Source organism: Parasteatoda tepidariorum, chromosome 7 (assembly GCF_982258835.1).
Source record: "Parasteatoda tepidariorum strain Cologne lab strain chromosome 7, Ptep-v5.0, whole genome shotgun sequence".
In the NCBI taxonomy this organism is placed as follows: Eukaryota; Metazoa; Arthropoda; class Arachnida; order Araneae; family Theridiidae; genus Parasteatoda; species Parasteatoda tepidariorum.
This window is the reverse complement of record NC_141761.1, coordinates 51364201-51652558: the sequence shown is the minus strand read 5'-3', so window position 1 is coordinate 51652558 and position 288358 is coordinate 51364201. Positions and strand designations below refer to the sequence as shown.

Below are 288358 nucleotides of genomic sequence, written 5' to 3'. Positions count from 1 at the left end.
GTTGGTAAGTCATAAACATCATTTTGTGAAGTTTCCTATGTATAAAATTTTTAAAAAAATTAATAATATTAAAATAAAAATTTCATGAAAATATTTTTAAGAACATTTCAGTTACATTTAAAAACAAGAGTCATAAATATTTCTATTGACAGCTAAATATTTTTACAGCCAATTTGATCACAATTTGCAACAGAGAATAATTATTTCATTGTTATTCAAAACAGAATATAAAAAAGGCCTTAATAAAATTAATACCTTAAGTATAAAATTTCATGCAAAATGATCCCTACTGTTATAAATAGTGTTTAGAAGGAAATTTTTGTTTTAAAAAAAATATTATAATATTCATTAAAGACGCCCGGTGGCTGAGCGGCAGAGCACCGCGCTGTCAAGTCACAGGTCCCTGGTTCGATCCTCGGGCCGGGCAAGGTTGACTCAGCCTTTCATCCTTTCAGTGGGTCGATAAATTAGTACCAAGCATGCTTGGGAAATAAACACAGGGGGTTCCGCGTTCCGCTGACCGGAACATCTGCTCCTGCACCCCAGAGCCTAAGGTAAAGTAAACTGAGATGGGCACAGTAGGCCTTGGCCCTTTATGGGCTGTCGTGCCACTGAATTTAGTTTAGTTTAATATTCATTAAGATTTTCGACACACAATCAATAATAAATATTTTCAATACAAAAATCACTGATTTTATTTTCCAATAGTAAAAGGCATGCAAAATAAATTTTCTTGTTATGGGAAAATGAAGTCAAATGATGTTGCAGGCAGTAAGAGTATCGCAAAATAATGCCAATCACCTTTTTGTAGAAACAGAAAAACATTTATATAGTTTATATGCAATTCAAAAGCTTAGTGGAAGAACATGGCAAGTAAAACTTACATGATGTGAACAAAATATATTTTTCTGCTTAAAATTGAGGGATAAAAACTTGGCAGAATAAACTATTTAATTTCATAAACGTTGTTGAACAGCCAACACAATTTTTTGGTGTATGACTACTAATGTTTAACTCCATAGCCTTGTAATTTTGAACCCATTCCACTAGAAGACAAGGGAACTCCTAGATCAAGTATTGGGAGAAATTCCTTCGTTCAGAACTTTTTGATGGAACTAAAACACATTTGCGTTACACGGAGAGGGAAATGGCTTAAACTTCCAAGGTTAGTCTGATGGCAAGGGGATTCTAACCCATCATCCATCTACCACTGAGAATATTTTACGTCAGCACTGTGATTCAGTGCAAGCTGGTTGCGGAATTCGTATCGACCAGTCATTGCTGGGATTCGAACCAGGTTCACCACATTAGAAGGCTAATGCTCTATCCCCTGAGCAATCACAGCTCCAGAAAAAACTATGAATACTTTCAGCCAACCACAAAATGTTTTTAAACCTAAAATATTGGGTGCTTTGAAACTATCAATCAACATAGTTTTCCACAGTGCCCTTCAATTTAAAACTAATTTAATTAGGTTTAAGTTCCAAAATTAAAAATCAAGTGAGTTGTTACAGTATAAAAAAATCAAAAAGAGCCTATGGCCAATTTGTTTTCCATTTACTGCTTTCCGATAAAGACCTACATACACAACTGCAAAATTTTTGAACCTGTTAAGATAAGGATATTAAACAGCTTACCACTGATTACAACTTCTTCGTTAGAAAACTAGTGTTTCTTTTTTAGATTTTTGCTTTACTACTAAAAAACATTTCTGCAAGGCTTCTAGTTCATGATTTCCCACACGTACCCTCTAAATAACATTACCCAAATGAAAATTTAACATACATTTTCCATTGTTTTATATTCCATTATCTAATATTTTACATTATTCCCAAACAAGTGTATGTTATAAACATTTAAGAAGTAATATAATAATAATAATAAAAAATTTAAGAATACTGATAAATAGTAGTTCAAAATATAATCACTTAATACAGGAGGGGGGGCATTCTGTAATAAGTGGATGTACATCATGATATACTAGCATAAATGTAAATAAACAGATGAAAAATAAAAATTCAAAAAACTTTTTTTCATGTAAAAAGAAATGAAGCAACAAATCGATTTTTTTAAACCTTAATTTAAAATAGAATTTATAGCTTGATAATGTTAGATAAATTCTGAATAGCTTGATAGTCTGAATTATAAAACTTATTGATCTTTTCGAACATAATTTTATGTATATTATTTCCAAAGATCATTAAATAGAAAGGTAAAGGCCATTAAGTTATCTTCAAAAGATTCAACCAATGAATTATATCATTTTTTTTAAATTTGTGATTTATATGAGAAACCTCTAAAGTATATAAAAAAAAAGTAATGAAATTATAAATAGTAGTACAACAGTAACTGATAAACATTAGTTTAAATAAAATCACTTAATAAAGGGGAGAGAGGAAGGAGCATGCTGAATAAAATGGATATTCATCATGACATACTAGTACAACTAACTAGGAAATGCAATAAACGTATGAAAAATTAAGTCAAAAACACAAATTAAAAAACAAATTAGAATTAATTAAAAAACGAAGCCAGAAATTAAATTTTTTAAAACCTTAATTTAAAAGAGAATTTACAACTTGATAAGGTTGTATAATCTTGACATTCTGAAAAACAGAACTCGTTTATCTTTTCTAATATTATTTTCATATGCATTTTTTCCAAATGATCATAAATAAAAATGCATAGGCTATAAACGATCTTTAAAAAATTCAATAAATGGATATAATATTCAAAATACTACAACTGTTATACAAGCGTACTAGGAAAAAAATATGGCCTGAATAATCATAAACATAAATAAATGATAATAAAATAAAAGTTACCTCAGTAATTCCCCAGGAATGAGAAACTGGTGATTCTTCAGTATTCTATAATCATAAAATTTGTTAAAACTTGATTCCTTAAAAAATGTTAAAACTCAATACAAGAAGAAATAAACACATAAAAATAATTAATAAAATGTTGTACCATAAAAACAATTTTTTTTTCAATTTTATTCTTATTTTAAATAATGTTCAAAAAATTCTGTAGAATGGTAATGTTAGGCATTAAAAAAATAATAATTAACAAAATATATTAGGAAAAAAAACACAAGAATTGAACTTTTATAAAAGCATTATATACAAAAATTCCTATTTTTAAGGAAATACTTTGATATTGATATAGCATATGATGGTAATGCAATTTCTAACACTTTAGTAATTACTCATACATTAATAAGATACAAATTTGTTAAGAAACTAACATATATTATTTATGCCCTACTCTCTCTATTCAAGTCTTGTAGATATTAATATAATCAAGTTTTATCAAGAAATTAAAAAAAAAAAAAAACGTTATTTAATTCAATTGAACTAAGCTTAAGAAATACTCTCAAAATAGTATCAATTATGAAACAATATGTTTCATAATGAGTCCAAAATGTTAAAAGTTTCTGTTCTTAGATAATAGTATTAATAAAAGATTAAGAAAAAAACTGTATAAATTTGGTTTAAATTGTTTGTCAATTAAGCCTTAGTATTTTTTTTTTTAATTTCAAAATTTCTATTAAAACTTGGAATACGAGTTAAAAATATGAAGTGAATTTTTCTTATTAAAATTCACTTCGCATAATAAAAATTTTAATTATTTATTTTTCAATTTTTAAATAATTTAAATTTTGTTGAAAAAACTAATAGTAGCTAGAAACATATCAACAATTTTATAATCTAAGAAAATAGAAGTATTATATAATAGTGCATCTAAAAATGATAATAACCTGTAACTACTGTTCATATGGCTGGATCTTCAAAGATTTTTTAAAAGTATATTTTATACTAACATAATTTACATGAAATTATAATAATTAAGTAATTATTTTCAATTTTCACACAGAAATTCAATTCAAGTTTACTTACCTCATGGGCTGAAGTTGAAAGAGGCGTCATCAGTGGTGGCTCAAAGTTAACACTCTCCACTAAAATTAAATAAAATGTTAACTTAATATTGTACAATTTGAAATGCAAATATTTTATTGTCTTAAAATATGATTGCTATAATTAGCATAGAAGGAAATGATAGGTCTTAAACAAAAAATAAAACTGTTTTGTAGTTGGAAGAAAAATTATTAATTTTAAAATAAATTTTCAAACATCAAAAATAAAATTTTCAGACATGGGGATATTAGTAGATTATATTGATGGCTTGAATATCAATTGTATATTTTCCTTGCTAATAATTAATCATTTTCAAACTTAATCATTTCATTTATATTGCAAAGTAAATAATGATACTGGACAGAAAAGACTCAATTTATATTGCACTAATTTCCAACAGAAGCTACTATACTGGTATTGGCTGGTTGATTAGCATATTACTCTGAGCCTCCCATGTCCATATTGCTGATGGATGCAAAACATTCACATTAGAAAATGTGTTATAGCTCACATTCAATAATTGAGATGGGTAACAGTGGAACATTTTCATGGTTTGTATTACTACATGGATTAAAAAAATGCAAGTGACTAATTAACTAGAGCAAACAATATTTTACATTATAAATTCAAACACAAAAACTTACTTTCGTTGAATAAACATATTTTCCCCCAACAGATTTGGATTCTTAATCTTAAAATTAGGGGGAGGGGTGTGATGCAAAATGGAAAATATGGTCACTATATCTTATGCTAGAGGGCAGTCAAAAGTTTGGACCCCTAAATGTTAATTTCACTTTTTATGTTATTTCGCTGTGACTAGAGAATTTTTGAAATGAATCAAAATATTTTTTGCACACAATTACAAAATTATTTATAATAATTTTTCACAATTTATTTAAAAATCAACAAAAAGTTTGAATTGTTAGTAATTTGGTAAACCATTTTTAGCAACATTTTAAAGTATGTAAATTGAAATAACAAAATAAGAAATTTAAATATAATCAGTCAAATGGTTTCTAAGTTATCCATTTGACGACTTTTGCTCAAATTTTGAATTTTGCCATTCATGTTAAATGAAAAAACTTAATTAGTTTTAGATTTTAATTTTGTTATTATCACATACTTTAAAATAATAAGAAAATTTGTATACCTTACGATTCAAAATTTTTTCAACTAATCAATATTTAAATTTATAAAATATAATATGTTAATTAATAAAAAATAAATAATTATTAAAAATTATTTTTTACATAGAATTATCTTATCTTTAGATAAATAAATTTTATAATTGTGAGCAAAAATATTTAAATTCATTGAAAAAATTCTTGAAATGCAGTGAAATATTGAAATTAACATTAAGGGGTACAAACTTTTGACTACTCTGCTATCTAAATTATTAAGACCATATTTTTCAGATTGTAGCTATTTTGAGAGTCAAGAATTCAAATCTGTCCAAAGAAAAAAAAGAGGTATGTTTTTTCAGAGTGAGTACATTTTTGTGTCCGATTTTGTAACTTAAAATATTGTCTGCTCTAATTAAGTCGTAGTATATAAAAATACATTCATTTGATTGTTAAGAATTAAATTCATTGGTAAAGGTTAATGACAACTTTATGAATGTGATCTGATTAAATTCTCATGATTCCAAATAAATTATTTCTTTTTAGAAATTTAATATTTTAACGTTAAAAATAAACTACATTTCTTTCACTTGTTTTTCTTACAAGTATGTGCAAATTTCTAGTAAAAAAAAATGTTTTCAAAATATGTAACCAAAATCAGGAGAATATGTAACCAAATTTTGGTATCCATTATAAGATAACATTTTTAGCTCATTCCGAGTGAAATCAATTAATGGCCGTTATAGTCATGTCACAGATTTTTATTAAATCTTTTTTTGAAAAAGGACTGAAAAATTTTTAAAAAATTTTTTGGACCAAAATTACGCAGAGGAGTTCATGTTGAAAATTGGCCCAATTTAAAAAGATGGCATAACTACAGATAGTGGCTCATATGTTAAAACTAGCTATATCTAATTTTATCGATAAGCCAATTTTCTTAATTTTAGTGTCATTAGATAGAAAGTAGTCAAAACTATTAAATTAAACTATTAAAATGCTGAGAATATACATGATAGATATTATTTGCTACTTAATACAGCATTTCCTTCCTAAATAAAAAGAAATACTTTTTTGGAGAGAATAAATCAATAGAATTAAAACTTTGACTCACTATGCAGCTCAGATCGTGTTCTTTGTTTATCTCGAGCAGGACGTTTGGAAGCAATACGTTGAGGTACATCAGGCAAAATCTACAACAGTTAGAATTCATATAAAAAATTGAGTTACAGACTTTTTGTTAATGACTAAGCCTATAACAGTTTATAAAAATAAGAATGAAAAAATGAAATCGAATGGAAAATCATTTTTTAAAGGTTAAAGAGAAAATAACAGCTAATATTAGTCAAGGAAACAAATTAAATCACAATACTTTTAAATTACATAAAGTGATATTCTTTAATTCATTATAGCAATCAAGTGAATAATCTTAAAAACTTCTGGTGTATGAAATATAAAAATTTTCAGGCAGCATACAAATTTATTAAGAAACGTGTATCTTTAAGTTAAGGCAAGAGAGCTATTACCATGGGTATATAATTTGTAAAGAATGAACAATGTTTTTTTAATTAAATATTTTGCTTGTTTTCCTTTTTTAATTTTCTTTTATTTAAACTTTACAAAACTGTTATTATTAACACATTTTTAAAGGTCATCAGTCAAATTAAGAACACTCTATAATATATATATATATATATATAATCATCATATAAAAACTCGACAATTATAAAAAGGCCCTAATATTCACCAATAAATTTAAATTCAATGAAAGAAAAACCTAAGGTCAACAATTTTATTAAAAATTGTTTTCTAGAATCAATTATTGAAGAAATATTCATATTTTATTATTTATATCACTAAACAAAATATATTTTTTAAATAAATCTATTTCAACAAATATTTATTACACAGACTTCATTCAACTATTGTCAAGCACTTAGTCCTTTCCTGAGCTCATCTTTTTACAGCCAGGGTTGAAAGATTACATAATGTTGACTGCAATCAGCTGACATGGACTGCAGTTGAGTTGGTACCCCTGTCTCTAAACTTCTACATCACAATAACGAAGGAGCTCAAATCACAAAAAATAACAGATCTAATATGTCCCTTGCTGCATATACACATCCACTGTTTAGTAGCCCATCAGAATCGAACTTGACCCACAGGTTTTAGCCAATGGTGTGAGTAATGCACTGATCAACTGTACCTGGCATTCTTATTTATATATGTGACTTTTTTTTCCCTTCGTTTCATTAATACAAACTTAGCTTCACAGAGTAACCTTACTATTTTAGCAGGCATTTAACAATCATATAAAGAAATTTATTTTTAACAGAAAATACTTCTTCTACTTCTAATAGAATATCAAGTTCTATTTACATTTCAAAAAATTACACAAGTAAATAATAAGGTAATAATTATCATACAAAGTAAAACAATAGATTGGAAATCCAAGCTAAACTTAAAACTGTGAGATGAGAGAAAAGTTTGTAGTACACGTAATACTTTGTTTACTATTGACTGCTTTAGTCTTTTGATTATTAGTAAAAAATAAACTCACCCCATCATCATCAAAATCCTCTGGGTAAGCAGTCAGATGAGGATTATTAACCCGATTTAACAATTCTTTAGCTAGTTGTTTGGATAAATCTCCTTGTAAGAAAGGATGCTAGAAATAATAAAAGGACAAAGCTGAATTTTAGTAAAAGGAAACCAAATTATTTGGACAGAATTTTAAGCAATCTATTAACATTATCCTAAATTTTATAACTTTGGATAAATATTTTGCATAAAACTAGATTATATTATTTAACATATATACACTCCCACAATAAAAGAAGTCCCCTTAATAAAGAAATCACAAAATGTAATGAAAAATAGAGGAGAAAATTTTTACCTGAAGAAGTCTTTCAGCTGTGGGTCTTTTCTTTGGATTTTTCGTTAAAGCAACTTTAACAAAGTGATGAAAAACTGGAGACCTAGAAAGAAAATAAAATCCATAGGATTGGTAATTTAAGAAATAACAATTAAGATAATTCATGAAAAGAAATTGATTAAATCAAAATAAGCTACCACTTGACTTTATCTGAAAGCGTAGGTGGCTTGAATCCAGATTTAGACATCAAAAACAAAGCTCTCATGGGATGAAGATCAAACATAGGTGGTTGCAGTTCTGCTAACTCAATTGACGTAATTCCTACAGCCCATATATCACATTGCTGGTTATACCCTCCCTTTCTTTCAACTGCTGCAACTTCAGGAGCCATCCTAAACATTTAAGAAATAATAGGTAAACATTAAAGAAATAATAAGTTTTATGAACAATGAAAATTACATTCAATAAATACTTATATTTTAATTTCATAATTTGTAATCAAAATATAAGTTTATAAACAAAACAAGAAAGCATCTTTGGGTTAAACCACATTCTATTATAAAAACATTATGTAGGAACAAATTATGTTTCATCTTCAAAAACATATTTTACAAAATTATAACCAAAATTTCTCATAAATTTTACCAAAATGATTAAAATTCTCCTTAGTACAAAAGCTTGATATATTTGAAAGCTTGTTATACTTGACTCAACCTAATTTGCTTTCAGCAAATTAATAAATGTAACAATATATTATAATTTTTTAAGTTTGTAGATAAAGCATTTTTTGATGTATATGTATAACAGACAACAGTTGCAAACAAACTCAACAAAAAACTCATTTGGAAACATTTAATTACATTTTCAGTTGTTCATTAACATTTATATTGAAAAGAAACAAACAGTGAAAAAAATTGTCCATTAAACTAAATTTTAATTAGAGCGTGTTTTTACTTGCTTATTAGATCAATAAATTCATTTTCCAACCAGTCTAGTTAAAGTGAAGTTAACCATGAAAAGCTTTAATGTTTTTTTTCCAGGCAAAATAAATATGCATTAGTTTCACAGAAAAAGTTTCTTTAAAAAAATTAATTTGGTTAATGTTTGTTGATTGAAGTAAAAATAATTTTATTTTTGATACGGAAATCGAATCATAGCATAAGGACAGTAAAACCACTATTTGACAATAGTAATGAGATAATTCTTACTATGCATCAAAAAATTTAAGAAATTGTACTGAGGTAGATCTCATTACACAAAAATTATGTTTATAGTTATGGGATGATTAAAATTTAAATCCTAATAGTTGAAACATTTTTTATCTAATAAACCATAATTCTAATAAATAAATATCTTTAAAATATCCTACTTTAACAGAAGCTGCATTAATAAATTCTATTGAAAATTCAAATGATTTAAGAGACATATTAATTAATTATGAAGACCATTATTAGCAGATATCTCATTTTTATAGCATATTAATCATTCTGCCTCCAAACAGTTATCAGAAATTTTTTTAGAAACAATTTTTAAAAAATTTAGTTTAAAGTTAGAACTATAGAACTACAAACAAATTAGAATTATATCTTGTAAATTATTTGTTCCAATAGAAATTATTCGATTTTTGTATTGTTTTGCATAAATGTTACACCCAGCCAGGTACCTGGATCTGGACAGGTAAAAGATAAATTTTTCATCAGGTACACATGCCTGGTAAAATTTTAGGACCTAGTATTTCTCTCGAAAGAATTAAAGTTTTTCTTAGAATGTTGAAGAATAGGTAAAATATCCTCAAATATCAATTAAATTCTAGAGTTGAGATTAAATAAGAAACTTTCCTCATGCTAAAATAATGATAACTAATTAGTATGTTAGTAGATTAAATAGACACAAAAAGAATAATTTATTGAAGTTCAGACCATGTAAATGCTTATTGTTCAAGTAAAAATTATAAAAATTGTTAAGTATGTAAGAAATTACCCATAAAAATAGGTTTAAAAATAGTAACATTATTAAATTTAGTAACAATTACTGAGCTTTACCAATATGGTGTGCCAATAAGTGATTTTCTTTTGCTTAATGTGGCTGTTATGTGTGCAGAAACCCCAAAATCAGCTATGAAAAGAAATATCAATAAAAACAGATTAGTTTGTTTATCAACTCAAACATCAATGTTACAGATCGAGAAAAAAAAAAAGATTAGGAAAGAAAATAATTTAAAATTAAGTAAAAGCTAAATAATTTAAAGCATCTAATTATATTGTATTTATTACAAAATTATAAAGTAAAAGAGCAATATAAATGAGCAAATGGTTTTGAAAAATAGCAAAATGAAGCAGATAACATATTTTATTTTGTTTATCATACTATTTAAAATTAAAAGCATTTTTTAAACAATCACTGAAATTTACTATCTTGCTTGATTATTATGATTTCAAAATATAAAAAATTTAGAGGTAATTTTTACATGGCATATTATTGAAAAAAATTCAAGTTGATGACTATTACATAATACATAAATATGAAAGAAAACTTTTAAGTTATCATTTAGCTTCAGGGTAATAATAATAATCATCATCAATGGCTCGACACCAAAGGGTGGGCCTTAGCTTTCTCAAGAAGTTCTTCCAGGTTAACTTTTTTTCCTGCTAGTTTTTTCCAGTTTTTAGGACCAAAAGGTCTTCTTCTAGGCCATTTATCCATATCAAATTCGGCCTGCCTCTTTTTCGTGTGCTAACTGGTCTGGCATTGAAAACTCTTTTTGTGCTACGGTCTTCGTCCATTCTGATAATGTGGCCTGCCCATTTCATTCTTTGTCATTTTTAATAATGTCAGGTTCATCATATGAGTGATAAAGCTCTAGATTTGATCTTCTAAGCTACACACCATTTTTTTGAATTCCTCCAAAAATACTTCTTAAGACCTTTCTCTCAAAAGTACCCAACATAGCCTAACCCGTACAAGATATGGTCCAGGTTTCACAAGCACATGTTAAAATTGATCTTAGAACAGATTTACATAATAAAACTTTTGTTTTTCTATGAATTACATAAGATTTTATGTATTTTCGAATTCCATTAAAACATTTACTGGCTATAGTAATTCTTCTTTGTATTTTCATTGTAACATTGTTCCTGTTGTTGATTACAAAACCCAAGAAAACGAAATTGTCAACAACCTCAAATTTATATTTGTCAATTTCTAAATGGGCATTATTGAATCTTGTTTTAGTACAGGGCAAATATTTAGTTTTGCTCTCGTTTATTCTCGGGCCCATCCTGAAAGCCGCTTTCTGTAAAGAAAAGCTTCAGGGTAATGCCAAAAATAATTCATGTCCCTTTTAATTCAATCTAGATAAAATTCTTTAAAATTTTTGCTTTTAATAGATTTAAACTAATGCACAAAAATATGTGAGTTTTATGTATTATCACATAAAGATGGAAAGAAAGATATAAATCTCGAAAAATCCCAAGCTATAAATACAATATAAGATTATTATGGCCATAATTGTCTGAACACCCAAGGGGACACCCTGAGGAGAATCCCGAGACACATATTAAAATGATGTTAGTCTCCTTTTTGCATGGATGACAGCTTGCACACTTCTCAGAAAATTTTTCAACAGTTGGTCACAGGAAATGACATTCAGACATCTATCACAGTTTAAGTGAGAGCGGACAGTGAGGATGGTCAGTATGGCTGGCAACATAATTAGTGTTTTAATTCATCACAAAGGTGTTCTATGGGATTTTGATCTGGACTCTGAGTAGCTGGTCCAGTTTTTTAATATTAACTTTGTTAAATAATGACTGTGCAGGTCTGAATGTGTAAAAGGAGCAGATATCTTGCTGATAGAGAAATGGGACTGTTTTTTTAATGCTCTTAGAGAGCAATAATACAATAATGCGTCATTAATATTTTATATTAAAAAAAAATTGGTGCTTTGGGATTATCCTGTTCACTATTTCTGGCAAAACCGATATTATCGTCAAAAGGTAGCTTCTGCGCCAATAACTGCAAATCTTATCATACTTACTGAGTAATCCTTGACTACATGAGTTAGTTTTCTCTAGCCTATTTAAACGACTGTATGTGGCAGCGACTGCACAAAGAAAATGAGTCGTTTGTTTGCGCTTTAAAAGCTATCAAGAATTTTTGGCTGCCCAAATGAATTATAATATATATGGTTGGATTCAAGAATAATTCAACGTGTAATTATAAAAAAATAGAGGTTTTTACTTTGTTTTGATTCTTTTATTACATATTACACTAACATTTTTTTGTCATTATTTTTTTACTATTATTATTTGATAAATTTAAAGTGCTTAGAATGTTTATTTTGGAAATTGTTTTTGCGCCAAACACAAGGTTTCCGCCAGCGTTGACCAGTCAATGTAATAATCACCAAGTACAAGTCTATGGGATAATCCCAAAGTACCAAAAATTCTTGTTTTCATCTCTAACAAAAAACAAAAGATGGAGTATATATTAAACCAATAAATTTAGATTATGCAAAATTCGAAAATTAATTGCCACACATTTCTTATTGAAGATATGAAATATTGTAGAAATAATTTACTACAAGTTTATCAGATTAATATTGCTTTTTTGTGAAGGTACTACTTATTAGATAGAAATGTAGAGATTCTTAATTTAGTACTTTTTAAACATCTAATTTTTATTTTTGCTGATTATTTTTAAAATTATTTTAACTAAGAACCAATACATTGTAGCAAAATTGACGAGTAATGGTCTTAAAAGCAACTTAACATTTCCCCCCTGAAAAATGCAAATCAATACATTAAAAAATTCAACAAAAGCATACTTAAAACATTTTAGTTAAATATCTTTAGTAAAAGAAACTAACCTAGCTTTATATCTCCTTCATCAGATAGAAGTATATTAGCACCTTTGATATCTCTGTGCATCATACCAAGGGAATGAAGATACTCAAGACCCTTTAGAGTTTCTCTGCATGCATATGCAATTTGAAGCTCAGTCAAAGGGCCAGTAACTACAAATAAAAATAAAAAATAAGCAAGGAAAAAAAAACTTTAAATAATTCATTAATCAAAGAATGATAATACAAATGTTTTGAAATGGTGAACACATTGGCATCATATTACTGTTTTAATATTTTTACATTACTAAAGAATTTTTAAATTCAGTATAAAAACTGCTCAAATTAAACAATAAATGGAAGGGAAAAAATAGAAATATTATGTTAATGTAATAAATGAAAACAAATTTTTGATAGTTAACTCTTACGTATGACATTTATTACATTAAGTGCTATAGAAAGATTTGTTAAAAATATCTTGATTTAAACAATGTATTTATATTTTATCATAAATATTAACAATCCAATAATTAAATCAAAAATTATTCACTGCAAATAAATTATTTATTTATTTTACAAATGCAAATGTATAAAACTAAGAAGGAAAAAAAGAAAACGAGGTTATTTTACAATAAGATAAAGATAGCTACTTAAAAAGTAGTTTGAACTTTGTAAGTTGTAATGACTAAGTCAAGGGTAAATGCATAGTTATTTACTTAATTACAAAAAAATCCTACTTGTAAACTATTTATTCTATTGATTTGTTTGATGACACGTGTGAAATCAGATTTTCTGTGTAGGCAAACTAACAGATTGTATTTGATGAAAAAACCATTTACGACGAATTAACCGGAACCAGTGTGTCAAAAAGAGGGTAAATGTATCCTTCAAGATTATGATGATATCGCAATAAATAGTATCGTATTAAAAATATTGAGATTTTAAATAATAAGCGAAAATCAGTACTGATAAGCGGCGAAAAATTGGAAAAATAAACGATAAAATTATTACGTCAAATAGTAAACATTCAGGAGCACGATTTAAATTTCCCGTATTATTATTATATCAGGAATTTTAAAAACCACATGAAGACCAACATCAATGCACATAAAGCAATTACTCAAATTAGTAATATTGCATGAAAATATTGGAATTATATAAGCCATGTGGATATCAGTACCAATAACTGTGAAAAAGTCCATAAAAAAGACAGTGTTCTCATTACGTCAAAATTTGACTGAAATGAATTTTGCTTATTATAATTAGTGATGCTCAAAAATATAGAGATTTAAAAAGAAAGCATTGAGAATAGCGGATAAAATAATCGACACAGTGCATGAATTTACAATGTTATCAAAGCAAATAGAGTATGTAAGCCAATATTCGAACTAATTGTTTTAAAATATATAGTAAAAAGCAATTTAGCGACACCTTCCCACTCATCAATTCCATGAAGAAAGGCTTTCCTCATGTCAAGTACTGTGGCATACACGTGATATACAGAAAGACTAAAATTTCTCTATTTATTCAAGGCATAATTTTTAGTACATAATGCTATGATATCACACTATTAATTTGTGCTTTGAAATATAAAACAAAAGGAATTACAAATATTACAGACAAACATAATATGGTTTATACATTTTTATTTAAGTACATGATTATAGTTTATAATTTAATTAATTTGCTTATTACTATTTAACATTATTTTAGAAATACAAATTGATAAAAAGCAGTAAAGAATTCAAGTTTTTACTTTTTACATTTATCACACACAGATATATATGTTAATCTTAATATATCTAATCATATACGAGATAAAAATCTAATAATTGTGTCACAGTTTTCCATTGTCAGTACATCTTTATTGGCTGGAAAATCACAGGGTAGGATCCAGTTTTCTCACATTAATTTCTATATTTGGTTGCCATTAGCATAAAATTAATAAGAGTCATAAAGGTATTGTTCTCCAGTAAAATATTTTTGTATCCCAAATTTAAAGGCATTTACATATAATCTTTATTTTTCAGATTTTTTTTTCTGCAATTATATTTTTAGTTTTGATTGTTTCTTAAATTAAAGAGTTTAAAGAGTTTGCTTCTTTATTTTAATGTAATTTTATGATATTACCTTATTAAGCTACATTCTAAGATAAACTTATTTGAATTGGTGCCTAAATTTATTATAAATTACCGTCAACAAGATTCGTTAAAGGATTTAGAACTTAACGATCAGCTTCATGCACAACGTGATGCATGCACAAATTATAGTTAATATATCAACCTGTTTGTGAACTCACCAAATTTGTTGTAACAATATACCTTTAATTTAGAATGTTATTTTAAAAAATGCTTACTAAGCAAAATTATTTATATTCAGCGTAAAATCATACGATATCTTTCATACTATTTAACCATTAAATTTTACACAAAACTAATATTTAATAAATGAAGGTTGGACATATATAAGTGGGTAATTTCAATTTTCAAAGAAAAATCTGTTTTACGCTATGAAATATCATCAATTCTAGTGAAGTAGTCATCAGGGCTGAAGAGCAGTAGCGAACAAAGGCATAGCCCTTCCGTTAGGTAAATATTTTTGTGCAGAATTTTAAAATGTCATTTGACATAACATTAGCTAGTATGTAAACTAATTTAAAGAAATTATAATTGTTTTGAGTATATCCTTTCGTACACATAACACAATATTTTAAAACTCACTTTGATATATATCTTGCAAGGAACCACCACCACAATACTCCATACAAATCCATAATTTATCTCTCCTGAAATTTTCAAAAAAATAAACTTTTCATACAAAATGCAATACTCAAATAATAAAACAGTAATGATATAATTATAAACATTTACAGATTATTTCATTTCTTCATCTATTTCCCAAAAACTTTGTAAACTATTTTAAACAAAATGTTTAGCACGAAGTAAATGTATTATAAAATATCATTAAACACAATTATTTTTCTGTAATATAATTTATTTATAAGTTTCTTCTAAATTATAAAACATTTAATAATATAGAAAAAGCTTACAAAACTGGATTACAAAAGGAAATACATTCTACCTTGTTTTCTTCTGTCACAATTATCCTAATATCACATTTTCATTATTTAAGTATAAGTTCTGATGATGAGTATCAGGTTTTATTTTACACTAAATTGTCAATTTTTAATTTTTTATAGCTATCTCAAATTATGCTTCCATTTTTTAGGATTATTTTGTTCAATATTTTTACAATATATCTGAAACAATGTATGAAATATTTCCATGGATTATTGTAAAATATTTTTGCATGATTGAATTAAAACAAAAAATTTCAAAAAATATTTTTAATATTCATTAATTTTTAATAAATAATTAAGTACAATTTATTTTAAATTGAAGAGTATTTAACATACCTCAAATAACTACCAAAGTATGCAACAATATTAGGGTGTCTACATGATTTCATCATCAAAATTTCTTGCTGGATAATAGAAAAATCATCTCCTGTTCAGAAAAAGAAAATTTACAAATGTTAATTAAGAAAACATCTAATAATGATTAATTCAATATCATAATACTATACTAAGACAAATCAAAGATTAACAATTCTTCAAGGACAGATCATTTATATTTATTAAGGTTAGTCTTAAAACTGATTACAATATGATCATACATTAGTCAGTTTCATTTTATTATTTATAGGAGACTTTGAAATATTATGATTGTTCTTCATTTGACAAAAGAAACAAAAAACTTTATCCCTCATACTGCAAAATATGAAGAAAATTATTTTTCTTTAAACAGGAATTTGAAAGTTTGTGTGTATAAAGTAGAACCCTTAGAATCAGGAAAAATTTAATAATCAATATATTCTATTTAATTTGAAAGTTGCTAAGAAATAAAAAGGTTACATTAAACATTACATTTAATTAAAAATTATATGAACAATTCAGTTGTTTTTTAAAAAAAAGCTATTAAAATATTGCATAAAATATTCTTTAAACATTTCTAGCCTTAACCCTTAGAAAAAAACACCAGTAGTATCATTATTTTTACTATGTACTAGAGCACATATGCTTGCAATGGGCTCCTTTAAAGAATTTCTTTATAAATTACAGTTAATTTAATAATTATAGGCATATTTCAGTTTTTTTTAAATAAATATATTTAATCTGTCAATATAAATTCACCAATTTCATAGTCACTAGTCAAGATTATCAATCTAAGATTATAAATTACATAGAGAATTATCAAAAAACAAATAAAAGATGAATTTTTATAATTTCATATTATTAAATATCCGTTTTTCTGACCCTAGCATGCAAAGCAAAAATACTTTATTCTATGATATTAATTAAAAAAACACATAATAAGTTGAAAATGTTGCATGAAAATAAGAATATTAAAACAAAGAGTATAATGTGATATTATAAATTATGCTAAATGCTAGTTATATGTATACATCAGCCAAAGCCCAGGTCTTTAGTTAGCTGAAACTTTCATATTCGGCACTCAGTACCATCCCTAATTGTTATGTAAGACATTGAAAAACTAAATTACAAAAGTTACATATATATATATATATATATATATATATATATATATATATATATGGTATAATGATAATCTTTAATTCATAATATCCAAGAAACTCTTATAGTTAGTTATGCTTAAAGACTTCTAAATGTAACTGAAAACAGTCAATTTGAAGATAATTAAATGTTTCTACAACAGAAAAATTTTTGGTACTTTTTGTTTAGCTAGTTGTGGGAAAATTCAACTTATCTTTTCTTTAATTTTCTACTTTTTATTTTATTTAATTGTTTTTAAACTTCCATCTTGTTCAGTGTTTAAAAAAAAAGTTAGCAAAGGTTTAAATTTTTTGGTGACTTTACAATTGCCTGAAGCGAAAAGCAAGCTAACCAATAAGTACTCATTCTTATTTCCACATTCCATATTTTTAAATTCTCTATCTTTTTCTAAGAAAAGCACTAAACAATTACAAAAACGAAGTAATAGTCCTCAATACTCGTTAACTACAGCCGCAATTTGAAATTACACGCATAGAAAATATTATTCATTGCTAAAACCACATTCAATGTCTAGCAATAAATCACAATTTAAATACAATAACATTACTTGAAATAGAACAAAATTTTGGGTAAAGCAATGTAAAATGAACCAAAATGAACAAACCTTGTTCCAGTTTAATAATCTTAACAGCAGAAAAAAGTCCATCTTTAACACGTCTGGCCTAAAATGTATATTTTAACAGTTAACAAAATTAATACAACAAAAAACATAAATACATAATGCAAATACTAAAATTATGTTAACCTAATAAAAGAACAATCAAAGAATTAAATCCTGAGCATTAAATTAGAGATATGCTAAAAATTAATACATGTTTATATTTACAGAAATGAAAGACAAAATTTAAAAATGCAAATGATAAGAAATTATTAATGTTATATTAAATTAGAATGAAAGGAATAAAATGATCGAAAATATTAGCTGTGTAATGTACAAATATGAGCATAGAATTAATCAGGAAGATAATATTTACACATCCTAAATATTTACTGCATGACCAAGCGTTAAAATAAGAACTTTACACAAATCGTTATTTAAGTAACTTTTTAAATGAGAATAAATTTTTATGAACGAATATTATATATATATATATTTGATTATAAAACATAGTCCACTAACTTTATAAACATCTCCGTAAGTTCCACTTCCAACTCGCTGCACAAGTTCGTAATCATCTTGAGGATTCCGTCTTGAAATATTTGAATTTGGAGCAACAGCCATAATTTAAATTTACCATAACTTCTGATTTTTGCTTTATTCAAAAGTTATGTAATGAGCACGCGATTTCTTGAATCTCTCATAATATAAAACAACACTGTCTTTCAATGCAAAACACAAACAAAAAAAAATTTATATTTTGGGGCAGATTGCAGACGCACATAAAAATAAGATATAAAACTAACGGTCACGATTATTAAGAAACAGCTGCCGATGTCATAATATTTCTATCATTTTACAAAACAATCATTCGTTACGCATGGTTGATATTTTAGCATGCTCCAGATGTTTTCGATAGCCAATGCGATGTCCAACATTTTTTAAATGGAAAAGCAAAAGCCTGTGACGCTTTTAGACATTTGCAGCCGAAACAGACATGAAACCGAAATAAACATATAAAACATACATAATGAAATGAAAACGCTTTGTAATATCAGATTATTAATCATTTATGTATTAGTTTTAAGTACTTTTCCCTATTATAACAATTTAAAAAAACGTAAAACTTTTCTGTGCATGAACGAAATTGCCTTTCGGTACATGAGTTCGAATCCGAAGCATTATTTTTCGCATTTATTAAATAAAAATATTTATTATGTTATATTGATTTTCAAAACATGCACTACGAGCACTTTTAAAAGTCTTTGAATTCTTTAATAGTGCATTTTAATTAAATTTAACTCATTATAACAATTAAAGAGAGCACACTCCTAAAAAGACCCAACCAATTTTTAAAGTTGGGTTTTATTTTAATTTATGGTTAAGCTGAGCAAAAAGAGACAGTTTAAAACGTTTTGCATATTAGACTTATGACATTTGAAATCTGGCATCAAAACAAGAACAGTAAAAATTGCTTATTTTTTGCCGAGTTCTTTGATTAGCCCCAGGCAGTACTCCAGGTATAAATTTAAAATTATTATTTAAGAGGATTATAAGGCCTTAAATGTATTGCAATTTCACAGTAATTTTATCGATGTTTATTGCTTTTTTGATTTTTTTTAATTTGCTGTTATTTTACAAATTTATTATTAAGTGATCTGTATCGGTTTCCTTTTACTGTTTCCCTCTTAAGCACTGATTATTGATGTTAAAGTGAACTTTCCGTTTTATGACGTGGAAAAGTATTTTTAGTTCTTATACCCAAATTAAAGTACACTTTTTCATTGAAGAAATGGGGAAGGAAATATTATTTATTTAAATTGTTGCGTAACATACGTGTCAGATGTATATTAGCAGCATAATCCTTTAACTTATACTGCTAGAAAAATTGATTGAATTCGTATTGTAATTCTAAAACAGAAACTATGATAATAAATTTTAACTAAAATACTATATTATGTGTTAACATATGGATTACCATGTTCATTAAGCGTTTAGAAACATTACAGTGTATTTTCTTTTCTTAAATAACCCTCGATTTATCTAATTGTTGTAATTGATTAATTCTTAACTTAGTATAAAAGTTATAAAAAAATTTTTACCTCTTGCACTTTATAATGTAATAGATTAAGTTTTCATAGAAATTAGCATCTAACATATTTTATTCCATGACATAAAAATATTCATCAAATTTTCCTATTGGTATGATAAACTCTAACTATTAGAGTAAAAAGAAACATTAATTATAGCTATAAATTTTTAAATAAATTAACTCATTATGTTGTAACATATGGCTTGCGATGTTATTTGATTTTATCACATGTGGATTAATGATACAAAGTTTGAGTGTTCATATAAATTAAAATTCCTGTTTTATGCACCAACTGACAAAATTGGAATTATCATATTTTTCTTTATCTTAGTTTTTTATTTCAACATATGGATTGTAAAGCAATTAGAAAAAGTGATAGAATTTTAACTTATCTATGTTTTTCCTTTCTTATAAAATTTATGTTATGATACTTTGTTTTGTTTTTTATATTCATTTGTACAGTTCTTTGAATACTTTTGATGTCACTTCGCAAAGCTTTGAGGTGGGGTTTTGGTCTTGGAGTTGCTGGTTTCACAGTTGCAGCATTACACAAAAATAGATGGGAACTTTCAACATTAGGATTTATCCGTTTTGGTCGTGCGGCTGTAACGGTACTATATATAATATTATGCTGATTTTTTAAATTTCTAGCTATTTGTATTCATTAGTTTTAGTATAATAATATTATTTCAGGTTGGAAAAATAGCAGTAGATTATAAAATATCTCTAAAAGGGTTAGATGTGTCAAGTGAAGAATATCAACTGTTAAAGTCTGAAGTAATATTACTTTTGGTATTTGACATAAAATCATTATTAGATATAATGCCATTATGATACTAATAATATTATTTGTATAAAATGTTCTAAGATATAGCTCAAAATTATTGCTGGTCTATTCACCTGGGAGCACTAAACTTTTACTCAGACCACCATGAAATAATAATCTGTGGCTTCTCAGACCAGCAATTGGTGTAAAGAGGTGGTATACTGTTTTGGTTTTTTGTTTTACACTTTTGGGTTTTGGTCTGAGTTTCTGTTACAAAATAGCATAGTTTATCATAATTGTGTGCATAAGCATTCTTTGCATTGTAATTTTTCATTTAAACTTATTTTATTAGCTTTTTTTAAACAAAATATTAATCGAAACAAAACATACATGGATTTGTGAAAATTGATATGAACTAGTAATATCTTTTAGCATTGATCCTAGGATCAATTCTTTCTTTCTTTTAATTTTTACCCTTACTAGTTACTATTAACTAGAATAAGTTGCTAAGCTTCTGAAAAGCAGTATGTCTTTGCCCAGTGAAACATTTAAATCAATTTTATTTCTTAAATATTTTAATTTATTGTCAACAATTTTCATTCGATTAGAATTTATTTGAGTATAAGCTTCCACCAGGGCACAGTTTTCTTGACTAGCAAGTAGAAAATTTCTAATAAAATAATCATATGCTAGAAAAAAACACAGTTGAAAAAATTGCTGGTAACCTCCTATGGTCCATTTTCGACTCTTTCCACATGATTTTTCAAATTCTGACATTTTTAATACAGCACTCAAAGTTCAAATTAAAGTTATCAATTCTTGAAATGCTATATACACTTCAATTCCAACATAAATCCACCCAATTGTTTTATCAGCAGTTATTTATCATTTTTTCACCCATATCCTCATAGTTTTTTAAACTCCAGTATTATTAATAAGATGTTATTGAAGCAACCAAATTAAAAATTTAAGTAATCACTTTTTGAAGCAATTGATTCTTGACTATATTCCATCGTTGGTCCACCCATTTCAGTAGTTATTTCTGTTAATTTTTGTTTTACAGCTCTCGAGTTTGAGCACTCTTTTTTTACTCTCAATTTCATAGTGAATTCACCTTGTTTTTCGATAGTTAATTATCACTTTTTTTGGCTGTTTCTACATAGTATTTTTAATTTCTATGTTTTATAACTTATTGCAATGTTTAAATTTCGAATTTGAGTAATCTACTTTTGGTTCACAACTATTTTGTTGCTCATTTATGTTGTTTTCTGACTGTTTCATCTTTACAAATAACAATGGTATTAATAAATGTTATTATGAAACGCAAATTTCAAATTTGAGTAATAACTTTTTCACGAGCCATGCTGTCTTTTCATCATTTACATCATTTTCCAATTGTTTTTTTGACAGTTGTCAAAGTTATCTTTTTACTGGCCATTTCCACATTGTTTTTTATAATAATCTATGTTTTAAATACAATATAATTACTACCAACAAATTTAAAATCGACATTTAAATAATAAGTTTTTGTTTCGCCAGATTTGCAATTACTAAAACCGTTATTAAAACCGTTTATGACATAGTTTTAAAAATCTCCATAACTTTAATATATATTTACATTACAATATTTTTTCAAAATGTGAGAATTTTGCACACTTTAAAACCAATTTGTGGATAGCTCAAGTTCATCATAGTAATAATTTTTTTGCTAAAAACATTTGAATATTATAGGGCCCTAAAAAACTGCCTGCAAATTTTTAGTTATTTCTTACTATATTCTATTTTGGTTTTGCAGGTTCACTATAGATCAGCCAAACAATTGCTTGATTTATGTTGTAAGAATGGGGGTGCCTTCATCAAAGTTGGACAACATATAGGTGCTTTAAATTATTTGTTACCGCATGAGTATGTATCAACATTAAAGGTTTTACATAACAAGGCTCCCAAAGCAGCTTTAGAGGATGTCTTTTTTGTTTTAAAAGAAGATTTACAAGAAGATGTAAGTTATTGAATTTCTCCTCATCATGCTTTTAAAATATAATTCCTGAAAATTGATGTTTACAAGCATGGTTCTTAGAATGCAAACATGATTACGAAATTCTTTATATTTCTGATTTAGTTATTTTACTATATGACTTATATGTTATGGTACATAGGAATTGGGCATTAATAGATTTCTGTGTTATTGACATTGAAACAAAACACCTGAAACCTCTTCTACTTAAATTCCATATAGATAATGAAAAAGGTAAATAATTTTTTTTTTTGGTCATTAGTTGTGAATAATTGATATTTCTGAAAATATTAATCATTTACTATTGATTCTAATCTGATGAAATATAATTCTAATTCAATATTAATAGTAATCTGATATTATTAATAATAATCTGATTAGATTTTGATGAAATGTGACAAAAATATAAATACAAGTTTGCTCTTTTTGGTTTGAATTCTGAAGAAGAACATAAGTTTAAATTATGTATTATTTCAATTGTTAATTTTTTTTTTATTAAATTGACTTAATATAAAATTATATGTATAAGATTTGCACAACACGTAATTAAACAAATTTATTATGAAATTTGTTAAATTTTGATGGAGTAAATGAGAAATAATTATAAAATGTGAATTCTTAAATATAAGAAATTTGCCTTCATTTTATACCCATTTCTGTTCCCATTTCTTATGTTTCAAAAAAATATGATGTTTATTTTGTTAGTTAAAAAAAAGTATTTAAAAGGCTCGTAGTCTCTAGTTTGCTTTCTCTTATTTAAAATAATTATATTAATATAAATTTTTTATGGTCAAAGTAATTCTTCTAGTATTTTAGCGTTTTTAAATTTTTTCACACGCATTTTTCTTCAAATGTTAAAGTTGAACCAGTTTTCTGTATCTAATTTAAAAATAAATGAACATAGAAATGTGAAAATTGAAAGAAGTGTACATTAAGATGCTATTTTTTGAATGTGGCAAAAAAATTTACATAAATACAAGCCTAAAAATGATGTACTACAAAAAAGCACAATTTACAGAAAAGTTTTAAAAAAATAAATAAAATAAAAAGAACTGATAAAAACTTTATGTGAAAAATTGTAAATGTTATGAAATTGAGTTTTAGAGTTTTTCTCCTAACTACATTACATTGGTGGCGTGACTGCTAAATAAAGTGCTCAACCCTGAAATAAGAAGGGAAGCCCAGATACTGAGTTATATTTGTCCCAGCTTGTGCTATGACCTTGCAAAAAGTCTCAAAGAGTAGTCCTAAGTTTTCTCTATCAAATTTAGGTCAGAAAACTTGACAATTTTTGATGTAAATATTTTCACATTTCATAAAATGCTTGACATGAATAGTGTTTTTGACTGCACACTATTGTCCATCGAAAGGAAATTGACTGAATCACTAAAAAAGCTTTTAATAAAAGATAGCATGTAATAATAAAAATTATAGGCCAAGCATGGACTTGTTACCTGTCTTTCAATGTTCAAGAATATCAGCCATCATGGCAGCAAAAGTTTGATGATCAGGCAAGGTGTCACCTTGGATGGCTGTTTGACCTTTATTGTTTTTGAAAAAGGTACCGTAGTCTTAGTATAGACCTATGTTATTTGATCCCTGTGTTTGCATTTTTAAGGATTCAATTGGTTTTGATTTCATTTGAATTTTCTGGAATATTAGGATGACCAGATTTGGACTCGTGGATTGACCAACCAGTGTCTGAACCTGAATCCAAAAGAGAATGTTGGGGTTACCATGGCAGACAATTCTCTAGTGGGCGTCCTCTTCTTCAGTGGTTACATGTGTCTTAGCAATTTGCTCCAGTGGTGCATTTTATTTCGGCATGGGCTCATACCACTGGTAAAGAAGTGGTAGTCCTGAGTTCAATCTTGGCAGCTGACTAAGCAACCAATAGGTATTAGCAGCTAGGTTCAGGTTAAATCTGTTGTGGCTGAAAGTCATGTCATTGGTTATAGTGTTGCTCAGGTGCTGCCCATGGTATCTGACCAGGGTTAGAATTACGCGGCATTACTACCATAGCTGTCTAGAGAGAGAGCCCTGAAAATTGGGACTAAGTGCTTGGTCATGATTGGGTGGTGTGTGCTTTAACAAATGTACTCCATGCCTGTTTTTCTTTCTCACCATTTGGTTCTCCTTTCTTTTTTTTAAATCAGAAGATGAACTTTTTTTTCCTATTTTTTATTTTTCAAAGTAAATCACCCATTTAATGAAATATCTCCAGGGAAAATTTTCTCCAAAGTTTTTGTTTCTGTCTTCAATCATTTTCAAATTAGATATAATGAAAGCATTACTTTACTTATTATGTACTTATCTTCCTTTGTCAGAATCATACATTGATATAATTATATTTAAGATTGTTTTAATTATTTTACTTTATATTACAAAACATAGATTTTAAAATTTTGCTTTTATTAGGCTGATAAAATCTTTAAATCCTTTGAACCTGAACCTTTGGGGGCTGCATCACTTGCGCAAGTTCATTTAGCAACATTACAAGATGACACAAAAGTAGCTGTAAAAGTTCAGCATCGAAATGTTCATTCTCATGCAAGAGTTGACATGGCCACTATGGAAGTAGGATTTTTATTTATAAGTTGTGCTTTGTAAACCACTGTAATTAATAAGCCTTAGTTTAAATTATTGATGTTTATCGTACCTCTGGTATGTTAGTCAGACATAAGATGTTACTTTACTTTTTATTTTTAGCATTTAAGTGTTTATAAAAAAATTTATTATGCTTTCATTTCTTCATTAGAAGAATAATTAGTTGCTTAATTCATTTTGTCAACTATATTTGTTATTTTATTTTAAAGAGTTATTTAAATAAAGTTATATAGTGGTTTTGTTATTATAATTGATAATGGGGATGTAACTCAATAATCAAAACTGTTTCACATAAATCTTAATTTTTTCCCCTTTGAATTACTTGATACTCTAAGGTGATAAAAATTAAAAATTCTACAGTTCATTGTATTACTGAAACACCTGACCAATTTTATATACATTAAAAAAATTCCCAATTAAAGTTAATTCTAAGAATTAATATGATTTATTAATTATATTATGTTGGTTTAAAATATTTAAAAGCTTATTGTATCTATATAAAAGAAAGAAATAGAATATCAAAATATAACTATGTATGTATATCAAATAGCAGATTAAGATTTATATCCTATACTATTATGGCCTTTCATATGTTACAGTAGATAGTTAAAGACAATACTTTTTCATTAATTGTCAACATCCTTCCTGTTTTGCTATATTCTTAAACGGGGGTCTGTTTAAAAGAAATTTGGGTCCGTTAACGAACCCTTCTCAAAATATCTTTTCATAAAAACGGATCCTTCGCAAAATAATTTATCTTTTAATCGGACCCTTCACAAATTTTTTTTATCTTCATTATTGTTTTGTTAATCGAAGAAACCCTTTCCGGGGGGGGGGGGGGGAAGAAAGATGGTTTGAGACAAACTAACTTTCCCCAAGTTTGAATTCCAAATGTAGTATTCTGAGAAAATATTTCTACTTTTACAAACATCATGTCCGCATTCTTATTAATATTAAATCATAATATTTTTTTTTTGTAAATAAATAATTGATCAATTTTTATTTATTCATAAATTTAATTACTAGAATATTAGGTAAATAAAAATTAATTTCTGGCAATTTTTTAAATAAAATGTTATAAATGTAACAATTGTTTAAGTTTACTTAATGCGTAACACATTAAAACTGATACATTACTAAGTTGTGTTATTTAAAATATGTCAATTGAAATTATTAAAAGTGTGAGTGATTTTGTTTCCATTATTCGCCCGAAATTAATGTTCTTTGTTGAGCAGAATAAGCTAAATACCAAATATTTGTATGTTGCATCTCTAATTTAGAAGCAGCAATTGTTGAGCAGAATCTTGTATCTATTTACAATTTAAAAACTTCTTGAAAAGGTTTTTAGCAATTTTTGCAATAACAGGACCCTATTTTCACAAATTCACAAAAGCAGGACCCTGGTTGAAAGAATGTGACTTAACATTTATTTTATATTCACAAATTATGAATAGTTTTTTCACAATTTTACAAAAACAGGACCTTTCACAAAATGTCTGGACAGACCCCTGTTAAAGTAAGGATCTCAGTGAAAGAAATACATTTCCCATAAAAAGAATTATAGACTCAACTCTTCTTATGAGAGGGTAAATGAACAAATATGTTAGATATATATGTACATATGTTGAGTACATATGTTGCTTTTGTCTAGAATTTTTATGTTTGGGATTTTTTTTTGTATTATAATTTGTTTCATAAAATTTTATAGTGTTGTAAAACGGTGTCTTAAATAATGCATTTTAAGCATGAATACATCAAAATAACTACTTATGACATTGTGTTTTTTTATTCAATTAAAATCTATAAAATTACTTTTAGTTATTTAAATTGTATGTAAATACCTTAGTAAAGTATTTCAAATTTTATTTATTGATTTATTAGCTGCTGGTAAACATTGTCGACATGATCTTTCCTGAATTTACATTTATGTGGCTTGCTGAAGAAACAAAAAGAAATTTGCCCCTTGAACTAGACTTTATACATGAAGGGCAGAATGCAGAAAGAGTAGGAAAAATGTTCGCTTCTTTTTCGTGGTTAAAGGTAAATATTTACTTTTAATCTTAATAAGATGGGAACCGAATTAAAAAAATTGTTTTCCTCCTCCCACCTTTCTGATATCATCTCTGTTCCTTTGTCAGACTCTTATATCTTTTTGATCTTATAATTTTTAATTATTTTAAAATTTTGTCTCAAGAAGAGTTTAAAATTGTTAGCAAAACAATTGCACGAAATATTTTATGGAAGTTTTTTTTTTTTTTTTTACAATGCTACTACACATGTGCAAAATAATAAACACAAGTTCTCAATAACTTTTAATCTGATGATTGTAAATTCAAATACTGATAATCAATCATCTGTTTCTTGGTCTCTTCTTTCTCTTCACTTTTCTAATCTGTTTCTAGGGGTTAGCTTTGAATGCACTAATAATTTGTGCATGCAGTATTCTAAAATATGAAATCAGTCAAAAAAATTGTCTGAATAAATATACCTTTTTCTCAATGTATTTTAATTTGTGACCCTCAAATTAGAAATGGTTTGCCACAATTTGGAAAATATAGTCTAAATTGTTTTGTCAGTAAAGGAGTCGAAAGATTTATAAGTAAATAAAAGGTGAGATAGGATAAAGGATAAATATTTCTACGTTACTTTTCTGTTTTGCTTGATTAATATTTTATTCTTTTTAATCATGATTTATATGTAGCACCTATCAGTTTGTTAGACTGTCAAGTACACATTTAGTAAAAAAAAATCTTTAAAAAAGTATGTAAATTGTTTAAAACCCTTTTTTTATAATTTTAGTTGATAGATTGTGTTTTGAGATGGCAAACTTTGGTACAGATCTTTACAAAATCAACTTTTCGTTGTGCAGTAAATGAGCTTTTTTTTTTTTTAAATTCTGGGAACTTTATTTATTAAACAGTTTGAAGTTTTCAACTAATGATTGGTATAAAATAGTTTAAACTGTTGGTTTTAATTCTTATACTTTGTTGATTGTCCTGTTGATTACACATGTTGACTATAGGTTATAATATTAATAGAATTATTTTAATAAATTTATATTAAATGAACTTGTTTAAATTAATATTGCTTTTATTGATAATCACTAATAATGTAATAAATGAAAAAATATTAAAAATCAGAATTTAAAAGCTATGTAATCTCTATTCCTTGTCACAAACAAATACAAGTCAATTACTTTTATCATAAAATTTTGCTATCTATCGATTGGTTGTACTATAGGAAAAATTAATTTGTGCATTAATATTTTTTATATAAAATTAACTGTAGTTTTAATGGAAGAAAAAAAAACTGTGAGTTATGTACAATTGTTTTTAATGTTTATTATATGACTGCTCATCTTTAGGTACCTAAAATATATTGGAATTTATCAACCAAACGAGTACTAACAATGGAGTATTGTGAAGGTGGTCAAGTTGATGATGAAAAGTACATAAAAAAACATAAAATATCCCCTTCTGAAGTATCCAAAAGGCTTGGAGAACTCTACAGTCAAATGATTTTTGTTCAAGGATATGTTCATTGTGATCCTCATCCTGGGAATATTTTGGTTCAAAAAGATAAAGACTCAAAGGATATGAAAATTGTGCTCTTAGATCATGGTCTTTATGTGGTAATGTTGAGCCTAATATTCTATTTTTATTCCTTGTGTAAAAGTTAGAGTGTTTTTAATTAGTGTTTAGATTTTAAAAAAATGTCTTAAAATTATAGTTTACACATTTGCACATAGTTAACATAGCCTGAATTGCTTTTTTACTCATGTTTGGTGTTTAAATTATTCTTAACTTTGTGTGTTTTTAAGTTTTATTTATTTTAAAAAGTTTATAAAGCTGTCTTAGTTTTGGGAAAAAGGATAATGAACTTACCCATTGTCAATTAATTTAAATTATCATTTATATATATATATATATATATATATATATATATATATATATATATGTTATGTGTGTGTGAATTTTTCAACAGGATTTATTAGAATTTATTAGAATAGAAGAAAGTACTAACTGCTTTGTATTATGTGCAATTAATGTTTTGTTTCTTTTCAATTTTAGGATCTTACAGATCAATTTAGATTTCAGTACAGCAATATGTGGTTAGCCTTAATGAATGCTGATGTAAAAGGAGTTGAGTATTGGGGCAAAAAATTGGGAGTAGGGGATTTATATGGTTTATTTGCTTGCATGCTTACAGCTCGATCTTGGACAGCTGTGACTAAAGGAATTGAGAAAACTGAAAAAACTTCAGAGGAGGTTAGTACTTTGAATTTTGTTTTCATAAATTAATTAGCGTGTTTAATTTCTTTCTGTGTTTTTATTTAATGACATTTTTTGCTAAAATATTCATCATCAATATATATTTATTTTTATAATGTGTCTGTTAAATTATCTGCATAGCATTATAGTTATTATTCATTGAATTTTTGTAACCATGTTTCGATATACTAATAGTATATTTGTTGCATTAAAAATATTTTTGGATAAATACTTATTTTATAATCGCTGTTTACTGCTGTAAGGGAACATTAATAAGCATCCATAAGTCAAATTTACTTATTTCTGAACTCTTTAACAAAATATATAATTACTACTTTTTTTATTTCCCAAATTTTTTTACATAAAATAATTTAAAATGTAGAAAGGTAAAGGAGTTATGAATTAAATATATCTTGAATAGGAATTTATGCAGTTAAAATTAGATATTTAAATATAGTGTTACATCTCCTTTATCTCTGTATGCAATTGTCTAACATAGCTCTAGAAGAAAGCCTGAAATAATTTTTATTTCTTTCAATTGGCAATGGTAAGGTCTTTATTCCACCTTATAACAAATAAAAGAAATGTGCAGAAGTGTCGCAATTATCCGAGTTAATGTGGACCATGACTAACTAGGATAACCAGAAAACTTCGGTTAAAGCGAAAAGTACAAAAGTGGAAAGAAAAAGAATATGTATAAGTTTAACAGGTACAAAATTAATACGAGTCCACCACATACAATTCATATTATAGTTAAATACCCTTAAAGAGCATACTTTATGAGAATTAAAGAATTTTTACTTAAAAGAGTTCTTAATTGTTTTTTGTTTTACATTACTTAGGTGCTTTTCTGCAGCATTTGCCATTTTTTTAGGGATGAACAGGAAGACTGGTGTCTCCACTTCTTGTTGTTCTATATATTCAACAGCATTTTTGATAGCTTTTCTAATGATTTTTTTATGTTGAGATATTTTTATATATTGATTTTCATTGTCACTGTCTTCATCATCTTAGCTAGATTCATTATCAATATTGACGATATTAACGATCATTTCATCGTTTTAAAAATAAACTGGAACAAAAAAATCCTTGGAATATTTTATAGCTCGGTTAAAGCAGAAACTCAAATAATTTGGACTCGTTATACTGTACTATACTACACCCCCTTCCTTGTGGTGTAAAGAATTAAGTTCGAAAATCAGGTCATGAGGTGATGATATAATCAAGTTTTTGTCACATATTTTCTCTTCTGGCAACAGATAGAAGTACCACTATTTAGATAAATTTTTCAAACTTATGTAATTCTTTCTTCTCATGCAAACTAGGTAATAGCAAATCAAAATACAAATGTTTGAATGGGAAACTATTCAGGAAAAAATTAACTGTGACACATTGCTTATTATTTCTAAAATTCATTTTGAAACTTATATTTCTGATATTTTAGTTCAAAAAATAAGATAAGTATAAATGAACATAATACTTAGTTTTTTCTTTGAACTCAGAAATATGAGTGAAAATTTTTGGTCTTACCAATTCAAAATATGAAATTATCTGCAAATTCAACAAGCAACATTTACAAAGTCAAACATATACTAATCTTCAGTATCACATTGTTAGTTTTTATTTATTAAATTGATAATCATAAAGGACTTTGTTTATATATTGTCCTAAATTTTAAATTCTTGTATATATACCATGCAGCAATTGTAAGTGGCAAATATTAGCATTTATGATTGAGATAAGCTTTTTTGATTTAAACTCCTTTTTTTTAAGCAAAAAATAGAATTACATTCTTTTACTTGGTAAGTTCAGTTTATTTTTTATAAAGGAAAATAAAGATATTTTAACTGTTATGAGTATCACTACTTTCACTAACTCAGGATGTATGGCCAATTATCGTTGAAATTCCAGACTATTTTGATATACTTTAAGTTTATTTCTTGTTTTTCACCTATAAATTTCTTTTCTGTTCTTATTGCTTAGAATAAAAATTTCAAAGCGTTCTAAAATTAAATAAATATTTTTTAAGCTTTTGTTTATTTTAAAGCATATACTAATGTGAATATTAAACAGTTAATTGGTATTGTCTTTCTTAGGTAAACTAGTATAAAATTTTCTCTTCCCTATCATTATTGGTTTATTTTCTTATTATTTATTTTTTCTAATCTTTATTTACTACCTGATGAAATAAAACTTTTTCTTTTAAAAATACAGTTTTATTTTTCTATAAATGGTGTCTGTAACAAATATTTGTGTTCCATATCATGTTTGTATAATGTATATTTTCTCCAAGAGTTTTGCTCTTTAAACATTTATTATTCTTCATATGCAATTTTTATTATTTATTTATTTTTAAACATTAATATTTTTAAAATAATGTTATTAAATAAATAAAATTATTGTATTAGTTTCCAAATATTCAAGTTTTGAGTTTGTAGTCTTTCTAAGAAACAAAATTTCTGACTATGATTTGTGGTTTTAAGTAACATTAAGCACTCTAGTACTTTGTAAAAAAAAATTTTGACTCAAATAAATAAGTTATAAATTGAATTTATTAATATTGTAATTTAATGTAGTTTTGAAATAATCATTATATTAGCAATAATGTCTTCTTTTAGAAGCAAGAAATACGAAACAATGCAGCTAATTACTTACCTGAAATAACAACTGTTCTTAGCAGAGTTCCAAGAGAAATGTTGCTGGTTTTAAAAACTAATGATCTTCTGAGAGGAATTGAAGGTTCTCTAGGTAAATCAACAGTTTTTTATTTGATTATTTATAAAATTGTTAACCGAACCACATGATACATTTAAGGAATTAAGTGGATGGTCTCAAAAATTTCAAGGAAACAAGAGTTACAAATAGTAACCACCACTAGATATAGTTCTTTTTGACATCTGTTGTACAGTGTGCCAAAAAAAAAGAACCTGAATAACTTTTGAACTAATGATCAGTTCTCCACTTCCTAATAGTTTGGTCAGGAGAGCAGTCCAAAGTTTTGACCCCTTAATTTTACTTTTTGCATATTTCGCTATATGTTGAAAACTTTTTAAGCAAATTGAAAAACTTTTGCTCATGATTATAAGATTCATTTGTCTGAAGATTATTCTATGTAAAGAATAACCTTTATTAAATATTATTTTTTACATCATTTTAAAGAAAGTAATTTTACATGGCAAAATTCAAAATGTGAGCAAAATCGGTAGAAATGCTCTTGAGAAATTGAATTTCAAATATATGACTTTTTTGAAGTTCAATTTCTCAGGAGCTATTCAACTAATTTTTCTCAGATTTTGTATTTTGCCTTGTAAAATTACATTCTTTAAAATGATGCAAAAAATTTTATGCCTTTCAATTTGAAGTTTTTTTTTTACCTTTATTAAATAAAGTAATAAGTTATTAATAAAGGTTATTTTTTGCATGGAATTATCTTTGGACAAAAAAATTTCATAATAGTTCGCAATTTTTTTTTAATTCACTTAAAAAGTTTTTGAAATTTAGTTAAATACGTAAAAGGTAAAATTAACACGAAGAGATCAAAACTTTGGACCGCTCTCCTGACCAAACTATGGGGACCATATTTCCCATATTGTGGCTACCTCCTATAATTTGAGGGTCAGAAACCCGAATTTGTCGAAAAAAGGTATGCATATTCAGAGAAAGTGCAGTTTTGTTTCTTTTTTGTGCACTGTACATTTATACTGTTGCTGGAAGCAATCATAAAAAGCTTCTTTTATCATTATTTTAAGCACAAATGCTGGATCCAGCTGAATTTTTTTCATCTCTAAAGTTTTTTACCCATTCCAAAACATGCTTTTCACTCACTTTTTTCGCGCTGTATACTTTCTCTAACATTTTGTTTATCTTTGCTTGCCATTTTGCAGATTTTGAAGCAAAACATAATGTTCACACATTGCTCCATTTTACAATGAAGTACAGTGTGCAAGAAAAAAGAATTTGATCTAGTGATTGAATCCTGACTTACTGGGACTCAATGTTAATGGTTTGAAGGGTTCAAATATGCTAATTAATTAGTGTAAACTATATTTTACAGGATTTTATTCCAGACCCTCAAGTTATGATGGTAGTTGCTATCTGGGGAAATATGGTTCTAATAGTTTATTCTGAAAAGCGGTTTAAAGTTTGAACCCCTTATTGTTAATTTCACTTTTTTGCGTAGCTTACCAAATCTCAAATTTTAAGGATATTTCAAATTTTTAAAATTTTTTTTTAAAATCAAATATGGCTTTTAAAATTTAATTTTTGTCGAATTTTTTCAGAATTAGCTATATTGGGGAAGTTATTTGTTCAAAGTTAGTATTTTGAATTATATTATTATTGAACAAATTTTGAATTGTTAGGCATGCAAATTTATTTAACATTCTACTCTGTACAAGAAAAGAATAACCCTGAATTACTTCTGATCTAATGATTGGAGTTTCAAACACTAAGACTCAAACTTAATGGTTCATGGGGGAGACCTCAGATATGCTAATTAATTTGTGCAGACAATATCTTAAGTCACATAATCAGACAAAAAAATATATTTTCTCTGAATCAGTGTTTTCATTACAGAAAAAAAGTGGGTGAGAATTTCTCACCCTTTCTCAAAAACTGGGTGAGATTTCAAAAAGTTAGGTGAGATTTCTAAAAATGAAAAAAACACGAATAGACTTGGAAAAGAAATATTTCATTTCTAACATCTTCTAATTTTTAAAGCATTGAATATTTTTGCTGCATTATCACATGGAAAATTTTCTATATCTACTTTTTCATCAGCTATTCTCATTAGGTTGCTCAAATGCTTATCAGTCAATCTGTTAGTATATTTTGTCTTAATTCGGTTTTGGATGCAACAGATGCTGAACTATTCGGAACCACTAAGCAAATTTGTAGCATTGTGCACACACTTTCCTATCCTCTTCACCTGCCAGCATAGGCTTTTCAATTATTTCTGCTATAGAATAGCGAAGTTATTTTCATGTTCTTACTTCATGCTAGTATTTGATTCGTATCCATTGAATATCCGTACTTGTTTTGTTTTGACCGTTCCTACCGACATTTGTTTCCTTTTCATTTGTGCGTTATGGACTAGAAAATGTTGCCTTAACAAGGTATTTGTCCATCTTACATTCAAGCTCAAAAAATTTAAACGTCTTACATGAACAAACCTTACCTACGGTTAACACGTGGTTGAAGAGAAATGTGTTCTGAAAGGGTTTCGGAGGTGGGGGGCATTGTGTTCTGCTGTTCGCACTGGTTCTGAACAATACTGGTAAATAGGAAAGCTTGATAACAATGACCGATGTTGAAAATAAGGAAAGATCAAGGGATTAAGGATTGAGAAACGTATTTCATTTAAAATAGTGGAAGACGAAATTTTTTCCAAAATTCGCGAGATTCGCTCATTTTGAAATTCATTAATAGAGTGCGAGAACTTCTCGCGTTAATCATTTTTTAATGCGAGAAAAGAAAAAAATATGCGAGATTCTCGCTTTGTAGTGAAAACACTGTCTGAATAAGCATTCCTAACGTTTAAACATCCGACTTTTTTCAATTTCTCGGGAACTATTCAAATGATTTCGCTTAAATTTTTTTTTTATTTGTTAAAAAAATTTTGAATTGTAAGGTATACAAATTTTTATATCATTTTAAAGAATGCAATTTTATTTGGTAAAGTGCAAAATTTTTACCAAATTCGTTAAGTTTCTGAGAAAGCAAATTTTTAAAAATATGATTTTTTTGAAATTTGATTACTCTCACACTGACTGCATTATATTCGATATTTCTCTCACTCTTTCCTTCTCAAACTTACTGCATTAAATTTGATATTTCTCTCACTCTTTCCTTTTCACACAGACTACATTAAATTTAATATTTCTCTCACTCTTACCTTCTCACACTGAATACATAAAATTTGATATTTCTCTCACTCTTTCCTTCTCACACTGGCTGCATTAAATCTGATATAGAATGCTATTCCACTTATCTGCCATGATTTGTACTCTAGGAAGTACTAATGTAGTGTATCTCACTGCATCTGTGTGAGTGAGACATTCTAATCAATATTTTTATTCAACTATAGAGCTATTTACTAATATTTTTCAATGCACCATAAAATTATTGTATTAAATTATTTTATTTGTTTATTAAAATTTAATTACTTATTTTTCAAAACAGTAGAAATATGTTATTCTTATTGTTCTTGTAAATATATCTGTACATTTTTTTTTAAGGTGTGAAAGGTGCAGCTGGATCATTTATAGCAATGTCAAAATGCTGTATTACCACCTTGTATACAGAAAAGAGTAAATCATGTGACTCTTGGATTTGTTCTTTTAAAAATTCTTTTTCTAAAACTGTTGCACTTACTAGAATTCTCATTTATCAGTATTACTTGTGGCTGCTTAGTTTTCAATTTATGCCTAATTTTATTTTTGCTTGAAGTTTTTAATATTTAAATGTAATATTATCTATTGGGAAACAGGCCAACATAACTAATTAACTCACAACTTATTGTTATGTGAATATTTTTTTTTGTTGTCAACAGTAATTACATAGTTATCCTTTATTTTTGTTTAAGCAAGTAATAATCATACAAAGCGCAGAACTGTTTAATTTAACGATAAGTTCTATAAATTCCATCTTATATCCAACTAATAAATGTATAAAACTTATTGATGTAAGGAGGAATGAAAAATATAATATAATTTACCCTTAGCTAATAATAAATAAATAAATTTTGATTAAGAATTTTTTTAAAATTATTAATATTATTTATTATTAATATTCATTGTTGATATTATAATTATCGATATTATATTCTTTTTTCTTAATCTAAAATTTTGTTTACCATTAAAAAATTTAATGCTCTGTTATTACTAGAATTTTAAGTTGAATCTTTCTATATAATGGTAGAATTCTTTATCTAGTTTTATCTTATTCAATATGTTTCTTATTTGGGTTATTTTTAACAAATGCATTTCAATTCATTTAATAGTAAAATTTATTTAATAATTTTCTCTGTGGAATCTTTTAGTTTAGTCATGGTTAAAACTTCTTATTTAATAGTTTATCTTTTTTTATTTATTTATCTGTATATTTCAATATGGTTCTTTTATATTGCAATGACAGAAGTAAAAAATTTTTAAATCATTTTTGTATCTTATAAATTATAAGTTTTTTTTTACTTATTGTGCTAAATTTAAATATAACATAAAATTGAAATTTGTTGAACAAAATTGAGTTAGTATATTTAATTATATTTTGAAGTGCATTTATTAAATAAACATTTTACATTTTTTCACATATAAGTTAAATTTTTTTAAGTTCAGATATAATGAATTTTGGAAATAACTAATTTTTATATTGCTCTTAAATTTATGAAACAAAGCAAATGTCTATGTTCCAGGACTTTTTGATAAATTCATGCAATTACCTCCAGAATAATTATATGGTAAATATTTTTATAATATGCCTCCTTTTAAATCAATGTGCTTAATCATGCTTAGTTCAGCAATGTTCTAGATTTTATATATCTTCCAAAAATAGAAAAATTTCTTAGTTTTTTAAAAACAAAATTTTTTTCAGAAAAAAAAATTTATGAACTTTTAGTTTCAATCGCATCATTCTGGGAAACTATTTTTCCAGGTTTTAAAATTGAATATAGACTTAAGAATAAAATGCACTGGTGAGTTTCCAAAAAATTGTTATGGTGTATAACAATAAAATAGAACATAACAATAAAATAGAACATAACACTTAAAAACATACATTTATGAAAACACTGTAAAAACGCTTGGTTCATCTTGTAGAAGGCATTATTTTCTTTTCTTTAATTTGTGATATTAGTCTTTTTTTCTCCCTTTCAAGCAAAGAAAGATCGCTTATTAGATCAATATTAAAAATTTTAAAAAATTCACTTAAAACATCTTAAAATTTTTCTTACTTTGCACTAGCTCATATTTTTCATTGTCTGTAAATCGTTCAATGTAATTTTAATGTGCAAATGTTTATGCAAAATTTGAATGTACATTCTTTTCAGAAATTTCTAAACCACTTTTAAAATGTTTGAGTCAGAATTCCTTTGATTTGTTTCTAGTTTTACCCTTTTTTTTCTTAAAAAAAGTTTCATTTTCTAACATTTTTAAAATCATCTGATTTAAAAATTTTACTTGTTCAATTTAGAACAGCTCCACCAGGTCATTTTGCACAAAATTATCACCTTTTATTACTTTTAATTATTACCTTTTAATATAAATATATGTATTTTATTTTATACTCTTCAATTTTGAAGAGCTGTGGCATGTTTACCATGCTTTTTAAAATGCATGTAAACGTTTCATTTTTAATCTATGATTTAAGGCTGCAATTATTTAAATTTATTGGACATATTTCTTTGTAACTAAAATGAGAAAAACTTAAATATTGATAGTGTTATCGTAAGTTGTTTATTTATCTTGTTAAAAGTTTTGTAAACTTATAACTATTTGATATTTTTATAATGATAATGAATAATTTTTGTATTTGCATAATGGAGTTTATAAAAAAAGCAGTTATTTTCTATTGAAATAAAAAGAGCTACTGACTATTTTATTTTCTTACAGTTAGTGATTGATTAGATATTGAACAATCAATGTTTTACTATCTACATTTTTATGAAATCTAATCCGAGTGAAATATTTGCTATTTAAATTTTATTTCAATGCATATTTATGATTAAGAAAATTGTAATGAGTAGATTACTATTTTTATTGATAACTTCTTATTTGTTGAACTATTTTTGTTGAATAATTTATGAATTTATTCTACGAGTATAGCATTTTATTAATGTTTTCAATTTACTTAAACTGTGACTATGTTTAAAATTTTCTTCTCGTTTATATTTGTTTCCAACAGTTAATATATTGGTAGCTGTGTAAAGTGGTTATTTTTAAAGCTTCTGAGATTATCCAATTTATTGGATAAATAAAATCATTACATCTGATGTAAACGAATAATGAACTTATATTATTTAGTGAATTGTTTTAATTGAGAACTTTAAAATATAAATATTTCATTTATTTGAGCTTCTATGTAAATACCACAAAAAAATGGGAAAAACTGGTATTTTTCCTTTGATGTTTATTTATTATTTTATTTTTCATTTTATGAATTCTCAGGTTTAGTTATCCTTATTGTTTTTTATTAGTTTTCAGAAACCATTATAATGTTAAATTCCATTGTAAATTGTTCTTAATACATTTATACTAATCATATTTTTAGAGTTATGTGTTAAAACTATACATATTGTGAACTGTGCAAATAGGCGTTATAATATGTACTTATTTATTGAATTATTTATTGCATTTTATGCATTGTTTGTGATATTGTTTATGCCTATTGACAAATGTTGTGACAAATATTAAATGTTTATTTTCCAATTTTTCTGTATCTGCTGTCTTATTTTTGTTTTTAGTTACACTCATTAAAGCACACTCATTAAAAAGTAAAGAAACAAAAAAACAGGATTAAATTAATGTACCACACTTAAAATCCTTGAATACTTTTCCTTTCAAACTATAGGAATTTAAAACAAGGGAACTAAACTAATTTATTTAAAACAGTTTAAAGAGAGAGAGAGAGAGAGCACTCTTTATGCTGCAAATTAATAATGTAGGACACACACCACATTAAAGTAATCAATCGTGCAGTTAACAGATATAAATAGATTGTTTTGGTACTGTAACAAAAGACGAAATTAGTGTTGGAACTCATTATGGTGATAAAATATGCAATGATTGTCTGTCTCTGATAACTATGCAATTTATGTTTTATACATGTTTAGTTTATAATACTAAACAATGTTTTTTAATCAGTGAAAATTCTAGAATATACTGAGTGTTCCATAATCAGCTTCTTAATATATGTTTTTGTACCAAATACTTGGAGCTTAGCAATATAGGAGTGAAAAGCCTTGGGGTGAAATTCTTAGAGCTATTTTTGGCAATGTTTTGAATGATAACACATAGCCAAAGATTTATAACTTTGAACTGTGTAAAATTTATAAAGCTGAGGATGTTACTGAAAGAAATAAGTTGAGTATTATCTACTGAGAATGAACAGCATGAGTGCCCTTAATGTGACACTTTTCTTTGGAAAATTAAGAGCAGGATCTAAAACAAATATAGAATTACCTTCTGGTAGAAGTTTTTGCTGTGCTGCTGTTCTAACAATATTTAATTTTGAAATACTTGACAAAATTGAATTAAAAAATATACATACATCAGGGGTCGTTTAGTAATTAATATTAAAGCATGGATAAGATTTAAGCAATATCAAAAACTAATTTAAGTCACAATTGAAAGGAAGGGTGAAATTCAATATACCAAAACATGTTTGATTGCTTGAGAAGACAAAGAAGATTTCAAGACATTACTTGAAGTTTAAGTTTCGTCTTGCAAACAGAACGTTTTTAATTATACGTCTTTATTAATAGTGATTCGTAAGATTTAAAAAGTTTTTTTTTTCATTTCAATATTAATTTGGTATCTCTATTGCATGCTTTTTTTCTTCAATTTAACAAAGTATTCTTAAAATAAATATTAAACGTTGTGATTAGAGAACACCCTGTAAATATTTCATGCAATGCATTTGAAACCCCATTAATTATGGATACTTATTTTTTATTTTAGTACGCAAATACTCAATCCGTATTTTATAAAATTTTTCTTCTAAAAGACAACAATATAAGATAAGAAAACAAAATGTATCAACCTTCATTGTGCTTCAGTTCAGTATTTTTCAAGAAATCAGAATATTTAAGATTTGCTACTCTCTCACCAGTTCTGCTGTGTTTTTCCAAGAACAATGCCCAAGGTTCTCTTGGTGTCATAGACAGGTTTCGAAAATATCCAATATATCTGGTATTCAGTAATTTTCTGATGGCTGCTGTTATACTCTAATAAAGTAATAAGTTAAAACATACATATTATTTTAAAGTACAATTATATTTAGTGAACTATGGTGGGTAGGATGGGTGAAAAGATATATATTTTGTTGGAAATTTTTTCTGTTTTCAAAAATCTCTTACAGATTTGTAAAGGAACTGTAACCACCTGTTTATATCATTCTCTAATAACTCTACGAAACTATGCTTTTTGCCTCAAAATTTGGCAACTTTTTAAAATTGAAAATAATATATATTGAATTAACTTCATTAGAATGCAACGGTTTTAAGAAATAATAGTCAAATATAAATCTGTATTCTTAGCTTTATATTAATTTTTTATATTCATTTATTTCGATTCGTTGGAAGCCTCATTTTTTTTATAGAGAAGGCTGTATTCTTCAGGTATTTATTATCTGTATCATTATCAGTTATTTTAAAAAATGTAGAAATTTGGTTGTATAGTTTTTATATCTAAAAATCATAAAAACTGAAATGGGACAAAAATAGCTAGTAAATTTTAAACCGCAAGAAAATAAAATTTCTCCCTAATTGACACATATTCATTCACTCTAATGCTGCCCCCCAACACATGCGACGCAATGCATATAACAATAATAGGCAATGATAATTATTCCTTTATCTTTTTCCCACGAGACATTTGCAGCTGAAAAAAAAGTTTAAATACATAAATTCGTAAAACTAATTTTCGAATATTTTTGAGTGACGTATCAAACTGTGATGACATTTTCTGTAGTTTTCAAATCTATAAATATTTTTTTTAAATATTTTATAAATGTTTAGATAGAAATCTGGACTTCACAAATAAAAAGCAGAAATGATGATGAAGGGTTACAATAAAATGTCCAAAATTTATACAGTAAGTGAGCTAGGCTAAATTTCTTTTTTCTTTGTCAACTCGCATCTTTAAACAATTTTCATAAAATAAGCTTAAAGGATTTATATCTTTTGTTTCATAAAATTCATCCTAATTACTACTATTTTAATAAATATTTTCGGAATTTTTCGTTGTCCAATATTTGAAAATTACTTTAAATATTACTACTTGACTCCGCCCCTATTCTCATTCGCTCGTTAACCTCAAGGATCTAAAAATTCTTCATTTCAATTTTTGAGCCTGTTTCGAAATTGTCTACTTATACGTTGAAAGGCATTTAAAAAGTATCGAAACTGTCAAATATCAATCGCATGATATCAAAGATATTAATGTATAGTTGTGAAATATTTTCAAAATTCGATGTGAGGGAAATATAGTTGGGAAATATTTTCAATTTCAATCAAGAAATTCGATGATACCAAATTCGTCACCTAAGCCTCACCTCTTGAGGGGCAACTTTAAAACTCCCATTTTTTTGTTGTTGGCAAATTTAAATTTTTTTGAAAAAATTCTCCAATATGTCTAACCGGAGATTTCGGCTTACTAATGGCACTGTGATTGTATTTTTTTCTCGCAGCACGTGCCGATAGTTCATGTTTATATTTTATTTTACTAATCACATGGACTCAAAAAAACTCTATAAACATTATTTATTTTTCGCAATACGTGGTAGGAAACAGAGCTCACACATCTTTATTCCATTCGACGCAGCAGTTCACACTACAGGCTCGTTAAAGTTCTAACAAAGAACTGAATTGTTCTTTCTCAACATTCTATAAAAACATACACTAGATGGCGTTGGCAGTTGCTCAGAACTGTGATCGACAAAAACAATGGAGTACAAATTGTTTAAAAAGAAGACATATTTCGAGAAATAAAAACGATATGCTTCATTTATTGAAAAAATATGTTTAATGAAACCGAGTTTGATCCCCAAACCGATCTATTACATTTTAGCAAATGAAAATAATTATTGTACTCAGAGCCGGATTATACCTTTCGTAGGCCCTAGGCACAGAGCCGGATTATACCTTTCGTGGGCCCTAGGCATAGCCGTTTTTGGGCCCTCCCCTCCTTCCCCCACTCCTCCCCTCTTTTCAAAATATATGCTAAAATTTTCTTGCATATTTTTTTTTTTACATTTTTATTAATATGGACTTTAATTTACAAATTTGTTTATCGAACTTTATCTGCAATACCGACATTCTGCCGATATTGCAGTTGATATCGATAATACCATTATGATTAGTTCAATCGATAACAATGTTAAAGATAAACTTGTGAATACTTTTCCTAACGTTCACATTGCATTAAGAATATATTTGTCGAATCTTGGATCAAATGCAGAAGGAGAAAGATCTTTCTCCAGATTAAAATTGATAAAAAATTATTTGCGTTCAACAATGATCGTTTGGCATCGCTCGCACTTATGTCTATTGAATATGACATTTTGCGTAGTTTTGGAATTCGACAGCATAATACAAGATTTCGTTGAATCCAAAAATCGCGAAAAAGTAATATATTAGATCATAAGATTCTGCAAAATAATTTATTACCGAAAAATATTATATTTTTATATGTATCTTCATAATTTTGTGCAAAATACACTTGTTGTTTTTAAAGCTAAATTATTTTTGTCAACAAATTTTTTTCTCCCAAGTTTTTCGTAGACCCCTGAATTTCGTAGGCCCTAGGCACGTGCCTAGTGTGCCTATAGGAATTCGACCCCCTCCCCCCCCTGCTTCGCTTTCAGGAATTGGAGGGCCAAGTTTGCCATCATTAAAAAGTCTTCTTCAAAATATCAGATTCTCCCATAATTTTTTGTTTCAATCTATTTCGTTTTTCTTGAAATATCTTTACTTCAAGCAATTTGTATGTACATCGTTTTAATTTTTGTAAATTACAGAGACAGCTGCGAACAAAAACTCAAAACCCCGAAGGTTGAATCTGAGTATATTTTTTTCTGGAGGATTCAAATCTGCAATAAAAAGCTCGGTTTAAGATTTTGAAGTTTTCCACACACCACACTCGGGTTGATAGTTTTGGGGGTCGAGTTTGGTAGCATTATAGGTCTTCTGCAAATACTTTAAATATTTGACCCAGAGCTCACTTATCGGATGTTAAACCGTTTCCATACTTTTTGGACACTCTTTGCATTTTTAATAATTTTGCAATCACCGAACTTAGCATATAATTTTAGAATCCTCGTCAAGATTAAAGTAAAAGTAGAACACACATTAAAATTCAATAATATTTACACATAAGAAAACGCTATCAAATATGTTAATTTACTATTAATCATGGCAGAATATAAAACATTAAAACCAATTTGATTGCTGTATGAAATTTTAAAGTGCTATCTAATAATCATCTCTCTCCTCTCCTCAGTTTCTTCTGGCTACCAAACAGGTTTATATATTTTTAATCTGGCCTCGCTTGTCAATGACTCGTCAGGGTGTGATAATTCTTTTTTTCCTCTTCTAGCTAATGTTTTAATTTGTGATCTACGATGTGTATTTTTTCCCACATCATTTCCGATAAGGATTACAAAAATAAATTAAAGATAGCAATTTTAGAAATGCCTTGTATTTAAATAAAATTCGAATCGCAGATCGAGTACTGGAGGCTGGACTTTCTTTACAGTTGTTCAAATCTTTTCCCCCTTATTATCCAAATCATTTTATCATTATTGTTCAAATCGTTTTTTACGTAATTTTTTTATAGTTTATATGCTAGTTGCAGGATATGAATTTTAGCAATCGTCTTTTAATATTTTTTATGAATAGCGCCTTTATGACATGTTATTTTAAATGATTCTTGATATTTTGAGTGAACAAAGGAAAGAGTAGAAAGAAAAGAAGAAAAAAAAATGAATTAGTGAAGGGTGAATCTGTGGACATCCAATTTGTGAGGAAATATAATTTATACATCTGGTAATTTGTAGGATGGCAGTCGGTGTACAGGATTTGAAATAAGAAAATTATTTTCAAATTTCTATATTTAAAAATCTAAATTTTTTTTCTCCTGAAAATTCTATCCCTGAACAACGGGATAAAGCATATTGCCTGATAAACTAATTTATGAAGTTAATTTTATATCCGTCGCTGAACATCCGACCCAATTTTTGCGTTTGCGACTACTAATGTTTAACTCCATAGCCTTGTATTTTTGAACCCAACCCAGAAGACAAGGGAAGTATTGGGAAAAATTTGCCTTTCTGGACTACTTTTTGATGGAACTAACTCGCATTTGCGTTACATGGAGTGAAAGAACACGAGAACCTCCCATGGTTAGCCTGACGCCAAGGGAAATCAAACCCATGATTCGTCTACCACTGAAGGCGTGGTTTCTTAGGACAAGACGCCGTCAGCTGGAAATCAGCGCTAACCTCTGATTGGTCCATTTGTGAGTTTGATAGTATACGTTATCGAACGCTCATCTTGAACTACAACTGCCGTCAAACTCAACTGCAGTTGGATTACAACGTGACGTAAACCACAGAAGCAATGGCGGACAACATCCAACAGCACATTGAAATCAGTCAAGATTTTGATTTTGACATTATACATAGCTTCTTCATTAAACATAGCACTCTTCAATTAGCTCAGCTATAATGTGTTTTTTCTTGGACAAAGTCATTATTTGTTCTCTAAAACACTGGTCGACAATAACAAAATCAATACAAATTCAAAATAAATATTTGTTTACGTTATTAACGCATGCGCAATGAGAGATAATGTCTGCGTTGGACCGACTGCTCACGCTGAGCTAACAAAAAAGTATTTTTTTGGTATCAGCTCTACCTCAACTTTCCGCTGACGCCCAGATGAGGTGCTAGTTCTAAGAAACCAGGCCTTGAGCTAACAAACCAGTATTTTGTTGGCGTCAGCGGGACGTTGACGTCCCGCTGACGCCCAGATAAGGCGCTTGTCCTAAGAAACCGGACCTTGAGGATATTTCACGTCAGCACTGTGGTTGGTGCTAGCCGGATGCGGAATTCGTATCGACCAACCATTGCTGGGATTCGAACCTGGTTCACCTCATTGGAAGGCGAAAGCTCTGACCCCTGAGCCATCGCGGCTCTATGAAGTTTATTGTTAATTGGGTACTTTTCTATTTCGCTGGTGCAAGTAAATTCAGTTGTTTATTTATTTATTTTTTTAAATAAATAGTCACCTACCCAGGGAAAACAAAACAGTTGAATTTACTTGCGCCTAGTGACTGCACTGCACCGGCGAAATGGAAATGCACCGATAATTGTTTATTATTCTTCCTACTCCTTTGGGGTGCAGTAAACTGTTATAAATATGGATTAATTTTCAAATAAAGTCATATATAACACAGTAATTTATGATGTACTGACCTTAATGTCTTCAAAATCTGTCACTCCCATTTTCGGTAAGTGTGAAGCTTCGATTAGAATTAATTTTCGACCAGTAATAAAATTGCTTTCAAAGCATTCCTAAAAATAGATAATTTTATCCTAATTGCAAATTGACCTTTCAATATATAACGAGGTAGTATAAGAATCTATTCACGAGATAATTATAATGTATTCAAATTTTAGTATAAATTTTGTAGTTTTTTGTTGTCTAGTTTAACAGAAATAAATAGAAAAGTCGCAAAATAAACTACACTCCGCAATAATATTTACGATGTAGTTGTCATAAAACCATAAACATAGTATGAGTATATATAGCACTATTTAAATATCACTAATATCGAACTGTATTTAAATTTTTTGGTGATTCTACAAGTATTTGTGCGTTTTTCACTTTCATACTCTATGATTTTTGTGGGCACCGGGCGTAAATCTCAACGTCAATATAGTCACCAAGTTTTTAAAGTACATATTAAGAAGACGCAACACCCTTCATGGAAAATTCTCTTTGGCCGATGTAATGAATTTAAAATTTAATGTATAGAAAACTGAGTTCAATTAAATTCATAGGAAAAAGTTGAAATATATTGTTTTCAAATTATCGAAGTTCAAATAAGTTATGGCAGGATTACTTAGGTTTATGCAGAGGGGGAGGAGTTATCTTGCAGTATGCCTCAGACTGCCATCAACTCTCGTTCCATGGAAACAAGTAGACTTTTAAAACTTGTATCAAGTGCGTAGCCATCAAGCTTTTACCTAGCACTTCTTAGATTGCTTGGGATTATTATTAGATATCATCACCAACTCGATTCCAGTGCAAAACTTTTGAAAGTCTATCTGATAAATCTTGTCAGACCCGGTAGAATAAGCAACAAAAATCGAAGAAAAATAGTTAAGTTATATTACAATAAAACTTAGTTAATTACCTTGAAACTATTATTAAAAATCTTTAAAGAGTTCATTTTAATAAAAAGTAAAAATTTTAAATAAAAATCTACTACTGTTAAATGAATGACTTAGTAATGCATTAAGGACAAAGTCTGGCGGTTTTCGCCATTTCGTCTGGTACCAAGCAGAGAAATAATTATCACTTTCAGTCCTCAATTAACAATAAAGTGTGCTATGGTAAAAAAAAAGTAAAGTTGGATACTTATTTGTTAAAAGGGGTACATAAAAAATCTATTATCACAGTACTTGATATCAATTTACATACCAGTTGTATTTATTGCCACAAATTATTACACTGGCATCAATAACAGTTAGGCGAAATACTAAAAATTTTTAAACTTTTCCAAAAAGAAATTATTTCCGTATTACGATAAATTAAGAAATGATTTGGGAAAAATATACTTGAGGGTGCCCCTTGGCGAAATTGGCGACTTATGTTTGGCGCTATTCCTGTTTGCGCGGAACATCGTGGTAACAGGAATGGCGGCCAAAACATAATGATATTTCAATAAGACATTGGAAAATTTAAACAAAACATCGGCCAAAACTTGCAACGAACCCAATATGAGCAAAATTAATAAATCCAATAAAAGGATTTTGAATCGAAGCAAAAATTAACGGAGAAAAGGAAAAAAACAGCTCACTTCTTCATTAAGCTTGAATATTCTCAGATTTAGGTGCACAGAATTATCTAATAACAGTTAGATACTGTCTAAATTTATCATGAATAGAGTATATGTACTTCCATCGCCACATAAATTCGACGAAATACGAATCGAGAATGGCGTCCGTAATACCGGAGTAGCGGTGACATTTTTTTCTTAAATCCCTTTTTATGACTGCCCACATACCTTCGATCTTATTGACCAGATTCAACAGTAACCTTACCAGCCGGTATCCAACGTAGACCGAACGGACCTCTGAAATTATATATACCGTTGATCATTTAAAAATAAAGCTAAAACCTAAACCAATCAGAATCACGATTGTGTTTCAACATCGCCCAACTAGGCGATCAACCGCGATCACAGCTTGGCGAGAATCAAGGGGCACCCTCAAATATAGTCTACCCAATGATTTTTCTTTTCTGTAAATATTTTAAAGTTCAGCTTTCCCAAAACTTGTATGAGAATAAATAATTTTTATCTATTACTTTACTGTAATGGTAAATAGTTCCTTTAATTGAAAGTTGAACTAAAGGAAATACTCATGAAAAATACATGCTTCAAAAACACTGAGAAATATATACTTTGTATTGTGGAAATCCTAAACTTTCAATCCATGATGCGACTTCAGCAGCACTCCATTGAATACATGGAGGTAATTCCAAATCAAGATAGTCTTCAGATCTAAGATTCATTATGTAACGTACGATTTCAATTTACCAAACTATTACTACCTTAGTTTCTTTGAGCGAATATGCAGAAAAACGTTTTTTTATGCGAAGCTAAAATTAAAAACAAAATGTTAATATAAATTATTAATGACAATATTTAATTTACGTTATTACGAAATAATTTAATAACCTTAAATTCTCATCACATTGAACATAATTATAATTTAAATACCAACTTAAATGCATAGTTATGATGCGTGGAAGGTTTGATTATGTCATCAGTTACGGACAATCCACCGAACAGTAATACAAACCGCTAAGACAATACTTTTCACCTTTTTAACTGTGTTTATTCATCAACTATTTCAAGTTTTGAAAATATTTAGATAAAGTAGATTTTATGTTGTATGTGTCAATGATGATCACAATACTTATAGCTCTTCTTGTCAAAAATTTTTATTCAAATTTTTTTTTTTACTTCTCAAATAGTTAAAACGATAAGATCTATTTTCAGACAACTTAAAAATTAACTGCGACATTGTTATTTATAATTACAGAAATTGTACAATCTGGAAAAATAGAACATTTAATGGTTTAATGATCTGATTCAAGAAGAATTATTCATACTTCAAAGAGATAAATTGAACTTTGGAAAATGTCATGTTATTTTCAATTATAGAAACAACCGTGTGATTGAAATCAGATTTAATTAGTGAAGGAGCACTCGACACATACGCGTGACGTCCTATAAGCGACGTCACGCGTATGTGCCAAACCTAATTGGGTACTTGCCCTTCAAGAATAAGAAGATCACTGATACCTACACATATGACCTATGACGTCAGTGCCGGTTGATCATTTATGAGCAAAATGACGCATTAAAGTTCAGCTAAGCGTGTCATTTAAGAAGTTAATTAAATACTGTGCCGTAACGCACATCGATTTTTTAAAAAATAGAATTCTTTCTCGTCTGTGACTTTTACTTAACTTAGATTTATTATTTGTTTATGTATTTTATTGTAACTGTGATATATTTATGTTTTGAGTACCTATCAACTTCAATGCATAGTTAGTTTGCTTATGTCCCACATGGCTTCGTGCCTGCCTTCGTGTTAAATACGAAATATATAGTGAAAGAATTGAAATCTTTGTGAAAGAATATAGAAAGTGTCATTTAAGGGAATTGGTACTTGACGGGCTTGGCTTACTCGAAATAGAACGGAAATAACAGTTTCTAACCTAAGCAAATGCCACGTTTCATCAACCAATTAGGATTGAGATATCCACACTACGTCACTTGCAGGTATCCCGTTGGCTTCTGAGTCGAATAATACTACGATTTACCTACGATGACGTCACTTGCAGTTATTCAATTGTATCACTTAAGAATAATATCATAAGATTCTTTATTTTTTTTTTCTGTTTGCAAATTTTTCAAAGCAATTGTCTGTGTAAAAATATAATTAGATTTACCTTCTTTGACAGGAAGTTTAAATTCAAGGAAAAGTTATGAAAAAGTAAGAAATTCATTTCAAATGAACTTTTGGAAAGTTTTGTAGCATACAAAAGTCTAATTATTTGAGTTTAATAGATTTTGTTTTATGACCAAAATGTGAACAAATGATCTATAAAAATATCCTACAATATGTTTGCCTTTTTTGTAATAATTAAAAACGACTATAAAAATTTAATTAAGTTAAATTAATTAAAAAATTTTAAAACATTTTATTGAGATTTATGAGTTTATTTTCTCCTAATCTGCATATTTCTTAATAAAAATAGCCTTTTACCATTGCATTACCATTGCTCACCTGCCGTTGTCAACCTCCTCCACGAAATAAAATAAAATAAATAAGTAAATAAATTATTAATATAAGCGGTGCTAACGACTCTATACTGATGAAAATCAACATACATTTTCAATTTTAGTCATTTTTAAGTTCTTAAGAAATATTATATGGATTCTTCTATAATTTTAGCCATGCGATTACTCATCTTTTTCAAAAACGAGTCAGCCTCGAGAGATTTCTTTAGTAAAAAATTACAAGCAAAACAAAGTACTTATAAGCAATCTATACCATTCAAAATTAAATCTTATCTGTAATTAATACACGTGGCTTTCCATATTATGTGCTATGTGTAAAATGGGCAAAATAAAAAAACGGGGCTCCTTAGGGCGCTTTTTCATTACACGGCACGATACCGACAAAATCGGACGACAAATGTGTGAACGACAATATGGTTGCCGGATCGTTCAAGCAATTGTTTTTTCACTTGTCCGATATCGTTCGTCCGAGAAGTAGAAATTCTTGTTCATTCAGTGTTTTGAGCTTGAGTGAGCAGTTGTTTGTGTTCTGCTGCTATTCTTTTTCTGCTAACTTTATTTATGCCGGATGATAATCATCGTCTCAAACTTCTTACTTTATTTTAGAATAAAAAAGCTTGCAGTGCAAAAACGTTTTTGGGTGCACGAAATGGTACTTACATATTAACGCCACCGCAGCTACAGATTTGGCTGTTTTTAAGTGCCGCCAATCTACTCCTAAAATTTTTGCGACAAATCATGAAATAAAAAACTTTATTTAAAATCTAAAAATTCAAAACACTTTATTTAAAAACAAAGTAGTCAATCGGATTTCGGTGGAAAATGGGCCGATATAGAGTTTAACATATATTCAAAACAGTCTCTTTTCTTTCATCAGATGCTGTCGCCATATCGTCGCTTTGAAACTAAACCGTAGTAACTCAAAAATGAGATATTTAGGTCATTTTGTGTAAAAAAAATCACCCTTTTAGAGAAACAACGTGTCATCTTCATAGTTCCATAAAATTAATTTAGAGAGCAGATAAATCATTATCGCATTGGCGCGATTCGCCATCTTAGTTTTAGGGAATAGTGTAGCAGTGTGCCAGTTGCAACAAAACCTTGGAGGAGATAACGTCGCTTTGAAACTAAACCGTGGTAAGTCAAAAAAGCAAGTTTTTCAGGAGAGCGATTTTTTTCCTACACTGTTGTATGTCAAAATTTGAAATGAAATATGTAATATTTGGGAGGATATTTTGAAGAATACCGTTGTATTTTGAAATAACTCTCCACTTTTAATAAAAGTTTTAGAGAAAAGTGTTGCAACTCAAAGTACCTTAACTTATTTTGAAATTACCACAAAATTAGAAATGCTACAAGGATCTGGCCTGGTTCATTAAAAAATGTAAAGAAACAGAGCTTTTTTAAAGTAAACTATTTTGTAATAGTCGCCATAGCTTTGAGTCAACCTGCGGTGGAAGGCTTTTATGTTCATATTTTACATTTATGACATGATCAAATAAACGATTGAAATTGCTTAAAAGAATAAAATAATGATATCAAAAGAGGAGATAAAACAGGAAAAATACACAACATCTAATAAAATCGCCACGATTTGAAGAGAACTTGCTTGCCTAACCGACATTTGATTCCGACAAACGATTTCGCCTTGTCGGATACGACATAATCGTTATCGTATTGGTGAGTGGAAAAGCGCTCCGTTGCTGACCATGTATTTTACTTGACCCTATGTCGTTCGCCGACAATCGGATCCGTTTTGTCGTTATCGTGTCGTGTAATGAAAAAGCGCCCTTAAGAGGCCTCGACCGTCAATATCTTGGATTATACATAAAATTTTTAATTTGTACTTTCTCGAAATTTTTTATGCTTAGCAAACTTTTGATGATACAGTATTATTAGACAGCACAATATCTTTAAAAAAAATGCAGAAAATATAGAGGTCGCTTTAGTAGATTGAGAGAACTAAATTTTGGAACCTCTGGGAAGTAACTGAATCTAAATGGTTCGAAGGGGTGACCTTAAATAGGCTAATTAATTAACGCAGACGATATTTTAAGTTACGTAATAAGACACAAAAACGTATTTTCTCTGAATAAACATACCCTTTTTTTAACGCATTCGGATTTTTGATTCCCGAAATAAAGGAGATAGCAGCAATCTGGGAAATATGGTCCCCATAGATTTGTCAGGAGACTAATCCAAGCATGAAGTTTGGACCCCTTAATGTTAATTTTACTTCTTGCGTATTTCGCCTCATCTCGATAAATTTCTGAGCGAACTCAAAATTTTTTTTGCACAAACGAGTTTTATAATTGCGTGCAAAAATTTCATAATTCGCTTAAAATGTTTTCGAGACAAGGCGAAATATGCAAAAAGAAAACATAACATAAAGTGGTCCAAACGTTTTATATATATATATTATATCCGTCCTTGAACACCCGACCCAATTTCGGGTTTACGACAACTAATATTCAACTCTGTAGCCTTGTAATTTTGAACCCAATCCAGAAGACAAGGGTTCTCTTGGATCAAGTATTGGGAGAAATTTGCCTTCTTGGAGGACATTTTGATGGAACTAACCCGCATTTGCGTTACATGGAAAGGAAAACCACGAAAACCACCCACGGTTAGCCTGACGCAAAAGGACTCTAATCCGTAATCTGTCTACCACTGCGGATATTTTACGTCAGCATTGTGGTCGCTGCGAGTAGGGGGCGGAATTCGTATCGACCAGACACGCTGGGATTCGAACCAGTTCATCTCATTAGAGGGCGAACGCTCTATCCCCTGGGCTATCACAGCTCGGTCCAAACTTTCGACCACTCTCCTGCCTGACCATACTATGTGGACCTTATTTCCCGAATTCCGGGTTTGGTGTCAAAAGTCGGAATCCGCCGAAAAAAAGGTATGTTTATTCAGAGATAGTACGTTTTGTATCTAATTTCGTATCTTGAAATATTGACTGCATTAATTATTTGGCATATTTGATGTCACCACTTCGATCCATCAAGGAGTCCTGTAACGTGAAAACCCGATCAGCAGATCAAAATCAAGAAAGTCCGTTATTTATTTATTTTATTTTTTTTCACATTGCACATTTTTTGAGTAAGTTATTTTTTTTAAATAGATTTGGTGTTTTGACTAATAAGTTACTAATTATGTGCAATTGAATTATACATTAATTAAAGCTATTAAGTAAATTAATTATTAATTAAAGCTATTAAGTAAAATCTATAACAAACTCAATGGTAAAGCGCATGATTTTCCACCATACGAAAATGCATTGTAGATTAGATTCTAATACAATGATCTTATTATAATTATTATTTTATTTTTCGTCAATAGAAGTATTATTTAATTATGTTTTATTAATTTTCGTATTTAAAAAAACAAAACAATGAATAACAACATTTTAACCTGGTGTAGCTAGTAGAGATGTTAAAATTGATTGTAATTTTATGTTTTCTTATTATTTAATTACATTTAATTAATTTTCGCTAATTATAAAAAACAAGAAGTAACAACACTTTAACCTGGCGAAGCTAGTAGAGATGTTAAAATTTATTGCAATTTTTACAGCAGTTTTTATAACAAATTCCAACAAGCAATAAATTTATGAAGTTGCGAATGAAGTAACTATCAATAACAACATGAATGTGATCAAGAAAATTCTTCCTTTATCGATTTTATGATGATAGTGGTGTAAAGTAGCTTAAACAAATAATAAAACAAAATATAGTAGCACATGTAGCTTGAACTAAGATATATGATGTGAACACGACCCTATCATTAAAACGGCCTAATTACCATTTTCGAATGAGCAACGTGGTCAAAGTGTTTACAGAGATTCCGGTAGGGCGTCTTACGAAAAAAAAAAAAACATTTCAAGTATTAATTAAGCGAGAGACGTGAAAGAAATTTCTTAAAAATGCCCAAATATGAGACTTGTTTTAGATCTTAACGGTGATAATCTGTCAGTGACTTAGTCAAGGAAAAAAAAAATAATTGCCGGGTTTTTCGCTGAGAGATTAATTAAACAGCTTTAATCTAATAGCAGTCTTTATGTAAGAATTATTTGCACAGTGAATATTGAGGAAATGGGAGATGGTAGTAATAGTAGTTTTTTTCTCTTCTGTAGGTAAAATTCTTCAAAGGCTAAAATAACAAATATTTTGTTATCAGTTTCTTAAATATGTAGCCTAAACTGAGATTCATCGTATCTAGATCTTTGTCTCTGAGTTCAAGGTCCAGATTCAGAAAGGGCTCCCAGATTATACCTAAATAATTTGCTATAAAAGTATTTTTGAAAACTCAGAAAATTTACTAAAAATATATATGAATGAGGCAACCGGGGTTGGAATTCTAATAATGGCTTATCAGCCTGTTTACTGATCCTGACTTTCAATCACCTTTAGGTTTATGTAAAATATTATCATTGATGAACGGATCATTGGTTAGAATTCCTTCACCATATGGTTAACCGTGGGAGATTTTATTGTAATTTAATACGTACGATCTCCATGTAATTCAAAAACGGCTTAATTACATAGTAAATATTCCTCACAAACGCGAATTCGTTTCAATGTTAGGTTCTGGAATAACTCATCACCTGGGTTGGACTTTAAATCTCTAAATTACGGATTTGAACCGATATGAATAAGCAGATGAATGCCAATTGTAAAATAAAATAACAATGTATATCAAACATTCACCAAGGGAAACACCACAACAATTTATCCCCCCCCCCCCCCAATAAAAGGACAGTAAGGTAAGTAAAAAAAAAAAATCATCACTATTTCACTAAAACTGTAAGTGTAAGGATTTACATTTTTTGTCCGACCCATTAAGCGTAAATTAAATTCTGATCTAGCTAAATAATATAGCATAAATATGAAACTCCTCTAGCCCAACATAATTAAAATATCTAATGGTTCAGAAACGATCGTCAGCAATTTTCTTAAGATCTTTTTTCGTGTCGATTTTTCCACACTCTCTATCAGGGAATGTTTTTATGCTTTAAAATCAGTAGCAAAGTTTGCTTGAGCTAAAAATACCACTACCATAATCAGGGTTCATACAAGCATTTTTTGCGGTATCGCAATATGCTTTGTGATGTCGAAAATTCAGTGTGTTGCAATAAAACGCTCACTGATTTGTAAATATTAAATATTTATATTAGTTTAAAAGTTTAAATATTCAAATACACGATTCGCGATCGCAACGCTCGAGTACGCCGTCTAGCGGGAGCCTGTAAATATCAGACATTAATTTATCACGTTTTCATTTAGTTCCATCGAAATCATTGACAGAATCAGACGCCATTTTTTAGCAGCAAATAAGAAACAAAATTTCCATAAGGAAAAGGCTGAAGAACTTGAAAAAAATCTCCAGAATATTAGTAAATCTTTTAGGAACAGAACACGCCAAACATTTGAAGAAAAATTCCTCAATAATTTTTAATTTCTATTATCAACAAACTTGCAACTGATGACTTCCGATTTCGGATACTGTTACAGATGTGTGTATTAAGGTATTCGCGATCGCAACGCTCGAGTACGCCGTCTAGCGGGAGCCTGTAAATATCGGACATTAATTTATCACGTTTTCATTTAGTTCCATCAAAGTCATTGACTGAATCAGACGCCATTTTTTAGCAGCAAATAAGAAACAAAATTTCCCTAAGGAAAAGGCCGAAGAACTTGAAAAAAATCTCCAGAATATTAGTAAATCTTTCAGGAACAGAACACGCCAAACATTTGAAGAAAAATTCCTCAATAATTTTTAATTTCTATTATCAACAAACTTGCAACTGATGACTTCCGATTTCGGATACTGTTACAGATGTGTGTATTAAGGTAAAATGCATTTCTTCTGTCTTCAATTCATTACGAATTAAAGTGAAGTCAACATTGCTTTCGTCATTCCAGTGAATAAAAATATGAATTCAGAACATACAGAATTGTAATAGTTATAGCATATTCTTCTTCGTTATAGAATAGTATATATTTCTGTATCCATATAATTCGGAAAACGACAATAAAAAATTGTCCAAGTTACTTGAAATAGTGTCTTTTGTGCTGATTCTTAATTAATTTTAATCGTTTTCTTGGTAAGTATTTCAACTAGAATTGGGTATAATATGAAAAAAACACAACTACTTCGATTTAGTGGGAACAACATATGACGCAATGCTAAACGAATGGAATTTAGTTGTTGTTTATTTAGTTATTGTTATTAGTAGTTGTTGTTATTTGTTTTAGTTGTTGTTGTTTATTTAGTTGTATTTAGTTTCAATAACTTTTCTTTATAATGCAATAAAATCTGGCGAGCAGCTATTTAAACGATCGATCACTTCGTTTGTTTATTTGTGGCTTGAAGTTAGGCTCGCAGAAAATGCCGTTCATGGGTTAAATTTAGTAGGAACAACACAACCTGTGACGTAGCTTATATTATACCCAATTCAGCTATTCTGTTTTTAGCTACATATTCAAATTCATATCAATTATAAAATTTTGCTGTGTAGTATGTTATCTAAAAGTAATGAAGGTATAAACTATGTATCTATTATTTGAGAATAAAGTTTTCAAACAAGGAACTTATCATTTTGGAATTCTCCGGGAATTATAAATCAGGTAAGTGCAATGATTTTTACAATAAAAAATTTGCTTGTAAATATTTTTTTTTCATTTGATGATGGTTCCCTACAGAATGGTTTTTTACGTCTGATTAAGAACTATAAGAATAATAAAAAAAGAAACAATATGAAAGTTTTTATTTCAATGTAAAGAATTCTTAAAATCGTTTTTTTTATCCTAAGAATTCTTTATTTTCCGTTTTTTAGTTTATAATTTTTTGATAAAAATTGTTCTCAAAATACTTTTTTTGAAAAATTAAATGGTATAACATTGTGTGTTTATGTATACTTCTTGTATATTCCAATGTTTGAAGTAATATGATTCAGAAAAGTATGGAATAAAAATTCGGTACTTACGTATTAACACAGATTTGGCGGTTTTTAAGTGCCGCCAATCTACACTTAAAATTTTTGCGATAATTCATAAAATAAAACACTTTATTTAAAATCAAAATAGTCAATCGGATTTCGGTGAAAAATGAGCCGATATAGAGTTTAGCATAGATTCAAAACAATCATATCGCCATATGAACTCTGATAAATAAGATTCCAAATGAAATAACATTTCCAAAACGTACGTTTACCAAGATAAAGTTTCCTGTTGTGGTAATTAGTACATTTTCGTTTTTTCGGTAAAATATTTCCCTCCTGAAAAAATAAAATTGCATCTTGTTTTGTTTTTCGCAAATCCCAAAGACGAATTTTCGTAGCACTAAAAATGGCGACAAAAAAGAATTGTTTTTTTGTTTTTGTTTCGTCAGCATTCTTTATTTTACGTTTCTTAGTTTGTAAATAATGATTTTTATTGAAACTTGAAATTTTTTGATAGAAAATTTTTGTCAAAAAACTTTTTTTACAAAATTAAATTTCATAAAATTATGAGGCTTATGTATACTTTTTGTTCATTTTAATTTTTGAAGTAATATGATTCTTAAAACTATAGAATGTAAAGTTTAAATGGGCCTTTCATGTTATATCATTAAGTTTAGTAATACTATTTCTCGGGCATTAGGTTTTAACTCTTATAAGAATATACATATTTTTTTTCTGTTAATGTACAAATATTTTTCCGATGTGTTTTGGATATTCCTTCTCTAATAAAAAGAGATACCATTTTGTTTTCGGTTGTACAAGAAAGAATATCAAGCATTTTTCTTTTTTAAATTTAATAAGCCACATTAAAGAAGGAACGTTGCAATGCTACACGCTACATTAACGACGTCTCCACAGTAACTGAATGACGGTTCATATAGAAATCGCAGGTATGCGTCTCATACAACAACGCCCCCTATAGTTCGTTGCGATAGCGAATAGTCGCGAATAAAACACATCAAAAAGTGATTACACAAATCGGTTGTAGTAATATCGTATTTAAATACGAAATATAAAACACCATGTTGAAATTACAGAAAAATTGCTAAATAACTTCCAAAAAATGATCGATGTAGATTTACGACGGAATCGTCGCGATTGTCAAAAAATTATTACTCGAAACTTGAAATTCGCGTGTCGTAATAACATTATATTAAGAGTATCAAAATTCGGATGAGCATGTAAAAATGTGGTAAAAACGAAAAATAGTTAAAATAACTGAGTATATGATCAGAAAACGACGTGGACAATCACTGGAATAGGCATGAATCGTGATCACCAAAAATAGATTTCTTAAAATCTAACATCGGATGTTGCAATATTATCAAATTATGAATTCCTTAGATTTAAAAAGCATGTGTAGATCAGCAGCAAAATGATACATCACTGCCGAAAATATGATAGGAAAGCGATGATGATTATCGATGTAAACATCGCTGATGCGGAGTGTTCTGAAGTGATGACTCTAACTCAAAATTCACATGTCCAAATTGCATCGTATAAAAAATATCGAAATTGAAAAATCACGTAATAAAAGATGAAAAGAGAAAAAAACGATATGAAATCTAAACCATCAAACGTTATTAGCAATTTTCGCTACAGCGTTTTTCTGTCATTTGGTTTTTTTTAACTAGTAATTTGCTATATTTTAGTCGACGTCCAGCTTCCTACTGCTTAAGAATTATAACTGCTAAATTCTTGTAAAATTTAACAGATCTGACAATGGTCATCTTAAACAACCATTAAGATAATTCTTTAAAAATCAAAGCAATCTAATGTTTTATTAACCAAATGAAAAAGTCTCACATATAATAACAATCATCATACTTCTCGGAGGTTAACAATTCACTGATTAAGCTTACGATAAAACAAATAATTCTCATAAAATATGCAAATTCTTAAATTAAATTTTATTTGAATAAACTCTGATAAAATCCACAATTGAAATACACAAGGTGTTAAAAAAGTTGCAGTGACTGTTTTTGCATTATAAATTTCAATAAATAGAAATTTACAACGCAAATCAATTGAAAAGAATAATCAAATTTATGAAAGTCCTTTTCCCCCTTGACATTTGGCAAAATACTTTATTGCAAATCGTACAGTATACAGTTATACAGTTTTGTAATACGACTGAAAATAATTTTAAGGCTATAAATTCACATTATTCATTGTTTATTATGCAATGGAATCTTTTCAAGAAAATCCCGCTTAAACGCGTTTTTAACAGATCAAATAAATTTTTTTTCTACAAAACTCGAGCAAATATTTTCTGATTTTTTGTTGTTGTTTTTTTCTTCTTCTTTTCTAAAAAGAAAGAGACTTGTTCCTTGACTTTTTGTTGCCTTTTTCTTATTCTTTCTATTTTATCTTATTGTCCTTTTCTTTTGTCAGTGAGAGGGGAATTTACGAGTGGAATTTTTTCAAGCAAACTTCAACTTTTGAATCTTGTAATCATTCAATCATTTAAAGAACGTTACATTAAGCGATTGGTTAGGCAATCATTTCTTTTTCTCGATTCCTATAACCTGATTCTTCCAAACCTAATTGATAAAGTTTCAACATGTCGTGTGTTTTTTTCTTGTCAGTGAAACCTTTTACATATTGCCCTTTTTATTACATGCATTTTTGTTTTAATTGTTGCTTACTTTCATTAAGAATCATAAAATTTTTAAGTACTCTGAAAATATTTACAACTACTTATCCCCGTTTTTACCATACCATTTCACTTATTCCTCCGTGAAAGACATCATCATTCATTAACTTAATAATAATGTTTGGCAACTCCGCCTTCTGACGTCACAGTATTGACGTCACGCCCCTACTTCCCTTTAGGTTCGTCAAGTCAACCGTAAATTTTTTTAATGTTTTTTTCTTGTAGGATTTTTGTTTGTCTTATTAGTATTTTGTTTCCACCAGAAGAGAAGACCTAAACTACAACAGGAAAGAGTAACATTTTATTTTAATCGTTTATTAGCATTTTATCATTTGGATTTTCCGTTTTCTCTCTCCTTTATTTGCTTATTTATTTACTTTTTTTTTGCCTTGAATTAAAGAAAATCTAAAAGCAATTCATTATTATCAACTCTGATTACGTTTTGTTTGAAGAAAATAGAACTTGAATTCACTTGGAAAAAAAAAAAAACACCTTTATGGTTCTTGACGTACTCTTAACAGGGTTTCTTTCACTGGGAGTAGATTTATAAATTTTTAGAATTACTAATTACTTAATTACTAATAAACTAATTTATAAAAATTTTTTATAATTTTGTTTCATAGGAATTTCATATAACAGCAATAAAATGTTACCATATTGTTAATATTGTAGTAACAAAATCATCATTAATCATCATGTCGCTCATTCGTTGAAACAATGACGTAACTGATAATAATAGAAACTCTCAGTTACGTCATTGTTTTACCAAATGAGCAATGTAATCATTAACAATAATAATTACTCTGAAGTGACATTGTTGTAAGATTTTTGTAAACAAACAAGATAGTATTATGAATAAATATTTCAGCCTAATGATTAATGAATCAGAAAAATAAAAGAATTTTAAATGTATGAAAAAATAAATATTAGAAAAAGTAACTTTTGTTTTAATGGAATGGTGGTCCGTGAATAGTTAGTCCCCGTCTCTGTTGGCTGCTGTCAGTACAACTTAATATCAGCTAGAATAGAAACAAAGTGCCGTTTCTCATAAGTTGCTTAATCTCCCATTGAGACTACACACCGTTAGCCAATGATCGTAGCTTATGTGAAATCGTTTATTTTTAAAATATTTTATGCTTCTGCCATTATGTAGAAAATTAAGAGGAAGAATTATGAAAATTCCTGCTCTTTTGGAGAAAATAAAAGGCCTTACGTCAACGGGTTTGTTTCTCCTTTGGCCTTTGCTAGATTTCCCAAGGAAGTCATCTTGACTGCTTTTTAATTTCTATTAGAAAATCAATGATGACACAATTTCTCAGAATTTTGCGACTTTTTGTGCAACATATAATTTTTTATTGCTAATATTTTACTAAGCAACTTGTTATATAACTGAAAATAATATCAAAAATATTAAAAATTAATTTTAAACAAATTTCTTTATACGTTAGTTATTCTTTCACAATGCAGTCATTTTGACTGCTTTTGGGCAATATAGGTATTTCAGTCCTTCTAGTGTTAATTACTATTAGCGTTAAGAGTGTCTTAAAAATTATCAAATTATAGTTTTTTTTCCCGCCACAATATGTAACAATGAAGACTTACTGTAACGATATATCCGATGCAACAATTACTTTCTTTACTACAATAATATTCTGTGGTCCGGATGAACTTGCTTACAAATTAATCTTATCCTCCCCACAATATTGCAATATATTCTGTAAAGCAATAAGCCCTTGTAAAACTATTTCATCATGCTATCATTAATCATCATCCTCTGCACATATCAATGCCATTTTCTTTTTTATTATGATATCATTGATTTTGATTTTCAAAAATAATTATCTTTTTAACATCCTTTGTTATTCTTACTCAATAAAATCTCTACCGACATTCTTCCCCAAGTCCTCCGTTCACAAAAACGAAGATCTTTTCGGGTTTTGGTCTCAATGCATACCTTGCTGGTTGAATAACAATAAAAAAATAAATGAATAAATTAAGAAAAGTAAACAAATGAAAATATTAGATTTCTTTCAATAAAAACGGGTTTCAGGTAAAATAATAATTTACGTGCTTATTTTTTAAATTTATTTTAATATTTTATAGTATTTAACGACTATTATCACTCTACAAATTCATTTATTATATATCATATATAAATACATTTTTAAGTAATACATTTATAATATTAAAATTTAAAAAAAAAATAAAGACGAAAACAAAACTATTGGAAGGACGAAAAAAAAGGAAAAAAAAAAAAAAACTAATGTGTTTGCAAAACATGTATGTCATAAATTTAGCAAGTAAACAGAATATTTATTTTGTTCCTAAAATATTGTTATAACGAGGTTTTAGTATAGTACAAAAATATTTCCGAAATGTAAATAATTATTGTGCTCATTTTTTACATTAAAATATATTACCTTACTACACCAACTTAAAATAATGAGAGATGTTCACAAAAATTTAATTGGCAGCATTATAAGTTTTCGAACAAAATGGCACCTTGTTGACATTCTAAATTTTCTCATGAAATCCCCATCGCACAGGTTGTCACCAGCAATAAGCAAGACGAAGAGGATTCTTATATAAATGCTGCCTTTAAAAGAAGGACTTGAAAAGCCTTTGTACTTAATCGGAAACCTCCATTATTAGCTTAGGTAAATGGTAGGGGCGGACAGGTATCATTTGATACATAATAGATGGGGTGTGTTAACACTGATGGGACATTTTGTTGGTCTGTCATATTTGATTTGCCAGATGCACTGAGGAAATGCGGAGTTTTGCCATTGACGACTTTAACAATGACCACCCGGGAGGCAATGTAAGACCTATGACACAATTATTGCGTTCCATTTGAATTTTAAATCGATGAAAGGTAGTTATTTTATTTTATTTTATCGAATCCGGAAAGTTTAGGTTGTAAAATAATTCTGAGAGATAAACAAAATTATCATCTCTCAGAAATAATTCTGCGACGACTGAGGAATATTATTACTGAAATATTATTACTGAAATATTATTTAAAAAAAAAAAACTTATGTCGCGGTAGCAGAAATCCTCCAGCATGCCAGGGGGCGTTGCAGATTATCAGAGAATCGGCAGATATTTTTTTATTTTATTTCAGATTTGAAAAATAAGAATAATCCTAGCACCACCTAAAGATTATTTTTTATGTCAGATTTTTTTAAAAAGGCCTAAAATAATACAAAGAGGAGAAAATAATTTTTAATTTCTTAACTTTTCAGTTACTACTTGTTTCAGGTACTTAACAAAATTTGTTTGCTAATCTACAGATATAAAAGTTAAAAAAGAAAAAAAAAAGAAAAAAAGTTACAACTTTCAAAAATTTAAAATAATGTTTTTTTTTATTCAATGAATTTTAAATTTAAAATTTTTTTAAAAAAATTAAAAATGAATTTTTAAATTCCAAAAGCTTGTTAATGGACTATATAGCGATAGTTCGTTTTTCAAACTTCAATAATTTCACTAATTATAATAATACAGAAAATTTTAATTAAGGTCAGTTTTAGCAAAATGTTTGGTTTACCACTTTAATCTGCCTTATATGTGCTAATTTAGCTAGAATAATTTATAATAGGTCTAATTTTTACAATAATAGTTTGTATCTGATTGCGTTATAGTCGCAGGCAAATTTCAATCCACGAAGTTTGTGCTGTAGATCAGATCTGTAAATTCTACCACAGGGGTAAATGTATAGTTGAGTTTCGTCAAGGTGTATAAGGTATAAAATTTAAAAAAATAAAAATTGAGTTTCTTTGAGTATATTTAAATGAATCAAAGTATATTTAATTTTAAATCATGCAGATCAGTTACAGTAAATTTTAGATAAATTTTCTCTCTTTTTATGATATAAAAGAATGGAAGTGTTTCATGTCCTGGAATTTGGAAATGCACAATAAAACTCAATAGTTTCAATTTTGGAATATAATCTATAGTTGCGTTCCTTTTTATTGTTAGGAGAATAAGAATAAGGTTCTATAATTTTGGCATTAAATTGATATCTCGCTGAATAAAAATAATTTCTAAAAAAACTTTGCTTTAACCCTGAACTGCAATGCAATGTATAAAGTTATTTATTATTTTTTTTTAAAGTTCTATTTCTTTAACACTAGGTTGCCTAATGGAAGCCATTTTGTTTGCTTTTTAACTGCTTTTTCATTTGTAGAAAATTTACAAATAATAATGCATAAATTAATATTTTCTTTCCAAGTGAAGTAAATTTTTTTATTGTTAACATTTACTAATAACTAGTTATATAACTGTAAATAATATGAAAAAATATTACAAAATAATTAAGCAAATTTCTTTTCACATTAGTTATTCTTTCACAATGCAGTCATTTTGACTGCTTTTGGGCAATAGAGGTATATACTAAGTTTCAGTCTTTCTAGTGTTAAGAACATTTAAATGAATCAAAGCTTATATAATTCTAAATCATACAGATCAGCCATAGTGAAATTTTAGATACATTTTCTCTAGCCTTATTATATTAAAGAATTGAAGTTTTTCATGTCCTTGAATTCGGAAATATTCAATGTCTCTCACTAGTTGAATAAAAGTGATATCTGGTTGAATAAAAATATATTCTAAAAAAATTAGTTCTAACCTTGAATTATAATTCAGTGAAAATATTTCTCAATCTTAATAAAATGCTAAATTAAAAAATGTCTCCGTTCAATTTGACCCACAATATTGTGAAATCAAGTTTAAGATACAAGATAGGTTCAAATTAGCATCATATTAAAGTCACAGAAAATTTAAATGATATTATGGTACCACACGCACCAAAATTTTTGAGAGTGTTCTATAATTAGGGTTAATGTTCGTCATTCATTCCGAGAACAATTTAAAAATGTTATTTCGAGTATAAGTTAACTGTAACTGTCTTCTAACTTTCTAGTGCTATTGACTAGGATTGGTATTAATTATTCCTTGTTTTTTTTATCACTTATCGTCTTTTTATCATAATTGGTAGCACTTTTAAGTTACAATTGTTACTTTATTATCATATAAAGAGCATGATATTAGCTAGTTTTTATCGTCAGTTATGAGTTAAGAAATGAAACGGTGTTGTGTACGCAGGCAGTGATGTAAACCGGGTTTTTTCCTTCTCGGGTTTTGTAGAATTATGAAAGACTTAGCTTACTACTTAATTACTCTTACGTACTAAACCCTATGAAGGATCTTGGTCTCACAACACAACTGTAAACTCTTTGATCTTTTGTTTAAACATGAGCTCAATATCTCTTTCAACTTCAACCAGTTATTGTTCCGTTAGTCTTGCAACACTTCTTGATACTCTTTCTAAAAAGATCTTTTTTGTATTTTTGCCCTCTTTCGTATTTATAAAGTTCCCATCCACTGGATATTTTTTTCATGATTTTTATAATATCTCTAAATAACCTCTCTATTTCTAAATTTGATCGAATTCTCTTAACATCACCATCGTTCGCGAATTTTTTGTAGAATCTTTCTTTCCCATGTTGAAAGTAATTTTGCATTGTGTAGTATTCCTGGTTTCACTTCGATAGATTACTACTGTTCCCAAAAATGTTTCGTAGACTTTTAGTTTTAATGTGCGAGATATCAAAGATGAACTCAATGTTTTCAGCTTCGAAAAAAAAAAAAAGCATCGGTTTCTCGCAATGAATCTGTTTTGATGAAAGTGAAAACAAACAATTTTTTTCATGCATAATTCTTATATATAATTTGTGTATGCTTGAGGATCCAACGTAAAGATCCTTCTGTATCATTTGGTAGACACAGTATTATAATCAATTTAAATATACAGTAAGGCCGATACATTTTCTAGGACATATGATTTTCATGAACATCTTTTCTAGAGCATCTTATAACATCATCTTCCTAAACTCGTCATGTGAAATAGTCACGTCGATATATTAATTTCTGGATAAGTAAGTTTTTTAACGTAATGCATGAAATTTAAGAATAAAGTACAAGTGAAAATTGAGATAATAACAATTTTGTCTCTCGCTCACTCTCTTTTTGTCAGCAAAAATAAGCAAACACAAATCCCTTTCCATGCTTACGTAAGAAAGACGCAACAACCCTCGTTTGTTTTATCTATGCTTTAATTTTTACAGTAGTAATCTATTTTTGGCATGAAATCCAAAATAAATATCATGTCTAATTTATTTTAATCCTATACATTCTTCTTCAGTCGTTGAAACTCTTGATCTTTGAAACTCCTAGTAAAAGAAAAAAAAATGTCGATCTTTCCTTTCCCTAAAATTGATTTTCAAGAATGTATTTTTTTTGAAAATTTCATTACAAGTTTCTTTTAAGCATTTAAAATTTTTTTTTTGAAAATAATATTATTTTAATGTTTTACGTTATCATCGCTCATAACCTGCCACCCCTTTTGACAGCAAAATAAACGTATCAGAAGCCCTCTCCCCCTTAGGTACTTATCCTTATATAGTTTGTCTACTGTAAGAACTCCCCCCGGCAGAAAGTCTGAGGCTGTCTGTTGCTATGTAAACAAGAATAGCGCATTTCATGGAGGGTAGCTTCGCTTCACTTTAGGACTAATACAATAGACCAAAGAACCAGATTTCCTTTCTCACGCCGACCCGATAAAACCTATCCTTAACAGTGACCCCACACCCCTACTTGAAATAGTTATACCTCGTTACCATAGTGACCGCCACAGGTCCCGACGAATAGCTAGGAGAGTTCTTACTTTCGACAAACTATTGGTGCTTACATAAGATTGAATGGGCCCGATGCTTGGTTGAGTTATTCCCTTATTCAAAATACTTATAAACATTTTCAAATAAGAGTTAAACTAAATAACAACCTGCATTGTGTAGAGTGCTAATTTCATATACATTATAATTATTTGTATAAAAAGAATAGACTTACCTCTCATGGTAGTTATTATAACTGTATCTTTTAATTTCTTAATTTTAATTCTTCATCAAATCTAGTTTTTCATGAAATGTGAAAAAATATAACCAAAATGATCAAAATGTAATTTATGCAGAATATAATACGATGAATTTTATTAATAAATATGTTTTTATTTAATGCATATGATAATTCTTATTTATGTACACACAAAAAATTATACAGTACTATTTACATTTGTTGAGACTGTAGTTAATTGCTGATTGTCCCTGGACTTGCTTCTCTACCTACAACCTGAAAAAGGGAATGAAAAATTATAGCCAGTAAACTTTATCGTACTGTTCGGAGTTATTGGAAATCGTGGATTCTTTCTTTTTCAACTCTGTAGTCTTTTTTAAAGAAAAGTTAGAAAGTTGAAAACAGAAAGAAAAAAAATGAAACTAAGATAATTAATAATTTTTTGAAAAAATAATTAATTTTTTGGCGTTGAAAAAATAATTAATTTTTTGTTTATTATTCATTATTATTTTATTATTACTATTTATTCCTCTATTTTTATTATTTTTATTTATCTCTTTTAAGACAGATTTTTTCCCCTCTTTATGTATAAATAAGAAAAATAATCATAAGAAAGAAAATTATTAAAAAGTGCAGACACAAATGTATTTTACAAAAATTTAATTAATGTAATTTTTAAATTAATCATTAATATAAAATTTAAATTAATTTAAAAATTAAACAAAATTAAATAAGTTTACAAAAATTAATTCAATTGCCACGAGTCTAAATAGTTTGCGAGCTACGTCACAGGAATATAGCGAGTTTCGTATGAATAACAACGATGAAGTCAAAATGTTCTAATGTTGCGATTCGCAAAATTTTCCAGCTGGTAGCCCTATTTCTACCTCCTATCCCGGTTTCATATTTTCTTGTAATAATTTAGGACAATCAATGAATATCTAAATGATATGATGGCCTCCGGGGAGAAAGTATTCAATATGTATATTGATGTAGCTTGCTTATTAAATGAATGAGCAAAAAATTAAACCGTCAAACTGTTAGCGCGTGCTTTTGTTTTATTTATTATTATTTTTTTTAAATTTATTCTAATCATTGCTTGACCTCTTTTTCTGCATTTTCTCTGATGAGAGAAACGAAAATATGCAGGATGTTCAGTGATTAATATATACAATTTTCGAATTCTGGTCTAAAATTATGACAAAATATGTAATTATTTTGTGTTCGAATAATCGCCTTTAAAATCTTCTCTATTTACTTCGGCAATCAAACAAGTTTTGATAGTTCCACCGTCTTCAAAGGTGATTCCTTAGATTTTGATATCGTTTTTGTTTATTTCTATTCAAAGTATTAATTGGCAAACCCAATTGTGCAGGACGTGAAATTTCCGTTCTGAAGGTGCAATACTAAAATGTTTTTCGCCACTACTATCACAAAAATAAGAAGATTTTTTTTTTTACTCTTTGCACATGTAGTATAAAAACCTCTTCAGTGATCAAAACTGTAAGAGAATCTAGTAACTGAAAAATTGTTGCATTTATTGGAAGATAATAATAAAACTATAGATAAATGGTACGATAGATAAATGGTTTAAATAAAATAATTAAATAATATCCAAATAAGTTAATAAATTTTTAATTACGTACCGATTTTTCTTTCAAGGTCTCCTGTAATTTGAGGTCCGCATACCCTTTTGAACAGAATTAATTGAAAATTTTCAATTCTGAACTTATTATTCGACTCGCAAATATTAACATTTTCAAAACAATAAAAGTTTAATTACCAAATATTCCATTAAGTAATTTTAGCACTTTCTTTTAGTGCGTGCGTAATTTTCAAATCCATATTAAAGGAAAACATTTATTTAGTTGTAGGTTTAAAACTAATATAATAATTAAAAGTAATAAAACTTGTATAACTTCAATAGATTACTAAAGATTAATAATACTAAATAATACTAAAGATTGAAACTTAACTTTCTTGAAGTCTAACTTTCCTTTCTAAGTGTTTTTTTTTTCATGCATATATTATTAATTTGAAAAACTACTTATGAATTTGAAAAACTGGGTTATATATCGCAAGATTGCAAGCTTTGGATGCAAGGGTTTGGACAAAATTATGGAAGCACTTTTAACTCATTTTTAACACATTTTTAAACAAATACTTATCGAATTATTTTATAACTTTAGAACGATTTAAGTTATGTAATTTCAGAACAATGAAACTTAAAGCTTTTCAAAACTTGAGGGACCGATACTGCATAACAAAAAAGAGTATTTTTTAACACTCTTATGATAAAAAAAGGTAGCATTAGGCTTTAACTTATAACAATTATTATGGTTATAATATGCAATAATTACACAAAATTATGTAAACCTAGCTTAAACATTGAAAAAAATTTATACATTTTTTTAAAAAAAAGTTTTTTTTTTGCCTTATGTTTTTTTACTATAACTACAGAAATTTTCAATAAAATTTAAAAAAAAAATTGAGCTTTAGAGCTAAACTTAGAGTCAAACTTAAAAGTTTCGCAAGATAAGAACTTTTGAAGAAATCCTTTCATACTGTGCCTGCGTGGGAAACATTAAAAAAAAAATTTTTATGGTTGTGTGCTGATTCGTATTTGATAACATATGAAAAAAAATCCGATTTGAATATCTTTAATATTAAAAAAGTTTCCAGTAATTTTATAAGTAGTTTTTATAAATTTGGAAGGAAAGTTGTGAATGGTAAGGGGTTTTCCACAAATAATATTATGTATTATTAACTAAGATTTATTGAAAATGATATTGACATAATATAGGACCATCTCCTATTCTAAAAATATTTCCTGAGAAACATGAAAAAATTAGTTAGTATAGAAGTGTTTCCATAATTCTTTAATAAGTTCTTCATTAATAGACTTTTTATGATGCTGTCCACTATAATTAATTTATTGTAGACAGTTGCCTAAAAAAGTTTATGTTTTGAAAGTAATTAATATCATATAATTATAATGATGTGTTACTAAATATACCAAAAGAGTATAATTTAAACTGTTAGATCATCCCAAAAATCACTCTTAGATATATTTAAATATCGTTAAAAATCGTGAATTTAACCACATGCCTTTTTTTTTACTATAATAGCGCTATATAAGGGGATAAAAATGTCCCCTTTTGTGTGGATGGGATAAAACGGGGAGTGAAAAGCGATCGTACATGCGCAGATTTTAAAGTATTCGATTTCGATGGCAGTCCTTTATAACCTCACCTTCGTAAAGATAACATCGAAAATAACAAATCAGTTGTTATGAAAAAACATATAGAGCTGCGTAGCAAAATGGGTAAGGAATATGTAGTGTTAATAAAATTTTTCACTGACAAAATGAGGTGTAAAACTATTGTTACTTTTGTTTTTTACTCATTTAGTCTATTAAAAAAATCTCCATTTAAAGGCCGCTAAATTGTATTTGAAGTTATATTGCATTGAATTAGTTAATACTGGGTTTTTAAAACTGCAAGCTAAGTGATCGTTACTAACACCACTCTACTACTTATAGCTCATAATTTTAAAGTAATTTACTCATTTATTTATAATACGAAACGTATATCAATTGGCTGTTTCTTTGGAATTAATTTTTCATTCTGTTTTCCGATCACATAATATTTGGGTATTTAAAATTTAAAAATGTTTGGCTCGTAAAACTGTATGTTAAATTACTCTTACTTATAATATAGAATTTTAAAGTTATTTTTTTAATGAAATAAATCTTTTTATTTTCACTACATTAAAAGCAATCGTTCGGCCTGCTGATTAAAGTAGTCACCAGCAGATGTTTGACTTTGGTGATATACCTGGGAATCATGTCTAACTATCAATCCTCAGTGGAGCGAATAATAATAATAAGAAGAAAAAATAGAATAAAAAGTTTAAAAAAATGTAAGGGGATTCGATTTAATAGAAATGTAGTAAAATAGAAAAATGGAAAAGTTAATAAAATACTGGAAAATATTTTAAGGGCAGCAATCGATCAGTATTCAGTAAATGCAGTACAACAATCAATGCAAATAAATAACCAAAATTCATGGATGTTTTTAACTTTCCGATTTTTCTTAAATTAAAAAGAAACTTTCTTCATAACTTATTTTTTCCTCATTTTATCAGCTATAAAGTACGTAGAGAGAGAGAGAGAGCTGTAATTTAACAGATGTTTGAACCTCCTTTCAAAGCCACGTGCACCTACAATAATTACCCATCATTTGCACCTCCACCCCTCCTTTATGATGTCGTCCCCCATTCTCGTATCTATCAGAGTTTTTAAGGCCTGGGATAAAATGACAATGCAAAAAAATATCTATATTCATTTTTAGCTTCGAAAAGTGTTCTGCAAACGATTTTTGTGAACGTTTTAAAGCGTCTTTTTGTACTCTCCCACCCAGATGTCCTTCTCTCTTCGTGTGAATTGGAGATAAAAGAAAAACTAATAATAAAAAAATATATTTGAGATTTGTAAAATGAACCATCTTTTTCCGTTTCGGTTAATTTTCTCTTCGAGAGATCTCTTTTTAAATAGTAATAAAAGAGCGTTTTTCAAATGAGATCGTTTTACTAATAGTAGTTTTTGAATCCTTTTAATCGGGAGTTTTTTTTCTCTCTTTTTTTTAAGAATCCCACATTTAATGAAGAAAATATTTTACCGTTATAGTTTACCGTAATAGTAGTTGAGAGAAGGTATTTTATCATCAAAGAATAAGCATTAATTTAACGAACACAAACATTAGGTTATTATGTAGAATCTGGATTAGTTTAAGATATTCGTTAAAACAAATTTTACATATTTTCAATTTTTAACAAATCGTATTTTAATCAAATAATATTTATCGAATATTATGTATCCAGTAATATTATATAATCAAATATTATGTATCGAATGTTATTATATAACTGAATATTATGTAGATTCTGAGTTAGATTCTGTAAGATCCAAATATTATTTTTCGTTCGTAATTTTTTTACTGATGCTTTGCATTCCAAACTTAGCATCTTTTAATTTGCAAAATAAAATTTATTTCATGAATTATGCAGTTAAAATTTACAGTTTTGATTCAAATAAATGAAATTGAGGATTCTTTACCGGAAATTTAAAACCTAATTATTATCCAGTTTAACTAAAAATTATTTTTATCAAATCTGCGACCACAGTGAAAATTTTTTGTCAATTTGAAATTTTGGATTTCGAAAATGTTCGTAAATTTTTTTTTTTTTTACTACAAATTCTATTATATATTTATGAACATGCAGTAACATACCTCATTTTTTTGTCGTTTTAATCTAGGTGGCATGAAGGCTCTTTGTTTTTCTTCCAGATCTTGCATTCTTTTGTTATACGTTTCGATTTGCTGTTGAAGACGTGCGTTTTCAATCTGTAGGAAAACATATCTGAATAATATGAGGAATAAAAATTGAAGCATTTGAAACTGAATACTTAAATTTCTTTTTTTTCTTGGAACAACAATATTTTCTACAAAATACTAATTTCATAGTTTCTTGTATTAATTACATAGAAAGATATGATCAATAATTTCTTTTACCGTATATCTATCAAATTACCAATACACCGTCAACTTTAAGACACTTTTTTGTGTTTTCTTTTATATATTAGTTAATAGAAAATATAATAAATGGTCTTTCAATGTTCAAATTAATTTTCATAAGGAACTAAACCGTACAGTTTTTTTTTTAAAAATTTCGTTTTTTATTTTTTTACTGTTTTTAAAATTTTGAACCAAATCTCGGGGCTTCTTTGGACCACTCACCTATTTTAATAGAAATTAAATACAATTCAATTATTAAGGCTATTTTAACAACTTGCACAAGAATATGCCTGTGGAATAACATTACGAATTAGCAAAAATAAATAAATAAATAAAAATGCATATTTAAACATTAAAAAAAACAACAGATTTTAGGTTTTTATGACTTTTAAGAGATAAACATTTTACTCTAACCTCTATGTAGCCCTCTCAGGAACATTAAATTATTCTCGCTTCATTAGCTCGGGAGTGAATTGTTTTTGCTGTTGATGTCAGCCCACGCATAAGCAAGAATATATTTTCTATCTGGCTTGATTTTATAGGTTATGTTAGCAAAAACTTTACCGTCGAAAGAAAAAAGAAAAACGATCATTACACTTTGGTAACAGGTAACTAATGGCAATATTTTGATACCTACCTTATTTTCATTACGTAAATGGATTCTCCCACAGTCAAAAGTTACAAGGTGAGCAAGTTACTCATTAAAGTAATGGTTTACAAAAACTTCACTGTTGCCAATGATTAAATTTTAAATTACTCAAAACTTTTAACTACCCTCAAATATGGTAGAAATTATTTTTTAATTATAAAAACACCAACATGCCCTGTTTTATTTGTTCTGTACAAAAATTATTAACTTTATTTTCAGTGTCTGTCAAAAGTAGTCTTGAATGACGGTATTTTAATTAGATTAAATATTTAATGTTATTTAGTTGTTCTGAAATAAGTTCAACCATTATTAGTTATTCGCTAAGGTGTCAGTACTCGCTACATTTCCAAACAATGTATACTGAAATAATTCAACACGGAAATAAAATAAATTAAAATTTAACCTATTCTAACTTATAGTAAGTTAAAATTAATTCTTTTACAAGCATATAAATTATAATTTACATTAGTTTTAAAAAAATGGAATTTCTGTTGCACTTACCTCAGCTAATTCTTCATCAAACTCTAGGCAGCCAACGCCGTCCAGTCTTTCTAGATCCAAATAACCTCGCCAACGTACGCAAACACCGTTCATGATAAAACTACTTCTCAAATTCACCTAAAATTATAACACATAAAAATTACAGAAATAAGCATAAAAATTATAGAGTTCGAAGAATGTGGCATTAATTCATTGATGAACACCATATTGCAGCATAGTACCATGCAGCATATCATGCTGTTTACATCTATCAGTTATTTGTTAATAAAACACGGAGAAGTTTTGTTCCCTACTCTTATCTCTGGGTTCGAATCCCAGCAATGGTTGGTCGATGCGAATTCTGCATCTGGCTTGCACCGACGCCAGTGCTGACTTAAAATATTCTCAGTGGTGGATGGATCTTGGGTTAGAGTCCCCTTGCCGTCAGGCTAATCATGAGAGGTTTTCGTGGTTTTCCTGTCCATGTGACGCAAAATACGGGTTAGTTCCATCAAAAAGTTCTCCACGAAGGCAAATTTCTCCCGGCACTTAATCCAGGAGTTCCCTTGTCCTCTGGAATGGGCTCAAAATTACTAGGCTACGGAGTTGAACATAACCCAAAAAATTGGGTCGGCTCTTCAACGACGGTTATAAAATAAAATAAAACTCTTATCTCTTATGCTATCTGTTACTAGCATATGTAGAAAACATATGTTTGAATAATGAGATTAATTAACTAAAAATAAGCATAACTGTTATTAATTTTCATTTTTTAAATTTGTTTTTTGACTTCGGGACAGTTCAAATATTACGTAAGCACCTACGAAAGGAGGAAGTTTGTGAGTTGCTCATGATTATTTTTACTGAAAAAGGGGAAAATGATTAAAAAAAAAAAAAAAAAAAAAAAAAAACACATAAAAGCACATTATTTTTAAAATTTTCCTGAAATGCGAAAAAAAATTGTAAACAAAAAAATTGGAAGAATATACTAAATATTAAAACAAAAAAAAATATACACTAGGAAAAACTTTAAATAAAAGTTAAGTATCTGGAAGGAAAATTTTGAAGAAAAAAGAAATAAAGAGCCAGAAGGCAAGAGTTAATACATAAGATTCTTAATGAGAATTTTATACAAATTTTATCAAAAAAATTGGCACATACATTTTACTTTAGACAAATTTACATATTTAGTTTTAATTTAATGCTAAAATTAAATTACTGCAGTAAAAGTCAAAGAAAAGTATTGGCGACATTCTTCCGTAGGTAGGGAGTTTGAGATTAGCTTATTTTTGCTGACAAGGGGGAAGAAGCGTCTAAAATTGTCAAAAATATGCTATTGTAATTTCAGAACAATCACCGTTTTTTACAAAATGGCTGATAAGTGAAGGTAAGAGGACGCCATACAGCGGAAGAAAATTTTCGTCCCAAATTCTCTTTCTCCTTCATTACTAATTTAAAATTTAAAGTGTAGAAAAAATGAGTTCAGCCAAACCTACAGTAAGTCATGAAGCTTGAAATACTGAAAAGAAAATTTTAAAATATACAAATGAAAATAATTTATGAGATGATAACTTAAGATTACGTTATGAAGAAGTTCTCTTGTAATAATTTGTTTGCATTTTAATATTTTGAAGTATTTTTTTCAGCAATTGAAACTTTATGGCTTACTTTATGTTTGTCTGAACTCAATTTTTCTACACTTTAAATTTTAAATTAATAATGAAGGAGAAGGAGAATTTGCGATGAAAAGTTTCTTCCGCGGTATGGCGTCTTCTCAAACTCATCGTCTCAAATCAAAGTTTTTGACAGATACCCTAGCCAAAGAGGAAATCGAACACATTATGAAAAAAAAAAATTAAGAAAAGTTCATAAAATTTTAAGAAGACCAAATACAAAAAAAGGGGGTGGGGAGGCAAATGGAACATTTTTGATAGTTTAGTTTACTGATTGAACAACTTTGTACGAATTAAATTCATTTCATTTTAGTTCAAATTGGTTATTTTTCGTCAATAAATAAATGTTTGATAGTTCGTTCGACACAATAATTGTTTGTAAAATATCTTCTGAGTTTCAATCATTTAATAACTCATTTAATTCTCGTTGATCCTCACAATTAGCCAAACCCCCTTCAAGTTAAAAGGTTTAAACCTGTTTTAACATTCTTGAACAATCATTCTACTTTTATTCTTAGAAAAAGAAAGATAGTTAATAATTTAAGAAAAAATAATAATGTAAATAGATGGCGAACATAAATAAGATATTAAAAAAGGTCAACTCGGAAATTTTATTATTTAAAAAATATATGCATAAATATTTTTCAATTCTCCTTGATTTTCTTTACATTCATTCCGTGAAATAATTCAAAACCACCCTTGCGGCTTTAGAAAAAAAAAAGCATCTCCATTTCTATCCTAAAAATAATTAGAAAATGTTTAAGAACGTTGAAAAACATTATTTACTTATAGAAAACTATTGATAATACATTATTGATGACTAAGTTTTTTTTTTTAAATATAAAATCGCCTTGCATTCTATTTGGTTTAAAATTGAGATCACGAATATTTGCAGTCTCCTACGATAAATTTAAAGCCCTTCCCCCCATTATATCGTTTTAATTTCAAATCTTTAACCTCGTATAGATACATTCAAAATTACAAATTTTTTAACCCATTTCAAAAATACAAATAATTTGATTTCGTTGGTTCCATCGCTTTCAGAATTTTTGCAAACTGATCATGAATATAGATTTCACGCGCTGCCCTTCAAATTGTGCTGGTTTCAGGGATCAAGTAGGTATATAATGGGTATACAATTATGTCTTCCTCCGCGAAATTATACTTTAAGCGCTTAAAAACCACTGTTATGCTAATAAAATACTCTCCCCTATAATTTGGTTCTTCTAAAGGGTCATAATCCCAAAAGGGAATACGTTGCCCCGTGTTAGGCTTACCCTAATATTGCTAGATATCTTATAAAAACAAAATCCGCGGAGTGGTAAAATGAACGTATGTTTCATTCTTTTATTCATATTATTTTTTCTCACCTCTGAAGTGATAATTATAAACCTCTAGAGTTGTTATTGTTGTCTTATGCTACTGACAGACCAATTTTTAGGCAGAGGGGTGCGCAAACCTCTAGAGTGAGGACCACATATGATTTTTTAAAAACTAAATATTTTTTTTAAACTTGTAATTAAAACAGCTTTTTTATATTAAATATGAAAGCTGTTATTAGATAAATAGTAATTAATTTTGTTGCTTTACTGTATGTTATGTTAATAACAAAGAACGAATAACAGAAAACGATCTATTCGTTAATATTTATTAATTTATTTCTTGAAGATTATAACATATCATTTATTTTTGAAGTGTTTTTAAATTAATTTTACGAAACACTAAGTTAAAGCTGTTTACCTTTTCTCACACGTATATTATCCAAATAAGCTGGTAATAACAGAATTAAAAGCTTAATTGGCATCATTTTTTAATTCATTATTTTGAAATAAAATATCTTGATTTTAAAAGGTTAATTACTCGTAGACTATTTTGAAAACAAATAGTTCATACAAATATTTAGCAAGTCAACATGATCATTTATCTGATTTAAAAAATAAAAATAAAAGAACATTGGTTGGAGCTAGCATTATGTCTATATAAATAAACTTGCCGTAAAAACCAAGTATTTTATTTTTTAATTACATGTTTAAAATAATGAGTTTATATGCATGTTATAATTTAGTTTAAATCTATTCGGGCTAGAATCTAACAAATAAACAAGTTTAGTATCAAATTATTTATTTTATTGCATTTATAAATTCAAATTGAGTTGTGATTCCTTTTTACTTTTTTTAAATTCGTATGCTGTTTTACACATAAACGTGAGACTTTTATATAAATAATTTACCAGCGACAGCACAGCGGTTAAGACACTCATCTGTCGTTGTGTAAGACAGGAGTTCCCCTCCCGGTAGCGGTTGGGAGTCAGTTTGTGAAAAATGATGGTCACTATCATTCAATTAGACTCGAAAGTGTGAGGCTTTGACCTTTTTAATCTGTTTAATTATTAACTAGCTGTTGCAGGAGCACTTTACTTTTTTTAAATGAAGTTATTACTTCTTCGTCTCTATGCTTTTAAGTAAACTCAAACGACTTAGTAGTTCCTAAATAACTTAGTAATTAAAAGTTATAGTTTAATTTCAAATGTTTTACTCTAAAAAAAAATTGATAAAACTGTATTTGATGATTACAATTATAATTTGACTTTTGACGTTGACTTTGAATATAAGTCTGTCATATAGCTTAAAGTTTTATTTATTATTATTTTTTTTATAAAGTTAGGCGTTTAAAAAATCTTTTTTAATGAGTTTTACCATCTCCTAAAGCATGCACAACTTGATTTTTTTCAATTTAAAATTTCAATGTAATACTATACCTTTTTTTCAATATAACATTCTTAAACCAAAATTTAAAAATCATTAACTAAACATCTCAAAATACGGTCTCCTAAGTCATTTATGTATTTAGCTAAATAATAATAGCATTTATTGAATAAATCTACTTTCATTACATCTTTTATTACGAGTTAAACACGAAAATATTTAAGGTTTAAAATAAAGTAATGATTTTTATATTTTACATGAAACTTTATTCATTGGCTATTTTAGTTTGAGTTGCAACCCACAAGTTGGGAAACTCTGTTCACTGCATTAAAAAATAAAGACTGGCTCTTCGAATCTTGCTCCGCAACAATGCCAACACAAAAAATAATATTTGCATCCTCGAATTGTTTATCGAGTAGAGAGAAAAAGTTTTCTCAAAAACTTATTCACAAACCAATTATGTTATTTAAGGATGCACAGGAGCTATTTACCAAACTTAAAATGTTACAAAAACACTTCACTTCCTGACAAGTTTCATTATAACTTCAATTTTCAGTTATTAAATAGAACGAGCCATTTCCTGCTAACTTCAACAAAGGAGCAAATTAAGAGAGGTGATAATGACTCTCTTTGTATTGCGATGTCGCCATTTTATCAGGTACCCTACTTGTTCAACAAGATGATTGGCAAGCAAATTTCCATAAACTCAATGTAGAGGGGCAACTACTAGGTCTTCTCCCCCGCTATGTCCTAAGGTGTGAAGAGATTAGCGCGCGCAACAGACCGATATCCTCGCAGGTAATAATATTATTATTCTGCATCACTGGTTACAAACTCCGGTGAGCGCTATGGCTTTAAGAATCCCTAGAAAGCTTTAACATGTGGAAAGCGTCCAATTCTATCCGGATTTGTAAAAGAGAAAGTATAGATAACAAATTGTTTGTAGTGTAAGCAAAATTAAACTGACTCTTATACAATTTTAATTCTATCGATGTTTTGTATATGTATGTGTACCATAAAGACAAATTTCAATTTAATCAAACATTAACTATAGGTAATTTGCACTGTCGATATTCGATATAGAGACCCTCGTGGTTCCAGCGAAAACGGACATTATTAACAAAATATCGTAAATATTGATTCATAGCAAAAAATAATAAGAAAATATTCGACAAGTTTAGACATTAATGTATACTTAAGAGTGTTCTTTAAAATAATGCTTCATAGGGGAAAAATGCATTAAAAATATATATATACTGTTTCACGATTGCCATTTTTGATGAATAACATGCATCAAGATAATTGCAATCATGCATCAAAATAATTGCAACGTCCATTAGTTTTAACCCTAAAATAAACCACACAAAGGGACTGACATTTAACAAAAAATTTAATTTTTGAATAAGAAATGTATGATTGATAAATTTATTGCATTCTTTAAAAAAAAGTTAGACAGAATGAAAATAAATTACAATTTCTGGGACTTAGGATGAGAATTTAGCGGTCATGTTAGCACTCTTCCTTTATTTAAAGGGAATTCAAGGTGTTTTACATTTATTGTGTGGTAGCTTCAAAGGAAATAATGGTGTAAATCATTACTTTGAAACTCTTTTTTCGATCAAATGCCTAAATTTTGGTCGTTGTATTAAAATGAACGGTTCATTGTAGACATTTTAATGTACATTAAAATAACGTTGCGTCTATGAAAAAGCAAACGGTATTTTATGCATCTGTCGTTCAGAGCAATAAGAGTTTTATTAATGAGTGCAGTACATGCATATTATAAAAACTAGTTCTAATTCAATCAAAAATTAACAGTTAGTTGCTTTATTCATGTATCTCATAAAAATTATTTCCAATTCAGTCTAATATAAACTAATAGTTTTTTTTTCCTTCATGTATATCTCATAGAAATTAATATTAATTAAGCCAGACATTGGCTGTTAGTAGTTTTCAAAGAAAACTCTTAAAAACTAATTAAAATTCAATTCAATATTAACTTCTAGTATTTTTTACGAATGAATCTTATAAAAGATTAAGTTCGAATCAATCAGATGTTGACTGCACAGTTAGAAATTTCTCTAGAAAAATGGTTGAAGGACAATTTATTGCCATATTAAACCCAAACAAGTCAAATATCCATAAAGAAGATTGTATACGAACTTTTAACAGAAACAGAAACCGTACACAGACTGTTTTCACGTAATGCACTTAAAGGCTATTCTTCGAAGGCTCCATCGTAAAATGAAATGTGCTTTTTTGCGAATTATATGCTATTTTTATAACTGTTGTGAATTTGCAACTGTTACTCATGATTGTTAGGTCAAATTTAGCCTATCTAAAGCTAGCGCTGTCTACGCTTATTTTGAAAATGGCACAAAATGTCAATATAGAAAAAAAGCATAGTTTTGTAGAAATGAAAAGTGCTTTTTTGTGATAGAATATTTTAATGTTTAAAAACTTACTCCAATGCTGCATTACCTGGAACTAGCCTCACCTGGGCTCATAAAAATTTGGAAAAATAGAGAATAATGCAGTGATTTTGATAATTTTCATTTAGGTGGGAAAATGTAGCCAAATTGGTGTTTTTTAAATTAGTTTAATAACTTTTAAAATAAAGTTATTCGTCTGTTCTAAAGCCAATTCCGGTTGCTTAACAGCGTTAAACAACCGGAATTTTAAGCACGCCAACTAGTTCCATAGCCAATGAGAGTCGAGTTTACGTTCTTTTAGAGTTGGAAGAGAATCTATCTGATAAGGATTACTAATTTCTGTTTTTATTTTCTATCAGCGGATACCTAACAATTTTATTGTAATAAATGTGTGGTAAACACCTTATGAGGCTATTTAGTTCCTAAGAGCTGGATACATACCTTAGGTTAGAGGGGCTAATTTGTTAATGTCATGACCAACTGAATTGAGGTTCGAAACCTAGCGTTAACACCACAATATTTCCCCCAATCCCTTAACATATAAGAAGTTTCCAGTGTCCTGCACTTCTCAATTGGTGATCCTTGACAATTAGAATAAGAAACTCTCACTCACGCAAAAATGGCAGTAATACAAAGCCGCTTAACTTAAAAAAGTCTAATATTTTTCATCTCTCTCGATACATGGCATCACAAGATAAACTAATTAAGTCACATTCCATGGTTTATTTGACAAAAAACAACTCAATCACAATCGAACTCTTATGTCCAATACCTACCGTAAAGCGGAGCTTAAGCCTGAGCCATCTCTACAGGGAGCCTGAGAAGAATACTGAAAATTCGAAGAGCAATTTAATTACTACTCAGATGGAAAGTAAAACTCTTGTAAGTGATGGTTTGCTGACAATGATGGTAACACTATGAACAATACAGAGCCGGAGTTTAGCACCAGGAAAAACCATGATGGCATGGTCTTAAGATGTTAATTTGCCACATACAGTCTAGGTGCCGTACAGAAATGTACTTAACGTAAAGTCTAACACAACCTAATTCCCATGTCGAGTTAAAGTTTAATTTTACAGTTTTGAAACCATTCTAGTAGTAAATGGTTACAAGACTGTATAGTTTTGTATTCACGGTTTTATCTCTTAACCATAGCCAACAGTAAACTGTTTTAAACTCATAAAGGTATAAAAATGTTCATCACCGTAAACTTTATGATAAACTGGATAGACGCACTGCAGCCGGTTGTTTTGGAATAAAAATTCCAATTGTGTATTCGTTGTTAACATCTTAATATCATAATAACTCATTTTAATTTAATCAGGAATTAGCTGCTTCTTGTTTAGCATATGAATTTACTGAAAAATAGTTTCAATTTAATTATCCTATTAAGTTTTACAATTAGTGTTGAATACATATCTCAAAAAATTTATATTAATAAGTTATAAATTGTAAGTTTCGAAATAATAAGGAATATTATGAAAATAAAAATTATTATTGAATCTCAAGCAAATTATGAAATGTTATTTTTAATTAAAGATTATTTTTAGCTTTTCTAAATATGATTTTAATGACCTTCCCAGAGCCATCTTACTAAGTCAATATAGGCCTTACAATACATAACTTTTTCAGCAAAACTCCACTTTTTAAAACACGAAGACAAAACAACTTTAAATTCTTGAAACCCATTCAGTTTAGAGCTATTTTAATTTACTTTCTCTTAAAATTACTTTTTCATTACATTAAATAAAATAGTAATCAAGACAATTCAAAATAAATTAATTCAAAATTTCAAAATTAAAAATTATAAATTATAATTCGTATAAGAAATAGGTTAGAATTTTTGTCTTTATATCTTCGCTACCCGAAAAGATATTTTCTAAATTAAAAAATACAGTGAAAATCAAAGTAATAATATCAGAATAAAATGGCATTTAAAACAGGATATTTTTAAAATGTAAAACTTTTTTTTGCATTGGTTTAAAAGTTTCTTGGGAATCGGCTCTTTTACGAACGCTTAGTTTAGGATGTACTCAACCGACACCTTTCTAAAGGGCGTCGCGTCAAAATACAATCTCAGGACCACCTAGGGTGTATCAGAAGGTAAAACTTTTGTTCTGCGCTGAATCAAACGGGTTGGTCCTTTCAAGCAGCCTATTTGCGGGACTATAATGTTTAGAACGTGACCAAATATTATGGGGGACTCACTGTTTAAAAAAAATACAGTCACCCACACATTTACTTGGAAACTACTAATTATATTTGCCACAGACTGTAGCTATTATGTCCCATCATTTCCTTCAGTTTTGTCGAAATACAACGAATCCATTTGTCGTGTTTCTCCAAACTAGTTATTAAAAAAATATTAACTATTTTTCTTTTTAATATTTGCATTATTATAATTTTTTTTTAGTTTCAATGAATTGTATATGTATAGATAGTTTAAATCCTTTGTCACGTTATGTATATTTTTATTCACAAGTATTTTACTCTACAGTGAGCAAAAATAAAAAATATAAAAACCACCCTAAATAACTTTTGATCTAATAATACGATTTAAAAAAAAATCGATTTCAGAAGAATTGTTATTCCACCGATTACACTCAAATTTTATGTTTTGCCTCGTAAAAATATATTATTTAAAGTAATATAAAAAAAAAAATTGTATAACTTACAGTTTAAGTTTTTTTATTACAATTAAATAAAACAATAAAAACAGCTTAAGTTTTTTTATTATAATTAAATAAAGCAATAAAAAATTACACAAGTTTACTAAAAGTTAATATTATTATTATTATTTTTCATTTTTTGCATGGAATTATCTTTGGATAAAATAATTTTATAATTGTTTGTAAAAACTTTTCAATTCGCTTAAAAAATTCTCGAAATATAGTGAAATACGCAAAAAGTAAAATTAACATTAAGGGAGTTCAAACTTTGAACAGTTCTCCTGACCAAACTATTGGGACCATATTTCACAGATTGCGGCTACCCCCTATATTCTGAGGGTCAGAAATCCGAATCTGTCTAAAGAAAAAGCATGTTTGTTCAGAGAAAATATGTTTCTGTGTGTGATTTCGTAAAATGAAATATCGTCTGCACGAATTAATTAGCATATTTAAACTCACTCTCTCTAATCATTAAGATTGAGTTCTAGGACGTGAAGATCTGATTATTAGAGCAAAAATTGTTTAGGGTAATCCGTTTTTCTTTAATTTGCTCTCTGAGAATTGTTTATTATTTTCCCCCTGTTAAAAAATCACCGTTGCATTCTCCTGCTAGTAAGGACAATGTTTGTTAAAGCTGCTTATCTTTTTTGATAAGACTTTTTGCAAGATATTGCTGATTTACTGAATTTTACAACTCAATCTTATATACCAACGATTTAATCACTTTCCTTTTTAATTTTTTGTCTAAGAATTATCTCTGCTGGTTTGCTATTAAATATACTTAATTTTGGATACTGTTGGCGGATATCATTCTCTCAACACTATAAACGATACAAAATATCCAAATGAATCTATTATTGTTACAATCTATTATTGTCTCCTTTATCTGATAAGAAACACAGGGGCGAAATTTGAGACTTCTATTTTTTTTGGTAAACTGCTACTTAGCATAACTTTCACTTAAGATAATTGCCACCAAATTGCAACTAAGTATTAAAAAGAAAAAATCGGAATTAAACTTTGGGTTTTCCTTTGATTAGATAACACATGATTGAGACTTTCATCTTAGTGAAATGAGTTATTCTGTAAGGATGACAGTTAGCCTCCTTAATTATCCCAATAATAACAAAATAATTTTAGAAAACAAATAATAATAAACGCTTAATCATGTCAAATAATAACGAATTCAATAATAACAATTCAATCACAAAAAACTTTCAATTTTTCTAATAGCACTGGAAAAGGTTATTTAATATTTTTGTTGCTATGACGACCGATTATTTTTCATTTATATGTTTTATTTAAGCCGCCGTAGCTTGAGGGATAGAGCGCTCGCCTTTCAATGAGGTACCCAGGGTTCGAATCCCATCGATGGCAGGTCCATACGAATTCTACTCTCGGCTCACACCAATCATAGTGCAGACGTTAAATATCCTCAGTCGTTGCCAGATCATGGATTAGAATCACCGTAAGAGATTATCGTGGTCTTCGTCTCCATGTAGCACAAATGCGGGGTGATTCCATAGCTTCCATGGAAGCTGGTTTATCCAAATGCTTGATCCAGTAGTTCCTTTGTCCTCTGAGTTTCGCTCAAGATTACAGGGTTACGAAATTACGAAATTGAACATTGATAGTCGTAAACCCAAAAATGGGTTAACTGTTCAATTCGGGATTCAAAACACAAAAAAAAACTTAATTTTAATTTGTGAAATCGGCATATTAGTAAATGTGAAAACGAGATAAGTATCGTATGAGCCTATATAATTTGTGGTGCAGTATACGACGATCAGAATTTTTTCGCGAGTGTAACATTATTTTGCAATTTTATATTCTAAGGAATTTAAAGCTAAGTGTGACAGGAGGCTTATGAGGTAAAATAAACAAATACAAATTTAAACTTACTTTTCCCTTTGAGAAATCAAATTCACACTTATTCTGACATCCGTTATTGCACGACCCAAACAAAAGTTGTAAATTTATTCCAGTACTGATGAAAGCCTACACAAAATGAGCAATCAGATGAGTAAAACAAAACTAATTAATATTAAAAAATAATAAAATATTGTAAAAAATCACTCGCAAATTATTTTGATCCTGTTAAAGAGATATCAAAACTTGAAAGAAAAATGTTCAACGTGTATTTTGCTGCAATTATAAATTTTTTTTTTCTTCAGGTATTAGATGGTATATTCCTTAATGAAATCTTAATAATAAAGACAATCGCAAAAATTTCAAAATCCCACATTTAAACGGCAACATTATCCGATCTGAAATCGTACATAGATTTTTAACTTTTGTCTGTAATAATTGTAGAAAAGCCATCAATAATTGTTTCATCGATTTTTATAGCCTATAAAAATCAGAGATATTTGTTTTATTTTCAAACACAATTTGAAAATATTTATATTCATATATATTATTTATTAACTTATTTCATTTTAGAAATATTCTAAATGGCTGTTTTGGGTTATGAATTTTTTAATTGTAGTTTGGCTTTCCAATTTCTTATATATATATATATTTTTTATCAGTAAGACATAATTTGAAATATAAGAAGGAGGTAAAACTATTTTCAGAGCATTTAAAGAAAATACAAATAAAACCTACCACTCATTAATTTAATTTCAAGCCTATATTGTTTTTCCTTTCTATTAAAAAAAGTTTAAAAAAGAGAAGAAAAAAAACGATATTAAAAGTTTACTTATGATATTTGCTCTTTCACGTAAAAGAAACATTCTTTAGTAATTTCATAAATATCGCTCAATAATTTTATATATGAAGAAAAAATAACATGTGATAACCAAATAAGAATTTTATATATTATTTGATAGCTATGTAAATATTATTTGATAATTTTTATTTGTAATCATGAAACAATTTAATGCAAAAATTTTTCGTTTTAGCCTTAGGATTACTAAAAACAACAAGCTTCTGATTCCCAATTTAGAATATACATGCTCTCACATTAACTTGTTAAAAAAATGATGTATGGTTAATTTAAGATAATTTTTGAAAACGCTTTCGTTTTCTGGTAAATTTCGAAGGAGCAGAATCATCACTTGGTTATTTTATAACCATTTAATGACTTTACAGAAAATATTTAATAACCAAGTAAATATCATTTTATTTATCATTTCATAGCTATTTAAATATTATTTTTACAGATTTGAACAAAGGATTGTTAACTTGAGCTTCTGGTTTTCAATTTAGAATATACGTGTATCTCTACATGCACGTGTTAATAAAAAAGATCCATGGCTATTTTAAGATTGTTTTGGAAATGCTTTCGTTTTCACATAAAGCAGAAGGAAAAGAAACATTATTTGGCTATTTTATAAATATCATTAGAAAAAAACATTTAATAACTAAGTAAATATAATTTAATACATCATTTTATAACTGGGTAAGCATTAATTACTAATTTTTAATAAAAAAAATTATTACAAAATTTCCCGATTTAGACTAGATTGTTTAAAAAGATAGCGAGTGTTTGGTTTTGATTCACAATAAGCTTGTTTTTCTACTTAGAAGTGTTACAGAGGGACAAAAAAGTGAAAAACTTTCTTTCTTTGAATCGTAATTGTTCTAAGATTTAAAAAGCCGAAATGAAACTTAAAAAATAAATAAATAATAATAGTAATAACAATTCAGAAAATAAATAGAGATTTAACTGACTTTAAAATCAATGGCTCCATATGCATCACATAAGCATAAGATATTAGCAATAAAAGGAAAGGAAAAGTTAACTCTGAGAAGTTGTTTTTATTATTATGAAAAAAAAGAAAAAAAATTAAAAACTTACAATTTCTGTGTAGCCTTCTTTACACGATGTTTTAAATTTTATTCTTCTTTCATCCATAGGTCTGTCTCTGTAACCTGTGTATCGGACCTAAATAAAGAATATTTACTTATATAACTATGTTTCGTATTTTTAATACATTTTTCTTCCTTTTTTTTCGTTTTCTCTGTTTTAGAAGTAAGAAAATTTACAAATAGATCATGTTAAAATTAAAAATATTTCAGTAATTGGGCGTTCTTAATGTTTCCAATATCCTTCAGCCAAGTTTTCAGATTCGTTGACCAAAATTTTGCCAAAGATTTGTCTGAAAAGTATGATGCATGAGTATTTCTCCACCAGCAAAATTACGAAAAGAGCTACCGTATATCTCCGGTGTACAAGTCGACCCGCTATTTTTGATTACGAGATGGCGAATTTCTGGTGTGTCAGACATAAGTTGACCACTGCCGGCGAGTCAAATTTTATTCCTTTAGACGTAAGTTTAATGATAATAGACGCGTGGATAAATGCTGATTCAAATGCTATTGCAAAATATTTTAAAAAACGTTTATTAAATCTATAAATTCGATTTTGTTTTCTTAAATTCTTTTTTGCGTATTCGCCATGATAAAATTTATTTTTTACGTCGTAAGTTTTAAATGTTTAACAGTAGGAAATATGTCATTTTCCATATTTTAACTTCACTTTTCCTTTACTGCATTGGGTGGCCAACTTACTTTGAAAATAAAGAGAGAGGGAGAGAGGGAGAAAGAGCCATTTATAAGTTGAATTTAAAAATTTTTTTCTTTTTTTTCATATCTTGTTCCTGAAAATTTCCTTTTTGTTTGCTCAAAATATGTTGAGTACAAATAAGAAAATTTAAAATGTGTATACACGTATTTTATATCCCTATTCTTGAAACTTTTACTTTGATTGAAAAAAAAAACATTTCTGTCTATCCTAAACTTAGCATTATTTTTTGAATTTTATGATAGTGGTAATTATAAATATATTTTTTTCCTTTACTTGAAATATCACTGTTAAAAGTAGAACTTGTCAAATGTTTTAAAAGACCTATAAAGTCATGCGTGTTTTTAGCTTCTAGTATGTTAATTATCTTTTATAATTTGTTATTATCTTAAGTGTTATTATTTTTATTTTATTATTTTATAGATATCTGATAACGAGACACGTTTGGCATCTCATCCTGACTTGTGCAAGCAATAAGAAAAGAATGTTTGCGACTTTCTTCAAAAATTTTGAGTAAAAAGGCCGTATTACCTGTTGTATAAAATGCCTGCATGTATATTGTCATGAATATTAGATTTTACTCAAAAAACAATATTACAATCACTGCAAAAATGTTAATAAGTAGTAAAATGCTTTATGCTTGTTGATATTTTCTTGTTTATACTAATGAAAAAAAAATTAACTTTATATACAGACGTAAGATTTCTTTTGTTTCGATAAAGGTTACTTTTGCTTTACTTTACACACTGTTAGACATTTAGAATCACGTTGTTCCGTAATATCGCTGTAATTTGCAACAATTTTAATAAGGTGACAAGTTGGACCATATTTTCGTGCAAATTAATCCATATTAAACTTCATCACATCACACTATAGTATAGTTCTACATAAACAGAAGCAAATTTCAATTTTACATTTTATTAAGGTAGCAGCAAATTTGCACGGAACTAAAGTACAAGTTTCCGATATTATGATACAGCACTTAACCGATTTTTTTTTGTTTCATGACAACTATTTTGCTTTTACGATTTTGTCATTTCTTTTTTAATTATACTTTTTTGCCAAAAAGAGTCCACTAACAAAAAAAAAAAAAAAAAAAAAAAAACTTATGGGAGAATTTTATTGATAGTTTTATGTTTGTACATTGCCTGATAAAGACCCTTTTACTACTTACGAATGATTTTTAATTTCCAATGCTTCTTTCATTCCGTGAATGTCAAATAACTGATAAATCTTTATTTTATGCCTTACTTTATTTCATTTAACTTTTATTTTGTTATTATAAGTCCTGTAACCGATGCTGCAATAATCTGCAGAAAGGTAGTGAGAGCTGCAAATTATCGCAGCATCTGCAGATTAATTTTTTAAATCTAATTTTATTTTTATTTTTAAAAAGCAAACAAACAAATCTTTGAAAACTGCTGTGACTCCTTTTCTTAAAACATCTCATAACTTTAAATTAAAAAAAATAAAAAGCTGAATTACGGAACACCGTAAATAAACAAAAATAAAGATATTTTTTCTGTTACACATGCTTAACTGTATAAGTTTTTAATCAAATTTTCTGGTCATTGAATAAAAATATTAAAACAACCTTTATTTTGTTAATAACCTTTATTTTCCTAATAACCTTTATTTTGCTAATAACCTTTATTTTGTTATTATAAGAATTACAGAGCACCGTAAATAAACAAAAATATAGATATTTTTTCTGTTACACATGCTTAACTGTATAGGGATTTATTCAAATTTTTTAGTCATTGAATAAAAATATCAAAATAACCTTTATTTTGTTAATAACCTTTATTTTGTTATTATAAGAATTACAGAACATCGTAAATAAACAAAAATAAAGATATTTTTTCTATTACACATGCTTAACTGTATAGGGATTTTTTCAAATTTTTTAGTCATTGAATAAAAATATCAAAATAACCTTTATTTTGTTAACCTTTATTCTGTTATTATAAGTTCTGTAACCAATGCTGCAATAATCTGCAGAAAGGTAGTGAGAGCTGCAGATTATCACAGCATCAGCCGATTAATTTTTTAAATCAAATTTTATTTTTATTTCTAAAAAGCAAACAAACAAATCGGAGAAAACTGCTGTGACTCCTTTTCTTAAAACATCTATTAACTTTAAATAAAATAAAATAATAAAAAAAAAAGCTGGATTACCGAACACAGTAAGAAAAAAAAAGCAAAATAAATATATTTTTTCTGTTACACATGCTTAACTGAATAGAGATTTATTCAATTTTTTTAGTCATTGAATAAAAATAAATTTAAACAACATAAAATTTGCATGTATAATTTTTAAGGACTTGTGATTTGTAATTTTAACTACATGTTTTTACGACATGTTTTTACTACTGTATTTTACAACATATTTCAGAAATATTTGTAAGGTACTCCCCGCAGCTGACCCACTGGGGATCAGGGGAGTTATAATGGCTAGCGCTCCTCAATTTCGTGATCAACGGCATGATGGTGTCACTCTGTTCAGCACTGCGTATGGTACCGACAGCCTTTTCTCCCCAAATAAGCCTGTTCTCCTAAATCTGAAGCTGGGTGGGCTTCAAGTCGCGACTGGAAATCGAACTCAAGTGCTTCCTAGAAACAGCTCAGTACTTTAACTACTTTGCCATTGCGACTGTTTTCATTGATATTAGGTACATCTAACCTGAAAACTTTAATTTTTATTTGAGAAAGTCCAAAAAATCAGTAAAATTTTGAGACACAGGACAAAATGTCGGAAAACTACAGAAATTTTTCATTATGTGAGATTTTATGGGAAAAAGCTTTCAAAGTGGTTTATCACTAAAATATTTGCTAACTTCAAATTCAGTAATTATAAATCATGATAATAATAAATCATGATAATAATAAATCACGAATCATAATAAATAATGTACAGATATATTGACGCATTCGTTATAGTGTACAGATGTTAGTATGTAAGATACATCTTTTGATTGATACTGTTTTGTTAGCATAAACTTTTTTTCTCATTACAGATGACTCAAAAAGATAATTTTTCATAAGTACAACTTGAAAGTACTACCAAGAGAAGCTATTTTTTTATAGTTTTCTAAACTTTAAGAGCAAAATTTTTCGTCACTGAAAATTTCTTCTTATTAGAGTGTTCAAAATTTGACCGCAGCTTTGTGAGGAGGCTGACAATTCTAGTTACAATCGTTTCTTGACCCCACCCCCAAAACAGTTTATATCGACATTTTACCGAAAATAGAAATTATGGCTACTTTTCAATATAATTTAATAACAAAAAATCTAAATAATAAAAAGAAACTTTTTCGAAATAACTAAAAATGTGAAAATAATTTATTTTTGACGGACGTAAGAAGGAAACGTAGGGCGTAAGAAACTTCTATCATCTTCGAAAACTCTTCCACGTCATTCGAAAGTGATGCGTCTTACGTTTTAGATCTGTCAATTTTTTTTTTTTTTTAATCTTTTGCCGTTGCCGGGATAGCGGTCGGTAGGGCGCTGGGCCCATATCCAACAGGTCGTGGGTTCGATCCTCGCCGGCCGAAGACTCCCCGTGTAGTAAATGGTGACTGATGCACGTTAAATCTGTCGAGTCTCAAAGTCCTCCATGTTCCCACAACAAATCAATACCTCTGGGGGTACTGATCCAGGAGTTTCCTTGTCTTCTGGATTGGTTCAAAATTACAAGGCTACGGAGTTGAACGTAAGTAGTCGTAAACCCATGAAATTGGGTCGGCTGTTCAACGACGGTTATAAAATAAAATAAAAATCCTTTGCCGTCTATTTGGAATACATAGTTTCAAAGTTTTTATTTAATTTAATTCATTTTTTTTAATACTGTAACAAATATATTTCATTAAAAAACTCACCTCACTTTCTCTACTAAGCTTCTTGAATAATTCATCCGATTCAAATTTAGTTTTTTGATCCCCGACCACCCTCGGCATGCCAAACAAAATCCCAGGCAAAACGTCGAAACCGTATGTTTTCTCGAACGGTAACATTTTCAATATTAACAACCCCTTACTATCACTCCAAAGCAATTCCACTAAATTCTCCCCCTTTTTTTCTACTGACGATTTTCCGAACGATTTGTGGCTCTTGCAAATAGAGGCGGTGCTTGCGCGAAATGGTTCTGCTATCATTGGCTTTGTGTCATTAAGGTGGGACAGTAGGCGTTCCCCGAAATGTCGACATAACTTGAATCATGAGGAGGTGATGTTGACAAGCTTCTGTAAATAATCATGATGGATTGACTTAAAAAGTGAATTTCCTCTGGTTTTCTTTTGAAGACTTTCTTAATTGATGGTTTCAGAAAATGCTTATGCATTAAAGATGAATTTCGTGAGCGGAATTTGATTAACTTATTAACTTCCTTCATACAAACTGTTTGAGTATTGTTACAAGGGAATGACAATATCTTTTTAAACCATTCATTATGTATAATGGGTAAAAGTATCTCTCACGAATACGTGTTTTTAAAAGTCAACGGGGTCATTGTACAAAATAGTGCTTATTTATTAAATAGATTTTTAAAAGGCACTGTTTTCGAATTTCTTTACTAATTGATATGACGATGTTGTTATTTGTCATGTTGGTTTTGTGCTATACCGTATGTATATAGTTTGATGTAGTATACAAAAAGTTAACGATAGAGCCATTTTTGCTTAAAATTATATATAAAATCTTTAAAAGTGGTTTGGATATTTTATTTATTATTTTAAAAAGACAGTTTTTGATCAGAGTCTTTTAATTCTCCCTTTCCACTCCATAAATAATTGGTAAAAAAAATTCGCCATTTTATTGTCCTAATACAAATAATAGGCTTATAAATTCTTTTTCATTCATATGCAAAATGATTCGACCATTTCTTTCCTCATTCCAGTTACTCGTATATCCACTCGCTATATCAAGAGTCATTAAAAGATATCGTGTAGTAAATAAAATAAAAAAGGAAGCCATAGTAACAGAGATGAACGTTTGAAAATATTAAATGTTACTATATCAAAGGTCTTACAATACAAAGGTCTATCATAGTAATCTTTAGGAGTTAGCGAACATTATCGAAAAGGATGTAGAGCCCACTAGTTTATTTTGAGTCAGTTAAAATACTATGCATTTAAAACTATATTTAAAGCAATAACTTAATATTACTTAAAATGGTATTAAATTTGTAATATTGTAAGAAAATTATTTAATTTCTTTCTCCGGTTTACATGACATATTAGCACTCGATTTTTATCAATAAAAACTGAGTGGGAAATAAGTGAATTTGATAAGAGATAGCGAAATCCACAAAAATTAAAACAAGCAAATATGTGACAAGTTGAATGCGACTTATAAAACTAAATATAGTTTAGAAAAAAAAAATTTTTTTTCATCGCGCGGCACAAACAAATGCTAACTCAAGTAATTTTAGCTCCACGCTGTGTCAAAAAGCTTAACTACTAGTTAGATTCATGAATTTATCGTTTTCTTTCATTATATTTAATTGAATTTATGAAGTTCTTTGTATTCGTTTGGTTATTTAACTTAACAAACTTAATTGGAAACAAACTGGCATTAAATTTTATCTAGTCCAAAAAACAATCAAGAAACAATTCAGAGGCAGAGTGAAGCACATGTTTTACTAGTAGAAATATATCACTTCAATTTGCTAGAATTCGGTAATTTTTGATTTTAAAAAGAAACTTTCTTTTAAATAGCACTGATTGGGGTAAAAATGTTGCGTCATTTGGTTACATCTAAAGATATTTCTGAAATAAAATATTTTTATTAGTGCTAACACAAGCAATATCTATGTATAAAAGTTGCAACACATAAATTATTTTCAATTTTTCATTAAATTTTCTTTTATTAAAAAAAGCTGTTTCATTTTTAAGAATTAAAAATAACATTTTAATTCATAAAAATGTTTAAAAAAACAGTTTTGGTACTTTTTCTATAGTGGTAATCGCAACCATGATAAGTTATGAGACTCTCATTTTTCTTCATATTTTAGGTTACCACTTCAAGGAATTTCGCCGTTGAACACCAATCCACTCAATGCGTATGCAACTTATTCTTCATTTTCAACTTCTGAGGCTTGAATCTAGAAGACAAGCAATCACCACAGAGCACGTTCACATTTACTTTCAAATAGAATTCTTCTAAGTGAAACTTATCAACATTTCCTCAAAATGGAGGCAATAACCATGAAAACCCTCACATGGTTAGCACGATGCCAATGAAGTTCGGCTATGTTTCTGCCAAAATAATTTACATCAGCACTGCAATCGTAGCTGAAAGAGAGCAAAATAAACTTGAACTATCTCGATGTTATTCGTTTATGTGTAGACTTAATCTGCCTCCGTTGATCCATGCCGATTATCATGAAAAAGTTGTCATTAGTTTTGTCAAATATATGAGTACGCTTATCACTTCGGATTTTACACTTAATATTTTAAGCGTGCGTGCACATCTTAACGATTGTTGAGGAGTCCCTTATTATTTTCAATTGAAAAATCATAATCGAAAAATAGAAAAACTTTGTTATTCGTTCATTTGTAGACTTAATCTGTCTCCGTTGATCCATGCCGATTTTCATGAAAAAGTAGTCATTAGTTTTGTCAAATATATAAGTACGCTTATCACTTCGGATTTTACACTTAATATTTTAAGCGTGCGTGCACATCTTAACGATTGTTGAGGAGTCCCTTATTATTTTCAATTGAAAAATAATAATCGAAAAATAGAAAAACTTTGTTATTCGTTCATGTGTAGACTTAATCTGTCTCCGTTGAGCCATACCGATTTTCATGAAAAAGTAGTCATTAGTTTTGTCAAATATATAAGTACGCTTATCACTTCGGATTTTACACTTAATATTTTAAGCATGCTTGCACATCTTAACGATTGTTGAGGAGTCCCTTATTATTTTCAATTGTAAAATAATAATCGAAAAATAGAAAAACTTTTGATAATAGCATTATTGATACTATTTTACTTGATGTTGTTTTAATATGTGCTATAAATCACAATATGTACGTACCACGATACCAACTATAAATACTGGAGAAATAAGTTTTTTACAGTCTACCGAATGGCATAAAGTAGCGGAAAAAAGCATTGTTTTTTTTTTGTCTATTAGGAGTTGGTTTCGAGCAATAGAATTGGGTGATTGCACTTCAAGAAGAATATCAATGATGTCCACACATGTGACCTATGAAGTCAGCACCAGTTGAGCGCTTATACTCAAAATTGTTTGTCAAAGTTGAGCTAAGTTTGTTTACACTAGTTAGAATGATATTTGACATGAAGTTAGTTAAATACAATGCCATATCGCCTATCAAATTTATTGAAATGAAAAAAAATTTTCACCAATGACTTTTACTTAACTTAGATTTATTATTTGTTTATGCATTTTATTGTAACCATGATATTTTTTTATTTTGTGAATCTGGCAACTTCGATGCATAACTCGCTTCTTTCTATTTCGCATGGTTTCAAGCCTGTCCTTGTGTTAAGCAAGAAATATATAGCAATGAAAGAATTGAAATCTTATTGAAATAATCTTTGTGAAAGAATATAGAATGTGTTACTTAAGAGAATTGATACTTGACAGGCTTGGCTAACTTGAAATAGAAGGGAAAGAACAGCTGCTAGCGTAAACAAATGCCACGTTTCAACAACCAATCAGGATCGAGATACCCACACCACTAGCAGGCATTCTATTATGTCAAATGATACTGAACATTGTTAATCTCCATTTTGAACTTCTAAAAACATGTTTTTTTTTTATCTAGTGACCTAAAGCTAAACCCAAAATTGGATCGGCTGTTTAACGACGCCTATAAAATAAAATAAATGAACACTACACAAGCCACAATATCTGGTACAAGACCATGCGATATTGTCAATAGTTTTCCAGAAACTGCTGAAAATTATGAAAAGGCAAAAGAAAGTTAAAAAAAAAAACAGATTTGTGCGAGAAGAGTTATTAGTGGACTCCTATAATAGGAAGCTGCCGACCGGGTGGCCGAGTGACTAGCGCGTCTGACTGCGAAGCCATTGGCCGCGGGTTCGAATCCTGCTCAGGGCATGGATGTTTCTTTCTCTCTCTGTGTTCTTTGTCCTTTCTCCTTTGTGTGCGAATGTGTGAATGTGACCCGCCCTATAAACGGGTTTGCGGTTATGTTACATGGACTACGCTGCTCTACCGCCGTGGCTTCGCCACAGGTGCCCACTGGGTAACGTGAAAAGAGTAGCAGTTCTGGCATTTCTGTGGCCAATGGGACAAACCTCAAGAGCCCGCCATTAAAAAAAATATTAGGAAGCTTTTGGGTTTGATTATTAAAAATGTGACTGTATTCAAAAGAAAATACTGCATATCTGAATTATACGATAAATTAGAGTCATATTTGCGGTTGTTAGAATCAATAAAAATGGCTAGCCATAAATGCGCAGCTGTATTGCTTCCTCTCGTTGAATCTTGTATTCCGGAAGTTATTTTAAAAGTTTGGGTGAGAAATCAGTTTTCAGTTGCAATCGTAGAAAATTTTTACTCTAAAAAGTAGAAGCAGTTGTTATTGTTGCTTAGAAATAAAGTCGAGGGAGAGAAATGAATATCTTCAGCTGAAACTGGTTTCAGATTGTTGGATTTTAGTACCAAGAAAAAAATTAGGCGGGATAAAAGGTACCAAAGTGAAGATTTTGTGCCGACTGCGACTGATTTATTCTCAGGTCATAAAAAGACTCCTAAGCAAGACTATTGCCTATTCTGTGATAAAAACCATGAAAGCCGAAATTGCTTTGTGGCCAACAAGATATCTTTAGATAAAAAGAATGCTGAAATCCTGAGAAAAGATGAATGTTTCTTTGCCTTAAGATTGGACACACAGCTAACCAGTACAAAACAAATGTACGATGTTTGATTTGTTCGAGAAAATATTGGGCTATTATGCGCCGTGATTTACCAAGAAATAAACTGAAAAAATAAGTTGTGGAAATCAAGGAAGATAACATAAATAATGTGTCTATAGTAAGAGCTAGTTATCCAGATGAATCTTCAATGTCAATCAATTCAAATGAATCTTCAAACGCTGTTAGTTAAATTTGTTGTAAAGAAGAGGAAAACAATGAGGGCACTTGTCGAGACAGGATCTTTGCGTTCATACATATTGAGAGAAATCACTAAGGAACTTAATTGTCATTCAAATTAATCCGAATTTTCAATTCATGCAGTTTTTTGTGTTGTAACAACGAAAAGAAAAAGAAAACCCATAAACGCTATGAAGTTAAACTTGGCAGTATAGATGCCAATTATTCAAAAATGCTTAATCTACGTGAGCAGTCGAAGATTTGTGGATCCTAGACTAGCTTGCAATTTGGACCATGCACAAAAGAGATGAAGCATTAAAATATTAAAATTTCCAATATGGGAGAAAAGGAAAGGAAAATTGAAGTTCTTTCTGGAGCAGACACAACAGGTTCTGTTTACAGGAAGAATTCAAAAATGAGATAGCATATTGGTTGCTGTCGGAACTTTACTCGGATGGACCATCATGGGAAAAATTAATGATCGTTCAGGAACAAATGTTTTCCCATCAGTGATAACATCCATGTTGATAAACATTAATTATACAGAAAACTTATGAGACCTGGAAGCCTTGGGAATTGCATATTTGAAAGAAAATTAAACCGATTCTGAATTAGAAGCAGCAGTGTGGGATCACTTTCACAAGACCCTGAAAAAGACCGAGAATAGACCAGATCTATTCTCTAGTCTAGTCGATCGAGAAGTCAGCTCACCTTGGATAAACGAGAGACAAAACTTGCCAAGAAAACAGAGAACTAGTTATAAAAAGACTGATTTCCTCCACAATGAAACTGGTATCCAAAGATAAATTTGAAGTTTATAATGATGTGTTCGAAGAATTGCTCGCGTGTGGCATAATAGAAGTTTTTAATACAGAGCAAGATGTAGGCAGTCGTTATTTACCCCCACAGGCCAGTTTTCAAAGAGAACTCTACCCCATCTACAAGACTAGTTTTTGATGCTTCGTATAAACCAAAGGATTTTTTAAAAAAAATCTCTTAATGGTCTAGCAATGGGTTAAAATCTACTTGAATTAATTTCAGGTTTTCTTCTTGATTTTTGGCAACGAAAAATATGAATCATATCCGATATCAAGAAAGCTTTTCTCTAAATACAATACACAAAGGGATCTTGAGTTTTTGAGATTTCTGTAGTGGAAAGATTTTGATCAAAATCTCTCAGGAGAGTTCCGATATTGCAGAGTTCAGACTTAAATGCAACAGGTTTTTATTAGGAGACATAAATCAAGTCTCATTTAGACGAATGTGAATCTTTCTCAAAGGAAGTGGCTACAAAACTGAAATCTTCCTTTTATGTTGACAATTGTGTTATCACCGTCGATTCGAATGAAGAAGCAGAACAGTTTATTGCAAAGTCAACTCAATTAATGGCAAGTGGGAGCTTCAAACTGCAAGGGTGGGTGAAAATAAAGCAAAACAACGTGGACATTCCTTGAGACGAACCGCTAAAAGGTTTTAGGTCTTATGAGGGACAAATTTGTAGACTCATTGTTTTGTGAAAACCAAAACATCGACACGACAAATCTTTAGTGACAATACGGAACATGCAATCAATTACGTAGCAAATTTTCGACCTAATTGGATTTACCTCTCCTGTCACCCATCTTCTAAAATTGTTCTTGCAAAAGATTTGGGAACCCCAATTGAGTTGGGATGTGGAATTTCCTAAAAAAATTAAAAGAAAATATTCAAAATGGTTGAAGAATTGCATTTGTTGTCATCAGGTAAGATTCCTAGACAGATTATATCGACAAGCGGAATATCTTATAGTTTGCATACGTTTTCTTATACGTCACAAGTATCTTATGCAAATACAATTTATTTAAGAAGTCGAAAAGAAGAGGAAGTTAAAGTGTCTCTAATATAAGCTAAAGCTCGAGTAGCACTGATGAAAAGAAAACAACTAGTCCAAGGTTTGAGTTACTTGCATTTTTCAACAACACATTTCTGGATTAAGAACGTAGAAACTCGGAGAGCGTTTGTAACTGATCGAGTTTCTGAAAGAAGAATCCTAGCAGGCTGGGAAAATTAGGATTATGTATCTGGCTGAGAAAATCCTTGCGACCTACCATCAAAGGTCTACTCAGTGAAGAAACTTATCTAATCCAGATGGTGGGAGGGCTCTCATTGGCTGGCAGAAGAATGGCCTCATTCTACATCAAGCCATGATAAAGAGATGTGGACACTGAAAGACGCAAGGAAGTGATAGCATCATCGAACAAAGTTAGCAACGTATCTTCTGCTATTTTTCAAAGTACGCGAAATTACTAAGAATGATTGGGTGGATACACCGGTTAATCGGAAATTCCTAAGATAGAGAACGCGAAAAGTTAAAACTTCCCGTTATTCATGCCTTCCCCATTCCCTTTTTTTTAAATCCTTTTTCGGACATAACATCCCTTTCAATATTTTGTAAGATATAATGGCTCCACCGTTACTTCTGAAAAAGAAATACAGTTGTGTATTTCATGATGAATTATGTCAACTTTGGTAATTGTAACAATTTACAATTACCGGATTTCAAGAAAAACACTAAAGCAGAAATGTAATCTTCTTCTGCTTTTAGTGAGAGATTTTCAAAAATATTAAAATTGTCACCAAATTTTAAGCTTTAATATTGGATTTAAGATATTTTGAAAGCTAGAATATTTCAGTAATTCAAAAATGTATGCAAAATACCTATTAAACATAACTTTGTCTTTAAAGACGTGAAAAGTTTAAGACCATTTGTTTACTTATTTGATATTTAACAACTACTTAAAATACAGTGGAGAGAATTTCGGGGTTGGCAGCTTTGTTACAGAGCAAATTTGAAAAAATATTACAATCGGGAACTTGCACTTCAAAAAGAAGCAGAGCACCGATATGTGACCTATGGCGTCAGCTGATCACTTATCAGCAAAATGGCCAAGTTGAGCTAATTTTCGCCACATAAGTTGGAATGTTAATTAACGTGAAATTAATTTATGGTGGCATGGTACTGTATCGCACATCGAATTTGAAATATATTACTTTCTCGTCTACTTTTTTTACATAACTTAGATTTTTATTTGCTTATGTATATTATTGTAACTGTGATATATTTTTGTTTTTCTGTATCTGGCAACTTTGATGCATAGTTATTTTGTTTATGTTTGAAGTGGCTTCGTGCCTGTATTTGTGTTAGGAAATATATAATGAAACAATTGAAATCTCTGAGAAAGAATTTTTGTGAAGGAATATAGAATGTGTCATTTAAGGGAATTGATACTTGACTCACTTGGTTTATTCGAAACAGAATGGAAAGAACAGTTGTTGAGAATCATCGACACCAAAAGTGCTCAAGCAGCTCCCCCTGTCATTCGTGTTAGAGAAACCATTTATGTATTGACTGTCTGTGTTAATATGTATATGTTTGTGTTGTGTCCAAATAAATGTTTATGAAAGTAACAATTTGTTCCGTCAATTAGGAAAATGGTTAGTTTCTTGGCAGAAAATTGATGCATCAGCGTGGAATAGAGACCCATGGTTTGTTCGAATGAAATTTTTTTTTGCAGCATGAATAAAAGAATGGCGGCATGTGGGGTAGGTTGTTTTGGTTTGAAACTTATCCAGTTCGTATTGTGTTGAAAGTCGTTAGAATTTATTGAATTGAATTAGTTTCGGTTTGGAAATTTAGTTGTTTCATGTTGTGTCGAATTAGGGTTTATGCATAGTAAATTGTTGGAATGGTAAAATTGTATTGTTTATGTTTGGTTTTTATACTTTGGTTTTGAATAAGTTCTAGTTTGAATAAGGTGCGTTTGTGTTTTCTGGACCACATATGCTTTAAAAATTGTTTGATTTGCTCTGTGCTTATTAATATCGGTAAAAGAATAAAAAATTAGTAATGGCTGAAAAGAAAGAGTTGCAGAAGTTGAAAAGATAAGCAAAAAAGATAAAGATAAGTTGAAAAAACAACGTATCTCACATAGAAGACAGGTTACCAAACTAATTACAAGAAAAAAACTCGTTTAGACGAACAGGGAGTTGAAATAGATGAGCTCGAAAGTCTTTTGGTACAATTACAAAGCAAAGACGAACAAATTAAATCTATTGATAGTAAAATCGAAAATCTTTTCAAGAATAATATTTCAAGAGTTCCAATTCATGTTCCTGATCAAAAGGTTTGTGCTAAAATGAAGCTAGGAGACTTGAGTTGGCGTGTAATACTAATGAGTTGTCTAGTGATTGTCGGATGTCATTGTTAGTTGGATCGGATTATTATTGTGATTTGACTAAGCGAATTCAAAGGTTAAACTCATCATTAGTTGCTCTTGAAACAGTTTTTAGATGGTCCCTTCAAGGTAGATGAGAGGATTCAGTTGAGTTCGCATTGGTTAATTTCGTTTTTATTGAGAGGGGATACAATCTCTTCGGAACTTAAACGCTTTTGGGAATCGGAAAGTTTGGGAATTAGAGGTGACAAAATAGAGACTTTAGGTATGAAATTACAATTTAGGTATGAAAGCGTAAGATCTTTTGAGAGAATTTAATAATTCGATTCAGTTTGCTGAAAATGGATATTGTGTTAAGTTACCGTGAATAGAAAGGATGCAAGAAAAGACAGCGAACAATAGGGATGTGGCATTAAAACGTTTTAATACTTCAGTCAAGAGTTTTAAGAAAAATCCTTTTTTGTATAAGGAGTATCGGGAGGTTGTAGACGGATATCTTAAAGAGGGAATAGTTGAATTGTCAGATGATTTAATTGATGGATCAACTTTTTATTTGCCCCACTATGCAGTCATTCGTGAAGATAACCCAAATGGTCGCCTCAGAATAGTGCTTGATAGCACAGCTCATGCAGAGGGAGAATACTAACTAAATGATTGTCTTCATACTGGAATGAACTTGTATCCTATCTTGTTTGAAACTTTGTTGCGATTTAGAAAAAATGCTATAACATATATAGCTGATATTAAACAGGCATATTTATAAATCTTGATAGACCCAGATGATCGACGATTTACAAAATTTTTCTGGATTGATCTCAATTGAAACACGCTTTATGTACTAAACTTCTTTTGTTATTTGGACTTGTACCAAGTCCTTACTTGCTTGCAGCAACTCTTGAGTACCATTTTGAAAGGTATCGAAATTTGCTCCCAGAAACTTGTGAAATGTTAAAAAACTCTTTGTGGTCGATGATCTCGTTGGAGGAACTGATGACTTAGAAACAGCTCGTAAAATCAGCACCGAAAGTGTAGAAATAGTGAAGAAAGCTGGAATGATGCTTTGAAAATGGCAAACTAACTCAATACCACTCCGTACAAAAGATCAGACATAGAAACTGACGACTCAAATAGCATTAGTGGAAGTGGTGTACCAAGTTAAGTTCTAGGACTAGCAAAGAATCCAGATAAAGATTTAATATTTTTTGACGTCAGCAAGTTGAAAGACATTGTTGCCAAATGTAGAAGTACCAAGCTATTTGTTTTACGCCTGTTACTGGGTTACATATTCGACCCCATCGGCTTTGTTGGTACCTTTATTAGGAAACTCAAAATTCTGATCCAAGAATTGTGGGCTGCTAATATACACTGGGATAGTGAACTTCAACCTTTACTGGACTACAAATGGCAGTTATGGTGCTGTGAAATTGAACATTTGAATGAGATATTCATTACTAGACATTATTTTTCAGGATTATCTTAAATGTGAGGCCAATGACTACGAAATATTGCTAAAAATAGAGTCAATGAAAATCAAAATTTAACTAAACAAACACAATGGCTTCATTCCTCTGGAAAGGATAACCCTGCAGATATCCTTTCAAGGGGTACTTCTGCTTCGGACTTAGTCAAAGACTCGTTGTGGTGGTATGGACTACCCTGGCTGAGTTAATCTAGTGTATTTTAGCCTTGTAAAATTGAAAAGGAAGAACCCATTGGAGATTTAGAAATTGGAAAAGTATGTGAAATAATCTCTCAATGTAAATGTAAAGTGTTTGATTCCGAATTTGTCTTAGATTTAAATAAATATAGTAATTTAAATAAATATAGTAATTTAAATAAATATAGTAATTTAAATAAATATAGTAATTTAAATTGAGTGTTAAAAATTACCGTACTGGTTAAAAGAATCAACAACAAACTCAAAAAATTACCAGTTTAGTTGGGATCTTACACTGCAACTGAGCTCTCAGAAGTTGAGTCGGATTGGATAACGTATGAGCAAAGTTATGTCTACTTACATATATCTAAAAAATCATCTCTTTATTATTTCGCCCCATTTTTAGATAAAAATAATGTTTTGCGGGTAAGGGGAAAGTTAGAAGAAAATGAATTGGCAGATAACGAGATTCATCCAATTCTTTTACCTTTAAGGTAAAAATGTTCTGAATTACTAATTTCTAGAGAACATAAAAAGATTTATCACGGTGAGGTGTCGGCTGCTTTCTCAAAAATTCGAAGTGCATTTTGGTTTCCAAAGGGTAGACAAACTGTGAAAAAGTTTTAAAACTTTGTCTCATATGTGAAAGATATTCTTTGAAACCTGCTGAGCAAATTACAGCAGAATTACCAAAGACAAGAGTTCCGGAAAAAAAAATTACTGTGACTGGAATTGATTTCACTGATCCTGTCAGTATTCGTTCGGGGAAAGATACTAATCAAAAATCTTATATAAGTTTGTTTACATGTGCTGTTACAAAGGCTCTTCATTTTAATTGGTTACTGATTTGAAAGTAAAAATTTTATTTTGTCCTTAAGACGATTTTTGGCAAGAAAGAGAAATTGTGAGGGCATAATTTCGTTTGACGCTAAGAGTTTAAAAAAATACAGAAAACATTTTGAATGGTTTTTCTAAAATTTTGGATGATTCAGAGTTAAAAAAATTTTGTGGCTTGTCACGATGTAGCATGGCAGTATATCCCCTTCATGCTCCCTGGTGGGGAGGATTTTATGAAAGGCTCATAAAAAGTATATATAAGAACCTTTAGGAAAAATTCTCGGTAAAACTTTTCTTAGTTTTGAAGAAATGGCGACCATTCCAGCAGAAATTGAATTTGTAATGAACCATAGACCTCTTACATATAGAACCATTACCTCTTAGTTATTTCAATCTATTACAACATTAAAAATATATGGGGAATAATTTTCAGCTGAATACTTGTTTGAGTGATTCATATTACCTGGTTTACTATTCCAATTAAAGACTGTAGGTTAGTTAGATTAGTGATTTTGAGTAAAAGAAATTTAACTTTTGTTTTAATTTTTTTAAGAGACTGACAGTAGGAAATGGAGACTCATTCTAAGCTTTATAAGGACAGGTTTTTGAAAGTTTCTAGCTGATGGTTATTTATAGTGTTCTCTTAAATTTTTTCTTTCACTAAAAAAAAATATTAAAAAAATCAGTGACTGTCACTTCGATTCTTTATCTACTGCAATAGAGTTTGATGTTGGGAAAAACTAAAGTGACTTTTCGTGGTTTTAATTTGGCCATTATAATGATCTTTACAATTAAATGATGCATTGATTATATTTGTTTTTAGTACATTTTGTGACCTTAGTAACAAAGCTTTTAATGATTTCATTTTTAAAATGTTCTTTAGAACGTACATTAAAGTAACGTTTAAAGAGTATCTTAGATTTTCATTTATTTGTTATAATTGCAAAAATCATATGACAATAAAAAGAAAGTAGCTAAATAGTTTTAGATGCATATTAAGCGTAATGGAAAATACTTCTCAAAAAATCAATTAAGATTCATCAGTATTTTTTAATTGAAATCACAGACACTTTGAAATATATTTATTTTACTCCTACAAAGTATAACTATTGTTGCTTCAGTAAGTTTTGCTTAAACTTTGCATCTTTTCCTTTACATAAATAAATATAATCTAAAATGATAAATGGAAGTTACATTATTAGCTTTGAATTTCTGCACGAAAGAAAAGAAGAATCTCTAAACATGAGTTTTATCTTTATCTTTAAAATAAATGATTTGAATACAATAGAATATGCAACTCATGGAAATGATTCCAAGCGAGTAATTTATATTTTATTTATATTTTGACATTGAACAGTGGAGCGAATTTGTTGAGATGGTGCCAAATGACTTAACATCATGCCAAAAAGAAAGTTTCTGCATTGCTTTTTTCTTACAATACTGAAAGCATCCCAGACCGCGATATGAAGCTTCTCTCAGTTCAAGCACAGATTTCTATAAATATCTATTTCTTTCCCGTTCTTCTGCCTGAAAGTGTGTCACAGCGAAAAGATCTTTGGTGGATACAAAAAGTTTGAGTGAGTACTGTTTCATAGTTTACGATTGGATTCGATGTTATTAAGACGTTGAAATAGGTTTTTTTATTATTACGATTGGTTCCACAGTAGAAAAAATAACTCTAAAACGAAACATATTTCCTATCTAACTGGAACAAAAGGAACAAGCAAATTTTAAAAAATGTCAAATATTAAAACAATTCTTTCAGACAGTTTATAATTACAATTGTAACTATTTTAATGAAATATTTTCATTGTTATTTATTTCAATATACCATTTTTATTTCCCTTTGACAGATATTAAAATCAAAATTAATATTCAAATCCCTAAAATGCATTGATATTAAAAAATCTTAACAAAATCTTATAACAAATTTATATTATACTAAAAGAATTTTTTTTTTAATTCGTGCTAATTAATATTAAACTTGTAAACACAAATAGTTCTATTTACTAGGCAATTATAAGAATGCGAGTAGAATATTTAACTATAAAAGTATTATAGATTCATTTAGATAAGATAAAAATTCCCAATTTATTTAAGTATTAATTTTTAATTAATTTATTTAACAGAATAATGATACATAAATATAACCCCATTTAAAATAAATTATTATAATAACGGCTATCTGTAGATTTCAAAAATCAGTAAAAACCTAAATTTATAATGTGAAAATAGTTAATTTTTTAAATAAACTATGTGAGAAAAATTATGAAATTGTACTATATTAAATGTTCTAAAGCCTTCAATGGTAAAAAATAACGAAAACATAAACCCCATTTAAAAATAAATAATTTTACTAAAAGTTATTTATTTTTTAAAAATTGTAAAAACTCAAATAATATGAAAGTAATGAATGTTTTAAAAAGTATGAGTGAAAAACTTCACTTTACTAAACTTTATATGGTCTATTAAGGTCTCTATGGATGTCAATATGCTGCAATATTCTTTTATGTCATAGAATTTATTATTTCAGCAAATTAATCTTATACCTAAAGCAAAGTAATATCTGAGATAATAGTTCCAAACTAATTCACTTCAGTTCAATTAATGATTTAATTCAGTAATTTTTCGAATAAATAAGTTCAATTAATTAATAAAATTAGGCGTTTCAGTATAGATAAAAAATTTTGGTGTTTATGAAAACACTCGTAGGTGTCCGGTTATATCTAAGATATTTTCAACGTCAAATTATAGTTTATTATATTATATGTTTATTATAATGTTTATTTTATGATATCAATGTGGGCAAGTTGCCATAGACAATTTTGGAGAGATGCTTTTTAAAAAATGTTTTAGATGTTTTTTGTAGTTTTTAACTGTAAAATAGGCTTAAGGGATATTTTTGATAATTTAAGGGATATTTCTAGTCATCTAGTCATCATAGTCATCTAGTCCTGAATTTTTAATTTCATTTTTCTCTCTGATGATGTTTTTTAAAATAATTTTTGCGCAGTAACTTCATCAGTCATATTTATTTTATCTTGGTTACATCTGAAAAGGGTGTTGAAAAAAAAGAGATGCATTTAAAGATGTATTGTTGATGACGATTGTATGATGATACAATTTTTTATATATATTGCGTGACTGTAAAGTCATACAAATTTGTACAAATAAATATATATGTTTCATTAAAATAAAAAATAAAAAGTAATTTCTCTCTCTCTCTTTCTCTAACCCAAAAATTTGATAGATAATATGATCATTATTAAAATACTATATTAAAAATTAAAATGTAAAAATTAGTTTGAAGTTTACGGAAAGAAACTATACGCAAAGATTAATTTAATTATTAGGAGTATGTCTTAAGGAGCTCTAAAAATGTTCTCAATTCCAATAATTTCACGTATCGTACTATGGTATATTAATTATGTACAAATAAAATTTTTTTCAGCAGCGATTTTTAAAATAATTCTCTCAGAAGGAAACACTTAATCAGTTTTTCTTATAATTTCAACATAAAAAAAATAATTATTTGAGAAATTACTATTTATTGATGCATTAAATATGATAATATACCATCATAGACATGCTATAACATTAAAAAATTTTTTTTTGCTCATTTAAGAGATTGTTTTTGCTTGAATAAAAAAAATATATCGACTTTTGTGTTTATTGTACTGGGGAAAAATTTTCAAATTTTTCGGGGGTGGGGTTGGCACCCCTGAGGACATGATGATACCCACTTTCAACTAAGTTTTTTCTGTTAAAAATGTGTCCAGAGCAAATTGATTTTACTGTATTAAGTTAGCCGTGATTTAACCGAATGAGATTATCCAGGAAATGAATGTCATTCAGTTCATTAGGTTTTTTCGCTGCTCCATAGATGGCAGGAAGGTAAATGATGGCGGAAAAATGAACATTAATTATTTTTAATATGTGTCTAAAGCATCATTGTTCTCTGACTATAAATTGAGGAATTTGTTCGAAACTCTAGCTGTCTGTTTTGGCGTATTACATTAGTAAAATTATGATATCTTACAAAGAGAGCTCTTAAATTTTGGGTAAGTTATTTTTTGGGTGACTTTTGTTACGTGTAAAATGCTTTTATTAGCTAAAATTTATTAGAAGATCATACAGTGAGTTATTATTTTCTTAACGAATTGCATGATAGTTTTTGTCATAAGCATTTAGCAATTAATAATTTTCATTTATAATTTTTCATCAATTGTATTTGCATTCATTTGGTTCCGTGAATGATTGCGCATTATGAACAAAACGTTCAAAATGTTTTTTATTTTTTACTATATTTTATTGTAATTGTTATTTATTGGTAATTTTATAAGAGTTAGCACCATTAAAAATAACTGAGTTACATTTATAGAGGATTGAAATGAGGAAAAAATCATAGCTGATTAACAGCTAATAGCTAATTACTAACCACATAATTTTATTGCTTCAAGTATTTGAGAAAAGTTACTTTGAAATTGTGAAAGTTTACGAACGCTATTTCTCTCAAACTAATAAAAAGAAGCTTTTATTCCCCACTTTTATAAAACGTGTTGTGCTTACCTATATTCTATTACATAATTAAAAAAAATATAGTAAATAAATGAAAAATAGGACATCTGAAAGAACTAAAATTCAAGATGGCTATTAATCCACATATTCTATATTTATCTTCCTTTCTCGAAAGCGAGAGAATAATTTCAAAAATTTAGAAAAGGATACAGTTGTCAAACCATCCATATTTCTATTATTTTATATATATATACAATATATATATATATATATATATATATATATATATATATATATATATATATATATATATATATATATATATATATATATATATATATATATATATATATATATATATATATATATATATATATATATATATATATATATATATATATATATATATATATATATTGTATATATATATATATATAAATCTGTTATAAAAATAGTTCTTAAAAATTAAACATTATCAATATAAATATGTTACATATTACTGTTTATAAACATTTTAATTATGTAATTATGTAAATAAAAACTTCTATGCGTTTTAAATTTTGTAACTCACTTCTGCATCTGTAAAACTTGGGAAATAAATAAATAAATAAATAAATTTCTTAACACAAATTTTAGTCAGTAAAATAACAACTCCCAAATATTTATGGCTGTAGTAGCTGGTTAATTTTTAAAATGCTTACTTTTTGTTTTGTTTGACAACAGTTCTAATGTAGAATATTATGTCATAAATTACTATGCTAACTATTACGTTAATTAATGTTAAACATATCATGAGCTAAACTTCGGACCCATTGCATTTTGCCTAACCCGTTTTCGAATTTTCTTACTTATGCAGCCCCCTAAATGCAACGCACATGCGAGTTAATTTCACACAAAAGTTCTCATTGAAATCAAAGAATTCTCTTGTCTTTTGAATTTAGTTTAGAATAACAATGTACAATCGTCTGATGTAAGCATTAACCATTCTACAAAGTTAATTTCAATACAATTCAATTTTATTGATTTTTACGACAAAAATTGCTATTTAGTAAGCGATTTTTTTTTTGATATTACACTATTATTTTTTTAATGCTAAGGAGCACAGAAAGTTTTTTTGAAAAAGAAAAAATAAGAAATTTGAGGGCATAATTTGCATTACAAATAGAATTCGTAACTTAGAGTTTTTTTAAAATGTAAATATGCTAAGTAAAATTTGCAATATGTCTTACCTTTTACATTTATTTATTTCCTTTTGTAGCTGCAAAGCACTGTATCAATCATGAAAAAATAGGAATATAAAAATAAAAAAATAATAAATAGAACCAAAAGGGAAACACAGAAAAAGAAGACGAGTGATAAACAGCTGATAGAGGATAACTCTAAATAAGGTTTGATACTAATTTATTAAAAAAGTTTATTTTTGATAATGAATGAATTATGAATATTGAATTATTTTTACACATGTTTTGTTCACAGGAATAGAATGTTAGACTTCATTCCTTCGTCATGTATTCCCTACTTAGTATTACTTCTGAATTCCATTGTTATACATATTTTTCGAAAAATAATTCTGAGGTTTTCTCCTTTAATCATACAACTATTATTGGCAGAAATAGTTACCACCCTAGAGCTCTGTGCTGGCTGTGCTGAATTAGGTAAGGTATATTTAAAACTATTTATCATAAATATTACTTATTTATTTATTATATATGTATTTATTTATTACATATTATTTATTTAGTGTATTTTTAGAATTAGAAAATAACTTTTCTGCTAATTATCAATGATTATTTTATGTACATAATGTTTTTTTTCTAAAAATATTACTGAAAGAAAATTTCAAGTTTAAATTTTTTTATTTGCATACGTAATATGCTTTTAAGCTAGAAAGGTTTCAAATGTTTTACCAAATTTATTTTTCAAAAAAGTTTTTACAGAATCAAAAAAGGTACTTGAAAAAAAGTAAATTATAAATTCATATAGAGCTGTTGCTAAGTAAAGAAGAATATTTTTTGTTTTATTTACAAAATAAATGCTTTAATTTTGTAGAACATTTATTGATGATTATTTAGATGATTGAATTGCATAAATGAATTTCAAATTAAATGATTGATTAATAGAAACCAATATTTAATTAGTGTTGAAATGTATAATTATTTACAAAAATGATTTTTCCTAACTTCGATTCTTCCATATGCCTTAAGAAAATCTAAAACTAGTAAGAAATTATATTTGAAGTTGGACTAGTGTATTTTTTTTAAATTTTATAACCGTCGTTGAACAGCCGATCCAATTTCATTGGTTTAGGACTACTAATGTTCAACTCTGTAACCTAGTAATTTTGAACCCTATCCAGAAGACAAGGGAACTCCTGGATCAGTACCCCCAGAGGTATTGATTTGTTGTGGGAACATGGAGGACTTTGAGACTCGACAGATTTAACGTGCATCAGTCACCATTTACTACACGGGGAGTCATCGGCCGGCTAGGATCGAACCCACGACCTCTTGGATATGGGCCCAGCGCCCTACCGACCAGGCTATCCCGGCCCGAACTAATGTATTAAAATAAGTTTTGGAATGTGTATATTTTATCTGTTACCATTACCTATGCCATAAACCTAACATATTTCGTCTTTTAGTTTTTAACGCTGTTTCCTCAATAGCGTGTTATTTTAATTTAATTATTATGTTAAATGAAATATCATCACTAAATAGAGCTAATAAATATTTATTTATTTCAAAGGGGTAATATATGAAATCCACGGGTACTTGGGACTCGGTTTTGCATTGCTCGCAGTCTGCCTTTGGTGGTGCGCCATTTGGGGGAATGCGGAAGCCTGCCCGAATGGACCATTGGAAGAGTGCATATTTGGAAATGGTATGAATTTAGATATTGTCAAACAGCTTACAGGACAAGTGATTGGTGGAGCTTTAACTACACTGTAAGTAAATTTTATTTTATTAATTTTTCATACTTTTTCCTGCAATTTAGGCAACTAATGTTTTAGTCATAAATCACATTTTGTTGTTGATTATTTCTAAGCTCATATTTGCAAAAAAATAATCTAATTATTCGTCCTTAATATTAAAAATTTTATGCAACACCAAAATTTGCAACAAGTGGCAAATCTAATGCCTGAAATCATTCCTTGGAGGACAGGGAAGTTATTTTTAGCATTTGCAATTAACAGCTTGTTTTTTTCCTCATTAAGATGAACCAGTGGTGTTCTAAAACCTTTAGAAAATATAGCCCATGTCATGTTGTAATTTTGACCGATAATTCGATTGGATCTTTTTGATTTTACTATAATTTCAAAAATACCATGAGTCTTTTTCATATATTCAATCAAAATGTTTAACACGGAAAAATTGAAATTCTATTAATACCTCACGCGTTGTAAAATTTTAAAATCGAATGTAATCAGTAAACGTTTCAATTCAAGCAAATCTATCTATGTATCCGAATTTTTTTCTCTTACTTAAATCTCATTTACAATTAGTAACTTTAACGTTATTGAAAGAACGTTTCGAACTATATGTTTGGTGGTACGTTTTTATTCTCGTCAGATCGCTACATATTGCATACTTATGCTCAACAAATTTGCATAACATGTAGTTAGTAAGGTTACGTAGTTAGTAAAGAAATAAAATATTTTCAGATGGATTAATTATATCTGGTCTTTTCATATGACAGTTGAACATGAGGCTTTGCACACAGCAGCTGAATGTCAGGCCGGACTGCAGGTAAGAAAAATAAATGCATGAATCGGTTGATTTAAAAAAAAAAATTAAAAAACCCAGAGATTTTTATTTGTTTATTGCTCTATATAAATGACCGTTTTTCGACCATGACTTATTTTTGAAAATAATCTTGCAGTTGTCGTAACGGAGAGTCATGTTTTAATTAAAGCTATGAGATAGTTTTATTGAAAGTGGATAATTTTAAAACTTACGTTAAGGAAAATGATTCGTTAACAGTATTTTTTTATTTAAGTCCAAAAGCGAGAAATTTGTTTTTAATCCTTTATGATTACATGCATTTATAGGTGAATTAAAGAGCAGTTTTAAAGATTTACTATACAGTATTCAATTTTGTGAGGTTAAAATCAAATCTAATTAAATAATATTATGTAAAATAGCAACAACGAATTAATTGTGGTTTTTGCTTTGTAGGTACCAATGCTCTATGGTGCGATAATAGAGGGACTAATTACATTAATTAGCAGGACAGTAGCTCTTGAGTCCTCATATTGGATCACAGAACTGACAATAGGAGCAAATGCCGTTGTCACAACTATCCTTGTTTTAGCAGGTATTTGTCAAATTTTATTTTTTTACCCCTATAAGAAAGTGACACGGGATCACGCCATTCTCCCTTCACGACCCACAGTTTCATATGTAAAGCGAACCGTTCTGCTTCTAGCTGCCCAAGATCACGTGTACGAGATTTCAATATGGTATTCTCGTATGACGTATCGTATTAGTACGTAGACGTACTCTTCAGTATGCATAAACTCGGAGTTTGTGGGCATCGACAAGCGCTTCTTTTTCAGTCCGGCTGGTCCTAAAAGGATTAATATTCGCATGCGTTTGTATATGGGATCATACATACAAACGTACTCTTCAGTATGTATAAACTCGGAGTTTGTGGGTATGAGGAAGCGCTTCTTTTTCAGTCTGCTGGTCCTAAAGGCAATTAATATTGGCATGCGTTTGTATGTGGGATCATACATACAAACGTACTCTTCAGTATGCATAAACTCGGAGTTTGTGGGTATGAGGAAGCGCTTCTTTTTCAGTCTGCTGGTCCTAAAGGCAATTAATATTGGCATGCGTTTGTATGTGGGATCATACATACAAACGTACTCTTCAGTATGCATAAACTCGGAGTTTGTGGGTATGAGGAAGCGCTTCTTTTTCAGTCTGCTGGTCCTAAAGGCAATTAATATTGGCATGCGTTTGTATGTGGGATCATACATACAAACGTACTCTTCAGTATGCATAAACTCGGAGTTTGTGGGTATGAGGAAGCGCTTCTTTTTCAGTCTGCTGGTCCTAAAGGCAATTAATATTGGCATGCGTTTGTATGTGGGATCATACATACAAACGTACTCTTCAGTATGCATAAACTCGGAGTTTGTGGGTATGAGGAAGCGCTTCTTTTTCAGTCTGCTGGTCCTAAAGGCAATTAATATTGGCATGCGTTTGTATGTGGGATCATACATACAAACGTACTCTTCAGTATGCATAAACTCGGAGTTTGTGGGTATGAGGAAGCGCTTCTTTTTCAGTCTGCTGGTCCAAAGGCAATTAATATTGGCATGCGTTTGTATGTGGGATCATACATGCAAACGTACTCTTCAGTATGCATAAACTCGGAGTTTGTGGGTATGAGGAAGCGCTTCTTTTTCAGTCTGCTGGTCCTAAAGGCAATTAATATTGGCATGCGTTTGTATGTGGGATCATACATACAAACGTACTCTTCAGTATGCATAAACTCGGAGTTTGTGGGTATGAGGAAGCGCTTCTTTTTCAGTCTGCTGGTCCTAAAGGCAATTAATATTGGCATGCGTTTGTATGTGGGATCATACATACAAACGTACTCTTCAGTATGCATAAACTCGGAGTTTGTGGGTATGAGGAAGCGCTTCTTTTTCAGTCTGCTGGTCCAAAGGCAATTAATATTGGCATGCGTTTGTATGTGGGATCATACATGCAAACGTACTCTTCAGTATGCATAAACTCGGAGTTTGTGGGTATGAGGAAGCGCTTCTTTTCCAGTCTGCTGGTCCTAAAGGGATTAATATTCGCATACGTTTGCATGTGGGATCAATTACAATTTTTTGAAATAAAATCATTTCAATTATTTAAAGCGACATTCGCTTTTAAAGTTCGGAAAAAGGATACGATGAATTAATATGGATAAGTCATAATATTAAAAAGAAAAACATTTTGTGAATTGACTTTGGAAACTAGGCAAGTTTTATAATATTTGATAAAATATTTAGTTTAGACATTCTACGTTTAATGAACTAATGCTTGCTTAGGAGAAATCTTGGGAGTAATTATTATTGTGTTAAATAGATTTAGGTCCCATGTTCTATGGGGAAAAATGTATCGAGAAATTTTATTTCGAAATTGCTGAGTTGAAATATTGAAATTTACTAGAGTTAATGAGCAGAAAGTTTGTAAAGAATGTAATTTGAAACTATTTTAAGCACTGTGATCCTAAACACATGAAACTTTTTCTAAAAATGCTTCTGGAAGATACATCATTATCGTATAGCGTTTTTGACTCTGTATTTTGCTGCCGAGTATAAGTAAAATGCGTGAAAATTTTTTAAAATTTATATGCCAGAAAACAATAGAAACAAATTAAAATAAAAATTTAATTTAAATAAAAGTTAGATGATGCATAAAAATGGCAAAATGCAAAAAATTAACAACCTATTTGTAGTACGATGATACATCCCATTAAAAACTTTAGATTTCCTATATTATTTCATTAAAGAGATTACAAAATTAATAATTTATATTTTAAAGTTGTTTGATTAATTTAATTAATTAAGTCCTTGTATTTTTGAGAAAACTGTAAGCCATTGTTTAAAATTACAGAAGAGGGCAATGGAGTGTTTGTTGTTTGAGGAATGGCGCATTATTTTTAGTACTTGAAAATCTGCATTTATTAAACTGCCGCACTTCATCAAACGGATTTTTTCTTCCGTTTTTTTTTGTTTAAAAGTATTTATTTCTAGACTCTATTATAGATTTCTTATAGTATTCAATTTTTTGAATGATGAAAAAGTTACATATACAAAAGAGAGTTCTGTAAGTACCAAACATATAGAGATACTCTTTATAAAGATACACCCTTATTGTTTTTTGTATAAATTTTTAATGCGTCTAACAACTTCTTTGATTGATAGAGGCATATTTTTTATTTATTTTTGAATGGTAGAAAGTATGAATTCACTAAACATATTACAGGAATGGCTTTATTCGCCTGAAAGAAATTACTAAATTTGTTGAAAATCCCTACCTTAATTCATGAGCAAAAAAAAAAAAAAAAAAAAAAAAAAAAAAATAAGTAAATAAAAATAAATAAATAAATTAAGCGCAATTTAAAGCATAAATAAATTTGCAACACGACCGGTGGTGACTGCACTTTCTATCGGGTGTTAGGGCAACAATTTGACGGAACATATTGTCGGATATCGAATTGGATCGTTGTTAAGAGGTTTCATCGGAAGTTTTTTTCTTCATGAAAATCGGAATTGATCGGAAAAAGTTAAAATGTCCTATTTTTAGCCAAAACCCACCCACTAATATACAGGGTTACTCATCATTCCCTCCGGGGTTTCGAAGCGTTATAGTAAAAAAACGAAGACGAATATGACAAAAAAGAACATATGAAATTATTACGAAAGTATTCAAGTTTTAATTTAAGCAGTTGCCGGTAGATGGCAGTAACATGTACCACTGAAGCCAGTTGTAGTAAACAGAGGGAATTATGAGTAACCCTGTACCTGTGTATATATCTATATCTATCTATCTATCTATCTATCTATCTATCTATCTATCTATCTATCTATCTATCTATCTATCTATATATATATATATATATATATATATATATATATATATATATATATAGAGAGAGAGAGAGAGAGAGAGAGAGAGTTTAAAAGTAATAAAAAAAGTGCCAAACTGTTTTTAATTTGCATCGATCTCAAATTTGTTTACTTTTTTTTAGCAACTAGCACGACTGGTGGATTTTTCAATCCTGTATTGGCGACTGCACTTACATTAGGATGTAAAGGCAACACCCTGACGGAACATATTGTGGTATATTGGATTGGATCGTTGTTAGGAGGTTTCATTGGAAGGTTTTTATATGAAAATCGACACTGGGATGAAAAAGTTAAAATGTCCTAACTTTACTAGCCGTAATCAACTCATCAAGGAGTTTAGAAAAAAATGCTATAAGGAGATGCAAAGATAGAAATTATGTAAAAATTTCTGCAATACAAGTGCCAAAGAGTTTTTAAACCTTATGCATACATTCACTCTTTATATTATATTAAAATTAATATTTTTGTCCTAAATTGTATTCAATGTGCTGCAAATTTCTATTCATCTTGGAAATTCACAGAATAAATATTTTAAGAAATATAAGTTAAATATGAGATTATGTTTCATATAATGTATAATAAATCACTTTTAAATCATTTGTATTTATTTTCTAGTTGAATACTCGTTCTTCGAAAAGGTGAAAAAAATTAGTTAATTAGTACCGCTTTATTCTTTTTTATTTCGATTAGTACCTATAACCAAGATTAATAAATCATCATTGACGTCAATAATAGTTTTTCGATTTTTTTACACTTTCTCTTATTATCATTCTGTATTAATTTAGTTTTTCATTTCATTTTTTTCAAAATTTCAATTATTGTGAATTTAAATTCATAGTTTTATAGGAATATGTTTAAGGACCATAAGCTAGCTTACTCCACTGGTATTATCTTCAAAATATTTAACAAAATTTAATCGTTTATAGTTTAATTTGAAATTCTTACCCATGATCTGTCTACCAGAGAGGATATTTTCCGTCAACACGGCTGTCAGTGTGAGCCGAGGGCATAATTTGCATCAACCAGACACCATTGGGATTCGAACTTGGGTCGTCTCATTTGAAAGCAAATGCTCTATCTTCTGAGGAACAGCAGCTCAGAGATGAGAATGTTATACTTGATGATGAAAGCTTCATTGGCTTACTATATGAAGATGGTAATAAAAGTCAACATATTTCGAGAGCTTAAAAATAGGTGCCCATACTCAAGACTCTCAGACGTGAATGAAAACAGAAATGACTCGATTAAAAAAATTTAAATTTTCCAACAAAAAATGGAAAATAATAGTTGTTGTTGTAGTTCATTCACTAGAGCTGCACAATGGGCTATTGGTGACGGTCGGGGAAACATCCCTGAGTATGATCTGAAGGCATGCCATCGCAATTTTGATTCTCTGCAGAGGGGATGGTACCCCAACTTCGGTAGCCCGATGATCTGCACGCGAAGTCGAGCACTTTACGGTAGAACAGTTTAACGAGGATCCATACCGCATACCCTCGGTTTCTACACAGACTAATCCAAGTGGTCACCCACCCGCACACTGACCGCAGCCAGTGATGCGTGACTGTGATCTTCTGGGAACCGTGTCTTAACGATCAGTCCACTACGGGACGAAAATAATAGTGAGGAACATATCTAGAGAAACCACGGTAGCAGAGAATAAAATAGAAAAAGACAAAATTGAAAAACTGGAATAGCCGTGAGAGGCAAATCAGTTCAAAATGCATTTCCACAAGGTATGGAGACATAGTGGGGAACTCATGTCGTTAATAATAGAACTGGCAAACATATGAATAAAACAATATTCTAGGGCAACAAGATGAGTTGATATGACAGGAGTGGAAATATTACTATTACATAAAATGAGTCTAAACATGAGTGTATTTTTGAGAATGAGAACTCGTCTGGGATCTTTCGGGCTAAATTATGTGCTTTGCCAGTTGGTAGCCATTGTTACTCTAGTGACATTCCTTTTCTTTTTAAGTCTCGGCTACCGCTGTTTTCCAATCTTATATTTAAATTGTCAATCATAAATCAAAGAATAAGTCAAATCAATCCCACAATCTTTCTATCGCTAGTCGACTACGCGGTAAAAAAAATTTTCAGATAAATACTAGAATAAATTTCTCTATCGGTATTCAAAACTGATCATTTTTCCTAGCCACTCTGCTTTGATCAATACTCGAAGCAACAATCTATATCCCTTGGTACTTAAAATTCCTTGGTACTTAAAAATACGTAAATTTTAGCGGGATATATTTATATATTCATTGATAGGGGTAAATTTTTGATTATGGAAAATTTTAGATTTTTAGAAGGGTTTCTTATAATTGTCTCAAATTACAACAAGTCATGCCTTCTCCCCACTTTCTCACACTCAGACAAACACTTCGTTTTATTTTGATAGATAATCCTTTTAAAAATTACTTTAAGGAACACACACACTCATTGATTGTCAATACTGCGTAAAATTATTTCATAAAAGCTTCAAATTTTGATTTTCCACTTTATTAAGAACCACACTTATCAATCCAACAGGGACATAAAACAAATATAATCAGGCTTATATAATATATTTTATGAATCGTATATGAGGTATAAAATCTAATTAATATGGGCGAATACTTCACTCTGAATAAGAAAACCAATTTTATTCGACTGAAATTCAAAGCCATGTTGATCCAGATGAAAACCGAGAAAAATTTTATACCATCACCAGTATTGCTAAAACAGCTGAAAATGTTTAAATCCTTCATCATGCAGCAAGAAATAAAATAAGTTAAGATTAACCTTCTATCGTTTACAGTTAATATTTCACAAGACACTCCATAACTAAATCATACTTCATATCTTAGTCGCTCCGTATTTTACATTCTAACTAACCACCTAAAATCATCCTTGTCTCGAAGGATCATGATTTGAAGATTTTAAAATAAAGTTAAAATGTCACGTCTCCTTAAAAAAATGCATGCGTTTAAAACGTGAAATTCGTATTAAGTTCTGCTGCATGAGTTTCGTATATAAATCACTCGATACTATGACGGAAATAAATCATGACAAGAATATCATTCAAAATTTTAATTTCTTTAAAATTGCTCTCACCACTGGAACTTTTACTTTCTGGTAAGTATAAAGAAATTATGATTAAACTTCCATAACTAGACATTTCTCTTAAAATTCAAAGTATTTAACATTTATAAAATTGATTCTCAGTGAATTGTCTATGAATAGACACCTCAGATGAGTATATTATTCCGATGAATGTAGTAATAATTGTCGATTTTATTTTTGTGAAATATTGTATTATCGAAGCATGTAAATATAGATCTTGAATCAAGAACAGTCACCTTATGAAAAAAAACTTAGAAAACGGTTTCTTACTTAAATACCTGTAAAGTCCTATAAATATCAAAAATATGAATGCGAGTTAATACCTGGTAGCTAAAATTCGAAAGCGTTGGGACTAAACTGTTCGACCAAGGAATTGTCTAATTTAATCAAGATGTTTAGTGTTTAGTTTATATACAATATTTTTAATTTATATACAAATTTATTGATCAATTTAGTTAAAGTAATTTATTTTCTAGAAAAAGTGAAACCACCCAGTTTACAATCGCATACCTCAGGTACCGTGGTTTCAAATAAAGTTAAGAGTGCTAATTTGGTGACGCTAATCCTACCACGCTTATGTTGATTGTTAAGTCTATTTAGCACAAGGAATAGAAAAGAATTATGTGTTTAAAAACGTGCAATATAATTTTTTTTTTAATAATGTGAGCTTTAAGCAGGCCCACATAAAATTTTGACCTTTCAGAATTATTACACCGAAAATTTATTAAACAGAATTGTATGCAGCTGTATTTATGTCAGAGGTTTGTTCTGAAGCAATAAAAAAATTTTATTCTTCAAAAGTCTTATAAATGGTTTAATTGAAATTTTTGGAATGGGAGCTGAGATCGCTCACTGCTGCTGCAGTTCAAATTTTAGGATTATAGAACTAACGATTCTGGGGTTATAAGAGAGACACACACACACGAAAATACTCTTTATTTTATTATTATAGAAAATATTAAATTTATCAGAAATTGATTTTTGAAAAGCAATAACAAAGTATAAGTTATCTAGACTTTTCTTTTTATTTGAAGGTATTTTACTTATTTTGACGCTTACAAAAACTTTAAAGCTGTAGATAAGACCATGAAATGTATAAATAATATTATCCTTGACTTATTAATCCTTATCTTTTTTCAGATTCAAAATAAAATTTACATTTAATTTGTCGCTTTTAGGAGATTGCTTATTTCACACTAAACCACATTTGTATGATATTTGCATGCTTAATGTTTATATGAGAAAGTGGAAAAATGGAAGAATTATAAAAGCTAGTCTGTGCTTGTCTAAAAGTTTCATTTAATTTATTTGGAAAATTTGTTTTGTGTTACGGCAAGTAATAGTTTTATTTTTCTGCCTAGAGAAACCTAATAATCCACAATTTCAAGAATTTAAATTTTAACCCTATTAAAATTGTGCACTTTGAAATTGTGAGAATATTTCAATTTTTATTACAATTAATATTCGTGAGAAGTTACAAGGTTGATATAAGATTACTTTATCAATCTTTTATTACTTACTACTGATACAAAGTAAAATAAATAATTGAAAATTAAATTTGAATCGACTTACAGATTTGCTGTTTCTCTACAGTTTATTAATCCAAACTCAATCACAACATGAAAGATTCATCGCGGTTTCTTAGAAGGGCACAAAATATAATTTTTGATGTTACTGAAAGTCCCACAACATTGTTGTAGCAGGGAAAGCTAATTTGTTTCTAGATGGTTCTAAATTCATTTCAATATATCACTCTCCATATTCTATATTTTAACTAATTGTTTAAAATCACCCTTTTCGAGCTGAATCATGATTTGAAGATTTTAAAATAAAGTTAATTAGTCTCGCTTCCTTAAAAAGGAAATATTAGTGTAAACCGTGATATTTATATTAAGTTTTGTTACATGAGTTTCATATATAAATCATTCGATACTAGTACGAAAATAAATCAAGCCAATAAATCACTCGATACTAGTACGTAAATAAATCAAGCCAAGCAAATCCTTCAAAATGAATTTCAACTTCTTTAAAGTTGCTCTCAGCCCTGGAATTTTTCTTGTCTTTTTACTTTCTGGTAAGCATAAAGAAATTATGATTAAACCACCATAACTAGATATTTCTCTTAAAATGCAAAATATTTAATATTTATAAAATATATTTTAGGTGAATTGTTTGTCTAAACCGATCTTAAAGAGTATAAGCACAAGTATAAATTAACGATTATAATCGCGTGGTACGGGTAAAGCAGGAGATAATGGCCATCCCTTGAGACGTATAAAGTTCAATTAATTATTATAAACTGTTTCTAAATACACTGGATGAATAGTGTGGATGAATAACCTTTTATACTAGATTACTAAAACTATCATTTTTGTAACCTTAATGTAAAATTTTATTTTTCCAATGTAATTGCCTCGTGTAATAAACTATTTTAAATTTTTTTTATTCAGTGAGTTCTTGTTATAAGTATGAATAGGAGCTCTGAAAATTCACAACTCCAATGAGTATACTACTCCGATGAATTTAGCAATTTTGTATATTTCTTTTTTTATAAAATATTGTAATATTGTATAAAGCTATAAGCCCTGAATTATAAAAAGTAATCTTATGAAAAAAAGAAAACTGGTGAATTGTTTTCTTACTTGAATGCCTGAAAAGCCCGAAAATAACTTTTAACTTTTTTTTAAATAAATTTTGTTTATTTGATTTACAAGACAGATATGTAGAAATAGCATTTATATACTTTGGTTAAAAGATGGCAGCACTATGCTTTCTCTTTTCTGTTACTCTATGAGGAAAACTTATTTAAGTTCCTAGTTCTCTTTAAAACTTTTGTTCCTTCGCATAATAATTTGGTTTGTGTGAAGTGTGAAAAAGTATTCCTTTTTGCAGTAGTTTGGGGCTATTTATCAGTCAATTGAGAGTAATAATCCACCACTTTTTTTTTTGAAAAATTAGTATGCAACGAACTGATCTTAATCAAATTCTAAGTCAAAACCCAATATATATTAAATATACTTTTAATTCAAATTGGGAAGGAATGCATTTCACATAAGTCAGTTTCCAGTCAATTTCACTTTTAAAATGAATTTCATTTCCTATATATAAATACAATTTTTTAAATTCAGTTAAAAGTTGTAAAATTAATGGTTTAAAGGAATCTCGAAATGTGCTATTTAAATAGCTATAAATGATGATGACAGCTATAAATTTATTTTCTTCTTTTTTTTGCATAAAAAATCAAACGTAATGATTATTGAGTCTTCATTTGTAATAAAATGGAAAGCTTATTTTTCATAAGCGTTCCTGAAATGTAATCGTAAATTGTGCTCCTTCAAAGATTTGGTAATACAGTATCGTGCAGTTGTGTTCCCACTAGATCAACATCAATAATATAATCAAAGGCTGAATAAAACAAATGTGATCTATGCTTCAAATTACAATAATTGCTTTTCTATTGCTCATTTTCTGCAATCTCCTGTCATTGCCTAAAATTGAAAGGTAAGTTTATCACTAGAGCAAAAACATGGTTGCTATGGGATTATATGTTGTATGTTATGTGTCTAGTATCAATAAAAAATATGGCCTTTCTTCTTTTCTTTATTTAATTATGACTATTCAAAAAATGTTCAAATAAAATTCACATATGGAGATTTATTCATATATTGTGTTACTAATAACGCATCTGATATTGCTTAAGGAACTTCAATATTCATCCGTATTGTGCATGCATAAATTATGTTAGATTTATTGTTATTGATATCACTGTTACAATATTCTTAATAATTCATCATTTCATTCGGTGTTAAATTAAGTTGAAAAGCTAATACAATTCTGAAAATTGTACAAGTTGACGCGAGACCTATAGAGATTTTGTTACTTGTGTATTAATTAAAAGCTATAATAAAATAAAGTCTTTTTTCTCTTTTCATTCACAATAATATATTTTTCAGGTAATTTAGCTACATAAAATAAATTTAGGTTGTTTTTTCAACGTGACTCAAATTGATATGCCGATTCAGAATTTTATTTTTCAGAATTCAGAGTTTGTTTTTATATCATACTTAAATGCATGAAATTTATTTTGATTTATAACTTTGCTATATTATTTTATTTATAGTTTTGTTCAATGTAATTATCAAAAGATATTAAACTCGATAATGGAACTCAATCTTTTTTTTTATTCATTTTATTTTTTACGTATTTAAATCCAAATGGATTTTAAGCTTTCAATTTTTTTCCAAAAAAAGCAACATATTAATGTTTCCTATGGGGTGGCTACGAGTTGTACCCTTTGAGATGTCTCCTTATTAATTTTTTATTTTAGTATCTCGCAGGCTGCCGCCCGGAAATTGCCAAGACCCGGCGATTATTCTGCTGCAGATCACTTTACGAGGATCTTTCGAAGATAAATTTTATAGATTGTTGCATTTAGCTTAAGATATTGAGTACTTTCTGAAAATAACATTGTTATCAATAAAAAATAACGCTACCATAAAGTGTCAGATTTCATGTGTAGTTTCCAATTTCAGTTTGTACAAATGTGAAACTATCCATTTAACTACTGTTCAATTAAAAAAACCATGAAGCAATTGAAAGCGCTCTTGATTGTCCCTATTATTTTGTTTTCGTTCAACATATTAATATATTGATAAATTACATATATTCTAAATAATATATTACATAGTGACATTTTAGTTAATTGTAAAAAAATATTACAGCAAGCTAAAATGTATCATGCTAATAAAATATTTCTTATTTATTCTTTGTTCAAGATCACAATAGTAGTTTAAATCACATTTCAAAATGCGTTAACAAACGGTTAATATTTTCATTAATTTTAATTTATACTTTTATTCCCACTGTTTGATTTTTAAACTTAATGCAACATGGTTAAACCAACAACAAAAATTATGCTTTAATCTTCAAATTATGTATACTCACAATATAAAAATATAACTGGAAAATTTTGGAGCTCTGCTGATAATATATAGATTTATTGTAAAAACCCGATTGTATACAGAATTGGCTTTTATGACAATTACAAATAAGCAAATTCCATGGATAATCAGCAAAATGGTCGAAACATGTCATCCGTGTAAGTATTTAAGTATCTCTTACAAGATATGTTTTTTAAAAATGTGCTTCGCTGAAAAAAACACATGAAAGAAACCAATGATATTCAAACAAAATATCTTGAAAAAATAATCTCACAAGAGCAAAATGTTAGGAGGGATTAGAAATTACTTGCCTAAAGTATTGTATATGCTATATAATAGTATAAACTCAAACTTCAAAACACATTTTGTCTAGTTGTAAGCCATGAATTGAACAGAAATATTTCTATACATATAAGTTCATCAACAATTGGAACATGCCAGGTTCTGATTTATATACATAGGTGCATCGAATATGACAGTCATGCAAAGTGATACTTATTGAATATGGCATTATTGTAAACGCTGCTAAATTTTATTTGGGTAAAAAATATTTACACCAATGTAAAAATAGTATAAATGTAAAGTATACCTGTAAAGACTAATTTTAGCATTTCAAAGTAAATACTCATTTACTTCACTATACAATCTTTCAGTTCTTCAACAACGCCATTAAACTAAACTATTATTACTTTCTTTAATTTATTTTAATATATACATAAAAATTGCCAATTATATACTTACTTACCAATTATATATATATATATATATATATATATATATATATATATATATATATATATATATATATATATATATATATATATATATATATTATGTATTCAAAAGAGAAAAAGAAAAATGATAATAATAAAAATAATAAAAATCCGGAAAATAAAAGATATAATCTTTTCATCAGCTCACACGATTATATCCGCAAAATGGAATGCTTTCTAATATTGTATCATGTAGCCAAAGCAAAATATATCAATACATTAGTGTGAGGAGCACTAAAAGAATTACAAAAAATTTAAAACAAATAAAATAGAACACATTAAGTAAAAATTTTTGTCCATGAGTATATATATATATATATATATATATATATATATATATATATATATATATATATATATACATATATATATATATATATGTATATATATATATATATATATATATATACATATTTGGAAAAGTAACACAAATAGAATACATGAGTGGGCTGCTCGGATTGTGACGTGATCCATAGAGAAAAGAGTTTTTCAATTTATCTGAAAGCAACATAATTTTTAATGACAAAATAAAGACTTTCAACTTACAAGAGATATGAAAATTTAAAGTATGACAGTTCAATATCATGGATTTCACATGATAGTATGAGTACATATACAATTGAAATGTATTCTTTGTTAACATGTTCGTCATTGCTTATCTCATTTTATTCAAGCATTTTCTCTTCTTCCAGAAACTGGCACGTCTTCTCGAGAATTTTCAGAAATGAATGAAGAATATTCTTTTTATGTTTGGGAACCTTTTGTAATTTCGATATTATTCTGAGTTTGTTTTTTAAACAGATCGGTTTGAGTGAAGATCTATAAAGAAAACAAATTATCAACAAATGAAACTAATTCGAAAAGTAAATATTTCGAAATTTATGCCAGAATTAACTTTGCAGGGATTTAATTAGAGATAAAGAATTTTAATTGATTCATTAAGTATATACGGTCATGTATGGAACAGCATAATTTTTTGAAATTTTAAAGAATTATTTCGCATAAATGTAGTTTAATTTTATTAATACAGCTTTCAGTTTCTTTTTTCAAGTCATTGGTATTTATGGGATTCTTAATGTAAAGAAAAAAATCCTTATCTTAAATGATCTTAATTGTAAATGTAAAGATCTTAAATATAAAGAAGAAAAAATATTGAAGAAGGTTATACAGCGTAAAATTGTATGATCTGAGACTTAAGCATGCTTAAAATATTACCCAGCAATAAAAATTCGATGTCCTTTGACGAAATGCTAAAATTTTTATAACCCTGTAATGTCAGCTGTCCAACTTTTTGTTTTTCGTTGGCAACATTTTCTTTAAAAAATGGCACGAAGATAGAACTTGAGTGACTTTTGGGACACTCTTTATTATGTAAGGTAGATTGCTCATAAAAGGTTAACGCAGGAAATAAATAAAATAAAAATTTAAAATTCTGAATAAAAATTTTAAAATAAATTGACTTGGGCATGTTCTTGTTGTATTTCTTGAGAGTTACCTTGATATTTTCACATATTTAACTAACTATTTAAACCTAATTATTTCGTTTATTAATTTCTGATTTATTTCAAATAACGTATCTTAAAAATTTGTTTGTCTATAATGTTAAAAAAATTAAGGAAAGCTAAAGAATTAAATTAATATATTTCACTTTTATAAGTCATATCTGTGCTGTACTCTTACTGTCTGATTTGTATCATCTGTTCTGATTTGAATAAGCACAGATTTTATAAATTTATTCATTGTATATTAATAACAAATATCTGTTTTAAATGCCGTTTTATCTAATTATTATAAATACTAGATCAAATTTATTTTATGTTGTCCAATTTGTTGCAGATCGTTAGTTTCTTTTAATAATTCAAGGAGTTTATAATCATTACCATGACAAGACAAATTGTGAAGCCTAATATAAAGCCCGCTGCAACATCATCCCAATGATGCTTGTAATCTCGAATTCTTGAAAAGCTGATGAAAACAGCCAACATGAGTAATAGAAGCTGAATAAATGGCTTTACCAAAAAACTTGTAGTAATTTCTAAGCGTTTTTGAAGGTACAGCTAAAAATAAAGAGAAATAAACAAATATTTACAAAATGGAACATTTTTAAAACGTTTAATAACATTATTATTTTTATTATCAGTGCCACAAGAAGTTTTCAATTGCAACTCGAGAAGAAGTGAAGTGATTAATCTAACCGTTATGCTCAAATAATTAACTTATGGACAGGAACCATCTATTGAGATGCTCGACTCTGCGTGGGGACTCTGAGGTGAGGCGCTACTGGAGTGCCCGACATCTGTTAATGAGAAAGTGACTTTTTTCTCTTACTTGTTATTCACCTTTTTGTTCACTGTATTTGTAAGAGTTTGTCATTTTCTTTTGCCATTAGAAAAAACAAAATAATAAAATCTTCGAAAACGTAGCTTGCATGCATCCAATTCTCAGAAAACTCAGACACCAACTTTCCTGGTTCAAAGAATTTTACGAAGCATAGCATAACACAGTACCCCTAAACATAAAAACATACGAGATGTATTGTAAAATATTCGGGTTGCCACAAATAAAACAATATCGCCCATTCCGAAGATCAATTTGGCGATTATCTAAAAGTCATCTCAAGTATATACACTTCCACATTTTTGGTTATTCTCATGCAAAAAAAAAGAGCTCAGCCAAGTGTTCTAGATTTAAGCGAAAAGAATTACTAAAGATATAATGAAAAATGAGATTAATTGCATTTGTGAAACATAAGAGAACGATTTTTAAAATATTAATTTGTTATGTCACACTTAAAATAGCTCAAAACAATTTTTAATCTTCGAAAATAGAAAACTAGTCAAGTTTTCTTTCATAAAAAAGTTCGCATATCAGGCAGATGAACTTGACTTCTTCATTTTTAAATTGCGTTTCTTGCTATGCGCTGCCATGCTACAGATTTTTCTTAAAATCTTGATACAATTTATAAAATTTACTAAGAAATTTCATTTCTCTCTAAACAAAAAAATGATAAGCGTCTCTGCAAGTATAAGTCTTGTTAACGAATAAAATTACTTCTAAATTTTTATTATTGACACACACAATCAGTATTTTAAAATGTTTTTAAGTATGGATAATATTTAAATCCAGGAAATTTTTCAATTTGTTACGATTAAATGTCAACATGTTAAGAAAGTTATAATAATTACTTATCCTATTTACAAAATGTTCTTTGTTCTTGTAGAAATATCGACTTTTAAGTAAAAAATAGGTAAAAAATAAAAACATGATGAATGGAGAAAGCAGAGAGGTGGAGTCCAGTATCAGTCATTCCAAAAAAGTAATAAAAAAGTTTTTATTTTAAAGTTCCATTAAATGCTGGATCAAATAGACCAACCAATTAACGAAACGTGCAGAATTTTCTAGAGCAATTTCTAGTTTGTAATTAATTATTATTAAAACCGTTTTCAGTGATATATAATTTGTAACTGTAGTGATTATTTTTAATTATAATTGCAAATAAGTTTATGATTAGTTTATTACTTACTGCTACATAAAGCATGGCAAATGTTGAAACAGATGAATGGCCAGAGGGAAAAGATTTCCTAAAAAAAGGTAGTGAGTGTAAAAATGGAATATCATGTGTGCATTGAAGAAATAATTAAAAAAAATAAAAATATAATGAAATTTGAAATTTGTTTTTAATCGAAATACATATATCTTTCTAAAAATTGTAAATCTAAAAGTGTATTTAACCATATCTTAAAAAGAAATTGATTTTATGAAACTTGAAGATCATTTACTTCAAAGAAGTTAAACTCTCAAAGCACAAAAAAAAAGCACATGAAGATAAAATTTTAATATTCCCAAATGGAAAATTTGGAAATCTTGAATGTTAATTGTAAAAGTGTATACTTTTTCTTATTTTAATAAATAAGAAGGAAATTTATACCGATATCTATATAATGCACTTATAATGCATGGATCATACATATATAATACATGTAATACATATATACATACATAATACTTATAATACATTTATAATATTTATAAAGATATGTAATATTTAAAAAGATATATAATATATACATCTTTCCGAAAACATTGTAAATCTAAAAAAGTGTTTAACTACATCTTTTTTTTGTTATTTTTTTGTTTTTAAATTGATGTTATGAAACTTGAAGATCATTTTCCTCAAAGAAGTTAAGCGCTCAATCCACAAAAAAGTGAACTTGAAGATAAAAAATTTTAATGTCCTTAAATATGCTTGAAATTTTTTAATATTAATTGTAAAAGTGCATACTGTTTCATATTTTAATAAGAAAGAAGGAAATTTATACAGATATCTATAAAATACATATATAATACATATAATACATATAATACATATATAATACATATAATACATATAATACATATATAATACATATATAATACATATAAAGATATAAAATACTTATATCTTTCTGAAAACATTGCAAACCTAACTTAATTGGGTATAATATAGCCTACGTCACAGGTTGTGTTGTTCCTACTAAATTTAACCCATGAACGGCATTTTCTGCGAGCCTAACTTCAAGCCACAAATAAACAAACGAAGTGTTCGATCGTTTAAATAGCTGCTCGCCAGATTTTATTGCATTATAAAGAAAAGTTATTGAAACTAAATACAACTAAATAAACAACAACAACTAAAACAAATAACAACAACTACTAATAACAATAACTAAATAAACAACAACTAAATTCCATTCGTTTAGCATTGCGTCATATGTTGTTCCTACTAAATCGAAGTAGTTGTGTTTTTTTCATATTATACCCAATTGTAAACTTAACTGTTAAAGTGTATACAGTTTCATATTTTAATAAAAAATAAGGAAACTTTTGACATTAACTTGCTTTCGTTAATATATAAAATGACACTATGTCATGTCCGTGTGAAAAGATTGTGCCAAAAATCTTCATATTTCATGGTCTTGTATAGCTGAGCAAGTAATTTTGTAAATCTCTAATCTTATTTATATAATCTGACAGTTGTGATTAAGAGTTTTTGTCTGTAGAAAAGTGCTCACGAATCTTCGTAACAGAAGGTAAGCATATTGGGTTTTACTTTACTTTTAATTATTGTCACACCCGCAACATAAAGTTGCATGCACATCTCCGCTCTGTGTCCGAAAGTTTTGACACTCTGCATCCAAAAATAGTGAAATAGTTTATTAAGATTTAAAGTCCACCCGTAACATCACATTAAATTGAGCCCAAATGTAATTTAAACTAACTATTAAGCAAATTTATGTAAAAATTAATATGATGAAAAATACGTAAATGGTTACAGTAACTATACTTTTTGATTTAGTCGTGTAAGCACCAGTGAATTAATCAAAATTAACCTCATTTAGCATTCGTATGATTGTTTATTAATTCAGATTGGAGTAATAAGTTGTTCCTTCTTTCCAAAAATAGTTTTGCAAATGATATGTTATTAAGAAAATTTAAAAGGAAAGAATTCTGATAAAATTTTAAAAAAAGGATAAACAATTTCTTAGAAATAGTATTTTGAATTCCTATGCAGGTCTTCATTATTATATAACATTTTTTAAAATAAATGTAACATTAGTAGTAGATTTCTAGTCTAGTTTTAAATAAATAAAATAAAAAGTAAGAAAACGGAAATGAGAGTCATTGAAAATGTTATTTAAATGTTTATAAAGTTAGCATAAAATATAAATATTGAGTTTGAAATTAAACAAAACGTAATAATTACTTTTTCGCAGATTAAAATTTTTAAACCCTTTCAATAAAGATATTTTATTTTATTTTATAACCATCATGGAACATCTGACTTAATTTTGAATATGCGACTACTAATACTCACCTCCGTAGCCTTGTAATTTTGAGCCCAATCTAGAAGACAAGGGAACATCTACATCAAGAATTGGGAGAAACTTCCCTTCGTGGCCGACTTTTTGGAGGAATTAATCCGCTTTTCCATTACAGGGGGAGGAAAACCACCCACGGTAAGTATGACGGCAAGGGGACTCAGACCCATGATACGTCTATCACTGAGGATATTTTGCGTCAGCACTGTGTTCGGTGTGAGCCGGGTGCAAGTTCGCATCGATCAGCCATTGCTAGGATTATACCCAGTTCACCTCATTGTAAGGCGAATGCTCTATTCTCTGAGCCACCGCGGTTCTAATAAAGTTATTTGCGATTTTGGACTTCAAGTGCTATATTTATTCATAGTAGACATTAATATGTTCTTCGAAAGATGGAATAGCATGCGATATCCTGGGCATCATGATCTCGAAGTCCTCGGAAAAAAAGATCAAAGAAAATCCCTTAATATGCAGAATCTCTGCAAAAGTGGAAGAGACAAAAGAAAGAAGAAAAGAAGAAAGAAATAAGAAATAGAAAAATAATTAAGAAGCAAAAACAATTGCAGCAAAAAAAGGAGAAGTAAGAGTGTAAAATAAAGTTAATATTATTGCATTCGGATATTACTACATCCTTCATTAATAGATTAGTTAAAAAAATTTGCTTTGTCAACATTTGTGAGTCATTTTTTAATTGGTCATGCTAGTCACACCCAAAATGAAAACTTTGAACATTTCCTGCCCAACCAAGAACTGAGAAAGTAATTTAATTTTTTCATAAAATACTTATTTAATAATTGTTATTTAATAATTTAATAATACTTATTGAATAACATCGAAAAACATAGTTCCAACAATTGTTATAATTTGCAAGCTTTTGAGTTTTCGTACTGAAAGATGAAAATGCATGTCTTTTTTCTGGCACACCCCTTAGGAAAATTTGTGCCGGGCAACTTGCAGAGTTGTATTAATGTATATGCAAGCGGTCAATGTTAAAATCTAAAAAAATTTTAACCATTGCCTGAAAGCATTTTAATTAATGGCGAATTTAGTTTGTGTAAATGTCACATCCCAAACTTTGCATTGGGCATATAACTGTGGATCTTTGAGGTTATTCTCAGATCAAAGCTAATGCATCTCAATCATTCAAGACTTATAAACTGACTTTTGATGATTTAAATACACTCTATAACAAAAAAATCAACGCACCAAGAAGGAGTTGTCCGATTGAAACGAAAATTGGTGGATAGGAAGACTGTGTACAGAATAGTAAATGATTAAAATTTCAGAACAATTGAATTATTTATTGCAGAGTTACGGTAACAAGTTCAATAAGGTGTTGACAAGCTGCCACACGGCGTGGCATAGACCGATAAAGCTTCCGGATGGTCTCTTGCGGTATTTCCTGCCAAATTCAATCCAATTGTCGAACGAGGTCATCAGCATTCCGTGCCAGATGCAATCGCCTTCCCGTCATATCTCAGACATGCTCGATGGGAGAGAGATCTGGTGATCTGGCAGACCAAGGAAGAGTTTGACAAGCTTGCAGACAGTTCATAGTAACACGTGCCGCATGTGGTCTGGCATTGTCCTGCTGAAAAACCAGTCCAGGGAGCTGCAAAAGGAACGGTAGCAAAACAGGTCTTAGGATGTCGTCGACGTATCACTGTGCAGAAAGTGTACCTCTAATGAAGACAAAAGGGGTCCGATTGTCAAAGGAAATGGCACCCCAGACCATAATGCCTTGTTGAGGGCCGGTGTGGCGTGCAATAGTGAAAGCAGGATCCCCCCTCTGCTCTGTGCGTCTCCAAACACGCTCGTCAGGACACAGTTGGAAGCGGGATTCGCCGCTAAAGACTATCCGTCCCCAGTCGGCATCATTCCAGCCATATCTGTTCAAAAAATTCATGCATACGAAATTTCAAAGCAATCGGATGATTGCTTCTTAGTGAATCGATTTTTTTGTTATAGAGTGTATCTTCTTTTCTTTTTCTGACTTGTTTCTAAACTTCTAAACTAGTTTCAAACTTCAAAATTTTGCAGGTATTCTATAGATATACTGAGAGTGAACCCCCGATATAAAAAGAACACCCGATGTAAAAACTGTAGAGAAATGCTAAAATTTGAAGGGGAAAAGTAATGTAATAGAATATGAACACAGAAATGTTTAAAAAAATTGGTTTGTTATATTTACGTTTACGTGTTTTATTTTTAATTTAAATAATATTTTTTTATTTGATTTCCTATCATTAAGGTGTAAAAAGAGTTCAGGATCGGGTGTATTTCAGATTAAAGATTATTTAATATTATATTAATAATATAAAAATAATACCTCAGATCTTCTTCGTCATCCAAATCCTTGTTTGTGCAAGAGAAATTTTCGACATAAAAGTGAGAATATTCAGCATTGCTGCAATTGAAATCTGGCTTGCACATCACTAGAAATGAAGGTCGAAATCTTCCAATTAGGATTTTCATGTAATTGGCGGCTAATTCTGCCATGACGATGCCAAAAAGAAAAATTCCAGTATATACATACACTCTCTGGAACATAAATGGAACTTTCCATCCCAAAAAATAAATGTCATTGTCTTCTTTTACGTCAGTTTTTCTGTAATATCTGTATGCTTCTGTTAAAACTATCTGTAAAATAGATGTATAACTTTTAGCTTAACACTTTCAAAATAGACTTCTAATTTTTTATAGAGAAAGTTGCTCCATTGGCAGCACGTTTTTTTTGTCATTAATATTTTTAAAATCTAGAATCACATTTTGCAAGCAGAACCTGGGACACTGATGTCCCATTAGTTTTTTTGAGTGAGACGTATGTAGTCTCAACGGTGACAGATGATAATAAAATAATAATTTTTCAAACTCATGCAAATTAAAGTATATAAATAACATTTATATTATATTATTCAATTTTTTGGCCCTTTTTCAGTTATTTCCCTCACAAAATGATGCATAAAACTTCATGTACAGGTGATTTCTTCAAAGCTATGCCGCCATGAAAACTTTACAAGTGCTGCCAGTCCTTCTAATAGAAGGAGAGAACTTCAAAAGATTTTTATGGGCAAATCTAATGTTAACATGATGGAGTGTTAAGATTTAGTCCCACAGTCCACTTGTAATGTCTGAGGAGACATATATTTGTTTCATCAGATTTTAAAGCATTAAGGTAAAGAATAAAGTAAATAAAACTGTTTTTTTTTTTAAATTTAAGTTTTAGATTTTTTAAATTAATTTAAGGTTTGCTTGACTATTTTTTAGATTAATTGAAGACAAATATTTATTTATATTACATTAAACATATAACATTATTAAATAAAAAAACTTGGGAAAGGCTTGCAATATTTAATTTTTACACACATTATCTGTAGACAGTAACTACTAATTAGAATCTAAAACTAAAAACTACTACATAAATAGCAAGTAGGATGGTACTAAGAAACACACCAACCCATAACCTATACATGCGACGTTTTGGAAAATTGTGGACAATTTGAGAAAATGGCTCAATTGGAGAATATATATATATATATATATATATATATATATATATATATATATATATATATATATATATATATATATATATATATATATATATATATATATATATATATATATATATATATATATATATATATATATATATATATATATACACTAACTGGAAGAAAGTGACGGGACAACTGTAAAGTTTGGTATGGGTCTGGCCCTTTGGTGAAGGTTGATGGTATGATGAATGCCGATGGATACTGTGATATTCTCGACAATCATGTCTTTCCTACCTTGTGGGCAACGTATGGTATGGATGATTGCTTGTATCAAGACGACAACGCAAGATCCCATATTGCAGGGAGGACTCTTGATTGGTATGTGAACAACAGCGTTAAACGCATGGAATGGCCGGCGTAGAGCCCTGATCTTAACATGATTGAACATCTCTGGGACGAATTGGATGGTCGGTTGAGGGCCTTCACCCCACTCCCCAAAAGCAAGCTTGAGCTATGGAACTTCCTGTTAAACATTTGGAAGGAAATTCCTCTTGCCACTATGGCTAATTTAGTGGAAAGCATGCCCAGAAGGGTTGCAGCTGTGATCGCAGCCAAAGGAGGCCCTACCTCCTATTAATTTTAATAAATATGGGTTTATGTCGTTATAGTGTCGCGTCCCGTTACTTCCTTCCAAATAGCGTAGTTTCCAAATTTATTCTAGTTTTCAGATTTTATACAAGTTTAAAAGATTCTTTCAAATTAAAATTGATTGATCAATAAAGAAAACTTTTCATACCAATGCTACAGGAACTAATACAGAAATACACCAGAGTTTTTGGTCTGAGATTGTTTCTTGTCTCTTTGGATACAAGATGCTCTCATCATCGCAGAAAAATCCTCTTCTATAAGGTGTTAAGTAGTGATAAAACAAGGCTAAAAATGATGCAACTAAAAAAAGAGGAGAAATTATTATAAATGCTCATAAATGAAGAAAAAAATTTGCTTTTGTAAATCGTAACTGTTGCTTTATCTATTGATTTAACAATTAAATAATTATTTATTAGGATACGTAAACTTTAGAAGTACGCAAAATAATAATGAATGAAAAAATTAAAGTTATGCTCTAATTAGGTTGGTTTTCGCTTTTACATTTTCTTTCTTGTATTTAAAAACAGAAAGTTTGTAAACACGAGTTCAACGTCAACCACCAAAAGATTGAAAATTTGTATGAAAGCAACATAATTTTTTTCTTCATAAAATGCATTTTATACATTTAACCTTTCATTAAGCTAAATGCATTTTAAGATTTCCCCTTTTTAATTCTGAAACATTTTTGTAAAATATAGTTAATTAGGTGTTTAATGTTACTTTCGTAAAACAAGGGTAGTTACAATTTTTTGCTTAAAAAAGATTAAAATATTAACTAATAACTTTTTTACGGATTGCTCTCAACTAAGCACTTAACAAAAATCTTTATTTGAAGAAGCTTACTTTCAATATTTTTACCCAACATTGCAAAATCAAACGTTAAATATTCACGGAGAAAAAATTATGTTAAAACTTTCGTACTGTATGGATATGATATTTTCGATAATAAAAACCATTATTGTGATGAATAAAATCAAATTATACGTTATTTAAACAATTCATTTAATAATTTTTCTGTTCGTATGGTAACAGTTTACCGGAGTTATGGGTTTCAAAATGATAGTTTTTATTATCACACATTAAGTGAAAAATACAAAATTGAAAAGTAGATTTTACCAAATAAATTATTTTTATGCTATGCTCTTAGGTATCTTGATAAAATTACTAAGTTCTACCACACTTACCAAATTTTATCGTATATTATAGAATCACATTTAATAGAATTTTACCAAAATTATTTCCAAGATGCTTCGATAAGACTTACTGAGTCTTTTTGGTGTTCCCATAGAGCCAGAAGCGCTGTAAATTTTACCCCACTCGGGTAGTTTTGACCAAACCTTTTCTCTCAGCGATGAGTATTTTATAATTACCCCGCAACTCACATATACTCACATATATACTTCTTAACAATTCATAAAAATGAAAACTACATTCATTTTTGATTTAATTTTGTGGCTTTTAAATAATATTTAAATGGAAAAAAAGCTTAAAACTTATAAATCGCGGTGACGGTAGAAAAGTGTGAAAACTCAATTGATTTTTGGATGAAACTGAAATGCTAAAAAGAAAGACAATTATTATAAATATTTTTTTAGTTCAATGAATTTTGTACTTTGAATTCTGTCTTTGCTGTGAATTATCTTGATAATGTTTCGTCACATTATGTTATTTTTTCACGCATATTAACTTATGACAACCAAATATTTATAATTTTTATTTAATTTTTAATAAAGATTCTAAAAATATGTATAATATGTATTAAGTGTGGTGATTATGAAATGTTCTGGAAATGAAATTATGCTTTATCGATTCATTTTATTTTAAAGAGAGCAATGTAAAATAAAGGAAATGTTAAATATAAAACTGATTTACATAAAAAAACATTAATTTTCCTTAAACTTACATATTGAAAGTAGAATTACATCTATGCAGACTTTTAAGGTGACATTTTGACTCCTCGCATTTGTTTCCATAGTAAACCTGTTATGTAATTAAAAAAATAACAAATATCAAAATTAAAAAATAATAAAACTCAACTTGTAGATGAATTTATGATCACGTTCAAAATTTGGTCATATGAATAATAAATAAATAGGAGCGTGATAATAGAACTGATAAAGTATTTTTAACAAAAATAAGAAAAGAAATGTAGGAAATCTTCATTTCATCATCTTAAGCTGCATAATTTATAAACTGTTTTTCTCCTTTTACTAGAGTAACGCAAAGAAATATCTTCGAATATTCAGTTACAAAATTAATGTTGTGAATAAATTAATAAATGTAAAAATTATATCAAAAACTTTTTAAGTAATAAATGTTTAATAAGATTAAAACGTTGCACATTTATGTTTTCATAACCGACGTATGATTCATAATGACCAACAAGTATCTAAATTCGAAGGCTCTGTTGTAATATGAAATTACGTTTTTTTGTTAATAATATGCTATTTTCATAAATGCAGTGAGTTTGCAGCGGTTGATCATGATTGTTTGATCCAGTTTAGCTTATCTTAAGCCAGCTCTATCTACGCCTATTTTGAAAATGGGGCAAAACGTCAATATGGAGAAAAACCACAGTTTTGTTGCTGCTGCTAATTCCCATCTGGTCTGACGGAGTCAGACCAGATCAATAAATCCATTGACATTTAGGAAGTCCAAAACTAAATGGGGAGAGGAATGAATGTCGTTCCAGTCCAGCCCTAAACAGTTCAAGATGTGCTCTGGTGATGCCTTGTTTTGTTGGCATTTAGGGTAAAGAGGAAAGATCTTTTGATTAGCAGAAAATGTGAGACTTTTCAGGTGTCCACTGACCAGTCGGGATAAGCAAGTGTTGGTCTGCCTGTCACCAGGAAGAGACAGAGAGAGTCTTGGTCCTTTAACTTAATACCAGTAGTGAATAGGTGGAAGCAGCCACTTTTGTTTGTTCTGGGCCTTTTGCCTTGCGAAAAGTTCAAGGTACGAAAGCTCTGAGGGGGAGGGGACTGGATGGTCTAGTCCCTTCTTTGCAAGAGTGTCAGCCAACTCGCTTCCGTGGATATCGACGTGGGACAAACAGTTTTGTGAAATTGAAAAGCGGTTGTAGTCTAATTTTTAAACATTTAAGAACTTACTCCAATACTGCATGACTTGAGCTCATAAAAATTTTCTAAAATGGAGAATACGGCAGTGATTTTGATAATTTTCATTGACGTGAAAAAATGTCTCCAAATTGGCAATTTTCAAAAAAGTTTAATAACTTTCAAAATATTTAAGTTATTTGTCTGTTCTAAAGCCCAGATAATTCTCCGAGGCAGGATTATATTTATAGTTTAAAATCATCGCATTGCTTCAAGTGTAAGGCACTTAAACTATGGCTTTTTTTTATTTTCCTTGGAGACAGAGCTTCGAAAAACAGCGTTAAGGGAATCCCCCTCTTGCTCGTTTTATTCACCAATATTCACGTTTGTACAGCAAGATTTTTTGACTCATAACAATAAACAGAAAGTTGCATCAAAACCAGATATTATTCAATTAGATACAAATTTTTTATTGAATTAACACAGTGTTAATTGCTCAGAGCTCGTTGCACAGATTTACTTACTGATAACATCGGAGCAAAATTTAAACCTAATAATTTTGCACGTTACCCATTGTAACTTCGACCAAATATTTGCTTCGTTACTTTGCAAATTCTTGTGTAGTGTTTGGTAACTATAAAATCCTTTTTTCAAAGAGATCAACTAACGATAAAATCGAACTTTAATCTTTATAATGCTTTCAAATTTTTAACAATAGTTTGCATTTAACATTGTAATTGTGTACAATGAATGGATACAGTTTAACATAAGAATTATTATAAAGATAAATGTAACTTTTTTACCATTTAGGAATTGTAAAATGGTAATCAAACGTTAAAAAGGTAAAACCTTTATCACAAAGTATTGAATAATCATATTACTTAATAAGGTAATAATTACGCTTGTTGCTTTAAATTAGGAAGTGGTGTTAGTTGTTTTAAGTTAGGAATATGAAAAAAAATATTTTTACCATTTTAGTGAAGCAAAGGGCACTGAAATGTTATACTCATTTTGGAATAATTAAATTTTATTTATTAAAACACATTAAATCAAAATTATTTTAAGATGTATTATAATTTCAGACATTGCTTAACTAAAAATGATACAATATTTTACAAAAACATACCCGATTAAATGTTACTTACGGATTAAATGTGCCGTACTTTTGTTCTTGAGAGTTCTAAAAATAATGGTTTGTGAAAAATAAATTTATAAAATAAAAAGAACAATTGGTTTAGGACACCAAATAACATTAAATATTTTTAAAACATTCATTTTTTTATTTATGTGAAAATTAAAAGAAATAAATTCGGAGGTAAAAGAGTTGTACAGTAGAGAAAGTAAAAGATGGAACACATAGATAAGTTTTGTTCTAATGTTTGATTTTCACAAAATAAGTGCCAATCTAAATGTTACTAAGGAGTGATATGCTTATTTAGTACAGTAAAACTTGTGTAAGTTGACCACTTGTGGTGCATTGTTTTAGTGGTCAACTTAGACAAGTGGTCAACTTATAGAGGGGGTGGGTCATTGTTTACTTTTCCGTTTCCTATATCATGTTGCTATTTAATTTTTTTTTTACTTGACTTAAAAATTTTATTCAGAAAATATGCAAATGAATGTCTTAAGAAATGTGTTTAAACCTGAATGAACTTCAATTTGATACATTGTATAATTCTAATATTTAACTAATTTTTAAAAAAAATTTATTTCGTTAGTTATGCATGTGAAGTGTTTAATAAATATAATTTCTTAAAATATCAGAACACGAAAACGTGTAATTTGAAAACTTTAACAAAATAAAATTATTTGAACACTTTAAAATTTATTTACTACACTTAAAGATCAAAGACCATAAGTAAAGGATCAAAGTATATTTCAGAGCATTCATTTATTCAAATGCTCACTATTGCAACTGGACGAACAACTTTTCAACTAACACACCTGTTTTCAATGAACGGATGAAAGAAATGGTCAAAAGCTTGCAGTTTCCCCTGATGGTCAACTCACAAAAGGGTTTAGATTAGCTTTTTACACTATTTCACTAAACAAGTGAAATTTTAACATACATTGCCAAAATGACAGAAAATTTTCTTAATTTTTCTTTTCTGGTCAACTTATGAGGGTTTTAGAATAGAATTTCCTAATACTCCTAGATAAAATTGACTTATTTCAGTGGTCAACATACAAGATAGACAGGTGGTCAAGTTACAAAGGTTTTGCTTCTTTATATTATATAGGAAAAATTCCGTTCTTGATAATTGAGGTCAACTTATGCAGGTGCCCAACTTACAAGGGTGGTCAACTTGGCAGGTTTCACTGTACTACGGAATCAGACACAAAAACAGCAGTTTCTCGGAATAATATAACTTTTACGGATGGATTTGGATTCATGATCCTCAAAATATGGGAGTAGGAAACAGCAATCTTTAAAATATGGTACAAATTGATCGTCCAATATATTGGATTCATGACCCTCAAAATATGGGAGTAGGAAACAGCAATCTTTAAAATATGGTACAAATTGATAGTCCAATATATTGGATTCATGACCCTCAAAATATGGGAGTAGGAAGCAGCAATCTTTAAAATATGGTTAAATTGATAGTCCAATGTATTGGATTCATGACCCTCAAAATATGGGAGTAGGAAACAGCAATCTTTAAAATATGGTTAAATTGATAGTCCAATATATTGGATTCATGACCCTCAAAATATGGGAGTAGGAAACAGCAATCTTTAAAATATGGTGCAAATTGATAGTCCAATATATTGGATTCATGACCCTCAAAATATGGGAGTAGGAAACAGCAATCTTTAAAATATGGTTAAATTGTTAGTCCAATATATTGGATTGGATTCATGACCCTCAAAATATGGGAGTAGGAAACAGCAATCTTTAAAATATGGTACAAATTGATAGTCCAATATATTGGATTCATGACCCTCAAAATATGGGAGTAGGAAGCAGCAATCTTTAAAATATGGTTAAATTGATAGTCCAATGTATTGGATTCATGACCCTCAAAATATGGGAGTAGGAAACAGCAATCTTTAAAATATGGTTAAATTGATAGTCCAATATATTGGATTCATGACCCTCAAAATATGGGAGTAGGAAACAGCAATCTTTAAAATATGGTGCAAATTGATAGTCCAATATATTGGATTCATGACCCTCAAAATATGGGAGTAGGAAACAGCAATCTTTAAAATATGGTTAAATTGTTAGTCCAATATATTGGATTGGATTCATGACCCTCAAAATATGGGAGTAGGAAACAGCAATCTTTAAAATATGGTACAAATTGATAGTCCAATATATTGGATTCATGACCCTCAAAATATGGGAGTAGGAAGCAGCAATCTTTAAAATATGGTTAAATTGATAATCCAATATATTGGATTCATGACCCTCAAAATATGGGAGTAGGAAGCAGCAATCTTTAAAATATGATACAAATTGATATTCCAATATATTGATCAAAAATTTTGCACATTTCATGTTTAAATCCCTTTTAACGCATTTTACTATTTTTATGCATCAGAATTATTTAAACAAAACCAAAACCATTTTGCACCTAATTATAAAACTAGTTGATTCTAAGAAAAGGGGTATATTTTCATAATAGATATTTATTAAATTTTTATTTTTTACTTATTTAATAAAAAAAACATTAAATGCAAAAAAATTTTTTTTTTGATATGTAAAGTCTACTAATTTTTACATAACTAAAAACAATGTAACTTTAAACAATAACAGACAAAATTAGAACGGAATCAGTCCAATAGTTTCTGAGTTACTTAATTTCAATAAAGACGAATCACATTTTTAAATTAATATTTCATAAGTTAAACCATTTAAAATGACATTATTTAAAAAGATCCAAAAATTTTAAAAAAATCAACACTAAAATAGCAATTTTATTTACTTGAAGCAAATTATGAAAAATGACCGAAAAAATTATGCTTTACATTCAGTTATCCTTGGATTGTTGATTTTTATAAATTGGTTTCAAAGATACAGAGAAATATCCAAGAACTAAAGTAAACTTCAAGAAGATAAAATTTTTGCTCACCTCTTACTTAAATCATTGGGACCATTTTTTTGTGGCTATCCCCCTCTTTTTAAGGCCCGATAAATCATTGAATTTCTTATAACTCAGGTTTCATATTTGCTCAAAAATACAGAAATGGTTGTTAGTGAGATAGTTTTAAAATTATTGAATTTTTGTGACGAAATTTGAGCATTCAAAACTGTGTTATTTATTAAAAAAATAATTTTCTATTCAATAACGAAGAAATTTTTTACCTTGTAAAACGAATATAGAAAATTATAAAAAAATACTATTACAAAATGTGTTTTATTTCTAAATCCTAGCCTCTGATTTTTAATTAATTAAGCTTAATTGTAACAAAACTTTTGATAACATAGTAACTTTGGATTCCTTCCTTCGTCGTCATTCTTTTTAAAATATTAACTAACAATAAATTCTACAATTATCAAAGTGGACATTTTATACGTAAAAACTTATAAGAATGATGTATTATTGAATGAAACAAAAATTAAAATAAATTACTTAATTTAAATAAAGTATTTGAGAAAACATACAATTTATCGAAAAAAATCGTTTCAACTTACTGTTCAGGAATTTCTTTCATCATTTTCAATTCTGAATTAGAAGAGTTTTTGAATTAGAAGATTTCACAATAATTTAAAATTATTATTCCACTATTTTAAAAACACCTCTTGTTTGTATATTTGAAACGAATATTTTGCACTCTTACATTACAAACCGTTAACCATTATCCGAAAAAAAGAATTGCACCATACAATTAACAATTACTTTACATGAAGCGTTTCAAATTTATTTCGAGCAGCGTTTAAACAATGACTAATAAATTCTTTTTTTGAATTTTCCAACTCATCTCTGAACACCTCCGATTGGTTACGAAGGTAAGTTAAGAATGGAAGGAAAATTTTCCTCTTAATGACTTGTAGTAAAGTGAATATCAAAATGTGTCATAAGTTTTCGAAGAAAATGATGCGATTAACAGAAAAGTGTCTAGATTTTATTTTCTTTCGCAAATCATTAAAAATGTCATTTTAGTTTTGCAATAGTCAAAAGATACGATTTTTTAAGTTGCAAGAATAATAGTAAAGATTTTTTGTTTGACATTAAATTTTCACTACAAGTTTATATGTTTTACTAACAATTACACCGTATAAAATTTGTTTTCAAAAATATAATATACATAACAGTTTTGGTATTACGTACAATGTAGGGAATAGGAGGATAGCGCGTTCAGCTGAGTTGGCAATTCGCTAAAAATTTTTGACAATTTTGCAAAACTGTTTTAAACTTTCGGATTCACATATGCAGTTGTATAAAAACACACCAAATTGTTAAATAGAAAATTTAAAAACATGTATTTTATAGTGGAAAAGTAAAATCTTGATTTACTGAGTATTTTTATTCATTGTCTTAAGTAATAAAGGATATTATATTAGGAATCAATATGATTGTTTCATATTTTAATAGTAGTTTTTGATCGGCCTTTCCTTTTTTATTCAGCCTTGAAATTGATGAAAAGAGAAAATGACTCCTTAGAATAAGTACGAAAGCATGGGTCTGGTGGTTATCCATATTGAGTTTTCTGTAAAGTGTAATTAATTACAACACACCAATTGTTAAAGTATTATATTACTATAGTACGTTGAATCAATCAATAAATTTTTTTTAAAAATTATATATATAAAAATTTGCTGGTGATTGAAGGCTATTATTTAATTTGGTTTATTTTTGTGTATGGAAATATTTAAGAAAATCTAATGCTTCGGTAGATTTTTTTATGTTAATTACCTAGTGATAATACAAAATAAGATATACAAATGCAAAATGTGTCCTTTTATAATGCTTTTAATGGATTACAAATATGACCTGTTCTTTAGTTGGCATTTAATATTGATTTATTTATGAAATATTAATTGCTGAATGACACTAAATTGATAGTTTTATATAGAATAAATATTAAAATAGATTATTATTTTGGTACTTCTTTGTTTTTAAAATAGATTGCGCCATTTTAAGAAAAAAGTGCAGTTCTTATTTATAAATAGACTTTTATGTGACCTAGTAAAATAAAAATTTTCAAAATTGTATTTCATTTAAAATCTGTTCCATTCTAATTTTATTTGCTTTTAACAGGTTAAATAATCAGTAGACTAAATTGTCAATAGACTAAATTATTAATAGATTAATAATCACACAATAAATTAAAGAATCAATTATTAAATAATCAATTAAATAATTAATTTTTATGAATTTTCACACCATCGCCTTAACATAGAGCTAGTTTAAAAAAAACATTTTTGAAAATAAAATAATTATTTAAAGAATATATGTTAAAATTGTCTTTCGCATTATTCGAAATGAACATAATTGAAACTATAAACTAAGTACATATTCGAAATAATGCAGAATAATTTTTTAAAACAAATTTATAAAAAAGTTCCGTACTAGTCTCCTATCTCTTCTTATAAATAAAATAGCGAATTAGAATTCATTTCTAAAATTATCGATTTATAAGTTGTTTTAAATTTTTTTAAATTAGAGAAGAAAATTTTACTTTGTCTACTCGTAGCGTCAAAAGTAATTTTTGTAAAATTTTACTTTCACTCTTCGCAACGTCCAAATTTATTTTTGTAAATTTTTACTTTCACTCTTCGTGAAGTCAAACGAAATTTTTGTAAACTTATAATTTATTATCCATCACAATTTAAATTTTTTATGAATATTAAAAGACTTTTTCTTTAAAATTGAAATGGAGAATAAGTTTAAAGTAAACAAATATTATTTTTATTGCCGTGGAGGAGACATCGGTTGTATTTACTTGCGTTTGAACAACTAAAAAAATTTAATTTATCACATTATTCCGAATCCTTAAATTTGGAAACTACTTTCTGCTTAAAATAAGAAGTACAGAGATAATAAATTTGATGTTTACAATTTTTAATCTCTCTTAAATAACTTTAATGCAAATTGCGATTGATAATTGAAAAATAACTTCTTGCACGTCACTTCCAAGTTTGCCTTTTTTTCCCAAATGTTCGTAAAATAAACAAAAAATTAGAATAAAACTTATTTCAGTTAACAAAGATACATATTTACACTATAATATACACTTTAATATATTTAAGCAGAAGAAATTGAAACAATGAAAACGCATGAATCTTAATATATAAACATTCCAAATTTTGTCTAGTACTTTAATAGTATAAAATTCATTTAAAATAAAATTCAATTAGTACAAAAATGTGATAAAAATCAGTAAATAAGTTGATCCTTAGATTGTCGATTTCTTGAATGTTCAATAATAAGAATAATTTCTATTGAAGAATTGATTTCATTTGTGAACAAACCCTTACTTATGTCTTATTCAATTAAATAGAAATAAGGCGCTCGCATGTACTTACCATGAGATTTATTAAGTTTAATTTGATTAATTTCGAACGACATAAAGCGTAACAGTTAACGCATTTTTTTTAAAATTGAAAATAGAGACCACCTATCTTTAATGTTTAACAAACTAAAACTATCCAACAATATTTTGATTCATTCTACTTCTTATCAGTGATTAATGTAGAATAAAAGTCTTTTCTGTTACACGCAATCTCATGTCACTCTCTTGCGAAACACGCATTTTAAACAGATCGTGAAGTCTTCATTACTCTGCCAGGTGACAAAATACCAAATAGAGAACGTTTATTGTGTCAGCTTGTTAAATTTATCACAAATAATGTAGCTGTGTATTACAAACAATTCATTTTCCCTGGAATTGGTCTATTTCTACTAGACTGCAATAAAACAACTGAAAGATGCGAACGTGAAGCAATGTTATTATTTTTTATTATTTTTTTTTTGTAGTAGATGATTGTTTCTCTTTCTTTTTGTGATAGTTTCAGTTTTCCTTTTTAGTTGATATTGAAAGTTTAGTTGATAGTTATTTTCAAACAAAATGCACTGTAAAAAATTCCGGTTCAAATTACGTTATAAAATACCAGCACTTTGGGTGCATCATCCGTAAAATCCATTTTATTGTGAAATATATTTTACAAACAATATACTGTAAACTGTATATTACAAACAATTCCTTTTCCCTGGAATTGGTCTATTTCTACTAGACTGCAATAAAACAACTGAAAGATGCGAACGTGAAGCAATGTTATTATTTTTTATTATTTTTTTTTGTAGTAGATGATTGTTTCTCTTTCTTTTTGTGATAGTTTCAGTTTTCCTTTTTAGTTGATATTGAAAGTTTAGTTGATATTTATTTTCAAACAAAATGCACTGTAAAAAATTCAGGTTCAAATTACGTTATAAAATACCAGCACTTTGGGTGCATCATCCGTAAAATCCATTTTATTGTGAAATATATTTTACAAACAATGTACTGTAAACTGTGTATTACAAACAATTCCTTTTCCCTGGAATTGGTCTATTTCTACTAGACTGCAATAAAACAACTGAAAGATGCGAACGTGAAGCAATGTTATTATTTTTTATTATTTTTTTTTGTAGTAGATGATTGTTTCTCTTTCTTTTTGTGATAGTTTCAGTTTTCCTTTTTAGTTGATATTGAAAGTTTAGTTGATAGTTATTTTCAAACAAAATGCACTGTAAAAAATTCCGGTTCAAATTACGTTATAAAATACCAGCACTTTGGGTGCATCATCCGTAAAATCCATTTTATTGTGAAATATATTTTACAAACAATATACTGTAAACTGTATATTACAAACAATTCCTTTTCCCTGGAATTGGTCTATTTCTACTAGACTGCAATAAAACAACTGAAAGATGCGAACGTGAAGCAATGTTATTATTTTTTATTATTTTTTTTTGTAGTAGATGATTGTTTCTCTTTCTTTTTGTGATAGTTTCAGTTTTCCTTTTTAGTTGATATTGAAAGTTTAGTTGATATTTATTTTCAAACAAAATGCACTGTAAAAAATTCAGGTTCAAATTACGTTATAAAATACCAGCACTTTGGGTGCATCATCCGTAAAATCCATTTTATTGTGAAATATATTTTACAAACAATGTACTGTAAACTGTGTATTACAAACAATTCCTTTTCCCTGGAATTGGTCTATTTCTACTAGACTGCAATAAAACAACTGAAAGATGCGAACGTGAAGCAATGTTATTATTTTTTATTATTTTTTTTTGTAGTAGATGATTGTTTCTCTTTCTTTTTGTGATAGTTTCAGTTTTCCTTTTTAGTTGATATTGAAAGTTTAGTTGATATTTATTTTCAAACAAAATGCACTGTAAAAAATTCCGGTTCAAATTACGGTATAAAATACCGGCACTTTGGGTGCGTCATCCGTAAAATCTATTTTATTGTGAAATATATTTTTAACGCAATGTATTAAACCGTAATTTTTACATAAATATTTTTTTAATTGGAGTGATTCAGTGATTTTACAGAAATTATTACAGTTAATCATATTCTTACTGTAAAAAGTAAATCCGTTTATTTTAACCACAGTTTGATCCGGAGTTTTCACAGTGTTAGCTTTGATGCATTACGCTAGTTTTTTTAGAAAAAAAAAATGAATTTTAAGTAAAATATTAAAAAAGTTTTTATATTATTTGATTTAAAAAATTCATTGTAATTCAAAACATAGGTAGATGGAAACAAAAGTTGACATGTTTCCAGCGCTTAAAAACAGGCACCCATTCTCAAGATCAGCCAGACGTGAATGAGAAGAAACAAAAGTGATTTGAAGTATAAACGTAAAGTTGCCAATGTTTGCTTAAAATTTGATAGTTTTTTTTTTAAATCAAGTAATATCTTACCGCTTCAGTTTCTTGGGGGTCATTTATTTTATAAGCTTTAATATTACTAACAATAAGAAATCTTGTAAGTATTGAAACTTTTGTTTTGCACACCAGTGTCCATAAGTTAGTTAGATTTTTTCCAACAAACTAATCTTTAATGTAAGAGTAAATATGGTTTAATATTAAAAAAATCATGTAAATATCGAAACGCTTGTTCCGCACACCTGTGTTCTAAAACTGAGCATAATAGTATAATTCTTAAATGTGGAAAAGTGCTAAAATTTATGCTTGATTCTTATACACCAGCGAAATTCTTGAACAGATATAGTAATTCTGCCCAGGGAAAGATAACATTGCTTTAAAAAACAAAAAAAAACTAATTTGGGGGGGGGGGCGAAATAATAGTACATGTGAATAAATATATACTAATAGAAGAAATATACTGATAGAAATTATATACTAATAGAAAATAAATCTGGAGGTTTTAATTCTCCGTATTTTTTAAAATCCTTCAGCTGCAACAATACATCACTTATTTGATGAAGAAAATTTCAAATTTTGGATACATTACCAGTTAAAAATATATTTAGAATATTTTAAAAAATGATAGTTTGAATATACTTACAGACCATAAATTTTGCTTGCTCATTTCTTAATTTATTTGAAATAAAAATGAAGCAGTTTTATTATTTTGAAATATTGTTTGAAAAATGAGTTTCCATATCTTATCACTGTAGATTAGAAATATCTCTAGCATGCTTTTTTAAACAATATTATCGTTAACAAATAAAAAAAATACCACAAAAGAAAATTGATACACATTCAATAGAAAGGTAATAAAGAAACATTAAAGTGCCGAAACACACGAACATTAGAGAAAATGTAATAATATTTAAGACGCTCGCTTTAAAATCTTATATGAAAAACAAATATCATAACTTTTTTACGCTTTTTCGAAATGTTCTTAATTAATATTTTCAATGTGAGCAACGTTAATCACGAATAAAAACTCACTTTTTAAGGGTAGAAGCAATGTTTCCAAAATTTATCTTTAACTATGTACTTCAAATAAGACTATTAAATACAGCTGGGATATGATTATATAATACAATACAATGTATAAAGCAATAATAAAATTAATAAAAAAAACATGGAATGAGGTTACATACAAAAATTGTTAACCAATTATTAAGAAATAATAATCAATAGTTAATATAAAAGATATATTAAGAAATACTTATTACTGAATCCTTTTTTGCCTCGAAACTGATGATGGTACTTGCAACAGTAACGAAACGGCAGTTTGTCTTTGATTTTTCAAGAAAACAAATTCGATTTGTGTATTTTAGGTTGTTTTCTAGTTTGCTATAAAGCAATGTTAAGGGTTTCTGATATTCGATTTTGGATGAAAGTTTAATATCAATGAAGAAGTTTATGACAAAAAGGAAATGATTGCGCTAGACTTTATTTAAAGTTAAATAAAGTTAATGTGGTCGATATTATTTTTGAAAATATCAACCATTCACTGCTTGAATTCTTTATTTCACAATTAAGTAATCAATAATACAAACTAATAGGAATGATAAGAAATGATCATAATTTAAATAATAGTTTCAATTCATAGTTAGTTCTATTAAAACTTAAATCTCTTATGAGAAACAAAACTGTTTCGTTTAAATCAAATTCGCAAATTTCTCATTGAATATGCATATAATATTTTAATTCAAGCCAAAAAATAAATTTTTTTTCTTGAAAAATTAAATTAAATAATTTGCTCGGAAATTTATTTTAAAAAATCGCAATTTTAAGAGTAAAACTGAGTATTTTAGTTTCTAAAATTCGTCTAGATTATATATTTTCAATAAAAAAAAACTGACTAGAGTAATAAGGTAGTAAAAAAGCCTCAAAAACGAAGGTCTTTTACATGAAAGAAAGAAATATGCTTTTTAACCAAGGTGCAAAGATAAGATATATGATTCAGATTTCTTTTTTTTTTAGTGTTTAGTAACACAGCCTTTTGTTTTTGCAAACATAATTTTTATCAAATTACGCAATATAGTCACTTTGTAGCAAAAAAAAAAAAAAAAAACATGACACAAAATGTTTATACAGAAATGTTACATAAAATTTTAAAGGCAAATGTAAGCTATCTCAACAATTTTACAATGGGTAGCAGAGAGAGATAGTGATTGTAATTTTTATAGAAACAATAATCCGAACAATGGAAAAAAGTAATAAAGTTAAATTAAAATAAATTACAACCGGTATCTTTAATGACAAGAAATGACTAAATAAATGTACAAAATCTGATGTTTGGGGCATTACATCCCAGTAATCATGATTATCACTACTTGATTAAAAAGTTTAGCAAAAATACTTTTATTAACTTCAAAAATATACAAATTAGAAATAACAGTTGACATGTTTCAGGCGCTATAACAGATGCCCATTTTCAAGACTGGCCGGACTTGAATGAGAGGAATATAAGTGATTTGAAATATGTAAAGTTGCCAACGAGAAATGGAAAAATAATGGTGAGCAACTAAACTGGAAAGACCACAGTAGCCGAGAGTGAGTAAAAGATATAAAACAGAACAAGAAAAACTGCGCTAACCGAGAGGGGCAATTCAGGGTCAAAGTTTTTTTTTACTGACCAGAAACAAAACGAAAAAAAAAAGTTTCCTTTTTTTTTAATTATGAAAAACTATTGCATTTAAATTATGAAAAAAAAAACATTGAAGTCATGAAACTTTGATACTGTGGCGTAAAAATTGCTTGAATTATTTAACCACTTTTTACTTTTTTTTAACAAGAAAAGACACTCTCTTATTTTTTTTGTGTTTAAAAGTGTGACATTTAACATTATGAGGAAAAAGTTGCAGTGGTGAAAGTGGAAACTTCCCATGGAAGAATTCCCGAATTTTTACAAAAATATTTCGCAAAAAATTTATTCAGTAAAACTTTATAAGGACTTATATGCATATTTTAAGAATTTTAATAACTCAAAATTCCTCAGTATTAACATTTTTCTTTCTAATGACAGAAATGTTTAGAAAATTGGCTCATGAATGGAAAAAATATTGACATTTATCATAGAAGTCACCATCGCTATTTTCTTAAATTGAATAAAATTTTAAAAATTCAAAAAAAAATTTTTTTTAGCTGTTCATTATAAAGAACTTTTCAACAATTTCTTTTTATTTTAATATATGTCATTCAATAAGTTCTGAATTGAGAGTGCAGCTCAATTCGGGAAGAGTGTTCACTTCAGATGTTTCAGAATTGAATCTAAATTAAATTTTTAAAATTATTCACCGCATTCTCATTAATATTTCTGTATTAAATTAATCGTGTACTTGTCTCAAACTTTAGGGGCATATTATAAAAAAAGTTGAATCAGTAACCATTGACGGATTTTGCTTTTGCTATACTTAAAGTTTTCTGTTCCAGAAAATTTCATACTTGTCCAGTTTTGACAAAGGCAGATAATGACCTTGAGAATTGTGCAAAATTTCTATTTCTTACTCGTTTAAGGTCAGTTTTTAGATCACTCAAAATATACTTATGTTTATTTTTTTAGTTACTATTCATTAGTATGTATTCGCAGAAATATATACCTTTGTGGTTCACTGTTGGTACTAGTAGATTCAATTGGTCGTAGAAAATAGTCTTTTTCGAAAAATTTTGAATGACCGATGACCTTTGATGCAGAAATGTCTTAATAGTTAACTCGAGTGTAGTAGAACATAAAAATAATGGTCAGTGTCGTGATTCATTCGTTTCACTAAAAGCATTTCCACTTGTAAGTCGATGTGTTTCTTAGAAGAATTTCAGTTTTGACCACCCAAAACTTCAGAAAAAAAAATTTCGCAAAAAAAACGAAATTTTTTTAACACATATCTATTCTGAAAATTTAAAAAATAAAATAAAATTTTTTTTTAAAAAAAGTGGATCTTAAATACATGGAGAGTCTCCTTATCTCCTTTTTTCTAAATTCAGGAATATATCTTTGGAAGGTCATCTCAAAGCGTCAAAAATATGCAGAGATTTTAACACATTTATTAACATAGATTATACACTTTCTGCAATGCACATTTTTGCATATTTAATTAACTATCTTAAAGTCTAATAACTCTTTCTTCCCATTTTTAATATCTGTTAATTAAAAATTCACAGCTCTAGAAAAAATTTGGTAGTTTGAAACACAACATTAGAACAAAAACTTACACACCAGCCCTAAATATTTGGTCTCCAATAGCAAGCTGATGAGTGGAAATTTCGTGCCCTGTATTGCATAATATACGGAAAGCTTAGATACCACATTCTGTTTTAATAATGTTTCTTATATTTTATTCTTAGTTAGTTAGTCCGTAGCTAGTCCTCGAACGATTTTAATTTTTATTTTGGACATAGTATTGCATTTTGACCAAACGTCATACATGCTCACGCACCATGTTCTAGTATATTTAATTTGTATAGGATATTCTACTCATCTTCCAATCAAAGCTTTTAAAATATGCGTGTTTTTCTCATTAATGATATGCGGAGGTATGACTCAACCGTTTTGGAATTTTAATTATTTAAACGTGCGCTGCCTGCTACAAAAGAAAGTTCTTTAATTATACGCATCAAAATAAGCATCTGATTTCAAATTCTTTTTAATAAAAACATTCATATTGTATTCTAGAATGTTCCTCGGCTTAACGAAAATGTTGTAAATAGTATAAACAAAAACAAGTAATAGTTTCCTGCTTTTTTTTCTTTTATTTATATGTCCCTTTTTTCAAATTCATCAAAAATTTCACGCATGATATTTTTTTGTTCAATTCTTTTAATATAAACTACATAACTTTATTGTTATTTTGTACGAATCCTTGGTGTCTACCATTAACTAAATAACACCTGAAATGACGTCAGCAAAATGGGACGCAAGAAATTTTAATTTTGGTTGGCGCATTAAAAAAGTATGAAATCGTATAATCAAGTATAATAATCATATAACGATGACATATTATACAAAAATGATAAAATCTTTGCTGTAAGAACAGTGTGCTTTTTGTGCATTTTAATCTACAAACATGACTTGACTGATGATAGTCTTTCTTGAATTGCAACTGATCGCTTATTTGATAGCTATATTCTAAGTCATCATTAATTCATCCAATTATACAGGGGTTTCTCGAAATACAATCCTTAATATATAGTATGGCATAGGTTGTTCTCCATCAGTGGCCGCCATTAATCGCAAAGTGAATTTTACTTGCCCATACCAAAATACATCTGGATTATGAAAATACTAAAAATGATAATGTCCAGGAAACAATATATAACTCGTTAAAATGAAAATTTACTTTATTAAGCATAATTGGTGATAGAGAATGGCCATCGATATAACAAATTATCAAAAATAAATCCCTTAAAGGGATCCAGAAAATATAACTTCGTTATTAAGAAGTTTTGTTAGCATTCCGTTACGATTGCCTTTTTTAAAACCGGGCTGGGACAGGAGCGCCCAAAGGACACTCCTAGTCGTCAAAAATTTCGAATTAAAAGTCAATACAATTGTTCCAAACGAACACAGAAAGTATGGGTAGGAGATCCAAAATTGGCGAATTATCAAAATATAACATAGCCAAAGCAAAGCCAACCAGCATATCAACATTGGGTTTAAAGGAACACCTTGGCGATCACGAGTCGCTAACAAATTTATGAGAATTATTACAACCATGCAACCGAAACATTTAGCGGTTAGAAATTTAGAATAAGAAGTTATTAATAGATTTTTGTTTTCGATTAGAGGCGACAGTGAATTAATAAGTCTGCATTAGTAATGAAATAAAAAGTATCCGTCTAAAAGCGAAGAATAAATATTTTGCGTTCGTCTAAAAGATTAAATGTTTGATTTATTTTAAATATAATTCTATTAATAAAAATAAGCTTAAGTAATGAAAGATATTTTAAAAGGATAGAAAATAAATATGTAATGCCAATTGTGGCATCACATGTAGTTTTATAATTCTTATCTAATCTGAAAAAAAAAGTGTATACGCCAAGAGTTACAAATTAATATCTAGAATATATTAATATCTAGCTTATTCCTAAATTACTTTTCAAATAAAATTACTTTTCATCAAAATATTACAAATGACGATTACGGAAGATGTGTCACAAAACATAAAATCCAGTTTGATTTCAGGTGTTTTTAATAATTGTTTTTAAATTCTTCTCTGTTCCCTCACAGATTCAAGCAGGTTTTGATGTTCTGTACACTCGCCTTCTTCATTTGTCATTTGTCTGATTTTGATAGTGTTTGCATTTTTTTTCAACTTAAGTTGAAAAAAAATTATATTAATATTAATTTGTATCTAAATATGATTTGCGTGTATGGTTTATTTTTCTTTATTTCTGTTAAAGATGTAAGATTCTCGAAACATATATTAAGAACTTTTATGCAATATCTTATTGGGTGGTCTTAATGATTCAGAGAGTTTTATTTCGAGAGCTTTCTTTATTTCTGTTAAAGATTCTCGAATGCAAGATTTTTGAACATATATTAAGAGCTTTTATGCAATATCTTATTGGGTGGTCTTAATGATTCAGAGCGTTTTATTTCTATAGCGTTCTTTATTTCTGTTAAAGATTCTCGAATGCAATATTCTTGAAACATATATTAAGAGCTCTTATGCAATATCTTATTGGATGGTCATAATGATTCAGAGAGTTTTAATTTGCTTTAAGTCTAGTTTGAACTGCCACATAGTGAACGGTATTGGTTATAAGGAACTTTGACGATATTGAGAGTTGCATTAGCGTAGATTCTGATGAATGGTTTCAATGATTTAAAGCATTTCAATTCAATTAAATCTAGCGTGAAAGACTTCATAATAAAATATATTGGGGTCAGAAACTTAAACAATATTGAGAGTGGTCATTAGGGAGCATCCAGAAAGGTTGCCTTTATGATTTAAAAATTTGAGTTTCCTTAAATCTCGCATAAACGGCATAGTACTGGCTGTGAAGATTTCGATAATATTGAGAGTTTTCGTTAGGAAACATACTGCGGATCGGTGTTTAGGATTTAAAATTTTTAATTTGCTTAAATCTAGTGTGAACGACCACATAGTAAACGATACAGGTTCACATTGAACATTAATTGGCATAATATAAATTTAGCTATGACATATTTTCCTATTTATGAAACTCATAAGGATTGTCATCAATAACAATAAGAAAGATTAAATCTCCGCAATTTTGCCATGAAAAGTCATAAAATATAATTGGGCAAATACTTGAAACGTATTTAAGTAAACTCTATCTCCAAAGAGAAGTATTGCATCGTAATAATTCGTTCCGTGATTCTACTAAAGTATGGAGATTAAAACGTTTTTTCTGTGTTGCACTTTTTGCAACGTATGTTACAGGAACTCAACTTCCAACCATGTCAATGAAGGAGTTGTTGAATATTGTTGATTGTATCAGTGAATGTAAGCATTTCTTATTTTCCTTTTTATATTCTTTATCTATTCTAACATCATCAAATCTGTTGCACAATTTTTTAATTATATTTGAAGCATTGTAACATATCAAAAACGCATGTATTTACTATTCAAACCATGTTTATCTGGATTCATTATTCACGACGTTGCGTAATAAGATGTAAAAAGGAACCATGTATCGTTTGAAGTTAAACCATAGTATCGCTTAATTTAATTTAAGAAATTAGAAAATGTGGTTAAACTTGAGACCATATTAAAGTGAATCAAAATCAAACCATATAATAGTTCAACGGATTGTCAAACAGTGAAAACTCAGTCATACTAAACTTGCTTCAGGTTTAAAACGATTTATGCCCTCGATATTTTAGACCTAAAAGGATTAATGCGCGCAAAATATTCCTTTATTTTTTTAACTTTCTGGAGAAAAAAAACTATAACCGAGTAATGGAAACATTTATTATTTCTCAATAATGCATTTAAATACCGATAAATAATCATATAAAAACTGTTAGGAACAATTTAAAAGGTTCAGAAACAATGAAAAGAATTAGAAATGACAAGAAATAAAATATTTTTTTTATTAATATTATTTGTATAGTCATATAATGAATTATTTCTCTTTTTTTGGTGGGTGTTTTGACACTTCATTATCTTCTATTTTTATGTTTTAAAGAAGGTCCTCACAAAAAAGATAATTTCTTTATGTTTATCTATAAGGAATTATAAACCCGGAATTTCTTTACTGACAAATGAACAGTTTTTAGTTTTGCAAATAACCTATTATTTTTGTTTCATATATTTCACTAAAATGTGTTTTATTTATGTTAGTAACGAATTTTAGATTTTAAGGCTGAAAATATTTTCCAAACTTTTTCAAAGATATATAACTCAAGTCTTATAAATACTAACTACCTTAAAATTTGCACATGAAGTATTAAACATTTCAAGAATAAAATAAAACAAAAAGTATTCAAAAATATGAATTATTTATTGAATAAATTAGGAAATTCCGGACATATTAGGTTTACATCTAATAACATTTTCGTAGGTTAACATTTAGAAAATAAAATTCTCCTTTTTCTTCTTCTTTTTTTTGTCAGAAGGAAATAAATAAATAAAAAAATAAATTCTGCATATTTATGATTACTTCGCTCAAGTTTGTAAAAAAATAAATTCTGCATATTTATGATTACTTCGCTCATGTTTAGGTTATTGACCTCAATTTTTCAGTTTATTTTTATTTTTGCCCTTCTTTTATTTTTAATTTACTTTTAATGAAATGTTTTATGAATTTCTGTTAATGTGTATTATTGTCTATACCGAACTCATTGTTGATCTTTATTATATTTCCTAGCAAGAGATGAGGATGCGTGTGAACATTTTCACAGATGTAACCAGATGATGCCAACAGACGTAATTATTAAATACTAATCTTGTTTTGTTTTCTAAATTGTAGGCAAAAAAAATTATTAGTCCTAAATCAAGGAAAGAAAAACGAATCAGTGAAGTTTACTTTTTTAATATAAAAATCTATTGTTTCCAAGTATTTTAAAGTTAAGATCAGTGAAGTTTACTAGCTTATAATTTATTCCTATTATTGCTAACTTATAATACATTATGTATTTATACTATTCGATCCGAAAAAGAGTTCATTGTAAATTGTTTAATATATAATTTATTCCTATTATTGCTAACTTATAATGCATTATGTATTTATACTATTCGATCCGAAAAAGAGTTCATTGTAAATTGTTTAATATATAATTTATTCCTATTATTGCTAACTTATAATGCATTATGTATTTATACTATTCGATCCGAAAAAGAGTTCATTGTAAATTGTTTAATATATAATTTATTCCTATTATTGCTAACTTATAATGCATTATGTATTTATACTATTCGATCCGAAAAAGAGTTCATTGTAAATTGTTTAATATATAATTATTTTAATTTGTTATGTCAGATAAGAACAATGATAAAATGGAACGAGGTACGTGGTAGCATAGGCGGACTCACTAATCTGTACATATTACTGGATTGCTGATTCAAAGCTTCGAGCTGAAAGCCCATGTAGGTGAAGAACTTGGATGAGTTGATGCATATAGGATATCCATAATTTAGCATTACCTCTCTCATAAAGTAAATCCGCCTGAAAGGGTAACAAATAATAAATAAATAATTAGGTACTTGCAACATGAGAAGAAGATGATCTCTGATACACAATAAGTCTGCATATCTATGATCTCAGCACCAGCTGATCGTTTATGAATAAGATGATAAGTTAAAGTCGAGCTAAGTTTCTCCACATAAGTTAAAATACTAATTAACGTGAGCTGAATTAAATACTACACCGTATCGTGCATCGAATTTGTTAAAATGTAATTCTTTCCCGTCTACGTATTTTATTTAACTTAGATTTATTATTTGCTTACGTATTTTACAATATATTTTTGTGTGCCTGGCAACTTCAATGCATAATTACTTTCTTTACGTTCTGCACAACTTTGCATTTACTTTTGCGTTAAGTAAGAAATATATAGAGAAAGATTTGAAACCTTTGAAAACAAAAGAGCCTTTGAAATCAAAAGAACAGTTGCTAACGTAAGCAAATGCTTCGTTTCAACAGCCTATCAGGATCTAAATACCCTGAGCACTTCACATGCGGGTATCTCATTGTTTTCACTTTTATAATTTTGTCGGTAGATGTCCATCAGTTTGGTGTATGATTTCATAGTTTTATTCGGTGCCGAATTATTAATTATTTATTTATTTTTTACCTAGTACGAGGAAAAGGTATTCAGCTAATTTGCAATGAAATAAAAATTATGGTATATTTACAAAATGGAAACATTCTTTAAGGTATAAAACTAAACTTCTTTATTTAATAAATAAAGAAGTTTAGTTTTATACCTTCTTTAAACATATTAAAGTCAGTGTGAACAATTTTCCAGTGTGATCAAAGTTATTGTGACCTTCGTATGGTTTAGAGTTTTTTATCGATTCCAAATTTTTCATTTTAAACAAAAAGCATTAGATTACGGATGAGTAATATTTCTTTGCACACAACAATAAAGACGCGAAACACTGTAACAAAGCGTTAAGTAAAACATTCGCAGATTTAGGTACTTAATTTCTTAGTTAAACTTTGAGATATTATTCAAAAATTATCTAATTTTATGACCAAATCATGCCAAGTCTTTAAAAGAATACTTAAATAATATAAATAAAAACAATAATTTAATCCTAACATTTATTAATACCTATTAATATGATAAATAATTAATTTAATCTCAACATAAGCTTAAACTTCAGAAACTATAAAATATATAAAAATGCCTCTTAAAATTCAAATATTTGCAAAAAATACTGTAACAGCTTTTTTGGGCATAAAGGAAGCTAAAATCTTATTTTATACAGATCTATGAAACATTTAAAGACTGCGAAAAAAAAGTTGAAGCTCATGACTGCTGTGCACCTGGAAGAAAAATGTTTCCTTCTACGGATATACCTCCAAAGGTAAGAAGGCCAAAAACGTTGAATTTTTTTAAAATTGTGAATGGAGATTATAAATTTCTGAATTTAAATTTTAAAATTTAAGCTTTATAAATTTGTCTTTTTTTCCTTTAATTTTTTCTTTGTTTCAAAATAAGCCCCCCCCCCCCCAAAAAAAAACAGTTTTTTAAATTTACATTCCACCATTGTTTCATTATTTTCCATTGTATTTTTCTTTTCTTAAAAATAAAAACATTTTTGTGTTATTATTTTTGTATATAAATTTTTTAACCCTTTTACGTAGATATTCGAGTGCTTGAATGAGAGATATCCTCAAGTAAGTAAATTCGAATTTTTTTAAAAAAATATCTCAAAGTGTTTCTGTTTTTTTTTTTTTTTTTTTTTTTTTTTTTTTTTTTTTTTTTAAATTGAATGCTATGTTTTTTTTAAATTGAAGGAATGGGAAAGAGGAGAGGAGCATAGTAAACAAATATCTCAAAATATAGCAAAATATGAACAATCAATGATTATAGTTTTACTATTTATAGTTTATATTACTATTTATAGTTACTGTAATATTATTTATAGTTTGCTAAGACAAAAAAACGGAGTACTTCGAAAAATTTTTGATTTTATAATCGAATTTTCATATACTAAGACTCTTTTTTTTTAGTTCGCTGGGTAGACATTAAATATGGTAAATAATTAGTACAGACGATGTTTTAAGTTGCGAAATCAGACACAAAACGTGTTTTCCCTGAATAAATATACCAACTTTTGACGGATTTGGGTTGCTTAACCTGAAAATATGGCGGAGGGCCACAATCTTAAAAATATGGTCCAAAATTGTCTAGTCAGGAGAGTGAACCAATTAATGTTAGTATTTTTTGCGCATTTCGTTATATCTCGAGAACTTTTCAAGCAAATTGATAATATTTTAGACACAAGTATGAAATTCGTTGATTCGCAAAAAATTTTTTAATCATTATTTAATTTTTATTTTCTTACAATAGTCGAGAAAATTATGAATTATAAGGTATAAACATTTTAACACGAATTTAAAAAATGAAATTTTATAAGATAAAATTAAAAATTAGAATTAAACCGATAAAATAAATTTTAAGAAATCGAATTTTAAACTTACGATTCTTTAAAAATATATTTTCTTAGGAACTATGGGACCGATTTCGTTTAAGTTTTAAATCTTTATACTCTTCAAACTGACGTAACAATTTGATTACCTTACGAATTAAAATTATTTTGATAATAAAATAATAAATAATTATTAAAAATTATTTTTTGCATGGAATTATTTCTGAAAAAAAAATAATTTTATTGTGTGCAAAAAAGTTTCAAATAGTTTAAAAAGTTCCCGTGATATAGTGAAATATGCAGAAAGTAAAATTGAAATAAATAAATTCAAACTTTTGGCCACTTTCCTGGCTTAGCTACTGAGACCATATTTCTCAAATTTCTGATACCGTCATTATTTAAGGAATCTAAATCTCTCTTAAAAAAAGGCGTGTTTACATTCAGAATGTTCTTTTTTGCGCAATGTACATATATTTTAAGTTTTTACAAAAATAAACGTAACTTATGTGTGAATTATACTGAGATATGAAGGTATCTCTGAAGATCTTTATCGAGGGAAGATGGGCTCCGACATACTCACAGAAATCTCATCATAAAATCTTATAATCTCGGTTCTTAGCACAAGATCAACGAAACAATGAAATACTTGCGGTTTCGCAACCAATTCACTTTTATTTCTGCTCTCTTTGTTTAAAAATAGACGTTTTGTTATTTTCTTCATCATGTTAAATATTAGGAAGCACTTCAATGGTTGGTTGGTGTCGTATCCTCTATAGAATCATATTTCATGGTGTGCTTGAATAGTTTTTGTTATTTCTATTGCATTAAAAGAATACAAATCCTCTTCTGTGGGGTAGTTTAAGAGGTGAAGGCCTGCAGCGACTGCAGGGCAGTTAAAAACATGATATGGTGTCAGTTCCACATTAAGACAGTTGCCACAGTTTCGATATTTTCTAGTCTTATCTGTAGAAATTTTCATGTTTTTATGATGTTTTGTTCTTAGTCTGATGAGAGTCGTGGCTGTCTTCCTAAGCACTTCAATTAAGTCCATAATGGGAAGTCTTTTCTTATAAAACTTTGTCGTGTTTATCAATCTACAAGAGTTTCTGGAGATCAAAACAAGCTTACACTGGCTGCCAAGAGCTCGAGCTCTTTGATAGAACTTTTTTTTCAATGAGTCGAGAAATTCCGTAAAACGATAGCAACTACTCAATTATTTTTTTATGTTTATTATACCCTAGAATGTTTATTATACCCTAGATGATTTTATTTCCTTTTTTATCAAAAAACAACTTTCAAAATAATTCCTCAAAAATATTTCTCAAAATTACCAGTGATTCTCGTTGGTAAAGTGATTTCATTTTATAACATAAAAATTTTTTTTTAGAAAAAACTAGGAACCGGACATCTTAAATTGTAAATCTACAGGTGCATGATTGTTGACAAGATAATAAAATTCGATTTTGATCAAAGCCTGTCTTGTGCTTCACACAGACGCATAAAGCTTCTGGCGCTGAATTACAGTGTAGATTATACTTGCCGTTGGAGTATAATAAAATCAATAGGACTTAATTTTTCCTAATTTTGTGCTAGCTGAAGCAATTTGTTGCATTCTTTTACGATTCTTTAAATGGTTATCTCGTGTATAGCCTATTTTCACTTTATCAATCACTAAGTAATCACTCCAATGAGTAAATAGAAATAGCGGGTATGTGTCCATTTTCCCTATATAAAATTATCCAACTTCTTTTATTTAATTTTTGTTTCGCTTATTCGATCATGCGCTCTTAAAAGCGAAGTGCATTTAAGGGTACTGCTCTAATTTATTAGCAACTAGGGGTTGTCAAGGCCTTAAAGCGATTGGTTACTATTATTATAATACATGTAACTGACAAAATTCTGGGATTAATAATTGAAAAAAAATAGTGCGTGGAGTCCCTCCGCGAGGAAGAAGTTAAACTTTGCAACCTGCGACGTTAATTGTAGAAGAATCAGCAGTCGTAGAAGGATCACTAGTTCTATTCAACGACTCTTTTTCCTGCTCCGCTCGCTTCCGTGCTCTGTAATCACGGTAATATTGTGCATTTTTCCCTCTTGAACCAGTGGAAGTGCTTGTGGTTGCCTCATCGTCTCGCCCTGTATTAATAATGTATGTGAATGCGTTATAATGTAATTTCAGAAGCGAAAACCTAACAATCAATTGATATTCACAAGAGACATGCCTTGACATAACCTTAAATCCGCCGCATTGTCCGTGGGATTGTTTTCATTCATTTTTTACAATTGTTATCCACTAAATTTGAAGATAAAAAATACTACCCTATTAAATTATATGTGTATCAAATCAAACTAAAAAAATATTTATAGAAAAACAATAATTTTATGACTTTTATTATTTTTATGCTACTGAGAACCAAAACAATATGGAAATGAATGAGGGAAAACTGGATCCTACCACGTGATTTCCCAGCCAATAAAAACGTAGCGTTAAACGTTTAACGCAACCTTGTTGGAAGTCGCATAAGAAGTATAACTTCAAAAAAATATTAAAAGTTTCAACTATGCTTTGCAATAGTTGAACTATAGATAGAAATTGTATTTAATTACTGGATAATTTTTTCAAATCATGTGACGTTTTTTATCTCATGTTTCCTTTTTTAGGTTGAAGGTGAAGAACGAAGACAAATGATGAATTTCGAAGTAAGTAAATATACCAAGGGTTAGTTTCGTCAAGTAATTTTCATTTCATTCAGTTTCATTTCGTTTTTATATTTTTTTAATGAAATACGATTAACTGTTATTATTCATAAAGTACTTATAGGTAAAAAAAACAAATGATTAATTTTATAAATTAATATGTGTTACACAAATGAGCTTTACCGCGAAAAATACCGGATCAAATTACGGTATAAAGTACACTTTCAGCAGTAAAACTCTCACTTTTGACGATTCAGCAATCCTTGAGATGCATTTTGTTAATTTTGAGAATCATATCGTCACGAAATCACCTGATTTTTAAACGAAACGTAAACTCGCAAATATAAGACGAAAATCTTTCCTCAACTCGGAATCTCATCACTGAAGACTAGACGATCGAAACTAGAAAGACGTAATAAGCCCTCCGTTATGTATGGTGGTCAAGGAGTTACCAGGCCTATATGATGGTCATACCAGGAAAATCCCGAGTTAAAATTCCGCTTCGATCATGAATGCTTCGATTCTATCTGTCCTCGTTTTCTTGTGGTGAGATTGATCCGCCAGTATGCTGCCCTTGGAAACATGATCAACAATACGTTAGATGCTATGCTATGTATTTTTCTTTCTTTTTCGTTTTTGAAAAAAAAAGGACGAAATTTTTAAAAAAAGTTTTGATGAAATTCATTTCCTTGAAAAATTCACTTCCTCTTTCTGGTACCCGACAAACTCAGGCTGTTCTATGATGACCAAAAAATTACCTTCTTTTTTCGTCGTAACAAAAATGGGATCATTTCCACTCTCTTTGGCATCTGAAAGCACCCTCCTAGTTTTCAGCTTGCTGAAATACGGGAAAAAAACACACCACATCATTATGCATTCGCTCGTTTTGTTTCAATAATGATTCAGGCTTAAAGCATTCCATTGGTATTGTGACTGCGGAACAAGCACTGACCACGCCAGTTTGTTTTCTAAACCGTGATTACTGCCTTCATAATTGATCCAAAACTTGGCACAATACATAGTAGGCAAAACTTGGCACAAAACATAATAGCCAAAACTTGGCACAAAGCATAAACTTGCCAAAACTTTGCACAAAACATAATAGCCAAAACTTGGCACAAAACATAATAGGCAAAACTTGCCACAATACATAATAGACAAAATTTGGCAAAAAGCATAATAGACAAAACTTGGCACAAAACATAATAGCCAAAACTTGGCACAATACATAATAGGCAAAACTTGGCACAAAACATAATAGCCAAAACTTGGCACAAACTCTCCAGCCAAAGCGTATTATAGCTGGTTATCATGATATATATACAAGAAGATTATAGGAAAGTGAATGTTAACTCAGCCTATCGATTATAATACTGTAAATATGCAGATGAGATTCTACAGACTGCAGTTCTCCTGCAGACTGCAAAAAAAGCACTTTTTGTAGATTAATAATTAGAAGTTATCGTAGAAATTACAGCTTCTTCACAACTTAATACAACTCCTTAGAGTGTAATAAAAAAAGACTCTGTAACTATTATCGTTACTTGATATCATTTATGTCATTTATGTTCAAGATGTTATGATGCGTCATTTATGTTCAGGAAACATGAGTGTCCCTATGTAACCTTCCTGGTCACACTATACAGTTATTTTACAGTATTTATTATCATAGGCAACAGGGCGAGAAATTTTTATGAGTCAAAAAGGTCAACAAGTTTCGATTTACTTCGAAAAAAATCATTAAATATTGGTGTTTGTATCAGTAATTCTTTTGCGATAAACATCAATTGGGTAAGCATTTTTTTAATTTACACATTAATCAATTAAATAATCATAATTTCCAGATGAATAAGCAAATAAAAATTTTCGAAATATTCATGATTTAAAAATATTTTCATCTAAAGTAAAAAATAAATTACTTGAAATTGCTGTTATTTATAGGAAACAAGTCTTTCTTTACGTATAGTTTAACTTTGCATGAATATAAATTATTCAATTTAAAAATTGCTTACGATTTTTCAAAACATGCTTAAAAATTCTTCATGAAACAAATAGTTTTCTCATAATTATGAGAAATGTAGTCAAATGTTGCGTCTTTGTAAAGTTATTCTATTGTCACTTTGTTTACATAAACTCAGCAAAGAATTTTTTTTTTTTTTTTTTTTTTTTGCAGGATTGTGCACGAGAAGTTCACAAAACCTGCAAATTGCCTGAATATCAATCAATGGAATGATTGTTAAACTTGTTTTTTTCAGTTATGAAATTAGAAGTGAAACAAAGATGGTTCTTAATGAATAAAATTATTTTAGTATTTGTATTATTTTAGTACATGTATGTTCTCAGTACTCTGCATATATATAAGTAGAAACTGGAACCTCCGTGCTTGCTTTCGCTTATCTTACGCAATTAAATAAGCATTACAAATTTTTCCACTTACAATACATCAGATTTCAATCTTTTTGCTGCAGTTGTATGAGCTGCATCGATGAAATTCATATTATTAATATTTCGTACAGCTAGTAAAAGTTAAGTTGTAAGTTGTTGTAGATCAAAGTTGTAAGCATGTAAATTATTCATAAAAATGAAAAGTTAATATTGGTTCAAAATTGCTTCAAATTACAACACTTTCCAGCATTGTAAATTTTAAAAAATTTTCCCCCTTAAATTTTCAGAAATATCAGCCTTATAATATTAGCATTAAATCATAGAATGATCACATTTATGATGATAATGAAATAATATTGCACAATATAGCATATTCATTCGAAAAAATTAGCAAAATCTGTAAAATCATTTTATTTAAGATTAGAGGAATTTTTTTTCATATCATCTTTTATGAATCAACAACTTATGAAGCTTCCCAAATTTGAAAAAAAATAATATTAAATTGCTTCAAATATTCTTGAAATGCTTATTAAACATCACATAACATGAAAATAATAAGCAAGCATTGATGCAATGTAGAGATAATATGGGCTATATATGCAACAAACAAATCTCTTCCTACACTATTCCGATCAAATCCTAAAGGAAAAATGAGCTGTATATTTTTAATATATTTCTCCTTATTAGCTTATTACGTCTACGGAACTCAACTTCCAACCATGTCAAAAAAGGAGTTGCTAAATATACTTGATTGTATCAGTGATTGTAAGTAGATTCTAATTGATTTTAATATTATCCGTATAATTATTCTACGAAAAATACAATGCAATACATAAATTCAATTCTAAAAGCTGCTTTAACAGTTTTGGTATTTATTCCAGATGAATTCAATAATGCCAAAACAAATTATTTTGTACATTAATATTAATCAAATATATTGAAATGATGCAATAACAAATTCAGCCAGTAAAATTTTTATTTTATTTGAAAAAGTCGTAAAATTTGCAAAATGTCAAAAACTATTGAAATCTAAAATTACTTGGGAAGCCAAAAAACAATACTCTTAGTAGTATACCGCGCGATCTATGCGGCGGAAGTGACGTCATCATGGAAAGTCAATGGGTGCTTATTTCTGCCTCAACCGGAAGTTGTTTATTTCTGCCCGCCCATAAACCGGAAGTGACTTATTTCTGCCCGCCTATAAACCGGAAGTTGCTTATTTCTGCCCGCCTGAAAATCGAAACTTCGTCTGCAACGTCATGGGGAGCTTATTTCTTTTTTTTCTTAAGCCTAACATATTTTTAGTTTCGGTTTCTGTTTTTAAATTAGTTTCGTTTTTTAAATATTATTTCAATTTATTAGTTTTTGAGGGTGGCAACACTTGTTATTTTTAATATTAGTTTTTAAGAATGGCAACACTTGTAAACTTTGTTATTTGGGGGAGATATTGTATATTATGAAGTTGTGACGTCATCTTTTATGACATAATGAATAAATGATATCATACTTTACTCTAGTGGCGCCATCTATGTGAGAATTTTAGAAATAAAATAACTTTAAATCTATTTTAATATTTAATTCTGTTTTTAATATTATTTATTAAATATAATTAATGCTGAGGATCGAACTCACGCCATCAAAAAGCCTTCGTGGGTCAGTAGTTGGATATCATAACCACTGACCCACGAATGCTTGGTTAGATATGTGTTAATAAGTTAAACTTTTTTATAGTGAACACGTGTGTAAATGAAAATGATTTGATAACGATATCATCCTACAGTTTCATCGATATATTTTTCACTTAACCTTTTGACAGTTATTAAATAATTATTTCTGCCCCTCTTAATGTTATTATAACTTTCTCTGGGTGGCAACGGTACTGACCATGCACGTGTTAATATTTAACGTGTTCCGTGTGATAACACAACTATTGATTACAGAGCGAGTCATTCTGATAAGATAAAACATGCTAGATCTTGGTCTATGACGTGTGTGTTTAATTCATTTCCTTTCACTTGTGCTGGCTCAAAGTTAACCATGTGACAGTTTAATATTTTTCTGATTGGCTGTTAGAGTTATATTTCCTTTGTTGGCAACGATGAATACTGTGTTGATAACAATTTCCCTATCGTATATAACAAGTTCCTTTACTCTGGCGTGAGTAGTTACTTCTTGAAAATTGTTAATATTTATTTCTTAAGTGTAGTTTTGCAGTATTTAGGTAGTTATGGCAGCCAACTCTTCATTAAAAAGAAAACACATTGAAATTCAAGTAAGTACTTATTATTTTCTTTACCCTTATTTTACGACTGTTCATGCGTAATAATATTTTTATTTTATGTTAATAGATTTCCAGGCTAAACATAATTTTTAATTCTTTTAAATTTCTTTTACTATATGTTTCAATACACCTATTCGAAACTTAGCCTTATATTTTACTCTTAAACTTTACATTAGATATTAATATTCGAATTGGTTAGAAATAGTTGTTTTAAGTAATGTAGTTAACGTCTAAATATTAATAACGTTTTGCTTGTTTGTTTTTCTTGGTGACTCAAAAATATTTTACTTTTTTATTCAGGATGTGCCAAAGAGGAAAGGAGCATTCCAAGAAGGAGCTTATCCCGAACACTATTTTCCTATCGGTGACAACTTCTTCATCCTGGCTAGTACCTTTAATGGAAAATCAGCTATTCATATTCGGAAGTTTAATAAATATGGTGAAGCATACTATCCGTCAACAGTGGGGCTCACTCTTAAGCCGGAACAGTTCACTGTGTGTTTTCAACATGGCCCACCCACCTCCATTTTTGACATCGTTGAAATCAACTTAGCTCTTGAGGCGATCAATGAATACGATAAAAGGGAGTTTTATTTACTCATGGCTGATGACGGCAAGTACACGCTCACTCACGAACACAAGTGTAGAAGCGGACGACTGTACAAGTTCCCCCTAGACATTAGCTTCGCCCAGTGGAACGCCATTAAAAATGTCCAAGAGGAAGTGATATCCAGCTTCCTAACCCTGAAGTTTAAGTCTAGGGATCTCTTGGAGACTTTTAAAATGGTTTCCAAAAGGAATATACCTTTGGAAAAGCCGAACAGCAGCCGCTATGAAGAAGTTGAACGGGACCTCAATAACTGTTTGACACTCGTCTTATACAGACATATAGGTGCGAAGAAAGGTCTCCAACCACCTATGAGAGTGGGGGACGAGGATATTGAAATTGGTGAACTAGCGTCCGTCAAGGATTTTAACGAGTCCTGCATGTTTTTAAACGTTGTAGGGCTAGTTCGTGATTTTGAAAAAGAACTGTGCGAAAACAGGATCTATCCGGAATGTGTTCCATTGATTGACTATCTGAGTGAACAATATTTGAAAGTCATCCGTCTGGATCTATGTATTGCTGCAGCAAGGAAGGATTTTTGTTCTTTCGAAATTTAAATAGTTAAGTTTTTATTATTATTATTATTATTGTCTTTGAAAATAAAATGTATTTAATAACGTTCACACAATTTGTTGTTGTTATTAGGTATTTGTTAAAAATTTTGTGTGAAACTTTCTTTTCCAGAGGAGAAAATGTTTTTCTATTTCAGCAGGCATGACTTTTCTTTTTCAGTATAATACTTTTTTTTCATGTTCTTAAAATAAAATTCTTGCTTAAATTTAAAAAGGAAAAAAAAAAATTCAATACTTGTATAGATATTACTATTTAATTTTATTGAAATTATTGTATACCGTTATTTTTAAGAATGTTTATGAGAGTTAATTTTAACTGTTAGAAATAAAACTGTTATTAGAGAAAAAAAAATAATTTCTAAACATTTTTTTTAAATAGATTATGGATCATTTACTTTCATCAGTTTATACGAAACCAGAACATCCAGGAAGTTTTGGAGGTGTAAATGCTATTTATAATTCTGTGAAAGGTAAAGTGAAGAAAAGTGACGTTAAGAAATGGTTAGAGACTAAAGATTCTTATACTTTGCATAAACCTGTGAAACATAAATTTAAACGGAATCGAGTGATTGTTGGAGGTATAGATGAACAATTTCAAATTGATTTAGTTGACATGCAATCTTTAGCGAAATTTAATAATGGCTTCAAATATTTATTAACTTGTATAGATTGTTTCTCAAAGTATGCGTGGGCTATTCCTATTAAAGACAAATCAGCCAAAAATGTATTGCCAGCTTTAAAAACTATTTTTAGAGAAAGAAAACCTGAGAAACTGCAATCAGATAAAGGAACAGAATTTACTAATAAACTTGTTCAACAATATCTTAAAAATTTAGGAGTTCATTTCTTTACAACGAATAATGAAACTAAATCAAGTATTGTTGAGAGGTTTAACCGTACATTAAAAATGAAGATGTGGAAATACTTTACAGAATATAATACGAAAAAATATATTGACGTCATTTCTAAATTAATCGATAGTTATAATCATACCAAACACAGAAGTATAAAAATGGATCCAGCCTCAGTGAATATCGATAATCAAAAAGAAGTCTGGAATAATTTATATAGTGATAAGGTGAATAATGATAAGCCTGTCTTTCAAATAGGTGACACTGTTCGCATTAGTAAATCAAAACTTACATTTGAAAAAGGATATGAAAATAATTGGACGCGAGAATTATTTGTTATAGATAAAATAATCTCACGAAAACCTATAGTGTATAAATTGATGGATTTAATGAATGAATCAATCGAAGGTACCTTTTATGCAGAAGAATTACAAAAAGTAGTCGATTCTGGATTTTATCCAGTTGAAAAAATAATTAAGAAGAAAAAAATCAATGGAAAGATGCAATATTTTGTTAAATTTCTAGGTTATTCGGATAAGTTTAATGATTGGGTGACGGATGTTCATAAAGTATAAATAGTGAAGCGTATTCGTTAAAGATTCATTTTTAAAAATGTCTTTCTACGTGACGTTACCTTCTGATAGCTCAACGCGATTCTTTCCTGATAATAAAATCTCTCATTTCAAAACTCAATTACCTATACCAGTGGATTTAAGAGGTGAATGGGAAGTAGGTTTATCTGAAATCATTTATCCGCATTCTTGGCTGAACGTTAATGAAACTAATAATTATTTTCAATACAAGATAAATAATGGTAATATCATATCGACTGTTAAGCAAGCAATTGATGTGGGGTGTTATGAATCAATGTTCGATATTGTATCAGCTATACAACTTGCTTTACCTAAAAATCCAAGTCGGTTTACAATAAATTACAATAAAGCTACGAAACGAGTAAAAATTAACGCCGTTCAAGGTTGCAGCCTTCATTTAGAGAAGTTAGGCGAATTGTTAGGATTTCAACGAGATGCAGTCATTACGGGTAACCAGAAAAGCGACTTTGTGGCTGACGCATGGTCTAATTTTTCAGTTTTCTATGTGTACACAGATCTTATTTCACCCCAAATTGTCGGAGATACACAAGCTCCTTTACTGCGGATCGTCCGAATAAAAGGACATGATGGTGAAACTATCAGTCAGTATTATGATAGACCTCAATACTTACCCTTAACGAGACATTCATTTCAAACAATTCAAATCGAACTCAGACTGAATTCAGGAGATTTTGTTCCGTTTGAAAGAGGTAAAGTGATGGCTGTGCTGCATTTCCGAATGCGACAAATACTATAAATATTGCGTGTTTTTTTAAAAAGGCTTCATTTCAAGATAAGTAGTCAAGATGAAAGTACCTTATGTTTGCTGTTCCAAGAAGTTGGAGGAACATTATGCTTCCCAAGGGGGAAACGGTTTACCTTATTATCGTGGTGTGTCGTATCAAAAAGGTTATGGTCTGGGCGGCATATTTAGACGACTATTTAGATCAGCCCTACCATACATTGTTCGCGGGTCAAAAACTGTTGGAAAAGAAGCATTAGTCACAGGATCACGTGTTATGTCCGATGTACTAGCAGGCCAAGATTTGAAAACATCAGCCAAAAATAGAGCAAAAGAGTCGGGTAAAAATCTGGCCAATAAAGCACTTGGGAAAATACAGTCAATGATTGGTAGTGGACGCTATAAAAGAAAACGCAAGACTAAGAAAAAGATCATTTCATCAAAGAAACAGAAAGTGAGAGGACGTGATATTTTCGACTCATCATGACGTTTCTTTTAAAAGGTTCCCCGGAATGTGTGAAGTCTGAACTGGAATTGTTTCAAATGCCCGGCACACAAACAGTTATACAAAGTGGACAGTGGGTTGAATTTCACCCGTTATCGAACGTGTTTGATGGCGGACCCGTTGAATTTCATATATCAGGTTCTGGTGATGAATTTATTGATCTAAGCCAAACTCAGCTTCACGTACAAGCAAAAATTTTAAAAAACGATAATACCAATTTAGCAGCTGATGATAAAATTGGTCCAGTAAATTTATTTCTGCATTCTTTGTTTTCTCAAGTGGATGTTTCTTTAAACGACCGCATTATATCTAATTCCAGTAATACTTATCCTTATCGATCTTACATTGAAACACTTTTAAACCATGGTTATGACAGTAAAACCTCCCAATTGACGGCCGAACTTTATTATAAAGATTCAAACGATGGTCTTAAAAAAAGATCAGATTATTTCAAGTTAAGTGCAACTGTGGATATGATTGGTTGTATTCATAGTGATTTGTTTCATCAAAACAGGTTATTATTAAACATGGTGGATATTAAAATTAAATTAAATCGTAGTAAACCCGAGTTTTGTCTAATAGGAAAGTCGGGATATAAAGTTGTATTAGATAGAATTTCGCTTTTAGTTAGAAAAGTGCGTGTAAGTCCCGGAGTCATTCTAGGACACGCAAAAGCATTAGAAAAAGATACTGCAAAATATCCTATCAATCGAGTGCTCTGTAAAGTGTATTCCATTCCTAAAGGAAACATGTCTTTTGTGCAAGACAATGTATTTGTGGGACAAATTCCTAAACGACTTATCATAGGATGTGTCGAAAATGATGCATTTCATGGAACATTTGAAAAAAATCCTTTTGATTTTAAACATTTCAATTTAAATTTTATCGCCGTCTACGTAGATGGTCAACCAGTCCCCCATAATCCATTGGAACTTAACTTTTCACAAAAACAATATATAAGAGCTTATCAAAATTTATTCATGAGCACTGAGCATATGAGAAGTGATAAAGGTAACTTTATTTCCAGAGAAGAATTTTGTGATGGTTACACTCTGTATGCTTTTGACTTATCACCTGATTTATGTGATGGCGATCATTTCAATTTAATAAAGCACAGTAATTTAAGAGTTGAAATGAAATTTGAGCAACCGTTAGAAAAAACAGTGTGCGTTATTGTGTTCGCAGAATTTGAAAACGTCATAGAAATTAACAAAGCACGTGACATTATATACGATTTTGGAAATTAAACAATGGATGGAAAAAAGATTTATGAAATTTTATCAAAAGATCCAACAACAGCATTTAGATTTAGAGGTGTTTATTCGAGAGACACAACACCCTTATTGCAAGAAAATGAAGCTATTATCGTCAACACTGATGAATCAACTTTACCAGGATCGCATTGGTTAGCTCTGTACATGACGGAAGGAAAAACACTGGAATTTTTCGATTCCTATGGCCATTCTCCAGATTTCTATGGACTTAATGTTTATAAATTATTTAATATTTCTAATGTATGTTGGAATTCTGTATCTTTTCAGTCACTCACATCTAACGTATGTGGAGCCTATTGTATTTTTTTCATTTATAATCGTTGTCGCGATATATCTATGTTATCCATTATTAAAAATCTCAATGTAAATCGAAAAAATGATTTTGTAATGTATCAGTTTGTGAAAAAGAAATTTGGTGTACGTTTTGCTTTCAAACAATAAAATTATTATTTTTTAAAATGTTGTGATATTTTATTTTGTGTTTTTATTTACATACCGTTATTTGCGTTATTTATTTTTAATAAATATTCTCATTTATTAATTCTTTTCTATAAATTATGGAGTTCCCTAAACTTAGGCATTCGTTCACGTGTATTTTGGCTGGTCCAACAGGATGTGGAAAAAGCCAGCTCTGCAAAAAAATAATTGAATCTAAAATTATTGAACCTTTTCCAAAATCGGTTATTTGGTGTTATGGAGCGTATCAAGCTATGTTTGAAACAATACCGAATGTGACATTTCATGAGGGCGTTCCTTCTGATTTAAATACTATTTCAAATGCATTAATTATTCTCGACGATCTTATGTCTGAATTAGGAAGTAATTCCAAATTGACTCATCTGTTTACTAAACATAGTCATCATCGTAATGTGTCCGTCATTTTTATTGTGCAAAATATATTCCATAAAGGTAAAGAGATGCGAGAAATATCTCTAAATGCTCATTATCTAATTCTTTTCAAAAATCCTCGTGATCAAAGTCAAATCACGCATTTAGGCAGACAACTTTATCCAACAAAAGTGAAATTTTTCCAAGAAGTGTATCAAGACGCGACTTCGATACCCTTTGGTTACCTGTTGGTCGATTTGAAACCAGATACGGATGATAATATGCGCCTGCGCACAGGTATATTACCGAAAGATAAAATGATCGTGTACCAGTCACGATAGTCATTTTCCCATTAACCTTTCGTGCTAACTGTAATTTTAGACACTTTAAATCACTTTGCCTTCATTAAATCTCAATTATTTGGAAATTAGTATAAATTAAATCTCGCTAAGAATAAGACAATCAAATGCGATTAGAATGTCGGACAGTAAACACTGTTGTCTCGAGGTCTTAAAAGCTGTGGCTAAATCAAAATCGAAGCGGAAATTTTTAAAACACTGTCCAGCTAAATCTATTAAACATATTTGTGAATGTGTACTTAATTTGTTAAAAGGTAACATTCCTCTAAATAAAAATCAAAAGAAGAAACTTTCACCTTTTAAAAGAAGCTTAAGAAAAATTGTTGACAAAAGAGTTCCTTTATTCCGTAAGAGAGAAGTTCTTGTTCAGCGAGGTGACGGGTTCTTAGGATTTCTGATTCCAGCGGCCATAACAGCTTTAACATCTTTGATCAATGGAACGCGGTAAAAAATTTATCTTAGTTCCAGAAGATAGATTACAAACTAATACTGTGGAATATTTATCCGAGTTGGACAGGCAAATGCATGATATTTTAAAAAATAAAAATATTTCCGACAATGAAAAAGCAGAGTTATATTTACAAATTCTTCAAAAGTATATCAAATTTCCTACTTTTTTGGAAAATAAAAGCGAACCAACTCAAGCAGTGGAGGAAAATGAAGTGGAGGAAAATCCTAAAGAAATTAAAGAAGAAAAAATGACAGAAAGTAATAGCTTGATAGAAACGCAACTCATGAATGTCGTACCCAAGAGTCAAAAGGACCGGGCTAAAGAGCTTTTACAATTCTTACAAGAGAATAAAGAACTTTTAACGTGGACTGAGAAAGGAGAAATTTTGTATAAACAAAAACTTTTACCTGGAACCAACATCACTCATTTAATAAACAATGTATTGAGAAACGAAAAGAAACAACCCAAAGGACAAAAAGAATTTTTCGAAGCATTAAAAGAAATGAAAATACCTGAGAAATTTGTTGTCAATAAAAAAATGTTAAATGACTCACCTTCTCTAGTTGATTCACCAGTATTCTTTGCTAGAAAAAACAGATGGCTGAAATATTAAAATTTTTGTAAAATATTTTTAAAATGCGTTCTTTTAATAAATGAATTTTTTTTTTTAAAAAAAAATGTATCTTTCTTTCATTTTTATGAAAATATTCACTCACACACAGAAACACACACACACAACTCATTCAAAGATTAAAGAACCCCTTTTCCTCATCACCCGAGTGGGGTAAGGGTTAAGACGCGTTTTTTTTAAAGAGGTCAATCGCCAGTAGCCCTAATCCTCTCTTTGGTGGATAGAAGATGTCAAAGGGATACCGTTAGGCTAACCCTAAAGACATTGTTGTTGTTGTTGTTGCAGTCATCAATAACCATATGGAAGGGTGGATAGATCTGGTTGAATTACTCTCTTATCGTAAACGACTCTATAAAGTTTTGTTTCTGGCTTTGTCAACACTTTTCTTCTTTTTGCGTCCCTGCAGATTTTCATTGGGTTGTGAATTGGTATGGTTTCGTTGTTTAGTTCGCATACCATTTTTTTTATGCTCTCAAAATTAATTTTCTGCGAATTTCTAAAGTTGAGGGTAAAACCTCGAACCTTGCAACATTGTTTACCTGTAGCTGTCTCATAGGCATAATTTTTAGCACCACCTGTAAAGAAAACCGTATTTATTGTTATAATAATGAAATGTGTTATAAAAAATATCAACTCTAAATCTTGATCTAGAATAAACTTTAGAAAGATATCAATTATTGTAATATTTAAAAAAAAAATATTACCAGATACATAGGTTGTGATGACATCTCCACCCAGTTCATCTGTGAAATCCCCAAGAAAATTTCCAATCGGAGGATCATTCTCACCGTTGCTTGCATATATGATGGAGTCCGTATCATGATAGAGCACATTTTCTCCCAACTTCTCCATTTCTCCATACAGTTTCAGTCTTGCCCATGCTGTAGTAAAGGCGGCAATAAAAATGTTGGTTGAAACATCTTGTGCAGCAAATTCCTCCTTACACTCCCAAGATATGGCTGCAACTTCTTGAGTTGGGAAATACACATCTTTAATCTAAAAAGAAAACAATAATTTAATGTTGACACAGCTTTAATTAAGGAAAAAATTAAATTCTCAACAATTAATAACTTAATTGAACTTACATTCTTGGTTGGATCACTCAGATGTTTGTTGAATTGGGGAAGTGTCGTTACAAAGTCCAGTTGACCTTTATTACATTTCATCCCCCATCTAAAATAAAATATTTCAAATTATTTCATAAATTTATGCATATCTACATCAAATATTTAAAAAAAAATCGTATTTTTACTTACCGCCCCCAAAAACTGTTCAAAATAAGTTTTGCTACAGCTCGTCTGCCTAGATTTTTAATAATGTTGGAATACTCCAATTTTACTCCTTCTTTTTCAAGGTATTCCTCAATATATTTTAACTTTTTCTCTTCCGTATCACAGTCCTCAGGCCATCCGCTACTCTCTTGTTTTATTTTTAAAAACAAATCTATGAAGGATTTGAAGAGGGAGGAAGAAGAATCTTCAAAGTGATAGATTTCGTGAATCTGAAAATAAAAAATAATTTTTACAACTCTGCATACCTCATGATTTACACGTGTAATAATATTATTTTTCTTACTTCCTTAATTTCGTATCCTTTTTTTAAAGCCATCTTAACCTCCTCTGTAACCCATGTACCAGTCAGTTCTCTTTCCTCATCAGAGTGTTGACACGGGCTCTGTTGTAGAGTTTCCGCACATACTCTACAGAGTGGAAACATTAGTTTCTGGTTGGATCTATAAGGCAGAACAGGTAAATACAACCGTCTAGGTGGTACGACGCTGCATTTTATAAGGCCAAAGTAATTCTCCAGAGAGGAAAAACCTTCAGTAATAATAGTGGGATGGCCTACTGGATATTTACAGTATTTGTTCACCTGTGTAAAAAAAAAAAAATATATATATATATATATATATATATATATATATATATATTTTAATCAGAAATCACTAATGAACTTTAAAAAAAATAAATTTATTATACAATAATAAATTTAACATTTAAAAAGGGAGGTAATAAAAAATTATAATTACCCATGGGTATAAAGAAGTAAAATCAACATATTTCGCACTTCCTTCATAGAACAATTTTAGAGCATTGGTACGGCCACCATAGAAAGCATCCCTCGGAAATAACCTGTCTTTCAATTTGTGAGTTTGTAAAAACTGCATCAATTCAACATCAGTTGATTTTAGCCTGTTGAACTCATGTTCCCAACACTCTACAACAGTGTATCCTTTAGATCTTAGTTTTGTTGTTGTTTCCACTGTTGATTGCCTCAGTGCGCTCATCGTAACGTTTTTGTATGGGTGGATTTGATCCCCATCGTAACACTGCTCACAGCCGTGATAAAAGCACCCCTTTAAATAGAAAACTAAAATTAATATATATATATATATATATATATATATATATATACAAAAAAAAAATACAGTATAACACAGAACTTACGTGAAATTGATACACAGTGTTTGTATCTTTGCAGTATCCATCCACAAAATTATTTTCAATTTTAAATTCACCAGTGTTGTTGAGAGCATGAGAAATGAATATGTTGTTCTTCCGTGCTGTATAATCCAGCCAACGAATCGAATCTGGGCTATAATTTATCCTTGTAACATATCCAGATACTGGCACCATCGCTATTGTGTTGGGTTGTATGTGTCCACTCCTAAATACTGCCATACTTGAAGATGCAATAGTAACATACCTAAATATTAACAAAAAAAAATAACATGTTTCAAAGACTAAACTATTAAAAAAAAAAAAAAATACATTCATAGTCGTACAGAATAATTTCTCAATAATACGCATTTGAAAAAAAAAAGTTTCTTACTCAAATGGATCAACTCCTCCAACATCTAAGAACTGTTCTCGGTATAACAAGCAAGAGCGTCTCAAAATATCACAGTCTGATCTAAAATAAATAAAACAAAATAATTTTTTTTTCAAAAAAAAAAAAAAAAAAAAAAAAAAAAAAAAAAAAAAATTATTTAAAGAATAAAATACTTTTTATCTCTTTACCTGCAATAGGATAAAATTTCTTCTTGAAAATTAAAAGTTTTCTCCTTCTGTTGTTCATACCATATATAGAACTTGTCTCTAGCCGAACCATTCATTGCATCGGGTGCATAGAAATGTGCATCAGGAATAGGTCCAATGTATGACTGGTTTTCTGGGGTGTTAAACAGATGAGGAAAGTACCCTTTACACAATTCTTCTAACCCGAAACATGCTGGCAGTTTAGACAATGCCATTGGCATGAAATTGATGGAGTCAATGATACGCAACTGTAATGCCTTGTGTTGGATGAGCATGATTAATGAACCATTGGGTATGATGTCAGGCTTAGTTCCTTGATGAAGTAGCCAGGATAGTATAAACTGACCGTCAAATCTAGAAGAAAAAAAAACATTATACTGAACTAATAATAATAATTTTGGTATAATATTATATTTTTCTGAGCAAAAAGAAGAAAAAAAATTCTTAAAATAAAAGAAAAAAATCACTTACGCTTTCATATTGTGTGCTATAGCAGTATAACCTTTATGCTTCTTATCAAACAGCCATGTACAAAAATCATGACAAGCATTATATCCTTTGAACACATATTCTTCTCCTTCTGCAGTTTGAGCTACAGCCAGATTAACAACATGCTCTCCTGTTGTTTGATCTGTTTCAAAATCGAAAAAAATAAGTTTTTCTGATGGGGGCTTAGCAGTGGTTTTTTGCAAGTAGCACTTATGTTCTGCCACTATCACGTTTTTGTTACATGATGCACATTTTGTTGTATAGCATTGATGCGATGTTTCGGGACAAAGTCGTCTCTGCAATACCTTCCGGCAATTTCCACATTGATAAATCTAAATCAAATAAATCAGCTGTTAGAAAAAAATTAACACACAACTTTCATAACAAAATATATCGAGGTAAACTAACTTTATCACACAAGGATGATTGTTGATTTCCTTCCTTATTCTTGTGTGCTAAGAAACAATCCTCGGATTGACACATGCGATTACAATCAGGGCAACGTTTTTTATCCATATCCACCGGACAGTTAGTTCTGCGACAAATCCAGCAAGCATTCACACATCGATGATCTTCAAAGCGATTGTAGGGCTTGTCACATGTTTCGCAGTAAAAGTTGCTGGCATAAAATCCTCTTAAATTTTTTATGACATCAAAATGGTTATTGTGCAACCACAGAGTGATTCTCCGCGGCCTAATGGTTGATTCATCTTTATATGAAACCTAATAAAAATTATCAAGCTCATATTACAAGTTATAAATTAGATGAAACTTAAAATACACTCACTACGAAAAAAAAAATTTTTTTTTTGAGTGAAATTAAATGAAATTAATTTGAATGAAATTAAAAAAAATAAAGAACAAATTTCAATCAGCCTATTAAATGAGTTTTTTGAAAAACTTATGTTAGAAATTAATTTTTAAAAGGTGTGCTCTTTTTTTTTAAAAAAAAAAATAAACATATGAAGGAATTAAACTACATGGTAATACAAACAAAGAAAAAATTTTAAACATTAGTAATTTATAATGGAATTTAATATAAAATAGAATTTAAAGTAAAATATAATTTAACACTAAATAGAATTTAATATAATATAAAATTTGATATGAAATAGAATTTAATATAAAGTAGGATTTAATGAAGAAAAAATATAACGAACTCACCGCATTCAGATTCGTTGTTGAGATAACTACTATCTGTATATTCAGATGGTCTTCAAATTTTTTTATCTCTCTGTAAGAGCAAGGCCCTAGAGGAACATTTGCAGCTTCATGCAAGTTTTTCGCTCGTATCATAAGCGCAGGTCTTCTCTTGTCTCGTAATGCATGTATAGCTGCTCTATCATTATCTAAGTGAGCAATTGCGTACACTATGGCTTTAGCGCAGCACAAACCTTCATTATCAGAGGGTATTGTCAAAATTGAAGTCTTCTTCAAACTGTCCAACTTTTCATTTATCACTCGGTGTGTACGGCCAGCTCCAACATCCCGCAAAATGGTTATGGCATCAATTAAAAAACCATTGTCCAGTTCAATCGTATTTTTTGATTGCAGCACTTTCAACACAGCAGACATAATTTTCTCCACTGTCATCTCAGCGCAGGGCATCAATTTCGTAGAAATCGGCTTGTCTAAACCATCGGCTTGAATGCAAATTCTAACAAGATCATTAGCTTTCAAATTCCAGCAGACCTTTTTCAAAATCTTATTAAACAACTGCCCTACCAATTCTACCGATACATCTACGAGGGGAGTGTTAAGTAAATCATCTGGCAATTTATCTTGATCGATTATTGCTCTGTAGGAAACTTCATCACCTTGATATTTTACAGTTCGTCGACGAGATAATTGTTGAAGCATAATGGCTGGACTTAACTAAAAGAAGAAGACATTTTTTTAAAAAACTGAATAATGTAATATAACATTTAAAGAAAAAAATGTTAGACTAAACCTACATCAATAGGCTCAGGAGGAGTGCGTTCTATGAATGGAGATCCAACAGTAGAAGGTCCAGGCTGAGTCTATTAAAAATAATAACAATAATTTTATGTAATAAGATAATATATTTTTAACTGAAATAGTATATGATATTTATTTTTAACTAAGATAAAGTTTAAAATATTAAACAATAATATTTTTTACCTCAAATCCAGAACCCACTTGATAACAAATAGGCAAATTTTGAAAAACCTGAGTCGCCTCCGCAAAACCTTGCGTGATATCTCCGATTAAATGATTGTCATCTTCGAAAAATTCTTGCGTGAGTTCTCCCAAAAGCTATAATAAAAGTTGTTAATTAAAAAATAACTATGCTAAATTGATATTAATATTTTTTCTACAAAAATAAAATAAAATAACCTATTATTACCTCATCATCTGTTTCATTGAACTCAAAACCTGGTTCATTAAAATTAAATTCACTTCCCTCATCATCATTCTATAAAAATAAAAAATTATTTCACGATAAATTAACAAAAAAAGGCAGTAAAATAATTCAAACTGTTGTATAGAAATAACTTTGCGAATTTTATAAATAAAAGCAGCTTATTAACTCAAATATACAAAAGAACTTTAAAATGAAATAAAATCAGAACTCAAAGGTAAATAATTTCAATAACATGCGTTAACAAAGTTCTACAACGTACTTATCGCCATACAGAAACAATGTAATAAATAGTATGCAAATTATTATTTAATGAAATATAAATAACAAATAATTAAACTTAAGATGCTTCGCTTAATTTAAATAATATAGAAAAAATTAATCAATAAGTAAAATAAAAAACAATTAATTTAACTAGAAATTGATTTATAAAATAATGAGAGAAATATTTCTTACTTTTTCAGAATCTCTTGATCGCTTTGACATGGTTTATCCTTTATAAGACGAATACACCGAATATACTCTGAAAAATAAACTAATCCTAACGATACCACTACGTCTGGTATAATATTCTCAACTTAATTGTTTTTCCGTGAAGCAGTTCTATATATATACTGGTTATTATCAATACTCATTTATATAGATAAGCTCTAACTATGTCCTTCCCATAACCCCTCTATGTAGATAAGCTAGATCCCCCTTATGGTTGTGATTAATAAAATACGGATAAAACTCAAAGCATACCTATCTTGTTAATTTTTGTGAGAAATAGTAACAATCCCACGCTCAATAATCAGTGGTAAACTTTAATTTCTCACATTTTGATAAAATTCTCCCGGATAAAACAAAATAACCCGGATAAAACTCAACTGTCACACAGTGAGATTTATCTTGTTAAATTTCATGAGAAATCCACACTCTGATATCAGTATAAACTAATATGTTAAACTTATGATTCAAATTAGTTTGTATAGATAAAACTAAATCGTGGTGAACAGAACTTATCTTTGTAAAATTTTGTGAGAAATGACTCTCCCATGTTCCGTAATCAGTATCCGTTAAAGTCTATTGATACTTTTTAAATGTACTCTTAATTTGAAAATAAAGATAAGTTACTTGTATTATTATAATATTAAATAAAATGAATAATAAAATGAATGTGTTTTGAATATAAAATTTCAAGCGACAAAATTTTTCATTATATGTTTTTTAAATTTGAAATAATTCTTCTAAAATTGTAAGTTATTTAATCTATAATTGATAATAAAATGTTAACATGAAGTCAATCATTTTCAAATAAAAATTAAATTAATTCAAATGTTTTTTTCTTCTTCTTCTGCATGTTAAAAAATAAGTAATTTCAAGTTTTAATAAAAATTAAATTATTTCAGTTGATAAAATTATACGTTTAAAGATGAAACAAATAAAAATAATAATAATGTTTATAAATGTATTAAAATATATGATTGAACACCTTAGATATATTGTTATATATTAAATTTTAATAAGATAATTTTTCATGAAATAAAATTTATATTTCTTAAATATCTATATTAATACGTCTTGCAAAATAGCAAAAAAATAAATAAATAAATAAAAAGGTGTAATCAAAGCCATCTGTTCAGTTTTCGCAACCCCTTCTTGGCTTCAAACTAACCATAGGAGGTTTTCGTGGTTTTCCTCTTTAGGTAACGTCTTAAAGGCCTCTTCTAAGACATGCATTATCTAGAAGTTCCCTTATCTTCTGGGTTCAAAAAGGACAAGACTACATTTGATTGTGTTCAATATACAAAGGTTTAACTTATTTGCACATATCTAACCAAGCATTCGTGGATCAGTGGTTATGATATCCAACTACTGACCCACGAAGGCTTTTTGATGGCGTGAGTTCGATCCTCAGCATTAATTATATTTAATAAATAATATTAAAAACAGAATTAAATATTAAAATAGATTTAAAGTTATTTTATTTCTAAAATTCTCACATAGATGGCGCCACTAGAGTAAAGTATGATATCATTTATTCATTATGTCATAAAAGATGACGTCACAACTTCATAATATACAATATCTCCCCCAAATAACAAAGTTTACAAGTGTTGCCATTCTTAAAAACTAATATTAAAAATAACAAGTGTTGCCACCCTCAAAAACTAATAAATTGAAATAATATTTAAAAAACGAAACTAATTTAAAAACAGAAACCGAAACTAAAAATATGTTAGGCTTAAGAAAAAAAAGAAATAAGCTCCCCATGACGTTGCAGACGAAGTTTCGATTTTCAGGCGGGCAGAAATAAGCAACTTCCGGTTTATAGGCTGGCAGAAATAAGTCACTTCCGGTTTATGGGCGGGCAGAAATAAACAACTTCCGGTTGAGGCAGAAATAAGCACCCATTGACTTTCCATGATGACGTCACTTCCGCCGCATAGATCGCGCGGTATACTACTACTCTTGTATATTTACTAAAAAAATTGCTAAATAATTTAGAATTATTTAGCTCGTAATGAAACAATCATTGCTCTCTTTTTTGGGCAGCAAAATTGCTTTAAAATTTTGCTTTAAAATTGAAAAAAGGGCTTAAGACAGATAATAAAGTGTAAGACTACTTTATTATCTGTATGTGGATTCTAATGTTATCTATATAAATTTAGTATAAGTTTATAGATTTTATTATTTAAGAATGTAGAATATTGATTTTCGAGTAATTTGGCAATAAAGTTGCTGTTCTTTAATTTTAATTGCGTCACGTAATATAATTTAGTGAAACCTCTTTGCAGTTGAATTAGGATTTTTTTCCAGCCACTATTACGCTTATGACTGAAGATGAGCGAAACGTTTTCCATCATTTAGATTTTTTTTTTGCAATATTTAAAGGATAAATTTGCAATATTTTATGAACGAATATCAGCTCAATTCTAAAATCTAATTAAATCTAATCTAATTTGAAATGAAAAGAATGAAGCCAAATTTAAGGAACAGCGCAAATGCTTCCAAATGTTTCTTTTAACACTATTAAAACAAAGTGAGAAGGAAATTAAAATATAAAAGCTCGAGTAATAAATAAGCCTAAGAAAAGAGAGAGTGAAATAAAATCAGATCACGAAACAGCATGAAAAGTGAACTGTTACGGGAATTGGGGAGAATCGAATTTTCTTTAAGGGGACCCTGAATCCCGCAGAATTCCGTATACCGTCCATGTTAAAAAGGTCATTTTTACTGTACCTTTTCCCAGAATTTTACGAAGATAACGGCTTGAAATTTTTTTACATGATATGAGCTTTATAAATTGATTAACATGAGCTTTTATAAATTGTTTATTTCAAACTAAAAATTTTTAGTTGAGCAATGTCAAAAAAAGGCAAAAAACAGAAGATTTTAAACTTTAAATATTTTTAAAATTATACTTAATAAATTTTTCTACAAAAGCTCTTGAATTAACTCTGTTGAATTAAAGTATAACACTTTATATAAATATTGTTAATTTTTTTTTTAACTCTGTAACTTTATTATTTTTTTAGAAAAGGTACTTCTAGTTTCAATAAAACTCATTTTGAGATACGAGGCAAAATTCTAATTTCACATTAAAAAATGAATAAAAACCTTTAATCATAAGTTTCTTATTATTTTCCTTGTTTTTATACATATATACACTTTATTACTTAGATTAAGATATATTAAGTTAGTAACATTATGGTCTTAAAGCCTAAAAATATGTGGAACGTAAAATGATTTTTTTTTAGAAAAATACTCATATTTGAAGAATTTTTATTGTAAAAATGGATGAATTATAATTTAAAATGATAGATACATTAACACTGCTATTTATTAATCAAACAATAATAAAAAACATTAATAAAAGAAAATGTAGCAATTAATGACATTCAAAGCAACATTTTAAAATGCTGCTGATAATAAATGAAGCAAAATGAATTATTACATTTTTCGATGTTTGTTCATCCGTCAGACTTTCGAACAAATCACAGCTACTTATCTTACGTCTAGAAGTAGAATTGTCTAATGAGATTTTATCGACATGGTTACATTGTATTTTTGATTCTCTTCCCCCAAAATTAAAAGCCTTACGCTTTTTAAAAATATTTCCAGTGCGACCCATGGCAAAAAACTGAATCAAAATCAAAACACATGTTTCAAAATATCAACAAAAACAAATAAGAAGATAGCTTATTTAACAAAAACAAAGAGTTTTTAAACGTAATAAAGATAAAACAAAACAAAAATAATATATTATTAACAAAAAATAGTTAAAATGAACAAATGATTCTAAAAATATCAAAACAGCATATTTGCTTCGTAATATTTCTAAAAGATAAACAGAGTTCATGAAGTGAAAGTATAACAATCGTTAACTTAAATAAAGAGTAATCTAATAAAGCTAAAATAAGTAAAAATTATTAGCTGCATTCTTATTATACAATTTGAAGCGAAATTAAATCGAAGCGATGTCAAATGTCGTCTGCATTGAAACCGAAACCATTTCGTCTGCTCGAATTTTTTGACATACCTGAGTGTTTCGAAAAATAAATTAAAATACTTCTACGAATCGGAGAAGTATAAACTGGTATCGTTGGAAAGAAGAAAGTTCAAATTATTCAACGAAATGAAAAAAATATTTTCGAAAATTTTGATATTTTTCACTTTTTGGGTCCCAACCGACACATATTTGTTTTTACATTTGTTTTAAATCACTTTTGGTAATATATTGTATAGCTAGAAATGAATATCAGCAAAATACTGGGTAGTATAATAATTTTTTGTTAATTTTCTTTATACTCTTAGCGTTAGTTTGTGTATCGAAACACTGAGTATTAAAAGTTGTCAGTTTTATGTAATAAATATTATAAAATAAGTATAAAATTATCATTTCTTATCATCGTGATAGCTCAGAGGATTGAGCGTTTGCCTTCCAGTGAGGTGAACCGGACTGGAATCCCAGCGATGGCTGTTCGATACGAATTCCGCATCCGGCTTGCACTGACCACAGTGCTGACGTAAAATATCCTTATTGATAGACAGATCATGGGTTAGAGTGCCCCTGCAATTAGGCTAACCATTTGGGTTTTCGTGGTTTTCCTCTGCATGCAACGCAAATGCGGGTTAGTTCCATCAAAAAGTCCTCTACAAAGGCGAATTTTTTCCAATATTTGATCCAGGAGTTCTCTTGTCTTCTGGGTTGGGTTCAAAATTACAAGGCTTCGAAGTTAAATATTAGTAGTCATAAACCCATAAAAATGGGTCGGCTGTTCAACGACGGTTATAAAATAAAATAAAATTGATTGTTGTTTATCCCTTAAACCTCTTACCGATAAAGATTCCTAAAATGTCGTTCACCGTTTAAATTGAATCTTTATTTACAAAAGATCGATAATTGTATGAAATTGATTTACGTACATTTCTTTGATTATAATTATGCAAAATTTTAAATCTTCGCTTTTCGATTAAAGAAATGGGAAAAAAAACTTCTAAATTTCTTACAAGTAAGCGATAAAAGTATAGTTAGTAGAATCATTTTTGAGACTTGTAAAAACAAATAATTAGCAAATATAAATTATATATTTTAACGAAACAAGGAGCGATGTTATTTAGTTAATCAAATGAAACAGCATATTTGTAATGATATAAAATATTGAGTAATAATTGGAATGACAAGTTTCTTCTTTTTTTTTCAAAATCAAAAGTTTATTTAATATAAAAGTCCCAGAACGATTGCATAAATGCCTTAGTAATTAGTTTTTTAATCTGTAATCATTAGTAATAATTTAGTTCTTTATTTAAAGTATAAATTATTACATTAACCTTGAAGTATAAACTACTTACAAAAATGATTAGGATATATCCTACACGGCATTGATGTTATATGTTAACATTAAGTAACATATTTTTCATCATTGTTGCCTTTGCCCAGAACAAGAAATATTTTTTGACACAATTACGTTAATATTCAAATTTTTAAAACCCGATTTAGAAACTAATATATTATAAACTGTTTTTCTGCTCTTACGCCGCAAGAGCAGAAAAATAGTTAATAATATATTAACACACAGTTAAACAAGTCAAAAAACAGTTAATAATATATTACACATGTATAAGTAAACGGAATGTATAAATGAATGCACAAACAGAATTTTAACACGTTGATTACATCGAGAATACTCATACGAATAATTTGTAAGCGTAAACAAACTCGTCTCCCGATATGAAATATCCCAAAATTATTACAAATTTTATTTCAAAAAATAAAAATAGCAATAGCAATAATTATAGCAAAAAATATTGCTCTTTAATTTATTTATATTTTTCATTAATTTAATATGACAAGGTTTTTTACAAATGTGCATTTATGCATACAAAAAAGATGCATTTCAAAATTTTAATAAAAATTTGTTAATTAAAAGTCATGTCAAAAAAAATAAAACAAAAGTACTCATACTACTTTTATATACTTGGCAAATGTTTACTTCAAATGAGCGAATTCACGTTTAAAAAAAATTACACGTTTATAATTATAACTTTTTTAATAACTGAAGAAGAAAGAAGAACGGATTTCGTAACAGATTTACATTTTTTATAAGATAACGTTTAAAATCAAACTGAATTAATATATAACAAATAAGTTCGCTGCTACATCCCATATACTATGTGGTCCTACTGTTTTCACTAGTGCTATCCCATAACCTCATGGAGTTGCTGCCATCTGATTTGTTCTAATGTGAAGTTACTTCGACTTTTTTGTAGAGAAGAAAAAGAGTTGAACGGTAGTTGACGATTTCACATTCAATTTGGTTCTTTCTTTCTATTTTTAATTTACGTCGCACTAGAGCTGCGCAATGGGCTATTGGCGACGGTCTGAGAAATATCCCTGAGAATGATCTGGAGACAACATGCATACATCACATCTCTTTTTTCAGATAGGACAAATTCACACAACCTTCAGTCATGAGGTCGTGGGTTCGATCCTCGCCGGCCGAAGACTCCCCGTGTAGTAAATGGTGACTGATGCACGTTAAATCTGTCGAGTCTCAAAGTCCTCCATGTTCCCACAACAAATCAATACCTCTGGGGGTACTGATCCAGGAGTTTCCTTGTCTTCTGGATTGGTTCAAAATTACAAGGCTTCGGAGTTGAACGTAAGTAGTCGTAAACCCATGAAATTGGGTTGGCTGTTCAACGACGGTTATAAAATAAAAAAACCTTCAGTCATGGTTTTTCTCTCCATGTAATGCAAATGCGTTCTAAATTAGTTCTTTCAAAAAGTCCTCCAAGAAGGCAAATTTTTCCACTACTTGATCCCTTGTCTTCTGGATTGGGTTCAGAATTACAAGGCTGCGGAGTTGAACATTAGTAGTCGTAAACTCAAAAAATTGGGTCTGTTGTTCAATGTCGGTTATAAAATATAAAACCCTCAGCCATCCTCATATCATAATTTTGGCCTGAACCAGATGACGATCATTCTCCAATCAAATACCCCCAGTGGTATAGATTTGCGATGGGAAATCGAAGGCTTTCGTGACCCCTACAGATTTAGCATACATCAGTCCCCATTTTGCATACACGAAGTCTTCGCCTTGTGGGATCGAACTCATGACTTCTCATACGCGGTAAAAGTATAGCACACTTACAAGAGTCAGAGTTGAAATTTGGGTTAAGTTTATCGAATTTTCACTATTCGTGATCGCAATGCTCGAATACGAAATCTAGGGAGAAGACCGCTCCCTTTTCTTGACTATCCTCCCTTTCTTCTCCTCCTGTACTCAGTTGTATGGAAATGCACTACGATATTTTCCCATTCTGATATATGTTTTTGAGTGTGATTGTCAAAAATAATTTCCATGCAATTTTCAGTTCGATATAGTTTCCTAACTCAAAAGTTTCTTATTTACTTGAAAATCAAGACAGGAACTATAATACTTCCTGCTCCTATGATTATCCACACGCTAATGGTGAATGCAGGCGAAAAGTTGCCCTAGGCAGAAATTTCTGTTCTGTGCCAAATTCGATATCCAATGTGTGATAACCATTTTAATCGTATTGTGTATGAGTTCTCTTAAAGATTCCAGCAAATCAATGCATATTTAAAAGAAAATCACTAACTAAATTTATTTTTATAGCAAAGGACTTTCCAGCTTGTCAGCGATTTTTAAAATGCAATGATATGATGGCTGAAGATGTAAGTAGATTATTGGCATGAATTTATTTTGCAATAACATTGCACAATTTTAATAGGGGATATTATTAGACATAAATTTTATAAATACAAAGCTGCTAAAGGTACTTTAATTTTAATTTTAATAAGTAAACTACTTATCATTCTAAAATAATTAAAAAGTCTTAGCGTGATGTATGCAAAGTGTTGTTAAAATCATGAGGCAAACTTGGAATGGAGGTTGGCTCATCATAAGAATTAAGAATTGCATAGGAACCCATGACCGAAAATATCATCGTTTTCCGCAAGGGGCGCTTCCCTATTATGAACTGTTTCCACGTGTCCCTTCGAAAAAGTACTTTTATTTATCTAAAGTATCACAGTTTTAATGTTTTGTAATAATTATTTTATTTTATAACCGTCGTTGAACAGCCGACCCAATTTCATGGGTTTACGACTACTTACGTTCAACTCCGTAGCCTTGTAATTTTGAACCAATCCAGAAGACAAGGAAACTCCTGGATCAGTACCCCCAGAGGTATTGATTTGTTTGTAATAATTATTGTCGAAAATTGTATTCAAACATAAGCAGAAATAGCTTTTTTTAAAATCTTAATTTAATGATTAAGTGACTAATTAGGAACGCTCGCCTAATCATTAAATTACAATAAAAAAGCTATTTCTCCGTCTGTTTAAATACAATTTTCGACAATAATTATTAGAAAATATAAAGCTAAAACAAAATTAAGATAATTTAGATAAATGAAAGTAACTCTTCAAAGACAAGTGTAGAAGCAGTTCATAGCAGGGAAGCGCACGTAGCTATGTTTGATGACATTTTCGGTCATGGGTTCCTAGGCAATTTTAAAGTATGATGTTCCCAAATTTCCCTCCAATTTTATCTGCTGATTTTGGAGCCTCCCTGAATATTATCAAATCAAATTTAATTTTCTACTAATATTCATCACTGCATAATTTCTTCTTTTGAATTTTAAATTACATGATTTGCCGCTTCAGGACCATAATCCCATCCATATACGTGATTCTCTTTTCATAGACCAGGGGTGGCCAACCTGCAGCTCGCGAGCCACATGCGGCTCTTTGAAGGATTATTTGTGGCTCTTGATAAATGTACCAGAGTTCCCTTTTCATTTTTGTGTTATTATATTTTAAAAAATTATTATCATTCCGCATGTGTTTCAAAATGTCTTTTAAATTACTGAGAACAAATATGAAAGACTAAGTGCAACATTGTTCAAATCAAGGTGAATTTTCTATTTCCAATGTAATAATGGCACAAAAAGCATTTGTAGACTTAAAATTAATAGAGATGTAAGAAGATCAAGCTCTACAATTAAAATATAAGTCGACGGCGATTACTGAATTTTGGAAATTTGTACCACAATCGAAGTATTCTGAATTAAAAAATGTTGTTTATTGAATTATTTCAATATTCGGAACAACGTACTTATGTGAATCATTTTATTCCACTTTAAACTTCATGAAATCCAAACACCGATCAATATTAACTAACCAGCATCTCAAGGAATTAATGAGAAGAATCAATTATTAACCAAATTTTAAAGAATTATCAAGAGAAGTAAAATAAATGTGTTTAATTTTTAATATTTAAATTCAATACACATATTTTGTACTTTTACTTATATGTTCTCAATAAGTATAATTTATGTAAAAAAAATTGTTTTTAATACCTTTTTTGCATACCTTTTAAATTCGTATTTAATTGCGGCTCGCGAACAATTTCTAATTTTGAAAAATGGCTCAACTATCAAGGAGCTTGGCCATCCCTGTCATAGGCCAAGCTGGTATCGAATATGGAGCGAGTCTTTCTCACTCCAGCTGCCCAAGATCACACGGATGAGATTTCAACGTAGTACTCTCTTAATAACTTTATAACAGAACTTTTATAATAATACGAATTAATATAATTTCAACTAATTTTCAATATTTCTGCAGAAAAGTGCAAAATAAACAAGAATAAACGTTAATAAAAATTGGCAAATGAAGGTTAGAAAATAATCTCTTCCCAAAAAATGTCTGTTCTAAAATTGATCTCGAATAAAGACGATAATAAAACAAATTCTTTAAACACATTTCTTAATTATCTAGTGGTTTTAATAAGTAAATCAAGATTAAACTTCTTGATTGCAGGGTCTTTTTTAGATTTATTTTTCAGTTCTATTTTATATTTAGTTTACTACTCTTTGTTTCAGAGCCGTTTTTTTTCACGGTTTACTTTCTTTAATTCAATAACTTTTCCTACAGTTTAAAATATCCTTAGCTTGAAGTAGTGTAGAGTTTTTAGACTTCATGACTTTGACATTATAAATTAAACTTGCGATTAAATTATTGCTGACTTACCAGGAGTTTTAAAAATTTTCTGTGACTTTAAAAATAAATTAAAATAAATGGATATGAAATAAAAATGAGATGTTATCTGTGACCGTCTTAGAAAATTAAGATATCTTCCCTAATTTTAAATTTAGTCACAAATTCCGTCAATAGATTGTACTGTTGACAGAAAAAACCATCAAACATTGTTTTCTGCTACATAACCAATTATTGAATTTCAATAGTTCCACGGACGTCAGTTGATTTTGTCTCCAGACTGCGCCATTTTGTAGCTGCATATAATGTCCTTGAAAACCTATATTTATAATATTTCTGTTGACTAACTTTGGTAATATTTTGTAAAACTTGTTAATAATAAAAGTTTCATTTTAAGGGCAAAGCAACACCTTGATTTAAAAAAAAAAAATCTATTGGTTTAGGGCTATTCGTATATAGCTTTTATTATGTAAACGGTAATGTTTATCTTTCGTAAATTATATAGTTGAATTCTGGTTGCTGGTTTTTATTCTTATCAGACATTGTTTAAACAGCAACATACATGTTTACTTAGGTAAAAAAGCGATTTGAAGAATGTCAAGAAATGCTTCATGCTCCCGTGGAATGTGAAGAAGGAAAACCATTATTCCCGAATCCAGAACAAAGCGAAGTAAGTTAAACTTTCTAAGGTGTTCAAGGTTTTCTTCAACCCAAATACTTTGTAATAATCAAAATTTCTAGAAACCCTATAAAGTCATATGGTTTTACAGACAAAAATTAATTTTTAATTAGGGCATTACTTTCCAAATGCTATTGGAAAAAATTGTACTGGATATTTTTTCATTAAATCCTTTTGACATTGAATGACATCAGTTAAAAAAATACTAGTATCAAGTCCAGAAAAAAGCAAGTTAATTCAAGAAGAGAAAGGAAAAACAAGTCAAAGATTGGTTATGCTAAGAGTAATCAACTGATTGTTAATAAAGTAAACTCTGTCGAAGACAGAATCTGTATAACTTGAATTTTAGCCCGAAATAGGAATTTTGGAAAAGACTTTTCTTATGCTAGAGTTAATAATATTAGCTTAATTTTCACATGTCGGATTCTTCATAGGAATAGAAAAGAAAAGTCAAAGTCACTTTTATGACCGTTTTCTTGAAAATTAACCGATTGTTAAGGGGTTAAGAAGTGTGCGAAGTAAACCAATGATATAAAAATGTCTTATTGTTACAGTCATTGCATATTGCTGCCGTTATTTGTTCTTCCACTTGATTGGTTATGTTGTTAAAGATGGGTGAATGTTTCGGTTACATCCTATGTCATTATCGGTCGGACTAAAATGGAGAAACATTTACACTATCAGCTTTCTTCTTAAGGCTGATTGCGTAACTTTCTTTTATGTCAATTCCATTTATATATGATACATAAATACAAATTTGTAAATAAATGAATTAATTTATTTTTGATTAATTTTTTTATAATTATTTTTTAAATAAGATTTTTAAAATTAATAAACTAAAATGCATTTAAGAGCCAGTTGCATTTACAATTGTAGTTTCTTTTCATAACTTGAAACAAAAAAAGTTTTTAGCAACACACCATGACATATTAAAAAACCTCGTTTTATTTTAACGAATTTTTCATTTGGAAATTTCTATATGAAACATTTTTTGATAGCACAATCGAATCTAAATAGTTTTGTTATTTTTTGACACAGAAAGTAATATAATAACAGTTTATAATAATAAATATTAAAAATAACGTAAAATAACGTAAATGTGAGGATGAAAGGCGCAAGTTGTGTCAAAAATTCCTGGAAAAACTTCGGTGCAAATTTGTGACCCAATTCATGATAATTAGTACTAACAAGTACGAATTACTAATTTAATTAAACCAGGACAAACTTTTTGTGATGTAATCATAAGAAGATAATGCAAATTATTTTTTCATTACGTTACTTGATGGTTTACATCTTTTTTAATAAAAATATCTTTTATTTCCTTTTCAGATTTTTGATTGCATAGCTGAGAAATTTCCAACGGTGAGTAAGAATATCACGAATTTAAGAAAATAAATTAGAATTTTAGAACTTCAGGTTTTGATATTATATATTTTAAATTCTAATCATAGGTTGAAGGAGAAGATCGAGAAAAGATGAGGAATTTTGAAGTAAGTCCACATTAAAGGCTTAACTTCATTTTTTAGTAATATTAAAAGTTAAAAATGATCCATCTTTTAAAAATAGCACATTTACGCAAGGGTAATTTATTATTATGAAATATGCTATATTTTAAAACTATAATTAACAGCCTTAGTTTGCATAAAATCAAGAAATGGTTCAATTGTTAACAAATTAAATAGTTAATGTCTGGGAATCTTTTAATATTGCATATTTCCGTTTTTATATATAAAAAAATAGCATCATTAATTATCATTTTAATTCATGCAAAACTTCTGGTTTTATTTTATTAAAAAATCATATTTGTACACATTTTAATCACTACAAAAGTTTTTAATCAGGAAAATTGATCTAAAGTCAGCAGAACATATTTGATTCATTTATTATATTTGTGAAATCTGCAAAACTTCAGATATGTGGGATTAAAATTTAAAAATATTTTCAAAAGAAACTTAAAAAAGTTATTTTCCAAGTATGTAATTCTAATTATGAATAATTTGATAAAAATCTATAGATATTTTTGGGTTCTTTAATATTTTTTTAAAAGAAATCGTTCAATTATTTTGCTAGTTGAATAAAATTTTTATATAACAATATCGAAACATTTCACTGTAAAAAAAAAAATTTATGGAGCACGCATGCAAACTTGCAGCTCATTTATGGTGCCAAGGTGAAACATTTTATCATGCTAATTAATTGACTAATTAATTTGATTGCTAATTAATTTGATTACGTGATAGTACAAAACGAAAAGAAAATTTGGTAAAATTATCCTTCTATATGGTAATGACAGTGTCGTCCGGCTTGTGTAGGGATTAGGGAACTGTCCTTGCATCAGAAAGGTTCTGGATTCGAATCCTGGGCAAGGCATGGGTGTTCTTTCCTTCTCTGTACTATCTGTCCTTACTGTGGGAGCAACGTTGGCCCACCTAATATGGTGCCCCTGAAAGAGTGACCAACAAATCTGCCCTTCAGGTGCCTGTATGCCCTAGATCATTATGCAGGTGGTCATTGGAAAAAGAATGGTAATGACAGTTTTCGCAACAAAAAAAAATAAACATTACTCTGATTTCTGAAACGGTATTTAAACCATTGGTTATGTAATTTTTCCGTTCATATAGAAACGGCTTACCGGAAATTCAGGTTTTCAAGATGATAGTTCTTAGCACATTTGGTAAAAAAAAAAAAATACAAAACTGAAAAGTAAATCTATTAAGTTTTTTTGGTTTTTATGCCATGATTTAGGGTATTATGATAAAATTAGCAAATATTACCACAGTTACCAAGCTTTATCACACATTATGAAACCATATTTAAATGTTTGATGTTCCCTTTGAGTCATATACATGATAAATTTTACCATATTCTTCCAGTTTTACCAATACTTTTTTTCTCAGTATATGGATCATCTTTAAGAGAATCACGGTTTCATTTAAAAATTAATAAGAGAAGAAAATTTTTTTATGATCACGTTACTGGCTGAAGCTTAGAAACCAGTTATTCAACAGATTATTTAGTTAATGTGCAGGTGAACTAGGGTGATACGCTTTGAAGTGTCAAAAAAATAGTTTCATTTCTCAATTTACATAAGTAATTGACAAATTACCTCGTTAAACTGCTCCTTACCTAAGGTACTCGTTAAAGGGAAAAGATTTTTGAAAATAATACAGCAACATTTCTATTCTCAATGTTAAATAAGTACTCAAATCTCATGAAACTCTTTATTTTGACGAAATTACTTTCTGGTATATATGCTTGAGTGATTATTTTGTCAAAGTGACGAAATAACTATCGACTCTTCGAGAAAATAAATTTCATCAAAAGTAAAGAAATCTTCAAAAAAGTACGGGCTGCTTTGTTGATAATTTTTTCGTGGGCTCCATAAAGGGGAATCAATGTCACCCTAACAACACAAGAAGAACAGGCAGACGTGGAAATTACATCCATGTCGGAAGACAGTTTCGAACCTAAGATATATCTGATATAAGATCAGCTCTTTGACTGTCATGCAGCCTGGTCGACTTGCACCATCGTTATAGTTTCGATCATCTAGTTTTCATTCTAGTTCTGTCATTCTAGTTAACAATCTCCCACAATGTACTACGGTGAGGTTTCAAATTATGAAAACATTTTGGTCATAGATTTGAAAGTTCGTTTTTCATCGCAAATCACGTGATTTATAGCTAAATGATTCTCAAAATTAACGAAATACAACTCAAGGATTACAGAACCGTCAAAAGTGACAGCTTTATTTCCGAGCGTGTGCTTGAAGCAATGTATTATTTGTTAATATCTAAGTAATGAAGTCAATACAATCAAGCAACCAACAAACTAGTTGCTGGAAACAATCTCCATTTAAATCCAAATAAAACTTTTCCATTTTTTTATTTCCAATGGCAGGGAATGCAAACAATAACACAGAGGAACAATAGAAATAGAAAATATCAAAAGACCGAAGTTATCTTCCCAAAAGCTCTCTCGTACGCCAATATCTTGCGGTCTCCGAGTCAAGTCCGTGGAGCCTCCTACAGCAATGGAGGTGCTCTCTATTCATTGGTGCTCCAGAACCACACAGTTGACACTGAGGGTGGTTATAAATACCTATATGATGCAGGTGTTCTCCTAAAGAATCATGACCTGTTAGGAGTCGAAAGGTGGCTACTGCATCTCGGCGAGGCTTATCTGGTATTGCCTTAATATCTGCCTCACTCCAGTTCTTATTCCTTATGCTTTCTCGTAGGTCAGCAAAGGCATTCATTTTCATTATGTTTTTTATATGTAGTTTTATGGAATGGTATGACAGTCCAGAGCAACTTGGTTGAAGAATTTGTGTTCCCTTGCGAGCAAGAAAGTATCCAAATAAAACTAAAATGTAAAGAATTAAACTGTTCAAAATATCACTTCATTTAAAGTTATTGTCATTATGTTATTTTTTCTAATCAGGTTAATACAACCAAACGATCAACAGATTCATTGATGGAATGAGAGAAACAAATTTTTGATCTTTAACTATATGGTATCCGCTAAAACTCACATTATCCAGGTAAAATGCAAACCACTCACCATTCCTAGAGTCATTCTACAGATTAGCCAGGCGTTAATGTACAATGAGCAAAAAAACGGACCACCCTGAATAACTTTTGATCTAATGATCTGATCTTTACGTTCTTTGAGTCAATCTTAATGGTTCGAAGGGGTAACATCGAATATGCCAATTAATTAGTGCAGACGATATTTTAAGTTACAACATCAGACACAAAAACGTATTTTCTCTAAATAAACATGCCTTTTTTTCTGATTCAGATGTCTTACCAGCAAAATTTAGGGGGTAGCCCCGATCTGGAAAATATGGTCCCCATAGTTTGGTCAGGAGAGCAATTCAAAGTTTGGACCTCTTAATGTTAATTTTACTTTTTCCTTATTTCACCTCACGCCGAGAATTTTTTAAGCGAAAATTTTTTTTTTCAGAATATTATAAAATTCGTTTATTCTAAAGTAACTTCGTTCAAAAAAATAAGCTTCAGTAGTTGTTTGTTACTTATTGTTTTTTTATTTAATAACAGTTGAATAAAATTGATTTGTAAGGTATTGATTTCTTACATAATTTTCAAGTATATCTTTACATGGCAGAATGGAAAATTTGGACGGAATCGGCGGAATATTAAATGAGAAATTTAAATTTACGACTTTTTTAAAATTTGATTTCTCAGGAACTATTCGATCAATATCGCTAAAATTTTGTTTGTGCCATTTAAAATTAGATGCTTTATTAAAATGATAAAAAAAAAACTATATACCTTACAATTAAAAAAATCTTTTTGACTATTGTTAAATAAAATAATGCAATTTAATAAATATTTACAGAAATGTTTTGTGTGGAATTATCTTTGATGAACAAATTTCAAAATTGTGTACAAAAATTTTTCGATTTGGTTAAAAATCTCTCGAGATATGGCGCAATAAGCAAAAAGAAAGAATTACATTAAGAGGTGCAAACTTTGAAATGCTTTTCAGACCAAAGTATTGGGACAATATTTCCCAGATTGCCGTATACTTTGGGGGGGGGGGGTAGGTCATAAATCCGAATCCGTAGAAAAAAAGGTACGTTTATTCAGAGAAAGTACTGTTTTGAGTCTGATTTCGTTATCTAAAATATCGTCTACATTGACTAATTAGCATATTCGAAGTCACCCCCTTCAACCATTAAGATTGAGTTCTACAATGTGAAGATCCGATGATTAGATCAAGAGCTATGCAGGGTAGTCCATATTTTTTAATTTTATTTATTTATTTATTTTAGCGCACTGTGCATATAAACGGCTTTATAGTTTCAGAGGTAACAATGAGGCGATTCTAAGTAACGATATTATGATTAAACACTGAGTCAATTTTTCTTATTGTGCAGGGCAGTGTTTCCCAAACTTATGACTTTTGTGTACCCACTCTAAATTTTCGAAACGCTGTGTACCACTGATAAAAAAATGAATGTATTTTTAACTATAAAAAAATGCACAAAAGTGTAAAACCACAACTGGCTGTTGACACCACTAATTATTAACTGTTAACTCTGCAACAAATAGCCAATAGAAAAATACGTTCATGGCTAGCTTTGCTTTTCAATAAAATTTTTTGAAACTTTCGTTTGTTGCAAGATATTTCGCATAAAAACGCGCACCCCCACTAAACTGTTCCCGTACCCCTGGGGGTACGCATACCACACTTTGGGAAACACTGTGTAGGGTATATTAGTTACTAGTATAAATGAAATGTATATTTTTTCCTTTTAGAAATGTGCTAGAACACTACATGCTGAGACATGCAAGATTCCTAAATATCTGTGATTTCTGCGAAACATTTCATTAATTGTCAGGTGTATAATAGTAAAAAATATCAGTTTTTATTTAGTTATATTTTATTTTATTATAATGCTGTCAGTGCAATGCAATATTTGAATCAAAATAAAAGTCTTTATGAAATCAGTTGTCAGATTTTTTACACGCACACGTATGGAGAGATTGTTGCAGTAATTAAGTTATCACTCTCTCTCTCTCACTCTCTTAATTTAATTTATTGCTTTTTTCAGGGGCTCTAGCTTTTTCTTTTGTCTTACTTTCAAGTCAAATTATGAAATGACGGTCTCGAGAGAAAGCAATTGTTCAACACCAATAGATACAAAGTCACTATTTAAAGCAAAAAAAAAGTAAAAAGAAAATTCCGAAAAAGCACTTAAATTTGCTAGAACTTTTGAAAGACTTAGAATCTCAGAAAGAAATTTCACATTAAGTTCATAAATGGAAGGTGTCCTTTTAACACGTCAAATTTCAACTTTGTAGCAGCATTTAAGGGATCTGTAAGTCAGCCCACGTGATATTTTTACCCCAAGTTAAACAAGTTAATAACTCTCGAACTAATAATCGAATCTTATTTTTTTATTGCATTATACTTCTTGTAGATTTTCTCCTCTACATATCATTGTTATTACAGATTTCTAAGACTCGTAGTTTTTGCTCAGAAAAACAAAATGTAGCGCTAAGTTTAACATCCAAAAAAGCAGTGGCAGTGACTCTTACAATTTTTCATTATAGGGAGACAATAATTTTTCTACATTACAATACTATAAAAAATTTTGACTAAGGAAACGATACAAATAAAATAACAAGTAATTGCATAAAAGAGTACAAAACTAACTTAAAATATGCAAGAAAACATCATGGAATTTAAGAGTTATTTTGAAGAAGACCTAAAATAAAGTGTCAGCTCTATTTTGTTCAGTTTGAAAGCAAGGTATGCTAATTTATTTTGTTAACCAAAATTTTGCTTTTCATCTATCCATATTTCTTAACAAGCGGTAACAGACATAAATAATTTTATTGCTCTATTTTTTATTAATGAATAAAAAATAATCGTTAGTTATTTCATTGACGATTGCGAACTCAAACACGGTACAAAAAATAAGCGCAGAATATGAAAACGTAATTAGGACAACCATTAAATTTTCTGCCTAATCATTGATTTATGAACCAGCAACATTTGTAAGGCTTTCTGGATACAAGAGAAAATTATCAGTTTAATCATTGTAAAACTCCTTATTCACGTCACTAATCATCATAATAACACGGAAATGATGTGTCACAGCGAAATAATCAGCTATTTATTTAACAACTGACTGAAATCTTAAATTAAAATCCTTCTTAAATGAAAGCAGAATGCCTAATATATCAATAGTATTGTTCTTATTGTCAATTACGTGCGGTGGGTATGGATCTCAACTTCCGACTATGACGAAGTCGGAGGTGCAAAATATCATAAATTGTATCAGTGACTGTAAGTATTTTCTACAATTTTCTAATATGTATAGTGCAAAATGATTTATGTGCCCAATACAATGCAATGTGTACAATCCAAGTACAATTAAAAGTGATTTTTTTCTACGATAAGTCAATAAAGTGAAGCCATTTTCAAGTTAATTTTCGCAAGTTATTTTCAGCATTTGAGATGATTTGCGCGATTGAACAATGTAAGCCAGCAATTCTCAAATGGTGTTCCGAGGATCCCTAGGGTTCCGTGGAAAGGTTACATGGTTTCCAAGACATACCATTTATGATTTTCGAAACATGTAATTAAATTTATACCTCATTGGTTGTGCATTATATATTTGATAATTCCTTTATTATTATGAAATTACTTAATTAAAATATTTGTGAAAAAAGAAATTTAAAAGTAAAATGCTTTTTCAAACAACAATATAAGGAATAAATTATTAAAAGGATGTACGATTTATGAAAAATTTTATTAGAATTCAGCATCGAATAAAAATAAAAATATTCTACAATGTGGAGATATGTACCTCTGATAACCATTCTCAGAGTTTATTTTCGTCCCTCTTCATTTTTATTTTAATCGAATATTATACATATTATAATACATAATAATATTATACATATTATATATATAATAATATTATTATACAAATCATAATACGTAATGCATATAATTATACATATAATAACATACATATTTCGGCTCAATCATTTTCAGTTTTTACATACCATTAAATCAAAATAAGAAACAAGAGTAGATTCCTCTTCAGACCTGTGTCTCCAACTGTCTGACATAAAATCCAATTTTAAGACTAAATATTCTTATAACCATATGATAAAAAAATTTCCTCCCTCATTCATTTACTAAATATTTTCAAAATAATTGATAAAATTTAGAGAACTACATATTTTAAAAATAATAAATAATTCTTCGGTTGTTAATATGTTCATAATTGCTGATAAAATTTAGGGCTTCACAACTAGAAAAAATTGGGAACCACTGTAGTAAGTTATAGTTTATTTTCACATTTTCAAGTTCTTAATACATAGTTCAGTATCACGTAGTAAAATTTGAACTTCTGCTGAAAAAATTAAACATATTGAAGATAATCTGAAACAATTCCAAGTTGCTATTTTTTTTTAAAAAAAATCAGCTGCATTCTAATTATTTTGTTATATTTTTGAACGTTTTTGATTCGAATCTGCAATCGAGATGCCTAAAAAGCAAAATTTTTTGTAGCGAAGATAGAAATTGTGCCACTGAGGCAATTTTCTGAAACAAACTATTGATAAATTGTGCTCTTAATTATAATAGAATTATCTCATTTATTTTTTTTTGTTGGAAAACTTGCAAAGCCTAAAAGCAAACAATGAGTTTCGGAACAAAACGATAAATAAAGTTTGTTCTGAATACTGATTCGATCGTCTCATTTATAGTTTTGCTGAAGAATCTATTAGGTTTCAACTATGAAACCTAACTATAGTAAACTACGGCCCAAGAACCCATAAAGTTTCAACTAAAAATGAATTGTCTTCTAAATTATGATATAATTTTTTATTCTTTTGTTTTATTTGAAAACCTCTTAGGACTAACGTATTATTAGAATAGTTTTACTTAAATATAAATGTATTAAGTTAAATTCAATAAACTCAAAAAATTAAAAAAATTTTGTGTATTTCTTTAGCATATCTTTGCTTCTTTAAAACTGCTCACCAAATAATAATTTTTGTAAGATACATGATATAAATAAGTTTCTTTGCAGCAAAGAATTTTCACGCCTGTAAGCGATATGAAGAATGTAATGATATGATGCCTCAGAGTGTAAGTTTATTTTTCTAATAAAATTATTGCGCGATAATTTACACACAAAATTTAAAGCGAAACTAAATGCAGAAATTAATTTTAATTTTAAAAAAATGAATAAATAAGTGAAATAAGATCAAAGAGATTACCAGAGTACCTCGAGGTGGTTGGTTCTCTTTTACAAGAGGAACAGTCTGAATTAAAACTTAAAGACCATGGAACTTTGAATAAAAAATAATTTATTATTAATATAAAAATAATTATATAAATTAAACAAAAAAGATTTAACTATTATTGTATTATTAAAAAATATAAACTTTTGTCTAATTCTGTAGAAGCTGATTTTTCCTCTTACATCAAATAATTTTAATTTCTTGAAAGAAATTAGTTACTAACAAAGTTTGGGGCTTGTTTTATTCCATTCGTCTTCTATAGTATAAAGTTTTAGGTTTACTCCGGCCCTTTTCTACCGTAATTATCTTTGAACTACAGTCTTTGGTCTTTGGGATAGAACGGCTAAAAATTGATTGATTTTATTCTAATTCAATCTGCCCTCTTTCATGATTAATAACAACTATATTTTTTTTCTCTTCACAATAATCACAAAAACTTGGAAGGAAAAGCATGGTAAAGAGTTGTCAGAATCTTCATATTTACAGTAATATTTAATCCAGTATGTGCAAAAAAAAATGTGCGCAGCTTTAAAGTTTTTACTAAGTCTAAAATAAAATTTGTCGACAATTCCATATTTACAAATCAAATTTGTAGCGTCATTTCTTAACAATTTACTAAAATAAATAATTTCATAGTAATATTTATGTTCCTTTTTATTTATTTTTTTCATTATTCCTTTTTATTTATTACAAGTATTAATGCTTTTATTTAGACTGTATGGTGTAAAATGGCATTGAAAGTACAAAATATTAGTAAAAGTATAGTAAATTTACAATAAAAATTTAGTAAGTTAAATTACAGTTAAATTACAATGAAGATTAAAATACAATATCTAGAACCAATTTTACAAGGACGGTACCATAAAACAGGATCCACACTAAGACTATGATGAGTAAAATTGCAATGTTAAGAAAAAGGCAGAAGTGTGGTAAATTACAGTTAAACTACAATGTAGATTAAAATTACTAGGCAATGAATCTTAATTATGGGAACCACACATTTACAATATGGATTTACTATTCCTCTTCTGTGAATCTAGCTGCAGGACTATTTAAAATTGAATATAGTATACAGTATATTAAAAAGCGAACATTTAAGACTCTACAACTAAGTTATATTCTTTTTGCTGTAGTTATCAACTAATAAGAACTAAAGCGTTGCAAACTAAATTACAATTATACTATATATTCACTCAGGTTATCAAACGATTCGAAAAATGCCAAAAAATTCTCAACGCCCCTTGGAAATGTAAAAAAGGAAAGCCACTTTTCTCTAATCCGGAACCTCCCAGCAAGGTAAGTTAAAGAATTTCTCTAGTGTAAGAAGGAAAAAGCTTTTTCCATCCACTTTATATCCATAATTGTAGAACTGTTTGTTATTCTAATACTTTACGACATATGTAGCAATTTTTTCTGAGTATTTCCTAGGTAACGAAAAAAAAAAAAAAACTGAAAGAAAAAGATCGAGATATGATTTTTAAAAAATTACCAGAAAGCAGCTAATACTGTACCGATTTAAAGGCCATTTTTGACGAAAAATATTAAAAAACATTTAAATTAAATTAAGATACTTTAGATAAATATACGCACGTGTTCAAAGGCACACGTAGGAACAATTCAAAAAAAGGGAAGATTTCCCTGATTTTCCCTCTCTCCCCTCTAAGTTTGCCCTATGATTTTGGAATCACCTGTTTTGAATCACCCTGTATAGTAAGTGAATTAAATCACCTGCTATTAAGGATTTTTTTCTTTCTTAAATTTGCGTATTGTTAATGCTTTATTGTTTCATAAGTTTGTGTAATTTTCAAGGCTTAATTTAAAAGTGTTAATTGGTAATAAAATATTTTGTCCTTGTATTCAAAGTTTTATCTAAACTAGACTTTTTGGACTAGAAAAAATAAACTAAATAAAGTTTGCAATTATTTAAAAAAGCACTTTAACAAAATTATGAGTCATAATAGGAAAATTACAGCTTATTTTTATTCCAAAACTATATCTTTACGAAATATTTATGTAACTCTCCCCCTTTTACAGTGGGATTTTTTCTATAATCTCATTTACAATTAGTTCTCTTCTATTTTTTCATTACTTTATCTACTTTTATCAATTCTTAAGATTTTTCAATTCATTTAATCACATTCCCCTTTAAACAATATTTACTTACTGTCTCCCCAGATTTTTGACTGCATAGAAGAGAAATTTCCAGCAGTAAGTAAGACTTCGAATTAATAAATTACACATTAATCAAAATTGTATGTTTTTTTTTTTGCGAACATTTTCCTTTTTTAAATATTTAATTATATTATTATAGGTTGAAGGAGAAGATCAGAAAAAGATGATGGATTTTGAAGTTAGTAAAAATTTAAAAAAAACAAAACAACAACTATAATTTTCAATTTGAAAATAATCTCTTGTCAATATTCCGAAGATGCAGATAATCGGTTAACCTCCCTTTGTTTATTTAATGTAAAGACACACCTAGACAGAAACGATTTTATGCAAATATGTAGAGGAAAATTTATATTTAATGATTTAAGAATCAACTTTTATTTATTTTACATAAAATCGCATTTAAATATATCATGACCTAACATTAGACTGAGGGCGGATATCGCGAAGAATTTTGTCACATTTCCTATATAATCAGGACGCTATACCGCAGGAGAAATTTTCATTTCCCTCCATTAGTATTCTATAAATTAAAGTTTAGACACAAGAAAATTCAGATAAACCTAGACTAAACCATATATAATCAAACAAATGCTGAAATTGCTTTTTAAATTTTGCAAAATGCAAGCTAACTATGGCGGGATTACACAGAGGGGAAATAATTTTGCAATAATGTGCTAATATTTTGATCTTTTACAAATATTTTTTCAGTATTTAAAAATTCATGGTTAACTCTAGGTTTATCTGATCTGACTTTTCTCGAAACTTTAACTTTTGCTGTTGTTGTTTCTAATGACACTTGCACAAGCCAAGCTCGCCAGCCATTGGTCTTTTGAGAATTAAGTCAGAAAAGTGCCCATTTTGTTTGGACAAGAGAGTACTGCGATGGTGAAAGTACATCTCAACTCAGAACTCCACGGATAGATGGCAGCACAATCTATTAGTGAGGCCACTTCCTCAATTTGGACATCGAAGGGAAAGGAAATTTTCTCTGGTTCCCCGTACCACTGGTACTGCTGAGCGACTGACCTCATTTCGATTCCATAGATTTTACGAGTGCGTGTATCGAATGTACTCAGTGAGTTTTAACGGAATCGAAGATCAAACCCCAGGGGCCCTATTACCAGCTTCACGGAATCTAATTCCGATCGAAATGAAGCTCTCGTGACGTCATAAATCCGTGAATGTTAGTTAAGTCGTATTACGAGCTCTTGATTCCGCTCGGAACTAAATTCCGTTGCGAAATTATTACGAATCCCATTCCGGCAAGTATAAGAGTAAGCGAAATCTAGATTCCGATAAGAGTTTGTTTATTTTAGTGAACAAAATGGCGCTGTTTTCCGTCATACAGCTAGCTATTGCTGCAGAGAGTGATTGAAACACTATTAAGAGAAAGATCTATCGGCCTATAAGATTTTGGGTATTCCAATATCCCGACAACAAAATTTAGAAGTTAATTTAGATTGGAAATTAGTTTTTTTAAAATGGTGTTACTCATAGGCAAAATTCAGTAGTGGAAATGAATAATATCAGATTGTGGAAATTAATAACAGAAGCTACATAAAAAAAATTTACAAAAAACAATAGAATCTTAGCTAAAAAAAGGAACTATCAAAGTTAGCAATTAGAATTTCCTATATTGTTTGAAATATGCATGTGTAGGGATTTAACAATCGACAGTGTTAACCTTCAACTGTCTAAAGGTACTTTAAGATGGATGCAAGTTAACTTGTCTTATATAGTAGTGATTTGGTATTTAATATTTATAGAGGTAATTACGCCAGATATGCAGGTAAGGCTTCCTTTATTTTAATCTGGATTGTTTTCTAGGTATTCCACAATCATTGTTTGCAGGCGAATATTAATTTTTGTACGTGAAGCCATTTGAAAATACTACGTTGTAATTTCACTCTACACTACTCTCTGTACTTCAAATAAACACAAACTTGGCTTTTAGAACACAAAATTGTTGAAAATGTATGAATTTTTAATCTTTCAGTTCTAAGTTAATGCGATTTTAACTCGCATAGAAGTAGAGAATACAAACATATCGTTGCCAGATTAATAAATTAGAATTATAATAATTTTCTAATTGGTCAAAGTTAGCACCGCCTACAAACTTCAATTTCACCGGAATCGTACGGAATGGCGATTTCGATTCCGGATTCCGATATGCTCATGTTGCGGCACAGTGGGTTTTACGAAATTGGCAATCCGATGAAAGCTAGTTTCCGATCGGAATCGTTTCCGAGCGAAATAAATTTCGATGAGTTGGTAATAGGGCCCCTGGTTCTCCAGATTGGAGTCCGATTCTCGATTTATTTAGCTACCAGGACCTCACTTTAATTTTAAATTACATAAGTAAAGGAAAGAGAAAGGAGAGGTATGTGGAGAACTTTCATGAATATTTTCTTTTGTGATCCTCTTAAAAGATTTAAATAACAAATCAGTTCCCGTATAACAAGAAACTCAATACGGAAATAATTAAGAAAAAGCTGAAACTTTTTTTAAGGGTTTTAATTTGGGTTGATATGGATTTTTGAAGTTTGCCTCTTCCTCAAAGTGAGGTTAAGCAGCCATTTTGGATTTACTGAACGGAGAGGGGTTAAAAAGGAAAAAAACTTTACTGCATAAATATGTGATATATTATTTCCTATTGTCTTGCGCTTAATCGAATGACATTTCATAGGAATAATAGTTCAGAAATTATGAAAGATTTAGTAAGCATGAAGTTCTAAAATTGAAAAGAGGGAGAAATTAACTTCTAGATTTCACTTAACAACCCCTTCTGACGTGTATTAAATAGTTTAGGCATTGTTTTTCTTTCTCTCAAAAACAATGTTGCTTACTGTTGTGATAAATTATTGTCTGTTACTTTTATTATATTCTGTAATAATTATTGTCTGTTATTTTTTCTTCTAGAAATGTGCTAAGCAGTTACATAAAAGGACTTGCAAGATTCCTCAGTACCAGTGAATTCTGAGACAAAAACATTTTTTGCATAGCATAATCAAATGTTTAATTCAAATTACCATGTTACACATCCGCAGGAAAGTGGAACGATTATGAAGTAATAATAAAAATTTCGCTGTGATCAGTGTTAATAATTTTAGCGTTTGTATAACAGCACCATAGATTTAACATAATTTTCTACAAAAACAGTGCATAGGGGGAAGCCTTTTATTTTTCTTAAAGTTATACATCTGATATGATGGTTGTTGGAATACTATCATTCTTAGAACAAAGCAATAAAACATATACTGCATTGCTAAATTTATTCTGAAATAATTGTAAAATAACCGGCTGCAACGCTCATCCAATTAACAGCAAAGTTTACGATAAAGAACATTTCTTACGAATTAGAAACCGTTTGTAAAAGAATGGTTTTAAAAAACATGAAAACAAAACTATACCGCTTTTTAATCATTGACAACTCTCATGGTTTCAAAACCATAAGAAAATTTAATTGGAATAGGAGCTAGGCTTTTCGATAGATAATGGGCATTGGAGTTAGTTGTGGTTGAGTTGTGTTTAATCTCATGAATCGTGGACTGTGGTTTAATTAGTATATTTGGTTGTTTCACAAATCGTAAGAGATGCAAAATATTAGACTTTTTGTATTATGGGGATTTATGGTGCTGCCATCTATACGTGAATAGGTAAGCGCATTACACTGGAAACACTTCATGTGGTGGGAATTGAGGAAATATTGTGGTATCAACGCTGGGACTCGAACCTGCATTTCTGTCGATCATGAGATTTACGATTAGTCTTCTCGGCTATGATATGTACTCAGCAGCATGAAGCTAAGTGGCTTCATTAGGTGGGCTTTGCGATAAAATTTTGGCCGATTAACTGTATTAGATGAAAAAAGTTAATTAACGATTTAACTCACAGTTAATATTTTTAATACCATCTTATTTATGGTAATTTAAATGTTTTGTTACTTGACGATTAAATAAATTACTTAACCATTTTTTTCTGAGAAATTTCGAACAGTGTGCCGTGTCATAGAAAACGCAACCTAAGCGACAAGAAATTCAAGATTAAGTTGGTTTTTTTTTAATACACTTGGAATTTTTTATATGATAAGTTGAATGGAAAGGAAATAGTTTTCAAGTCACTTTTTTATATCTATCAGGAACCACTTACTTTATTTTTTCGATTGAAAGGCATTAAGCAGAGCAACGTATTAACCACTCAAAATATATTTCCTTAAAATCTTTGTCTTAAATGAAGTAAAAGAAGTATGCGTATTAAGAGTTGATATTAAGACTAAGCAAAAAAAACGAAAATTCATCACTTTAAGAAGAAAAAAAATCTTATTTGACGATTTAACAATCCTTAAACTGTAAGTCGATATTTTTAGTAGTTATTTCGTCATGAGATGATGTTTAACAAAAAGCGATATTTAATATTGTGCCAACAATTTTGCCATGTAAAATCCACCAAAGTATTTGACATTTATACATAATTATTAAAAATTATTCGTATTATTTTGTCTCCCACCTGTAACCTTTGCTATTGTTCGAAAAATTTTCCTTTTAAAGCGAAGCAAGTAGGTATCTATGCAGAAATAACGCAAACATATCAAAGTGTTTTTTAAGTGGTAATATATTCTTTAGCAACTTCAAAGTTGGATTGAGTTCTAACTGATTTTCAATTAGTGTTTGTTATTTTAATATCCATTAGATCGTTAATGCGAAACTTAAATTTCTCATTCTGATAAGAAGAATTAAGTCTTATCTCAAGATCTACTGAGTAAATTTAAAAATACAAGTCACGGATTTCTCAACTTAATATTATATGATGGTTACGATCATCATTATTTCTCAGTTCGTCAATCAGAAATTACTTATGTTGGCGAAAAATACTCAAGTTCAGTTTTTTAAATTCATCTGGTTTATTTTTTCAAATAAAATCATCTTCTTTTTTCAGGATTTTTATATTGCTAAGTAAGGGATCAGAAATTTTTCACATATGCCTTTTTCTACTTGTCCATGATGGATGTGTTTGGAGAAATAAAATTTTGAAGTATGTTTTCGACGAGGATGATTTTTTGGCGTTTACTTATAATTTTATTTCCTGAAGAGTTTTTTTTATGATAAAGAGTATGAAGTCAATTTTTTTACGATCAGCATGATACACGTGCATCATAAAAGCTTTTAAAATGATTACAGCATGACATATCTGGGTGCTTGATATTTTTCAACTTTTTTTCGCTGTTGCGCACAACTTACGATAAGAACTGTTCTAACTGTAATATATTATACATATTTGAATATTTTAAAAAATATTAAATAAAAACCACATTAAATTTTTTTAAGAAATGAGAGTAGTTTTGCTATTTTTCGAAAATTAATTATTGTTTGCGAATTAAGTGTGTATATAAAGCAAGAAAAAGATTCATATTGTACTTTTATTTTTTAAAAAAAATTATAAGGCTACTGTGATCCATTCAAGATGTATAATACTAATAATGAATAGTGCGGAATACTAATAATGAAGTGTTTTCTTTTCTTTTTTTTAAAAAAAGGAAGAAAAAAACTCTGGTTTACGTATTTAATGTTAAAACATTTTTCTAAATTCAACAGAATTATTAGTGTCTTTGCTACAAAATAACCCAAACAATTAAATTTTACATTGTTACAAATTCTGAACAATTAATAAAAATAAATACATTACACATTTTTGGATACTTCTAAAATTATTAAATAAAAATACTATATATTTTTTCAATTTTTTAAAAAAAAATTGAACAATTTTTGTAATTTTCAAAAATTAATTACTGCTTGTAAATTAAGTGTGCATGTAAAGTGAGAAAAGATTCGCTCTACTTTTATTTTAAGGAAATTTCCGAACGCTACTGTGACTCATTCAAGCTGTATAATATTTATATTGAATAAAAGTGTTTTTTTTTCTTCTTTTAAAAAAATCGCGCTGGCTTGCGTATTTAATATTAAAACATCCTTCTTAGTTCAACAGAATTATTAGTGTCTTTGCTACAAAATAACCCAAACAATTAAATTTTACTTTGTTGTTACAAACTCTGAACAATGAATAAAAATTAATACATTATACGCATTTGGATACTTCTAAAATTATTAAATAAAAACGCATTATATTTTTTCAATTTTTCAAAAAAAAAAAAATCAGAGCAATTTTAGTAATTTTCAAAAATTTATTTTTGTTTGTAAATTAAGTATGCATGCAAAGTAAGAAAAAGATTCGCTCTACTTTTATTTTAAAAAAATTTCCGAAGGCTACTGTGACCCATTCAAGAAGTATAATATTGATAATGAATAAAAGTGTTTTTTCTTCTTTTAAAAAAATTACGCTGCCTTGCGTATTTAATATTGAAACATCTTTCTAAATTCAACAGAATTATTAGTGTCTTTGCCACAAAATAACCCAAACAATTAAATTTTACATTGTTGTTACAAACTCTGAACAATGAATAAAAATTAATATATTATACATATTTGGATACTTTTAAAATTATTAAATAAAAGCACATTATATTTTTTTCAATCTAAAAAAAAAATGTGAGCAATTTTAGTAATTTTCAAAAATTAATTACTGCTTGTAAATTAAGTGTGCATGTAAAGTAAAAAAAAGATTCACTCTACTTTTGTTTTAAAAAAATTTCCGAAGCCTACTGTGACCCCTTCGAGATGTATAATATTAATAATTAATAGAAATGTTTTTTTTCTTTTTTTAAAAAAAAAGTTACTCTGCCTTGCGTATTTAATATTAAAACATCTTTCTATATTCAACAGAATTATCTGATTCTTTGTATCAAAATAATCCAAACTATTTCATTTTACATGTTGTTTCAAACACTGAGCAATAAATAAAAATTAAAAAAAATTAAAGTCTTTTAATTTCTTTACAAGAAACTATAAAGGTCACGCAACAATGAAAAAAAAATCAGATTCTAAAAAACTTTTTGGGTGAGTTGAGTGATATTATTCAATTTTTTTTGTAATTAATTATGACGAGAATTAAATCAAGAATTTTCAGGCAAAGTTGCTCAAAAAAATAAATGGACCACCCTGAATAACTTTTGATCTAATGATAGGATCTTTACGTTCTAGGACTCAATCCTAATGGTTCGAGGGAATAACCTCAAATATGCTAATGAATTAATGCAGATGATATTTTAAGTTACGAAATAAGACACAAAACAGTTGTTTCTTTGAATAAATATACCTCTTTTCAACGGATTCGGATTTCTGACCCCTAAAATATAGAGAATATCCGAAATCTAGGAAATATGGTCCTCATAGTTTGGTCAGGAGAGTGAGCCAAATTTTTTACCTCTTAATGTTAGTTTCATTTCATATCTCGAGAACTTATTAAGTGAATGGAAAAATTTTGCTCACATTTATAAATTTCGTTTATTCAAAGATAATGTCATGCAAAAAATAGACTATAGTAAATATTTTTTACTTTTTATTATTTTATTCAATAACAGTAGACAAAATTTTGAATTGACGGGTATAAATCTTTTTACACTATTTTGAAATATGTAATTTTACACGGTAAAATACAAAATTTGGACGAAATTGGTTAAATAGTTCCTGAGAAATTTAATTTTAGCTGTATTACTTTTTTAAATTTCGATTTCTCAGGAACTATTCGACTGATTTTACTCAAATTTCGTATTTTGCCATACAAAATTAGATAATTTAAAATAATGCAATAAATACCTTAACATTAAAAAAAAAATTCAATTTTTACTGAATAAAATAATAAAAAATAGCTATTTGCTAAAATGTATTTATTTATAAATTTTTTGCACTGAATTATCTTTGGAGAAACGAATCTTATAATTGCGTGAAAAAAATTTCAATTCCCATAAAACGTTTTTCAGATATAGCGGAATACGCAACAAGTAAAATTAGCAGTAAGGGTCCAAACTTTGGATCGCTTTCATGACCATTCTTCCCAGTTTGCAGCTATTCCCAGTATCTAAAAATCCAATTCCGTTGAAAAAAATTTATGTTTATTTAGAGAAAGTACGTTTTTTGTGTCTGATTTCGTAACTCGAAGAATCGTCTGCATTAATTAATTTGAAGTTACTTCCTTCGAGCCTTAAAGATTGAGATACGAAACGTAAAGATCCGATCATTAGATCTAAGGTTATTCAGGGTGATCCATTTTTTTTGGGCACACTGTACATTCGTAAAAAACTGCAAGTAGCAATATTTTCTCTATTCTGCTTAGTTCAACAACAAAATCATTAAGACTTATTCTTTATGTAGCCCTTGCATTGTGCCATAATGCACATACAAAACATCCGTTTCAGTTTTTCATAGAAAAACACATATTGTATTTTAGTTATGAGTTTTCATTATTTGTAAAAAATATTGTATTTAATACTTTAAGGTTGCATTTTTATTGTTTGAAAACAATGAGCATCATAGCATTATTCGGTATAAATTTGGAAAATGCATACATAAAAGGAATACTAACGCAAAATTGTGCTGAAATAAATATATTTTTCAAGAAATATTTTTTATCATTATTTTATAGTTTTCTTTTTAATCTATGAACTGAATTTTTTTTTAAAAATATGTTTGCATGTCTTAACTAACATGTCATATAACATGTTTTATTTTTATAATTTGAAGGTCTAACTGATAAACTTGACATGTTCAATAAATTGACTGAAAAATAAAATTTAGAACATTTTGAACTCTTTCTATTGGAGTTAGTTATCACCGCAGCCTTAAAATTATTAAACGATTTGATAGATAATCCTTAACTGATTTATGAATAACATAAATCTCAAACTTAATTGCCGGATAATTTTGCCCTGCCTTAGAAATTGCCTTACACCATCAAAATCCTGCAATTGAAAACGAGAAATTGTTCTTTTGTCCGCATCTGTATTGAACAAGAATGGTTTCACCAATTGCCCAATTGGAAACTCTTGGATCAGTACCCCCAGAGGTATTGATTTGTTATGGGAACATGGAGGACTTTGCGACTCGACAGATTTAACGTGCATCAGTCACCATTTACTACACAGGGAGTCTTCGGCCGGTGGGTATCGAGCCCACGAACTCTTGGACATGGGCCCAGTGCCCTACCAACCAGGCTATCTCGTCCCCCAAACAAAGGGTTTGGAAAAAATAGGCGTGGAAGTGTTTCAAAAGCATTTTGATGCTCTTTGTCCAAATAAATTTTTATTTACTTGTACCGTAGCTTTTGCCATTTCTAATTTGTTAACTTTTGTTGCTAAAATATTGAAGTCATTTAAATCTTCGAATACCAAGGATTTTTTCCTTTCACTGTGCAAAGCATTGATCAGTTGTGAAGACTTAATTTGAGTAAGGTCCTTAGCATCAGTTACGGATGTTCATGTTTTAAGCACCAAAACCTTGTTTTTGCCATCAAAACTAATTCTGTGAGTGAGGTTTCGAATAGACTTACCTGGTAGCAAAATATATGATTTAATAAATCGTAGGCAAAAGTTTGATCTTAATAAAAATTGAGAGCTTTTAAGTAGAGCCTAACAAACTAAACTCATCTAGGGTAAAAGTAAAGTAAAGTAGAATATCATTTACAAAACTTTAAAAGAAAAGACTTTATCAGAAAAGACATTTCAAAGAATTTATTAAAGACAGACAAGACAAGTACAATGAAGGTGAATAATTTACATCACATATGTGTTTTCACGTCACAGTAAGTCATTAACATATTAAAATATAACAGAGACGTTACGAATAATTATATGTGCTTCTTACATTTTAAGTATAAGCAAAGTGTTAAATCGCAATCTGAAGGAAGAACAAATATTTTAAATGGATCTCTAAAGTTTACAAGAACTTCTAATTCGATTACGAAATTTAAATTAAAGTGATAGTGAGATTACTTTCTTCACACTTGTAATTAATAGCGCCTGTGCATAATTGAGACAAAAAGTGGTAAATGAAGTAAGGTCTAAGAGGGTGGAAATCTCAAAAAATAAACTTTTTTTCCACTTGCAACCTATATGGTTTTAAATTGCTTTCAATGAGAAACCTCTGTTGGTAAATAAACACAAAATAATCTGGTATAGTTTGTAAAGAATGTATGATACCACTTCTTTTGGAACTTACATGGTTGACCAAATCAGCCGCACGTTGCTTACCCTATCTTCATATGTGCATGCTCTTTTAAATTGAGGAATGGCCTGTGGGTCACTTTTATCACACTCTATTGTAGCATTTATCATTTAACACTTGGAAGTTAAAAACAGTGTTTGCAATATTTGGCACTTCCGTTCATCACCAGCTAAGCCCTCAAAGCGTTCATACTACCATACTCTGTATTTGTTTATGCTTTTTGAAATTAAGAACATCAAGGACATTAAATTAAGAACAGGACAATGAGTTAATTTAAATTCACTGTTAGTTTATCTTATACAGACTTAAAATATAGAAATAAAACGTGTAAATTGGTGCTGCAATTTTTGGCACTTACATCATTTACCACTTATTAATTACTTTGTCTTCTATTTACAAATATGTTTGGATTTACAGTGGACGCCGACGGCAACGTCTAAGCGTATGAATTCTAATGCACATGATTCAAATGCGCTTGTCCAAATGAGGAGAAAGTAAGTTGTTTAGTTGATTCAGATAACTGAAACACAGGGCTCGAAAAGTAACAAAATTTTTACTAGCTTGACCGGGCATGTTTGTCTACACATGTGCCTAAAGATCTTTCTCTTTCTCGATTGCATATTGATGAAAATATACAAAAGTGCTTTTTTTTTAATCTCTGGAAAAAAGTGATATAAACAACTTTATATCAACATTTTTAATTATGATTAGGAGGTGTTAAGTTTTACTTTTAAAGTATTAAGTTTTACTAACATGGAAGTATCAAGTATTAATATGCGTTACTGCAGTAAATGAAGAGCATTCTTACATTTTTTAGTGATATTAGAGAGATTTTGTAGTTTAACATATCTTCCCGTGTGCTTCCGAGAGTACACTGTGCACATAACTCAGCATTTAAGTTACTGCGCATGTGCTCCTAAAGTGCGCTTGTGCTAGAGCACTCTATAAAGTCATAGATATAATTAAATAAAAAAATAAATTTTCTTTAAAGCGATATTTTTTAACCATAAGATTAAAACAACAATAAAAATATTATGTAAACATTTTGAAAAAGTAAATTTTTCAATAAAATATCACAAATTTAAATGTTTTTAATTGATTAGTGCAGTATAAAGACTGGCTGTAAACCTTAAAAAAACTATAAGTCACTAAAAAAATAATAAAATGCAATTAATAATTACGTATATATTTATTTTTAAGTTATATTTAACTAAGCGTCTTAACAAGCATGCGCAGTTACCTCAAAACTCATGTACTATGGGATGATACGCAAAATTGCGAAATCTCACTATTATGAAAATTATTAAGTGCTATCAGCAAGTACATGCTGACGCTCTTCAACGTGTTACATTAAAACGTTATTATAAACATTTATATTAACTACTTCCTTAAGCACAACGATTTGAGTACACTTTTTTTTAAATAAAAATAAGTATTAAATAAGGAATAAAAAAGAAATAGCTAACTTTAATTAATTTTGATTTATATGATATTTAGGTTTATCAAATAAAATCGATTTTTTTTTCTCCTTGGTGATTTTTGTCAAACTCTGAGAGTTTTTGTCAAACTTCACTCTTTGAATAATTTACATGCCCGACCAAGTACTACTACAGAGATCACAAAAGATGCTCCTGCAGGGATGTCCTCAAATTCAGCTGTCCGAGCAGGTAGGTAAGGGTAAAAAATTCATACCTGATAGAAGTTTTTACTTCCCTATGTAATTTTCGAGCCCTGATAGATCATCACTTTATGCTAGTCTACCACATAATTTACTTAAAAATGATTATCTTAAAATGCATGTTCTTTTCAGATACTTAGTTCTACTGTATACTGAAAGTGCCATAACATTTAAATTCAGTGCAAAACAAATAAAATATTTCAAAATTTTGTTAAAATGTACTCTATTTTGCGTGGTGTATTGCTCATTTGCTGTTAAAATCATATCAGCACATAAACTATACTTCGGTGGGAAAGTAATCCGCCTTTCTAGCTTCGAGTAAAGGAAATTAAGATATTATACGCTATATGAGTAAAAATATGTAGTAGTATGTGAACTTATGAAGAAAGTAACCAATTTTATTTCTAAGCATCTCATAATTCTATCAAAATGTATAGATTAAAAAATATTAATATTACATTTGAACATTTTGAATTGAAATCTAGAAAATATCTTATTTAATACATTCAAACATCTTCACAATAGAAAGCTTTTTCTTTCTGTATGAATGTAAAATATGTAGAAATATTAGTGATAAAATTCAATTTCCTTGCCATTGATTTTAAGTATATGAAAGCATTATGCCATTAAACTAGTAAACCAAGAGATAAATTTTCTAAAACGTTCAAGGCAGGAAGAAAAAATTTTCTTCTGATAAAAGATTTTTTAAGTAGTTCGTTAAGGTTATGTAAAAATACTTAAATCTCAGAAATTATTTTCGATACTTTTAATTAAAATTCCATTCTTAGATATTTGTAATGTATAGTTATAAAAGATTCTATAGTGATATATTTTTGCACCAATTCTGTGAATTCAAACGATTTATGTGATATATTTTTAGAACCTCTAATTTTACAATCTAACTAAACAATGGATAGTGATAGATTAAATGAGTCTATGCATAAAATGTTCAATTTTCTTTTCAGAACAAAATCATATTAAATTATTTTCCGCCTTACGTATGAATTTGTTATTTAGTTTCCTTGATGCTTCTTTTCCAATTAACATTGGAAATTGATATGCAAAATTCCAATCGTCATTTTATATATATTAACTAAGACGTTTTACTTTATGTTCATTATTTTCAAGTTCATTGTTTAATTTGTTTTTATGCAAATTACAACTGACTGTGGTTTTTAACTTTCACTTCTATTCACTTCTTCTTTCCTATTCTTGTTTGCGCTGCATTCGTTATGAAAAATAAAATTGGTTTCAAATTGTTTGCCTCTGAAGCTATTCGGCCTGAGATATTACCAACCAGACGTATTGGCTCATCTGACGTATTGGTTAGACCGTCCTTAATGTATTGTTTAAAAAATAATGTACACATTACACACTATTTTTTTTCAAATTAAAGAAACAAAACACTCAACAGAATCAATAGAATTATCAGTGCAAAAATCATATTAAAATAATTAAAATTAAATTATAATTAATTTTAAATTTCATCTGATAAATAAAAGGTTTCTTTATGCTTTTAATTTTCCTTGTGATCTTATTGATTTCGATAATGATCCGTCAGATTTTTACTACTTTTTTCCTCGACTAAACAGCCATTTATGATGCCAGATATGTAGGATCTTACATTTTCTTTTTCGTCTAAAGATTGTCCTTATGTATATTTAAGATGGTGTTAAAGAACACGCTCTTTACCATCAATGGCTAAACATAGTATGTGTCTTCAGGCGTTTTGGCCAAATATACTACTTCATGTAAGATGTTACTACTTGACGAACCACACTTGACCATAGATATTTATATGAACAGCAAATGAGCAATGCCACCTATATCTACACACATATACACATAAATAATGACACAATTCACAGATAGTATTACAGCTTCCGTCCACACTAGTCAGTAGCATGCCACAAGAACTTTTAAGGCAGTGCTCTTATGTAACAAATCTCAAATTAAGATTGAGGTATTTGACAAAGTGTTTGCGAGCAGTATTATTATAGAAAGTAGTTATGATTTAATGCATTTGACATTAATAATTAAAAAATGATTCAGGTGATGCGAGATTTTGAAACCGCAAAAATGTTACAGTTAAAAAACTGTTTCAATAACATATAGCAATCATAATTTTGAGAATTATTCTTGAAATAGAAAATATTACTGCATGAAAAGATTAACATGATTATAATACTATGCATTGTTAGTAAAAAAATTTCAAAGTGTGTTACATTACTGCTTCATACTTAATATTGAAATTGAATATGATTGAAAAACACATCTAACTTCTTAATATGTAGATCTCTGATTTATCCCTCAGCATGTAATTTTAATGCATAATTTAAAAGTATGTAATATTTCGATTCAATGAAACCATCTCAAACTGAGATAATAAAAAGAAAATTGCGTGTGATCTCTAAAAAGATTACATAAAAATACGCATTATATAGCTACTTTACAGTGTTTAAAGAACATTATAATATTGAGTATTCTTTTACACTAGTTTGAAGAATGTTATAAATGTAATCTATTTGATAAATTATACAGGAAATTTCATTTCAATAAACCACTTCAAATCTATAGGATTATTAATACAGTTTAAATTTCTATTAGTAACTTTCACGAATTCTTCTGCACATAAAACTGGTGTATTAATTAAATATTCATGTTTTATAAATGCAGTTTTTTGTACTAAATCGTGTCATTTCATGGCTTTAAGACAAATTTAACTTTTACAGCTACATTTTTTCTATGAACCATAGAAAAGCATACTTTCATTTTTGAAACATTTCTCGAACTGGATTTTAGATTTCATGCCAAATGGAATTTCTACTATAACTCAATAATTTCATTTCAAAGATACTTAAAAATAACGTCAATAATGTAGAGCATATATTCCAATTACAATCACTATTGAAGCATTTTAAAAGAAGTGTTAAATGTTAACTTTGAAAGGAAAAAGTATGAATTTTATAATAATATGAAAAAGAATATTAACTGATTAAAATTTACATTTACCTCAGTAATGTATGCATATTTTTTTATATAATTCCATTGGTTGTTTCAAACTGAATTTGTTGATTTTTATTAATTCTATAACTCAAGATCTAATTAAAATATACCAAACCAAATCATTATTGTTACTTTATATTTAGCTATTTTAATGGAAATAATATCTCACAATTCTTTAAAGTTCTATAATTATTCACCAACCATTTTAGTATATTAAAAATATCTTGAGAAATATATGCTTCAAATTTTGATTATGTATATAATTTTTTAGAACAAACTAAAGTATGATTTGAAACATTTAACTATTCGAAGAAACAGTTGGACTACTAAATATCAAAACTATTTTGTTACCTTTCCAACGAATCCGTAAATAAATTTTTTCAATAAATAATTTGAAAGTATTATTATAATTTTTTTTTCATTTTGGTGTTTAAAGTAAGCCATGATGATTTTATAAATAAAAACTAAACTGTAACTAATACCTCCAAACTTAATAAAACTTCTTAGGCTCAAATGATAGGGATTTTATCCAATTCCCTCTCTTAGGAAACAGCACAACTATTTCTCTTTATCTTCTTGTTCTTGGTCAGGTTGCTGTTCTTGCTCTTCGGTAAAGAATACAGAGGAAGTGAAGTGCGTCGTTTCTGGATCGATGGATTCAAATCATAAGGGAAGTTAGCCTGGGTCAAGATCTCTTTGAAAATTCTGACAATGTTGATGTTATCCTTGGCAGAAGATTCGACAAATCGGTTCTCCCAATCAATGGCGACAATGGTATCGGCAACTTCTTTCTGCACCACCCTTTGCTTTTCCAGATCACATTTGTTGCCAACGACAACTATCGGTGCTTCAGATGGTTTGTGCTCCAACAAAAGCTCCTTCAATCTCCTCACCTCTTCAAAGGATTCGGCGTCATTTATGGCGTAAACAAGAATGAAAGCATCACCAGTATCCACTGCTAACTTGCGCATGGCTGGAAATTCATAGGTTCCACTGGTGTCCAGGATGTCCAGGACGAGTCCAGTGTTACCAACATCGTACTCGCCTCTGTAGAGCTCCTCTATCGTGGGTATGTACTCAGTAGGAAAGTGTTCGTAAAGGAATTGATGAACGATTGCAGTTTTGCCAACGTGGGCAGCTCCCATGAGGACTAATCTGTAATGGCCTTTGATATCAAAGCAGGAGTTCTCATTAACGCTGTTCAGTAAAGGTATATGTGAGCTGGGCATCTTAAACAAATACTAATGAAGCGTTTAGTTGAAATAAAGCTGTATGATCGACAAAGTTGTGCGAAAGGTAATGGTAGCTAAAACTCGTCTGCGAACACTTCCTAAAATGATAAAAACTTACATTTAATGCAAAGAACTAAAAATAGTTTTAAAAAAACATATGTCAGATTCTTTCTTTTCAAATATATGTCAGATTCATTCAATACAAAGAACTAAAAATAGTTAAAAAAAAAACATATGTCAGATTCTTTCTTTTCTTTAAAATATATTTAAAATGTTCATGCATATGTCTAAATTAAAAATAATATTTACTTACTTATTCAATTTTAGATAAGAATTTTGAAATAATAGTTTTATTGCTTATAATATTTAATTGAATGTGAAAATTAGTTCCTATATTGCATAGCTTAAGTATTACATATTTGTTGCGATTTTCAAGCATTCTGATTGGTGTTTAAAATATTTTATAGTAGTTAAAAAGTCTCATTGTAAAAGAATACCAGGAAGAAAAACACAGATTTTCGAATTAGCCTCTTAAGTTTTTAAACGAAGACGAAATAGTTTATTCACTTTCGTTTCCTTTTTTTTTAATAACATTAGAACTAGATATCTTTCCTATTAACTCAGCAATTTCTTTTTTTTTTATTATTCAGTCTATATAAAAGATTTCTTTTTCTTTGAAAATAAGTCAGAATTTATCTGATGATTCATTTTTTTAAAAATTCACACGTTTGTTTAAATTAAACACTTCCCTTTAAAGTTAATAAATCGCTCTACTGGAACTACGGCAATTTTTTTTTTATAAAATGCGTTGCTGTGAAGTTACAATTTAGTTCCTAAAAATAAAAATAATAAATCGCTCTATAGGAACTACGTCAAATTTTTTTTTTATAAAATGCGTTGCTGTGAAGTTACAATTTACTTCCTAAAAATAAAAATAATAAATCGCTCTACAGGAACTACGGCAAATTTTTTTTTTATAAAATGCGTTGCTGTGAAGTTACAATTTACTTCCTAAAAATAAAAATAATAAATCGCTCTGCAGGAACTACGGCAAATTTTTTTTTTATAAAATGCGTTGCTGTGAAGTTACAATTTACTTCCTAAAAATAAAAATAATAAATCGCTCTACAGGAACTACGGCAAATTTTTTTTTTATAAAATGCGTTGCTGTGAAGTTACAATTTACTTCCTAAAAATAAAAATAATAAATCGCTCTACAGGAACTACGGCAAATTTTTTTTTTATAAAATGCGTTGCTGTGAAGTTACAATTTACTTCCTAAAATTTCCTAAAATACCTATACCTAAAATACCTAAAATACCTTTCCTAAAAACGTTACTACCGTTTTATTACAGTAGAAATAATTCATTCCCATTCGATTCACTACCATTGAAACCTTTACATTATTCTAAATTTTTACTTCAGTTCATTTAAAATTAGAGATATTTTCAGATTATGTATTTGCGAAAATTTTTTTTAAGAAAAATATATAAATTTTTATTTTATCTTATTTTATCAACAATTCTCATTATTTCAAAGTGCAATATTTTTCTCATTTCTATGAATATCAATTCATATTTTTATACAAATATTATCACATATGCTTACATTTCAATTACATAAAAATAAAGAAAACAGAATATTTAACTAGAGTACCTTCTTAATAAAAGAAATTCTAAAAGCTGTATTTTATTGCATTTGGTAATATCCTCTCAGAAAAATTGGTTCATGACATTTGAACCATAACACTGTCCAAGCTTGCTGCAAACTTAGTAAAGTTTTAAATTAGGTCCTGTGTCAGTTCAATTCGAAGAATAATATTAAGAAGTACAATAGCATGGTTTAACTGAACATCATATAGAGTTCAAAGCACATTTGGACGATATTATGGTTCATCATGATGGCTTATGAAGATCATCGAAATTTCTTACAATGTATATAATGTAAATATAACATTATTACATACCCAAGTAGATATACAACAAGTACATATACTACAGGAAGTAAGTATGAGGAAAAATGTTTTCGAATAAATTCGAAAGTTGAGCGATTTCCGCAATTACTTTATCTTCTCGTAGCCTGCAAAAGAGATAAAGCAAACGAGGGAGAAAAATGTTGTAACTTATATGAATAAAGTTGTGTTTACCGAATCCAGATTGCTCCAGAATTCATAATACAGTTCAAACAGTTACAAATTATAAAAATAAGCAATTATTGATTAGCTTAAAATTACAATTATTAAAATACATCTGCAACTGTCAATGTATGCATTCCAGCAAAGTAAGAAACGATTAATATTTAATCCATTGCCTAGGACTAATTAAAAACCTACATGCAATCTATGCAATGCATAACCTAAGTATGTAATAATTCTCATATTTCATACTTTCATTAAAATTACCAGACTAGACATTTCATAGAATGCCGCAATCCATACATTGACGTTAACATGTATATCAAAATATAATTTTATTACATATTTACAGCTTAAGTATATAGTCATAGCTTATATAGCTATTTAGCTTATATGACTATAGTCTATAGCTTATGCACATTTTAACGGAGTGTTCCATTTGGTGAGCTTCGTGACTTAAGCCTGTGAAGCGTGCTCCAGAATCGCCTGGGGGAAATCGTTGCAGTACTTAATATAAAAATTAAAATCGATTATAATCTTTGAGGGAGAGTAAAAAAAGTGCTTTGGGATTGATTTTGGTAAAATTTACTAGAAAATATGCTTTTATAATATGCGTTAAAATTTGGTAAATGCTATGAAATTTGGTAATTTTATCATGACTCCTTAAAGCATGGCATAAAAAATCATTCATTCCGTTATATTTACTTATCAGGTTTTTTTTTTTTTATTAAATATGTAGCAATGATTTTGAAAACCAGAATTTCTAGCAAACAGTTATCAAATGACCGAAAAAAATTACTAAACGTAGATCTTAAACATAGTATATTTTGGTTCAATTAACCAGAATTATGCTACCTTTATTGGAACTTCATTACCATACAGTATGGTATTTTGACCTAAATTTCTCTCTCCGTTTCCTTTCAACCTTTTTAAATCATTACGATATAGTAAAAATCTTAATGAAAGAATCCATACTGTCTTACTTTTAAATGTCACGTTATTTAATTTACTATCTTAATGTTATGAATTTTATGTGTTAGAAACTTTATAATAAATTCTAAAACTGTCACTTTTTGTGAAAAGCACATAGACGGGCATTTTTAGAATCCGTTTCTAAGTCTTACTTATTTTCAAATCAAGTTGGTTTTTTATCTATTTTATTGTTTAGTATTTTAAGAAACGATATATTGTTAATACATTTTTTTCATCTACAAGTAACAATAACGTTTTTATTAATGAGGGGGAAAGTGTGGACAATTTTTCATCAATTTGGCAAAAAGGGCTTGCTAAGCATAATATTTTTTTAATAATCTTTATTTTATTAATAAAAAAGTTATTTTGGTCATCTTTATACCTATCAGAGTTAGTGTGTGAACAAATCATCGAGAAGTTTAATCTATAGTTAATTATAAAACCCCAAGCAACATTAAATAGGATTTGGTTTGAATATAAAAGCAGAATTATGCTTAAATAATCTTTAGAAAGTTTATTTTAACTAATGTCAAATCTTCAATTAATGTCAGATCTTCAATAGAGCTCAAGTTTTGAACTCAAGTAATTCATTTAGTAGAGATTCTTTCAAAATGTATTTTGTACAAAATGTGTTTCCTCATTTAAGTAGAAATAGGTTTTTACTTCGTAAAGTAGCTGCCGGAAATTTAGGTAAAGTGTTAGCCATTTCCGAAAAACACATTTTCCAATTACTTTCTTAAAAATATCAAATTTCATAGGCATTTTAAATTATAGGTTTCCTTCATTTTAAATTTTAAAAAAAATCAGATTGAAGATTATTTTTTGAAAGAAATAATCCCGTTTCAAAATTCAGTCTATTCACTAAAATAAGAAAAATATGAAGAAAATAAAAAATTTTATAAATAAATTAAATACGCTGCAAGTTTATTTAAATTCTTAGTACTATAAAAGATTAATTCTTCATTAATTCTTAACTCTTAATTTTTTTAAAGGATAATAAATACCCAAATAAGTTTGTAATTAACAGAAAAATGAATGTTAATAGTAGCTCCATAACTACTTCTTAACCCCCGTGGAGTAATTTTCGTTAATTATCCAATTAATTAAAAAATAATACTCCAAAAAGGACTATATTCGCTTCAAAAATATATTCATTCATAATATAATATACTCAAATACTAAAAATGAGAAATAAAAGTATTTAAAGCTACCATAAAAACATTATTTATTTCAATTTGTTTCTAAGCACGAAATATGTCGTCATGAAAATGAAAATGCAAGCATGATCAATCTGTCAATAAGTTTTGCCAATCTGTGCCAGAGATAAATACCAGAGTCATTCCAGCTTTCCAAACCATCCCCTATCCGCCCTGAATAATATTATTTATATGTTATAATTATTATGGTTTAATAAATCTATATTTTATTATGAAATAAAAATGTCAATGAATTAAGTTTAGATCATTTTATTTTAAAAGATAATAACTAAAACTGTTCGAAAATAAATAAATTATGTTTTAATTTAAATTTAAAACTTAAAATCACGTATTTTTTTATTTAATTCTCTGACACATAGTTTATATTTTAACAAAATCAATAGTTTACATTTTACGTAACAAATAAAATAAAACCATAACATCTTACTTTTATGTAGATAAATTCATAATGTTAGTACTTCCTGAGGAAGAGTTATCCCGCCGAGGAAAAATGAATAACAAATTATACAACTATTCAAACAAATGCACACGCTCTTCCAATCGAGGTGACAACAGGTGTTTCAAAAGATAAAAAAGCAATCTCTCGAAAGAAAAACACCTGCTCATCATTATAAAAATTCTAACTTCAGGAATATTGATTTTTGCAAATGCTGATTCACTAATTTTAAGGAGCAAAACGATAATTTACAGTAAAATAAAAAAATGGATAATTATTAGATAATGCTGTATTTAATCGTTTGCTGATTTATAGCCAATTTTTTTCAACTGTCAATGAAAAAAAAATCAAAAAACAGTAATCTGAATGCACAAAATGAAATTTTATCGAATTTTTTTTTCATAGTTCGAATATAATGTGTTTAAAATCGTTTGTTGATTTGTAATAAATTTACTTTCACAACTCTAATACTTTCGACCATGGAATTTAAAATTTGTTACTGTAATCGAATAAACATGAAACTTTAAGAGCTTTTTAGAAATCATATCTGAGCTATTAACTTTAAATTTATTATACATCCTGAATAATTCAAAACTTAAAGAAAAAAAAATTAAAAATCACTAATAATCTAAAAGCACAAAATGAAATTTTACAGAAAATAAATTTAGATTTTTATTAGACAGTGAATTAAAAATCGTTTGAGAATTTTGAATAAATTAACTTTCATACCTCTTAAATTCTCTCGTATAAAATTTAAAATCTGTTGCCGAAGTATAATAAACATAAAACTCAAAGTTATCTCTCAAATTCATACAAATTACATATGAGCAAGAAGTATAATTTATTTTACATCTTGCAGTGCAAAATATGTTCTACAAAATGTAAATACGAAAGCTTATACGGAATTTTTTTTAGCATATAATTGGTTCGTTTAAGGCGCTTTATATAATATGAGTGGGAGCTGCAAGTATTATTGTCAATTAATCTAATAATTGGAAATTTCTTTGAATCTCTCTCAATAATTCAGACAAATATATTGCTCAAGAATTATCATCCATTTAAACTCATGAAAGGTAAAATCAAAAAAGATATTTATCTTTTTTTTTGCTTACTTTTAGAACATTGAACAATATTTTTTAATGTGTAAAATTTAGAAAACTAGTGTGAATGTGCATTTTAATTTAGTCGGAAATTGGTCGTTAGCAACACCCATGATGTATTTTCTGTGATATGGAGTTTTACATAAAAATGCTTAAAAATTATTTTATTATTTAAACACTATATATTGAATTCTAAAAATGACGATTTTTATGATTTAAGATTAATAATAAAAAAACACGATTTCTTTATTTTTTTTAAAAAAATGCATTACTCATTGATTTGTTTTTTTTTTTATCTCAAGCAAAGAGTTCTCGTAAACGTTTTTTTTCTTCTTTTAAGGCAGCGTGGTACCTTCCATGTAATAAATAAAAGTACAGTTTAAAACGTATAGCTTTAAAACTGAAGTGAAATTTTACAAATTTTATATGCATTAAGTTACACTTCTTTATAAGCATTTTTATCATCATAATTATTTAATTTTTGAATATTTTCTTGTGTCATTATTCCTTCAGTTGAAATTCATAGTTTATTTTTATATTAGCCCAGTAACCACATTTCTGAGAAAGCTCATATGGTATTCTCACCTTAATATACTACCTTATGTTAAAATAACCAATTGTAAAGTCTGTTTGTCAGGTGAAAAAGCAGCCAGTTTGATTTACAAAAAATCTCAGTTCAAATATTCGAATAATTAATTAAATTCATTTAAAATAAACACTTAAATTATTCCATTAACAATAGTGTAAGGAAAATTATGGTAGATTATTTAAATGATGCTTACCTTCCTTTTTGAAACAAGAGAATTCCACAACAAAGCAGTAAATTGGCGTCGAAAATTGAGAAGTGAGCTTGCTTCAATGCACACCATTGGCGCAATTTTCCTTCGGCAATTTTAAGAGACGGTGAAATACCTCAAAAAGAAACTGCCTCTCTGGATCAATTAATTGCCATGAAACTGTCTGCTGATAAACTCGAACAGTTGTTAGAATTAGAATAGAGGATAGATGCCTTTATAAACCTTTCGTTTCAGGTCATTTCTGCGCATGTTCCGATGACGATAACAAACTAAAGCTCTTCGCATAGGATGACAACAATAGACCGAAGACGCTAATAGATTTGGATAGAACAGATGATATTGAAATGTCTTTACAACAGGATGAGAAGAAAAAAAGGTCAGGAAAGAATGAATAGAACTGAAATAGATCTACATTGTCATTTTATAAGTTGTCTGTTAAATATTTTATTTGCTGTATTTATAAATTTATTTTTTAGTTTCTAGAACTAGTTTCTCTTACAATATATTTCCTCCCAAAATAAGTCCATGTGAAAATAAATCACGTGCTGTACTAGACCTAGTTTTTGCATTAATATATTTCTAGTACTAGCTTTTCCTTTTTTTACAAAGATAGAACTATCTCGTGAGACTTATAAGAATATGAGCTTGCGGCACGTGTTCAGGGAAACAAGCAAACAAAAACGATGATCAAGTGATTCCATCACATGCATTTCGAAAATAGAAAAGTAAACACTTCTTAAATTAAACGTATGGTAAAAAATCGCACATTTAGAAACAAAACTGCTGATTTGAAATACATATTTAGAGGTGATTGCATAACATTTCTTACTGGTTTCAAATACTTTTTGTTTTTGATGTAGCAAAACAAAAATACATCTTTATTTATTGTTTGTTCACACAGCATCATTGAACACTCTAGATAGAGTGTTCAATGATGCTGACTAATTGAACACTTTATCTACATGACAGCATTGATGAACATTCTCATTACATGAAAATGTTCATCAATGTAGTGAGCACAGTTTTGGAAATATATTAATTATTGAAAGCAAAGTTATCTTCAGGAACAAAGTTTTAATTCTCATTTAAATTATATGAACAAAAAAACACCGAAATTATCACATGATTAGATATTTCTAAGTTTCAAATACGCTTATTAAAGTTGTTAAAATTTTTATTACTAAAATTATTGAGGCACATCATATCAAACTATTGACTAAATTTTCTTCAACTAGAAACTGGTATTAAGTGAAGTTTTAACTTTTTAGTATGAAAGAATAAGATGTTATAAATTGGCAGAATAATATCTGATATTGGCAACTTATGTTTTAAATGTATGCTAGACTTATATTTCTTTAATTTAAGATATACGGGTAGATGAGAAATTTTTTTTCTACATTGTGAAACGAAAATATTATGTCAATGAAGTGCAAAGCTTTTCATCTAAAAATATAGCTATATTCGCATCTTTATTACCATTAAATGCATATTCAAATCAATAAAACTGCATACATTTTTATAGTAATTTCAATTCGACAACTACTTCAGCAATTACTTCTCCTTCGTGAAATTCATATTGAATGTAATGAAGGAAACATTTTATAACAAGCAGTTGGACAAAGACACTGAAATATTCGATTGGACAACCCAAATTACGTCATCAATGCTTCAAATGAACTCGCTATCAATGTTCCAATCAGGTAATAAATCAATAATTGATCATTGCACAAATCAGTGAAATGATGCATGCTATAGATAATATTAACTCACAAATTCATATTTAAGTGGAAAAAAAAATTACAATCAAAATAGAAATGAAGCACTATTGAGGAATGTAGAACCAAAAAGGTAAAAGAAAATATTAGATTACCGGAGTAAACAGAAGTTTAAAGGTGATTATTAATAACATCTCAACTTTTCATCAGATAGATTTCGATTTTGATATTCGTATAATTCTAGATTTCTTGCTATCTAACTTCACCAAAGAGTTATTACAACATACGGGCTACGACGTTTTCTGTTTGATCGTGTGCCAAAATTTACCGAAATAAAACTAAAACCAACTTTTTCTCGTAAATTTAACATGGAGTAATGGATAAGGCAATTTTACCTGTCAGAAACTCAATATACATATGTATACTTTTTCCTGCATTTAAAATTAATCTTAACAACTTAAAATATCAAAAAAATCAAATATGACGCTAAAAAAAACACTTATTTTGTGAAATAAGTGTTTTTTTTTTCATTTTTATCGAATTATTCATATTATTATGTGCCAAATAATTTTTAGTTTCTTGATGAAAAAATAATTAGTTTTCTTGATAGAAAACTTTTTTAGTCGTATTTTTTGCTAAAAAAAAAAACTAAAAATAAAGTATTAAAATATGTTCAAGCTAATTCTCCAAAATTCATTAGGCAAGTTTTATATACTCTTTCGAGAATTTGGCACGTTTAACATTTAGAATTACTAAAAATCCTGAATGCAGTTTTATTTAATATGCAAGATAATTATTTTTAAAAGGGACTGGTTTATTTTCCGCGATATCTGCCTAAATTGTTAATTTGATAATAAATCTTCTACATTCCATGCACGATATAAAATTTACAATTATACATGAAAATATATTATGATTGTTAAATAACATCACTCTGATTCTTAATGAATTTTTTTACGAAATATTCCTCACTATTAATTTTATTAAAAAAATATTGTTACTATTCGTTTTCACTTAATTTGGGCAAAAAGGAATTCTTGCATTTTATTTCATTTTATAAACATCGTTGAACAACCAACCCAATTTTGAGTTTACGACTATCAATGTAAAACTCGGTAACCTTGTAATTTTGAACGCAATATAAAAGAAAAGGGAATTCCTGGATCAAATATTGGGAGCAATTTTGCCTTCGTCGAAGATTGTTTGATTGTACTAACCCATATTTGTGCTACATGGAGAGTTAGATCCTCGAAACCCTTCCATGGTCAGACAGAACACAAGAGGTCTCGAATCAAGATTGTTTGATTGTACTAACCCACATTTGCGCTACATGGAGAGTTAGATCCTCGAAATCCTTCCATGGTCAAACAGAACACAAGGGGTCTCGAATCAAGATTGTTTGATTGTACTAACCCCCATTTGCGCTACATGGAGAGTTAGATCCTCGAAACCCTTCGAGGGTCAAACAGAACACAAGGAGTCTCGAATCAAGATTGTTTGATTGTACTAACCCACATTTGCGCTACATGGAGAGTTAGATCCTCGAAACCCTTCCATGGTCAGACAGAACACAAGGGGTCTCGAATCAAGATTGTTTGATTGTACTAACCCACATTTGCGCTACATGGAGAGTTAGATCCTCGAAATCCTTCCATGGTCAAACAGAACACAAGGGGTCTCGAATCAAGATTGTTTGATTGTACTAACCCACATTTGCGCTACATGGAGAGTTAGATCCTCGAAACCCTTCCATGGTCAGACAGAACACAAGGGGACTCGAATCTATGATTCGTCTATCACTGAGGATATTTCACGTCAGCACAATGGTAATTACGAGCCGGATGCAGAACTCTTATCGACCATCCACCGCAGAAATTTTAACCTGGGACATCTCATTGGGAGGCGAGCACTCTATCCCCTAAGCAGCCAAAATTCTGATGCCTTCTTATAATAAAATAACAAATATTTAAAAACTATGTTTTGCCAATGAATTAAAAAAAGAAAACAATTTTATTTTTGTCACATCTGAATTGCATCATTTTTCGAAAGGCAATGGATACAGATTTTCAGTAATGATACATTGTATTACGAAAGTAATGTGCCCCATGGTTCTTGTTTTTAATCTGACAAAAACTTTTGTGTCTGTATATGTTATAAAGTTGTTAAATTTTCGATTAGCGATAAATTTTGCTAACCTCGTTTACAAAATGATTGAGTTATGATCATACTCTGAGCTCCAGTTAAAATGTGAACACTCCAGCTAATAGGAAAGTGGTCAAAGTAATGATTGGCTATAGATTTTATTTGATTATATAATTTATGCTTGTAGAGATAAAAAAAAATCAATACTAGCTTTACTTTCCCACATAGTTCACTTATAAACATTTTAACTTGTTGAAAAGCTGTCAAAATTCGGATTGTGCATAAATTCTTTATGGTAATGATATTGCTATAAAATTTGCATGTAATGGACAGGAAATAATTAAAACTTCAGTTATCTATTGCAGAGCTCCATTTTTGATGTAAGCAATCTAGCTAATCGAACAGTGGTCGAAATTTCAATTGACTTTAAATTTCTTGTAGTAATAATATGACGATAAATTCTGCTTGTGGCAAAGTTCTCAGGAAATAATTATTATTCAATTCGTCATCAGACTTGGAGCTCTAGAAAAGTTTTAAACACTCTAGTTTTTTTAGAAAATAGTCAAAATTTTTATTAATTAACTTTGCAGTAACATAGTGATAACCTTTGATTGTAGTGATCAGAAAATGATTGAAACTCGTCAATAATGGATGTAATCTAATAATCACTCTAGTAAATCAGCAAAAAGACGGAAATTTCATAGGCCTTAAATTTCGTTTAGCAATAATTTCGCAATATATACTGCTTGTAAAAGCTGGAAAATATTGGCAAATATTACTTTAATTATTATTTTAGTTTCAGTTAAAATTGGAGCGCTCTGTCTAGTTTTAATCAGGTCCGGAAATTTTGATTAACAATAAATATTTTTTGTCGGTAATATCGTGACAAATTCTGCTGGTAGCGGCCGGGAATAATTTTGCATTGGCATCAGGCATGGAGCTTCAGTAGTGTTTTGAGTCCTCTAGCTAAACGGAAAGTAACCTAAATTTTGACTGAAAGGTTCCATCGATACGGAATTCCTTCGCAAAGAGCAAGATTCCTTCGATTTAATAAAAATTTAGTAAAATATAATAAGAGTATTTTTATTATATTAAAAGTATTTTTTCAGTGATCGAAAATATAATAATAAAAACAATTATTCACAATTTTAATTTCTTGTAAAGTTATCATTAATTGACTTTTTTAAATAAATCTTTAACTAAAACATCGCATGATACTGAAAAAGAAAAAGAAATCATGCACAAATAAAAATTACTGTGCAAGCTATAAGTTTCCAGTACGGAGAAATAAAATGAGCTTGGAGGGAAGCGTCACCAAGTGTGGTGATAGTGAAACTATTGTTGTAACCCTCTAACTGAAGTTAGATATCACGAAATCTGTAATTGTTGTTATTGTTTCTAATGCCACTTGCCATACGGGCAAGCCTGCTTGGTGAAACCGAGCAAATTTAAGGCAAAGTGTCCGCTTCTTGTTCTTCAGTGGCGCCATCTATGGCCAAGAATTCGACTTCTGCCACACCACACGTAGCACCCGTTTATAGGGCGGGCCCATTCATACATCCATTCATCCACAGATCGTAATTTTGACCTGAATCAGAGAACAGAGAATCTCCAATCCAGTACCCCCAGAGGTATTGATTTGTTATGGGAACATGGAGGACTTTTGCGACGTGCATCAGTCACTTTAGTACACGGGGAGTCTTCGGCCGGCGTTGTTCGAACCCACGAACTCTCGGATATAGGCCCAGCGCCCTACCGGCCAGGCTATCACGAACTCTAAATTGATTCAAAAGATTTCGATAGCAATTTTTTTACCGCTTAAATGATAATTCGCAAACTCTAATGTGTATGCATTTTTACTTAATTTTTTACCAAGGTTCTAGCAAAACAAATTAAGGACTGTCATTACCAAACAAAACTAAACTCAGTGGTGCGACAGCCTATAGAGGGCCAAGGCCAACTGTGCCCATCTTAGTTTTTTTGATCTTGGGCTCTGAGGTGCAGGAGCAGATGTTCAGGTTGGGTGGTCAACCGAACACGGAACCTCCAGTGTTTAGTCTCCAAGAATGCTTGGTACTCATTTTATAGATCTACTGAAGGGATGAGAGACTGAGTCAACCTTGCTCGGCCCAAGGATCGAACCCGGGACCTGCAGCACGAGAGCGTGAAGCGCTACCTCCATTACCAAATACTCTGCATACATTTTCCTTTCATCAAGTCTTGTATGAATCTTGTTGTTTTTAATAAATATTATTACAATAATTATTTATGCAAAAAAATTTAGACTTTAAAAACAATCACAAATTTAGCATACATTTGATGACTTGAATTCTAATCTTTATCTAAGCAGAAACTAAATTATTTGTAATTTACATAATTCTACTTCGCTAAATAATTGAGTTCTCAACTATCCCACGTGCAGACAAAACACATGTGATCGATTAAAGAAAGAGTTTCTTAATATAGCCTTTTTCATTACGCACTTCTTTTCTTGACTACTTTTCTAGAAACTTCTATTCTTGTCTATAGCATCCTTAAGAATCCCCCGTGAACAACAGCATATACGGTTCATAGGATACCACAATCTTTCATCAGGCAATTTCCTTTGTAGTTTATTTCAATCATATTTTTCTTCTTTCGTATTAACTATGCATGAATAACCGAACTTTATTTGGAGCCTAAACCAAAGACTCGTAAGATTCTCAAAATAATAATAATGGAACTTTGATATGCTAACCCATATGAAAATATATTTTGGTACGACACCATAGATTAGAAGATTATTTTATAACAGAAGTTTCCGACAAATTTATTTTTTTATCATGAGACAAAACTTAATAATAAATTATAATACCTTACAATAATTGCCCGCATACTATAATTTGATGGTTTTAAGAAAGAAAACGTGATAGAAATTTTTTTTTCAAGTGTTGATCTCCCATAATGGAGATGAATAGTACAAAATGACACTTAGAATGAATTGCAAAATGACACAAAATGACACTTAGAATTGTGTCAGAATAGTATAAAATGACACTTGTGAAAATCCCTTATCATTCAGAGCTTTCTTCAAAAAAATTACAAGAACTACTTCAAAAATTGCTAGAAACTTCTAAAGTTTTCAAGATATTTAAATCAGACTTTTTTTACGTTAGTTACTAAATACAATGAGCTGAAATACCCTGGTTGGAAGGGCGTTGGACCCATGTTCTAGAGGTCGTGAGTTTGATCCCAGCCAGCCGAAGACTCCCCGTGACAGTAAATAGTGACTGGTGCAAGTTAATTCCGTCGGGTTACAAACTCATCCAAGTTTCCAAGACAAATCAATACCTTTGGGGGTACTGAATTGAGGATTGATCGTTCTCTGGTTCAGGTCAAAATTACAATCTGTTAGTGAATGAATGGATCCTTGGATTGGTCTGCCCTTTAAAACGGGCTGTGGCGTGTGTGTGTGTGGCTGAAGTCGTATTCCATTGTTGACTCCGCTGAAAAGCAAGCATCATCTGCCTTAAATTCGCTTGGATTCCCCAAACAGACTTGTTGGTAAATTTGGCAAGTGGCATTAGAAACAACACTCTAAATACAATTCTCTGCAATATTGTCAAAACAAAAATGTTTTTTCTTACTCGTGCGCAGTATGTAAGAACGGCTTTAAATGCTCTTATCTTGCGCAATTTTAAGGAATTTTTTTTTAAATTTTAAAAAGATAACTTTTTACTATTTTAAAAATTGCTTAAAAATTTTGTTTAATTTTATTGAAAATAGTTTAAATTATAGTAATAAAATTAGGACAAAAAAAATAATATACTTTTTTATAAAAACATCCGTATTTCCATAAATATTTAAGCTATGCTTACGAAACTCAATGCAATTATTCCATATACTAACGAAAATAATTTTTATAAGTTTATTTCTCTATTTTCCGACATAGGGTGTTCATAAACACTTTTTTTGTAATTTATTGCCGGTGCCTCAGACATTTGAAAACTGTAAAGTTTACAGATAAGTATGAGAAATTACATCACCTTAACACCTCTAAAGTCATGAAAAAAATCTTTTAAGTATTTCTTGAGAAATCTGAAAAAATGTCACAAACTGAAAGTGTCTCTCCATTATTGTAGGTTACGAATTTAACATATTCTGAATTTAGGTGTAATCATGAATTCGAAGTGGTACTTTAAAAATACAAAAACAGAAAAGTCAAGATTGAATTTTATTTAAAACAAAGGGGTTCAAGCCCGTACCAACAAGGTGTCGACATGATGGCTGCTAGATTCAGAATAGAGATCCCACGCTAGAACTCGAACTCATACAAGGAAAAAAAGCTTACAGACTCGAGCAGGCTTGAACTCATGATAAAATTTTCATAAACTTTTTAACTATTTTTAAAATAACGTTTGGTACCGTTATTAAGCATAAAAAATTTAACGTTTATTAATTAATTGTGATAAAAAATTTCATTCCTTGTTTTTGCAAAATTTGCCCTTTATCCGAATATCTCGGGCGGATTCGGGATCTAAGTAATCCTATGTATCTCGAGTTCGGATTATTATTCTGCAGCCTCGGGAGGACTAGGATCTCCAAAAGCGAGTTCAAACTCATTTCTAATTCAGAAGAAGGAGTTGAAAGTGGAAAGATTCTTTTCCATATCCTTCTAGAGAATATATTTAAGTATTTCTAGATCTTAGTAATAGAGGACTAATCAATTTTCCAAGATACTAAAGACACATGATCACATTTAAGATGATGCAGAGCAAGGAGTCCCAAAATAGTAAGTGCGCCAAAATCATCGATAAGTGAGCCAAAGGGTAAGTTTGGCGAAGTTCCCTCTTGCTGAAGGGGTTGCATCGTTTTAGGAATCAGTTGAAGCGTTGCCTTGTAGTACGAAGGTTGAATCGAATAGACATGACGCCCTAGTGAGTGATCTTAGTTTCTCCACCCCTTATTGTGTTACTTAATGTTATGGAATCAAATTGTAATCAAGAAAATTTTAATCATTAAATTTTAAGTTAACTTTAATATGTGTAATAGATTTTTAACTCTAAATAACATTATACATACTAAAGTAGTATCAATAGTTCTATCAATGTTATTGCTTTCTTTGTGAGAAAAGTTTTAAGTAATTGCGAGTTAGATAACAGCTCTATTCATGGATTACAGTAACAAACAGTCTCTTAGTTCGGCCCTGCCTCTGCAATAATATTTTTTAATTAAATGAATCTTATTACGACTGTTGGCTATAAAAGTTAGGTAACATTTGACATTTTTAATATGAATCTTACAAAAAACATTAAACATATACATCTAATTTAAAAGCCGAAAAAAGTGACATCAAAATTCTTTTTTTTTTCAATAGATAATAATATTTAGATAAATTTATTTGAATATCGTTTGGTAAATTCAACAAGGGGTGTACTTATATTTGATAACTTTTTTCTAACACCGTGAGCGTTAGAGAATGCAGCAAAATTGTACAGAAACCATTTTTTTTACCTAACACGTTTATGGAAGCAATTAAATTTTTCCACGTTCACCTTTGGACTATTTAAACAGGTCTCACATGTGAATGTAATTTTCTGTGACCATTTGTGACTCCAGTGTGATCACAGATTTAATTTTAAGAGATTAGTCGCAAAACCCAGTTAACAAGACTTCTAAGTCGCTGATCAGAACTTTAGTGAAATAAGTCTCAAAAATGTATGCACGCTACTACAATGAAACAAGAAAAAATACCCCTGCAAATTCAGTAACATAAATCGAAAAATACATCCCATGTGATTCGCAAGGTATCAAAGTTGCAACTGAGTGGCGCACTATAAGAAGCGGATGTTCAAATTTCACGAAACCTTCCTCGTTTTTAACGAAACTGTTTCCTGCTATATGCTCCAAGCAAAACTTTCGTCCAAGTGGCGAAATAATAATCGTCACTGCTTTAAAGAAACGTATTTCGTCAAAATTTACGAAAAATATTTTGCCATTCTATTTTCTTTCCAAGCAAAAAAGAAGAGGCATCTAACTTTTCTAACAATCATTTCATCATGAGCACCATATAGGTGGATCAAAATCGCATATACAACACAAGAGAAATTGAGAAATAAATTACGCACATGCCTGAAGCTGGGTTTGAACCCTTAATTGCCCTGATAAGAGGCCAACTCCTGGACCACCCACCATACATTGGTCGACTTGTTCCAGTGCTTTATATACGATCGTCTAGTAGTCATTCTAGTTTCCTTCTAGTCAACAATTTCCCACAATGCCCTATGGTGAGGTTTCAAGTGAGGAAATATTTTCGTCATATATTTAAGAGTTCTCATTTTGTCACAAGTCACGTGATTTCCGTTCTTAAATGATTCTCAAAATTAACGAAATGCAGCCTTAGGTGTCAAAAGTGAGAGTTTCATTTTAGAGTATTTCGTGAATTAGAGTATTTCGTGGGAGATTTCGTGAATGTGACTGCTGTGACTGTTTTTAATTTTATTATGATATCACCGTGACAATTTGTGCTATTTGAGAATTCTCCTGAGAGGAAATATTTAAACTTTGAAAAAAAGTAAGTTTCTACCATTTAAAAAGATTACATCATGAAAGCAAATACTGTTAAAAAAATGTTTTTAAAGAAACAACGAATGTATAATGTTTCTAAAATGCCGTAATTCGAATTTTTAAACATTCTGCAAATTTTTTAAACATAAGAGAAGGAAACAAAATGCTTTATATACTGAAAATTTCCAACTATAAGTTTAATAAAAGGAATCTTTATAACAGAGAATAAAATTTTATTACAATATAAAACAAATGGCATAAGCTTTCGATTTCAAGTTCAAGAGCTATAAATAAACGCAGTCTAATAGTTTGTTTACTGAAACATTTATGCACATTTAAATATAACATAACATAGCACATAGTCAACAATTGGTTTCGGAAGTAAGGAAGAAAGCCATAAGAGTAAATTTAAGTACAATTTGCCTGGTCTGTATGTGTAAGGGGGACAACTGCTGGTTACCGCATCTTCCATGACATTGATCACTTCATCTAAATTTGGATTCATGAGGGATCCAAATATACTTCCGGTATTTCGTTTGATCTTTTTGGCATATTTAAGTTGCTCTTTGTTTACTCCTTCTTTTGAGTTATTCCATTGTTTTTCTACATAATTTGAAAGGGCAGATGGATCCGAAAGCCTTGTCCTGCAAAAACAAATGCACTATCAATACAGTAGTGCAATAGCTTTCTGAATTTGTTGATGAACAACCTAAAAAATAGTTTCAAAGCACAGCTTATTTCAAGTTTACATCAAATCGAGTTTATATTGCACTCTAAAGGTAGTAATTTAAACATCAATAATGAAGAATGTTCAACTCATCAAACTCATGCCTATTCGCACCATTCGTTCATCAAACTCATGCCTATTCGCACCATTCGGAGATACGCCAGGTTTGGCTAACTACTTGCAGCATTAATATTGTTTACAATGAAGTACGAAATACTGTGAGTTTGTTGTGGTTGAAGTTTGTTTAAAATCGATTACAAAATTCCACCCGAACAGACATACACGAAGGCAAGTTGATATAAACGTGGTAAAAAAAGCTCAATTTTTTCAAAATAAGTAAAAAATTAATGAGGTAAAATAAAATAAAGCAAAGTGTAACGAGAAGAGAGAATGAGAAAAAAAAAAGAGACAAGCTACGAAATAAAACAGTACATATTATAGTCAAAATAATGAAAAATATGTTACAAAATAATATAAAGCAAGATGTTATCAAAATAAAGTTGAAATGTAAATATTATAAAATGGAAAAAACATTTACAATATAAAATATGGCAAATATTTATTAAAGTTTTAGATTATATTCCATAAAATAAAGTGAATCATAATCAAAATAAATAAAATAAAACATAAATATTAAAAAAAGCTAATTGTAACCAAAATAAGAAAAAAACATATCACAAAATGAAAAAAAGCAAATAACTAAAATGAGGAAAGACATATTAAAAAATAGTAAAATAAACTGTTACCATTATAAGAGCAAAATGTTTACAAAATAAAATAGATCAAATTAAAATCAAAATAAGAGAAAACAGATTACTTATATATCCAGGGCTCAATCGTGACAACAGATATTCCGAATTTTGCTACTTCTAATCTAAGACCATCACTAAACCATATAATTGCATTTTTGCTGACAGAATAAGGCAAAAATCCAGGCATAACGAATCTTCCTGAGAAATGGGAGTTTTGTTTTATAAAACATCATACAATCGGAAACTTTTACATAGAGTCTGATAACATTATTTTTCTCGAAAAGTATGAAGATAAGTTAAACCATGGTTAAAGCGCAAGTTTGAGATTATTTTGCTGCATGTAAGTGGCTTATAATTTTAACAAATTCAGTTCTGGCAGTTTATTAATTGAATTTATCCCCTTACGAAAATCTATCATTCAAATAAAAAAACATGAATAAAAACTATTATTTTATATATACTTTTCTCAAAAAGTAAATTTGTAACTTTATCGTGGTTATTCCCTTGTAATGTAGTTGATAATTAAATGTTACTGCATTTATTTTATTTTATAACCATCATTGAACAGTCGACAGATTTTCGATTCACGACCTCCAATGTTCAACTCCGTAGCCTTGTAATTTTGAACCCAATCTAGAAGACAAGGGAACACCTGGATAAGGTATTGGGAGAAATTTGCCTTCGTGGAGGAATTTTTGATAGCACTTACCCGTATTTGCGTTACATGGAGAGGGAAACCACGTAAAATTCCCACAATAAGCCTGATGGCAAAGGGACTCTAACCCATGATCGTCCAAGTCTGAGGATATTTTACGTCAGCACTGTGGTCGGTGCGAGCCGGGTGCGGAATTCGCATTGACCAACCATCGCTGGGATTCGAACCCTGTTCACGTCATAGGGAGGAAAACGCTCTATCCCCTGAGCCACCAGGGCTTTTATCCACTCTACTAATATTAAAGTAAATAAATAGATTTATATAAAAAAATTTATCTCGAGTTTTACTATCAGTACCAAATTTGAAAAAAAATACAACCCATATTTTTAAAAAAAAACTTGACGAATTCTAAGAGAAAAAAGTATGAAAAAAATAGAGTTTTAAAAAATTTAAAACCTCAACTTTTATATGGTTTTGCACAAAAAGTGAGAAATAAAATTTTGAGTATAGCTGAGTATTACGTAATTCGAATCGGTCAGCCATCGCTGGGATTCGAACCCGCTCTCTATACCCTTAGTCACCACACTGTTATTTTTATTACAAAATAAACAATGTCTACGTTAATCCTTCATATATTTAAATGTCTTAGGTCTTGCTAACGTAAACATTTACTATGGAAGAGAAAGTTTCTTTGTTTTTTATATTGTTTATCTATTCATATTGTTTATTTATACAAATGTTTATTAATTAGTGTTCGTATAATTATTTTCTATCACCTAATTACTGTCCCAGAACTGCAATTTAAGTAGATTTATTAAAAAGTGCAATAATTTATTTTTAATTAATAATTCTTCTTTGTTTTGCATGCAGTATTAATTGTATCTTTATACGGTTTATTTTTATTTCTATTTGAAAAATAAGTTGAATTATACGAATATACCATCATTTTTTCCTATTGAAACTGATGTTTATAAAATCCCAATTTAAATGCATAATATTATTTGTATATAAAAGTTGAAATCAATTTATATTTATTAAATTACTATTTAAAAATAGAACTCTATCAGAACAGCAGAAGATTTTTTTATGATACTTAGGAAAGTGATATTATTTATGATAACTGTGAATAAATATTTTGAGAAAAATAGGCCAAGGAATTAATTTAAACTAGGTCAAATTTCATTTCTTTCATTGATGATTAGATAAATGCAACTTCGCTCTTATCTTTAAGACTTCTGGCGTGATAAAAGAGAATGTTCTGTTCATTCTTTATTTTTATGGATATTTGAATATAAATGTTCTAAAATGATTCCAAATTTAATAAAATTTATGAGATTTTTATTTTATTAGTTTTTGTAAAAAAGAATCCTATTTGTTCACAATGAAAATCTTATTTAATATTGTTAAATAATCGATTTTCTGAAATTGTTGACTTACTCATGTAAGTAGGGAGAAAATGAGCGCTACACCCCAGTTTTAGGGTTGATGACCTCTCTTACTACAGTGCTATTGAATGAACGCTTCACCCCAATTCTGATCGATGACCTCTCGTTTATAGGATGAACCCTAATTTCTCAGTATGGGTAAGAGTTCAACTCCACTGAAAAACTCTTAATAGGGAAAACATAGCATGGCTCTTTACGTAGCAGAGTTTGAACTAAACAAAAGCTTCTCAAAAACTTTGGGTATTTATTTCTCCAGAAGACAAAACAGTTGTCACATTAATGTTTCAAATTTTTTTTCCCTAATGCACATCATTGTATAATAGTTTCTGCTCAAAATTAAATATGAAGTAAAATAGAATACGCCAAAAATTGGCGCAACTAAAAATTTAAAAACAAAATATGGATAATATAATCTTTTTTTTTATATAAAACTATTTTTGAAGTATAATATCATTTTTGATATAAAATTTTTTAATTTATAAATTACATTATTTTTTTTCTTTTTCACTTATATAAAATGTGATGTTCTTATTACTTTTTTCTTCATTTAATGAAAGCTTGCCATTAAATTAACAATTTGAGGGAAATATTTTAATTTATTATTTTACTTGCATGGAGGAAACTGGAATCAGAAATATTAATATAAAGTTGCGAAATGTTTTCGCAGTAATTTTTGTTAAAATCAAGAAAAATATATTCATGAAAATCTGAAATTGTATTTCTCAACAGTACTATTTAATTAAATTTCTGCTATTCGGCTATAATAAAATATTTACATATTTTCGCTTATTATTATTCAACTATGTATTATTCAACTACAAACAAATGTAATTTAGCAAAATGTTGTAATTAATGTCAAATAATTTTGTCTTTTGTATTTCAAAGTATTTCCTAATATACTAGATCTTGTCCTGTTTTAAAATTTTTTCAGCCATTGCTAAATTAGTTTAATTATAAAATTATATCTAATCAAATAATAATGAAAAGAAATAATATAAATTTTTACCAAACTACTATAATAGCTTCTATAACATTTTTAAGTATTTCTATCGAATAATTATTACCTTCATAAAGTATTTCAACTATATTTCATTGACTTCTATCTCATTTTAAAGTTTCTCCTATAAGTACTGGAACAGTTAAATTATTATTCCATATAACAAAAACATATCAGAGAAATAGTTTTAAAATTTCTTTTAAACTACTGTATAATAACTTTTATGCCATTTCAAATTTTTTCTTCAACTGCGAAAACAGTTGTATTATAAAATGCATCATGATTTATTTCAACCAATGAGTTTTTTTATACATTAATATTCGATTGAGAAATAATTTTATCTGCTGTAGTTTTATTTTTCTATAGAGAATTATTGAATAACTTTATATTAAAATATTTTCTACTTACCAGCTGCGCTTGCAACATTAATAATTCTCCCTTTTGATTTTTGAAGTAGTGGTAAGAAAGCTTTTGTTAGTCGAATGGTGCCTAAAAGGTTTACAGCTATTACTTCTTCTATTGATTCCATAGAAGTTACTTCTATATCTGAGCCTTTGCTGATTCCTGCATTGTTGATAAGTGCCCACAGCTCTTTAAGACATCGAAAAAAAGAATATATAAATGATAGAGAAGAGATTTTTTAAAATTAGTAAGCAATTGATAATAAATATCATATATCTTAATTCACTGTTGGAATTTTTATTCTAAAAGTACGATAAAATAACCGTCCCTCCCAATTAACCGTAAAGTTTACGGCAAAGAACATTTTTTTCCTTTACGGTTTTGAAGCCGTTTTAAGCTAGTATGGTTAGAAAACCATGAATACGGAACTGTACGGTTTTTTAACCATTTACAACATGCGTGGCTTCAAAACCATAAAAAGGAAATGTAACTGTGCATTGGTGCTAGGCTTTTCGTTAGGTGATGGGCATTAGAGTTAGGTAGTGGTTGAGTTGTGTTTCATCAAATGAGCCGTGAAATGTGGTTAAATTCGCTTATCTGGTTGCTTCACGCATCGTACGAGATGGGAAATACTAGACTTTTTAGTGTTAAGCAGATTCATGGTATTTAAATCTGTGCGAGAAAGAGAGAATCGCATTCTATTAGTCCAGGGTCACAAATTGGGAGGTAACTCTTCGTGTGTTGATGAGAAGGAAGGAAATATTGCGGTGTCAACACTGGAACTGGAATCCCTGTTTTTTTCGGTCTTGAAATTGACAGATTACCTCTCTCGGATACAACTTGTACCCAGCCGCAGGGAACTAAGTGGCTTCATTAGGTGGGCCTAGTTTATGTCATAAAATTCTAGTTGTTTAACCGTATTAGGTAAAAGCAGTAAATAATAAATGTTTTTTTTCACAGATAACAGTTTGCATGCCATCTTATTTATGGTAATTTGACTGTTTTGTTTGAATAAAGTAAAATAACAGTTGAATAAATTATTATTCAACCGTTTTCCTTTGTGAAATTTCAGTGTATGTTGTTAACCCTCCTGGCGGCGGACCCGTAATAACTCGGGAATCATATCTACACGCAAAGCGGCAAGCCCGGAATAACTCGGGTTGCCTATCTGCCTCTCTAGCGGCGCGCCCGAGTTTTTCGCTGGTATTTTTTTTCCTTCCCCTACGACCGCCGACTGGGTACTAATTGAGAGGTGGGGATAGCTGTCATCATAAATCACTATAACAGAGGAGTTGTGAGTCTATTTTAGAGTTCATAGTACATTAGTAGTTAAAAGGTACTGATTAGAAAAGGTTTTGGTGAAGTGGAAAAATTAATTTAAAGTTTTATTTATTTATTTCAATTTTTTTTTTCTTTTGCTAATACCAAATCAAACATTTCGTTGCTTTCATTGCTGTTTAATTTTTATTATTATTATTTTTTTTAAATTGAAGTTCTTCGTGGTAAAATTAGAAAAATAGGAGGGGGGAATAGATTATCGCAAATTACTTTCAAATTTTTTAATATTTGTTTATTTTGAATAAATTTTTGAATATCTCTATTAATAATGTTCTGCAGTTTCGTTATAAGTACTGTAAATTCGATATTTTGATAATATTCATTAACTGAATTTTATTTCGTGAACTTAATTGGAAGAGATTTTAACTTAGTTTAGATTTTGACTTATTTTATTTCTTTCCAACTGCCAGAAAGTACTCCTTACTTATTTTTCAAGCTCACTAATTTTGAAATGTTAAAATTTTACTTTACAAACATTATTTTAATCAGAGTCATTTTTTTTTCTTTACATTATTTTAAAAATTTTCAAGCAAAGAAGGAAATGCAAAAAAAAAAAAAATAATAATAATAATAATAAATAAATAAATAAAGAGCGAATAAATAAAATTCTGTTTTTTTTTTCTTGATGTTTTAAGCATTTCCTTTTAATTATCGCGTCTGAAATTTATACAGAAATAAAATCTTGAAAAAACAGAATACGAAAGACAGTTATTGAATTTTTTTAAGAAATAACTTGCATATTCAAAACATTTTTTGCAAAATCAAAAATCTTATAACTACAAAGAAACCAACGAGATTAAATATCTTTTTAGGTTTAATTTTAATTAAAAGTTTTAAGTTTATATTAAAACCATATAATAATACTTTGAAGCAATTTTTCCCAGCTAAACTCTGATTACTTCCTGTGACAATTTTAATATCAAGTGATACTATCAAGCAATTTATTAATAATGAGAGTAAAATTCTTAAAACTAAGTAAGATACTTGTTTTATTGCGTCATAATAAAGGAATTTAACGAATTGCAAATTAGCATGGACTTCGGATAGTTATTCGGATTCGGATTCTTATTATTTAACAAGAAATTGCTTAGTAGTTTTCTTCTTCCTCATAAAGTTATCTATTATTTAATAAACTAATATTGTTTAAAAATGTATCCAAAACTAACTTCATTTTACTACAAAAAACAAGACTAGGTAAAAGAAAGAGTATAAAATAATTTTTATTTTTTAAAAGTTTCTTTTTTCAATCAAAATTTTTTAATAATACTATTTTTATGTATTTGTTTCAAATCTCTGATTTAATTATAATCAATACATATTAAGGACAATAATCAAAGGAAAAGGCAACGCAAAGTTAAGTTTTTTGTATTACACAGTTCTTTACTTTTACTTGACCAAAAAAAAAAGGCCAAACAATCTAATATTTATTTAGTAAGGTGTAAAAAATTTTTTTTCAAAAATTAATATTTGAGAAATTAAAGAAAATTATTTTTACTAGATAATTTAGCGAAATGAATATATGCTAAGATAACATTTCGAACGGTTCAAAAAATGTTTAATTTTTTTACTTATGAATTAACTGTCGTAGAAATTTAATAACAAAACATTTGTTTCAAAAATATCAAATATGATGGTCCTGCAATCTTGGTAGGTATTAAAATTCTAGAAAACATCGTTGAAGGTGTCACAATAAAATTATTTGCGAGATAAAGTAAGGATAACTTTTAAAATTACATATATATATATTATTATATTGCAACCATATATATATATATATATATATATATATATATATATATATATATATATATATATATATATATATATATATATATATATTGCAACCATTCTGACAATGGTTGCAATTTTGAACACGAATTCTTCAAGATGAGCCTTGACAATAAATCTAAAAGTATATTATTCAAAAAGGTATATTAGCAGATTCAACTGATAAGATTTATTTCTTATTGCTTTTCTATTACATAGAAAGATGATCTTTAAAGGACATTTTATTTTCAAATTTTATTTTACTGTGAAGGTATTTTATTTTTATGCACTACTTTATAATTTTGGACAATAAATTAAATGTTTGGTTTTAATTTGTTTACTGTTAGTTAAGTTCTGTTCTATCCCTCCTTTTTCAAATTACATATATAAATACGTTTCTCATTGCAAGCTATTAGGCAATAATTTTTCTCCGGAAATGTTTTCTTGTAAGAGGACCGGCAGAGAAGAGAGAAATTTAAAGACTAGGTTTAAAAACAGAGTGTCAAGGATTCAGTGAGTGATTTATCCTTTTTTCCAGAAATGTACAAAGCTTGGAATTCCACACAATTAGCAACTACTGGGCTGCGATACAGGAAATGACCCCTTGCAGAGAAGGAAATATCACTCTTTCAAAACGCCAATCCTCCATTTCCCCATGCATTGAATACACCTATTGTAATCTTAGAAAGAATTCTTCTTCAAGAAATTTCTTGCAACATTTGCTTTCATTCTTTGAAAACTAACACTTAGTACACAGTGTTGACCCCAGGATATCTTCAGTTTCCTTCAGTTCGAATGTATTATTGCTTCAAAAGAAAGCGCAAAATGAAATATGCCACCCCTTTTTTTTTCTCTAATAAGTTTACTAATAAAATAACTAAAATGGTCATGTCATCTAGTAAAAGTAGATTTAATATAAAACTTTGAAGTAGTGTAAATAAAGCGAGTATATACTCTCTTTCAAGACTCCCAAAAGCTGAATATAGACCATTCTCAAAGTCTAAAATAGATTTTGTAACAATGAATTTTTTCACTCTATATTTAATTGGTAAAAAGATTGTCAACTGCAAATATTTTATGTTGCAAAAACTTTTAAATCAATTATCTCTTATTGGTGTTGGATTTTCATGAAGTCGTGATTTCTTAAATAATGTTTGTTTTTTCCTTCTTCTAGATCACTAATTCCTAACTAAATTCAATATAATTTGTCCACAGCTTCTCAATCTGATTTCTATTTTTATTTCAGAATAATTATTTTACTAACTTATAAACTTTAAATTTTAATAGGGGTATCAGAATCAATGCAGTTCGTGTATATTCGTGTTTACTGAGTATATAATTATATTGAACTAATCAGTCATCATAAAATTGTTCTATTTAATGAAAACATTTTTTGATTTTAGAATTGAAGGATTTTAAAGCTGTTTTTATAAAGCTCTTACCAGAAATTTATGAATAGTAGTTTGAACAAAAGATTTTCTTTAATGCGTTATTTTATATCAAATTAATTACCACTTTAAAATCATTTCTAGTTTTAAAAATTTCTCAAGAGCTAATAAGAAATTTTTTGGTAATCTTAACTTTAGACTTTTAATACTAATTTGCATTTCGTTATTGCTGAATATATTTCAATTTATCAGATTTGAAAAATATTTTGTAAAACAAAATTCGTGCAAGGAGTTAGAAGTAAGACTACGATCATGCTCTTACGCCAGTGAGCTTCCAAAAAATGTGAATATGTAAAAAAAGGAAATTGAAGTTTTACACAAAAATATAGAGAATTTAAACATAAACATAGGAGTGCTCATTTAATTTTTTTTTAACATTATGAGTAGAAAATTGTTTTATTCTGAGAATACTTTCTTATTAAAAAGTGATTTTTTTAAAAACTAAAATATATGATTTTCAATAGAAAAACCAACATTTAAATTAAATCGCAAAATATGAAGTTTGATTGAAATATTCAGTTTCCCTGATTGAAATTCTAAACCTGGTCATATTATTAGACTGAAAATTAGGTTAAAATTCTGTTCAGTAGGGTTACATATTTTTAAACTTGGTGTGTGCAAAGGATCTATGACTATGCAAGAAATTGGAAAAAAAATTTTGACCGCAGTTTGGATCAATCTGTAATTTCTTTCTATGACGTTTGCTGATATGGATAGAGACTGGATATATAAATAATTATGAAGAAATCACAAAAAATGGAATCATTTCAAGGATATAAATTCATAAATGTAGACTATGATCTTTGTATATTTTTTTTAATTTACGTTTGTTTATTATAGGTCCGTTTTATTTATTACTAAAACAAATTTTTTTTCTTCTTTTTTTGTTCAATTATTGATTCGTTATAAAATAAAAAAAATTTATGCAATTCAAAATTCCAATAAAAGTAATACTGAAAAAAAAATGTTGAAATCAATAGTAAATTTAAGTTTATATTCTTCCTTTATTCTTCTTTACACCAAAAAAGGTAGAGATTTTAAGTAAAAACAACCACAAGAGGAAATTCTATAAAAATTTTGCAATTAACCACCTAAGTTTTTCATTTTAAACTTGCTTTAAGCTATTCTCTTAATCGTTATCTTATAGTTTATACCTAATGTCTATGGCATGCATAATGTGATGAATACTATTGAATATTCATAGATATCATAGACAAAAAAAGATTTTGCCAAAATGTTTCAAATACAATCTGTTTGAAACATTGAACTATTTAAAATCAAGCCTACTTTAAATAATAGTTGCTCTCGAGGTATCCACCTTCAAGTCAATCTAAAAACTGAAGAAAAAATCGGAGAACTGCAAAGAAATGTGAAAATGAATGCTCTTTGGATATCTTCTTATATTAAAGTTAAAAAATAAATTTTTTATTGAGTTATACAATGAATAATTTTTTAGAGTGATTAGGGGGTGTGCTCGTTTTTATTAACACCAACGTTTATTTGGGCCAGAATTCCCTCAAGTTAGAATTTTCACTTATATTTCCTGTACTTTACTTGTACATTTTTTTAAATTTATTTTTGAATGCCTGAAAATTCAAATAGAATTAAATCTGTTAAATTCTGAAAAATTCAGAAAAATAAAAAATTTTGATCAGAAACAAAATGAATAATAGCAAACCAAGCTAATAACCATGCAACACATAGTTTGCATCGATTAAAAAATATTACGGGCAATTTTTAAAATTTTCATACGTTAATAATAGCATTGAACCAAGAAATATAACGATTTAAAGGATACGCATTACTATTTTCAAACTAATTTAAATATTCCATCATGTTATTCAGAAATTTCTCTTTCCTTATTTCATTTTTCCTGAAATAAATTTCAATTTGAAATGTGATAAAGTTTAGCAAGGAAAATGTTTATATAACTTTATAAAATTCATCCAATTGGTCTCTAAACTTTTTAATTTATTCTTTACAAGAATTTGAAAGCTGGCTTCTCAAAAAAAGTAAAATGTTATTTGAGAACTTACTAATTTGAAGACTGCCAAATAAGAAAATGTTCCAAAATGCCAAAGTTCTGATTTTAGTATCGAATAAGAAAACTATTTCCCTTTATTAGCAATAAACTATTACCAATTTACAAAACCATGAAAATTCTACGGAAATGAGATTAAAAAGAACACAATAAAGTTTGCATATTTTAATAAACCATTTATATTGCTTTCGAAATGAGATTGCAAAAATAAATATTATTAAAAATTTAAAAACTTATATCAAAACTTTACCAACAATATTTATTTAAAACATATTATTTCATATATTCAAACATATCAGTTTATAAGCATCAGTTCAAAAATATCAGCTTAGTTAAAACAAGTTGATTCATAACAATTTGATTTAAAACATATCATATCAGTTATTTTATGCTTTTTCCTCAGAAATAGCGAGAGAAAAGCAGCTTTTGCCATATAAGTGGAATATAATGGCATTTAATATATATATATATACACTCCGAGCAGCGAAAAAATACTTTAAATGAGCAAATTTTTTTCCTTTTAGGTAGGTTTCTATGCGATAATAAAAAATCTTAAATAGTTGCCCGGGGGAAATTTAAATATTTTTTCTATACAATATATCTTGGTTCTTAAAATTTCTACTACTTTAAGCAAGCGGGTTATTCAAATATCAGTTATGCAATTAAGTGGGGCAACTGTATAAGGAAAATGTCAACTAAAATAAATATATAAATAAAAATAAACAATTCTGTTTAATTGATGGCGTATGCGTTATAAAACCAAAATTTTTGGAAAAATTATCGATAAAGATCAAGCAGCAGAGAAATAGGAAGAAAAAATTTAACTATATTTTCTCTCTAAGAAAAGCTACAAATGTGCTTCTTCAGTTGCTACTTCAAATACTACTTCAGTTTACTAATCCTTAATGGAAGAATAAAATTTTATAGGGCAAAAATTTACAAAGATTTATTCAGACTTCAATAGTTAAGTATTTTATCAAAGGCTATCAAGCCATGTCATTTCTTTAAAAATAATGATAGTTGACTGGAACTTTTCAAAATGTAATGAGGCAAATAATAATGGTAATTACTCAGTTAGTGTAAAATTTCCAGTTTCTGCATGGAATTACTATTTATAAACTATAATGAAATTTATTTGATACATAAGGAGTTAAAAAGCATTAATTTTATAAAAATTAGAGAGCTAAACTAACACGAATCAAAATTACAAGTGACTACATTTTGAATATTGTTGTTAAAATTATATTTAAAATTATATACTTTCCAAATCAGAGAATATATAACTTGAAAAGAAGATAATGATCATGGTTTAGATTAAATAAAAGAAAAAGATTGCCACTCTGCAAAATTAAATATTATAGAAAATTAAAGGATCTTAAAAGTAGTTATAAACGATATGCATAGTGATGATAAGCACTAAATCAATGTAAATTTAATAATAAAAACGAAAGAAACTTAAACTACAAATTATTTTCAACTTTATTTTTTTTTATTTCAAAATTCATATTATAATTTTTCATTAATTAATTTTTTATTTTTATCTTAAACTGGAATAAAATTTGTCTAACAATCTTCATCAATGAGAAAGGCGAGAACCATTCAGTCATGTCTTTTAAATATAAATTGTAAAAAGATTAAAACATTCTAAAAACAAACATTGAATTGCAGGAGGATTCAAAAAAGATAGTTGAAAAGTGAACTACAAAACGAAATTAATCCATCAAACTGTCATTTCCTTGGTTGACCCTCCCATCCTAAAGCTGACCACATAGAGCGTAAATAATTCCCTTAACAGCAAACGGAAGAAAAGGGGGGAGGCATTCCTTTTGTCTGACTCCTGCCCATTTCAGGGGGAAATCCTTTAAATATGTTTGCCCATTTAAGAGTAAAACTATTTCAAGTAAGCGCCACCAAGAGGGTTAACATACTTTTTGTTCCTTATTCATTTATAACTAAAAATGAAGTAAATTGTAAATATTGGTAGTAGTTACTCTTAATCAAATGTATTAGATTTATTAAAAAAACTGAACATATTTTATATCTATAAATACGAGGATATTCCATAAACATAGTGCAAAGTTATTTGAAAACTCCTTTTCTTTAAACGAAAAACGAAATACTAAATAATTCAAAAATCTCCATCTTAACGATGAGTTAATTCACTTTCAAACAAAATTTTTGTACAGCATTAATAATAATTTTGTTTTCAATAAAAACAAATTCTTGATGCCTTAAGACAATACACGTGTTTTATTTATTACTGGTAGTATTTAAAATTGCATCAAATCAACTTTATTTACCCATAGTAATAGTGATGGTATGCTTTATTATAACCGTATTCATTGTCATCTTATATACCGACTGCTAATTGTCTAAAATTATCCAGCCTAAATTGCTATAAATGGGCAGGTGGAAAAACAATGGGAATCATATCAAAGCTAATATTTATCAATTTTTAGATTTTAACAGCTAAATACCGTTGTATCTGATTTATTGAAAACATATCGTTGGTTCAAAACTAAAACGACACATCTGCAAACGTGTAATGCCTGCAGATGTGTCGTTTTAGTTTTGAAGCAGCGATATATTAGTGCTATATTAACGTTGTTTTTCGAAAGTTCATTCGCAGGATGAAATAATGCTTTTCGCGAATAATATCCCATTTTCATAACTACTGTAAGTGTGCATCAATTACTCATGATTGTTACATCAAGTTTAGCTTATGTATAGCCAGTACTCTTAATACTTATTCTGAAACTCGTGCAAAATAAAATAGAATGAACCACAGTTTTGTAAAAATGAAAAGCGTTTGTGATCAAAACTTTTTAATATTTATAATCTAACTCCAATGTCGCATTAGCTGAACTCCAAAAATTTGCAAAAACTGAGAAAAAGCAATGATTTTGATAATTTTCCTCCAAGGGGAAAAATGTCGCCAAATTGCTAAATTTTTTAAGAATAATAATAACTTTTAAACTATTTAAGTTATTTGTTCCTTCTAAAGCCCAGATAATTCTTTACGGTGTGATGGAAAATAAAGTTTAAAATTATAACTTTGCTTAAAGTATGAGGCACTTAACTGCATTTTTTTTTCCTTCCGAAAGAGCTTTAAAATGCCATGTTAAATATAAAATTGGTAAAATTTCTAGTTCATTATTTTTATAAAATATTTTAATGTATTTTCCGTTCCCTGTGTTAGTTTTTAAGTTTTTAATTGGAATTTCAGAATTATGTGTCATTTTCGTAATAAGAGTAAACATTTTCCTGATTAGTATTAAAGTGACCCTGTATTGGAGAATAAAATAGCTGCCTAACCATTCATAGAAATTCACTGGTTCAATAGCCCCTTTAAATAAAATCAAACTTCTGCCGTCCAGACTTTCCACTGCAAAAATTTCCGGACTAAATTACGGTAAAAAGTACCAGCACTCAGTGTGGGTACAATAATAATAACCTAATTACTCTAAATAAATATTACTGCGAAATTTGCTGTATAATATTTTACGGTAAAAATGGATTTTACATTTAGATGGATTTTACAGGTGATGCACCCAAAGTGCTAGTAATTTGACCCGGAATTTTTTACAGTATTTGCAGGTACTCTAGATCAGTGTTCCCAACCTTTTTATCCCCGCGGACCTGTCAAAGTTTGATAATTTTACCACGGCCCGCTGGGGGGACGACGACGTTGATTGATTACATTTTAGATTATTTTGATTTATTAATTTTAATTTAATTGCATTTAAACATGCCTTCAAAATCAAATACAGTTGCACCAAAAATAAATATAAAGTGATTTAGCATTTTTACTTATAGAGCGTTAAATCAATGAGCCACGATCGAAAGAGAAGACGAAGATCTTCATTAGTTCCAATGTAAATTTCGCGCCTCGCTTTCTAGTTTTATTTATATTTACAGTTATAATGATTGATTTTTTTTAATTAAAACTAATTGAAAGAGAAAATAGTTGAGGTGGTTTCATTTTTCTTTTTCTTTTACTTTTTAAAACATTAAAAAATTTACGTCACTACCTTCCGTGGCCCCTTTTTTTTAAATAAATAAAATTTTAATGGAACACAAATATTTTTAATTTGGGTTATAAACCTAGGAATTTAAATTCAGTTTCAATGAAATGGACGGCCCGGTACCATTTGATCCATGGACCGGGGGTTGGGGAACACTGCTCTAGATGAAATGTGTCCTAATTGATTGTAATATTAAACTTTTTTTGGTGTTTCAAAGATAATAAAGATAACCTGATACTTTATAAAGAATATGAAAAAAATGTTTTGCGAACAATGAAGTTTACACTGCAGGAGATGATATTCACAAATAACATAAAAAGTAGTTAAATTTTTACCATTTTTTCCTAAATGTTGCTTAACAAAATCCAAAGCTTGAATTACGTCTTCTTTTTTAGAAACATCCACACCTAGAGAATGTACATTAGGAATGGCACTGAGCTCTTTTCCACCATTTTTGGAAGGAAAAAGACAACAGGCAAAAACTTGATATCCTCTTTCACTCAAACGTTTGGCTGTCAGAAAACCAAAACCTGTATCACACCCTGTTATAAAATAAAATAAAAGAGAACAAATATGAAGCACAGTTTATGTTAATGAAAATGAATGAATTCTCTGCAAAAATCACACCCCTCACTACCAAAACTAAAATATAAAAATCATTAAATACGTCATGATAATTGAATGCTAAAAGAATTGAATGCTAAGTTTAGTGAAGGAAAATGTTAGTAAGCTTATATAGCCTAATAAAGCTGTTAATACCCAGACGCGGTATGATTGACTGTAGATATAAAACATGAATAAAATTCGTTGCATAAATAAACTTCAATCGATTACAAAATTTTCATCGATTTTCTGTTCTTTTATTATTTTAAGATATTGAGACTTTCAATGCTTAAATTGGTTAATTTCTTAGAACAATAATTTGGAGAATTCGATGAACTAATGTAATTTGTTTATAAAATTCTTTTTGTAATATGAATTTTTAATAAAAAAAACTTTCAGTTTCTTAAAATTAAATGTAAAATCTATGACGGAAACAAGCGCTTTGACATTTGGAGATATTTCAAAACTCCATTTCTGATGAAATGATAAGGCTAGTACTTTCTTTCAAGAAATACCTTCTACTCGGTACAAGTATTTTTTGCGCCCTATTTTTCAAATTCTTTCATTCTTTGTTCAATATTACGTACATAATTTTCCATTATCGGGTTTTGAATTAGTTCTGCTAATAATTACAAACAGAATTTTTCTAAAGAAAGACAAACAATTTTAAGAGTGCCTAGTACATGTGTTATTCACACTATGCCCAGAGTAAAGTCACCTAAAATTAAAATTAAACGGCAAAAAAACGGGTGAATAAATATAATTTATGCAGAAAAAAATTAGAGCAAAGCAAGTTTGGTTGTTAATATCGTTTATTCATGAAGTTAGAAAGATTAGTGGGTTTCAAGACGTTAAACTTCCATATTAGGAAGCATTTTACTTGTATAAAACTTACAAGCAATAACTAATAATTTTATTCAACTGTTCTTAGGTTTATTTTTGCCCATTTTCAACAGAAAACATCAAAACTCTATTCTCTTAGGAAACTTTACCCGATAACTTTACTTCTTACTGAAAAAGAATGCTATTAGAAATGTATATAAAAACCGCAAATCAACTACGTATGTCCTCCCCCAAAAAATTAATTTTATTTCATGGTTCTTTGAATACTTTTCTTATAAAATATATTTAATGAAAAAGCTTATAATTACGCTTAAAGTTGCGAATGTCTTAGTATTCAATACATTTTCTTAGACAATTAAAATGCGTTGATTCAAAATAATCAAACCATTAGTCTCTGTCACCCACCGTATTTTAGATATACTTCTTCAATCATTTATACTTCACTAGAGATGTGTGGGAAGTGTTGTTAAGGACAATGTCAACCTTCATCTATGAAAAGGTAGGGGAGAGTGGGGTCAATTGTAACATTTTTTACTTACCATTTTTAACTAACAAAAAATCCAATATATTATTAGTATTAATTGACAGACGAGTAAAGTAGACTATCCTTTACTAGAAAAATAAATAAATACCTTATTTTAAATCTTATTACATTAGTTGTTAACAATTTTTGACAGTCGTGCACTTGTTACAATTGTCCCCACTTACGGGGTCAATTGTAACAGTTCACAAATTCAACTAAAACATAGTTAATTATACATATTATCATAGTTGTGATATATTTTTTTATTGATCAAAATAGCAGGGATATTTTAGGAGTAAAAATAATAATGAGCAGAGACCTAAAGGGTTAAACTTTTAACTTTAAGGGGTTAAAAATTTTAATTTATGCTGTGAAAGGTGACAAATAAAATAATGCACATGCAACATAATGTAAATGATATAGGAAACTATTGGTGGTTCTTAAAGAGTTAAGTAATGGTTTGTAAACATAAGATTATTTATTTTCAGCTGTTACAATCGTCCCTTTACTTATTGTTACAATCGTCCCCAAGACGCCATTTCAGCTTCATTTGTTAAAAACAATGCTAGTTAATTAACAAAACTAATCTTCTTTTTTAAATGTTAATTAAGGTGTCCACTTACGTACTCGGTTAATAATTTTTATTTGTTTAAACAAAATTACTTTGTTACAATATAATATTCTAATACCAAAAAAAGTACTCGCGTAGCGTGAAAATATCTTTTGTGATGTAACTCTTTCAAAAGTATATAAAAATGGTTGCCAGCAAGGGTGTACATGCAAATTTATTAAATACACCTTGGGCGCCACTTGCGAACCATATCTAGAACCCGACACTCGAAATTTTTGCTCTGTTACAATCGTACCCTGTTGCAATTGACTCCTCTCCCTCCTACCTCCCTAAAGAATCGAGTTTGCATGTCTTATATACTAGAGAATTGTAATTGTAATTTTGTAGTGGTAGATACACTACAAGCTGTTTCATTGAGTACTAATGAATATGTCATTACAATGAACAAGATCATGAATTTAAAGTAATTAAATATTTATTCTAATGAGATTAAATAGTTTTTTAAAAAGAAAAATTAGCTAAAAAAATAAAGAATCAATTAAAAGATCACGGAAGAAATGTAAGCACTTCATACTGGTTAACAATTTTTTTACTACTCTAAAGCAGCTCCATAATTTTTCTTAACTGCTACACTTGCACTAATTTTGTTGTGACAATGCTTTATTAACAGGTAATTTTTTTTTAAAAAATTTCACTAAAATAAAGCATTTCATTATTTTTATCAATATTTTGAGAGTTAATTTTTGATGACATGAGAATTAATTTTTGAACAATAATATCTTAAAAACTAGACGTGGTTTTAATATTTGAAGTTATCATAAAAAACTACATTAAAAAAAGTAAACATCATGCTAGATGTCTATAACTTGTTTATCAGTGTTATACAAGGATTAATAATTTATGAGCTACGTAGGAAAGGCATATGATAAAAATGATCTCATAAAATACTTACCTGTAATTAAAACAGCTTTTGCTTGCGATTTCGCAATGCTTTTATCACGTAGCTTCCTAATTGACACGTTTCCATTAAATTTTACAAAACATGCATAACATACACTAGACAAAGCTAAAAATAAAATCACATGACTTAAACCTATTGTCCATTTTAGAATATTATAAGACAAAGTCACCCATAGTGCTATACAGAGTATATTCCATCGCGTTAAGCGGGGAATTTGGCCTCTAGAATATATAATTTGAAGCATTTTTATACTTATATAAACGACTACCAAGTTAATGTATAGGAAGTGATGTATCCGTTTTCCGAACTAACACCGTTATTCTTTCTAACAGGAAAAAACTTCTTAATTGAAGTCATTTAGGAAGGTAATTATGCTCTCGAAATCTATTTTTTAACTTATTTCATTTACTTGGTGATAATAACAATTCTCTTCTCAGAGATATTGCAGAAAATTTATAATAAAATTTAAGCAGTATTTCCTTTACATGTACATTTCGATAAATACATATGTTTGGGCCGTTATAGCTTGGTAGGTAGGCACTGGGCCCATGTCTAAATGTTCGTGTGTTCGATCCCATACCAGCCGAAGATTCCCCGTGTAGAAAATGGTGACAGATGCAAGGTAAATCTGTCGAGTCGCAAAGTCAACCATGTTCCCATAACAAAGCAATACCTCTGGGGGTACTGATCCAGGAGTTTCTTTGTCTTCTGGATTGGTTCAAAATTGCAAAGTTACGGAGTTGAATATTAGTAGTTGTAAACCCAAAATTGGATCGGATGTACAAAGACGATTATAAAATAAAACAAAAAATACATATGTTTGAGCCGTGATGGCTCAGGGGATAGAGCATTCACCTTCCAATGAGGTGAACCAGGTTCGAATCTCAGTGATGACTGGTCGAAACGAATTCCGCAGCCGGCTTGCACCGACCACAGTGCTGACGTAAAATATCCTCAGAGGTGGACGGATCATGGGTTAGAATGAATTGTTATAAACAATGAATTAATTCATGTATGCACAAACCCAGTAATCATTCTTCTTTAAATAAACGCTCATAGGACTTACTTTGCATGGGTTGAGCTGGCTCTAAATCTAAAACAGCATTTAATGTTTGAGACGTCAAAGTGTTAAAGTAGTTTATGTATGCGAAAAATCAAGGTTTGAAATGTTAAAAAAACTGTTTGTTATAAAATTACGAGAGTAATTATTTGTGATGAAATAAAATTTCAATAAAAACAATCTGTGCTTACCTGGATTTTTGGGAGAGTTATTACATAATCAAAAACAAAAGCACTGTTGTTAATGACCTTACTGCTGTACCAAGTTCATCTAACATTTGGAAATCATTCATTTTGTTCAATTTTTTGGCTCTTTTAACGGCGCATTTATAACATTGGAATGACGTGACTTCCGTCGAATTTTAACTCTCTCTGTTTTTTCCCATTTCTGTATTTTATCCTACTAATGAAGACTGAAATGCGTTTTGGTTTTTAATAAAATTTTTACCTTTGTGATTTTAAATGATGCTTTTATAGAAATTTAAACTGCTTAGCTTCATTAAAAAACTTGTCATCAATACCAAGAAAATTAGAGCTCAACAACAAGTGTAATTCTCAGAAAATCAATGAAAAGTATTGATACTTAAACGAATATTATAAATGCATTTGACTCCAATTGTGATGTAACATTTAAGGTGTATTTTATATGGGATTTAAGAAAAAAATTAAAATCCTAGATGGAGGCAATTTTTTATAATGTTAAATTCGAATAACCAGATATTAATTGGTTTTAATCGATATTCGCTACAATAAATTTTTTTTGAAACAATATGCATCACTTTAATAACAATTTTATAAAAATGTAGACGAATTATGCACTTTCAAATTCTTTTCAAAATTTTTGAAATTAAATTTTTTTCTAACAACACTGCATATTTTTAAACGTATGTCGAAACAATGATATCAAGAAATTCTTTCAAACAAATTTAATAGTTCTTACATAACAAAGACTTTTTTGGAAATAAACCTCTTAAGAATGTTTTACATGAAATTATGTTGTATTGCTATTTTGCTAAAATATCAAAAGTTCATTAAATGAGCTTAAATATCAATATTAAGATTTAAATAAAAATAAAACAAGTGAAAATAGAACGTATGAGAAAAAATTATAACACATATAATATGAACAAGATCTATAGTCATATTCATAGTCATAAATCTTCTGTAGTCATAAATCTTCTGTAGTCATTAATCTTTTATATCATTATATTCATTTTATTTTATGCTATTACTTAGAAATGACTTTTCCTAAAAGAGCTATTTTTAGTTGAAATTCCTGCGTATTTCAAACATAAATTTATTTGTTAATTTTCTTTGTATCTGAAATTACTAATTAGTTCTTAGCGGTTATATTAATTATTAGTATTAGTAATGAACGTTGGTCATTAGTTACCAAATCAAATGATCCATTGAGACCGGTTTTTACAGAAATAGTTCGTGAATTAATTTAGAAAACTCCTTACTCCAAACAAATTGCTCAGAATAAATAGTAACTGAATTGTTTACATTTAATTGTTACTTTTAGTTGCATGTTATTTTACCGAATAAGTTCAAAGTCAAAATTTCTAAGCAAAGGTAGTATAACTTTAATCACAAAGAACTAAATTTTAAGTACCACTGCTTGCAGTTTTACATAAATAGAATCAATTTAGAAAACTTTTCCTTCATACCACGTTATATTGTTTAAAAAAATATAAAAAGTAAAAATTAATAGAAAAAAGATTAAGGTAGTGGCAATTAAACTTGATGTCATCGTTTAAATTTGTGAGTTTTTTTTTTTCAAAATTATTTTTAATACTTAAGCATTTGTCACACACTTTGTAGTCAAAATTTCAAAAGAAACGTAGATTGATTCAATGTTTAGTTTCTCAGTTAATTTCTATTAATTTCTTAGTTAAAGAAATTAAAATTACCATTGCGTCTAATTCTATGTAGATAGTTTATAACGTAATTTAAGAAACTCTTCTTCACATCAAGTTGTGTTACTTAGATTTTTAAAAACTATAAATCACTAGAAAATATATTTCTTATTTATCATATTATAAAATAAGTATGAATAATCAGCATTAGTGATATTTAAAAAGCAAAATTACATTAATTCGATCATAGTTTACTCTACTATTAGTACCACTTCGTCCAGTTTCTACATAAATTATTTTTGAATAAATTTCGGTAACTCGCTCTCCCAAACTGGTCTTGTGATGCAATTTAAGGTTGACAAAAACTTCCACAATGACGCACAAGAAGTTACATCTGAGTTAATTTCAAGTGCAGAGAAATCACTTTTACTTGGTTTCCAAAGATGCGACGACACTGAAAGTGAGTTTCAAAAACAAACCGGATTTCCACCAAACTTATAGCGCCAAAATGGGCGATAGTAAAATACCTCGAGGTCTTTAAAGATTCAGGTTCAAGCAATACGAAAGCAATGGGCTCAGATGAGTTTCGAAGACACAGGCTAGTTGATCGTTGTTGTAATGGTGTTTGTTTTGGTATTGGATTTGTTGTAACTCTAATCACACTAATCACCATGTTTTGGCTAGTCTGGGTGAGTGTCTTGTAACATTTTATTGATTTATTTATAGAATTTTTTTGTTATTATTTTCTAAAAATTTAATGTAAATCATTTTCAGAGCTAAAAGAGAAAGACATGATTGAAACAGTCACTTACATTTTTTAAAAAATTATTATTATACTATTATTATTCAAAACCCATTCTCCGCGTTCCACTAACATGAACATGAAACTTAATAGCTATGTTCGGCTTTATTGGCTTTGTCAAAATCTCCTCAATTTTGTTCATTATAAAATAGTTAGTCATCAGATATTTAATCTTAAATGCTGCTAATTTTCAATACATTAATTCTCAATATTTAGTAAACAGATCAATTTTCCTGTAATCATGTAATTCAAAATCCCTTTTAATATATTTTTCTCATAATTCAAAAATCATTTTCTTGTATAAATTTGAACAAACTTTCATTAAGGTTGTAAAAGTATTTATAGGATTTTTCTTCATTAGATTTATTAGCTTAATTAATCAGAATATTTTTTTTACATTTATTATGTATAAATAAATTTACTATAATCAAATTTATTATTAAATTTATTATCGATGCTATTTGTTTTGATTTAAAAAATTCGATAAAAAGAGTTATGACCAAAATTTTACTTGTGATTTCTGTTCTGGTCAACTAACCTTATTTTCGATAAATTCAAAATATATTTCTTATGTAAGTGTTTTAAACCTCTGATGCAGAAGGATTATTACAGAGTATAGTATATGGCGTAGAAGGGTCATAGTATTAACTTCTCGTTAGAAGAATGGTTGATCTTATGAAGAATGGTTAAAAAAATTATTTTTTTCTTGATCCAGTAGTTCCCTTGTTTTCTGGATTGGGTTTAAAATTACAAAGCTAAGAAGTTGAACATTAGTAGTTCAAAATTGGATCGGTTGTTCAACTGTTATAAGATAAAATAGAACAGACATAAAAAATAGAGGTTTTTAATTAGTATTAGAAAATTAGAATAGCAATCAAATTATCTGTTAAATTAACAGTAATTGTACATTGCAAAAAATCCTGATATCGTAACAATTAATACTTTCCTGAAATTTAGTGAAAATTTTAATTTAATATAGGTTTGAGTCAGAGTCAACCTCTTGGGAAAGTCCGGAGTTGGAGTTGGATTCAAATATTTTAACGACTCCACAATTTTATGCAACACTACAAAATCACGCACAAAACTCAAAGACATATGCTGACACATTTAATATAGATAAAAATGTTTCCACTTCTTTATTTATTGCCCTTGCCGATGAATTTACGTCTATAGATTAAGTATTTCACTATTTTAGAAATTCATCACATGAAAATGAACTGAAATTAGTATGATTTAGCATGATTCTGTTGCTTTAGGCCATCTAATGATTGCCGCAATCAAGGAAGTTACTCCAATACTTGTCACTTTCAATGGAGCGTGAAAAACCTACTACCACAGTACAATTGTTCCTATATTAGTAAATTTCGTACCCATTAAAAACCCCACTAATTAACATAATACCAGTAGGACTAATTAGTAAAATTAATCAAGAATTATTGGCGTCAATAATATATGCTGATTTGTTTATGGTTCCCCTTAATGATTTTCTCTATTAAATTTTGGTTTTTAGTGCATAACTTTTTTTTTCACTTACCATTGATTTTTAATTATTTAGCTCTTAAAACAAATTTTACGATATCAACTTTAAACAAAATGAATACAAGGTTTCAGGTAACATTAAAAATATTAATTCAGTGACTTATCACCGATTCACAGGCATAATTCACGTTTGATGACTGCTCTTGTAAGTTATAATTATACATAAGAGAGCTTCCGATAAAATCATAAACAGAAACGTCAACAATTTTATTAATAACATTGGTAAATGCTAAACTGATAAGCACAAATTATTTTTGAAATATTTTTTTCGAACAGACAAATTAAATTTTTAAAATTGCTTTTTATATTCCATGCCCAAATTTTAGAACTTTAGCCAAAATGGACGAAGTTTTATGAGGTTCTACTTAGCATCCTGTGACAAAAAAAAAAAACAAGTAAACTCGAAGGAAAAAATTGAAAAAAAAAATTACTTGTCAATTTTATAAAACAGTTATTGGGAAAATATGCGTTAAAAAATTCCTTCGAATTAAAACAGAGACAAATATTACTATCGAAACTATCGAAAATGAAGAATGTCAGCTGAAAAAAATTAAAAACTTTGAAAAAAGTGGTCTTCTATATACTTCAACGTTATTTGCTATACTGTTACATTTTTCCCAGAACCCCAGGTCCTGCAGTGGACTGACTGATCGTAAAGAGACAGTTCCCAGAAGAACACCGAAGTCAAGCATCGCTGGCTGTGGTCAGTAAGCAGGTGGGTTAATACTTTAATCAGCCTGCGTAAGGACCGAGGGCGTGCGGTATAGGTCCTCGTTAAACTTTTCTACCGTAAAGTGCTCGACTTCACACGCAGATCGTCGGGCTACCAAAGCAGGGGAGCCATCCCCTTTGCAGAGGATCAAAATTGCGAGGGCATGTCTTCGGATCATCCTCAGGGATGTTTCCCAGACTGCCGCCAATAGCCCATTGTGCAGCTCTAGTGCGACTTAAATAAACCTACCAACCTACCCAGAACTACAGAAAATTTTTACTGTTTCAGAGGTATTGTAAAATAGTTGAAAACGATCAAACTCTTGTAACTTGAAGCAAAACATGATAATCAATAAAACTGGAGCATAAGGAGGGACAACTTTGATTGTTTACCATGCAAGTCATTGTTAAGTGATATATTAAATTGAACATAAACTTCGTTTTTTTAATTTCCAGTAATGTATACTCAAAATATAAAACACATTTTTATAAACTTTGGAAACTTGTAAAAATAGTTTTACTTCCATAAACTTTGGAGAAAAACTTGAGACGCCTATAGAAGCAGTTCACGCCTATAGATGTCTCAGTAATCCCCTTCCTTTGCCCGGCCCTGGTCTTTATTTCATTGGAACAAATGGATTACCTCTGTGTTACTCGTGTACAGATAGGAGAAAATGTATGCATTGATAAATACATTGCAATAAGTTCATACAATTTTAACGCATATCGTGATCATTACCTTATAGGTTTTTTCCTTTAAATTTTTCCTTAAATAGGCCTTCCCCATTATAATCGCCTTCTAGGCTTTTCAGAACAGTTCTTTTCTCCTTCTAAATTCATTTCCAAGTATCAAGAAAGAATCTTATTGCATTAAGTAGTTAAATTGTTAACTATTTTCGAATAAAAAAATATCCTTATGGATAAAAATCTTAAAAGAATTTTTTTTTTTAAAAAAAGGTGTTTGCTATACCAAAATCACCTGTTTGCAAACTAGTATATCTCGGGAACTATACCGATCAGTTTAAATTTAGAATAATAGTATAGAAGGATTTTTATAAATGCATTGGTAAAATGAATGCTTCTAAGAAACTTAGAAAAAGTATTATGAATTTCCATTAATACCTTTTATACATTTTATCAGCAACGATTTTCTTTACTTGAATTAGTAACAAAAAGCCCTTATAACAGAATGCATGTTATAATGTACAGCATAATATGTATGCTCTCTGTTCACAAAAATGTTCTCTTTTTATTGATCTCATGAGAAGCACTGAGAACAGACATTTAATTAACTTGAAAAAAAATCTATCCTCTCTTCTTTGAGGATGCGAATTTTGCCAAAAGCATTAGACTTAATCTAGCATACGCATAATCGGAATCGATGGGAAAATGCAACATAAATAAAAAGAGCGTCGTGAGTGAATAAGTACGCCCTATCACCATGTATCGAACCGGGGAAATTAATTGACAAGGAAATGCTCTAAACAATGCACCATCCCTTCATAAATTGCAAATGGTTCCCAAATCAGATTTTAAAAAAATAGTTGAAAAACCTCTAAAAAGCATCGAGATTGTGCACGATTTAAAAAGTAATTTAGATATATCACATGATTTCGAGAGGAAGTGAATCAAAAATAACGAAATACATCTCATAGGTTGCAGAGTGGTCAAAAATTATTTTTTATTTCCGAGAGTGTAAGTCAGGTGGTTGAATATCAGAAAATCATATTATTCCCTTTGCTTAAGCGATGTCGTATTTAATGGTGAAAAGTGTTTCACTCACCATATTCTACTCCTTAAAGTTTGCGCCAACTTTTATAGGAAATAATAAACATTTTTCTCTTCAAAAATTCAAAAGTTCTATCACCACGGCGTAAAACTTAAAACCTTGAAAACTTTCAAAATTTTTTCCCTAGAGAAATATATCGGAATAAGTTTAATTTAGAATATAACATTTTTTAAAACTATATTAAACAAAATTAGTTCTCTTAAAGTAAAAGCTTTAAACTGCTTGTTTTTCTTTAAGAATAATGGCATAAGGCAAAATATATTACAAGCATTCAATTGTGATAGAAGTTTATTTATTCCTATAAATAATTGCTATAGTCACGAAACTTCTCGTTGCCAATGAATATCCTTCTTAGAAAATTTCGATCCGGAAAACCACAGTTGAATTTATCAAAAAAGCATTGTATTTATTAGTTTCGTTAAAGTAAACATGCCGACCTTGATTTTAAAGACGTCGCCATTAATTTCACCAGGCACGAAGCATTTATGCTTGTTTTTCACCTTTTAACCTTTCTTGAGAAACTCACAGGGAACACCACTGGTGATTTTCTCGCTATAATTTAATAAATTAAAATGTATGTAATAAAAAAGAGGATAAATAATTCAGTTCAATCGACCATAAGACTTTCCAATCATCATTTTGAACATATCTTGTACTTGTTATTATTGTTAAACTTTAAACGGTTATCTTCCTATTGAATTCTACATAAGCTAATTTGTATTTATAGTTTCTCAATAGTCTTTTTATTTTTTAAAAAACAGTTGTTTCTGTTAATGACAATTATCAGAATGACAAGTCGTAAAATAGATTGTTTATTTTATTTTTACCTAGAAAAAAGCAAGTAAAATCAAAATGGAAACTTCAACCTAATAATGCAATCCTAAAGAAATCATTTTAACAAAATAAATTTTTCTTGATGTAAACGCCTAACAAATATTAATTTATGACTAACAACTGAACTAGATTCCAACGGTTTAGTACCGTGCGGGATAGTAGGGAAAAAATATCCTAAAAAGTCCTCAAATTGTGCCAGTTTATGTGGTGATAATTATAAGATTTGTTGTTTTAAATTATGCATTAAAATTTATAATTTATTTACTTTAAAAATATACGTTATTAATAAGGTTGGACTTGGTCCGCATTTAAAAAGTAGTTTGACAAATTAACATTAAATGCCAACAGTGAAACAAAGACATTGGAAGAATTTAGGAATTGCACATTTTGAAACAGCTATGAAAAATAATAAGTTTAAACATGTAATCATACCGAAATTTCTTAAAATATATTGCAGCATTAGTTTTACCTAAGTTTTTAGCATCAACTCAAAGTCAAAAACTTATGTCAAAACATAAATATGTAAAACTAGATGAAAATGATTTCCAGTACGTATTTTTTCATTGGATAGAAGAATCATATGGTATGAAAAATAGGCAAGACTTCTTTGGTTGTCATTAGCCTAAATTTTCCGAAAGTTATAACTGTACTGTTTATAAGTAAATTATTTATTTATCCCTAATTCAAAAGTATTAATCTGTAATTACCTGATTATAAAACTTCATTCGCTTCAAAAATATACAAATAGTAAATAACAGTTTATATGTTTCTAGAGCTTCCAAAACTTCGAAAGGACTTTTTAAAGCGCTTAAAACTTGTCAAATGTTATTTACTATTTAAATATTTTTGAAGCAAGTGAAGTTTTTTAATCAGGTAATATCTTAACACTTCAGTTTCTTGATATTTTCAATTTAATTAATTTGTAATATTTATTTATCAAGATTTCCTAGTACGTTTTTGGTTTTGATTATTAATACAAATTGTGACCTTAAAATTAAAAACCTTGTAACTTAGTAAAACAATTCATGGGCATTATATAATTCCGTAACTTTTTAATGATAAACATACCTAAATCGATACTAAATTTATTACAATCATTTTTCAAAAATATATAAATACATTAAGCAATAAATGCGTGTAAAATTGTGTCGACTCAACACAAAGTAATTAAAATAAGCATAACATTGTGAAACATTATTAGAAATTAACTGCTGTTGAATAATATCTTGGTCAAAACAATTAATTTGTTTTTATAGTATACAAAAATTAAAAGAGAATTTTAAATAGAAAAATTTTTGATGAAGTTACAAGGACTGCTGGGCAATTTTATTAGATTTAAATTTCATTAAATTAGAATCGGGCAATTTTCCGTACCGAAATCCTATTCATACAGTAAAATAATATGAAATAATTCCAAAATGTTAATAAAATATTTTTTTTATAATTTCGCTGTAACAATTTGATTATTTTTCAAGCAGATATAAATACATTAAGCAATAAATGCGTGCAAAATTGTGTCGACTCAACACAAAGTAATTAAAATAAGCATAAAATTGAGAAACATTATTAGAAATTAACTGCTGCTGAATAATATCTTGGGCAAAACAATTAATTTGTTTTTATAGTATACAAAAATTAAAAGAGAATTTTAAATAACAAAATTTTTGATGAAGTTACAAGGACTGCTGGGCAACTTCATTAGATTTAAATCACATTAAAATAGAATCGGGAAATTTTGTGTACCGAAATTGTATTCATACAGTAAAATAATATGAAATAATTCCAAAATGTTAATAAAATATTTTTTTTTTAATTTTGATGTAACAATTCGATTATTGTTAATAATTTTAGAAAAAATTATAGCTGAAATTAAGGGGGGGGGGGGTAGCGAGCCCTCAAATAACCAACTGTAAAAAATAATTGTGAATAAAATAAGTATTTTCCAAAACTAATCTAGTGTAAAAAATCAATAGCCCAATAAATTATACTAGTGGGCTCCACATCATGTTCACTGAAGCTCCCAAACCCCGGAAAATTGATGTGCAATCTTATAAGGTTTGCTTTAAAAACCTTCACTCGCTGCTAAGTTAAATCCATTTCGCTTCACTCGGTAGTAAGTTAAACCCATTTGAAATGTATCTTAGAGTAAAATCTTACAAATTTAAATCAATCATCAAAATCTTTTAAACTAATCGCTCTTCAAAAAGTTAAAAATTTCAGTCAATAATAAGTTATTGAAATAAACAAATTTAAATTGAAATAAATAATATGCAACAGAATAGCTTGTAGAAACAAAATATTTAGTATGCTTTTAAAAAACAATTACTGTTAAAGAATCATGATTTAAAAGCACAGTACAAAGATTTCAGAGCTTTGAGTTATCACTGTAAAGCTGTCAAATAAAATAACTATTAAGAAGAAAAATTTAAAAAAATAACATGCAGTAGAAACATTTGCAGGAACTAAACATTAATTATGCTTTTAAAAAGCAAAACAGCACTACTTATACTTACTTTTAAATTAATAACAATAACATTGATAAAAATTATTATTATTGAGTCTTCATAAGTGTTATTAAAACATAATATATAGAATACTTTATATAGATTATTAATAATTTAAAAAATATTTTTTGATCTTTTTCGTGATATTTTTGCTTGTTTTCTTTGTATTTTTAACTTATTTTATGCGTTCTATGTACAGTGGGCAGAAAAAAAATATCACTTTGAATAGCTTTTGTTCTAATGATCTGATTTTCATGTACTAAGTGTTCACGTACTATCTTAATGGTGCTTAGGGGTGATCTAAAATATGCTATTTATTTAGTGTTAACTAATTGCGAAATCGTACATAAAAACACACTTTCTCTGAATAAACAATATATATATATATATATATATTTGAATTCGCAACCTTCAAGATATAGGGGGTCGATGCAATCTGGCAAATATGGTCCCATTAGTCTGATCGAGGAGAGGGATCAAAAGTTCGAACCCGTTAATGTTTATTTCACCTTTTGCGTTTTTAGTCTCATTTTTGAAGCTAATTAAGCAATTAAAAAAGAATTGCACCAACTCTTAATTAAAATCCATTCACCCAAAGACAATTTCATTCATTTTTTTTTTTTTTTGTTGCTAATAACCGATTGCTAATCTTTTTTTTTCGTAAATTATAAAATGCAATGTTTCTTTTTTAGTCGTCTAAAAATTTAATCGTAATTTAGTAAAGAAATTTGAAAAAAAAGTCGTTTATTGAACGAATGTCGAGTTTTATAAAAGCCTGTTTCAGATGGAATGTGATTATACATCAGATTGTGATTATATTTAATGTGATTGTATTTTATTTTTTAGTTTGTTATCTATCGTCGTATTACCTTGGATACCGTCTTAATCTTAAAATAATAATTTTTAATTACCTGTCCACGCGTGTTTCGCAGAACTATTTTAAAACCAATTTATATAAATTTTAACATTTTTAAAAATCTTATTCTTTATGCTAACACGTATATTATTTTTTCATTAATACACTAATCAATTTTTTAATACTTTAATTTTGGTTTTTCTTTTAAATAAAATTCCCCTTTAAATTATTGTCAAGTTTTTTTTAAAAAGAAAAGCTTCCTAGCTGAGTATAAAATCTTGTTAAGAAATTTAAACAATTCTGCTGTTTAAAATTATTCGATGCGAAACAGCTGACTATTTACTGAGCATACCATTTTTTTCGAAAATTGAAGATAAATTATTGTTTTTTTATTTTTTATTGTTTCTTGTGACTTTAACATAGATTATCTAAAATAGTGTTGATGTTTTATAAGTCACTACAAGGAATATAAAGATACCGAACATCTGTTGAACACCGCTGTGGAATACGAAGTCAAAATTTTTAAGCATGTTAAAATATCGCTGTATTTTAAATGTCATCCTAACATCTTAATTGAGAAATTAATTTTTTAATTCCCTGTCCACGTGTGATTCCCAGAGCTATTCAATTAATTATTTCATTATATTTTACTCTTTGTTAATGCTACCATGTAGATTTTTTTTCCAATAATATAAACTACTTCGTTTAATTTTTATTAGTACTTGAAGGTTTTCTTTAAATTAGCACTCGTTTTAAACAATTGTTAAGTTTTTTTTTAGTCTCAGAACTATAGCTAGTTAGCTGATAAGAATTTTAAATGAATTAAGAATTTAAAATATGTGTGGAATAAACTTTGGAATCGATAAATAAAAAATGGGACATTCCATTTTCACATTCGACTTTTGAAATTTCTATTGTAAACGAAATTTTTTTAAGTCCTTAAAATATTTTACTAAGGCTATCAGTAAAATTTTTTTACTGCATTGATTTTTTTAGAAAGTAGTGAATAATTATTATTTTTTCATTCTTAGAGCCTATGCCTTAAACTTGCATAAAACTTATTTTAATATCGCGTGAAATCATTTAATATACTGTTTTGTTAAATGAATAATCCCAAGAAACTGAATCGAGAAGATAAAAAACTTCATTGATTTAAAAAATAATAGATGATAATAAAAGTAGACATGTTTTAACTAAATTTGAACTAAATTTAAAATTTATAAATTAAAAGAAACTAAAGCAAATGGTTATTTATGTAAGAATTCTCTTAAAATCTTTTCGAATTCGTATCTTTTGCAATTTTAATTCAAATTACATAAAAGTTTATAAACTTTCCTTTAATAAAAATTTTCTTCCATAATAGAATTTTAAAAGATCTCCATGTTTTTTATTCTTCATGTTTCCTCTTATAACTAGATTTTAAACAAAATTAATGTAATCTTAAACAAAATTATGTCATTGATATTCTAATTACACATCGTACTATATGTAATGCTTAAAGGTAAGGTTTGCTGCGAGTTTAGTTAAAATATCAAGATACGACCAGTTAAAAGGTAAATTTATAGATATTGGTTAAATCAGTCTGATCATTATTCTTAATAATAATAATTTTTGCATTGCAGTTCTATTTTGGGTTGACTATTGTTCAAGTTTCTAATTCCCAGCGAAGAGCTTTAGTGGATTATTCATATGTTCCTCCATCAACTTCCTCCCCCAATCGAAACACGCCATCAGAAGTTCCAGAAAGTTCCTTAAATCAGATTTCTAAACTCGCAACGGTATCCTCAAGCTTTCCAAGAGTCGATCCAACGGAAGTACTTGAAAAGAAACGAGAAATTCTAAATGGAAGGTCGTCCAGTCTCGCAAAGGGAGACTTTGCTGCAAGACCAAGAAGCAACAAGACTGGGGATATCGATGAAAGTAGAACTGCTCTCAATCGTGAAGCAGAAAGTAAGTCAATATTAGCACTAAGATATATTTAGTAAGAATGAGGGAAGAGTGAGGCAAGACTGAGTATCTCGATCGTATGGAAATTAGTTCTGTTTTCTAGCGGACAAGAGTTGAATTACACTTTACTATTCAAGAAGAAGGACTTACCGTATTAGTGTGTTGTAGTTTATTAATTCACGATTTCTTGTGTGTAAATCAGTTTGTTTTACCATGACAATTCTCTAATGTTCTCTTGCTTTTAAGCTACCATTATTTATTGCTCATTATATTTATAAAAATGTTTTTAGTCCTATTTATTATATGTTAGCTAAAGATTCATACCTGTACAAACAATAAAGATTTCATCCAATAGTAGCGCTGATGATTGGTTTATTTCAATAACCTCTGCTCTCAGTGTAAGACCAGCTACCCCTTTGATAAGAGTTTATTCTGAGCCTCCGACAGCTGCAACGCAGCGGAAGAAGAAGACAACCACATCCAACGCTGAACAAAGGCTTATGGGCTTCGAGGCAAAATTCATTGCGGACCCCTTCTTCAAAGAACAAAAGTCCTATTTTCATATTTTACTGAATTTTTTGAAGACCCTTTATAGAAAATCGTAGCTTTTATATAGATATAAGGAAATTCTTAGCAATTTCCTTTAAAAAAACTAATTATAATAAGCACTATGTTTTTTCTGGGGAGTTTTATTCAAGTCCTCAGCAGTCCTATGTCCCGGACGATTGTCCCTCTCTCTTTGAGTAATGCATTTTCACTGAAATTCTAGTGTTCTTAAATTTCCCATAGAGTTAACATGCGTACCCAGTTTTACCCCACTAGTTAAGTAAGGCCGCGTGATTTGAATTTTTTTCTAGATAAAAATCATTTATAAAAGAAAGTAATAGATCGATTTTGTTTTCAGGAATGATATATTTTATATTACTTGATCAAATCTGACAGTTTCTAGGTCAAACAGTTTAACTCCAATAGGTCAACAAATCATAGCTACCCGGTATTACCTCACTTTTCCCTATTTATTTTTACAAAAAGTCTAAGAAGAAAGTAGCAAAAGATGAAGCAACAGCAATTTTGCTAAGTAAAAATATTTTTAATTTCTGATTTTCTCTATTTAGGATATCCATGCTGTGAATCATTTTAAATACTAGTACAGGAGCGGGGGAAAAACGGAAGACATTTTTTTAATTTTATTTCATTAAAAATAAACAAAATCAAAAAAATACACATGATAATGCGAGTAGACTTTTACTGATAAATAAATTTAATTGGGTTCAAAATGGCCACCTTTAGCAGTGATTCAAAGTTGCAAACACTTATATTGAAATCAGCTCTCAATCAGCTCGCAAATCAAATCAGCTCGGGGAGAGATTTCTTGTCACTGATGAGAAGCTTTTAACCGTCCATCAAGATCACAACTCCTAGAACGTTTAGATCTAGTCAGTAGACGTTACAAGTACCACAGCAATTGTAAAACATCGCAAAAAATCCAAAAATCAGTTACGGTCTGGTGCGGATATTCCTCAAACGACATAACACTTATGGTTTTTGTGGATGAGGGTGTTAAAAATATATCAGAAAGTGTACCAGCGGGGTTTTATAGAAGCTGTTCTTCTTTCGTGGGAGGAAGGGCAAAAAGCACTTCAGCAACGAAAACTGGACGTTTTAACAAGCTCCGCACCATCTCTCGAGGCTCACAAAAGTGGTGCAATGCGCATTTTCTGGAAATGATACCTTCTGAAGAATAGCTACTTTTCTTACCAGATCTCAATTCCAAGGATTACAGTGTATGGTCCATTTTTGAGTCAACGGCATGCAATAAATCGCACAGTGGTTTGGACTCTCTAAAGCAATCACTTCGTTGTAAATGAGACAAATTAAAAGCCGCAGACTTGCGAATTATTGCTAAAAATTTCAATAAGCGTTTTCACCTCTGCATCGCTGAAAAAGATGGCCAGTTTGAAACTAATTAAATGTATGTCTTTATGAAAGTGTACGTTTATTACTATTTGTAATATTTTATTAATTTATATATTTTCAAAAAATATATTAAAAATTGCTTGTACTTTTTTTTTGCTTTACTTTGTAGAGCCCCTGAATCTAACATATTTAGAGATATATGGTAAGCAGCTTATGAGTTGTCTGATAGCAGAGTCGGTTACCATAGCGAAGTTTTTCAAGAATTTTGCTTTCTTACTTTCAGTCAAAAACATGTTAAAGGTGTTGCTCCTCCAACAACGAAAATGGAAAAGTAGCAGTTTAAGTTCATTTAAACTCAGAAAAAAGTAATAATTTTAAACTATTTTATCTTACCGTAAAGAATTATCAGGTCCTTAAAAGATACTAATAACTTAAATATTTGAAAAATTAGTAAATTTTCACTTGTAAACATTTTTAGCCATAGACACTTTTTAACCTAGATAAATATCAATAATTAAATTTAATTAACGTTTCTTATTAAATACAATCAATAATTCTCAATTTTTACAAATTTTTTTTTAACTCAGGCACTGTATAGTTGGAATAACTTTTCGAATATTTAAAAATTAGATTACAATTGCTTGTCATTTTTACAAAACTATAGCATCTTCATATTTATATTCTAAACTATTTTCATAATTAGCATAAAGAGCTTTGACTAAAGAAGATAAACAAAACCTAACAGTATAAACAGTTATAAATGTAATGAGTAATGTACTATATTTAAAACCTAACACGTATAAATATGGTTTTTTATTCGCTAAAAAGAACGACTAAATATTCTTCAAAAAACAGCTTTAACTATATCTAGCAACTAACGTTTTGTCATTTCTGTTCACTGCAATTACCTCAAAGAAGTTGCGTTAATTAAGAACTGATTTAGTTCTTTAAATAAAAAAATACAACTTTATTTATAGTTCATTTGCAAAACTTAGTACTAGAATTAACTTCTAAGAAAAAACTCGCGTTTTAACAAAATAAAAAATTTTAAAAAAAAATAGTTTTTTTGGCATATGTTAGCATAAATCTATATATATAAAAGAAAGTCGTGTTAGTTACTTCACTTATAACTCAAGAACGGCTGAACCGATTTAGCTGAAAATTGGCAGGGAGGTAGTTTAGAGCCAGGAGAAGGACATAGGATACTTTTTATCCCGTGCGATAAACCGTTCCAGCGATATCAGTGAAAGTCGAAATGGAATTTTCTGATTGGTTAAAAGCTAGCCATTGTTTTAAATTTTGCTATAAACGATTCAATTTTCAAATATCTTGAAGATAACAACAGTGATATTTTCTATCTTATAACTCTATTCATTTAGAAAAGTAAATTAAAGTAAATTGCATATACTTTAATTTTTAATTCGCGCTTTTCTTTATGTCAGGTGAGCACAAGCAAGTAAAATCAACGAGAATAGATTTCTTAATTGTTGGTCGTATCACGGATTCAGTACTGTGAAAACTGTTTAATAAATATAAAGACAAAAGCAAATTTCATTCAAATTGCACGTTTTCAGAAATATTTATATTTAGTACGTAATTTTAGGTTAGCAAAATTAAATATACTTTTCGAAGATTTCAGTGCTGTGACAGTTGTCATTTGAAAACTATTAGTTTGTTTGTTTATTTATGCAAAGTTTTCGAATTCATCCATTTTATTTCTTTCATTTATAAAATTGATTTTTGTTTTAAATCTTATAATTTTCATATTTCTTATTCATCTCATTTTTATTGCTCTTTTTATTATTTAAAATATGTATGTGATATTTCGATTTAGCAAATTTGCGACCACTGCCAACTTTTACATTTCTTTTTCGTTGTCAGAAAGAATATTTGCAAAAATATGCCGCCTAAGCAAATCGCTCTTAGTCGGTCGACATCTCAAGCGCGCAAAAAGAGAACTACCCGTGTTTCAGAAACATCGGAGCAACGGGAAAAAGACTTGAAACTAATCGAGAACAGAATGCTTTTGCCCGTTCCTTAGAAACGTCTGAGCAACAGGAAAGAAGACTGTCAACAAATCAACTACGAACTACACAAGCCCGTTCGTCGGAAACATCAGAGCAACGGGAAGCAAGAATGAAAACCGACCGAGAACGCATTTCGCTATTCAGACGCTGCCAATACTCTGATTTGAATTTCAGTGCATTTCACTATGATCCGACAACAAACTATAGTCTTCCCCCAAGTGTCATCATCGGAGAAATATATCAATTATGTATGTTTTGTAATGCTCTCAAATTTAAAAATGAAACAGCTGAAATTTGCTGTTCTAGAAGCATACAGAAACTACAAGATTTTACGTCGCCTGCCGAGACATTATCAAGCTTCGTATCAGGTCAAACAAACCAATCGAAACATTTTTTGGCGCATATACGCCGGTACAATTCGTGTTTCTAAATGACTTTATTCGGTGCTACACGTATCCTGAACGAGAATTACATCCCAACATTCAAAGTGCAAGGCCAAATTTATCATCGTGCAAGGATCACTTCTTTCAATGCCTAACGCAGATCATAAATTTCTACAAATTTATTTCATGGATAACACAAATGATCAAGTCAATCAACGTTGTCAGGTAAACAATGGCACTAAACGAAAAATTGTTACCGTATTACAAAAATTTTTCGATCAACATAATCAGTTAATTAGGCTGTTCACAATTGCCCTAGACTAAATGTCATCCGATATTTACAAAGTTGTTATTAGAGCTGAAAAAACACCTGTAGGCCACCACAAAGAAAAATACAATGCGCCAACATTGGATGAAGTGGCTATTGTTATAGTTGGCGAAGAATTTACCTCCCGCGATACAGTTCTTCATCGCAGAAATCGTGACGTTCAAAGAGTTCTCAGAAACGTATCGATCATATGATGCATTGCAATATCCTATTTTATTTTGGTGAGGAGAGGAGGGATATTATTTTAACATAAAATTAAGAAGTCCGCAAACAGGCGAGAAAACCAATAAGAAAGCAAGTGCAATAAGTTTTTATGCATATAGATTAATGATTGCCAAAACTCTGATAATCATACTTTAAAATGTCGACAATTAGTTCATCAATACATTGTCGATATGTATGCGAAAATTGAAACTGAACGCCTACTGTATATTAAATTAAATCAAACCAAATTACGTTCAGAAGAATGCATTCATTTACGGGATGCAATAATTAATGATGGTAACGTTAATCCTAATGATGTGGGGAAAATGATTATATTGCCGACTACATTTGCAGGGAGAAAAACTTGGACTCCCTGCAAATGTAGTATTCATACATGTCTGAGTATTCATACATGTGCCTTGGACTCCAAGGCACATGTATGAATACTCACAGGATGCAATGACATATGTTCTCGCATATGGGCTCCTAGATTTATTTATTACATTTACGTGCAATTCTGCTTGGGTTGAAATTAGAGATATTTTGTTACCAGGACAATCATCATCGGATCGTCATGATATTACAGCACGTGTGTTCAAACAAAAATGATAATCTTTACTTGATTTCATTGTGAAGCGTCATGTTTTTAGAGAGACACGGTGTTGGGTGTACTCTATTGAATGGCAAAAACGAGGATTGCCTCAGGCACACATTCTAATTTGGCTTATTGAAAAAAAACCACCTTCTAAAACTGATCAGATATCAGCAGAAATTCTTGATGTCACCATAGATCCAGTCTTATTTCAGATCATTGTCCAAAATATGTTTCATGCTCCGTGTGCATCACCATACATGTCTGTTTGAAAATGCACTAATGATATCCTAGAGAATTAACTGCTTTTTTTCACCATTAAATAAAATTTGCATTTCAAATCATAATCGCAAATGTCATTTACACACTTAAATACAAAATTCAAATTCAAATTGAAAGCGTTGCAACGCACGCAGGGTACAGCTAGTAAATTGATAAAGTACCAGTTATGGTTATAGGTATTGAAAGATGATTATATCACAAATTATGCGGTTCTTAATTTTTTTGATTATGATAGATACTTTGAATAGTTTAATTTTATTTTTAAAACAACATTTAAACAAGCAACCATGAATTGATTTTAAACAATCAATTTTCAATCCCACTGATTTAAAAAAAATTCTTATGAAATGTTGTCTAAACCTTTTTCTACCACTGTAGACAAATTGTGTCTAAGTATCAAGTCTTAATTGTAGCTGTAACTGCAACTTTTTGCCAACAAATCGATTTGTTATCATACAAAGACAGATTCATATTATATATAAAGATTTAAGGTATTTTAATACCCTATTTGTGTGTATGAAATTAACATTCAATGTTTTTAAATTATTACTAGAAAAACCAAATGATGAGGAAGATGTTTCACAAAGATCTCCATCTTCACCAAACGAAAAAAATGAAGATAAATCAATAGAGAAGAATCATCGAAATACAACAGGAATACAACACGATGAAAGAAGAAATATAAGTTCAAGTTCAAAAAGCAGAATTATCCCAACAGAAGTTAATAATTCAGAATTTGCCAATGAAAGTTAGTAAACATTTAATTTAAAACAAGTTGACTTATATTTATTTTTTACACTAATATTATTTACTGGTTATAAGTTGTGACATAATTGTTATGGTTAATATTGTTGGTTGTTACCAAAATAATTATTTCTATAAATATTATACGCAAGCTTTTATCAATGTAATGGTTATGTTAATATTACGTGTTTGTTATTATCAATACAACTGTTACAGCTAATATTGTATGCAGGTAGTTACCGAAATAATATTTATTTCACAGAGAAAAAAATTCTGTTAAAATTACCGTACAATGGTAATAACATTTTTGGTAAGAAAAAGCATAATTCTGGTTTATGAAGCCCACAATAATCGGAATTTAAACCATTGATTTGGTAATTTTTCCGTTCATATGGTAGCAGAAATTTCGCTGTACTTCGCTGTCATTTACTAAATTTTACCACATATTATAAAACTATATTTTATTGTAAATTTTACCAAAATCATTACAAAAAGCGCTTTGGTAGAAATTACTGGAGCTTTTGGGTGTTCTCATAAAGCCTGAAACACGATAAATTTTACCATGTTGATAGTTTTGATCATACTTTTTTTCTCAGTGTACTAATATTATATGTTGGTTATTTCTTATAATGGTTTATCATATAGGGATAATTTTTATGGTTATATCTCTTATTATGCGCTGGTAATTACTAATATAATGGTTATGCATGAATATAATAATATATTCCTGTTATTAGTATTAAATTGGTTACATATGAATAATATTATATTCTAGTTATTACTAATATAATGGCTACAGCTGGTATTGCATGATTATGGTATGCTGGTATTGCAGCTGGTATTGCTGGTATAATGTTATTGTAATGTAATGTTGATGGATTAGAGTGCTTCAAAACTGGCATCTTTTCTCAATTTTAATTATACAAATTATACTAATAAAGTTAATTTAAAACATAAAAATACTTTTTCCGTCTAAAAACACATACTCAGATTACATGTTCTAACTAAGGAAATGACAATTTATTTTACACTTTTATGCAAAATTTCATATTTAGAAACTAAAATTAAAATTACGACAACAATGCAATAAGTGCTTGCAATAACTTTTATTCAAACAACTTACTCCTTAAAATTTAAACCAGGTTTAATGATATCGTATATCAACACAAGGTTCAGAAGAATAACATATTTTTTAATCAGATTATTGCAAGTTATAATTTAATAAAATTCTTTGTTTTAAATAAATCATGTTGTTTTTAGTGAATCGTGCTGTTTTGAATGAAAATTATTTCTTTAATTTGTAATATAAGTACTCTACTATCGTATTGTTAGACTTTTTACAAAAATAAAATAAAGTTTTATTTTATGTTGTGAAATTGTATTGAAAAGAAATTTATATTATTATAAAGCATACATTTTATGCCTTTAATGCGACTGCAAAAAATAAAATAATAATGGTTTTTCAAAATTTTCCTTTATTTTTCTTTGAAAAATATATTATATTACTTATATTTACTTAAATAAAAACATATCTTTAAAAAAATTATGCAGCAAATTTAATAGCAATTAATAACTTTATTTTAATCCAAAACAGAAATTTCTGCAACTCCTACTTCGGTAATCAAATTTGAAAAAAAATTTAACGGAATTATTTAAAACTTAAAATAAGTCCATGAATAATTTGCTGTATCATCGTAAAAAGAATTTATTAATTTATAAAAATAAATATTTGTTTACAAATGATCCACCAATTCTCCGATTCTCTCATTTATTTTCTAAAAAAAACTAATCGCTGATTAGTTTTTTTTTTCCCATCTTGTTCTTTTTCCCGTAACTGAAACAGCTATGCCGTGAATAATTCAAAGTAATGGTTGTTCTATCATAATTCATATTTTTATATAATATTGGAATAATTCTAATCATATCTTCTTTTTCCTAGGATAACATAGATTTGTAAACAAATTTCGAAACTTAGTTGCATTTAGTTATGCAATGATCGGAAATAAAGATAAATAAATAAAAACTCCTCTGTTTATAAGAAATGAGGTTATCGTCGGATAAAAATTTGATGAACTTTGGAAAACATAGGATGTTTGAAATTTAATTCAAGACAAAAAAATTTTTCATTTCAAATTCTGAAAATAAAATCCGTTGAAAATCTGTTGTTCCTTAGATGAAACTGTAAAAATGATAAATACAATGGGGCCAAAATAATAACTCTACAGAGTATAGCTTCAAGAATATGTACTACGAGAAAAATATCTCAAATATTAAATTTTTTTTGCTTTCTCACCAAATTAAAGAAATTAATTAATAATCATTTACCTTCAAAGTTTTCAAGTCGTCGTTTAAAATATGTGGTATGGAGATATTCTTGTATAAAGTTTCCAGTAGTTTAATTCCAAACATCCTAATTGAACATCTCAGAGCAAAGAAATTCGACAGGCTGCCACAAACGCTGAGAAAATTTTACCACATTTATTTAAATGAGTTTTTTTTTCTTTCAAATATGACGAATCAATGTAATTTTTTTTCCGTCTTACTTAAAGAAATTATAGGAATTTAATTACTGACGAACACTAACCAACAATAATGGAAGAAACGCTTTCAGTTTTTGACATTTTTGTTAAATTTCTTAGGAAATATTTAAAGGATTATTTTGTAACAATGGAGGTGCTTAGTTCATCTGATTTTTCATAAGATTTAAAGCTTTTAGAGGTTTGGAAGATCTACAATAAAGTACGAAAAAAATCCCTTAAAAATTTCTTAGGAAATATTTAAAGGATTATTTTGTAACTTTGGAGGTGCTTAGTTCATCTGATTTTTCATAAGATTTAAAGCTTTTAGAGGTTTGGAAGATCTACAATAAAGTGCGAAAAAAAACAAGGACCTTTGAACACCCTATGCGAAAAAATCAAGCAAAAAAGACTTGTAACCTGTATCGATTACTTTAGTTGTTATTTTTAATAACTGCAAAAATTTTCGTAATCCTAGAATAAATATTTATGAAGAAATGGACATTTTTATAAAAGATTTATTTTTTCGGATTGCGTGTTTTTGCTATAACTTCATAGATATTCAAAAGAATTAAACAAAATTTGTAGAGACATTTAAAATTAATTACGAAATTGTTGTTTTAAAATTTTAAAGAAATTCGTAAAAAACTGCGCCAGATATGAGTATTTAAATTAGTTCCTTTATACTGTGCATGAGTATAAGAAATTTAAAGTTTTTTCAGAATTTTGCAGGGAATCGTATTTGGCAACTAATGATAAAAGCTCTGTTTGAACATGTTAAGAAGTTTCAAGCAATTTCTAAGTAGTTTCGAACTTTTTAAAGGAAAACTCAACACGATAATGGGTTATCCATAGATTTCCTCTTGTACTATTAAACAAGATTTATTAAAAATAAGACCAGCATTGTGGGGATCACCCCCCATAAATGTATGTTTTCTTTTGAATGTTTTCTTTCTCTATACCATCGAAGTTTAATTTCCAGGCGATCATCGTAAGGTATTATTGTTGTTAAATTCTGTCTTATGATACAAAATAAAATATTTGAAAAATCCCTGATCGTTTTGAGCTTTCTTTTGAAAATTAAAAAAACAACTTGGAAAATTGTTTGAAACTTTTTAAAATTTTAAGATACTCAAATCAAATTGTTTATATTAGTAGCCAAATACGATTCTCTCATACTGATGAATAAAACTGACCAGATTATTTCAAATAATGATTATTTATTACAGTGATAGAAAAATATTAAAGGTAAAATGAACTTCATTTTATAGAAATATTACTACTAAATTATAACTGAAGCATAAATTATTTGCAGAGCAAAAATAAAAATTAAGCCACTAATATTTATTAGTATCACTAATAAAAGAATAATTTTACTGAGAAAAAAAAACTTAATAATTGAAAAAAAGTTATTTTTTTAGCTTTATAAGTCATTTCGAAAAAAAGGCTTTTCACTTAAGCATTTATACGAACTATTTTCTATGGATTTCTAAAGATTAAACTATAAAAATAAAAAGACGGTATCACAATGTAATTATTATCTTTTAATTTAATTTAAAGCTATTGCTACATTAGATATTCATTTACTGTAATCATAATTTAAAACAGATATTTATGTAAAATTATATTTGCGGGAAATGTAATGAAATATTTTGTCAAAACTCATAAAAAATATGTAATGATTGTTTTTATTTTTCAGAAACAACGCATCTTAATCAAAGTGGTAGCACGCGTGAGGAAATTCCTCCCATTACTGTTGTGAATTCCAGACTCCCCGAGGACGATTTAGCATCCAGAAATCCAAATTTCGAAAATAGGAGAGAACTTCTTCCAGGCAATAATAATAGAGACAGAGGATTCGATGATCGGGCTGATTCGGTACGTGATAATGATCGAAGCGAAGATGATAAAATGCCTAAAGGAGATAGTCGAGTTATACGACCTCCATCTCAGGAGGACGTAAGACTGAGAGACAGAGACAGTGATAGAGATGACAGATACAGAAATTTAAATACGAGACGACGATGGGATGTTGACAAATATGATGATAGGGAAGATAGATATCGGGATAGAATACCCTATGATGATAGACACGTGGAAGACAGGAAAAGAGAAGATGATAGCTATGGACCAACAAGAGATAACAGAAATCGTGATAGAATAGTTGAGGAAGATAGGAGTGTAGATGATCGACGTGATCGGCGCAGAGGAGACGAAGGAAAGTACGACGATAAATCCTTTGAAGATAGATATCGAGATAGAATAACTGTTCAAAGATATCCAGATAAGAAAGAAGAAGACAGTGACCGTTATGATGATCGAGATAGAAGAATTAACAGAGATCGTTCTAGAGTATCTTCCGATGATGAATACTTTGAGAAATATCCAAATGAAGAGAGGAAGAGCAGAGATGATTTTCAAGATAGGCGAGTAAGAGAACATAGGTATCAAGACAGACAGACAGATGAAAAAAGACGGCTGTATCGTGATGAAGAAAGAAGTAGAGATGTTGCTGAAAGGTTTGATGAAAGATATCCAACAGAAAGAGGTAATGATAAAATACCAGAAAGCAGATATCGAGATGAATCTAGAAGAAGATATGATGATGACAGAGTTGAGGACTATGATAGGAGAAAATTGACTAAAGATGATGAATATCGCTACAGAGATAGATTTAGAGATGATGTTGTCCAACCTAGTCGCACACGCAGCAGAACAGATGATAGATATAATTATCGAGATGAAGCTGTAGATTCTTCCAGATACGATTCTAAAGAAGATCATTATCGCCCTGAAACTCGAGGCTCCGGCAGAGATTCAATACAGAGCAGTAGAACTGATTATGGCCCGACTCTTGAGGGAATAAAATATACGCGGCAAACTGAAAGCACAATAAACGATCGCCGGTATCTCAGTAGTGGCTCAAGATCTTATGTAGAAGATGATACATCAGATTTGAAAAGAGATGTGGGTATTGAAAATCGTGACAGGAAAATTTTTAAAGATGATGATTTAGATAAATTTCCTCGCCTTGATGGTAGAGATAGAATCGCTCCTACAAGAGTAAAAGATGATAGGTATATAACTCGAGAACCTGATGAAGACGCATATGCGTATGAAAGAAGAGTAGATGGATCTTATCAGAATAACAGGCGTCCCACTATAATAGATACAAAATACCAAGATGATGATGACCGATCTAGAAGAACACCAACTTCCACCAGAATAGAAAGTTCTAGGATATCTCCAAGTGGCAGAAGAGAATATTATGCAAGTGATGAAATTAAGCAACCATCAAAACTAGGAAACGATGAAATATCTTTAGAACGTAGATCATATTCACCTGAGGATGATGAATACAGACTTAGCAATGCAAATTCACGATCAAGACCAAATCAGCCTATCAGTACTCCATACGACGATAGAAGACGCGATTATCGTTCAGATGATCCAAATAAAAAATATACCGATGATGATGACTATGAGCGAAGCAGGCGCACTAATGTGCGAAGTAGGGATTCTACTCTAAGGGATGATGGTGTTAGATATGACAAAGACGGAAACAAAGAAGATCGGTATCGAGATGCTTCAAGTAGAGATAGATTCGACAGGGATGGACCTATAAATAGGGACGAACGCAGAGACAGAGATGGACCTATAAATAGGAACGAACGCAACAGAGAACAAGATGAATATAATCGAAAGAGAGATAAATTTGAAGATCCTAAATATGAAGATGACAGATATGATAGAAATCGAGATAGATATGATGACCGATATGAAGAAGACAGATACGATCGAAACAGAGATAGATATGATTACAGATATGCGGAAGATAGGTACGATCGAAACAGAGATAGATTTGTCGAGGACAGGCATGGAGAGGAACGGTATGACCGTACTAGAGATAGATATGATGAAAGCAGATATGATCGTGACAGAGATCGATATGATGATGGTGCTGAATATAAAGAGAGCAGTTTAGATAGAAATAGGAGTAAATATAATGATGACAGGTATGGGGATAGATATGACAACCCATCTGAACTAAAACCAAGTGATACATTACCAATACGAGAGGATAGAGATGGATCTCGTGACTTTTCTGGGACACGATTACGGAATACTTCACCACCCCGATCTGATGAACGAAAAGAAGGCTTTCTACCTCCATCAGATGGCTCCAAGAGACCTTTTCATTCAGATGTGGATGATCGAGGATTGAGCTCAAAGGATACAAGATTACGAGAGTCTTCTTTCTCATCCATCTCTGATTATGACGCAGATCGACCTCTTAGCGCAAAAGACGTTATCGATGCAGCACTTCGACAGGCAGAGAGCACTGATCTTGTCCCCAAAAAAGTTTTTTATCCCGTTTTCGATCCAAGAATCTCTAATCTCACTTCATCAGACATAATTAGGCCCAGTGAAAGGAGGGGTATTACAATAAATTCGAGAAGACGACGAAAGCGTAAGACATATGTTGATTAAATGAAATGCAATAATAAAAAGCAAAAATTGCTTCTTTTGCTGTATATTAAGGTTTATACTTTGTTACTTAATAAAACAATATATTCTTAAGTCAATAGTTAAACTCATTCCAAGTTTAATCACTACAGAGATGCTACGAGAAATGTTAAATAATTTCTCAAGATTTAACTTTATCCTTTCATATACTTCTAATATTAAAACAAATCCGTTAAAGGACTTCATTAATTTTGCAATAAGAATTGTATTTCAAACGTTCTTTGACGATAATTATGTTTTCCTTTATAATATCATACTGGTGTAATTATCTTGTAATTTTTTCCATGTTAAGAAATATTGTTTTCATTGTGTATAATACATTAATCGCAAATGTGCGCTTTGTCTTAGTGTCATGAACTGTATAAAAGTTTTTCCTGTAATAAATATAAATAAAACACAGACATTTGTTCTTTCAAATCCAAAAACAATTTCGATAACAATGTAAAATAAAATTTTTGAAAACTACGTTTTTATAGAGGTGAAACTAATTATGTTTTTGTCAAAGGAACAAGGAAAAACGTCGTCACTTTCGAAGACGATATTGACTGGGTTATTGAGACCATGAATTTAGGTTACATAGGCCAGTTATAAACTTCTAGTAAAAATTTTGAATACTCAGAAAAAAGAATCAATGCAAACCGAATTAATCAGAAAAAGGAAATGATCTTAGACGTGGTTCTGGCCTTAAAGAATTGTTATATACACCGAAGAGCCATTACATTATGACCACCCTGCTAATAACATGTAGGACCACCTTTAGCCCTCAAAACTGCTAGCACCCGCCGTGGCATTGATTCCACAAGGTGCTGATAGGCAGTCTGAGGTATCTGGTATCAAGCGCTCACCAACTGGTCCTGCAATTCCCTCACATTGCGAGGGGGTAGCGTGACAGCACGAATTTGGTTTTCCAAGTAGGACCACAAATTGTCTATTGGATTAAGGTCAGGTGAATTTGAGGGCCAAGACATGACTTGAAAGTCACTGGAATGTTCCTCGAACCAATCCATGACGATTCGACCCTTGTGACATGGTGCATTATCCTGTTGGTAAACACCATCCCCCGCAGGAAAAACTGTTGCCGTGAATGGGTGAAAATGGTCTGCAACTTTGTTCAAGTAGCTTACAGACGTCAGGGATTGTTCTACGAGGATTATAGGTTCTAATGTGCTCCATGAAAACATAGTTCCTGGGCGAGTAACCATGAAAACCTGGGCGAGCCCATTGTTGTAGATGGAGGGTGGTCATAATGTAATGGCTCTTCGGTGTAAAGTGATTAAGTGTATTTCTATTGAGGGTAACTTTTGCAACCATGTTTTTGTATTTTTAAAGGAAGAGAAAGGCTTTCTCTTTCATTAAAAACTCAAAAACATGGTTACAAAAATTACCCTTACAACGCAGAAATGATTTTAAAAAAAAGAGACCACATATGTTGATAACTGAATGGGATTCACGCTGTTTGAAAAATCTTCATCAAAAAGAAGCTGGACAAGTCATTTCCTTTCAGATTGAGTTTAAATCGACGTCGTTCTTATAAAATTCTAAATTCATTCACCTTTTCTGTATAAATTAACTACTTTTCTTTGTCTTTCATTTTCAGATAGAATAAAAAATATTTGTATTTTTAACAGGCAATGCTTCAAAGATTTATTTTACTGATAAATTTTGATTTTCTGACAACATTAAAGTTTCCAATTAGCAAGTTCAAAGATATTCAATCAATTTTACTGTTTTTTTTTTCTTTTGTTACCTTTTTATTTTTATTTTCATCATTCTTATTTAATAAAAAATAGTTAAATAATAAGTAGAATTATCAGTATCTCTTTTATTGTTCGAGTCAGTATCCCAGTCGTTTTATTTTCGTCGTTTTGTAAATTTATTTTTCTTTTTTTTAAGTTTAAACTACGATAAATAACGTAACGTAGACTTAAAAAAATTATCTTTTCGAAAAGAGTTCGTGCTAAGATTTAATCAAAATTTCATGCACGTATCTGTTGTGTTTCAAGGTCAAAATATCTAAATATATATAAAAAGCTAATGATGTTGTCTCCATTTTCCACTGTCGGTACATTTTTATTGGTCGGAAAATTACATTGCAGGATTCACTTTTTCCACATTAATCTCCATATTTTTTTGATTGTCATCACCATAAAACCAATAAAAGGCATTGTTTTCCTATAAAATATTTTTGTATCCCAAATTTTTCATCATTAATATTTATTTTTCTTTTCTTTAATCTGCTATTATTATTATGTTTCAGATTGTTCATTGTTTTCTAAATTTAAGAGTATGAAACTAAAAGAGTTGTTTCTTCTACAACGCAATTCTATGCTATAACCTTGTTACGCTGAATTTTGGGGTAAACTTACTTGAATCGATAATATTAATATTTTTATGTGTAAATTATATTAATATACTAATATGATGTACTGTTAAAGCAAATCTTTCAATGATTTCGAACATAACGATCAGCTTCAAGCAAGATAAATCGGCAAGTTTGGCAAATGAAAATAAAAATTAAAACACGTTTGGAAACAAACCATATGTAGTTTTAATGTTATTTTAAGAAAATTATTGCCAAGCAAAATTGTTTACGTACACTAATAAATTTTAATAGAATCACATGAAAAAAATCATAAGAAATCCTACATACCCATCAAATTTAATTCAAACATAGAATATAAAGAAATGAAAATAAAGAAGTGGGAAAATCCCTTATAGTACATTTATATTACATAAAATAGAACGGGGAATTCTTTATAGGATATACACTGTAAAAAACATCCCGTAAAATTCTCGATTTTAACCAGGCAGCAGGGCTTTTTTTTTTCTTTTTTCTTTTCTTTTTTCTAGGAGAATGATCTTTCATTAAACAAGCATCTGAAAGGCAGATTTGTTGGCCATTCTAAGGGCAGCTGAGTAAGTTGCGCACAACTGTAAAAATTACGAAGAAAATCCGCAATCAGACTGGTTTTTTATCGTAACTAAACAAGATTTTATAACAAAAATAAATAAATCTATTGTCTCAACAGACTTTTACAATATGGGAGCAAATATTCCTTTGTGAAAGTTACGAAGTAAATTTGCACTAGCACCAAATGTGAATATTTCATGTCGGTACAATTTGTAACGAAAAATAATCACTGGGATTCGAATCTGGATTACTTTATTTAGAGGTGCTCGCTCTAACCTCTAAGACATTGTGGTAGGTCACTTCTTCGATATAATGTGGTCGTAAACTGGACTTTTTAAGCAAAAATTAAAAGAACTTGTTAAAATTAACTGATTGTAATGCCGCCAATAACAGCACCTGTGAATTCAATTTTTTTTTCAAGTGCAGTAGATAATTTTTTAAATACAGGTAATAGTTCATTTCTTACTACATGAGTCGCGATGACTCAGGGGATAGAGCTTTAGCCTTCCAATGAGACTAACCTGGTTCGAATCCCAGCCAATGCGAATTCCGCATCCGCCTCGCACAGTGCTGCCGTGAAATATCCTCAGTGGAAGACGGATCATGGGTTAGAGTCCCCTTGCAGTTAGGCTGGTTAGCTCCATCAAAAAGTCCTCCACGAAGGCAAATTTCTCTCAATACTCGATCCAGGAGTTCCTTTGTCTTCTGGATTGGGTACAAAATTACAAGGTTACGGAGTTGAACCTTAGTAGTCGTAAACCGAAAATTGGGTCGACTGTTCAATGACGGGTATAAAATATTTAACTTACATACAAAGTGCTATTTCGTATATTTATAATAACATATTTACATATATATTACATATTAACATAAATTTAGAAAAAAACATATGGGAATATTTATAATAATTTATTTACAAAATGGTCTTTGTTTCCTTTTTTTAAAACTTCGAATTTTCAAAAAAAGTGATGAGTGAGAAGCAATCCCAGGGTTTAATGAAAGGAGCGAACAGAGGAGGAAATTCGTGGTACTTAAATTAATATCAAATTTTAATCAGATGCGAACTTATGGGGGGGGGCAATGGGTATATGTTCCCCTCAATAATTAGAAAACTCTTACACAAAGCCTCAATTTGTCGAACAAATGAAGAAAATTTTTAAGAATCATCCTTGATTTAAATTCATCAAAGTTCAGAACGAGAAAGAGATAAAAATGATCAATTTGTTAGTAATATTTAGCAAACATAAGAATTTTTTTCTTATGTGTGAAATTTAGAAAGCTTTTGTGATTGTGTATTTTCATTTCTTCTCTCTCAAAAAGCCTGCGATGCAGATGATTCTAATAAAATAAGAATATAATTTAAACTTCATCCTCCTTTTCACGATAATTTAATGATTGAACAATATAAATTGTTACTGTATAAATTGAGTTATTTTAATACAGATTAAAACTGAAAAATTAAAATAATAATAAAAAGTAATAGAACACAAATTTTAATAATTTACTCACATAGATTTTATTTTAATTTGATTGGTTTCTATTTTTAAATAAATCATTTTATTAACCCCCCCCCCCCCAAAAAAAAAATAAAAGCCATTTGTTCAATGCATGAACTATAGTATGCCAAGGCAGTAGTAATTTTTTTTTTACCTAATACTGCCATCCAGTAGATAAGTTAGAAAAGATTCGTTTATTTCCTATGTACTATTGAAATTATTACGTATTATTGAAATAAAATTTCTTGCACTAAATTACATAAAATTTCGCTATATGAATACATTTCATAATAAAAATGAAACATTTAGATAAAACCTTATACTAAATATTAAAGAAATTTGATAAATAAATGCTGATTAAAAGAAAATTGGTATTATAAAATTTATTTCACGAATCAAAGTAATGCACAGCATCGTTTGACTGACTAAAGAGTTTCAATTTTCAAAATAATCAATATAAATTTTTAAAATTAAGTAATTCGTTGTTTAAAAAACTAAAAAGACTGTGTCTGATTATATTGGATGCGCTGCCAACCAATCTCTATTCACAAGCGCAATCCCATTACTGCACGGTGAGAGAGCTTTTGCCTGCTCCGTTTCCGAACTGGGCCTGTTCGCCCCGCCATAGACGACCAATTAACTGCAAACTCCTCCGAATCCATCATATCGACATCGTGCTTAAGGTATCCGTAAACGTTGAAAAAGTGAATTTTAGCCTAAAATGACAAATTTTTTTTATTTCATATTACGAATCTCCGTTTATTCTAGTTTTCAAAACAGTTTAAATTTTAACTGTGCGTCAATTAGAACAAAAGTTATGATTAAAAGAATATTAGTCGATGACTAAAAAATTAAACCCGAAATAGCATTCCGAAACCGGAAGTGGGACAAAAACAGTTATATTTATCTTTATTTTGGGATAATTATCTTTCTTTGACTTAAATAATTATTATTTTAATGTTGCTAGAAATGAACCTCTCAATTTATCATTTATATTAGTAGCTTTAATGGCATTATTTGGAAATTTGTCCCTAAGGAGGTGTTCGTTGAATTGCAAACATTACAATTTGGTGTGTATTTGGCTGTTATTCAGTTTAATAAAGGTTTTCTGGGACTGAAAAGCATATTCGACATAGTTGGAGTCAGCCGTGGCAATAAAACTTTAAAAGGTTTTACAGAACTTGATTTTGAGCGTGTGTATGAGTCTCAACGCCATTCATTAACTAATGTAAAAATTGTCAGAAAAAAAAATAGGGTTGCAAAAAAACAAAAAATTTGTAAAATTGAGAAAAAGGAATGTATCACATACAAATCGGGAGAATTTTAGAAGTATTGAAGCACTTTTAAAATAGAAATGATATAATTTATACTTTAAATGCCTTTTTCTCAGTATGTAATTTCACGCAAAAATAGTAACTTTCAAAATTCATTATTGAAAAAGTTGTTGAT

At 29.0% G+C, this 288358-nt stretch overlaps 14 protein-coding genes and 1 pseudogene across 26 annotated transcripts in view; 7 read left to right on the top strand and 8 right to left on the bottom strand.

Annotated features, from left to right (window-relative positions):
- The window catches only part of LOC107450624 (mitogen-activated protein kinase kinase kinase kinase 5), a 38042-nt gene extending 19174 nt beyond the window's left edge, over positions 1-18868 (bottom strand). Inside the window, exons 1-13 of the mRNA XM_043039436.3 lie at positions 18465-18868; positions 17949-18006; positions 16166-16256; positions 15471-15535; positions 12778-12924; positions 9953-10025; positions 8108-8302; positions 7932-8013; positions 7596-7703; positions 6150-6228; positions 3900-3958; positions 2826-2870; positions 1-35 (exon numbers count right to left, since the gene is read on the bottom strand). The exon at positions 1-35 is cut by the window's left edge and continues 39 nt beyond it. Of these exons, the coding sequence (XP_042895370.2) occupies positions 1-35; positions 2826-2870; positions 3900-3958; positions 6150-6228; positions 7596-7703; positions 7932-8013; positions 8108-8302; positions 9953-10025; positions 12778-12924; positions 15471-15535; positions 16166-16256; positions 17949-18006; positions 18465-18566 (1139 nt within the window). The 5' untranslated portion in view covers positions 18567-18868. The remainder of the gene's footprint in view (positions 36-2825; positions 2871-3899; positions 3959-6149; positions 6229-7595; positions 7704-7931; positions 8014-8107; positions 8303-9952; positions 10026-12777; positions 12925-15470; positions 15536-16165; positions 16257-17948; positions 18007-18464) is intronic.
- Positions 18869-19367: 499 nt separating this feature from the next.
- Adck1 (aarF domain containing kinase 1) lies at positions 19368-39124 on the top strand. Of its 2 annotated transcripts, none has more exons than XM_087167836.1 (10): positions 19368-19462; positions 20497-20645; positions 20728-20811; positions 22596-22799; positions 25233-25391; positions 27303-27461; positions 28786-29052; positions 29492-29689; positions 32311-32440; positions 35929-39124. In XM_087167836.1, exons 2-10 carry the CDS (start codon positions 20514-20516, stop codon positions 36135-36137), a joined length of 1542 nt encoding a protein of 513 aa, XP_087023962.1. In that variant the 5' UTR covers positions 19368-19462; positions 20497-20513; the 3' UTR covers positions 36138-39124. The 2 variants fall into 2 exon arrangements, with proteins under 2 accessions (XP_087023962.1, XP_087023961.1); XM_087167835.1 differs by having other exon boundaries at positions 20728-20826.
- A 1225-nt stretch (positions 39125-40349) lies between these two features.
- LOC139425962 (sterile alpha motif domain-containing protein 15-like) lies at positions 40350-45973 on the bottom strand. Its single transcript, XM_071182966.2, has 2 exons — positions 45881-45973; positions 40350-40631 (listed from the first exon to the last, which is right to left on the bottom strand). The coding sequence occupies exons 1-2, from the start codon at positions 45908-45910 to the stop codon at positions 40443-40445; spliced, it is 219 nt and encodes a 72-aa protein (XP_071039067.2). The 5' UTR covers positions 45911-45973; the 3' UTR covers positions 40350-40442.
- Positions 45974-66712: 20739 nt separating this feature from the next.
- Positions 66713-91383, bottom strand: LOC107450627 (protein big brother). The gene is made up of 6 exons (XM_043039346.3): positions 91169-91383; positions 86565-86651; positions 84665-84760; positions 73305-73421; positions 71870-71983; positions 66713-66854 (listed from the first exon to the last, which is right to left on the bottom strand). The coding sequence occupies exons 1-6, from the start codon at positions 91301-91303 to the stop codon at positions 66813-66815; spliced, it is 591 nt and encodes a 196-aa protein (XP_042895280.1). The 5' UTR covers positions 91304-91383; the 3' UTR covers positions 66713-66812.
- A 13125-nt stretch (positions 91384-104508) lies between these two features.
- On the top strand, positions 104509-115833 carry AQP (aquaporin). Its single transcript, XM_016066451.4, has 7 exons — positions 104509-104662; positions 108862-108991; positions 109080-109258; positions 110349-110547; positions 111265-111349; positions 111779-111917; positions 115359-115833. Exons 3-7 carry the CDS (start codon positions 109087-109089, stop codon positions 115538-115540), a joined length of 777 nt encoding a protein of 258 aa, XP_015921937.1. The 5' UTR covers positions 104509-104662; positions 108862-108991; positions 109080-109086; the 3' UTR covers positions 115541-115833.
- Positions 115834-124553: 8720 nt separating this feature from the next.
- On the bottom strand, positions 124554-147692 carry LOC107450641 (phospholipid phosphatase 3). Of its 9 annotated transcripts, none has more exons than XM_043039475.3 (9): positions 147593-147613; positions 141762-141792; positions 138265-138299; positions 135967-136043; positions 134212-134363; positions 132248-132558; positions 127584-127641; positions 125941-126117; positions 124554-124879 (listed from the first exon to the last, which is right to left on the bottom strand). In XM_043039475.3, the coding sequence occupies exons 4-9, from the start codon at positions 136034-136036 to the stop codon at positions 124805-124807; spliced, it is 843 nt and encodes a 280-aa protein (XP_042895409.2). In that variant the 5' UTR covers positions 136037-136043; positions 138265-138299; positions 141762-141792; positions 147593-147613; the 3' UTR covers positions 124554-124804. The 9 variants fall into 9 exon arrangements, with proteins under 9 accessions (XP_042895409.2, XP_042895404.2, XP_042895396.2 ...); XM_043039470.3 differs by lacking the exon at positions 147593-147613 and adding an exon at positions 144597-144878; XM_043039462.3 differs by lacking the exon at positions 141762-141792 and having other exon boundaries at positions 147593-147631.
- A 3480-nt stretch (positions 147693-151172) lies between these two features.
- LOC107450622 (uncharacterized) lies at positions 151173-164061 on the top strand. Its single transcript, XM_043039513.3, has 6 exons — positions 151173-154451; positions 155818-155876; positions 157884-157982; positions 158263-158295; positions 161712-161750; positions 163921-164061. Exons 1-6 carry the CDS (start codon positions 154406-154408, stop codon positions 163978-163980), a joined length of 336 nt encoding a protein of 111 aa, XP_042895447.2. The 5' UTR covers positions 151173-154405; the 3' UTR covers positions 163981-164061.
- Positions 164062-164666: 605 nt separating this feature from the next.
- On the top strand, positions 164667-197404 carry LOC122268836 (uncharacterized). The gene is made up of 6 exons (XM_043039354.3): positions 164667-164897; positions 187866-187924; positions 190824-190919; positions 192258-192290; positions 192380-192418; positions 197216-197404. Exons 1-6 carry the CDS (start codon positions 164783-164785, stop codon positions 197267-197269), a joined length of 396 nt encoding a protein of 131 aa, XP_042895288.1. The 5' UTR covers positions 164667-164782; the 3' UTR covers positions 197270-197404.
- Positions 165204-167648, top strand: LOC147807136 (uncharacterized). The gene is made up of 2 exons (XM_087167834.1): positions 165204-166404; positions 166714-167648. Exons 1-2 carry the CDS (start codon positions 166360-166362, stop codon positions 167575-167577), a joined length of 909 nt encoding a protein of 302 aa, XP_087023960.1. The 5' UTR covers positions 165204-166359; the 3' UTR covers positions 167578-167648.
- On the bottom strand, positions 174027-178229 carry LOC147807135 (uncharacterized). The gene is made up of 10 exons (XM_087167832.1): positions 177762-178229; positions 177336-177685; positions 176847-177218; positions 176659-176739; positions 176274-176532; positions 175856-176182; positions 175402-175698; positions 175083-175327; positions 174912-174999; positions 174027-174822 (listed from the first exon to the last, which is right to left on the bottom strand). The coding sequence occupies exons 1-10, from the start codon at positions 177867-177869 to the stop codon at positions 174115-174117; spliced, it is 2835 nt and encodes a 944-aa protein (XP_087023958.1). The 5' UTR covers positions 177870-178229; the 3' UTR covers positions 174027-174114.
- LOC147807134 (uncharacterized) lies at positions 178306-182185 on the bottom strand. The gene is made up of 5 exons (XM_087167833.1): positions 180193-182185; positions 179722-179790; positions 179496-179630; positions 179309-179374; positions 178306-179228 (listed from the first exon to the last, which is right to left on the bottom strand). The coding sequence occupies exons 1-5, from the start codon at positions 180220-180222 to the stop codon at positions 178404-178406; spliced, it is 1125 nt and encodes a 374-aa protein (XP_087023959.1). The 5' UTR covers positions 180223-182185; the 3' UTR covers positions 178306-178403.
- A 1178-nt stretch (positions 197405-198582) lies between the features above and the next one.
- Positions 198583-206001, top strand: LOC107450630 (uncharacterized). The gene is made up of 6 exons (XM_087168660.1): positions 198583-198752; positions 200512-200570; positions 201923-202021; positions 202901-202933; positions 203037-203075; positions 205817-206001. The coding sequence occupies exons 1-6, from the start codon at positions 198635-198637 to the stop codon at positions 205868-205870; spliced, it is 402 nt and encodes a 133-aa protein (XP_087024786.1). The 5' UTR covers positions 198583-198634; the 3' UTR covers positions 205871-206001.
- A 10311-nt stretch (positions 206002-216312) lies between these two features.
- LOC107450640 (ras-related protein Rap-1b pseudogene) lies at positions 216313-225832 on the bottom strand (annotated as a pseudogene). Of its 3 annotated transcripts, none has more exons than XR_015435510.1 (3): positions 225567-225832; positions 220892-221004; positions 216313-219023 (listed from the first exon to the last, which is right to left on the bottom strand). The product of XR_015435510.1 is annotated as a ras-related protein Rap-1b pseudogene, transcript variant X1 (transcript). The 3 variants fall into 3 exon arrangements; XR_015435511.1 differs by lacking the exon at positions 225567-225832 and adding an exon at positions 223676-223768; XR_015435512.1 differs by lacking the exon at positions 220892-221004 and having other exon boundaries at positions 225567-225769.
- A 10364-nt stretch (positions 225833-236196) lies between these two features.
- Positions 236197-255405, bottom strand: LOC107450639 (D-beta-hydroxybutyrate dehydrogenase, mitochondrial). The gene is made up of 5 exons (XM_016066474.4): positions 255074-255405; positions 251917-252123; positions 240969-241151; positions 237529-237661; positions 236197-236628 (listed from the first exon to the last, which is right to left on the bottom strand). The coding sequence occupies exons 1-5, from the start codon at positions 255324-255326 to the stop codon at positions 236310-236312; spliced, it is 1095 nt and encodes a 364-aa protein (XP_015921960.1). The 5' UTR covers positions 255327-255405; the 3' UTR covers positions 236197-236309.
- Positions 255406-258346: 2941 nt separating this feature from the next.
- On the top strand, positions 258347-282901 carry LOC107450637 (uncharacterized). The gene is made up of 4 exons (XM_016066473.4): positions 258347-258689; positions 268658-268985; positions 275269-275463; positions 279675-282901. The coding sequence occupies exons 1-4, from the start codon at positions 258570-258572 to the stop codon at positions 282464-282466; spliced, it is 3435 nt and encodes a 1144-aa protein (XP_015921959.1). The 5' UTR covers positions 258347-258569; the 3' UTR covers positions 282467-282901.
- Positions 282902-288358: the final 5457 nt, after the last annotated feature.

Bases quoted from the DNA above. Each gene is read 5' to 3' on its own strand.
- Adck1 (XM_087167835.1), top strand. From the start codon at position 20,514: ATGTCACTTCGCAAAGCTTTGAGGTGGGGTTTTGGTCTTGGAGTTGCT. The intron at 20,827-22,595 runs GTATTTGACATA...TTGGTTTTGCAG, and splicing joins CTGAAGTAATATTACTTTTG to GTTCACTATAGATCAGCCAA. The intron at 32,441-35,928 runs GTAAATCAACAG...TTTTTTTTTAAG, and splicing joins AGGAATTGAAGGTTCTCTAG to GTGTGAAAGGTGCAGCTGGA.
- LOC139425962 (XM_071182966.2), bottom strand. From the start codon at position 45,910: ATGGGAGTGACAGATTTTGAAGACATTAAG. The intron at 40,632-45,880 runs GTCAGTACATCA...TTACTTTATTAG, and splicing joins CAGATTTTGAAGACATTAAG to AGTATAACAGCAGCCATCAG.
- LOC107450627 (XM_043039346.3), bottom strand. From the start codon at position 91,303: ATGTTACCGTTCGAGAAAACATACGGTTTCGACGTTTTGCCTGGGATT. The intron at 84,761-86,564 runs GTAAGTTTTTAA...CATTTTGTGTAG, and splicing joins AAGAAGGCTACACAGAAATT to GCTTTCATCAGTACTGGAAT. The intron at 71,984-73,304 runs GTAAGTGCAACA...GTTTTCCTACAG, and splicing joins TTGATGAAGAATTAGCTGAG to ATTGAAAACGCACGTCTTCA.
- AQP (XM_016066451.4), top strand. From the start codon at position 109,087: ATGTTAGACTTCATTCCTTCGTCATGTATTCCCTACTTAGTATTACTT. The intron at 111,350-111,778 runs GTAAGAAAAATA...TTTGCTTTGTAG, and splicing joins AATGTCAGGCCGGACTGCAG to GTACCAATGCTCTATGGTGC. The intron at 111,918-115,358 runs GTATTTGTCAAA...ACTTTTTTTTAG, and splicing joins AACTATCCTTGTTTTAGCAG to CAACTAGCACGACTGGTGGA.
- LOC107450641 (XM_043039460.3), bottom strand. From the start codon at position 144,639: ATGTCGTTCGAAATTAATCAAATTAAACTTAATAAATCTCATG. The intron at 141,793-144,596 runs GTAAGTACATGC...CTTCTAATTCAG, and splicing joins TAAACTTAATAAATCTCATG to AATTGAAAATGATGAAAGAA. The intron at 136,044-141,761 runs GTAAGTTGAAAC...ATTACATAACAG, and splicing joins ATGAAAGAAATTCCTGAACA to GTTTACTATGGAAACAAATG.
- LOC107450622 (XM_043039513.3), top strand. From the start codon at position 154,406: ATGTCAATGAAGGAGTTGTTGAATATTGTTGATTGTATCAGTGAAT. The intron at 157,983-158,262 runs GTAAGAAGGCCA...CCTTTTACGTAG, and splicing joins CTACGGATATACCTCCAAAG to ATATTCGAGTGCTTGAATGA. The intron at 161,751-163,920 runs GTAAGTAAATAT...TTTTTTTTGCAG, and splicing joins GACAAATGATGAATTTCGAA to GATTGTGCACGAGAAGTTCA.
- LOC122268836 (XM_043039354.3), top strand. From the start codon at position 164,783: ATGAGCTGTATATTTTTAATATATTTCTCCTTATTAGCTTATTACGTC. The intron at 164,898-187,865 runs GTAAGTAGATTC...TTATTTTTATAG, and splicing joins ACTTGATTGTATCAGTGATT to CAAAGGACTTTCCAGCTTGT. The intron at 192,419-197,215 runs GTAAGTCCACAT...TTTTCCTTTTAG, and splicing joins AAAAGATGAGGAATTTTGAA to AAATGTGCTAGAACACTACA.
- LOC147807136 (XM_087167834.1), top strand. From the start codon at position 166,360: ATGGCAGCCAACTCTTCATTAAAAAGAAAACACATTGAAATTCAA. The intron at 166,405-166,713 runs GTAAGTACTTAT...TTTTTTATTCAG, and splicing joins GAAAACACATTGAAATTCAA to GATGTGCCAAAGAGGAAAGG.
- LOC147807135 (XM_087167832.1), bottom strand. From the start codon at position 177,869: ATGGATAAAAAACGTTGCCCTGATTGTAATCGCATGTGTCAATCCGAG. The intron at 177,219-177,335 runs GTAAGTGATTTT...TTTTTCTTCTAG, and splicing joins ATAGCACACAATATGAAAGC to ATTTGACGGTCAGTTTATAC. The intron at 175,699-175,855 runs GTAATTATAATT...TTTTTTACACAG, and splicing joins TTACTTCTTTATACCCATGG to GTGAACAAATACTGTAAATA.
- LOC147807134 (XM_087167833.1), bottom strand. From the start codon at position 180,222: ATGTCAAAGCGATCAAGAGATTCTGAAAAA. The intron at 179,791-180,192 runs GTAAGAAATATT...TTATTTTTATAG, and splicing joins GATCAAGAGATTCTGAAAAA to AATGATGATGAGGGAAGTGA. The intron at 179,375-179,495 runs GTAAAAAATATT...TATTTTTAATAG, and splicing joins AAGTGGGTTCTGGATTTGAG to ACTCAGCCTGGACCTTCTAC.
- LOC107450630 (XM_087168660.1), top strand. From the start codon at position 198,635: ATGCCTAATATATCAATAGTATTGTTCTTATTGTCAATTACGTGCGGT. The intron at 200,571-201,922 runs GTAAGTTTATTT...ATATTCACTCAG, and splicing joins ATGATATGATGCCTCAGAGT to GTTATCAAACGATTCGAAAA. The intron at 203,076-205,816 runs GTTAGTAAAAAT...TTTTTCTTCTAG, and splicing joins AAAAGATGATGGATTTTGAA to AAATGTGCTAAGCAGTTACA.
- LOC107450639 (XM_016066474.4), bottom strand. From the start codon at position 255,326: ATGCTTCAAATTATATATTCTAGAGGCCAAATTCCCCGCTTAACGCGA. The intron at 252,124-255,073 runs GTAAGTATTTTA...ATTTTATAACAG, and splicing joins AAAAGCTGTTTTAATTACAG to GGTGTGATACAGGTTTTGGT. The intron at 237,662-240,968 runs GTAAGTAGAAAA...CCCATTTCTCAG, and splicing joins TAATGTTGCAAGCGCAGCTG to GAAGATTCGTTATGCCTGGA.
- LOC107450637 (XM_016066473.4), top strand. From the start codon at position 258,570: ATGGGCTCAGATGAGTTTCGAAGACACAGGCTAGTTGATCGTTGTTGT. The intron at 268,986-275,268 runs GTAAGTCAATAT...AATTATTACTAG, and splicing joins TCTCAATCGTGAAGCAGAAA to AAAAACCAAATGATGAGGAA. The intron at 275,464-279,674 runs GTTAGTAAACAT...TTTATTTTTCAG, and splicing joins TTCAGAATTTGCCAATGAAA to AAACAACGCATCTTAATCAA.